Raw genomic sequence first — 288358 nt, forward strand, 5'->3', positions numbered from 1 at the left:
AAAAAACCCACTTAATTACAGAAAATAAAAAAATATTACAAGAATTTTAAACTAATTACACCTAATCTAAGCCCCCTAATAAAATAAATAATAAAAATAAAAAATAAAAGTCCCTACCCTATTCTACATTAAAAAGTAATTAGCTCTTTTATCAGCCCTTAAAAGGGCTTTTTGCGGGGCATGCCCCAAAGTAATTAGCTATTTTGCCTGTAAAAAAAAATACAACCCCCCCAACATTAAAACCCACCACCCACATACCCCTACTCTAACCCACCCAAACCCCCCTTAAAAAAACCTAACACTAACCCCCTGAAGATCTCCCTACCTTGAGTCGTCTTCACCCAGCCGGGCCGAAGTCTTCATCCGATGGGGCAGAAGAGGACATCCAGACCGGCAGAAGTCTTCATCCTATCCGGGCAGAAGAGGACATCTGGACCGGCAGACATCTTCATCCAAGCGGCATCTTCTATCTTCATCCATCCAATGAGGAGCGGCTCCATCTTGAAGACCTCCGGCACGGAACATCCTTCTTCACCGACGACTACCCGACGAATGAAGGTTCCTTTAAGTGATGTCATCCAAGATGGCGTCCCTCGAATTCCGATTGGCTGATAGGATTCTATCAGCCAATCGGAATTAAGGTAGGAAAAATCTGATTGGCTGATGCAATCAGCCAATCAGATTGAAGTTCAATCCGATTGGCTGATCCAATGAGCCAATCAGATTGAACTTCAATCTAACTTAGGTTAGGATTTATTTTACAGGTAATTTTGTAATTATTTTAACTAGGTAGCTATTAAATAGTTAATATTGCCTGTAAAATAAATATAAATCCTAAAATAGCTACAATCTTATTATTAATTATATTGTAGCTATATTAGGGTTTATTTAATAGGTAAGTATTTAGTTTTAAATAGGATTAATTTAGTTAATAAGAGTACTATTATTTAGATTTATTTAATTAATATTTAAGTTAGGGGGTGTTAGGGTTAGTGTTAGACTTAGGTTTAGGGGTTAATAAATTTATTATAGGTGGGTGGCGGTAAAGGGGGGGCAGGATAGGGGGTTAATAGGCATTATGTAGGTGGCGGTGGGGTCCGGGAGCAGCGGTTTTAGGGGTTCACATATTTATTATAGTTGCGGCGGGGTCCAGGAGTGGCGGTTTAGGGGTTAATATATTTATTATAGTTGCGGCGGGGTCTAGGAGCGGCGGTTTAGGGGTTAATATATTTAGTATAGTTGCAGCGAGGTCTAGGAGCGGCGGTTTTGGGGTTAACATATTTATTATAGTTGCGGCGGGGTCCGGGAGCGGCGGTTTAGGGGTTAACATATTTATTATAGTTGCGGCGGGGTCTAGGATCGGCGGTTTAGGGGGTAATAACTTTATTTAGTTGCGGGGGGCTCCGGGGGCGCCGGTATAGGGGCTAGAACATCATAGTATAGTGTGAGTGCTTAGTGACAGGGGTATCAATAAAGCTGTAAAAAAGCCGAAGAGCAGCGAGATTGATGATTGATAACTATCACAGTCCGCTGCTCATCGCCCTGTACTTGGTGCGCGGCTTTTTGACAGATTTATTGATAACTTTGGCGTGCGTATTCAGGTCCACGGCGGCATTGTGAGGCGAGCTTAGGTGAGCCTATTGGGGCCGGCGAAGGCAGGTACGTACGGAGCTTCATAACTAGAGGCCTATGCCTCAAGTTAACCAAGAACAAAATCACGAATCTCTGTGAAATAGCATGAGAGAAAATACACAGCAATTGAGGGATCCTGACAAGAATATACAATTCCATCCAGAAGACCTGGACAATAGAGGCAGAAGGAATAATTTAAGGATCAGGGGGGTACCAGAAACCATCACAAATTTTATTAAACAAATTTAAAACACTCGCTGTTGCAAGTTTCTGTATCTGGATGCAGTGTACTTTGATGAAAACTCAATAAACTTCGATTTGGATCCTATTCCCCTGTGAGTACTTTCAAATAGTGGGAGATTTTATCAAGGGATAATGCACTATTGTGATCTCTTCTTTTCAAGATTCCTGTATTGACTTGAAGGAAAGCACCACTACTACAAATGGATTTTGAGAAGCAGATAAAGGAGAAACTGAGGCTGGCAGCATTCTCTTAAAATGAAGTTTGATTGAACATTTGTATAATTTGCATATTGTTTGTTTTATATTGTTAAAATCGCATGCTCCATTAGAATAATGAACATTTGATGCCTATTGGGGCCGAATTATGAAGCCCGAAGGCTCGCCAGAAACAGAAGTTATGAAGCAGCGATCTAAAGACCGCTGCTCCATAACTTGTCCGCCTGCTCTGGGGTGGCAGACAGAAATCAACCCGATTGAATATAATCGGGTTGATTGACACCACCTGCTAGCGGCCGATTGGCCTCAAATCTGCAGGGGGCGGTATTGCACAAGCACTTCTTTTTAAATTAAATAAATACTTACTGATTGAGTAACCATTAGTAAAATCATTAGCTATTATAATCCAAAATATTAATATGCTCAATATTTAAAAACTAAGAAATATTGTGTTAGTTTGTAGGCATGCATTGTTGCGCATTAGAACATACTGTAGTTTAATTTCAAGTAACCATTTTAATTTTAAATGTTGATTTTCAAAAGCCTATAACTAGTCAATGGCTAAATTAATTCTTAGTTCTTTTTTAGTCCAGCTATTTTTTATTTATACCATAATTTTCATTGGAAAGAAAAGTTATAGCAAGGGAAAATAATAATGTAATAAAGATAAAACATGGTCATTCCTGTACATCTCTGTGTATATCTGTATATTCCAACATAAATAACATCACCTTTTTACTATAAGATTGCTTGTCTCTGTGACTATAGAAGGAACAGATGTAATGAGGCATGAATATCACATGAATTGAACAGATAGGTTTGTCAATAATTGGAACTGCATGCCCTGTGAAGCTGAAGGGAGAAAGTTCATGTGTGGTCAAGCTTAACCTCATTGCTTTCAAAGGTATAGAAATAAAAATGATTAATTTTCAACCAGTCTAACTGCTATTAAAGACAATAACAGTCTGAAATAATTATATCTTCTGCATTTAACATCACAAAGAATAATATATATGCAAATTGAGTGAGCACATCTTGAACTTGGTGTAGCAGCATAAAATATATCACTGATTTTAGCTATCCTTGAGGCTTAATCAATAGGACTCAATTATCGTTAACACTGACCTTTCAGATCAATGGCCAATTTTCACCTGATTTATGTGCTGTTGGTTTCATGTACACTTGTATTGTTAGTCTAAAATGTTATTTACTTTCCAGTATTACAGATATTAAAAAAACTATTTGTTTAACTTTGGGAGCATACAACAGGACAGCATAGCATAGAATCAACACAATTAATGTGAAGAGTATGGTTCACAGGTGGAAAATATTTTTGTGAAGCTACATAGCCTAAATAACTTTAATTTCTCTTGCTATTATTATTAGGTATGTACATTCATGTACTTTGTTAGCAAGCAAATGCTGAAAATGGCCGCCGCCAGCAGCATTTGCTCTTTTCAGAGCAGGATTTTTTATTGTGAAAGTGCAACACACCAAGATTTCTCTGCAAATCCTTTCGCAAGAAGAAATTCAGCTCAGAAAACAGTGAATCCTACTGTTGGTGGCCATTTTTAGCATTTGTCTGCTAACAAAGTACACAAATGCACATGCCTAATTAATATTATTATTGTTATTTTTCTTCTTTATTGAGTTATTTAGAATAAAGTTTTTGTTTTATGTTAGCTTTATAGAGCTAACATAGATTTTCTAAGTCTCCTTAATTATCCACATTAAAGGTTTTCTTAAAAAATATTTATGGCATATATTAGCAAGTAGGCACTGTATTGCAATTGTATATAATGTAAATGTTTTAAAATCATCTAACACTGCCATTTTGTTAGCTCCTTATACAAGATTTTGCCAATTAAAAGCAATGTATTAATATGTCTGTCTCCTTTACTGTGGCCTGTTAGGGACAGATGTTAATGAACTAAACGTTATTATAGGAGGATACCTTTTGTTTATGGTCCCTTGTATATATTTTAATTAATATTTTATCCTACACATGAAGCCTGCTGGGTCTTTACATTACTGAGACCAGGAATATAGTGAGCTGTACCACTGTGAGTTTACAGTTTGCCTGAATCAGCAAAATTGGTTACTGCAATTTTTGTGAGTACGTTATTGATATTTATATTTTATTATTGTGGTCTATAAACAGTCTACACTGTTACCTCATGAGGATGTATATGTAGATGAGCAGCAAACAGGAGTTTGAAGAGACACTAAGGGGGCCGATTTATTAAAGTGCCAGCGGACATGATACGATGTAGCGTATCATGTCCTCCGCACATCGTTAAATTTTCTTGTGAACTGCTTGTGCAATGCTGCCCCCTGCAGATTCACGGCCAATCGGTTGCTAGCAGGGGGTGTCAATCAGCCCAATCGTATAGGATCAGGTGGATTAAATACCGCAGCCTCAGAAGAAGCAGACAAGTTATGGAACAGTGGTCTTTAGACCGCTGCTTCATAACTGCTGTTTCCGGCGAGCTTGACGGCTCGCACAGAAACAGGGGCATCAAGCTTCATTCGGAGCTTGATAATTTGGCCCCCAAGGCTAGAGTGCAAGTGGTGCACTATCATTATATTGGGCGCAATATTGCAATATCGCAACAGCTAACTTGCACGCTTATTACTAGTTCAAAGTAAATGTGTTTGCTTGAGCACAATCAAAATTTGCATGCATCAGGTTAGCGTGACTGTAGACCTTGTAAAAATATATTTCAATATTTAATATTTACATAACGTGCCTTAAGATAACTAATTCTTCATGTGCACTAAGCCGACACCACGTTAGACCTACAGTGCAAAACTCGAAGCGTCTTACACATATTTTACATTCTAATGTTTTTCACTCATTTTTAAATATATATATAATGCTAATGTAAAATATAGATATATATAATGTAAAATATATATCTATACAGTATATTTATATGAATATATATACAGGTATAGGTATATATAGATATATATATTAAAAGATCATTCATAAACACTGGAAAAGGTTACGGGTCCCATAGTATACTCAAATTGATTTTGGAAGATAAACCACAAATTGGTTACAGACATTCCAAGAATTTGAAGGGTATGATTTAAACAGTCACAAACAAGACAAATACTTTTCTTACTACGGACTCATTTCAATGTGGAAATTGTTCCACATTTAAGTATATTAGATGAAAACTCAAACCATAGAAGATAGATTTAGACAAATACACTTAATGAATAAATATATCAGCTGTAATCGGGGCCGGTGCTATTATAGATGCAGACTAAAACTGCCCTAGAATTCCCCTGCGGGGGGGGGGGGTCACAAAATTGGTGCATGACTTTTTTTTTTTTTTTTTTAATGTATTTGTTTTGCTGGAGTACATAGTAAAGTCAAAATTTGCATGCATCAGGTTAGTGTGACTGTAGACCTTGTATAATTATATTTCAATATTTAATATTTACATAACGTACCTTAAGATAACTCTTCATGTGCGCTAAACCGACACCACGTTAGACCTACAGTGCAAAACTCAAAGCGTGTTACACATATTCTACATTCTAATGTTTTTCACTCATTTTTAAATATATATTTCTTTCATGTAATTAGCAAGAGTCCATGAGCTAGTGACGTATGGGATATACATTCCTACCAGGAGGGGCAAAGTTTCCCAAACCTCAAAATGCCTATAAATACACCCCTCACCACACCCACAAATCAGTTTTACAAACTTTGCCTCCTGTGGAGGTGGTGAAGTAAGTTTGTGCTAGATTCTACATTGATATGCGCTCCGCAGCAGGTTGGAGCCCGGTTTTCCTCTCAGCGTGCAGTGAATGTCAGAGGGATGTGAAGAGAGTATTGCCTATTTGAATTCAATGATCTCCTTCTACGGGGTCTATTTCATAGGTTCTCTGTTATCGGTCGTAGAGATTCATCTCTTACCTCCCTTTTCAGATCGACGATATACTCTTATATATACCATTACCTCTACTGATTCTCGTTTCAGTACTGGTTTGGCTTTCTACTACATGTAGATGAGTGTCCTGGGGTAAGTAAGTCTTATTTTTGTGACACTCTAAGCTATGGTTGGGCACTTTTATATAAAGTTCTAAATATTTGTGTTTAAACATTTATTTCCCTTGATTCAGGATGTTCAATATTCCTTATTTCAGACAGTCAGTTTCATTATTTGGGATAATGCATTTGAATAATCAATTTTTCTTACCTTAAAATTTGACTTTTTTCCCTGTGGGCTGTTAGGCTCGCGGGGGCTGAAAATGCTTCATTTTATTGCGTCATTCTTGGCTCTGACTTTTTTGGCGCAAAAATTTTTTCTTTATTATTTCCGGCGTCATACTTGTCGCCGGAAGTTGCGTCATTTTTGACGTTTTTGCACCAAAAATTTTGGCGTTACCGGATGTGGCGTCATTTTTGGCGCTAAAAGCATTTAGGCGCCAAATAATGTGGGCGTCTTTTTTGGCGCCAAAAAATATGGGCGTCATTATTGTCTCCACATTATTTAAGTCTCATTGTTTATTGCTTCTGGTTGCTAGAAGCTTGTTTACTGGCATTTTTTCCCATTCCTGAAACTGTCATTTAAGGAATTTGATCAATTTTGCTTTATATGTTGTTTTTTCTTTTACATATTGCAAGATGTCTCAGATTGAGCCTGAATCAGAAGATACTTCGGGAAAATCGCTGCTTGATGCTGGATCTACCACAGCTAAGTGTATTTGCTGTAAACTTATGGTATCTGTTCCTCCAGCTGTTGTTTGTAATGTATGTCATGACAAACTTGTTAATGCAGATAATATTTCCTTTAGTAATGTTACATTACCTGTTGCTGTTCCATCAACATCTAATACTCCTGTTCCTGTTAACTTAAGAGATTTTGTTTCTAAATCCATTAAGAAGGCTATGTCTGTTATTCCTCCTTCTAGTAAACGTAAAAAGTCTTTTAAAACTTCTCATTTTTCAGATGAATTTTTAAATGAACATCATCATTCTGATAATGATTCCTCTGGTTCAGAGGATTCTGTTCAGAGATTGATGCTGATAAATCTTCATATTTATTCAAAATGGAATTTATTCGTTCTTTACTTAAAGAAGTCTTAATTACATTAGAAATAGAGGATTCTGGTCCTCTTGATACTAAATCTAAACGTTTAAATAAGGTTTTTAAATCTCCTGTAGTTATTCCAGAAGTTTTTCCTGTCCCTGATGCTATTTCTGAAATTCATTTACTCCTTCTAAACGTTTTAAGCAATTATATCCTGTGCCATCTGACAGATTAGAGTTGATGGGGCTATCTCTACTCTTGCTAAACGTACTACTATTCCTACGGCAGATAGTACTTCCTTTAAGGATCCTTTAGATAGAAAAATTGAATCCTTTCTAAGAAAAGCTTACTTATGTTCAGGTAATCTTCTTAGACCTGCTATATCTTTAGCGGATGTTGCTGCAGCTTCAACTTTTTGGTTGGAAGCTTTAGCGCAGCAAGTGACAGATCATGATTCTCATAGCATTGTTAATCTTCTTCAACATGCTAATAATTTTATTTGTGATGCCATCTTTGATATCATTAGGGTTGATGTCAGGTATATGTCTCTAGCTATTTTAGCTAGAAGAGCTTTATGGCTTAAAACTTGGAATGCTGATATGTCTTCCAAGTCAACTTTGCTTTCCCTTTCTTTCCAGGGTAATAAATTATTTGGTTCACAGTTGGATTCTATTATTTCAACTGTTACTGGGGGGAAAGGAACTTTTTTACCACAGGATAAAAAATCTAAAGGTAAATTTAGGTCTTCTAATCGTTTTCGTTCCTTTCGTCACAATAAGGAACAAAAGCCTGATCCTTCCCCTACAAGAGCGGTATCAGTTTGGAAACCATCTCCAGTCTGGAATAAATCCAAACCTTTTAGAAAGCCAAAGTCAGCTCCCAAGTCAACATGAAGGTGCGGCCCTCATTCCAGCCCAGCTGGTAGGGGGCAGATTACGATTTTTCAAAGAAATTTGGATCAATTCGATTCACTATCTTTGGATTCAGAACATTGTTTCACAAGGGTACAGAATAGGCTTCAAGATAAGGCCTCCTGCAAGAAGATTTTTTCTTTCCCGTGTCCCAGTAAATCCAGTGAAGGCTCAAGCATTTCTTAAATGTGTTTCAGATCTAGAGTTAGCTGGAGTAATTGTGCCAGTTCCAGTTCTGGAACAGGGGCTGGGGTTTTACTCAAATCTCTTTATTGTACCAAAGAAGGAGAATTCCTTCAGACCAGTTCTGGATTTAAAAATTTTGAATCATTATGTAAGGATTCCAACATTCAAAATGGTAACTATAAGGACTATTCTGCCTTTTGTTCAGCAAGGGCATTATATGTCCACAATAGATTTACAGGATGCATATCTGCATATTCCGATTCATCCAGATCACTATCAGTTTCTGAGATTCTCTTTCCTAGACAAGCATTACCAGTTTGTGGCTCTGCCGTTTGGCCTAGCAACAGCTCCAAGGATTTTTACAAAGGTTCTCGGTGCCCTTCTGTCTGTAATCAGAGAACAGGGTATTGTGGTATTTCCTTATTTGGACGATATCTTGGTACTTGCTCAGTCTTCACATTTAGCAGAATCTCATACGAATCGACTTGTATTGTTTCTTCAAAAACATGGTTGGAGGATCAATTTACCAAAAAGTTCATTGATTCCTCAGACAAGGGTAACCTTTTTAGGTTTCCATATAGATTCAGTGTCCATGACTCTGTCTCTGACAGACAAGAGACGTCTAAAATTGGTTTCAGCTTGTCGAAACCTTCAGTCTCAATCATTCCCTTCGGTAGCCTTATGCATGGAAATTCTAGGTCTTATGTATGACTGCTGCATCGGACGCGATCCCCTTTGCTCGTTTTCACATGCGACCTCTTCAGCTTTGTATGCTGAACCAGTGGTGCAGGGATTATACAAAGATATCTCAATTAATATCTTTAAAACCGATCGTACGACACTCTCTCACGTGGTGGACAGACCACCATCGTTTAGTTCAGGGGGCTTCTTTTGTTCTTCCAGCCTGGACTGTGATTTCAACAGATGCAAGTCTGACAGGTTGGGGAGCTGTTTGGGGGTCTCTGACAGCACAAGGGGTTTGGGAATCTCAGGAGGTGAGATTACCAATCAACATTTTTGAACTCCGTGCAATTTTCAGAGCTCTTCAGTCATGGCCTCTTCTAAAGAGAGAGTCGTTCATTTGTTTTCAGAAGGACAATGTCACAACCGTGGCATATGTCAATCACCAAGGAGGGACTCACAGTCCTCTGGCTATGAAAGAAATATCTCGAATACTGGTTTGGGTGGAATCCAAATCCTGTTTAATTTCTGCGGTTCATATCCCAGGTATAGACAATTGGGAAGCGGATTATCTCAGTCGCCAAACGTTACATTTGGGCGAATGGTCTCTTCACCCAGAGGTATTTCTTCAGATTGTTCAAATGTGGGGACTTCCAGAAATAGATCTGATGGCTTCCCATCTAAACAAGAAACTTCCCAGGTATCTGTCCAGATCCAGGGATCCTCAGGCGGAGGCAGTGGATGCATTGTCACTTCCTTGGAAGTATCATCCTGCCTATATCTTTCCACCTCTAGTTCTCCTTCCAAGAGTGATTTCCAAGATTCTAAAGGAGTGCTCGTTTGTTCTGCTGGTGGCTCCAGCATGGCCTCACAGGTTTTGGTATGCGGATCTTGTCTGAATGGCCACTTGCCAACCGTGGACTCTTCCATTAAGACCAGACCTTCTATCGCAAGGTCCTTTTTTCCATCAGGATCTCAAATCCTTAAATTTGAAGGTATGGAGATTGAACGCTTATTCTCAGTCATAGAGGTTTCTCTGACTCAGTAATTAATACTATGTTACAGGCTCGTAAATCTGTATCTAGGAAGATATATTATTGAGTCTGGAAGATTTACATTTCTTGGTGTTCTTCTCATCATTTTTCTTGGCATTCTTTTAGAATTCCTAGAATTTTACAGTTTCTTCAGGATGGTTTGGATAAAGGTTTGTCTGCAAGTTCCTTGAAAGGACAAATCTCTGCTCTTTCTGTTCTTTTCCACAGAAAGATTGCTAGTCTTCCTGATATTCATTGTTTTGTACAGGATTTGGTTCGTATAAAACCTGTTATTAAGTCAATTTCTCCTCCTTGGAGTTTGAATTTGGTTCTGGGGGCTCTTCAAGCTCCTCTGTTTGAACCTATGCATTCGCTGGACATTAAATTACTTTCTTGGAAAGTTTTGTTTCTTTTGGCCATCTCTTCTGCTAGAAGAGTTTCTGAATTATCTGCTCTTTCTTGTGAGTCTCCTTTTCTGATTTTTCATCAGGATAAGGTGGTGTTGCGGACTTCTTTTAAATTTTTACCTAAGGTTGTGAATTCTAACAACATTAGTAGAGAAATTGTGGTTCCTTCATTGTGTCCTAATCCTAAGAATTCTAAGGAAAAATCGTTGCATTCTTTGGATGTAGTTAGAGCTTTGAAATATTATGTTGAAGCTACTAAAAATTTCCGAAAGACTTCTAGTCTATTTGTTATCTTTTCCGGTTCTAGGAAAGGTCAGAAGGCTTCTGCCATTTCTTTGGCGTCTTGGTTAAAGTCTTTGATTCATCATGCTTATGTCGAGTCGGGTAAAGCTCCGCCTCAAAGGATTACAGCTCATTCTACTAGGTCAGTTTCTACTTCCTGGGCGTTTAGGAATGAAGCTTTGGTTTATCAGATTTGCAAAGCAGCAACTTGGTCTTCTTTGCATACTTTTACTAAATTCTACCATTTTGATGTGTTTTCTTCTTCTGAAGCAGTTTTTGGTAGAAAAGTACTTCAGGCAGCTGTTTCAGTTTGAATCTTCTGCTTATAATTTCAGTTTTTTTCATTATAAGATTTAAACTTTGTTTTGGGTGTGGATTATTTTCAGCGGAATTGGCTGTCTTTATTTTATCCCTCCCTCTCTAGTGACTCTTGCGTGGAAGATCCACATCTTGGGTAGTCATTATCCCATACGTCACTAGCTCATGGACTCTTGCTAATTACATGAAAGAAAACATAATTTATGTAAGAACTTACCTGATAAATTCATTTCTTTCATATTAGCAAGAGTCCATGAGGCCCACCCTTTTTTTGTGGTGGTTATGATTTTTTTGTATAAAGCACAATTATTCCAATTCCTTATTTTTTATGCTTTCGCACTTTTTTCTTATCACCCCACTTCTTGGCTATGCGTTAAACTGATTTGTGGGTGTGATGAGGGGTGTATTTATAGGCATTTTGAGGTTTGGGAAACTTTGCCCCTCCTAGCTCATGGACTCTTGCTAATATGAAAGAAATGAATTTATCAGGTAAGTTCTTACATAAATTATGTTATATTGCTAATGTAAAATATAAATATATATCTATAATGCTAATGTAAAATATATATCTATACCTATATATTTATATGAATATATATACAGGTATAGGTATATATAGATATATATAAAAAAGATCATTCACACTGGAAAAGGTTACGGGTCCCATAGTATACTCAAATTGATTTTGGAAGATAAACCACAAATTGGTTACAGAGATTCCAAGAATTTGAAGGGTATGATTTAAACTGTCACAAACAAGACAAATATCTTTCTCACTACGGACTCATTTCAATGTGGAAATTGTTCCACATTTAAGTATATTAGATGAAAACTCAAACCATACAAGATAGATTTGAACAAATACACTTAATTAATAAATATATCAGCTGCAGTCGGGGCCGGTGCTATTATAGATGCAGACTAAAACTGCCCTAGAAATCCCCTGCGGGGGTCACAAAATTGGTGCATTATTTTTTTTTATTTTTTTTTAATGTGTGTATTTATTTGTTTTGCTGGAGTACATAGTAAAGTCAAAATTAAACTTTCAGGATTCAACAGAGCAAATGATTTAAAACAACTTTCCAATTTACTATTATCTAATTTGCTTTGTTCTCTTTTTTTATCTTTTGTTAAAGATTAAATGTAGGCAGTCTGATATGAGGGTGCACGTTGTCTATAGCAGCCTAAGGCAGTAGTGTTTGGAACTATGTATAACATTGCTATAATCATTGTTGCAAACACTGCTGCCAGATGGCTAAAGACACATGCACTCTCCTGAGTTCACGTAGGATTACTCTTTAACAAAGGATACCAATAGAACTAAGCAAAATTGATAACAGAAGTAAATTGAAAAGTTGTTTAAAATATAATGCTTTATCCAATCAACTGAAGTTTAATTTTGACTTTACTATCCCTTTAAATATCCCCTAAAAGAAACCATTAGTACTATTATTTTTTTCCTTTTTGTCTGTTAATATAAAAAAAGACAAAATATAATCCCATGGGAAGATTTGTTCAAACTAGTAAAATGCCTCCAAAAAAAAGATATCTCAAAATTCAATAGGAAAAGTACAAATGGAAGCATGTATATCAGATGATCAAGAAACAACGGATATTGTAAAAAAAGCAATTGTAAACACATTAAGGGAAAAACTATTTTATTGTATACTGTCCCTTTAAGAATTAAAAAAGGGTAAACTTTTTTTTATTTTTGAAATGGTGCAGAAGTTTTTAGAGGGCGAAGAAAGAGTGAACTGAAAAAAATTGAGGGCCACTAAATAATGTGGTTCTAATTAAGTGCTGAAGTATATGTTAGAAATTAAGAAACAGAAAATATGTAAAAAAAAAAAAAAATGGACTATTAGTTCAGTCAAAATTAAACTTTCAAGATTCAGATAGGGCAAGGCATTTTAAACAAATTTCCAATTTACTTTTATCATCAAAATATGTTTTGTTCTCTAGGTATTCTTTGTTGAAAGCTAAACCTAGGTAGGCTCATATGCTAATTTCTAAGCTCTTGAAAGCCACCTCTTATCTCAGTGCATTTTGACAGTTTTTCAAAACTAGACAGTGCTAGTTCATGTGTGCCTTATAATAACACTGTCAAATTATTTATTCAGCACTGATTGGTTAAAATGCAAGTCTGTCAAAAGAACTGAAATAAGGGGGTATTCTGCAGAGGCTTAGATACAAGGTAATCACAGAGGTAAAAAAGTGGTTTATAGAACTAAGTTGGTTATGAAAAACTGATAAATGGGTAATTAAGAGATTATCTATCTTTCTAAACAATACAAAATCTGGAGCAGACTGTCCCTTTAAAGAAAAACAAATCTGTGTTAACGTCGTGAATTATCCCTCACCAGCATTTAGGTGGTGAGCACTATAATAAACAATAGGAGTTATAAGATCTATGCCTACAACTTATATAAAATGTCAACAGACTTCAATTGTTACTCACTGTCGATAGTGTTAGCCATGGAGACACTTCTTCATTTGTATATTATTCATCTGATGCAAATCCGTGGGAGAAGTCGTATTAGAGAAGCAGATGCTTTGGAAAATTGGGTGAGAAGAAAAGGCCCAGACTAACCATAGGGAATACCGGGCAAATGCCCGGTGGGCTGCTGGTTACTTAGCCCCACCCACCATTACAGCACACACAGAGACTCTTTGGCAATTGGTGCAAATGTTACTTTGACACAAAGTAACATATTGCACAGCCGCACTGGCGCTGCTTCGCTGTGTGCTTCAGCTTGACCCGCACATAATTTGTGGGCTAAGCGCAAGCATACAGTGGAGTGGTGCGGTGCAGTGCCTGTACTTCTGTACAATAATACATACACGTGTACTCATGTGGGAGTGGGATTGGAGTTTCAAGTATGACTTACCCCACAGGTCACATGATGCCCGCCCCTCAGTGAGCTGCAGCCGTAGGCCGGGCAGGGCATTGCATGTGCCGTGTCATACTGTGCAGAAGGGCTGTGTTGAACGAACTGAAGAGGAAGAGAGTGATGATGCTGGTTGCTGCTTGCTGACACAGCAGGTAGCTGGAAGTGATATGTAGTTGTGCCAAAGCATGCCTCAAAAAGGATAATATTTGACTTTGAGCCCTAAACACACCAAGCCAAAGAAAACAATGTTTTTACTCTAAAAATGACAAAGTATCTAATTACAAAAAATAAAAAAGACTAAATTAACAAACACTAAATTCCGAAAAATAACAAACGAAATTATCCAAAATAAAAAAGAATTACACCTAATCTAATAGCCCTATAAAAATAAAAAAGCTCACCCAAAATAAAAAAAACCCTAGCCTACAATAAACTACCAATAGCCCTTAAAGGGCCTTTTGTAGGGCATTGCCCTAAGTTAAACAGCTCTTTTACCTGTAAAAAAAATACAATGACCCCCAACAGTAAAACCCACCACCCAACCAACCCCTCAAAATAAAAAACCTAACTCTAACAAAAACCTGAGCTACCCATTGCCCTGAAAAGGACATTTGTATGGGCATTGCCCTTAAAAGGGCATTTAGCTTGTTTAGGAATAGCCCAAACCCTAATCTAAAAAAAAACCCCACCCAAAAAACCCTTAAAAAACACTAACCCTCGACGATCCACTTACAGTTTTTGAAGTCCCATTTGAACAATCTTTATCCAGGCAGCGAGAAGTCTTCATCCAGGCGGCCTCTTCTATCTTCATCCAGACAGCATCTTCTATCTTGATCCCGGTGGCGTGGAGCGGGTCCATCCTGAAAACATCAGGCGCGGAGCATCTTCTTCATACGGTCGCCGCCGTACACTGAAACTTCAATGCAAGGGAGTCGTTTCAAAATGGCGCCCCTTGCATTCCTATTGGCTGAAATATTTGAATCAGCCAATAGGAATTAGAGCAACTAAAATCTTATTGACTGTTCAAATCAGCCAATAGGATTTAAGCAGCTCTCATTCTATTGAGACTTCAAAAACTTTAAGTGGATCATTGGGGGTTAGTGTTAGGTTTTTTTGGGTGTTTTTTTTTTTAATGTTAGTCGGTCTTTTAAAAAAAAAAAGAATTCAGGTAAAAGAGTTGTTTAACTTATGGCAATGCCCTACAAAAGGCCCTTTTAAGGGTTATTGGTAATTTATTCTATATTAGATTTTTTTTTATTTTGGGGTGGTTTCTTTTTTTTTTTAAAGGGTATTAGAATAGGAATAATTTGTATTGTTTTGTATAATTTCGTTTTTTATTTTTTGTAATGTTAGGTTTTAGTGTAAGGTAGCTTAGGTTTTATTTGACAGGTAAGTTTGTATTTATTTTAACTAGGTAGTTAGTAAATAGTTAATAACTATTTACTAACTAGTCTACCTAGTTAAAATAAATACAAACTTACCTGTCAAATAAAAATAAAACCTAAGGGGGGCGTGTCCGGGCTCAGGCTGAAGATGGCCGCAAATCTGGGAGCTCTGGCTAAATAAATTGCATTCCGCCATGTAATTCCTACAATTTGATGCCATCCAGCACAGAATTGTGAAGTATCTGATAGAGAATAGTTTGCTGGCAATGGTGATACTTATTTTATGCAACTCCAGGGTCTCTTAGACCGGATCGCTACAGATTAGTTCTTGGCGGCCTCTACAGAGGGAATTTCTCAGCACCACCCCCCCCCCCCCCGGGGAACCGGGTACAAGGAGATATCTTCCTAATCTCCATTCTCCTTTATACCATCTACAATATTGATTATGGAGGAGCTAATCGAAGCTGTACAGGGCTGGATGTCTGATTTTGACTGTATAATGCAGGCGAGATTTGACCGCCTTCAGTCCCACATGGCCCTTGCTCGCGCCGGGAGGGATCTACCTGAAAATGTGAAAGGGGCGAACACGGAGCTTCGTAAGCTAGAAGGAGACATATTGGATGCCAATTACTTGGACACCGCTACAAGTATTCAGGTATGCGCACAGTTGGGAGCTTGTGGAATCCCCCTGCCTGCCTTGGCTCCTACCCAGGGAGATGCGGCCGGCTCTCTGGGGCGGGACCGAGATGGGACACGGGCTGGACGGATGACAGGAGCTACTATGTCTACCAAGCCCCAACTACCAACATCGGGTCTCTTTTACCTGCCTGGTTCAGGACTATTATTGCTGACTGAGGAGGGCTGTGGGATTATGGGGCCTCTGCCCGTGGTCCCGATGCCATCTGCAGGAGCCGCCTTCTGGCGGATATCATGGAGTCCTAATTCATATGCGAGGAGTGCCTTCCGGACCGGTGTCGGGTAATGGTACTCAGTTTCTGTTGATTTGTTCCCGCTCGCTCCTCAAACACTGAACTGTAGGTGTGTGCGGGTATGAATTTGCTCTAGCTGAATTGTGGGTATTATGGCTCCGGAACTCTTTATTTGACCGACCCAAGCTTAAACTCAGGACATTTGAGGGCTCTGTGCCCGGACTGTTGGATGTGCCGATGGTGCAAACATATTAGTTGCTCAATTTAATCCAGTCTATGGTTTAGATAATCTACCAGTAATGTTATGTTCACTATTTTCCTAGAAAGTGCCTCATGGTTTGTTCAGCTACAGATATATACTCTGAGGCAGGTCTGGCCACTTGTGAGCAGTTTGGGGAAACTCAGGGTTGGTTAGTGGGACGCCACTTAACTCGCTCTAGGCTCTGTGGGGCCCCTATGGATACTACCCCCTCTATAGTGGGATGCTACATAATTCATTCAAAGCGTGTGTGATTGCAGCTGCCCATCTGGCAATGTTCTTTATTTAAGCAGACATTCTATGTATTGTTGTCATGTATCTTGGCACTGCAACAGGATCAGTATCTCACACTTCATTAATGTTATATGGAGCCCCTATAGCTGTTATCTTCTATATGTACCCCATAATTATTATAAACGCACTTGACCTGACAAGTGGGCGCTGCTCTTTAACTGAGGTAGGTCCTAATTGCAATGTAACTGTATATACTAATTTCTGGTACGTTTATTCATAAGTTTAATAGGGTCTTCTCTGTCCAGCACTGATAAGTATGCTGAACCTTACTAATAAGCTGCAACATAGAGGGCACCTACAAATGTAATCCTCTGCAGGTAGAAACAGGCTACATATATGTTCTTGTGCATTCTAGGGGGGCTCCTCCTATATGTTATATTGAGGAGTTATATGTTTAGTTTTATATACTGAAGACAGCTTTAGGCCTATTCATTCCTGAGCAGCAATGTATTCATTACAACTAGGCTGCACAATTATAATTGTTCTGTATGTTGGCTGTCCACTAGACATCAGCACATTATTTTGTTTTATGGGTCCCGATAGTGGCCATATTAATAATTCCCCCCAATTTCCACCCCTCATCCCTATATGACACTAGTGGCCTGAGAGGGGCCACTGCCGTTTGAGTTGGGGTATTTCTTGTTTAAACCTAGTTTATTAAAATCCTGGGGAGTACCTATTACATTACGTAAATGGAAAAGGAGGTGCATTAAGCTGTCTGCACTGTCAACTGTAGGTATTTTGCAGCTGCGTGATGTAGGGCATTACATCTTATAGTTTTCCTGAGCTAGTCCTGATATGCCCACGACTTTAAATTTCTACATAGTATAAAGAATGTAACATAGACCGTGGACCACATTTCTTTTAATAGATGTGTCATTTCAAAGGTCTAGATGAGATTAGATGAAACTTGATTTGTAGTCCTACATAGATATAACAATCAGACTCATAAGTTTATATATCACTATGTATGGTAATACTTAAGATCTTATGTTTTGCCTTATTAGATTGACACACTGTACTGTGCATATTTATCTGTTATCTGTGTCTGTTCACCTCAATAAAAATTATAAAAAAAAAAAAAAAAAAAAAACCTAAGCTAGCTAGAATATAACTATCAGTTAAAATGTAGCTAGCTTAGATTTTATTTCATAGGTAAGTATTTAGTTTTAAATAGGAATTATTTAGTTAATAATTGTAAGTTTAATTTAGCTATATTTTAATTATGTTAAATTTAGGGGGTGTTAAGGTTAGGGTTACGTTATGGTTAGGTTCAGTGGTTAATATAGTTTAATTTAGGTTGTTGCATTGTGGGGTGCTGGCAGCTTAGGGGTTAATAGGTTTATTTAGTGGTAGTGATGTGGGAGGCCAGAGGTTTAGGGGTTAATAGCTTAATTTAGTTGTGCCATGTCGGGTAGGGGAGGAATAGGCAGAGCTTTTTTTTCGCAATCTTTTCTGACACGCTCTCCCCATTGAGGTCTATGGGGAAAGCGTGGAACTGATGTAATATTTGGCTTCTTTGACAAAAGTGTTCAGGTTGATATACAACTGGATGATATTGAATCTACACCAATTAATGTGAAACAAAATACTAATTATTAATTATAGCTACATGGGAGTGGACAAAAAATCTTCAAACTGATATAAGTATCCATAACTAATCTACCTGCAGAAGGTATATATATATATATATATATATATATATATATATATATATATATATATATATATATATGTTAAATACTATATTTGGTTTGTTTTTTTAGAATTTAAACTTCTTAAAAATGGGTAAATGAGTAAAATAGAAAATTACAAAATGTATGTACATCAAGTTATAAAAATATCATTACTGAATAACTCATGCTGCAATATATTCCGGTTAAGACCAATAAATTATTTCAGGCTTTAATTTACATTTTATCTAACCTAAAAAAACTAGAGTTAAATGCTATGTTCTGATAAATGATTAGTTGGTAAATTATGTTATTTTTATTTTTTTTAGCATTATCAGAATACTTATAGATATAACCTACCAATTTATTTTTTTATTTTTTAAAGCCATTTGGGCTAATTATAGCTACTTAGGAGTGGACAAAAATCTTCAAACTGATATATCTATTGATGTCACAAATCCACCTGCAGAAGATATATATACTCCAAAAAGTGAATCCACCCTCCTGGGTCAGCCACCTGGGTGCAAATATGTGGATAATAGAAACCAAAGAAAATGCCCTCACAGGACTTTAGGCTATCAATAAGTCAAAGGTTTATTGACGTTTCGGGGACTGAAGAAGAGGATATATCAGTCCCCGAAACATCAATAAACTTTTGACTTATTGATATCCTAAAGTCCTGTGAGTGCATTTTCTTTGGTATATATATATATATATAATATACTAATTGTTAAATATAATAATTTGTATGTTAAATAATATATTTGGTTTGTTTTTTAGAATGTAAATTTCTTAAAAATGGGTAAATCTAAAGTTACACGTGAACGAGTAAAATAGAAAAATACAAAAAGCATGTACATCAAGTTATAAAACTATCAATATTGAATAACTCATGTTGCAGCACAATATATATTTGAAAACACAGTTTATCAAAAATAGTTACATTACAATAGTTGTTGGTAAGCTCAATGTATTTTAAACAGAATCCATTGCAATATATTACGGTTAAGACCAAGAAATTCTTTCAGGCTGTAATTTACATTTTATCTAACTTAAAAATAACTTCAGTTACATGCTATGTTCTTCTGATAATCGATTAGTTGGTAAATGATGTTAATTTGATTAATGGAATAATATACATTTTAAAAAATGATTCAAACTATTAGTATAGTTAGTACTTTTGTAATTCATGAGTAGAAAGATCAGTGAAAGAACTATTATTTTTTTTTACAAATGGACAAACTTGGTGCTACATAACATACAAAATATTTCTCATGATTTTTAAATTTATATTCACCCATCAATTTGATTGACAAGTATAGTTGTGACATAAGCGACAGCTTTTCGCCGCCTGTGAACTTGCCATATTATTGTATGTTCCATATAACTTTTAATAAAAACAATTCTAAATAAATTTATTACTTTAACAAAGTAAAAAACAATATTAATTGTGTTAGTATGCATGCAAACACAGGTAGTTAAACAAAATAAAATGTTAGTGTAAATTTGAAAGGATAAATATTAACAATTTAAGTAAGTAAACAAGCTAGAATTTGTGAAAGGGACAGGAAACACAAATATCTTTCATGATTCAGATAGAGCATTAGATTGCAATCAATGGAGAGAAAGATAGAAGATGCCGCCTGGATGAAGATAGAAGAGGCCGCCAGGATGAAGACTTCTCGCCGCCTGGATGAGGATTTGGCCACCTGGATGAAGATAGAAGAGGCCATCTCGATTTAGACTTCTCGCTGCCTGGGTGAAGATCGTTCAAGCGGACTTCAAAAACTGTAAGTGGATCGTCGGGGGTTAGTGTTAGGTTTTTTTTAAGGTTTTTTTAGTGTGTTTTTTTTTTTAGATTAGGGTTTGGGCGACAAAAGAGCTAAATGCCCATTTAAGGGCAATGCCCATACAAATGCCCTTTTCAGGGCAATGGGAAGATTAGGTTTTTTAGATAGTTTTTTTTTATTTTGGGGGTTTGGGGGGGGGGGGTTAATGTTAGTGGGTCTTTGTAAAAAAAAAAATCCAGGTAAAAGAGCTGTTTAACTTAGGGCAATTCCCTACAAAAGGCCCTTTAACCCTTTCGTGACCAGGTTATAAAGTCTACATCGGAACACTGTTCCGATGTAGACAAATTGAAATCACGAGATCGTGCAACCGATCGCGAAATTTCAATGATGGGATCAGGTCTGGGGGGCGTCCCTCCAGACCGCAATCAAATCCGGCAAGCGCAGTAGGCTTCAGGATAGCCGTTGGCTATGACGTTGTATTCCGTCATAATGGCTTTAAAGCCCAGCGCCGTTGTCACGGAATACAACGGCGGTAAAAGGTTAAAGGGCTATTGGTAGTTTATTTTAGATTAGGTTTTTTTATTTTGGGGTGATTTCTTTTTTTAAAAGGGTATTAGAATAGGAATATTTTTTATTGTTTTGTATAATTTCGTTTGTTATTTTTTGTAATGGTAGGTTTTTTATTTTTTGTAATCTTAGTGGTTTTTTTTTCATTTTATGTAATGTTAGGTTTTAGTGTAAGGCAGCTTAGGTTTTATTTAACAGGTCATTTTGTGTTTATTGTAACTAGATAGTTAGTAAATAGTTAATAACTATTTACTAACTAGTCTACCTAGTTAAAATAAATACAAACTTACCTGTGAAATAAAAATAAAACCTAAGCTAGCTACAATATAACTATTAGTTATAATGTAGCTAGCTTAGTTTTTTTTCACAGGTATTTAGTTTTAAATAGGAATTATTTAGTTAATAATTGTAAGCTTAATTTAGCTATATTTTAATTATGTTAAAGGGGTGTTCAGGGCCGGCGCTTGTGTAAGGCAGGCTAGGCGGCCACCTTAGGGCACCCTCAGCAGGGTGACGCCGGATCTGCCTGACTGCCGATATTAGCAAAATGATGTGCACACCCACCGGCACACACTGACTGACTGTTAGGACAGCTGCGCTGCTGAGCTCTCAGCATTAATCTTATCTATTCTTGTTTCTATGTGCCATGCCCCCTGACTGAGCTGAGCCTAACAGTACAAATGTTAATTATATGTGGGCAGCATGGGCAGGGGAGGGCACGTGTAAAGGTTAGTTCAAGTTGCGCAGCGTAACTTCATTGCCTTACACCTATCAAAGAGAGACTGTGTCAGTCAGTGTGACGTGGAGGCGGTGGAGCCAGCCGAGACTCTGAGAGGGAAGCGTGTAAGCCACGTGAGTGACGGTGTGATGCCCACCCTGAGAAGGCCAGACCGGTGCGCGGCAGTACTGAAGGAAGCCAGGAGTATCAGTGAGAGAGAGATGAGAGTGAGAGGTAGGAGGATGGTGATCGGATTTCATTCTGGCTGCAGCTGTATATTATTTTACCATATGCTGCATCGCTAATTAAAATATATGCATAATGCATGATATAGCCAAGTAGAGAGGAAATTAAACTGGGGTATATTTGAAAAAAAGTCAAAGATGGGAAAAATGAAGCTTTGAACATGATATTCCAATTTCCTAATGGGAAATGTGGGGAGTGGACTGGAGACAGAATCAAAATCTGTATTTATTTTGGGAGTAGCAGGTAGGCAGAATTCAGAAAACAAGATGGGACAATGTGCAGGCAATGCAGATAGGTTAAAAAGAACTGGGGATGGGATGGCAATCATAGCAGAGTATTTATATAAATGAATATACAAGTCATACTGATATTTGTAGGGAAGGACTGGGTTTGGGTCTTCTTAACTCCTTTGGGAAATGCAAATATGCCCCTGGAACCTGCAGATGTACTTGAAATAAAAGACATCTTCCAAGTTCCCATAAAAGCATACATAAGAACACCAACCTTCAAATGTAGTCCATAAGCTTAGTGTTAATTTCAGAGGTTGCCGTGGTTACCTCATGCTAATGTTGTTACTAGAATTTTGTACATAGTTTAAAGCGGTACAGCCAAAATTTTATTTTAACCTCTTGCCTAGCAGATGTTAGCAACAAACAATGTCTTTTTGACAGCCAAAGGGATATGCATCAAATAATAGTTATGTCTTCTGGCCTAGTTTTGCTTAACATGAACTATAATTACTTTATTATATTTAATTATACCTCTCTTACTGATAGGCTTATAGATATATTTATATCTATCTATATACATATAGATAGATATATTTTGTTATACATCACTACCACTGTTTGATTTGTTATGCAACAATACTGCTGTTTGATTTGTTATGCAGCACTACCACTGTTTGATGTGTTATGCAGATTTTCAGATTAACAGTCAGTGATTTTATGTGGCAAAGGGAAATTATATTCTCTATAATTATAGATTAAATTGTTATCTGTAGGTTTTTTAGCACATTTCTGTAACACTTTGTCTTAAACCAGCAATGAGATGATATGTAATCGGGGGGCTTTAAAATGTAACCTCGCCTTGGTTGCCAAAAATCCTAGCCCCGGCCCTGGGGGTGATAGGATTAGGGTTAGGTTTAGGGGTTAATGCAATTTATTTAGTTTGTTGCGATGTGGGGTGCTGGAAAAGGGATAATTATTAACAATTTAAGTAAGTAAACAAGCTAGAATTTGTGAAAGGGACAGGAAACACAAATATTATCTTTCATGATTCAGATAGAGCATAAGATTGCAATCAATGGAGAAAAAGATAGAAGATGCCCTCTGGATGAAGATAGAAGAGGTCGTCTGGATGAAGACTTCTCGCCGCCTGGATGAGGATTTAGCCGTCTGAATGAAGATAGAAGAGGCCGTCTGGATTAAGACTTCTCGCCGCCTGGATGAAGATGTTAGTGTAAATTTGAAGGGATAATGATTAACAATTTAAGTAAACAAGCTAGAATTTGTGAAAGGGACAGGAAACACAAATATTATCTTTCATGATTCAGATAGAGCATTAGATTGCAATCAATGGAGAGAAAGTGTTAGAAAAAACTAACACTTGCAATCGCGGAATGGAGATCGCTATAAAGCAATCCCCATTGATGTCTATGAGGACAAGAAGGTTATGTAAAAACCTAACACCCTAACATAAACCCCTAGTCTGAATACTACTAATCTGCCGCCCCTGACAGTAAATAAAGTGATTAACCCCTAAACTGCCGCCCGTGACCGACATATTAACCCCTAAACTGCTGGTTTACCACATCGCAACTACTATAATAAACCTATTAACCCCTAAACCGCCGCCCCCCACATTGCAACTACTAAACTAAACTAAACCTATTAACCCCTAAACCGCCAGCCCCCCACATTGGGACACACTAAATTAAACTATTAACCCCTAAACCTAACACCCCTCTAACTTTTTTTTTTTTTTTAATTTTTATTTTGTTGAAGTATAAGTTCAGATTAACACGTATATTTATACAAAACAGGAGTATCATATTCAATACTATATATTATTAATTTGGTACAAAATGACATAAGATAGCAGTAGTAGAGACAAAGTAAAACTTCAACAATCAGACAGTATGCATCTACTTTAGTCAAATATCAGATTATGGCTTGTATCCTGTCTAAACACAGAACTTAAAACTTCAGAATTTTTCCATATATATAAGGAAAGAAAGTATCCAGTGTAGCTAGATTAACAGCAGTAAAGCAATCTAAAATAACCAAAGATTTTTTCATATACAGCAATAAGGTTCAAGAGATAAATCAAGAGACCGGGGGAAGGGCAAAGGCAAAGGGAAAGGGAGAGAGAATGAGATTTAAAAAAAAAAAAAAAAAAAAGGGTGAAGCAGTCTTCACATTTGTCGTCTAGGAGTCTGCATCAGTCTGGGTATAACTCAGACCATGAGGACCAAATTTCATGATAGAAGTCAACTTTATCAAGAATTCTGTATGAGTATAACTCCATCTGTTTGATATGACCAATCGTGGTGAGTACTTGTGATATATGGGGTGGGTCCTTATGTTGTTAATTTCATTGCCATGAGAAGGTATATGGTTAGGGCTTCTCCTGACTTTGTCAAGTCCGGAGCTTGCATATGTAGTAGGAAAACCTCTGGTTTGAATGGGATGGATATGTTTAGTGAGTGGAAGATATTGAAAACCTTCCGCCATAATGGCTGGATCTCAGGGCACGACCACCATATATGAAGTAAGGTCCCTAATTGTCCGCATCCTCTCCAACACCGGGGTTAGTGAGTGCCATAAATCCTGTGTAGGGCGGAAGGTGTAAGGTGCCATCTTACTAGGATCTTATACTGTAATTCCCAGAGAGTGGCACAGTGCAAGGGTTTTTTAGTCAAAATAATGCGTGTGTGCCATATATCAATGTCGGCAGTGAAGCCTATTTCTCTTTCCCAGGCCTTATATTGGGCAATTTTGTGCTGTGAGGTAGATTCAAGTAGAAGGTTATAGTGGAAAGATAGGGCATGATTCAGGCCCTGTCTTTGGGTCCAAATGGTTTCCCATCTCGAGGGTAATCTTAGACATTAAATGCTGTTTTTAAACGTCCTGTGGTTTCTCCAGGGGTTTTTTCCTATTCCTGAGGCTATTTCTGATATGATTTCTAAGGAATGGAATAAGCCAGGTACTTCTTTTATTCCTTCTTCAAGGTTTAAAAAATTGTATACTTTACCAGCAAATTCTATAGAGTTTTGGGAAAAAATCCCCAAAGTTGATGGGGCTATTTCTACTCTTGCTAAACGTACCACTATTCCTATGAAAGATAGTACTTCCTTTAAGGATCCTTTAGATAGGAAGCTTGAATCTTATCTAAGGAAAGCCTATTTATATTCAGGTCATCTTCTCAGACCTGCAATTTCTTTGGCTGATGTTGCAGCTGCATCAACTTTCTGGTTGGAGAATTTAGCGCAACAAGAATTGGATTCTGACATATCTAGTATTATTCGCTTACTGCAATATGCTAATCATTTTATTTGTGATGCCATTTTTTATATTATCAAAAATGATGTTAGATTCATGTATTTAGCTATATTAGCTAGAAGAGCTTTGTGGCTTAAATCTTGGAATGCTGATATGACATCTAAATCTAGATTACTATCTCTTTCTATCCAAGGTAATAATTTATTTGTTTCTCAGTTGGATTCTATTATTTCAACTGTCACTGGGGGAAAGGGAGTTTTTCTGCCTCAGGATAAAAAACCTAAGGGTAAATCTAAGGTTTCTAACCATTTTCTTTCCTTTCGTCAAAATAAGGAACAAAAACTCAATCCTTCCCCCAAGGAATCTGTTTCCAATTGGAAGCCTTCCTCAAATTGGAATAAATCCAAGCCATTTAAGAAACCAAAGTCAGCCCCAAAGTCCGCATGAAGGTGCGGCCCTCATTCCAGCTCAGCTGGTAGGGGGCAGATTAAGGTTTTTAAAGGATATTTGGATAAATTCTGTCCAAAATCAATGGATTCAGAGCATTGTCTCTCAAGGGTATCGAATAGGATTCAGAGTAAGACCTCCTGTGAGAAGATTTTTTCTCTCACGTATCCCAGCAAATCCAGTAAAAGCTCACTCTTCAGGGGTAATCATGCCAGTTCCTTTTCAAGAACAAGGTTTCGGGTTTTATTCAAATCTATTCATTGTCCCAAAGAAGGAAAATTTATTCAGACCAGTTCTGGATCTGAAAATTTTGAATCGTTATGTAAGAGTACAAACTTTTTAAGATGGTGACTATAAGGACTATTCTGCCTTTTGTTCAGTGAGGACATTATATGTCCACAATAGACTTGCAGGATGCATACCTTCATATTCCGATTTATCCAGAACATTATCAGTTCCTGAGATTCTCTTTTCTAGACAAGCATTACCAATTTGTTGCTCTTCCATTTGGCCTAGCAACAGCACCAAGAATCTTTTCAAAGGTTCTAGGTGCCCTACTCTCTGTAATTAGAGAACAGGGTATTGCGTTGTTTCCTTATTTGGACGATATCTTGGTACTAGCTCAGTCTTTATGTTCTGCAGAATCTCACACAAATCAACTAGTGTTGTTTCTTCAGAAAAATGGTTGGAGGATCAATTTACCAAAAAGTTTCTTGATTCCTCAGACAAGGGTCACCTTTTTAGGCTTCCAGATAGATTCAGTGTCCATGACTCTGTCTCTAACAGACAAGAGACATTTAAAATTGGTTGCAGCCTGCCGGCACCTTCAGTCTCAGTTATTCCCTTCAGTGGCTATGTGCATGGAAGTTTTAGGTCTCATGACTGCAGCATCGGACGCGATCCCCCTTTGATCGTTTTCACATGAGACCTCTACAGCTTTGTATGCTGAACCAATGGTGCAGGGATTATATAAAGATATCACAATTAATATCCTTAAATCCCAATGTACGACACTCTCTGACGTGGTGGATAGATCACCATCGTTTAGTTCAAGGGGCTTCTTTTGTTCGGCCAACCTGGACTGTGATCACAACAGATGCAAGTCTTTCAGGTTGGGGAGCTGTATGGGGATCTCTGACAGCACAAGGGGTTTGGAAATCTCAAGAGGCAAGATTACCAATAAATATTTTAGAACTCCGTGCAATTCTCAGAGTTCTTCAGTTTTGGCCTTTGTTAAAAAGAGAACCGTTCATTTGTTTTCAGACAGACAATATCACAACAGTGGCATATGTCAATCATCAGGGTGGGACTCACAGTCCCCAAGCTATGAAAGAAGTATCTCAGAAACTTGTTTGGGCGGAATCCAGCTCCTGTCTAATCTCTGCGGTGCATATCCCAGGTGTAGACAATTGGGAGGCGGATTATCTCAGCCGTCAGACTTTACATCCAGGGGAGTGGTCTCTCCATCCAGATGTGTTTTCTCAGATTGTTCAGATGTGGGGTCTTCCAGAGATAGATCTCATGGCCTCTCATCTAAACAAGAAACTTCCCAGATACCTGTCCAGGTCCAGGGATGTTCAGGCGGAAGCAGTGGATGTGCTGACACTTCCTTGGTGTTATCATCCTGTTTACATTTTCCCGCCTCTAGTTCTCCTTCCAAGAGTGATCTCCAAAATCCTCATGGAACAGTCTTTTGTGTTGCTGGTGGCTCCAGCATGGCCACACAGGTTTTGGTATGTGAATCTGGTTTGGATGTCCAGTTGCCAGCCTTGGCCACTTCCGTTAAGGCCGGACCTACTGTCTCAAGGTCCGTTTTTCCATCAGGATCTCAAATCATTAAATTTGAAGGTATGGAAATTGAACGCTTATTACATAGAGGTTTCTCTGACTCAGTGATTAATACTATGTTACAAGCTCGTAAATCTGTCGCTAGAAAGATTTATTATAGAGTTTGGAAGACTTACATTTCATGGTGTTCTTCTCATAAATTCTCTTGGCATTCTTCAGGATCGTTTGGATAAGGGTTTGTCTGAAAGTTCCTTGAAGGGACAAATCTCTGCTCTTTTTGTTTTATTTCACAGAAAGATTGCTATACTTCCTGATATTCACTGTTTTGTACAGGCTTTAGTTTGTATTAAGCCTGTCATTAAATCAATTTCTCCTCCTTGGAGTCTTAATTTGGTTTTGAAGGCTTTACAGGCTCCTCCATTTGAGCCTATGCATTCTTTGGACATTAAACTACTTTCTTGGAAAGTGTTGTTCCTTTTGGCTATCTCTTCTGCTAGAAGAGTTTCTGAGCTATCTGCTCTTTCTTGTCAGTCTCCTTTTCTGATTTTTTATCAGGATTAGGCAGTTTTGCGGACTTCTTTTCAATTTTTACCTAAGGTTGTGAATTCTAACAACATTAGTAAAGAAATTGTTGTCCCTTCCTTGTGTCCTAATCCTAAGAATTCATTGGAAAGATCCTTACATTCTTTGGATGTGGTAAGAGCGTTGAAATATTATGTGGAAGCTACTAAAGATTTCAGGAATTGTTTTATTTTCTTGTCCTAGGAAAGGTCAGAAGGCTTCTGCTATTTCCTTGGCTTCTTGATTAAAACTTTTGATTCATCAAGCTTATTTGGAGTCTGGTCAGGCCCCGCCTCAGAGAATTACAGCTCAATCTACTAGATCAGTCTCCACTTCGTGGGCCTTTAAGAATGAAGCTTCAGTTGATCAGATTTGCAAAGCGGCAACTTGGTCCTCTTTGCATACATTTACTAAATTCTACCGTTTTGATGTATTTGCTTCTTCAGAAGCAGTTTTTGGTAGAAAAGTCCTTCAGGCAGCTGTTTCAGTTTGATTCTTCTGCTTTTGATTTAAGTTTTTTTCTTTCATTTATGAGAATAAACTTATTTTTTTGGGTTGTGGATTGATTTTTTCAGCGGAAAATGGCTGTTTTTATTTTTATCCCTCCCTCTCTAGTGACTCTTGCGTGGAGTTCCACATCTTGGGTATTGCTTTCCCATACGTCACTAGCTCATGGACTCTTGCCAATTACATGAAAGAAAACATAATTTATGTAAGAACTTACCTGATAAAGTCATTTCTTTCGTATTGGCCAGAGTCCATGAGGCCCACCCTTTTTATGGTGGTTATGATTTTTTTTATAAAGCACAATTATTTCCAAATTTCTTTTGTTGATGCTTTCTACTCCTTTCTTTATCACCCCACTGCTTGGCTATTCATTAAACTGAATTGTGGGTGTGGTGAGGGGTGTATTTATAGGCATTTTGAGGTTTGGGAAACTTTGCCCCTCCTGGTAGGATTGTATATCCCATACGTCACTAGCTCATGGACTCTTGCCAATATGAAAGAAATTAATTTATCAGGTAAGTTCTTACATAAATTTTCACAATGTCTGCTGCCTCAGTTTTTATGATGGCAATTTCATATACTCCAGAATGTTATGAAGAGTGATCAGATCAATTGCAATTTATTGCAAAGTCACTCTTTGCCATGAAAATTAATCTAATCCCCCCAAAAGGATTTCCACTGCATTTCAGCCCTGCCACAAATGACCAGCTGACGTAATGTCAATGTTTCTCTCATTAACATAGGTGTCAGTGTTGATGAGGACAAGGCTGGGGACCACCCTGTCATGCTGGTTGAGTTAGAATAACAGACTGAAAGCTTTAAAATCTGCTTGAAATCAAGCGCCAGGATCATCTCCTAAAGTTGATTCAGCTGCGAGATCGGGGCACCACCAGTGCAGAGCTTGCTCAGGAATGGCAGCAGGCAGGTGTGAGTGCATCTGCACAGTGAGGTGAAAACCTTTTGAGGATGGCCTGGTATAAAGAAGGGCAGCAAAGAAGCCACTTGTCTCCAGGAAAAACATATTGGACAGACTGATATTCTGCCAAAGGTACAGGGATTGGACTGCTGAGGACTGGGGTAAAGTAATTTTCTCTGATGAATCCCCTTTCCGATTGCTTAGGGCATGTCCGGAGAACAAAAAGTGAGCGCTACCATCAGTCCTGTGTCATGCCAACAGTAAAGCATCCTGAGACCATTCATATGTGGGACTGCTTCTCAGCCAAGGAAGTGGGCTCACTCACAATTTTGCCTAAGAACACAGCCATGAATAAAGAATGGTACAAAAACATCCTCCAAGAGCAACCTCTCCCAACCATCCAAGAACAGTTTTGTGACGAAAAATGCCTTTCCAGCATGATGGAGCACCTTGCCATAAGGCAAAAGTGATAACTAAGTGGCTTGGGCAACAAAACATTGAAATTTTCGGTTCATGGCTAAGAAACTCCCCAGACCTTAATCCCATTGAGAACTTGTGGTCAATCCTCAAGAGGTGGCTGAACAAAAAAAACTCCACATATTCTGACAAACTCCAAGCTTTGATTATGCAAGAATGGGTTGCCATCAATCAGGATGTGGCCCAGAAGTTGATTGACAGCATGCCAGGGCAAATTGCAGAGGTCTTGAAAAAGAAGGGTCAACACTGCAAATATTGACTTTTTGCATAAACTTAATGTAATTGTCAATAAAAGCCTTTGACACTTATTAAATGCGTGTAATTATACTTCAGTATACCATAGTAACATCTGACAAAAAGATCTAAAAACACTTAAGCAGCAGACTTTGTGAAAATTAATATTTGTGTAATTCTCAAAACTTTTGGGCAGGACTCTAGGTATAAATATATCATTGTTTAAAAAAAAAACACATCAAATATATGTAGAAATATTTATTTATGAATAAATATAACATATTCCGTTATGTTAGAAACATTAGAATATGTAATATTCATATTTTCACATCTGGTTAGGGCAATTGTGAAAATACTATAGTGTTTGCACGAGAAAGTGGAGGTAGGGTTTTTACAAATTTTTTATCCATTGACTTCTATGGGGGAATGCGAAAACACAATCACGATTTTTGATTTTTGTCTTTTAAGCATGATTTGGGTTACTGCTGGAGAAAAAACGGTTTACTTTTAACTTGTAATACCAGCGCAACACGGCTAGCGCAAAAATGAAAATCATAGCAGAGTTTTCTCTATAGCAAAAACGCAAAATACTACTCCCCTTGTAATCTAGCCTTAAGTGTTAGATCCACTTAATTATATGACCTCACTCATATAAAATTATAATAAATTTTTATTTATTTATTTTATGTGCGTTGTTTACTTTCTGTATACAGATGAAGATGTTATACTTGAAAACCTTGGATCAGAAATATCAAGAAAAATATGCTGTTATTATATTTACACTGGCAATGCAAAACTAGTTTGTTATCTCACTTTGGTCTGATATTATTGCAGCAGCTAAATTCCGCTCTGCCAAATAAATAGTAAAGCAAAGATAACCTGTTTGTCGACTGATTGTTGTGTCTGTGAAACTGACAATTGCTGGCTGCAAAACAATAATTTTTTTGTTCCATTTACATGGTCATTACCCATTATTGTGAAATCCTAACCAGGAGTTTACTGTCTCAAAATAATGTTAGACATTGTTGCTATGTCTTTTACAAGTCAACAGTTTGATAAATAAAGCTTTAAAATAAAATTGTTAAAGAGAATATGCAAGATTTTTTAGAATTATGGGCAATGATACATGACACTTAAAGGGACAGTCAAGTAAAAAAAAAAAAATCATGATTTAAAGGGACAGTCTAGTCAAAATTAAACTTTCATTATTCAGATAGGACATGTAATTTTAATCAACTTTCCAATTTACTTTTATCATCAAATTCGCTTGTCAGGATATCTGAGTATTATTAAATAATACATATATGGTCTAGTTAAGTTCAGGTAGTCATTTCAAAGAAAGGCAAGTTATTTCAAAGAGAAGCATATGCCAACAGACATATGATAATTTGACACCATGAGGCACTTCCTTTGAAGCATAATGAGATTCCTCGAGCAAATTTTTAGCTGAACAAACATTTTCAAAGGAAATAGTCTTATGCACATAAATTGATACCTGCTGTGGGTTAAATCCACGAATTCTAAGCCGCCTGTCTAGATGAAAAATGGCTAAACAGAGACAAATGTAGCATTGCAACTAAAATTCATTTTAAAATACAACCTATATAATTTTAAATACTGTATTTAATGTCTACATAGGGATCTGGGGAAATGCAATTCATATTGTAATAAATTAAATGAATAACTGCATTAGTATATATATAAAATGCTTAAGTTATTTCAAAGTAAATACAGATTCTCTGTGTTCCAGGAAGCTAATGGAAAATGACAGGAAGAACATTAATGGATATAAGATTGTCTATTTGTATAACATTAAAAATAAATATATGTATATATATTCAGACAACATATTAAATATGAATATAAAAAATCTGGAAGATGTATCTAATGCATAAGATACCATTAAATCTAAAATGAATATATTAATAAATTTCAAATGTGCTCCAAAGATCTCAGAATAAAAACCATGTTTCTTTTATTGCAGGCATCGGATTAAACAGAGAATTCCCAATGTGAAGAGATATACATACAATAAGTTGCTAAAGGAATTACTTTGTGATATGACTATAATACTCATGAGTAGTATCTATAGATGCATATTAAATTATATTAAATAGGGTATATATGTTGACCAGATGAGTTTATTAATATCAAGAAATTATAGTATATTAAATAAACATTTTAAAGAACTGTATTGTATAAGCAGTGTTAAAAATGAAACTGTTTGTTTTGTCTGCTGCCCCCGATGGCCTAAATCCAGAAATACAAGCAAAAGACATATGGCTGTTAAAATGACATTCCCCAGTAGCCAATCAGAGAGAAGTTTCCGAAGGGCCAATCATATAGTTTCACAAATGATTAAGATAATATAGACTGAATGCAAGAGGAAAAGAGGAGGCTGCTGACTTTTGCTGAACTGGTGAATGGATAGTTTGATGCGTGGGACACAGTCAATCTTTAAGCAAATTGGGCTACTCTTTCTTATCCACATTGCAAATACCCTTATTTTCATATGAGGTGAAACAAGTTTTGGAAGCTGAATTATCGATTTGGTCATTTTGGGTGAAGTATACGCGATTGATAAATAAATAAATATATATATATAATATTTAAATCAAAGGTATTTAGTAACTATAACTAAACTGCAGTTAATAGATTTAAAAGAACAATTTGTATTTTAAAACGTGTGTTTCATAGCCCTATGTATTTTACAACTAATCATTAATGCTAAGTAATTTATCTTTGCAAATATACTTATATATTTTAGAATTGGTCTTAATTGTAGGTAATTAAGAATTTATTTCAGCTTAGATAAATTGGCATTTAAACTGACTGTTTACATTAAGAATATATATACTTCTGGTGTTCTAATTAGAATTGTATAGAATCATTTGTGGGTTAAATAACTTAATTGTACCAGTCTGAATGTTAGTGGTTCATATCTTGGTATCTCATTGTGGTATTTTAATGAAATTCAATTGTGAATAAGGTTAATAAATAAGGTAATTTTTATGATCTTTGCATAGCATATTATAATAGTTTAAACCTGTATAGTTTTGATTAATCTCTGGTTCTCTATAAATATAATTCAATGTGTCTATAAATTTTAACTTATATAAAGAATTTAGGAATTTACATTAATTTTATTGTTTTGTATATGCATTTTTATTGGGGGATTATTTTAAAGAATAATTATTAAATATATTGTATTATAACCTGGCCATATACTGACAAGCTTTTTTCTCTTCTTAATTGAAACTAAACCTAGGAAGACTTGTATGCTAATGTCTAAGCCATTGAGGGCTTTCTCTTATCATATGCTTTTTAAATTCCTTTTCAACACAAAGAGACTGAACGTACACGTGGGCCATATAGATAACACTGTGTTCAGGCACAGAAAGTTATTTAAGATTTAGCCCATCACAATGCTAAATGCAAGACAATAGATAATAAACAGTCACAGTCATGTGATCAGGGGGCTGGAAGAAGGTTCTTAGATACAAGGTAATCACAGAGGTAAAAAGTATATTAATATAACAATGTTGGTTATGCAAAACTGGGGGATGGGTAATAAAGGAAATATCTATCTTTTCAAACAATAACAATTATTTCTTTCATGTAATTAGCAAGAGTCCATGAGCTAGTGACGTATGGGATATACATTCCTACCAAGAGGGGCAAAGTTTCCCAAACATTAAAATGCCTATAAATACACCCCTCACCACACCCACAATTCAGTTTTACAAACTTTCCCTCCCGTGGAGGTGGTGAAGTAAGTTTGTGCTAGATTCTTTGTTGATATGCGCTTCGCAGCAGGCTGGAGCCCGGTTTTCCTCTCAGAGTGCAGTGAATGTCAGAGGGATGTGAAGAGAGTATTGCCTATTTGAACACCATGGTCTCCTTTTACGGGATCTATTTCATAGGTTCTCTGTTATCGGTCGTAGAGATTTCTTCTCCTACCTCCCTTTTCAGATCGACGATATACTCTAATATACCATTACCTCTACTGATTCTCATTTCAGTACTGGTTTGGCTATCTACTATATGTAGATGAATGTCTTGGGGTAAGTAATTCTTATTTTTATTTATGACACTCAAAGCTATGGTTGGGCACTTTATATGTAAAGTTCTAAATATATGTCTATAAACTTATATTTGCCTTGATTCAGGATAATCAGTATTCCTTTAAAATTCAGACTGTCAGTTTCATTATTTGGGATAATGCATTTCAAATTATTTTTTCTTTACCTTAAAAATTTTTCATTTGACCATTTTTTCCTGCGTGCTGTTAGGCTCATGGGGGCAGAAAATGTTTCTTTTTATTGCGTCATTTTTGGCGCAAATATTTGTCATTTCCGGCGCCGTAGTTGACACCGGAAGTTGTATTCTGTTAACGTAATTTTTTGACGCATGCGAATTTAGACATTTTGTGCGCCAAAAAATGTGGGCATCGGTTTCGGCATCAGAGGATGTGGCAATCTATTTGGCACCAAATATATGGGCGTTGTATTTGGTGCCAATAATGTGGGCGTCGTATTTGGCGCCAAAAAAATGTGGGCATCTTTTTTGTTCCACTTTTTTTCTTCACATTATTTAAACCTCACTTTTTTATTGCTTCTGGTTTCTAGAAGCTTATTATTTTGCATTTTTTCCCATTCCTGCAACTGTCATTTAAGGAATTTGATAATTTTGCTTTAAATTTTGTTTTTTTCTATTACATATTGCAAGATTTCACTGTTCCTGTTTCAAAACATACTGAGGGATTTCTGTTGACTGAGTTCAGTCCTACCAAAGCTAAGTTAATTTATTTTCAATGTTATGAATGTTTATCTTTAGCTATGGTTTCTTATAAGTTTCATGTTAAACTTTTATATGCAGGATCCATTAGTATTTATGCTTTATATATTGCTATTCTTTTTACATCTTATGTACAAGAAATATTTAGAAGATTTATAAGAAATATATTTCTGATTCTATTTTAAAGGCTTTGTCTGACTTCGTGCCTTCTAATAAAATTTTTAGGTCTTTTTCAAACATTTTTTTTAATTATTGAAGTTTCAAATGTCCAACAACCTACTAATTATCCTTCTCTGATGATGTTTTTTTCTCATTCAGAATTTTCTTCATCAGATATTGATACTAACAAATCTAATTTTTTTTATTAAAGTACATTTGTTCTTTAAATAAAAAGAGAGAAGCGCTCAACCTGGGAACGAACAATAGCATAATAGCTTGTTCTATGGCTAGTTACCACCCTAGAAGCAGCCTCTTTTTGCTCAATATGTGCCTTTCACAGAGAAGAACTTTCCTGTAGCATATCAGTCTGATCCTGACTTCACAGTACAGTCCAGCCCCGAAATACCAGGCAATCCCTCTCTGAACAAGAGAAACAGCAAAACCCCAGACGTACGTTTCGGCCTATTGTGGGCCTCGTCAGTGAGGTGCAGCCATATCCCTCTAGGCACACTGAGCAACGGGTCCACGTCTGGATTCCCGCATCACACTTAGGGAGACTTCCCTAAATGTCATAATTTGCATAAATAAAAAGAGAGAAGCGCTCAACCTGGGAACGAACAATAGCATAATAGCTTGTTCTATGGCTAGTTACCACCCTAGCAGCAGCCTCTTTTTGCTCAATATGTGCCTTTCACAGAGAAGAACTTTCCTGTAGCATATCAGTCTGATCCTGACTTCACAGTACAGTCCAGCCCCGAAATACCAGGCAATCCCTCTCTGAACAAGAGAAACAGCAAAACCCCAGACGTACGTTTCGGCCTATTGTGGGCCTCGTCAGTGAGGTGCAGCCATATCCCTCTAGGCACACTGAGCAACGGGTCCACGTCTGGATTCCCGCATCACACTTAGGGAGACTTCCCTAAATGTCATAATTTGCATAAATAAAAAGAGAGAAGCGCTCAACCTGGGAACGAACAATAGCATAATAGCTTGTTCTATGGCTAGTTACCACCCTAGAAGCAGCCTCTTTTTGCTCAATATGTGCCTTTCACAGAGAAGAACTTTCCTGTAGCATATCAGTCTGATCCTGACTTCACAGTACAGTCCAGCCCCGAAATACCAGGCAATCCCTCTCTGAACAAGAGAAACAGCAAAACCCCAGACGTACGTTTCGGCCTATTGTGGGCCTCGTCAGTGAGGTGCAGCCATATCCCTCTAGGCACACTGAGCAACGGGTCCACGTCTGGATTCCCGCATCACACTTAGGGAGACTTCCCTAAATGTCATAATTTGCATAAATAAAAAGAGAGAAGCGCTCAACCTGGGAACGAACAATAGCATAATAGCTTGTTCTATGGCTAGTTACCACCCTAGAAGCAGCCTCTTTTTGCTCAATATGTGCCTTTCACAGAGAAGAACTTTCCTGTAGCATATCAGTCTGATCCTGACTTCACAGTACAGTCCAGCCCCGAAATACCAGGCAATCCCTCTCTGAACAAGAGAAACAGCAAAACCCCAGACGTACGTTTCGGCCTATTGTGGGCCTCGTCAGTGAGGTGCAGCCATATCCCTCTAGGCACACTGAGCAACGGGTCCACGTCTGGATTCCCGCATCACACTTAGGGAGACTTCCCTAAATGTCATAATTTGCATAAATAAAAAGAGAGAAGCGCTCAACCTGGGAACGAACAATAGCATAATAGCTTGTTCTATGGCTAGTTACCACCCTAGAAGCAGCCTCTTTTTGCTCAATATGTGCCTTTCACAGAGAAGAACTTTCCTGTAGCATATCAGTCTGATCCTGACTTCACAGTACAGTCCAGCCCCGAAATACCAGGCAATCCCTCTCTGAACAAGAGAAACAGCAAAACCCCAGACGTACGTTTCGGCCTATTGTGGGCCTCGTCAGTGAGGTGCAGCCATATCCCTCTAGGCACACTGAGCAACGGGTCCACGTCTGGATTCCCGCATCACACTTAGGGAGACTTCCCTAAATGTCATAATTTGCATAAATAAAAAGAGAGAAGCGCTCAACCTGGGAACGAACAATAGCATAATAGCTTGTTCTATGGCTAGTTACCACCCTAGAAGCAGCCTCTTTTTGCTCAATATGTGCCTTTCACAGAGAAGAACTTTCCTGTAGCATATCAGTCTGATCCTGACTTCACAGTACAGTCCAGCCCCGAAATACCAGGCAATCCCTCTCTGAACAAGAGAAACAGCAAAACCCCAGACGTACGTTTCGGCCTATTGTGGGCCTCGTCAGTGAGGTGCAGCCATATCCCTCTAGGCACACTGAGCAACGGGTCCACGTCTGGATTCCCGCATCACACTTAGGGAGACTTCCCTAAATGTCATAATTTGCATAAATAAAAAGAGAGAAGCGCTCAACCTGGGAACGAACAATAGCATAATAGCTTGTTCTATGGCTAGTTACCACCCTAGAAGCAGCCTCTTTTTGCTCAATATGTGCCTTTCACAGAGAAGAACTTTCCTGTAGCATATCAGTCTGATCCTGACTTCACAGTACAGTCCAGCCCCGAAATACCAGGCAATCCCTCTCTGAACAAGAGAAACAGCAAAACCCCAGACGTACATTTCGGCCTATTGTGGGCCTCGTCAGTGAGGTGCAGCCATATCCCTCTAGGCACACTGAGCAACGGGTCCACGTCTGGATTCCCGCATCACACTTAGGGAGACTTCCCTAAATGTCATAATTTGCATAAATAAAAAGAGAGAAGCGCTCAACCTGGGAACGAACAATAGCATAATAGCTTGTTCTATGGCTAGTTACCACCCTAGAAGCAGCCTCTTTTTGCTCAATATGTGCCTTTCACAGAGAAGAACTTTCCTGTAGCATATCAGTCTGATCCTGACTTCACAGTACAGTCCAGCCCCGAAATACCAGGCAATCCCTCTCTGAACAAGAGAAACAGCAAAACCCCAGACGTACGTTTCGGCCTATTGTGGGCCTCGTCAGTGAGGTGCAGCCATATCCCTCTAGGCACACTGAGCAACGGGTCCACGTCTGGATTCCCGCATCACACTTAGGGAGACTTCCCTAAATGTCATAATTTGCATAAATAAAAAGAGAGAAGCGCTCAACCTGGGAACGAACAATAGCATAATAGCTTGTTCTATGGCTAGTTACCACCCTAGAAGCAGCCTCTTTTTGCTCAATATGTGCCTTTCACAGAGAAGAACTTTCCTGTAGCATATCAGTCTGATCCTGACTTCACAGTACAGTCCAGCCCCGAAATACCAGGCAATCCCTCTCTGAACAAGAGAAACAGCAAAACCCCAGACGTACGTTTCGGCCTATTGTGGGCCTCGTCAGTGAGGTGCAGCCATATCCCTCTAGGCACACTGAGCAACGGGTCCACGTCTGGATTCCCGCATCACACTTAGGGAGACTTCCCTAAATGTCATAATTTGCATAAATAAAAAGAGAGAAGCGCTCAACCTGGGAACGAACAATAGCATAATAGCTTGTTCTATGGCTAGTTACCACCCTAGCAGCAGCCTCTTTTTGCTCAATATGTGCCTTTCACAGAGAAGAACTTTCCTGTAGCATATCAGTCTGATCCTGACTTCACAGTATAGTCCAGCCCCGAAATACCAGGCAATCCCTCTCTGAACAAGAGAAACAGCAAAACCCCAGACGTACATTTCGGCCTATTGTGGGCCTCGTCAGTGAGGTGCAGCCATATCCCTCTAGGCACACTGAGCAACGGGTCCACGTCTGGATTCCCGCATCACACTTAGGGAGACTTCCCTAAATGTCATAATTTGCATAAATAAAAAGAGAGAAGCGCTCAACCTGGGAACGAACAATAGCATAATAGCTTGTTCTATGGTTAGTTACCACCCTAGAAGCAGCCTCTTTTTGCTCAATATGTGCCTTTCACAGAGAAGAACTTTCCTGTAGCATATCAGTCTGATCCTGACTTCACAGTACAGTCCAGCCCCGAAATACCAGGCAATCCCTCTCTGAACAAGAGAAACAGCAAAACCCCAGACGTACGTTTCGGCCTATTGTGGGCCTCGTCAGTGAGGTGCAGCCATATCCCTCTAGGCACACTGAGCAACGGGTCCACGTCTGGATTCCCGCATCACACTTAGGGAGACTTCCCTAAATGTCATAATTTGCATAAATAAAAAGAGAGAAGCGCTCAACCTGGGAACGAACAATAGCATAATAGCTTGTTCTATGGCTAGTTACCACCCTAGAAGCAGCCTCTTTTTGCTCAATATGTGCCTTTCACAGAGAAGAACTTTCCTGTAGCATATCAGTCTGATCCTGACTTCACAGTACAGTCCAGCCCCGAAATACCAGGCAATCCCTCTCTGAACAAGAGAAACAGCAAAACCCCAGACGTACGTTTCGGCCTATTGTGGGCCTCGTCAGTGAGGTGCAGCCATATCCCTCTAGGCACACTGAGCAACGGGTCCACGTCTGGATTCCCGCATCACACTTAGGGAGACTTCCCTAAATGTCATAATTTGCATAAATAAAAAGAGAGAAGCGCTCAACCTGGGAACGAACAATAGCATAATAGCTTGTTCTATGGCTAGTTACCACCCTAGAAGCAGCCTCTTTTTGCTCAATATGTGCCTTTCACAGAGAAGAACTTTCCTGTAGCATATCAGTCTGATCCTGACTTCACAGTACAGTCCAGCCCCGAAATACCAGGCAATCCCTCTCTGAACAAGAGAAACAGCAAAACCCCAGACGTACGTTTCGGCCTATTGTGGGCCTCGTCAGTGAGGTGCAGCCATATCCCTCTAGGCACACTGAGCAACGGGTCCACGTCTGGATTCCCGCATCACACTTAGGGAGACTTCCCTAAATGTCATAATTTGCATAAATAAAAAGAGAGAAGCGCTCAACCTGGGAACGAACAATAGCATAATAGCTTGTTCTATGGCTAGTTACCACCCTAGAAGCAGCCTCTTTTTGCTCAATATGTGCCTTTCACAGAGAAGAACTTTCCTGTAGCATATCAGTCTGATCCTGACTTCACAGTACAGTCCAGCCCCGAAATACCAGGCAATCCCTCTCTGAACAAGAGAAACAGCAAAACCCCAGACGTACGTTTCGGCCTATTGTGGGCCTCGTCAGTGAGGTGCAGCCATATCCCTCTAGGCACACTGAGCAACGGGTCCACGTCTGGATTCCCGCATCACACTTAGGGAGACTTCCCTAAATGTCATAATTTGCATAAATAAAAAGAGAGAAGCGCTCAACCTGGGAACGAACAATAGCATAATAGCTTGTTCTATGGCTAGTTACCACCCTAGAAGCAGCCTCTTTTTGCTCAACATGTGCCTTTCACAGAGAAGAACTTTCCTGTAGCATATCAGTCTGATCCTGACTTCACAGTACAGTCCAGCCCCGAAATACCAGGCAATCCCTCTCTGAACAAGAGAAACAGCAAAACCCCAGACGTACGTTTCGGCCTATTGTGGGCCTCGTCAGTGAGGTGCAGCCATATCCCTCTAGGCACACTGAGCAACGGGTCCACGTCTGGATTCCCGCATCACACTTAGGGAGACTTCCCTAAATGTCATAATTTGCATAAATAAAAAGAGAGAAGCGCTCAACCTGGGAACGAACAATAGCATAATAGCTTGTTCTATGGCTAGTTACCACCCTAGAAGCAGCCTCTTTTTGCTCAATATGTGCCTTTCACAGAGAAGAACTTTCCTGTAGCATATCAGTCTGATCCTGACTTCACAGTACAGTCCAGCCCCGAAATACCAGGCAATCCCTCTCTGAACAAGAGAAACAGCAAAACCCCAGACGTACGTTTCGGCCTATTGTGGGCCTCGTCAGTGAGGTGCAGCCATATCCCTCTAGGCACACTGAGCAACGGGTCCACGTCTGGATTCCCGCATCACACTTAGGGAGACTTCCCTAAATGTCATAATTTGCATAAATAAAAAGAGAGAAGCGCTCAACCTGGGAACGAACAATAGCATAATAGCTTGTTCTATGGCTAGTTACCACCCTAGAAGCAGCCTCTTTTTGCTCAATATGTGCCTTTCACAGAGAAGAACTTTCCTTTAGCATATCAGTCTGATCCTGACTTCACAGTACAGTCCAGCCCCGAAATACCAGGCAATCCCTCTCTGAACAAGAGAAACAGCAAAACCCCAGACGTACGTTTCGGCCTATTGTGGGCCTCGTCAGTGAGGTGCAGCCATATCCCTCTAGGCACACTGAGCAACGGGTCCACGTCTGGATTCCCGCATCACACTTAGGGAGACTTCCCTAAATGTCATAATTTGCATAAATAAAAAGAGAGAAGCGCTCAACCTGGGAACGAACAATAGCATAATAGCTTGTTCTATGGCTAGTTACCACCCTAGAAGCAGCCTCTTTTTGCTCAATATGTGCCTTTCACAGAGAAGAACTTTCCTGTAGCATATCAGTCTGATCCTGACTTCACAGTACAGTCCAGCCCCGAAATACCAGGCAATCCCTCTCTGAACAAGAGAAACAGCAAAACCCCAGACGTACGTTTCAGCCTATTGTGGGCCTCGTCAGTGAGGTGCAGCCATATCCCTCTAGGCACACTTAGCAACGGGTCCACGTCTGGATTCCCGCATCACACTTAGGGAGACTTCCCTAAATGTCATAATTTGCATAAATAAAAAGAGAGAAGCGCTCAACCTGGGAACGAACAATAGCATAATAGCTTGTTCTATGGCTAGTTACCACCCTAGAAGCAGCCTCTTTTTGCTCAATATGTGCCTTTCACAGAGAAGAACTTTCCTGTAGCATATCAGTCTGATCCTGACTTCACAGTACAGTCCAGCCCCGAAATACCAGGCAATCCCTCTCTGAACAAGAGAAACAGCAAAACCCCAGACGTACGTTTCGGCCTATTGTGGGCCTCGTCAGTGAGGTGCAGCCATATCCCTCTAGGCACACTGAGCAACGGGTCCACGTCTGGATTCCCGCATCACACTTAGGGAGACTTCCCTAAATGTCATAATTTGCATAAATAAAAAAAGAGAAGCGCTCAACCTGGGAACGAACAATAGCATAATAGCTTGTTCTATGGCTAGTTACCACCCTAGAAGCAGCCTCTTTTTGCTCAATATGTGCCTTTCACAGAGAAGAACTTTCCTGTAGCATATCAGTCTGATCCTGACTTCACAGTACAGTCCAGCCCCGAAATACCAGGCAATCCCTCTCTGAACAAGAGAAACAGCAAAACCCCAGACGTACGTTTCGGCCTATTGTGGGCCTCGTCAGTGAGGTGCAGCCATATCCCTCTAGGCACACTGAGCAACGGGTCCACGTCTGGATTCCCGCATCACACTTAGGGAGACTTCCCTAAATGTCATAATTTGCATAAATAAAAAGAGAGAAGCGCTCAACCTGGGAACGAACAATAGCATAATAGCTTGTTCTATGGCTAGTTACCACCCTAGAAGCAGCCTCTTTTTGCTCAATATGTGCCTTTCACAGAGAAGAACTTTCCTGTAGCATATCAGTCTGATCCTGACTTCACAGTACAGTCCAGCCCCGAAATACCAGGCAATCCCTCTCTGAACAAGAGAAACAGCAAAACCCCAGACGTACGTTTCGGCCTATTGTGGGCCTCGTCAGTGAGGTGCAGCCATATCCCTCTAGGCACACTGAGCAACGGGTCCACGTCTGGATTCCCGCATCACACTTAGGGAGACTTCCCTAAATGTCATAATTTGCATAAATAAAAAGAGAGAAGCGCTCAACCTGGGAACGAACAATAGCATAATAGCTTGTTCTATGGCTAGTTACCACCCTAGAAGCAGCCTCTTTTTGCTCAATATGTGCCTTTCACAGAGAAGAACTTTCCTGTAGCATATCAGTCTGATCCTGACTTCACAGTACAGTCCAGCCCCGAAATACCAGGCAATCCCTCTCTGAACAAGAGAAACAGCAAAACCCCAGACGTACGTTTCGGCCTATTGTGGGCCTCGTCAGTGAGGTGCAGCCATATCCCTCTAGGCACACTGAGCAACGGGTCCACGTCTGGATTCCCGCATCACACTTAGGGAGACTTCCCTAAATGTCATAATTTGCATAAATAAAAAGAGAGAAGCGCTCAACCTGGGAACGAACAATAGCATAATAGCTTGTTCTATGGCTAGTTACCACCCTAGAAGCAGCCTCTTTTTGCTCAATATGTGCCTTTCACAGAGAAGAACTTTCCTGTAGCATATCAGTCTGATCCTGACTTCACAGTACAGTCCAGCCCCGAAATACCAGGCAATCCCTCTCTGAACAAGAGAAACAGCAAAACCCCAGACGTACGTTTCGGCCTATTGTGGGCCTCGTCAGTGAGGTGCAGCCATATCCCTCTAGGCACACTGAGCAACGGGTCCACGTCTGGATTCCCGCATCACACTTAGGGAGACTTCCCTAAATGTCATAATTTGCATAAATAAAAAGAGAGAAGCGCTCAACCTGGGAACGAACAATAGCATAATAGCTTGTTCTATGGCTAGTTACCACCCTAGAAGCAGCCTCTTTTTGCTCAATATGTGCCTTTCACAGAGAAGAACTTTCCTGTAGCATATCAGTCTGATCCTGACTTCACAGTACAGTCCAGCCCCGAAATACCAGGCAATCCCTCTCTGAACAAGAGAAACAGCAAAACCCCAGACGTACGTTTCGGCCTATTGTGGGCCTCGTCAGTGAGGTGCAGCCATATCCCTCTAGGCACACTGAGCAACGGGTCCACGTCTGGATTCCCGCATCACACTTAGGGAGACTTCCCTAAATGTCATAATTTGCATAAATAAAAAGAGAGAAGCGCTCAACCTGGGAACGAACAATAGCATAATAGCTTGTTCTATGGCTAGTTACCACCCTAGAAGCAGCCTCTTTTTGCTCAATATGTGCCTTTCACAGAGAAGAACTTTCCTGTAGCATATCAGTCTGATCCTGACTTCACAGTACAGTCCAGCCCCGAAATACCAGGCAATCCCTCTCTGAACAAGAGAAACAGCAAAACCCCAGACGTACGTTTCGGCCTATTGTGGGCCTCGTCAGTGAGGTGCAGCCATATCCCTCTAGGCACACTGAGCAACGGGTCCACGTCTGGATTCCCGCATCACACTTAGGGAGACTTCCCTAAATGTCATAATTTGCATAAATAAAAAGAGAGAAGCGCTCAACCTGGGAACGAACAATAGCATAATAGCTTGTTCTATGGCTAGTTACCACCCTAGCAGCAGCCTCTTTTTGCTCAATATGTGCCTTTCACAGAGAAGAACTTTCCTGTAGCATATCAGTCTGATCCTGACTTCACAGTATAGTCCAGCCCCGAAATACCAGGCAATCCCTCTCTGAACAAGAGAAACAGCAAAACCCCAGACGTACATTTCGGCCTATTGTGGGCCTCGTCAGTGAGGTGCAGCCATATCCCTCTAGGCACACTGAGCAACGGGTCCACGTCTGGATTCCCGCATCACACTTAGGGAGACTTCCCTAAATGTCATAATTTGCATAAATAAAAAGAGAGAAGCGCTCAACCTGGGAACGAACAATAGCATAATAGCTTGTTCTATGGCTAGTTACCACCCTAGAAGCAGCCTCTTTTTGCTCAATATGTGCCTTTCACAGAGAAGAACTTTCCTGTAGCATATCAGTCTGATCCTGACTTCACAGTACAGTCCAGCCCCGAAATACCAGGCAATCCCTCTCTGAACAAGAGAAACAGCAAAACCCCAGACGTACGTTTCGGCCTATTGTGGGCCTCGTCAGTGAGGTGCAGCCATATCCCTCTAGGCACACTGAGCAACGGGTCCACGTCTGGATTCCCGCATCACACTTAGGGAGACTTCCCTAAATGTCATAATTTGCATAAATAAAAAGAGAGAAGCGCTCAACCTGGGAACGAACAATAGCATAATAGCTTGTTCTATGGCTAGTTACCACCCTAGAAGCAGCCTCTTTTTGCTCAATATGTGCCTTTCACAGAGAAGAACTTTCCTGTAGCATATCAGTCTGATCCTGACTTCACAGTACAGTCCAGCCCCGAAATACCAGGCAATCCCTCTCTGAACAAGAGAAACAGCAAAACCCCAGACGTACGTTTCGGCCTATTGTGGGCCTCGTCAGTGAGGTGCAGCCATATCCCTCTAGGCACACTGAGCAACGGGTCCACGTCTGGATTCCCGCATCACACTTAGGGAGACTTCCCTAAATGTCATAATTTGCATAAATAAAAAGAGAGAAGCGCTCAACCTGGGAACGAACAATAGCATAATAGCTTGTTCTATGGCTAGTTACCACCCTAGAAGCAGCCTCTTTTTGCTCAATATGTGCCTTTCACAGAGAAGAACTTTCCTGTAGCATATCAGTCTGATCCTGACTTCACAGTACAGTCCAGCCCCGAAATACCAGGCAATCCCTCTCTGAACAAGAGAAACAGCAAAACCCCAGACGTACGTTTCGGCCTATTGTGGGCCTCGTCAGTGAGGTGCAGCCATATCCCTCTAGGCACACTGAGCAACGGGTCCACGTCTGGATTCCCGCATCACACTTAGGGAGACTTCCCTAAATGTCATAATTTGCATAAATAAAAAGAGAGAAGCGCTCAACCTGGGAACGAACAATAGCATAATAGCTTGTTCTATGGCTAGTTACCACCCTAGAAGCAGCCTCTTTTTGCTCAACATGTGCCTTTCACAGAGAAGAACTTTCCTGTAGCATATCAGTCTGATCCTGACTTCACAGTACAGTCCAGCCCCGAAATACCAGGCAATCCCTCTCTGAACAAGAGAAACAGCAAAACCCCAGACGTACGTTTCGGCCTATTGTGGGCCTCGTCAGTGAGGTGCAGCCATATCCCTCTAGGCACACTGAGCAACGGGTCCACGTCTGGATTCCCGCATCACACTTAGGGAGACTTCCCTAAATGTCATAATTTGCATAAATAAAAAGAGAGAAGCGCTCAACCTGGGAACGAACAATAGCATAATAGCTTGTTCTATGGCTAGTTACCACCCTAGAAGCAGCCTCTTTTTGCTCAATATGTGCCTTTCACAGAGAAGAACTTTCCTGTAGCATATCAGTCTGATCCTGACTTCACAGTACAGTCCAGCCCCGAAATACCAGGCAATCCCTCTCTGAACAAGAGAAACAGCAAAACCCCAGACGTACGTTTCGGCCTATTGTGGGCCTCGTCAGTGAGGTGCAGCCATATCCCTCTAGGCACACTGAGCAACGGGTCCACGTCTGGATTCCCGCATCACACTTAGGGAGACTTCCCTAAATGTCATAATTTGCATAAATAAAAAGAGAGAAGCGCTCAACCTGGGAACGAACAATAGCATAATAGCTTGTTCTATGGCTAGTTACCACCCTAGAAGCAGCCTCTTTTTGCTCAATATGTGCCTTTCACAGAGAAGAACTTTCCTTTAGCATATCAGTCTGATCCTGACTTCACAGTACAGTCCAGCCCCGAAATACCAGGCAATCCCTCTCTGAACAAGAGAAACAGCAAAACCCCAGACGTACGTTTCGGCCTATTGTGGGCCTCGTCAGTGAGGTGCAGCCATATCCCTCTAGGCACACTGAGCAACGGGTCCACGTCTGGATTCCCGCATCACACTTAGGGAGACTTCCCTAAATGTCATAATTTGCATAAATAAAAAGAGAGAAGCGCTCAACCTGGGAACGAACAATAGCATAATAGCTTGTTCTATGGCTAGTTACCACCCTAGAAGCAGCCTCTTTTTGCTCAATATGTGCCTTTCACAGAGAAGAACTTTCCTGTAGCATATCAGTCTGATCCTGACTTCACAGTACAGTCCAGCCCCGAAATACCAGGCAATCCCTCTCTGAACAAGAGAAACAGCAAAACCCCAGACGTACGTTTCGGCCTATTGTGGGCCTCGTCAGTGAGGTGCAGCCATATCCCTCTAGGCACACTGAGCAACGGGTCCACGTCTGGATTCCCACATCACACTTAGGGAGACTTCCCTAAATGTCATAATTTGCATAAATAAAAAGAGAGAAGCGCTCAACCTGGGAACGAACAATAGAATAATAGCTTGTTCTATGGCTAGTTACCACCCTAGAAGCAGCCTCTTTTTGCTCAATATGTGCCTTTCACAGAGAAGAACTTTCCTGTAGCATATCAGTCTGATCCTGACTTCACAGTACAGTCCAGCCCCGAAATACCAGGCAATCCCTCTCTGAACAAGAGAAACAGCAAAACCCCAGACGTACGTTTCGGCCTATTGTGGGCCTCGTCAGTGAGGTGCAGCCATATCCCTCTAGGCACACTGAGCAACGGGTCCACGTCTGGATTCCCGCATCACACTTAGGGAGACTTCCCTAAATGTCATAATTTGCATAAATAAAAAGAGAGAAGCGCTCAACCTGGGAACGAACAATAGCATAATAGCTTGTTCTATGGCTAGTTACCACCCTAGAAGCAGCCTCTTTTTGCTCAATATGTGCCTTTCACAGAGAAGAACTTTCCTGTAGCATATCAGTCTGATCCTGACTTCACAGTACAGTCCAGCCCCGAAATACCAGGCAATCCCTCTCTGAACAAGAGAAACAGCAAAACCCCAGACGTACGTTTCGGCCTATTGTGGGCCTCGTCAGTGAGGTGCAGCCATATCCTTCTAGGCACACTGAGCAACGGGTCCACGTCTGGATTCCCGCATCACACTTAGGGAGACTTCCCTAAATGTCATAATTTGCATAAATAAAAAGAGAGAAGTGCTCAACCTGGAAATGAACAATAGCATAATAGCTTGTTCTATGGCTAGTTACCACCCTAGAAGCAGCCTCTTTTTGCTCAATATGTGCCTTTCACAGAGAAGAACTTTCCTGTAGTATATCAGTCTGATCCTGACTTCACAGTACAGTCCAGCCCCGAAATACCAGGCAATCCCTCTCTGAACAAGAGAAACAGCAAAACCCCAGACGTACGTTTCGGCCTATTGTGGGCCTCGTCAGTGAGGTGCAGCCATATCCCTCTAGGCACACTGAGCAACGGGTCCACGTCTGGATTCCCGCATCACACTTAGGGAGACTTCCCAAAATGTCATAATTTGCATAAATAAAAAGAGAGAAGCGCTCAACCTGGGAACGAACAATAGCATAATAGCTTGTTCTATGGCTAGTTACCACCCTAGAAGCAGCCTCTTTTTGCTCAATATGTGCCTTTCACAGAGAAGAACTTTCCTGTAGCATATCAGTCTGATCCTGACTTCACAGTACAGTCCAGCCCCGAAATACCAGGCAATCCCTCTCTGAACAAGAGAAACAGCAAAACCCCAGACGTACGTTTCGGCCTATTGTGGGCCTCGTCAGTGAGGTGCAGCCATATCCCTCTAGGCACACTGAGCAATGGGTCCACGTCTGGATTCCCGCATCACACTTAGGGAGACTTCCCTAAATGTCATAATTTGCATAAATAAAAAGAGAGAAGCGCTCAACCTGGGAACGAACAATAGCATAATAGCTTGTTCTATGGCTAGTTACCACCCTAGAAGCAGCCTCTTTTTGCTCAATATGTGCCTTTCACAGAGAAGAACTTTCCTGTAGCATATCAGTCTGATCCTGACTTCACAGTACAGTCCAGCCCCGAAATACCAGGCAATCCCTCTCTGAACAAGAGAAACAGCAAAACCCCAGACGTACGTTTCGGCCTATTGTGGGCCTCGTCAGTGAGGTGCAGCCATATCCCTCTAGGCACACTGAGCAACGGGTCCACGTCTGGATTCCCGCATCACACTTAGGGAGACTTCCCTAAATGTCATAATTTGCATAAATAAAAAGAGAGAAGCGCTCAACCTGGGAACGAACAATAGCATAATAGCTTGTTCTATGGCTAGTTACCACCCTAGAAGCAGCCTCTTTTTGCTCAATATGTGCCTTTCACAGAGAAGAACTTTCCTGTAGCATATCAGTCTGATCCTGACTTCACAGTACAGTCCAGCCCCGAAATACCAGGCAATCCCTCTCTGAACAAGAGAAACAGCAAAACCCCAGACGTACGTTTCGGCCTATTGTGGGCCTCGTCAGTGAGGTGCAGCCATATCCCTCTAGGCACACTGAGCAACGGGTCCACGTCTGGATTCCCGCATCACACTTAGGGAGACTTCCCTAAATGTCATAATTTGCATAAATAAAAAGAGAGAAGCGCTCAACCTGGGAACGAACAATAGCATAATAGCTTGTTCTATGGCTAGTTACCACCCTAGAAGCAGCCTCTTTTTGCTCAATATGTGCCTTTCACAGAGAAGAACTTTCCTTTAGCATATCAGTCTGATCCTGACTTCACAGTACAGTCCAGCCCCGAAATACCAGGCAATCCCTCTCTGAACAAGAGAAACAGCAAAACCCCAGACGTACGTTTCGGCCTATTGTGGGCCTCGTCAGTGAGGTGCAGCCATATCCCTCTAGGCACACTGAGCAACGGGTCCACGTCTGGATTCCCGCATCACACTTAGGGAGACTTCCCTAAATGTCATAATTTGCATAAATAAAAAGAGAGAAGCGCTCAACCTGGGAACGAACAATAGCATAATAGCTTGTTCTATGGCTAGTTACCACCCTAGAAGCAGCCTCTTTTTGCTCAATATGTGCCTTTCACAGAGAAGAACTTTCCTGTAGCATATCAGTCTGATCCTGACTTCACAGTACAGTCCAGCCCCGAAATACCAGGCAATCCCTCTCTGAACAAGAGAAACAGCAAAACCCCAGACGTACGTTTCGGCCTATTGTGGGCCTCGTCAGTGAGGTGCAGCCATATCCCTCTAGGCACACTGAGCAACGGGTCCACGTCTGGATTCCCACATCACACTTAGGGAGACTTCCCTAAATGTCATAATTTGCATAAATAAAAAGAGAGAAGCGCTCAACCTGGGAACGAACAATAGAATAATAGCTTGTTCTATGGCTAGTTACCACCCTAGAAGCAGCCTCTTTTTGCTCAATATGTGCCTTTCACAGAGAAGAACTTTCCTGTAGCATATCAGTCTGATCCTGACTTCACAGTACAGTCCAGCCCCGAAATACCAGGCAATCCCTCTCTGAACAAGAGAAACAGCAAAACCCCAGACGTACGTTTCGGCCTATTGTGGGCCTCGTCAGTGAGGTGCAGCCATATCCCTCTAGGCACACTGAGCAACGGGTCCACGTCTGGATTCCCGCATCACACTTAGGGAGACTTCCCTAAATGTCATAATTTGCATAAATAAAAAGAGAGAAGCGCTCAACCTGGGAACGAACAATAGCATAATAGCTTGTTCTATGGCTAGTTACCACCCTAGAAGCAGCCTCTTTTTGCTCAATATGTGCCTTTCACAGAGAAGAACTTTCCTGTAGCATATCAGTCTGATCCTGACTTCACAGTACAGTCCAGCCCCGAAATACCAGGCAATCCCTCTCTGAACAAGAGAAACAGCAAAACCCCAGACGTACGTTTCGGCCTATTGTGGGCCTCGTCAGTGAGGTGCAGCCATATCCTTCTAGGCACACTGAGCAACGGGTCCACGTCTGGATTCCCGCATCACACTTAGGGAGACTTCCCTAAATGTCATAATTTGCATAAATAAAAAGAGAGAAGTGCTCAACCTGGAAATGAACAATAGCATAATAGCTTGTTCTATGGCTAGTTACCACCCTAGAAGCAGCCTCTTTTTGCTCAATATGTGCCTTTCACAGAGAAGAACTTTCCTGTAGTATATCAGTCTGATCCTGACTTCACAGTACAGTCCAGCCCCGAAATACCAGGCAATCCCTCTCTGAACAAGAGAAACAGCAAAACCCCAGACGTACGTTTCGGCCTATTGTGGGCCTCGTCAGTGAGGTGCAGCCATATCCCTCTAGGCACACTGAGCAACGGGTCCACGTCTGGATTCCCGCATCACACTTAGGGAGACTTCCCAAAATGTCATAATTTGCATAAATAAAAAGAGAGAAGCGCTCAACCTGGGAACGAACAATAGCATAATAGCTTGTTCTATGGCTAGTTACCACCCTAGAAGCAGCCTCTTTTTGCTCAATATGTGCCTTTCACAGAGAAGAACTTTCCTGTAGCATATCAGTCTGATCCTGACTTCACAGTACAGTCCAGCCCCGAAATACCAGGCAATCCCTCTCTGAACAAGAGAAACAGCAAAACCCCAGACGTACGTTTCGGCCTATTGTGGGCCTCGTCAGTGAGGTGCAGCCATATCCCTCTAGGCACACTGAGCAATGGGTCCACGTCTGGATTCCCGCATCACACTTAGGGAGACTTCCCTAAATGTCATAATTTGCATAAATAAAAAGAGAGAAGCGCTCAACCTGGGAACGAACAATAGCATAATAGCTTGTTCTATGGCTAGTTACCACCCTAGAAGCAGCCTCTTTTTGCTCAATATGTGCCTTTCACAGAGAAGAACTTTCCTGTAGCATATCAGTCTGATCCTGACTTCACAGTACAGTCCAGCCCCGAAATACCAGGCAATCCCTCTCTGAACAAGAGAAACAGCAAAACCCCAGACGTACGTTTCGGCCTATTGTGGGCCTCGTCAGTGAGGTGCAGCCATATCCCTCTAGGCACACTGAGCAACGGGTCCACGTCTGGATTCCCGCATCACACTTAGGGAGACTTCCCTAAATGTCATAATTTGCATAAATAAAAAGAGAGAAGCGCTCAACCTGGGAACGAACAATAGCATAATAGCTTGTTCTATGGCTAGTTACCACCCTAGAAGCAGCCTCTTTTTGCTCAATATGTGCCTTTCACAGAGAAGAACTTTCCTGTAGCATATCAGTCTGATCCTGACTTCACAGTACAGTCCAGCCCCGAAATACCAGGCAATCCCTCTCTGAACAAGAGAAACAGCAAAACCCCAGACGTACGTTTCGGCCTATTGTGGGCCTCGTCAGTGAGGTGCAGCCATATCCCTCTAGGCACACTGAGCAACGGGTCCACGTCTGGATTCCCGCATCACACTTAGGGAGACTTCCCTAAATGTCATAATTTGCATAAATAAAAAGAGAGAAGCGCTCAACCTGGGAACGAACAATAGCATAATAGCTTGTTCTATGGCTAGTTACCACCCTAGAAGCAGCCTCTTTTTGCTCAATATGTGCCTTTCACAGAGAAGAACTTTCCTGTAGCATATCAGTCTGATCCTGACTTCACAGTACAGTCCAGCCCCGAAATTTTGCTGTTTCTCTTGTTCAGAGAGGGATTTCCTGGTATTTCGGGGCTGGACTGCACTGTTAAGTCAGGATCAGACTGATATGCTACAGGAAAGTTCTTCTCTGTGAAAGGCACATATTGAGCAAAAAGAGGCTGCTTCTAGGGTGGCAACTAGCCATAGAACAAGCTATTATGCTATTGTTCGTTCCCAGGTTGAGCGCTTCTCTCTTTTTATTTATGCAAATTATGACACTTGGGGAAGTCTCCCTAAGTGTGATGCAGTAATTCAGACGTGGACCCGTTGCTCAGTGTGCCTAGAGGGATATGGCTGCACCTCACTGACGAGGCCCACAATAGGCCGAAACGTACGTCTGGGGTTTTGCTGTTTCTCTTGTTCAGAGAGGGATTGCCTGGTATTTCGGGGCTGGACTGCACTGTTAAGTCAGGATCAGACTGATATGCTACAGGAAAGTTCTTCTCTGTGAAAGGCACATATTGAGCAAAAAGAGGCTGCTTCTAGGGTGGCAACTAGCCATAGAACAAGCTATTATGCTATTGTTCGTTCCCAGGTTGAGCGCTTCTCTCTTTTTATTTATGCAAATTATGACACTTGGGGAAGTCTCCCTAAGTGTGATGCGGTAATCCAGACGTGGACCCGTTGCTCAGTGTGCCTAGAGGGATATGGCTGCACCTCACTGACGAGGCCCACAATAGGCCGAAACGTACGTCTGGGGTTTTGCTGTTTCTCTTGTTCAGAGAGGGATTGCCTGGTATTTCGGGGCTGGACTGCACTGTTAAGTCAGGATCAGACTGATATGCTACAGGAAAGTTCTTCTCTGTGAAAGGCACATATTGAGCAAAAAGAGGCTGCTTCTAGGGTGGCAACTAGCCATAGAACAAGCTATTATGCTATTGTTCGTTCCCAGGTTGAGCGCTTCTCTCCATTTATTTATACATTTGTTCTTTGTTGTAAAGGTGTTGATTATTCTGAATATTAAGGTAACTAGTTCTTTTTCAAAACTACCTAACATTTTATTTCTGCTTATTTATTTGTGCTTTCAGAGGTTTTTTTTTCCAGTTCCTCATACTAGGGAATGGAATAGGCTGAGAATTTTCTTTTATTCCTTTTTCAAAGGTTTTAAACTATATTCTTTGCCGGCAGTTAAATTCAATTGTGAGGGTGCTCCAATTTATTGGGGCTATCTCTACTCCTGCTTATTATGCTATTGTTTCTATAGCAAAATAGTATTTATTTTCCTTTTAGATGGTTGTATCTTATTTATGGAAAATTATTTAGTTTCAGGTACTTTTCTTAAACCTGTGATTTATTTGGATGATGTTGCAATTGCTTCATTTTTTCTGTTTACTTTAAGATCAAGTATCAGATTATGATTTATTTTAGCATTGTTAAAGGGACAAAATTTACTAGACTAGGTGCTGTTGCATTTGTCTTGTTGTTTTGCATTTATTGATTATGCAAGTCCAGTATATTGACTGGTCCTTTAACTGGACTATCATGCTAATAATTTCATTTGTGTCTTCATTTTATTGAATATTTTCGCAAATGAGGTTTAATCTATGGGGGGTAGTTATCAAGCCGTCAACCTCAAATACGCTTGAATTCCGCAGCGTATTTGTGGCGAGGCTGATTTGCCTTAGTTATCAAAGGCTAGAGACCGGCAAAAGTAGAATTTTGTGACATAAACTTCGATCCGCCGGACTCAGTCCGACACAGATCGATTCTTACGTCACTCCAGATGTTCCGCACACAAGTGCGGCACAATCTGACTACTTTTGCTAGTTATCAAAAAACTAGCAGGTACGCTCGGCACTTTTACGGCCCAGCGTACCTGGTTTTCAAACCGCCACCCTGGAGGCGGCGGATCCCATAGGAATCAATGGGAGTCTGACCATAGCGAAAGTACAAGTTCGCTGCTGCCAGACATCCCATTCATTCCTATGGGAGCTGTCTACACCTAACACCCTAACATGTACCCCAAGTCTAAACACCTCTAATCTGTCCCCCCCTTCACCGCCGCAACTAAATAAAATGATTAACCCCTAAACCGCCGCTCACGGAGCCCACCGCAAGCTACTCTATACATATTAACCCCTAAACCGCCGCTCCCGGAGCCCACCGCCACCTACATTATACCTAGTAACCCCTTATCCCGCCCCCCCCTATACCGCCGCCCTCTATAATAAAGTTATTAACCCCTATCCTGCCGATCCCGCACCTCGCCGCAAATAAATAAATAGTTTAACCCCTAAACCGCCGCTCCCTGACCCTGCCGCAACCTATATTAAATTTATTAACCCCTAATCTGCCCCCCCTACACCTTCGCCACCTATAATACATTTATTAACCCCTATCCTGCCCCCCACTACACTGCCGCCACTGTAATAAAATTATTAACCCCTAAACCTAAGTCTAACACTAACACCCCTCTAACTTAAATATTAATTAAATAAATCTAAATCATATTTCTATTATGAACTAAATTAATCCTATTTAAAACTAAATACTTACCTATAAAATAAACCCTAATATAGCTACAATATAAATAATAATTATATTGTAGCTATCTTAGGATTTATTTTTATTTTACAGGTACCTTTCATTTTTTTTTTAACTAGGTACAATAGCTATTAAATAGTTATTAACTATTTAATAGCTTACCTATCTAAAATAAAGAGAAATGTACCTGTAAACTAAAAACTAACCTAAGTTACAATTACACCTAACACTACACTATACTTTAATAAATTATTCCTATTTAAAACTAAATACTTACCTGTAAAATAAACCCTAAGATAGCTACAATATAATTAATAATTACATTGTAGCTATCTTAGGATTTATATTTATTTTACAGGTAACTTTGTATTTATTTTAGCTAGTTAGAATAGTTATTAAATAGTTATTAACTATTTAATAACTACCTAGCTAAAAGAAATACAAAATTACCTGTAAAATAAATCCTAACCTAAGTTACAATTAAACCTAATAGAAATATTATTTAGATTTATTTAATTAATATTTAAGTTAGAGGGGTGTTAGGGTTAGTGTTAGACTTAGGTTTAGGGGTTAATAATTCTTTTACAGTGGCGGCGGTGTAGTGGGGGGCAGGATAGGGGTTAATAAATGTATTATAGGTGGCGATGGTGTAGGGGGGGCAGGATAGGGGTTAATAAATTTAATATAGGTTGCGGCGGGTTCAGGGAGCGGCGGTTTAGGGGTTAAACTATTTATTTGCGGCGAGGTGCGGGATCAGCAGGATAGGGGTTAATAACTTTATTATAGAGGGCGGCGGTATAGGGGGGGCAGGATAGGGGTTACTAGGTATATTGTAGGTGGCAGCGGTGTCCGGGAGCAGCGGTTTAGGGGTTAATACATTTATAAGACTTGCGGCGGGGTCTAGGAGCGGCGGTTTAGGGGTTAGTAACTTTATTTAGTTGCGGGAGGCTCCGGGGGCGCCGGTATAGGGGGTAGAACAGTGTAGTTAGTGTGGGTGCTTAGTGACAGGCTAGCAAGAAAGCTGTCAAAATGCCGAAGAGCAGCGAGATCGGATGAGTGATAACTCTCACAGTCCGCTGCTCATCGCCCCGCGGCTTTTTGACAGCTTTACTTGATAACTTAGGCAAATTTTTTCAGGCCCACGGCGGTGATGTGAGGCAAGCTTAGGCGGGCGTATTGGGCCGGCGAAGGCAGGAAAGTTGACACATTGATAACTACCCCCCATTGTCTTTAGCTGTTTTTAGCTAGAAGAATTTTGTGATTTCTAAAAATCCATATTTCTTTTGTTCTAAGATAATCAATTATTTGTTTTATAATTGGATTCAATTCTTAACTGTTACTCTGGGCTTCAAGATTGAGTTCTAAGACTAAAACTTTAAGCTTATATTAGTTTGGTTGTTCTTATTAAGGAACGAATTCCTGAATTCTTTCCCAAGTAACATGGTTTTTAATTGGAAATTTTTCAGTTTAAAATCAGCTCCCTAAAATTGCGATGTACGTGCCGTATTCCAGCTTGGCTGGTAAGGGGCAGGTTAAGACTTTTTTTAAATTTATTTGGTTCTATTCGGTCCAAATTTCTTTGATTTTGTGTACAGAATAAGTTCAGAATAACCCGTCTGTGAGAAGTCTTTTTTCTCTATTATATTCCAGCTATTCCAGTAAGGCTAACACTTTATTTAAGTGTGTTTCGGTCCTATATATTTTGGGTACTGTTGAAGCATGGCTGATCACCCATGGGGTTCAAGCGCTGCTCAGACCTGAAATCTTCTGGGGTATTTCTTCCAGTTCCATTTTTAGGAACTGGGTTTTGGAGTTTTTATTCAAACTATTCTGCCTTTTTTTGGTCAGTGATAGCATTATTTGTTTTCATTAGATACAATAAATGCATATTTTCATTTTTCTGTTTTCATTCAGATAATTTTCTGAGGATGCGGAATCTCATATGATTCACTTTGTTCTTCCAAGACATAGTTAGAGGATCTTTTTTTCAAAAGCTCTTGATTCCTCACACAAGGGTCACCTTTTTTAGGTTTCCAGATAGTTTGTGTCACTGTCTTTGTCTCTATCAAACAAGGGACAATTTTATTGGGTTCCGTCTGTCGGTACCTTTAGTCTCTATTATTTCCTTCAGTTGCTATATATGCATAGAAGTTTTAGGTCTTATGACCACAGCATTGGATTCAATTCCCTTTGCTCATTTTCAATAGAAAGAACCTTTCCAGTTTTTTATGCTGAATTATGGTGCAGGGATTCTAGGATTTCACATTTTAAATCTTCGAATCCTAATATTTATCTATCTTGATTTTTTGTGGTTAAGATCACCATCATTTAGTTCTACAGGTCTCTTTGTTTCTTTCAACCTGGACCATGATCTCTACAGATGTGAGTCTTTTTGGTTGGGAGGCTGTCTGAGGATCTTTGTCAGCACAAGGGGTTTGGAAATCTCAGGAGGCGAGATTACCATTTGATATTTTAGAACTCTGTGCATTCTCAGAGTTTTTTCAGTTAGTTTCTTTTTGAAGAAGAGACGTTTATCACAACTATGGTGTATGTCAATCATCAGGGTGGGACTATCAGTCCTTAGGCTGTGACAGAAGTGTCTCGGATATTAGCTTGGGCTAAATCCAGCTCCTATCTAAATTCTGTGTTTTTTTCCCCAGGTATAGATATTTGGGAAGCGGATTATCTCTGTTAATCAAGCTTTACATCCGGGAGAATGGTCTCTCATACCCAGATATGTTTTTCAATTTTTCAGATGTGAGCATTTCTAGAAATAGATCTGTTGGCATCTCATCTGAATAAAGAACTTCCCAGGGTCCTATTCAGGTCCGGGGATCTTCAGGTGGAAGTAGTGTATGCATTGACATTTCTTTGGAATTATCTTTTTGCCTATTTCTTTCCGCCTCTAGTTCTTCTTCCAAAGTGATTTCCAAAATTCTTATGGAGTATTTGTTTGTTCTGCTGGTGGCTCCAGCATGGCCTCTCAGGTTTTGGTATGCGGATCTCATTCGGATGGCCAGTTGCCAACCTTGGACACTTCCGTTTAAACCAGACCTTCTTTCTCAAGGCCCATTTTTTTCCATCAGGATCTCAAATCATTAAATTTGAAGGGATGAAGATTGAATGCTTGATTTTTAGTCATAGAGGTTTCTCTGACTCATTGATTATTACTATGTTTCAGGCTCGTAAATCTGTCTCTAGAAAGATTTATTATCGAGTCTGGAAGACCTACTTTTCTTGGCATTCTTTTAAAATTCATAGAATTTTATAATTTTTTCAGGTTGGTTTGGATAAGGTTTTGTCTTCAGTTCTTTGATAGGACAAATCTCTACTCTTTCTCTTCTTTTTTCACAGAAAGATTGCTAATCATCCTGATATTCATTGTTTTCTACAGGCTTTGGTCCGTATCAAGCCTGTCATTAATTCAATCTCTCCTCTTTGGAGTCTCAATTTGGTGGTGAGGGCTTTACAGGCTCCTCCGTTTGAGCCTATGCATTCTCTGAACATTAAATTACTTTCTTGGAAAAGTATTGTTCCTTTTGGTTATTTCTTCTGCTAGAAGAGTTTTTGAGTTATCTGCTCTTTTTTGTGAATATCCTTTTCTGATTTTTCCTCAGGATAAGGCAGTGTTACTTCCTGATATTCATCATTTTGTTCAGGTTTTGATTCGTATCAAACCTGACATTAAGCCAATTTCTCCTCCTTGGAGTCTTAATTTGGTTCTGAAGGCTTTTCAGGCTCTCTATTTGAGCATATGATTGCTCTGGACATTAATTACTTTCATGGAAAGTATTGTTCTTTTTGGACATCTCTTCAGCTAGAACAGTTTTTGAATTATCTGTTCTTTCTTGTGAATCTCTTTTTTCTGATTTTCTCATCAGGATAAGGTGGTTTTTGGTGTCCTCATTTCAATTCTTACCTAAAGTTGTAAATTCTAACAACATTAGGGAGGAATTATTGTTTTCCTAAAACTTATTTGGTGAGATTCTTACTTTCTTTGGATATGGTAAGAGTTTTTTGAAATCTTATGTTAAAGCTATTCAGATTTCAGATAGACTTCTAGTCTATTTGTTATCTTTTCTGGTTTTAGGAAGGTCAAAAGGCTTCTGCCATTTATTTGGCATCTTGCTTAAACTTTTGTTTCATCATGCTTATTTGGAGTCGGGTGGATTCCCGCCTCAGAGGATTACGGCCCAGGAAGTTTCTACTTCCTGGGCTTTTTAAGAATGAAGCTTCTGTTGATCAGATTTGCAAAGCAATTACTTGGTCTTCTTTGCATACTTTTACTATGTTCTACCATTTTGATGTTTTCTCTTATTTAGAAGCAGTTTTGGTAGAATGGTACTTCAGGCAGCTGTTTCAGTTTGATGATTCTGCTTATAATTTCATTTTTTTTCATTATCAAAATTGAAACTTTTTTGATTTGGGTAGTGGATTAATTTTTCAGCTGAATTGGCTGTCTTTATTTTATTCCTCCCTCTCTAGTGACTCTTGCGTGGAAGTTCCACATCTTGGGTATTTGCTATCCCATACGTCACTAGCTCATGGACTCTTGCTAATTACATGAAAGAAAACATAATTTATGTAAGAACTTACCTGATAAATTAATTTCTTTCATATTAGCAAGAGTCCATTAGGCCCACCCTTTTTTGTGGTGGTTATGATTTTTTGTATAAAGCACAATTATTCCAATTCCTTATTTTTTTATGCTTTCGCTCCTTTCTTGTCACCCCACTTCTTGGCTATTCTTTAAACTGAATTGTGGGTGTGGTGAGGGGTGTATTTATAGGCATTTTAAGGTTTGGGAAACTTTGCCCCTCCTGGTAGGAATGTATATCCCATACGTCACTAGCTCATGGACTCTTGCTAATATGAAAGAAATGAATTTATCAGGTAAGTTCTTACATAAATTATGTTATTGTAGGCTGTCCCTTTAAATAGTAAAACAACTTACTTACCAATTTACTTGTATCACCAATTTTGCTTTGTTCTTTTGGTATTCTTAGTTGAAAACTAATCCTAGGAGTTTCATATGCTAATTTCTTAGACCTTTAAGACTGCCTCTAATCTGAATGCATTTTAACTAGAGGGCATTAGTTCATGTGTTTCATATAGATAACATTGAACTCATACACGTGAAGTTACCCTGGAGTGCGCACTGATTGGCTAAAATGCAAGTCTGTCAAAAGAACTGAAATAAGGGGCAGTCTGCAGAGGCTTAGATACAAGGTAATTACAGAGGTTAAAAGTGTATTTCTTTAACAGTGCTGGTTATGTGTAATGGTTGTAAAGACTGAATTATCACAATTAAACTTAAGGTATATTTGATTATACACACATTGTATTTTATTTCAAAATATATATTTGTGTCACATTTATAACCCTGCTCAAAAGGACTTTCCTTGGTTATATGTGTGACTTGATATGGCTGTGATGTTATCGGCTGCAATCAGGAAAGTTTAGAAGGCAGAAAGATAACTTGTGCCTTAAGTAAATGGAAAGTTCGTACCTTATTCCTTCAGGGCAATTCGGCAACTAGTCACCGTCTAGGAATGGAGTTAGCAAGCTGCTTAGCGGTACACAGCGTACCCAAATTCCCTCGGCGTCTGTGTGGAGAGAGAGACGCTGAAGAGAGGAGGCGGCGGTAACTGATGACGTAGGCACAGCTCCTGGGATCCGAGACAGCACAGCTGAGAAGCGGTAGTTCAGAGGAAAAAGATGCTGTGAAATCCTTGCGTTTAGATAAGAGATAAAAGGTATTGAAATCCTTAGGCTTATAGGAATATCTCCTTGGCTAGTAGTAAGTTGCTGTGGTTCAACAGGAACAACTTCAATAATCCAGCAATGAAGTAAAGGCAGGATGTGAGCTTTATAGGGAGGAGGTGAAACCCTTAAAGGTACAGTGTAAGGAAAAGGTGAATCCTTACATTATGCAAAGCTGGGGAATAGGTAATAAAGGGATTATCTTTCTTTTTAAACAACAAAAATTCTGGTGTTGACTGTCCCTTTAACCAAAATTAACTTCCTTAATTTTACTCTTAAAGGGGACAGTCTACTCAAATTTTTTTAATTTTAAAAAAGATAGATAATGCCTTTTACTACCCATTCCCCAGCTTTGCACAACCAACATTGTTAACTTAATATACTTTATAACCTTTAAAACTCTAAACTTCTGCCTGTATCTAAGGTCCAAAACTCAAAACATTGACAGACCAACTAGAAACTACCTGCTTGGGTTTGCTAAGCTCATAGTCCGTTGGTCTGTTGATATATATTAAAAAGGGGGCTGACCTGCAAAACTGCTGATACATGGCAATGTGTCTCCCATAGGATATAATAGGAACTGCACTATCAGCAGAGGGGGGGGGGGGGGCTGTATTTGAAGTGTTCCTATACAGCATAGACTGAAATAAAAATAGGTTTCTGTTTAGGAGCACTTTAAATAATACATATCTAACCTAACTAAACCTACACTACCTGCCTAACACTGGAAAACATGTCTGAAACCCTATAACTAATCTGCAGGGGTGCCCTTGGAATATATCACACTACTTAAAATGCAGGTTACTCCCCTGGAACACCCAACTAACTGCCACAGAATGCCTACATCTACATCATGTCTTTACTATACCTGACTAAAAAAGATGGAAACAAAAAATTTCCTCTTACTATTATAACTATAGGAGCTTTGTCAATACATTTATAAACAATGTGAAATAAATGTGATTAGTAAGACAATATACACAATTCTAAATAATTCAAAATTCCATAAAGGATATATCCATATAATGTGTTCAAATGTAGTGTTCCAATGGTCTTGATTCCTCAAAGAAACAAAATATATTTCATAGTGTAATTCCACCTTGTGATATCCAAATATAACATTTTTAAGATTTTCTACTCAAGTGGAATAGAACTACCTTAAGCTCTATATAAGGTGCATGCCTACTTTATACTTGTAGGCAAATAGTATTTCCCACGTTAAACTGGTACATACATATTTATTAAAAACATAAAATATACAAAAAAATGGCAAATTCACAGATTTAAATATGTCAGGGACCTAATCAGGAACAGTTCGCATACACTGTCCAGAATTGTTCTCTACTATGGATGGAAGAGGATAGAAAATGGTATGGATTCCACCTCAACAGCCACTATCTCCAAACAATGAGGTTTGTCCCCGCCCCTGATGTCACTGGCATATCGCCATCACTCCATTTATATAAAAAAAAAATTTTTTATTTTTTTTCAATTTTTTATTTGAAATATCATTCAGGGGTACAGAAAAAAAGATTAGGATATCAGTTATGATCACTTGATTACATGATAGGGAATAGAACATTTCTTCAATAACAAAAATAAGTTATCAATTGTTACCCCTCATACGACAAAGACTTAAATATATACAGAAACAAAATAACTTCTAAGAATATACAGGTAGTAAACAGTTTGGGTCTTCCTAAGCTGGTCAGTCGGCCTGACCCCAGAATGGAAGGAGAAACGAAAAGCAAATACAAAAAGCCCCCTTTAGAGATCCCCTAATAGTATAGTTAAACCTTCCACTCGGGAGAAAATAAACCAAGCTCTAGTTGCTGCACAAACCAACTGGAATCCCTAAATGGGGCAACTAACTGTAATTGAGCACTTATAGGTAAGGTTAATATCACCTTTTCCCATTTAGCAAAGAATCTTTGTATTGACTTGTCGTTAGCATCTCTTAAATTAAATTGTTCCATTGTAATCTGATTATAAACTTTATTTACAAACTCCTTGAATTTAGGTTCACGTGGGGATTTCCAATTCCTAAGCAGAACATTACGTCCTACTAAAATTAATGTATTTATGAGCCTAATATTTGCATAGGGTTCCTCCTGCCCTATGAAAAAGAAAATATGTCTTGACTCAAAGTTGAAATTGCACGGATTTATCTTATTCACCCAAAAACACACTTTACTCCAAAACTGAGACGCTTTAGGGCAATTCCAAAAACAGTGTATTTCATCTGCATCTTTAGCATTACATTTGGGACAATTAACTTCTGTCTTATACCATTTTGACATCTTGGCTGGTGTAACATATACTAAATTAATTAACTTGAAATGTGATTCCTTCCAATCTATAAAAACTTGCGTTTGATCAATTAATCTAAAGCTTTGTAAGATATGATCTTTGTTTACATTTGGAAGGAGCTTATTCCATTTCCTCTCTAAATCCTCAATATGCAACAGCCCCTTATGTTTAATAAGTAGATTATATAAAATTGAAATGGAGGTTTTCCCAGCTTGATATAGTTTAATTACATCATCTAAATCTCCCAGTGACGTAGAATTTTCAGCCTCTGTTCGTAAAGACCCAATCCAGTGTTGTGCCTGGAGATAAGCATAGAAAGAAGTTTTTGGTAAATTAAAATTAGCTTTTAGCTCTGTGAATGTCTTAATCACTAGTGACTCATTTACACACATATCTTTTATATTTTTAAGGCCATTGCTAGCCCACGTAGAGAAAATGTTATATGTGCGTCCCGGCATAAAATCCGGGTTACCTACTAAGGGGAGAAATGCAGATCTGCGAAAATTAATATGTAATTCCGAGCATACTTTTTGCCATGCCAAAACTATATATTTAAAAGTGATCATATGTGCCACATTTGCTGGTAGTTTCGAAAAAGGAATATGGATCAGTGCTTTCAAGGCAAATGGGCCCACCAAGTGTGTTTCTAATCCAAAAAAAGAAACATGTTCTTTTTCTAGTATCCAGTCTAATACAAATTTAACCAGTGAGGCGTAATTGTAAAACTGGAGATTCGGAAGTGCTAAGCCGCCATGTACTTTGAAATGTGATAATTTAAATAAAGAAACCCTAGGTTTCTTCCCATGCCATATAAATCTACTGAACAAACTTTGCACTATTTTTAGGTCCTTTTTAGTAATTAACAGCGGAAGATTCTGTAGCAAGTACAATAATTTTGGGAATAAAATTGCTTTAACTAGCATAACTCTGGCAGAGAGTGAAATGGGTAAATTATGCCATGCTAATAGTTTCTGCTTAAACATCTCAATACATTTCCGAAAATTTAGTTCATACCAGCACGAGGGGTTCTTACTTAGGATAATACTCAGGTACTTAATTTCCTGTACTTCTTTGAAAGGGTGAAGAACAGGGAGCTTAGGCTTATAAATCCACATCAATTCCGATTTCCCCCAATTAATTTTATAGCCCGAGATTGAGCTAAAAATTTCTATAATTTTTAGTAATTGGGGTATTGATTGATTGATTGATGTTACTTAGAAAAAGTAAAATATCATCAGCAAATAGCGATGTCACCAGATTTTTATCCCCTAACTTAATTCCCTTTAGCTCTTTTCTTAATAGAATAGCTAGCGGCTCTAATGATAAATTAAAAAGCAAAGGGGAAAGGGGACACCCCTGTCGTGTGCCACGTTGAAGAGTAAAACTCTTAGATACTTCCCCATTAACAATAATAGCAGATGTTGGGGCCCGATATAAAATCCGCACAAACTGGTAGAAATTCCCTGTGAGACCAAATCCTTTAAGTGCCGTAAACAAATGGTCCCACACTATACAGTCGAATGCCTTCTCAGCGTCGACTGTGAGTAGGGCTAAGTCTGTATTAAAGTGTGCTTTTTTCTTATTTATCGCTTTACTCCAGAAATGGTCAATAACTAACATCACTTTTCGAAGATTCTTCACCGAGTTTCTGCCCACCATAAAACCTGCTTGATCCGGATGTATTAAAGGCTTAAGAATCTTCTTAAGTCTAGATGCAATTATAGCAGTTAGCAGCTTATAATCCTGGTTTAACAGTGATATAGGCCTATAAGAAGACATCATTTCTGGATTTTTATCTTTTTTCAAAATCAGTGCCACGTTCGACGCGGAGAAGATCCTCGACTGCATCTGATTTTTAATATAATACTCATTAAAAAGTGATGCTAATATAGGTAAAATTTGATCATGCAAGAGTTTATAAAACTCTGATGGAAGAGCATCTGGACCTGGCGTCTTGTTTGACTTGGCCTGTTTAATGGCGTTTAAATGAGCCTATATCGATAGGTGAGATCTCAATCGTCTCAGGTCCTGTGGGTCTATTCTGGGTAACACTACTCTTTTCCAAAAATCTTGTTTATTATTTAGATTAACTGATGTTAAAATGTTGAAATGATAGGCATTTTCTTGTATAATGTATGTTAATTTTGCGTTTTGTTTTTATTATTTAACATTGCACTAGAGATGTCAATCCCCCTGAATGAGCGAGTGTCAGGGGGTTAATATTGCCACCTCTGAGGTGGCAGAGAGGTAAAAGAAGCCGGTTCTGCTTATTAAATATGTGGCACCAGGCTCAATATACTCTGCATAGCCTAAAAACCTGTGAATGCAACTTCATAAATTTATCCCAAAGTGACAGTAAACTTAGTGGAACTTAAAATCACATTTGTGAAGAATGATCCGGTTGGTAATATATAGAAATATATTTTTAAAAAAAGAATTATAAATTTATTATTTTTAATTATATTTTTCTCTTCATTTTGTCCTGCTGGTCCCCTTTGTTTAAGATTTTTTTTCTTTGTTCGACATTTGCCACTTACACTCAACTGGCTTCTTAGCCACACCGCTCACTGTTTATTTTGTATGGCTGTATCTAAAAGTAACACACATGCACAAAATCAGCTCAGTTGTCCCACCGTTCATTGAGCGCACATTCATGTAAAGCTAGAGCCTGAGCAAATGCTTCCTAATGAGAGTCCCAGTGACATAATCATTACCAGTGAATTCACTGTGGGATTTTATTGTCAGCATTTGCTTAGGAGTGGCTACATTTGAAGGTCTGCACTTGCGCATGTAGGCTGTGGATCAGGACATTGTCTACGACGCACAGAGTTGGCAGGACCACTATAAGTTATTAAACAGAAAAGAAAAATGCATGGGCGAAGGGAAGTGCAATGCTTGGTGAAATAAAAAAAGATACTTACAATCACACAAATATTACATTTCACGCAGTGGTTTCCATTGTTATATGATTAGGGGGTTAAGTTTTAAATTTTATACCTATTTTATTTACCATCACTTTAAGATTGTTTCAGCCTGAAATAATAAAATGAATAATGAAGCAACAAAAATAGAGAGGGGTTTCTTATTTTATTTATTTAAATATCTCATTTTTAGCCGTTTGTAAAATGATTTGTTTAAAATAGCAGTAGAGGAACTTTGATCGAAAGTTCCATATAGCTGTGAGATATTTAAAAGGGATCCATCTCAATGTCAAGAAAGCCATAATATTCCAAGAGGCTGACATCAGTATTTTGTTTTTTGGGAGCTTTATTGTAGTAAAATAAATATACATAATAAAATAATAATGATACAGCAACCAACAGGTATGATTACAGATGAGTTTTACAAAGATTGGAAGAATCAGCTCTAATTTCTACCAATGCCAAGTATAAGTGAGGCCCCTCTCAAAAGACACCAAAGGGAACAAGATATTCAAATCAAAGGTGGTATACTGGCGCTTAGATAGCCTTGGTAAGTGATAATTATTTAGAGAATAATTCTCAGACTAATGTTGGAGAGTAAAAATTAAAAATGTAATAAATACAAAATATAAAAAATGTACAATTAAGTATATATATAAATAAGGTTAAATATACCTATATTACTGTGTGTCTGAGAAGGACACTATACCTCTAAAGATGAGCTCGTTGAAAGCAAATTACAAAAGGGTATGTGCACTGTACTGTCAGGGACACAAAATGGTAACTTATCTTATATCACAATATAACAGTTAATAAAAAAACTAAAACATCATAATTAAAAACACATATAAAGAACACATCAAAAATGGATTTATACACCCTCAAAAGTATCTGGACGTCCAATAGAGATTAAAACTGGCAATATCAAAGAATTAATGAAGTATTTAAAAAGTTGGTGCACTTTTCAAACTAAGTGTAAGTGCATAGGTAGAGCAAATGCGTAGAGCTAGACAGGATGCTAGTTATAGCTTGTGAGCAGTGTATATATATATATATATATATATATATATAGTGGTGGATGAGCTTCTCATATGTAGGTAATCTTGCTTTGAAAGTATTGGATCACACTATATTACATATGGGAGTCGGTACCTTTAAATTTTCGGCCGGGATGTGTAGTTGCTGGAGGGATCAGTATCAGCCTCTTATCCGTGTAGCTGTTTGTTGATGACAGGTCTCCGTTTGCAGCTGTTGCTTACTCTGTTAAGCCGAGCAGTAGTTATTCCTTTGCTGAATCTGAATTGTGTTTTTTCAGCTGCGGCTGACGTATTCAATCACGTCACCGACTAAATGGCTTCCTTGTAGTGCAGATCAGCTGTTTACCAGCGGGCTTCCTTACTTCGCTCAGTAGTAGCGTGTGGATTTTTCTTCCTTGCGTCCTCTGTAGTATGTATCAGCTGTTAGGAGCGGCTCTCACAATCGCTCAGGTCCTCTGTTAGAAGCCACACAGTGTGCTAAAGAAATTTGAGAGCTTTAAGTATCCAATCTGTATCCAGTCTTTATGATAAGCAAACACTTTTCAACGCATTTCTCCTCTACTTGGGGCTTTTTCAAGATTACAGATGAGGCTTTTTTTTTTAACCCCTAAACTACTTAAATCCTGAACTGCCATTAACCCCATCGCAAACTGCCCCTTTCCTATTAATCTACCGCTACAACCCACCATCGCAGACTACCCCTATACTACTTAACCCCTTAACTGCTATCACCCCCAAGACCCCTAACCTAAAACCCACTAAGTTACAAAAAATAAGAAAACACTACCATTACAAAAAACATTACCAAAAAAAAAAAACTACCAGTAAAAGCCCTTTCCTAAAAAAAAACCTATACTAAAACCTACTCTAAAAATTGCCCAGAAAAAGGCATTTGTTGGGCAGTGAAAAGGGGTTTATAAAACGCACTCCAGAATTGACATTTTTTTTCATTTCAAATTCATTAATAAATAAAATCACGTCAAAAATTCTTCTAGTAACATTTTCAGATCACTCGCCTACTTTGCTAGAAATTGAGGATGAAGGAAGAGCTTACAATAGAAATGTTTTAAGATTCCCTAATTACCTACACAATAATATCAAACTTATTTCTCTTGTAAGGTGTATCCAGTCCACGGATCATCCATTACTTGTGGGATATTCTCCTTCCCAACAGGAAGTTGCAAGAGGACACCCACAGCAGAGCTGCTATATAGCTCCTCCCCTAACTGCCATATCCAGTCATTCTCTTGCAACTCTCAACAAAGATGGAGGTAGTAAGAGGAGAGTGGTAAAATATAGTTAGTTTTTTCTTCAATCAAAAGTTTATTTTCAAATAGTACCGGAGTTGTACTATTTTATCTCAGTTAGTATTTAGAAGAAGAATCTGCCTGCGTTTTTTTCTATAATCTTAGCAGCTTGTAACTAAGATCCACTGCTGTTCTCACATATGTCTGAGGAGTGAGGTAACTTCAGAGGGAGAATGGCGTGCAGGTTATCCTGCTATTGAGGTATGTGCAGTTTTAAGTTTTTCAAGGGACTAGAAAATGCTGCTGGTACCTGATTAATGTAAGTTAAGCCTAAAAACAGTGATTTAATAGCGACTTGTATCAGGCTTACTACCAGAGATATATACTCTGATAATATGGCAATATAAAACGTTTGCTGGCATGTTTAATCGTTTTTATATATGCTTTGGTGATAAAATTTATTGGGGCCTAGTTTTGTCCACATGGCTGGCTTGATTTTTGCCTAGAAACAGTTTCCTGAGGCTTTCCACTGTTGTAGTATGAGTGGGAGGGGCCTATTTTAGCTCTTTTTTGCGCAGTTAAAATTACAGACAGAGACATTCAGCTTCCCTCAGCAGTCCCCTGCATGCTATAGGACATTTCTGAAGGGCTCTAAAGGCTTCAAAAGTAGTTTATTGAGGAAGGTAGGGCCACAGCTGAGCTGTGGCAGTTGTTGTGACTGTGTAAAAAACGTTTATTTCGTTTTTTTATCCGTTTTTTGCATTAGGGGGTCAATAATCCATTTGCAAGTGGGTGCAATGCTCTGCTAACCTATTACATACACTGTAAAAATTTCGTTTGATTTACTGCCTTTTTTCACTGTTTTTCAAATTTTTACAAAATGTGTTTCTCTTAAAGGCACAGTACCGTTTTTTATATTTGCTTGTTAACTTGATTTAAAGTGTTTTCCAAGCTTGCTAGTCTCATTGCTAGTATGTACAAACATGTCTGACATAGAGGAAACTCCTTGTTCATTATGTTTAAAAGCCATGGTGGAACCCCATATGAGAATGTGTACTAAATGTATTGATTTCACTTTAAACAATAAAGATCAGCTTTTGTCTTTAAAAAATTTATCACCAGAGGATTCTGACGAGGGGAAAGTTATGCCGACTAACTCTCCCAACGTGTCAGACCCTTTGACTCCCACTCAAGGGACTCATGCTCAAATGGCGCCAAGTACATCAAGGACACCCATAGCGATTACTTTACAAGACATGGCGGCAGTCAGCGGTATTAGCCAGACTGCCTGAATTTAGAGGAAAGCATGATAGCTCTGGTGTTAGGCATAATACAGAGCATACAGACGCTTTAAGAGCCATGTCTGATACTGCCTCACAATATGCAGAAGCTGAGGAAGGAGGGCTTCAGTCTGTGGGTGATATCTCTGACTCAGGGAAACCTGATTCTGATATTTCTACTTTTAAATTTAAGCTTGAGAACCTCCGTGTTTTGGTTAGGGAGGTTTTAGCTGCTCTGAATGACTGACACAATTGCAGTGCCAGAGAAATTGTGTAGACTGGATAAATACTTTGCAGTGCCGGTGTGTACTGAGGTTTTTCCAATACCTAAAAGGTTTACAGAAATTATTAATAAAGAGTGGGATAGACCCGGTGTGCCGTTTTCCCCCCCTCTTATTTTTAGAAAAATGTTTCCCATAGACGCCACCACACGGGACTTATGGCAGATGGTCCCTAACGTGGAGGGAGCAGTTTCTACTTTAGCAAAGCGTACTACTATCCCTGTCGAGGACAGTTGTGCTTTTTCAGATCCTATGGATAAAAAAATTAGAGGGTTACCTTAAGAAAATGTTTATTCAACAAGGTTTTATCCTGCAGCCCCTTGCATGCATTGCTCCTGTCAAGGGCCAAGCAGTCTAATTTTCGTGCCTTTCGAAACTTCAAGGCAAGTGCAGCATCAACTTCCTCTGCTACAAAACAAGAGGGAACTTTTGCTCAGTCCAAGACGGCCTGGAAACCTAACCAGTCCTGGAACAAAGGCAAGCAGGCCAAAAAGCCTGCTGCTGCCTCTAAGACAGCATGAAGGAATGGCCCCCTATCGGGTAACGGATCTAGTAGGGGGCAGACTTTCTCTCTTCGCCCAGGTGTGGGCAAGAGATGTTCAGGATCCCTGGGCGTTGGAGATTATATCTCAGGGATATCTTCTGGACTTCAAGGCTTCTCCTCCACAAGGGAGATTTCACCTTTCACGATTATCTGTCAACCAGTTAAAGAAAGAGGCATTCTTACACTGTGTGCAAGACCTCCTAGTTATGGGAGTGATCCATCCAGTTCCAAAGGAGGAACAGGGACAGGGATTTTACTCAAATCTGTTTGTGGTTCCCAAAAAAGAGGGAACCTTCAGACCAATCTTGGATCTAAAGATCTTAAACAAATTCCTCAGAGTTCCATCATTCAAAATGGAAACTATTCGGACCATCCTACCTATGATCCAGGAGGGTCAATATATGACTATGGTGGATCTAAAGGATGCTTACCTTCACATTCCGATACACAAAGATCATCATCGGTTCCTAAGGTTCCTAAGGTTTGCCTTTCTGGACAGGCATTACCAGTTTGTGGCTCTTCCCTTCGGGTTAGCTACAGCACCAATAATTTTTACAAAGGTTCTGGGGTCACTTCTGGCGGTCCTAAGGCCGCGGGGCATAGCAGTGGCCCCTTATCTAGATGACATCCTGATACAAGCGTCAAATTTCCAAATTGAAAAGTCCCATACGGACATAGTGCTGGCATTTCTGAGGTCGCACGGGTGGAAAGTGAACGAGGAAAAGAGTTCTCTGTCCCCACTCACAAGAGTCTCCTTCCTAGGGACTCTGATAGATTCTGTAGAAATGAAAAATTTACCTGACGGAGTCCAGGTTATCAAAACTTCTAAATTCTTGCCGTGTTCTCCATTCTATTCCGCGCCCTTCGATGGCTCAGTGCATGGAGGTAATCGGCTTAATGGTAGTGGCAATGGACATAGTTCCGTTTGCGCGCCTACATCTCAGACCGCTGCAACTATGCATGCTCAGTCAGTGGAATGGGGATTACACAGATTTGTCCCCTCTACTAAATCTGGATCAAGAGACCAGAGATTCTCTTCTCTGGTGGCTATCTCGGGTCCATCTGTCCAAAGGTATGACCTTTTGCAGGCCAGATTGGACAATTGTAATGACAGATGCCAGCCTTCTAGGTTGGGGTGCAGTCTGGAACTCCCTGAAGGCTCAGGGATCGTGGACTCAGGAGGAGAAACTCCTCCCAATAAATATTCTGGAATTGAGGGCAATAATCAATGCTCTTCAGGCTTGGCCTCAGTTAACAACCCTGAGGTTCATCAGATTTCAGTCGGAGAACATCACGACTGTGGCTTACATCAACCATCAAGGGGGAACAAGGAGTTCCTTAGCAATGTTAGAAGTCTCCAAAATAATTCGCTGGGCAGAGAAACACTCTTGCTACCTATCAGCGATCCATATCCCAGGTGTAGAGAACTGGGAGGCAGATTTTCTAAGTCGTCAGACTTTTCATCCGGGGGAGTGGGAACTCCATCCGGAGGTGTTTGCTCAATTGATTCATCGTTGGGGCAAACCAGAACTGGATCTCATGGCTTCTCGCCAGAACGCCAAGCTTCCTTATTACGGATCCAGGTCCAGGGACCCGGAAGCGACACTGATTGATGCTCTAGCAGCGCCTTGGTCTTTCAACCTGGCTTACTTGTTTCCACCGTTTCCTCTGCTCCCTCGACCGATTGCCAAAATCAAGCAGGAGAAAGCATCAGTGATTTTGATAGCGCCTGCGTGGCCATGCAGGACCTGGTATGCAGACCTAGTGGACATGTCATCCTTTTCACCTTGGACTCTGCCTCTGAGACGAGACCTTCTACTTCAAGGTCCTTTCAATCATCCAAATCTAATTTCTCTGAGACTGACTGCATGGAGATTGAACGCTTGATTTTATCAAAGCGTGGCTTCTCTGAGTCTGTCATTGATACCTTAATACAGGCACGAAAGCCTGTTACCAGGAAAATCTACCATAAGATATGGCGTAAATATCTTTATTGGTGTGAATCCAAGGGCTACTCATGGAGTAAGGTCAGGATTCCCAGGATATTATCTTTTCTCCAAGAGGGTTTGGAGAAAGGATTATCAGCTAGTTCTTTGAAGGGACAGATCTCTGCACTGTCTATTCTTTTGCACAAGCGTCTGGCAGATGTTCCAGACGTTCAGGAGTTTTGTCAGGCGTTGGTTAGAATCAAGCCTGTGTTTAAACCTGTTGCTCCCCCATGGAGCTTAAATTTGGTTCTTAAAGTTCTTCAAGGGGTTCCGTTTGAACCTCTTCATTCCATAGATATCAAGCTTTTATCTTGGAAAGTTCTTTTTTTGATGGCTATTTCCTCGGCTCGTAGAGTCTCCGAGTTATCTGCTTTACAATGTGATTCTCCTTATCTGATCTTCCATGCAGATAAGGTAGTTCTGCGTACAACACCTGGGTTTTTGCCTAAGGTGGTATCTACTAAGAATATCAATCAAGAGATTGTTGTTCCATCATTGTGTCCTAATCCTCCTTCAAAGAAGGGACATCTTTTACATAATCTGGACGTGGTTCGTGCTTTAAAGTTTTACTTACAAGCTACTAAAGATTTTCGTCAAACATCTGCTTTGTTTGTTGTTTACTCTGGACAGAGAAGAGGTCAAAAGGCTTCCGCAACCTCTCTTTCTTTTTGGCTAAGAAGCATAATCCGCTTAGCCTATGAGACTGCTGGACAGCAGCCTCCTGAAAGGATTACATCTCATTCTACTAGAGCTGTGGCTTCCACTTGGGCCTCTAAAAATGAGGCTTCTGTTGAACAGATTTGCAAGGCGGCGACTTGGTCTTCGCTTCATACTTTTTCCAAATTCTACAAATTTGATACTTTTGCTTCTTCGGAGGCTATTTTTGGGAGAAAGGTTTTACAGGCAGTGGTACCTTCTGTTTAAGTACCTGCCTTGTCCCTCCCTTCATCCGTGTACTTTAGCTTTGGTATTGGTATCCCACAAGTAATGGATGATCCGTGGACTGGATACACCTTACAAGAGAAAACACAATTTATGCTTACCTGATAAATTTATTCCTCTTGTGGTGTATCCAGTCCACGGCCCGCCCTGTCATTTTAAGGCAGGTCAAACTTTTAGATTAAACTACAGTCACCACTGCACCCTATGGTTTCTCCTTTCTCGGCTTGTTTCGGTCGAATGACTGGATATTGCAGTTAGGGGAGGAGCTATATAACAGCTCTGCTGTGGGTGTCCTATTGAAACTTCCTGTTGGGAAGGAGAATATCCCACAAGTAATGGATGATCCGTGGACTGGATACACCACAAGAGAAATAAATTTATCAGGTAAGCATAAATTGTGTTTTTAACAAATAAATGGCTAGAATATAAAAAAATAATGAAAACTATTTGTATTGGACAGAAATCTTTTGGGAAGCGTCAAAAACTGTTTTGAGGGGAGAATTGCTGGCGTATTTAGTAAAATATAGAAAAAAAAACATATAATACATAAAGAACAAATAATAAATCAACTGACAAAGACATATAAAAGATATCTTCAGAATCCAAATGAAATTGGAAAAATACATACAGAGGCAAAACGTTTAAGGGAGACAATTATGATCCAAGAGGAGGAAAATGATAATATTAAAAGAATTAGCAGATTTCAGTATTATCGAAAAAATCCAGAAAATATTTAGCATGATTAGTTCAACAACAAATAAATAAAGGTATTATTCTAGCTATAAGAATTGAGGTACACTGACATAAAGGATATAAGGTATCAGTTTTTAAAATATTATAAGAAAATGTATGCAGAGGGAGCAATAGACGTAAACAATGAGAACTTTTGTAAAGATATTGACTTAAAGGGACAGTCTACACCAGAATTGTTATTGTTTAAAAAGATAGATAATCCCTTTATTACACATTCTTCAGTTTTGCATAACCAACACAGTTATAATAAAATACTTTTTACCTCTTCGATTACCTTATATCTAAACCTCTGCAGACTGTCAGTTCTTTTGACAGACTTGCAGTTTAGCCAATCAGTGCAGACTCCTAGGTAACTTCACGTGCGTGAGCACAATGTTATCTATATGGCACACATGAACAAATGTCCTCTAGTTGTGAAAAACTGTCTAAATGCCGCCTTCAAGAGCTAAGAAATTAGCATATGAGCCTACTTAGGTTTAGCTTTTAACTAAGAATACAAAGAGAACAAAGCAAATTTGATGATAAAAGTAAATTGAAAAGTTGTTTAAAATGACATGCCCTATCTGAATCATGAAAGTTTATTTTTGACTAGACTGTTCCTTTAAATAAGTTAATAGCAGATAAGCTAAAGACCTTAAATAGTCCAGTTATGGAAGGAGACGTAATTGAGTTTATTAGAAAATTACCTTTCAATAAAGCAACAGGACCAGATTATTTCCCAAGTGAATATTATACAATTTTAACTAAATTGTTTAATTTTTTTGGGGTTCTAAAAGAAAAACCTTAAAATTATTTTATATTCAGCAAAATATTTAGATTATTAAAACTTGGAAAGGATTCTGAATCTATGGACTCTTGGGGGCGGATTTATCAAGCTCCATATGGAGCTTGATGCCCATTGTCTAAAGACCGCTGCTCCATAACTTGTCCATCTGCTCTGAGGCCGCGGACAGAAATCAACCTGATCGAATGCGATTGGGTTGATTGACACCCCCTGCTAGCGGCCAATCTGCAAGGGGCGGCATTGCACAAGCAATTCCCAAGAACTGCGGGTGCAATGGTAAATGCAGACAGCATATGTTGTCGGCATTTATCAATGTGCAGCAGACATGATAGGCTACATCGTATCATGTCTGCTCGCACATTAATAAATATACCCCATATTGTCCAATATCTCTGTTAAATACAGACTATCAAATATTGACAAAATGATGGCTAATAGTATTTGTCCTCATGCCAGGTTTAATACATAAAGATCAATCAGGTTTTGTTCAAGGCAGAACTGCAATAGTTCATTTAAAGGGACATTCTACACAAGTTTGCAAGCACCTTGTTTGGGATTGTTGTGCTGTGGGCACCCCAAAAATACTTTACCATTAGGCCTTTGTAGGATGGCAGCAAACTCCTGCAACAGTATCCGTGGGCGCATCTATTGTGTAGCAGCATCCAATGACCAGGATCTCACTTTTAAAATTCATGAGGCACACTGTAGTTTTGCGTATGCGCAATGTGTCTGGCTGAGTGACTCAATGTAATTCAGTCCATTCACACACACTGTTGAATGCGATTGATACCAAACCCACAAGAAGGAGGAAGAAAGAGGGAGGAGGAGTTTGGTGGCCATATTAGGGCTGCCGAATAAAGAAATATTCCCCAGAATACTGTAATCACTTTTTCCCTGCATGAGGTAGCGCAGGATGGCGTGGGGTGACTGCAGCACAACAATCCCAACGAGGTGCTTGGAAACCGTGTAGACTGTCCCTTTAAGGAAAATTATTTTAACAATAGTTTACCAAGGGGGTGGGAAAAGGAAATATGTGTACATGGTTCTATGGCATAAGATTAGGTCTTGGCAATATTACAGAAAAGAGGTTATTATGTAAGGAATAATTATTTTATTTTCTCAAATATAGCACAAATAACGGGTTTATTTAATTCTGTAACTTTATTTATTAATATGGATTTGCAGAGTTGTTAAAAGTGTAACTTGGTAATCATATTATTAGTTGAGTAAATAAAAATAAAAAAAATAGATATATAGTAAGAAAAGCTAATCTCAGAGAGACTCAAGAGTGGTCTTAGATTTATGGTTATACCTTCTGAAGATGTGAAATGTATTTTAAAGACCAAAGAGTGGACCATTCTTTTAATCAGAAGGTTTTCAGAAGAATTATATTACAAAATGAGGTTGATGAGATTCTTTTTGTTATTTTATTTTTTACAGACACTCGGCTAGATTATGAGTCTTGCTTTAGGGTTAAAAAGCAGCGTTGAGAGGTCCCAACGCTGCTTTTTAACGCCCACTGGTATTACGAGCCTTGCAGGTACAGGTGTACTACTCACTTTTTTGGCCAGACTCGAAAATACCGCAAATCCACTTACATCAATTGCGTATCCTATTTTTTCAATTGGATTTGCCTAACGCCGGTTTTACTAGTCTTCCTAAAAGTGAGCGGTAGACCCTCTCCTGTCAAGCCTGTTACCGCATTTGAAAGTCAGTAGTTAAGAGTTTTATGGGCTAACGCCGTAGTATAAAGCTCTTAACTAAAGTGCTAAAAAGTACACTAAAACCCATATACTACCTATCAACCCCTAAACCGAAGCCCCCCCACATCGCAAACACTTAAATAAAAATTTTAACCCCTAATCTGCCAAACCGGACATCGCCAACACTATAATAAATATATTAACCCATAAACCGTCGCACTCCCGCCTCGCAAACACGGGTTAAATTTTATTAACCCCTAATCTGCCATCCCTAACATCGCCGCCACCTACCTACATTTATTAACCCCTAATCTGCTGCACCCAACGCCGCCGCAACTATATTAAAGTTATTAACCCTTAAATTTAAGTCTAACCCTAACCCTAACACCCCCCCTAACTTAAATATTATTTAAATAAATCTAAATAAAATTAATACAATTAACTAAATTATTCCTATTTAAAACTAGATACTTACCTACGGCTAGATTTAGAGTTTTGTCAGTAAGGACCCGCGTAGCTAACGCCGGCTTTTTTCTGGCCGCACCATAAAAATAACTCTGGTATTGAGAGTCCACATAAAGGCTGCGTTAGGCTCCAAAAAAGGAGCGTAGAGCATATTTAACGCAGCTTCAACTCTCGATACCAGAGTTGCTTATGGACGCGGCCAGCCTCAAAAACGTGCTCGTGCACGATTCCCCCATAGGAAACAATGGGGCTGTTTGAGCTGAAAAAAAACCTGCAAAAAAGCCGCATTCAGCTCCTAACGCAGCCCCATTGTTTGCTATGGGGAAACACTTCCTACGTCTGCACCTAACACCATAACATGTACCCCGAGTCTAAACACCCCAAGCCTTACACTTATTAACCCAAAATCTGCCGCCCCCGCTATCGCTGACCCCTGCATATTATTTTTAACCCCTAATCTGCCGCTCCGTAAACCGCCGCTACTTACATTATCCTTATGTACCCCTAATCTGCTGCCCCTAACACCGCCGACCCCTATATTATATTTATTAACCCCTAATCTGCCCCCCACAACGTCGCCTCCACTTATTAACCCCTAATCTGCCGACCGGACCGCACCGCTATCATAATAAAGTTATTAACCCCTAATCCGCCTCACTAACCCTATAATAAATAGTATTAACCCCTAATCTGCCCTCCCTAACATCGCCGACACCTAACTTCAATTATTAACCCCTAATCTGCTGACTGGAGCTCACCGCTATTCTAATAAATGTATTAACCCCTAAAGCTAAGTCTAACCCTAACACTAACACCCCCCTAAATTAAATATAATTTTTATCTAACGAAATTAATTAACTCTTATTAAATAAATTATTCATATTTAAAGATAAATACTTACCTGTAAAATAAATCCTAATATAGCTACAATATAAATTATAATTATATTATAGATATTTTAGGATTAATATTTATTTTACAGGTAACTTTGTATTTATTTTAACCAGGTACAATAGCTATTAAATAGTTAAGAACTATTTAATAGCTAAAATAGTTAAAATAATTACAAAATTACCTGTAAAATAAATCCTAACCTAAGTTACAATTAAACCTAACACTATCAATAAATTAATTAAATAAAATACCTATAATTATCTACAATTAAACCTAACACTACACTATCAATAAATAAATAAAATACAATACCTACAAATAACTACAATGAAATAAACTATCTAAAGTACAAAAAATAAAAAAGAACTAAGTTACAAAAAATAAAAAAATATTTACAAACATAAGAAAAATATTACAACAATTTTAAACTAATTACACCTACTCTAAGCCCCCTAATAAAATAACAAAGCCCCCCAAAATAAAAAAATGCCCTACCCTATTCTAAATTACTAAAGTTCAAAGCTCTTTTACCTTACCAGCCCTGAACAGGGCCCTTTGCGGGGCATGCCCCAAGAAGTTCAGCTCTTTTGCCTGTAAAAAAAAACATACAATACCCCCCCAACATTACAACCCACCACCCACATACCCCTAATCTAACCCAAACCCCCCTTAAATAAACCTAACACTAAGCCCCTGAAGATCTTCCTACCTTATCTTCACCATACCAGGTTCACCGATCAATCCAGAAGAGCTCCTCCGATGTCCTGATCCAAGCCCAAGCGGGGGGCTGAAGAGGTCCATGATCCGGCTGAAGTCATCATCCAAGCGGGAGCTGAAGAGGTCCATGATCCGGCTGAAGTCTTCATCCAAGCGGGAGCCGAAGAGGTCCATGATCCGGATGAAGTCTTCTATCAACGGCATCTTCAATCTTCTTTCTTCGGGAGCCATCATCTTCCATCCGACGCGGAACATCCTCTTCTCCCGACGCCTACTAGCCGAATTACGGTTCCTTTAAATGACATCATCCAAGATGGCGTCCCTCGAATTCCGATTGGCTGATAGGATTCTATCAGCCAATCGGAATTAAGGTAGGAATATTCTGATTGGCTGATGGAATCAGCCAATCTGAATCAAGTTCAATCCGATTGGCTGATCCAATCAGCCAATCGGATTGAACTTGATTCTGATTGGCTGATTCCATCAGCCAATCGGATTGAACTTGATTCTGATTGGCTGATTCCATCAGCCAATCAGAATATTCCTACCTTAATTCCGATTGGCTGATAGAATCCTATCAGCCAATCGGAATTCGAGGGACGCTATCTTGGATGACGTCATTTAAAGGAACCGTCATTCGTCGTTCAGTCGTCGGCCAGGATGGATGTTCCGCGTCGGAGGTCTTCAGGATCCTGCCGCTCCGCTCCGGATGGATGACGATAGAAGATCCCGCTTGAATGAAGACTTCAATCGGATGGAAGACCTCTTCTGCCCCGCTTGGATGAAGACTTCTACCGGATGGAGGACCTCTTCTTGCTCCGCTTGGATGAAGAATTTGGCTCGGCTGGGTGAAGACGACTAAAGGTAGGGAGATCTTCAGGGGCTTAGTGTTAGGTTTATTTAAGGGGGGTTTGGGTTAGATTAGGGGTATGTGGGTGGTGGGTTGTAATGTTGGGGGGTATTGTATGTTTTTCTTTACAGGCAAAAGAGCTGAACTTCTTGGGGCATGCCCCGCAAAGGGCCCTGTTCAGGGCTGGTAAGGTAAAAGAGCTTTGAACTTTAGTAATCTAGAATAGGGTAGGGCATTTTTTTTATTTTGGGGGGCTTTGTTATTTTATTAGGGGGCTTAGAGTAGGTGTAATTAGTTTAAAATTGTTGTAATATTTTTCTTATGTTTGTAAATATTTTTATATTTTTTGTAACTTAGTTCTTTTTTATTTTTTGTACTTTAGATAGTTTATTTCATTGTAGTTATTTGTAGGTATTGTATTTAATTAATTTATTGATAGTGTAGTATTAGGTTTAATTGTAGGTATTCTATTTAATTAATTTATTGATAGTGTAGAGTTAGGTTTAATTGTAACTTAGGTTAGGATTTATTTTACAGGTAATTTTGTAATTATTTTAACTATTTTAGCTATTAAATAGTTCTTAACTATTTAATAGCTATTGTACCTGGTTAAAATAAATACAAAGTTACCTGTAAAATAAATCCTAATATAGCTACAATATAAATTATAATTATATTATAGCTATTTTAGGATTAATATTTATTTTACAGGTAAGTATTTAGCTTTAAATAGGAATAATTTATTTAATAAGAGTTAATTAATTTTGTTAGATTAAAATTATATTTAATTTAGGGGGTGTTAGTGTTGGGGTTAGACTTAGCTTTAGGGGTTAATACATTTATTAGAATAGCGGTGAGCTCCAGTCGGCAGATTAGGGGTTAATGTTTGAAGTTAGGTGTCGGCGATGTTAGGGAGGTCAGATTAGGGGTTAATACTATTTATTATAGGGTTAGTGAGGCGGATTAGGGGTTAATAACTTTATAATAATAGCGGTGCGGTCCGCTCTGCAGATTAGGGGTTAATAAGTGTAGGCAGGTGGAGGCGACGTTGAGGGGGGCAGATTAGGGGTTAATAAATATAATATAGGGGTCGGCGGTATTAGGGGCAGCAGATTAGGGGTACATAAGTATAACGTAGGTGGCGGCGCTTTGCGGTCGGCAGATTAGGGGTTAATTATTGTAGGTAGCTGGCTGCGACATTGTGGGGGGCAGGTTAGGGGTTAATAAATATAATATAGGGGTCTGCGGTGTTAGGGGCAGCAGATTAGGGGTACATAAGTATAACGTAGGTGGCGGTCGGCAGATTAGGGGTTAAAAAAATTTAGTCGAGTGGCGGCGATGTGGGGGGACCTCGGTTTAGGGGTACATAGGTAGTTTATGGGTGTTAGTGTACAGTAGTTAAGAGCTTTATGAACCGACGTTAGCCCAGAAAGCTCTTAACTACTGACTTTTTTCTGCGGCTGGAGTTTTGTCGTTAGAATTCTAACGCTCACTTCAGACACGACTCTAAATACCGGAGTTAGAAAAATCCCATTGAAAAGATAGGATACGCAATTTAAGTAAGGGGATCTGCGGTATGGAAAAGTCGCGGCTGAAAAGTGAGCGTTAGACCCTTTTTTTAATGACTCCAAATACCGGAGGTAGCCTAAAACCAGCGTTAGGAGCCTCTAACACTGGTTTTCACGGCTACCGCCCAACTCTAAATCTAGGCCCTAGAAAATAAACCCTAAAATAGCTACAATATAACTAATAGTTACATTGTAGCTATCTCATGGTTTATTTTTATTTTACAGGCAAGTTTGAATTTATTTTAACTAGGTACAATAGTTATTAAATAGTTATTAACTATTTAATATCTACCTAGTTAAAATAAAGATAAATTTACCTGTAAAATAAAACCTAACCTAAGTTACAATTACACCTAACACTACACTATAATTAAATAAATTAACTAAATTAACTACAATTAAATACAAGTAAATAAAATTATCTAAAGTACGAAAAACAAACAATCACTAAATTACAGAAAATAATAAAATAATTACGTTTTTTAAACTAATTACACCTAATCTAATCCCCCCTAATAAAATAAAAAGCCCCCCAAAATAATAAAAAGCCCTACCCTATACTAAATTACAAATAACACTTAAAAGGGCCTTTTGCAGGGCATTGCCCCAAAGCCATCAGCTCTCTTACCTGTAAAAAAAAGTACAATACCCCCTCAACATTAAAACCCACCACCGACACACAACAACCCTACTCTAAAACCCACCCAATCCCCCCTTAATAAAACCTAACACTAACCCCTTGAAGATCACCCTACCTTGAGAAGTCTTCACCCAACCGGGCCAAATTCCTCAACGAAGCCGGGCGAAGTGGTCCTCCAGACGGGCAGAAGTCTTCATCCAAACGGCATCTTCTATCTTCATCCATCCGGCGCGGAGCAGCTCCATCTTCAAGATAACCGATGCGGAGCATCCTCTTCATCCGACCACTCCCGACGAATGAAGGTTCCTTTAAGTGACGTCATCCAAGATGGCGTCCCTTCAATTCCGATTGGCTGATAGAATTCTATCAGCCAATCGGTATTAAGGTAGGAAAAATCCTATTTGCTGATGCAATCAGCCAATAGGATTAAACTTCAATTCTATTGGCTGATCCAATCAGCCAATAGAATGCGAGCTCAATCCTATTGGCTGATTGGATCAGCCAATAGGATTGAAGTTCAATCCTATTGGCTGATTGCATCAGCCAATAGGATTTTTCCTACCTTAATTCCCATTGGCTGATAGAATTCTATCAGCCAATTCCCATTGGCTGATAGAATTCTATCAGCCAATTCCCATTGGCTGATAGAATTCTATCTATGGATAAAGATAGAAGATGCTGTCTGGATGAAGACTTCTGCCCGTCTGGAGGACCTCTTCTTCCCGGCTTGGATGAAGACTTCTGCCTGTCTGGAGGACCACTTTGCCCGGCTTCGTTGAAGACTTCGGCCCGGTTGGGTGAAGACTTCTCAAGGTAGGGTGATCTTCAAGGGGTTAGTGTTAGGTTTTATTAAGGGTGGATTGGGTGGGTTTTAGAGTAGGGTTGGGTGTGTGGGTGGTGGGTTTTAATGTTGGGGGGATTTGCACTTTTTTTTCAGGTAAAAGAGCTGATTACTCTGGGGCAATGCCCAGCAAAAGGCCCTTTTAAGGTCTATTTGTAATTTAGTATAGGGTAGGGCTTTTTATTATTTTGGGGGGCATTTTTATTTTATTAGGGGGATTAGATTAGGTGTAATTAGTTTTAAAAAATTGTAATTATTTTATTATTTTCTTTAATTTAGTGGGGTTTTTTTCGTACTTTAGATACATTGGGGCAAAAAAGTATTTAGTCAGCCACCAATTGTGCAAGTTCTCCCACTTAAGAAGATGAGAGAGGCCTGTAATTTTCATCATAGGTATACCTCAACTATGAGAGACAAAATGTGGAAACAAATCCAGACAATCACATTGTCTGATTTGGAAAGAATTTATTTGCAAATTATGGTAGAAAATAAGTATTTGGTCAATATCAAAAGTTCATCTCAATACTTTGTTATATATCATTTGTTGGTAATGACAGAGGTCAAACATTTTCTGTAAGTCTTCACAAGGTTGTCACACACTGTTGCTGGTATGTTGGCCCATTCCTGCATGCAGATCTCCTATAGAGCAGTGATGTTTTGGGGCTGTCGCTGAGCAACACAGACTTTCAAATCCCTCCAAAGGTTTTCTATGGGGTTGAGATCTGGAGACTCGCTAGGCCACTCCAGGACCTTGAAATGCTTCTTACAAAGCCACTCCTTCATTGCCCGGGAGGTGTGTTTGGGATCATTGCCATGTTTCATCTTCAATGCCCTTGCTGATGGAAGGAGGTTTGCACTCAAAATCTCACAATACATGGCCCCATTCACTATTTCATGTACACGGATCAGTCATCCTGTTCCCTTTGCAGAGAAACAGCCCCAAAGCATGATGTTGCCACCCCCATGCTTCACAGTAGGTATGGTGTTCTTTGGTTGGAACTCAGCATTCTCTCTCCTCCAAACACGACGAGTTGTGTTTCTACTAAACAGTTCTACTTTGGTTTCATCTGACCATATGACATTCTCCCAGTCCGCTTCTGGATCATCCAAATGCTCTCTAGCATACTTCAGACGGGCCCGGACATGTACTGGCTTAAGCAGGGGGACACGTCTGGCACTGCAGGATCTGAGTCCCTGGTGGCATAGTGTGTTACTGATGGTAGCCTTTGTTACATTGGTTCCAGCTCTCTGCAGGTCATTCACTAGGTCCCCATGTGTGGTTCTGGGATGTTTGCTCACCGTTCTTGTCATCATTTTGACCCAACAGGGTGAGATCTTGCGTGGAGCCCCAGATCGAGGGAGATTATCAGTGGTCTTGTATGTCATCCATATTCTAATTATTGCTCCCACAGTTGATTTCTTTACACCAAGCTGCTTGCCTATTGCAGATTCAGTCTTCCCAGCCTGGTGCAGGTCTACAATTTTGTTTCTGGTCTCCTTCGACAGCTCATTGGTCTTTACCATAGTGGAGTTTGGAGTGTGACTGTTTGAGGTTGTGGACAGGCATCTTTTATACTGATAACAAGTTCAAACAGGTGCCATTAAAACAGGTAATGAGTGGAGGACAGAGGAGCCTCTTAAAGAAGAAGATACAGGTCTGTGAGAGCCAGAAATCTTGTGATTGTCTGGATTTGGTTCCACATTTTGTCTCTCATAGTTGAGGTATACCTATGATGAAAATTACAGACTTCTCTCATCTTCTTAAGTGGGAGAACTTGCACAATTGGTGGCTGACTAAATACTTTTTTGCCCCACTGTAATTGTATTTAATTGTATTTAGTTTAGGGAATTAATTTAATTATAGTGTAGTGTTAGGTGTAATTGTAACTTAGGTTAGGTTTTATTTTACATGTACTTTTGTATTTATTTTAACTAGGAAGTTATTAAATAGTTAATAACTATTTAATAACTATTGTACCTAGTTAAAATAAATACAAACTTGCCTGTAAAATAAACCCTAAGATAGCTACGATGTAACTATTAGTTATATTGTAGCTAGCTTAGGGTTTATTTTATAGGTAAGTATTTAGTTTTAAATAGGAATAATTTAGTTAATGATAGTAATTTTTTTAGATTTATTTAAATAATATTTAAGTTAGGGGGTGTTAGGGTTAGTGTTAGTCTTAGATTTAGGGGTTAATAACTTTAATATAGTGGCGGCGACGTTGGAGGCGGCAGATTAGGGGTTAATAAGTGTAGGTAGGTGGCGGCGACATTGGGGGCAGCAGAGTAGGGGTTAATAAATATAATGTAGGGTTCGGCGATGTTGGGGGCAGCAGATTAGGGGTTTATAACTATAATGTAGGTGGCAGCCATGTCTGGAGCGGCAGATTAGGGGTTAATAATATAATGTAGGTGGTGACAATGTCGGGTCGGCAGATTAGGGGTTAATAAGTGTAATATTAGGGGTGTTTAGACTCGGGGTTCATGTTAGGGTGTTAGGTGTAGACATAAATGTTCTTTTCCCATAGGAATCAATGGGGTTGCGTTAGGAGCTGAACTCCGCTTTTTTGCAGGTGTTATTTTTTTTTTCAGACGGCTCTCCCCCATTGATCCCTATGGGGAAATCGTGCACGAGCACGTTCAGCCAGCTCACCGCTAACGTAAGCAGCGCTGGTATTACAGTGAGATGTGGAGCAAAATTTTGCTCTCCGCTCACTTTTCTGAGACTTATGCCGGGTTTGTAAAAACCCGTAATACAAGCGTTGTCTGTAGGTGAGCGGTTAGCATAAACTGCTCGTTAGCACCGCACAGCTTTAGCGACAAAACTCGTAATCTAGCCGACTGTAATTATAATGTTCTCTGCTTAATGTGAAATGTTAACATGTGCATTTTCTTTTTTTCCTTTTTTTCTTTATTGTATATAACTGTCTGTATTATTTTAAATTAACCTTTGATTTAAAAAAGAAATAAAAATAAAAAAACAACTACCCCCCCCCAAAAAAAACACCTATGCTATACTCACCAACTTGAATCCGGCTCCTTAGGGGGGCAGCATCGGCTACATGGTGGCACCCCTCTTTGGTCTTCATGGAAGACGTCATTTGTCTGGGGCTGTCCTCTTCTTTTCTTCCGTCCAATCCTTCATCCTCTTCCATCCAATGCTTCTTCATGCTGTCACCACAGCACACTGATGATTGAATTCAAGTTTCCTACCATTGCATTTCTATTGGCTGATTTTCCAATCAAAATTTAAATCAGCCAATGGAATAAAAACTTTATCTATTGGCTGATTTTAATTTTGATTATTATGCAGTTATGTTTATAAAACTATAACATTGCTGCTACTGTCACATATAACATATTTATATAGCAAAAATAAACATTATTGTTTGGGGAAAAAAAAATGAAAAAGCTGTTTAAAAATCACTGCAGTACTTAAAATACATATTAACACATTATACTATAGGATACATATACATGAAACATGTTATATACAGTACATGTGTCAACATAGCTCCTATGGTCTTAATATTTTTTATTTTGCCTTTATTAGTAAGGTAGATTGCAGACATGATGTAGATGTAGGCCTTCGGTGGGAGTTTGCTGGGTGTGCCATGGGAGTAACATGCATTTTAATTGGGGAAACATCAGTAGTTTATATTCCAAGTATATTTAAAGTGCTGCCCTGCAGGTTAGATACAGTTTTTTTGTCATATTTGTCTTGCCACTGAAAAGGTGCACCTAACCTCCAGGGCAGCAATTGGTATATACTGCACTACTGGCAATGTTTTCCAGTGTGACGCATGTTGTGTAGGTTCAGTAAAAGTAAGGTTATGCAGGCATTATGTGAAGTGTTCCTACACATAAACCTCTTTTGTTTCAGTGAATGCACTGTCTGTGCTGTGAAAGAAAACTTCAAATACAGCCCCCCTCCACTGATTTTGCAGATGAATGGCGATGTGGGCAGACTTTTGCTGAAGCCGTGAGCCCTATTATTTCCTATGGGAGACACATCCCCACTCCTTGGCACACCAAGGTCCAGCCTACTTCTTTTCAATATATCAACAGGCCGACGACTGTGAGCCTGGTGGACCCAAACAGGCAGTTTCTTGTCGGTTTGTTGATGTTTTTAATATCGGGGTCACAGTGTTTACTTACTGATAAACATAACAATGTTCAGTTCTAAGTGGATAATTCACTTCTAAAAGCAAACTGAGCTTGTGTTAGCCCATTCACTCAGAATGTGCTGAAATATCACTGATAATGCCAATAGGGTTTGAGATAAGAATTATTTTCTGTTTTATTAATGAAATTAAGTTCAAATTCTATTACAATCATTATTGCAATACATACTTCATCTGGGTAGCATTTAATTAACTATATGTGACATGTCAATTCTATTAGAAACATTTTTGTTATACATTTTTGTTCGCAAAAATGCTTCTAGAAAAAATTATTACTGGATTTCAAGGAAAGGATGACAGAAGGGAACACTTAGGAAATGTCACCTTAGAAAGTTTGGAGGAAAGCGTCCCAAGTAGCAGCAAAAAGCACATGAAAATTAAATGTATGACAGCAAATGCAAGAAGCATGACGGGTAAAATGGGGGAGCTGGAGCTCTTAGTTTGAGAAAAAGACAGTATATCTGAAACCTGGTGGGACGATTCATATGACTGAGCAGTTAACTTAGAGGGTTATACTTCACTTAGGAGGGACAGGAGTAATAAAAGGGGTGGAGGGTGTATATTAAAGTAAAGGTAAACTTACCTTTATGACTATGCAGGATTTCATTTGTTTCACAAAATCAATATGACTTTCAGTCATGATTCGTTATAAATCTAATTCCAAACCAACTTATCGTCATTATTGTTCCATTTGCGATCGTACACAAATGAAACCTGTAAAATTATTATTTTTTTTGCCGATCACGTTTCTGTATCAGCCAACTGAAATTCTGTCCGTTAGGCGGCCGTCAGTGCACGTCATCCGCCCACTTCACCCTGTGCGCATGCGCTATTGTTTACTCAATCTCGGCATCCTTTCACGCTCACGATTCGTGCATGCGTATTGGCAATATCCAGTAATCCCTATAGGACTTGTTATAATGAGCGCCCATTTTCACTTGCGCTGAAGACTGTGAAATCGCCAATTGGCACAGGCACTGTTTCACAGAGCCTCGTGAACACGCTTTAGGAAAAAGTAGAAAGCGGGTGGGACCGCTCTCTACGTCAAACACAAGAAAAGCTGGAACTGGTATGTGGGAGGAGTTAGACATCACAACGGTAGGGAGATAACGATTTAACAATAATAAAATTTAAAAAAAAAACTTAGCGATTAGGTTAGGGTAATATTAACAAATGCATTCCTGTATTTTATATGCTGAAACTTAACCTTCACTTTAAGCCTGGCCTTAAACCTACAATAAGGGAAGATATTTATGATGATACAGGTAATAATGTAGAACCCGTGGGTTGAAATAAAGAGTGGGGAAAAAATCCTAAAATAATATTACTAGGAACATGCTACAAGCCCTCAACATTAGTGACATGGAGGAAATTCAACTACTAATGCAAATAGGAAATGCCACTAATAATGACAATGCTGTAATTATGGGAGATTTTAAAGGGACATAAAACAGGTTAAGATCTGTGCAAATCCTAAAAAGGATAATTAATTAAAATAGTTTGCATAAAAAAAAATAAAAAAAATTGCTGGCAAGTATTTTAAAATAATTTTCAAAAATAAGCAAAATTAATTACATAGCTAAGCTGCATGTAACAGCCAACTCCACCCCCCTTTATCAGTGTTTACACACAGACATTGTATTTCAACCGAGTTCACAGCTTCTGGGCATGCTCCAGCAGATTATCCCTATGCATTTTTGCATTCTACCAAAACACAATAGATATAGATACAGCCATATAAGGAAATGTGTGGGGGGAGTTAGAGCTTTACAATTAAGAAACTAAAAAGAAAGGGTTAATGGCAAGGCACTGCAGTATAAATGTGCAGGTAAAGTAATTAAAGTACATATTATTATAGTTTGTCTCTATCCCAACTTGTTTTATGTCGCTTTAACTACACCGACAAAAACTTGGCCAATGAAACTAGTAATACTGCTAATCAAGATAGATTTTTAAATGTTTTCACTGATAACGTCATGTCACAATTAGTAGAGGAGCCAACTAGGAATAAAGCTATATTGGATTTAGTGCTATCAAATAATACAGATATAATATCAAACATAGAAGTCAAAGAACATTTGGGTAACATTGATCATAACTTGGTCAAATTTGAAATTACTTTCCATAAGCAGTGTTATTCATTTAAGGAAATCATTAAATAATATAAATTGGGACAAAGTATTCTGTAATAAAAATACAGAAGATAAATTAATAACATTTAAAACGTTGCTAAATATACATATCAACACATACCACATGGTTATAAAAGAAACAAAAAACTTAGGGGATTTAAATTATTCAAAGAAAATAGTACAGGCTCAACATACCAAATATATAAGGAATGTAACAAAGCATGCAAAAAAGCAATCAAATTAGCCAAAATTGAAAATGAAAGATTAATTGCAAATAATTCTAATTCAAACCCTTAAAGGTTTTCAAAGTACATAAATGGTAAAAAAAAAATCTAAGAAGGACAATATAGGTACATTAAAATGTGTGAAGGGTAGCATGATTAACAGTGACAGGGAGAAGGCTGAGGTACTAAACCAATCCTTCAGTATACACAAGAGAGGAACCAATAGGGAGATACTTTGAAACAAACTAGAACATACAAGCCCATACCATTAATTGGGTTATATCTAGAAGATATCAGGAAAAAATTGATAATTTTAAGATAAATAAAACTCTAGGTCCAGATGGAATACACCCAAAGCTTTTATTGGAACTTAGCATTGTTTTTTTTTTTTTTTAAAAAACCCTCTTTTTTATTATTAATTTAAAAAAAACAACAACAAATTACATTTACCGTCATTATATACATATACAACAAATTAATGAATAAAAAAAGAGAGAATACACAACTCATTGCAGATAGTGGAGGCATAATACAATTTACAATAAAGCCAAAAATATTAATCTCTATTACAGATTCAATAAAAACATATTGGTCTCTCTCAGAAATTTCACGGAAATAAAAAAAAAAAAATAAGAAACTAAATCAGCCTCTTCTGTCTTTTCTCTACTAGTTATACAACCATAATAATCACTATTCAAAAAAATGAAATTGACCAGAAAAAAAATAAGGTCAGTGTAGGATGAACTTGCTTTACAAGGGGATCTACAAAAATTAGAAGAATAGGCAGGTAAATGGAAAATGAGACAATACTGGAAAATGCAAGGTTCTACTTTCTGGAAGTAAAACTAAACAGGTAACCTATTATTTAAATGAGAATAGACTTAGAAAAACAGGAGGAAAGAGATTTAGGAGTAGTAATAGATAACAAGCTAAAGATAGATGCACAATGCAAGGCAGCGGCTTCTAAGGCTAATAAGATACTAGCATGTATTAAAAGAGGCATTGATGCAAGAGAGGAAAGCATTGATGTCACTATATAAATCCCTGGTAAGACCCCTGCCTTGAGTATGGAGTGCAGTTCTTGGAACCAATCTCAAAAAAAAGATATTGCAGGTTTAGAACAAGTTCAGAGAATGGCCACAAAACTAATAAGGGGGATGGAGAATGTAAGCTATGAGGAGAGGTTAGCCAGTCTGGGTCTGTTTTCTCTAGAATAAAAGAGCGCCTGAGAAGTGACATGATTACTTTATATAAATATATTCAAGCCTATATACAGAGATGGCAGAAGCTCTGTTTATTCCAAGTAAATTGTTTGTGACAAGAGGTCAAAATGTATGGCTAGAGGAAAGGCGATTTAATCTCCAGCAATTTAAACGTTTTCACTGTAACATCAATCAAATTGTTGAATTCATTACCTAAAGAGGTAGTGATGCCAATACATTTGATAAATTTAAAATGGTTTAGATACATTTCTGGCTGGAAACAGAATACAGGGCTATGATTGCTTGTGAAATGGGATTGATTTAACGCAACTGGAGCTTTTTTGAAAGTATATTGAGATTTGTATAGTTTACAATATAAGTGATCCGTGCTTGCATCCTTCACAAATCACATGCACAGTAAATGTTTCCAGTAAAGTAGAAATGATTTTAATAGAAGCATTTTTACAAACACAGAATTTAAAAAGCACAACTGCATTTCAAGTTTTACAAGGATGTCCCTATAAATAGTTTAATGCATTGTGTTTCAAGTAGTCAAGCAAATGCTACCCAGACAGAGTCATTAGGAGATAACATGAACAGAGGCTAGAAATGAGAGCTTGGGTTTTCTCAGTTGTTAATTTATATTCTGTACAGGTTGTTATAGGGTAAATACACTCACAGTGCTCATTCCCTTTAGGCAGGAGAATAGGAAATGTTATTATACAGAAAAGTGTAAAAAATGATATCTCCTCTCCTGTACCTATAGAAATTAAAGAGACTGTAAACACCTTATGAGTTTAATATAAACTGTTTAGTTATGCAATATATTTGTATTATTTATTTTGTCTAATTTAGCTTTCAAAACAATGGCTTTTCTAATGCTCAGAACTTGGAAATCATACTGCAGACTTCTCAAGACTAACCCTGCAACCCTACAAAATATATTTCCCTAATTGGCTTTAACAGCTAAGAACAGTCAAACTATGTACTTTATACTGGAAAAGACACTTGGCAAGGACTCTTGTCTATTCAACAAACTATGGGCCAGATTAATGGAGCGCAAATGAATGCCCTGATTGAGTGTTAATTTGCGATATTAGTAAATTGAGCTCGTATTATCAGTTAAAAGTAATCTGTTTTCAATCTCAAGCTAACCCAATCCGGTTAGAATAACACGTGCATGTTAACGTATTCCCCCAACGAAGTCAATGGAGAAAAAAAAATTAGAAATAAAACTAACACCCCATTCTCGCGCAAACCCGATCGCATATTCTCATTTGCGCTAACCCAACATGATAAAATGAATATTTCACATTCCAATGTTCTGCACATAGCAGAATATGTTGTATTTTTTCATAAATAAATATCTTTACATATATCTGATGGTAAAATATATTTTTGGTAAAATATACTGTATATTTATACCTATACATATAGATGATTATTTATAGGTATAGATATATACTGATGATATATATAGGAATATTTATCTATAAATACATAGAACATATTTCGGTATGTGCAGAACATTGCAATGTAAAATATTTACAGTAAATACATAATTGAACAATTTTATTAAAAATGAATATTGCGGGGCAGGAGCCTAGCCACGCAGGGTGATGGCTGCTTAAAAATTGACTCTTATGCCTTACACCAGTGTTTAAATAAAGGGACTTTTGTCCTCTAATATAAGTTATAATCTTAGGTACTGTTGTCTATTATACCATAGCTTCCATCGAGATTTGACTGGGACCTTGGGGGATAGCTGAACTCAGTTAACCTCCATCAGATTACTTGAGGCCTGCTCCGGAGTTTCCTAACAACATGTCACCTAAAAGTGGGCAGCCATATAACAAGGAGGACCTCTCTCGTTCAACGGATTGCTGGTATGGTGAGGGGACAACACTGATGAAGCACGCACACTTGACAAAAAGTGTAACTAATCAGGCCCATACCGGAACGGAAGCCAACTACTGATATCGCAGGTGATGGTGGGATAGATCTCTAGTGGAACATCCACACCTTACCTCCAATCTTTCACCACTCTCACCATTTGTAGATAACCCAGATATACCTTTTATGTGCACACAATGGCTGCTGATAGATAAAACTCTATTTACACAGATGACTTTCCACCGCCTTTTGACAAATAAAAAACTCAAGAGCAGAGTAGATCTGGAGCATACTGGACTTGATATTTCCTGGTTTTACCATATACAACTCCAACATTTTCTATCGACATATAAAAGATCAAATGACGTGACTAGACAGCTGACTACTCTGGAATCTATATGCCTCCTCCCGAGCACACCGAAACACTTGATCTCCATAGCTTACCGCCTGATCCTTTCACCAAAAGAAACTCCCTTTCCCGAATACGTGGGGCGGTGGAATAGGCGACTCAACCCACCTCCTACTGACAAAGACTGGCATAAAATACTAAATGCACATGTGAGGATCTTGGTCTCGGCGAGAACAGTTGAATCTAACTATAAATTTTTGTCTAGGTGGTATCTTTCACCTGACAGAATCCAGAAAATATATAAGCAGACTGATGGGAGATGTTGGCGCGGATGTGGGGAGCGTGGTACCCTCCACCATATCTGGTGGGGATGTGACATTCTTAGGCCTTATTGGCAGTCAATTCTATATATCATGGAGACCACATTTAATACATCCTTAGCTAGACCACCCAGCCTTCTGCTGTTTCATGACCTCCCTAAGTTCAAGGATAAACCCTCAAAACAGCTTTTTTTTATAATACTTAACAGTGCTAAGTCCCTTATCCCCAAGAAATGGAAATAGACGGACATCCCCACAGTGATGGACTGGGCATCCCAGGTAAACAGACTTCTACAACTAGAAAGATTCAGATATATGAGGGATGACAAAATAGAAGTACATGAATACATGTTGGAAATGTGGAAACCGGTAATTTCTGACTTGCGAAACAGCGCATAGAATGGCGACTGATGATGAGGGCCTGACTTCTCTAGTTGGACTTGTGGAACCGCTCTGGAACCTCCTGGATAGGGTGCCCTGTAGTGCTCCCTTCCCTCTCCTTATCTCCTTCCCTCTTTCCCATTGCCTCCCCTCCCCCCCCCCTTTTTTTTTCTCTTCTCCTCCCTACCTTCTTCTTTTTCTACTTCTTCTTCTCTAACTGATTATTCTCTACGTGGCAATGTGTGTTAAAACCCACGCCGAGACTATCTTATCCTCTAGAATGCATATATATAACATAATATTCTTGTTATAAGTTTGAGTGCATACTTCTGGGACACTATAACCATCCGTGGACTTTATATTCAGAAACTTCTTTCAACAACCAGGCATTATGTGACTTGCTGTTTATTCACACAATTTAGACCTGGATAGACATGGATACTCCAATAATGCTTGTGAAATGTTAAAAGTTCTAATGTAATTTTTGTCTTTTGAAGTGTGTACTGTTATTTTTTTTTCAATAAAGCTTTGAAAACGAAAAAAAAAAATTTAATATTGCAAAAAATATGTTTTTTATCTACTTAACGGCAAATCTATCTATCTATCTATCTATCTATCTATCTATCTATCTATCTATCTATCTATCTGTCTTTTGTGTGTGCATATGTATTTATTTGTTTATATGTGATTATATGTCTGTAAATACATATAGAAAAGTTTAAAGTGTGGAGCTACACCCAAAGTACCTGTGAAAATAAATTTCCAGATATCACAGGTAAGGGATATCTTTAATATCCAAAAACTATATAGTGAACATATTGTTATATATCATAGTGAGTAAAGGGCAAGCTTTAAAAGTAGAAGGAATTGTATGTAGTATAATGGCTTAATCACGCTTTAAACAATAGTCCTCCCAAAATTATAATTCCGTCTGAACCAGGCAGACGATCCACTTAGCAATGAAAACAATCCTCCCAGAGTTATAAATCCGTCTGAACCAGGGAGACGATCCACGTAGTGAAATCAAGTGAGCAAGAAAGCTGATTCACTGTTCCCAGATAAAGTTAATACACATGTACAAAGTTTGTGTATAAAATACAAAAAAGCTCTCACCCTTCCTTAGCAGCTCCACCTGTGTACTGGCGCGGTATTTTCAAGAGGGACCAGCCGGTATAGGAAATCTTTACTGCAGCGTATATGCCGCCACCCAGCTGGTACACTCACCTTCTTCCGCCGTATGCCAACTAGCTGAACCACGAGGAGCGAGGAGGTGATGACGTCATCTGATGGAGACGAGTCGTTCCGGAATTCAACTTGGGATATCAACCAATGGGATGGGAGGTGTGTCCATGGCCAGCCATTCCAAATAAAGTACTTGCCCCGTATCTCACTGTCCACTATAAGGTGCAATGCATGAACTGTCCTTTCTGGCAAAATAAGAGTAGCAATCAAGAGATGGCGGACAGTTCATTAAAACAAATATCTTTATTGAACTTCTTTAAAAACATGGAAAAAGAGACGTATCTTTGGCAGAGTAGGCTGACACCTAAACTGGCTTACGCGTTTCGGCTGTTGCCGTAGTCATAGCCATGACTACGGCAACAGCCGAAACGCGTAAGCCAGTTAAGTGTCAGCCTACTCTGCAAAAGAGACGTCTCTTTTTCCATGTTTTTAAAGAAGTTCAATAAAGATATTTGTTTTAATGGACTGTCCGCCATCTCTTGATTGCTACTGTAAATACATATATACACAAACACATAAATACATATTTGCACACACACACACATATATATATATATATATATATATATATATATATATGCAGTATATGTATATATATTTTTTATATATATATTAGACATGTGCATTTCGTTTCGGACAAATTCTTAATTCGGACAAATTTTGCATCCAAATTTCTGAATCGGCACATACCGAAAAAATTCCGAAAATTTATAAATTTGTTTCCGCATTTTCAGATCCATTATTCATATTCAAATTTTTTTATTGTTCCTAAACCGCAGTTCCCTGAAGCTAACTCTAATTCTATAATAAAGGTATTAACCCCTAAACCACCGTTACCTGACATTGCCAACACTAACTAAACCTATTAACCCCTAAACCGCCGTTCCAAAACATCGCTGACACGAACTAAACCTATTAACCCCTAAACTGTACCCCCCACATCGCCAACATGAACTAAAACCTATTAACCCCTAAACCACACCCCCCCCCCACATCTCCAACCCTAACTAAATCTATTAACCCTAAACCGCCATTCCAAAACATCGCCAACACAAACTAAACCTTCATCACTAAACCGCAACCCCCCCACATCGCCGCCTCTAAATAAAGCTATAAACCCCTAAACCGCACCCCCAAACTCGCCAACATCTGGTCAAATGGGACAAGTCCAGATACCACGTCAAGGTCTCTCCCAAAACCTGGGTCCCTAATACAGCCAATCAATGCAAGCTCTCAATCAAACAAACTGGGAACAATTCAAGGGTTCACAGGCTTATGTAATCACCCTAGACATATACAAAACACGGAAGGGTACTGCACTCTCAGACTGGACTGGGTGCACATTATATGACCCTGCAACATGCACAGCCCTGGCTGCTCAATAGCACTCACAGGTAGCTGTTCTGTCCCCAGAGTCCCAGGCAGTTCGCCCCAGACAAGACTGGGTGCAAGACCCATAGGGAAAATTACAAAACAAATTAACACAACACACAGAGAAAGTCCAGCACTCACTTGCAAGCACTTCGCTAAGATTAAAAGCAAAAATTAAAGTTAATACACGTTAGACATGATTAGATAAGATTAGAATTTGAGTAATATTTAGTTGTAATTTTTTTACAATTTTATTAGTTTAAAACCTGAAGATATAAGTGTTATATTTTAGTTACTATTAAGTTATTTAGTTTATATAAAGTAACAGGTGCTTTCATGTTTGAACTAAGGTTTTCTATTATCTCATTTCTGCTGATGACATTTAGGGACAGGCAGGCAATAAATTAGAGTTTAGAAGCAAGGCCTTTAAAGGGACACAAAATCCCATTTTTTTTTAAATGATTCAGATATAACATACAATTATAAACACAGTAGTTTTGCCAAGCTATCACAGAACAAAACTCAAAAAAGGAGTTGATGGGAAATGCATAAATTAACTCATTATTACTGATGACTTAATGGGGCATATTTATCAAGCTCCATACGGAGCTTGATGCCCCCTGAAGGTTCGCCGGAAACAGAAATTATGAAGCAGCGGTCTAAAGACCACTGCTCCATAACCTGTCCTCCTGCTCTGAGGCCGCAGACAGAAATCGACAGAAATCAACCAGGTCGAATACGATGGGGTTGATTGACATCCCCTGCTATCGGCCGCAGATCTGCAGGGGGCAGCTTTTCACAAGAACTGCTGGTGCAACGATAAATGTTGAGAGCGCATGCTGTCGGCATTTATCGATGTGCAGCGGACATGATCTCCTATATCGGATCATGTCCGCTCGCACAATCATAAATATGCCCCAATGTGTTTGATAATAGTTTCTTTGATATTTAAAACAATGTGTTTAATTTTCTATCATTTTGAGTTAATGATTAACAATATATATATGTAAAATATAATGGATTAACTTTAATTTCTTTTGCATGATGTAGCAAAGCTTTTGCTACATCATGCAGGAAGTAGCAAAGAGAGCACCACAGCAGAGCTGTCTGTATAGCTCCCCCTTAACTCCACCCCCTAGTCATTCTCTTTGCTGGCTCTAAGCAGGAAGAGTAAAGAGAAGAGGTGCTAAACAGTTTTATTTTATCTTCAATCAAGTGTTTGTTATTTTTAAATGGTACCGGTGTTGTACTATTTACTCTCAGGCAGGACATAGATGAAGATTTCTGCCTGGAGGATGATGAGCTTAGCATTGGCAGGACATAGATGAAGATTTCTGCCTGGAGGATGATGAGCTTAGCATTTGTAACTAAGGTCCACTGCTGTTCCCACAGAAGCTGAGGAGTACAGGAAAACTTCAGTGTGAGGAACAGTTTCTTGCTATACAGCAATGAGGTATGTTCAGTCATATTTTCTGCAGAGACTGTGTTAACTCAGAAAGGCTGACAGTGTCCCCATTAGGGGAAGGGGAAGCAGTAATGCTAGTGTTTTCAGAGGTTTTTACTAGCTTGCATAAAGGGTTAATTTTTTGTGGGCACTCAGTTTGTTATGTGAATTTGGGACAAACGTTTTTGTGTCTGCGAGTAACGTTTTCTGTTTTATGGGACATTTGCTTGAGGGTTGTTTATAACCCACATGGCTTTCAGGCAGGGTTTGTTAGTTTTGTGTAGGCCCCAGCAACATCGAGTGAGGTGGGTGGGGCCTACATTTACAAGCAGCAAGCAACTTCTCCTGAGGTCCTGAGAGTCTTCTGAGGGACTAATTGAAGCTTTAAACCCCATATTATCGCTTCCTAGGGGCAGGTAGGGCCACAGCAGAGCTGTGGCAAGGTGCTAATAGGGGTTTTTAACCGGTTTTAGACAAATTTCAATCCGGTTTTTTCATTTGGGTGTTTATTGCTTATTAACTTGTGGTGCAATCCTTCTAAAGCTTAGTGTGTACACTGTTAAAATTTCAGAAAAATTTAAGCAATTTTAACCTGTTTTGCAGTTTGTGTATGCCTTTTTTTTCTCTTAAAGGCACAGTACCGTTTTTGCAAATTGTGTTTTTTTCATTAAATAAAGTGTTTTCTAAGCTTGGTTGCTTTATTACTAGTCTGTTAAACACGTCTGACACTGAGGAAACTCATTGTTCAATTTGTTTAGAAGCCATTGTGGAACTCCCTCTTAGAATGTGTCCCACTTGTACTGATATGTCTATAAATTGCAAACAGCATATTTTGACTTATAAAAGTTTGGCATTAGATGATTCTCAGACAGAAGGAAATCAGGTTTTGCCATCTAGTTCTCCCCAAGTGTCACAACCAGTAACGCCCGCACAAGCGACGCCAAGTACTTCTAGTGCATCTAATTCTTTCACCTTGCAAGATATTACCCTCACAGAGGTTTTATCTAAGCTGCCTGGGTTGCAAGGGAAGCACAGTAGCTCTGGGTTAAGAACAAATGCTGAGCCTTCTGACGCTTTAGTAGCCGTATCCGATATTCACTCACAATGTTCTGAAGTAGGGATGAGGGATTTGCTGTCTGAGGGAGAGATTTCTGATTCAGGAAAGATGTTCTCTCAGACAGATTCAGATATGACGGCATTTAAATTTAAGCTAGAGCACCTCCGCTTATTGCTCAGGGAGGTTTTAGCTACTCTGGATGATTGTGGCCCTATTGTAGTTCCAGAGAAATTGTGTAAAATGGACAAATATTTAGAGGTTCCTGTTTACACTGATGTGTTTCCGGTCCCTAAGAGGATTTCGGACATTGTTACTAAGGAGTAGGATAAACCAGGTATTCCGTTCTCTCCCCCTCCTGTTTTTAAGAAAATGTTTCCTGTTTCTGACACCATAAAGGACTCATGGCAGACGGTCCCTAAGGTGGAGGGAGCTATTTCTACCCTGGCTAAGCGTACAACTATACCTATTGAAGACAGTTGTAGATGGAGACCCCACTAAATGATATTTTGGACAGAATTTGGCTAATTCTTTTATTACAGACGCCGCTTTTCATCTTGCTAAATTAGCAGCTAAAAATTCAGGTTTTGCCATTTTAGCGCGTAGAGCGTTATGGTTTAAGTCCTGGTCAGCTGATGTGTCATCTAAATCTAAGCTTTTGTCCATCCCTTTCAAAGGTAAGACCCTATTTGGGCCTGCATTGAAAGAGATCATTTCAGACATTACTGGAGGGAAGGGTCATACCCTCCCTCAGGATAAGTCAAATAAGACAAGGACTAGACAAAATCATTTTCGTTCCATTCGAAACTTCAAGAGTGGTCCCTCTACCTCTTCCCCTGCTGCAAAGCAAGAGGGGAACTTTGCTCAATCCAAGCCAACCTGGAGACCTAATCAGGCTTGGAACAAGGGTAAACAGGCCAAAAAGCCTGCTGCTGCCACTACGTCAGCATGAAGGGGTAGCTCCCGATCCGGGACTGGATCTAGTAGGGGGCAGACTCTCTCTCTTTACTCAAGCCTGGGCAAGAGATGTTCAGGATTCCTGTGCAGTAGAAATTGTAACCCAGGGATACCTTCTAGATTTCAAGGATTCCCCTCCAAGGGAGAGGTTCCATCTTTCTCAATTGTCTGTAAATGCGACAAAAAAAGAGGCGTTCTTACGCTGTGTAGAAGACCTTTTTACCATGGGAGTGATCTGCCCAGTTCCAAAAGCAGAAAAGGGGCAGGGGTTCTACTCCAATCTGTTTATAGTTCCCAAAAAGGAGGGAACCTTCAGACCAATTCTGGATCTCAAGATCCTAAACCAATTCCTCAGAGTTCCATCTTTCAAGATGGAGACCATTCAGACTCTCTTACCATTGATCCATGAGGGTCAATATATGACCACCGTGGACTTAAAGGATGCGTATCTGCACATTCCTATCCACAAAGATCATCACCAGTTCCTCAGGTTCGCCTTTCTGGACAAGCATTATCAGTTTGTGGCTCTTCCTTTCGGGTTGCCCATTGCGCCGCAAATCTTCACGAAGGTGCTAGGGTCCCTTCTGGCGGTTCTAAGGCCACGGGGCATAGCAGTGGCGCCTTATCTAGATGACATTCTAATTCAAGCATCATCCTTCCAACTAGCCAATTCTCACACGGACTTAGTGTTGGCCTTTCTAAGATCTCACGGGTGGAAAATGAATGTAAAATAGAGTTCTCTTTCCCCCTCACAAGAGTTTCATTTCTAGGGACTCTGATAGACTCGGTGGACATGAAAATATTTCTGACGGAGGTCAGGAAATCAAAGATTTTGTCCACCTGCCAAGCTCTTCATTCCATTCCTCGGCCGTCAGTGGCTCAGTGTATGGAGGTAATCGGACTAATGGTAGCGGCAATGGACATAGTTCCGTTTGCTCGCTTGCATCTCAGACCACTGCAACTATGCATGCTCAATCAGTGGAATGGGGATTATGTGGATTTATCTCCTCAGATAAATCTGGATCAAGAGACCAGAGACTCTCTTCTTTGGTGGTTTTCACAGGATCATCTGTCCCAGGGAATGTGTTTCCGCAGGCCAGAATGGGTTATAGTGATTACAGACACCAGTCTTCTGGGCTGGGGTGCAGTCTGGAATTCCCTGAAAGCTCAGGGTTTGTGGACTCGGGAGGAGGCTCTCCTACCGATAAATATTCTGGAATTAAGAGTGATATTCAATGCTCTCCAGGCATGGCCTCAGCTGGCTTCGGCCAGATTCATCAGGTTTCAGTCGGACAACATCATGACTGGGGCATATATCAATCATCAGTGCAGAACAAAAAGTTCCTTAGCAATGATAGAGGTCTCAAGGATAATCCAATGGGCAGAGGCTCACTCTTGCCATCTGTCAGTGATCTATATCCCAGGTGTAGAGAACAGGGAGGCAGATTTTCTAAGTCATCAGACTTTTCATCCGGGGGAGTGGGAACTCCATCCGGAGGTGTTTGTTCGGCTATGGGGCACACCAGAGTTGGATCTGATGGTGTCTCGTCAGAACGCCAAACGTCCTCGTTACGGCTCTAGGTCAAGGGATCCTCAGGCTGTACTGATAGATGCTCTAGCAGTACCCTGGTCATTCAACCTGGCTTATGTGTTTCCACCTTTCCCTCTCCTTCCATGTCTGATTGCTAGAATCAAACAGGAGAGAGCATCAGTGATTTTGATAGCGCCTGCGTGGCCATGCAGGACTTGGTATGCAGACCTGGTGGACATGTCATCCCTTCCACCATGGTCTCTGCCATTGAGACAGGACCTTCTGATTCAAGGTCCATTCAAGCATCGAAATCTAATATCTCTGCAACTGCTCTGTCTATTTTGTTGCACAAGCGTCTGGCAGATGTTCCAGACGTTCTGGCTTTTTGTCAGGCTTTAGTTAGAAATAAGCCTGTGTTTAAACCTATTGCTCTGCCATGGAGTCTAAATTTAGTTCTTAGAGTTCTTCAAGTGGTTCCGTTTGAACCCATGCATTCCATATATATTAAGCTTTTATCTTGGAAAGTTTTGTTCCTAGTTGCCATCTCTTCAGATCGAAGAGTTTCTGAACTATCTGCATTACAATGTGACTCTCCTTATCTTGTGTTCCATGCTGATAAGGTGGTTTTGCGTACCAAGCCTGGGTTCCTACCTAAGGTTGTTACTAACAGGAATATCAATCAAGAAATTGTTGTTCCTGCTCTGTGTCCTAATCCTTCTTGTAAGAATTAACGTCTGTTGCACAACTTGAACGTGGTTCGTGCTTTGAAATTTTATTTCCAGGCAACCAAAGATTTCCATCAAACATCTTCTTTTTTTGTTGTCTATTCTGGAAAGCGTAGGGGTCAAAAGGCTACGGCGACTTCTCTTTCCTTTTGGCTGAAAAGCATCATCTGTTTGGCTTATGAGACTGCTGGACAGCAGCCTCCTGAAAGGATTACAGCTCATTCTACTAGAGCGGTAGCTTTCACATGGGCTTTTAAAAATGTAACATATCTCAGCCTAATGTCACTATCCCTTTAAGACTTCCTTCTTTGACTGTTGCATTTGGGCAGTATTCACATTCAGCTTGCTTGCTGCCTGATTAATGATTCATGCACCTGATTTACCTCAGCCTCTTTTTAAGCCTTCTCAGGTCTAATGTGCTTTGCATTAACATTGAAGTGTGATCCTGAACAACAGAGGCTTGTGTCAGTTTCCTGCTTGAACTTACCAACTATTCCAAGATACAGCATTTTCTATTACCTATGCTAAATATCATCAAACCGCAAGTATCAAAAATATCTCCATTCTGTTTCCTGGACATAGCTACTTAACAATCTCTGAACTTTATTATAAATCAACTATGCGTTTGCTTACCATCACTCTCTAATTACAATAACATCATCTTACTCAGAACTTTATAACTATTTCTGTGCTTCTAGTTGTCATTGCTGAAATAACCTGCAACAAACCTAGTTTGATCAAACAGTAATTAATGCCTGAGACTTCTAACTTGTCTATCACTTGTGCTCCTCTGATTATACTGATATACAGCTTTACATAATATAATGAACTGTGAACCTGCAACAAACCTTGGTTTGCATATATATGCACAAAACAGTAATTAATACCTAAGACTTACAACTTGTCTCATTTGTGTTACTCTGCTTATTCTGATATACAGCTCTACATAATATTATGAAGTGTGAACCTGCAACAAACCTTGGTTTGCATATATATGCACAAAACAGTAATTAATGCCTAAGACTTGCAACCTGTTTATCACTTGTGCTGCTGTGTTTAACCCTGACATACAACCTCATAAAACATTATGTACTGTGAACCTACAACAAACCTTAGTTTGCATCTAAGTATCAAACTTCTACCTGTTTACTCTGGATCCTGAACATTGCTATATATTTCTCTCATTGAATCCTGCAGCTACTCCTGTTAACTAATTATAACTCACAGTGAAGCCAGAATATATTGTAAACAAATATTGCACCCTCCATTAATTCTTCAATAACTTCTAGCAACTATGAATCACAGAATATCATCTATCCACGTCCAGGATACTCTTCCCCGGGTCAGGGGTCGGTGTCTTCAAATCCCTACCACTGCCCGAGGGTCTGTTTCCTGAGCGCATGTACACCGGATCATGACAGAATGTTAATGCCTAAAAAAGGGATTTGCAGTGGTAGTGGATGCACCGACCCTCAAAGGAAAATAAAAAATTACAACATAACTCAGACCCAAGCAATCCCTAAAGGAAAAATAAAATATTTTCAAACTTTAAAAAATTTAAAGACACAGTACTCCCATTCTAGACAATCCTCTACTCATGTTCGTGGTTACCATTTTGGTGAAAACCATCTACTCCTCCTGTTTGTGATTCCTATCCTGGTGATACTGATTCTGAGTCTGAATATGTCAACAAGGAGGATGATCCTTGCTGAACTGGCATTAGACTGGTATGAGCGCAACTTTAATTCGCCACAAACTCAGACAAAACCTCAACCTATTGGCTATAATGACATCCTTGGTTGTTATATTTACAATATGGATGATACAGACAGCTCCCATCATGAAACCTCTCATGGAAATACTGATCTTCCTATTTCTGATATTACCATGGATTTGTTAGATTGGACAGATTCAGAGCTGGAAGAAAAGACATCTGGTTTACAGACTGCTGTTTGGAGAAAAGGTCCCCTCAACTACTATGCTGATTTATCACATCAGAATTATGCATCCAGTGATGAAGAGGATTTCTGTTCTCAACCTTACTACAAGCCACAATGGCAGCAACCTAAGAAGCCTCATACTGGGAAGAAATATCAGTTATCTAAGCTCTCTAAGAAAAAGAAGAAGAAGAAGAAGAAGGTCTTTCTGCTCACAGAAAATCAGAAGTGCAAAGAGGAAACTCAGCCTGATTCCCCTGTTTTAGTTTCTGTTGTACCAGACCCTCTTTTGCCTCATGACACTGTCAACACTGAGCTGGATGATGTCTATAGTCACTATCAGTCTGTTCTTAAAGCATCTAATGGTATCTCTTCTCAGACTCCCTCTCATGATGCCTCATTGCCTGTAAACCCTGTGCTAGAAGCAAAAGATAATTTTGTTCCAGATATACAACCTTTAAGTTTACCAGAGATAATCCCTGGAGAATTTAGCTCTGATATTCAAACTCAAATAAGCATGCCTGCTGAACTCCAGATAACTTCTCAGTCAGAATCTTGTGTCACAATTCCTCCGCATCAACCTGAGTATGGCATATTTCAGTACACTTCACCTTCTCGAAATTCTTATGTTACTGCATCTAAGAAATTGTTTCCCTTGGGAGATACTTTGCATCAACCTACATTTTCTACTATATCAGTTTCCTGTACAGGAATTCCTGATACTGAATCCTGTGAGGACAACTTTGAACCAAGTTCACAAGTGGACATTATTGACCCTGAAACTTGTACAAAAGTTCTTCATGAAGATTCCCCAGTGCCCATTCCTGTTCCTGTTTTCCATGATTATACTACTAAACCTGACATCAAGGTGGACTCTCCTGTTTTTGACCCTGGTATGGGTATTCCTTTGTTTAACCCAGAAATGGGTGTAATAATACTTGATCCTGAAGATAGCCATGCCCTCTACTCAGAAGCGAGTATGGTTCTTGGCTCTAAAGTGGGTCTTGTTAATTCTTTGTTTATGAACCCTGAAGAAAGCATTGCCCTCTGCTCAGAAGAGAGCATGGTTCCTGGCTCTAAAGTGGGTTATTTTTCTTTCTCGATAGTTGAACCTTGCCCTGGCATGGGCATTCCTTCACCCGATCCTACTGAGGATATTCCTGAACCATGCCCTGGTGAGGGCATTCCTACACTTGATCCTATTGAGGATATTCCTGAACCTTGCCCAGATGTGGGTACTTCTGAACCTTGCCCTGGAATGGGCATTCCTTCACCTGATCCTACTAAGGATATTACTGAACCTTGCCCAGATGTGGGTATTCCTGAACTTTGTCCTGGTGTGGGCATTCATATACCTGTTCTTAGTGAGGACACTTTTGATTCTGAATCCAGTAAGGAGACATTTCATATTGAATTAGAAGATGGCAAGAACTGGACAAATCTTGCACCCTACACTCCGATCTCCTACTTTGAAGAAAGCCCTGCTATTGCGTTAGAAGTGGGTATAGCTTTTTCTTTTGGAGTATATCTAATCCTCAGCCAAGAGGTTAATTCTGAGGACACTCAAATCTCTGACCCAAAGGTGGTTAATCTGGTTTTCAATCCAGAATTCTGCATCTCTATTTCTGAAGCTGAGGAAAGCCTATTCATATCTCTAGGACTGGCTGCCTTTTCATTGGCTATGTACATGGTCATCTATCATGAAGAACATCCGCCTATCTACCATCAGGATGATTCTGTGGTAGGAACCTCATTGTATGTTATGTTCATGCATTCTCACGATGACTACAAAAAAGTTGACTTCAAGTTTTGCTCTCATCATTGTTAAGTACTTTTGATACCTGAATTACATGGCCTTTACTTCGTCATTCAACTTTTTCAAGAGATCTCCAACCCTCCTTTCTCGATTTCCGATTGGACTCACTACATCCATACACCTACTACCGGTTCTCCATATCATTTTTTTTCTCTCTCCTTTTGGATTGTGTTGGGCGCACGGAGGTCGCCTTTGAGGAGGGCGATCTGTAACATATCTCAGCCTAATGTCACTATCCCTTTAAGACTTCCTTCTCTGACTGTTGCATTTGGGCAGTATTCACATCCAACTTGCTTGCCTGCCTGATTAATGATTCATGCACCTGATTTACCTAAGCCTCTTTTAAGCCTTCTCAGGTCTAATGTGCTTTGCATTAACATTGAAGTGTGATCCTGAACAACAGAGGCTTGTGTCAGTTTCCTGCTTGAACTTACCAACTATTCCAAGATACAGCATTTTCTATTACCTATGCTAAATATCATCAAACCGCAAGTATCAAAAATATCTCCATTCTGTTTCCTAGACACAGCTACTTAACAATCTCTGAACTTTATTATAAATCAACTATGCTTTTGCTTACCATCACTCTCTAATTACAATAACATCATCTTACTCAGAACTTTATAACTATTTCTGTGCTTCTAGTTGTCATTGCTGAAATAACCTGCAACAAACCTAGTTTGATCAAACAGTAATTAATGCCTGAGACTTGTAACTTGTCTATCACTTGTGCTCCTCTGATTATACTGATATACAGCTTTACATAATATAATGAACTGTGAACCTGCAACAAACCTTGGTTTGCATATATATGCACAAAACAGTAATTAATGCCTAAGACTTGCAACCTGTTTATCACTTGTGCTGCTGTGTTTAATCCTGACATACAACCTCATAAAACATTATGTACTGTGAACCTACAACAAACCTTAGTTTGCATCTAAGTATTAAACTTCTACCTGTTTACTCTGGAGCCTGAACATTGCTATATATTTCTCTCATTGAATCCTGCAGCTACTCCTGTTAACTAATTATAACTCACAGTGAAGCCAGAATATATTGTAAACAAATATTGCACCCTCCATTAATTCTTCAATAACTTCTAGCAACTATGAATCATAGAATATCATCTATCCACATCCAGGATACACTTCCCTGGGTCAGGGGTCAGTGTCTTCAAATCCCTACCACTGCCCCGAGGGTCTGTTTCCTGAGCGCATGTACACCGGATCATGACAAAAAATGATGCTTCTGTTGAACAGATTTGTAAGGCTGCGACTTGGTCGTCACTTCATACCTTTTCAAAATTGTATAAATTTGATACTTTTGCTTCTTCAGAGGCTATTTTTGGGAGAAAGGTTTTGCAAGCAGTGGTGCCTTCCGTTTAGGTTCCTGTCTTGTCCCTCCCTTCATCCACGTCCTAAAGCTTTGGTATTGGTATCCCACAAGTTAGGATGAATCTGTGGACTCGGTACATCATGCAAAATAAAACAAAATTTATGCTTACCTGATAAATTTCTTTCTTTTGCGATGTACCGAGTCCACGGCCCGCCCTGTCTATCCAAGACAGATAGTATTTTTTTATGTAAACTTCAGTCATCTCTGCACCTTATAGTTTCTCCTTTTCTTCCTTGGCCTTCAGTCGAATGACTGGGGGGTGGAGTTAAGGGGGGAGCTATATAGACAGCTCTGCTGTGGTGCTTTCTTTGCTACTTCCTGTCAGGAATGACAATATCCCACAAGTTAGGATGAATCCGTGGACTCAGTACATCGCAAAAGAAAGAAATTTATCAGGTAAGCATAAATTTTGTTTTTCAGGGCTTGCAACAGATATATACAGAAAAGAAGAAATCTGCCAGGAGTGAACAACAGCTCAATGGCTTGTTCTATGGTCTGGTTTTAAACCTAATTATTTGCCTCGTCAAGGAGAGGGCAAGGATAAAGGTGTTCTGCAATATGAAGAAAACTTGTGAATATTTATTTATTTTCCCTCAATAGATAGGTCCTAGAAGAGAGGGTTTAGGATAGTACTGTTGATGCTATATAATTCTCTTAGTAAGAGTTTTGGCACACAAGCAGGTAATGGGTTTCGCTAGGTAGTTCCTAAGCCTCCTCCTGACTGGCTAGGTTTTGCACTTTCCTACACTGTAAGCTACAGCACAGGAAACATTTCAGCTGCAAGAGGACTATGCTGCTTTTTTACTATTTGTTTAATCAAGATTAAGTGATTTTAAAGATATTTTCTATATTCATTTTGAAAGTAGTTATTGTCCTCGCCACCTGTTTCTTACCCTCCTAACCAAACTAGATTGTAAGTTCCTCTTGTATTTGCTTGTCAAATTTTGTCTTGTCTCTTACAAGTTTTGTATCATTGTTAATTAAATGCATTGTACCCATGGACAGCACTGCAGAATATAAATATTTATAAATAAAGAATAATAATAAATTAAAATAATAAGAATTTTACGTATATAATATAAATTATTCAATCAATCTACCCTTATCTTATTAACAAGGTAACCATTCTACACAGTAGGCTTGTGCATTCATTTTGTTATGAATGCAAATTCTTTCCAAAAACATGGATATTTGTTAAGTGTTCACGAAACGAATATCTGAACAAATGCACCAACTAAATCTAAAGAAAATGAAGAAATGTTGATAAAATTTCTCAGTATTGATTTCCTTTAAATTACCTTTAGGGGTTAAATACTTCTAGCATTTATTTAAAATAGCTTATTATGCTTGTTGAAACCACCAGCTATACTGAAATGTTCAATACTTAAAGAGCCAAAATTGCAATCCACATGGGATGCATTTCAGTTTTGAAGAGAAGCATTTTTGTAATATACATGTGTTAGCTAAAATGCTTCTTATAAAAGCTATAGCTGTTTCAAAAGTGTATTTAAAGGGACAGTAAATCTTAAAAATAATGTTATATAATTCTGCACATAGTGCAGAATTATATAACATTATATTAGCCAAACATTATAAAACATAATGTACCCTATTCATTTTTTTAAAAAAACGCTGTTTTACAGACCCGCTCTCTGTACTCTGCTGAGCGGGTCTGTTTTTTTTATTCAGCGCATCGGGCCAGCTGTATAGTCACAGCCCGGCCCGACCGCGCCATAAGACTAAGTGCAGCTCGCTCCTGCTCTGTCTGACAGCAGGAGCGAGCTTCACTTAATGCTATGGCGCGGTCGGGCCGGGCTGTGACTATACAGCTGGCCCGATGCGCTGACTAAATATAACAGACCCGCTCAGCAGAGTACAGAGAGCAGGTCTGTAAAACAGCGTTTTTTTAAAAAAATGAATAGGGTACATTATGTTTTATAATGTTTGGCTAATATAATGTTATATAATTCTGCACTATGTGCAGAATTATATAACATTATTTTTAAAGTTTACTGACACTTTAAGTATGCACCTTGCACCAGCATTTTAAACAAAGCACTTGCCCACGAGAGCCTAAGGTGCTTGTACCATATGGTAATGACTCAATTTGTTAATTGCTGACATGATTCAAGCCCCATTTGTGTTCTGAGCAGCTGCAGTATTTAAATGTCGCTGCACTGAGTATATCTACTATTTTTAACATTGAAGTGTAAAGACATTTTTTTAACAATAAAACAGTGATAATGTTAACTAGTAGAATTTTTGCCAATACATGTATATAGCAAATATGTTTCTATTTAAATATGTAATTCATCAATTTAATTTTTGACTGGAATGTTACTTTAAGTTTTGGTGATTGAAAAGTATTGTAAACAAGAGGCAGAAGAAATCAACCTCCCAATGGGGATTTGGAGAGAGAGCTCAGTCCATTTGAAAGTGTGTTTACATAGCTACTTGTAGAGTATATTATTTTTATTATTATTTTACTTTATTTATAAAACACCAACAAATTCTGCAGTGCTGTCCATGAGTACAAAAGATAAAAGTAACATAATGATACAATATTTTTAAGAGACAGGACAAAATGTATCAAACAAATACAGGAGGAATTGAGGGCCCTATTCCTGCTACTAGGACTTAGTATATCAGAAAAAGGCCTGTGAGAGGCCGAAATGTGTTGACCAAGCATCTGGTAAGCCTTATTTCTACATCTATATCTACTTTGAGCATACTACACTATATTGATTATTTTTCACAGATAAATCCAGCTAGGAGCAGATCTTTCACAGATAAATCCAGCTAGGAGCAGAACATCCACTAAAATCTCTGGATTTCTCCTGTGGTCGCAGCACTAACCCTGCAGCACCCAGCTGCACTAATCTCGCAACACCCAACTGAACCTTGAAAATAATTTTTCATTCACTAACTTTCATCACTTAGACTTATATTGCACCTACGAATGCATTTATCTTAACTTCAACACATTTTTTCAATGGCATTTTGGCAATTTCTGCTAAAAAAAAATTCAATTTTTTTTCACATTTTTACATTTTTGTAATTTTATCCTTTGTTGAAGGATTATCCTTTTTTTTTTCTTCTTCACTATTTTGCACTATTTTTTGAGCTTTCAGTCATATCCCCTTTTTTCTCCTACACCATCACTAATGAGGGATCATCTATAACATAACTATATTGGCCTCTACCTAAATATACGCTTGGAAATTCTACATCATATTTTCACTGAACCTGGGATTACAAATTACACTCAACTGATAGGAACAATTTGTGACCTTTGCATATTATTTATTGGTTACCCTTTGTATTCTCCATACTAGTCTCAGAATGTAGCAGAAAGCTTTTAGACAATTCTCATTGGCCTTATGACTTATGGGCTTAGCACAAAAAACACTACTTTAAGGTAAAGGGTCATTTTGTCTGAACTATTATAATTATTATTTTACTTAATTAATAATAATAATAATAATATTGCAACATTGCATGTAGTTTGCTTGCCAAAACATTAATCCTGTAAATGACTTGGCATGTAAACAGCAATTAGGGGCCAATTTAGCATATGTTGGGCGGACATGATTCATTGTAGCGAATTATGTCTGCCCGACATTGCTAAATGCCAACAGCATAGGCTGTCAGCATTTAACATTGCACAAGCATTTCTAGTGAAATGCTTGCGCAATGCCGTCCCCTGCACATTCCCGGCCAATCGGCCGCTAGCAGGGGTGTCAAAAAAGAATGAAGTAACTTCTGTCTTTTCTCTGCCAGTTATACAACCATAATAATCACTATTCAAAAAATGAAATTGACCAGTAAAAAAAGAAAATTAATAAAATTGTTGTTTGGCCTATCACACAACAGGAAAAATTTAAAAAAAGGAAAGGCCAAGAGCGAAGGCAAACCCTCAAATTTAGCAGCGTTAGCCAAACCTCTACTTAATTTTTCAAGGCTCATTATTCTCAGGCATAGTACCTCAGGACTGTTGTAAAGCTAATGTGGTGCCACTTTTTAAAAAGGGAAGCAGGGCTAATCCAGGAAGCTATAGACCAGTTAGTCTGCCATCAATAGTGGGGAAGAAACTAAAAGCGATTATAAGGGATTATATTGATGAGTATTTTCATGTAAACAAGATTATGAGTTCAAATCAGTATGGTTTTATAAAAATAGATCATGTCAAACTAATCTAATTAGATTCTACGAGGAAGTAAGTAAAAAAATAGATAAAGGGGAATCAGTTGATGTGATATACTTGGATTTAGCAAAGACGTTTGATACAGTGGCACATGAGAGATTGATGTACAAAATTAACAAACTGGGAATAGCTGAAAAGTTAGCTCATGGAAAAACAACTGGATAAAAGACAGGGAACAATGAGTAGTAGTATGCAGATCATACTCAGATTGGACAAAGTTAATCAGTGGAGTCACCCAGGAATCAGTACTGGGCCTTGTTCTTTTTAATTTTTTTATTAATGATCTGCAGCAAGTATTAAATATCAACATCTCTATTTTTGCAGATGATACAAAGTTGTATAAGGTCATAAGGTCAATGTAGCATGAACTTGCTTTACAAGGGGAAAATGGAAAATGAGAATTAATACTGGAAAATGCAAGGTTCTACTTTCTAGAAGTAAAAATAAACAGGCAACTTATTATTTAAATGAGAATAGACTTAGCAAAACAGAGGTGGGAAGGTATTTAGGATTAGTAATAGATAACAAGCTAAAGATGGGTGCCCCTTGAGTATGGAGTGCAGTTCTGGGAACCGATCCCAAAAAAAACATTGCAGGTTTAGAACAAGTTCAGAGAATGGCCACAAAACTAATAAAGGGGATGGAGAATGTAAGCTATGAGGAGAGGTCAGCCAGACTTAGTCTGTTTTCTCTAGAAAAAAAAAGGCGCTTGAGAAGTGACATGATTACTTTATATAAATATATTCAATCCTATATACAGAGATGGCAGAAGCTCTGTTTATTCCAAGTAAATTGTTTGTGACAAGAGGTCAAAATGTATGGCTAGAGGAAAGGTGATTTAATCTCCAGCAATTTAACCCCTTAATGACAACTGACGTACCAGGTACGTCATGCATTAACAAGCAGTTAATGACAATGGACGTACCTGGTACGTCAGTTGTCTAACAGAGTGCTGGAAGCGATCACAAATGCTTCCAGCAGCTCTGAGGGTATTGCAGTGATGCCTCGATATGGAGTCATCCTGCAATACCACTTTACAAGCCCCCGATGCAGAGAGAGCCACTCTGTGGCCCTCTCTGCACCGGTAGCGATAGTGCCGGGTGTGAGGGTGCGCGTGCACGATGCGCGCGTGCACGATGCGCGCGCACACGATGCACGTGTGTGCACGTGAGCATGCATGTGCGCGCGTGTGCATGTGCGCGTGTGCACGTGCGCGCGTGCACGTGCACCCAATAGCCACATTGACACCAATGAATGAGGGCAGAAAGGGGAAAAAAGGGATTTAAAAAAAAAAAAAAAAATTAAAAGGATCTGGGAGGGGGTGGGGGTGGGGGTATTGTGGGGGGCTGCTACACTACAGAAATAGTTTTTTAAGTAAAAATAAAATAAAAATACTTTTTGGGGGGTTTTTGGGGCCAAACTGGGTACTGGCAGACAGCTGCCAGTACCCAAGATGGTGGTAATTAGGTAGGGGAGAGGGTTAGAGAGCTGGAGGGGGGATCAGGGAGGTTGGGGCTAAGGCAGGGGTCCATCACAGCTAAAATACTTTATTATTTTTATTTAAAAAAAAACAAAACCTCTTTTATTTAGTACTGGCAGACTTTCTGCCAGTACTTAAGATGGCGGGAACAATTGTGGGGTGGGGGAGGGAAAAGAGCTGTTTGGGAGGGATCAGGGGGTGGGATGTGTCAGGTGGGAGGCTGATCTCTAAAATTAACCCTGCAAGCTCCCTACAAGCTACCTAATTTAACCCCTTCACTGCTGGGCATAATTAACGTGTGGTGCGCAGCAGCATTTAGCGGCCTTCTAATTACCAAAAAGCAACGCCAAAGCCATATAAGTCTGCTATTTCTGAACAAAGGGGATCCCAGAGAAGCTTTTACAACAATTTCTGCCATAATTGCACAAGCTGTTTGTAAATAATTTCAGTGAGAAACCTAAAATTGTGAAAAATGTTAAGTTTTTTTTTTTATTTGCTCGCATTTGGCGGTGAAATGGTGGCATAAAATATACCAAAATGGGCCTAGATCAATACTTGGGGTTGTCTACTACACTACACTAAAGCTAAAATTAACCCTACAAGCTCCCTACAAGCTCCCTAATTAACCCCTTCACTCCTGGGCATAAAACATGTGTGGTGCGCAGCGGCATTTAGCGGCCTTCTAATTACCAAAAAGCAACCCAAAAGCCATATAAGTCTGCTATTTCTGAAAAAAGGAGATCCCAGAGAAGCATTTACAACCATTTGTGCCATAATTGCAGAAGCTGTTTGTAAATAATTTCAGTGGGAAACCTAAAGTTTGTGACAAATTTTGTGAAAAAGTGAACTTTTTTTTTTTTATCGCATTTGGCGGTGAAATGGTGGCATGAAATATACCAAAATGGGCCTAGATCAATACTTTGGGTTGTCTTCTAAAAAAAAATATATACATGTCAAGGGATATTCAGGTATTCCTGACAGATATCAGGGTTCCAATGTAACTAGCGCTAATTTTGAAAAAAAGTGGTTTGGAAATAGCGAAGTGCTACTTGTATTTATTGCCCCATAAATTGCAAAAAAAGCAAAGAACATGTAAACATTGGGTATTTCTAAACTCAGGACAAAATTTAGAAACTATTTAGCAACTGGAGCTTTTTTGAAAGTATATTGAGATTTGTATAGTTTACAATATAAGTGATCAGTGCTTGCATCCTTCACAAATCACATGCACAGTAAATGTTTCCAGTAAAGTAGAAATGATTTTAATAGAAGCATTTTTACAAACACAGAATTTAAAAAGCACAACTGCATTTCAAGTTTTACAACGATGTCCCTATAAATAGTTTAATGCATTGTGTTTCAAGTAGTCAAGCAAATGCTACCCAGACAGAGTCATTAGTAGATAACATGAACAGAGGCTAGAAATGAGAGCTCTCTTGGGTCTTCTCAGTTGTTAATTTATATTCTGTACAGGTTGTTATAGGGTAAATACACTCACAGTGCTCATTCCCTTTAGGCAGGAGAATGAGAAATGTTATTATACAGAAAAGTGTAAAAAATTATATCTCCTCTCCTGTACCTATAGAAATTAAAGAGACTGTAAACACCTTATGAGTTTAATATAAACTGTTAAGTTATGCAATATATTTGTATTATTTATTTTGTCTAATTTAGCTTTTAAAACAATGGCTTTTCTAATTCTCAGAACTTGGAAATCATACTGCAGACTTCTCAAGACTAACCCTGCAACCCTACAAAATATATTTCCCTAATTGGCTTTAAAGGGACATGAAACCCAATTTTTTTCTTTCGTGATTTAGAAAGAGCATGCCATTTTAAACCACTTTATAATTTACTTCTATTATCTAATTTGCTTCATTTTCTTGATATCACTTGCTGAAAAACATATCTAGATATGCTCAGTAGCTGCTGATTGGTTGCTGCACATAGAGGCCTTGTGTGATTGGCTCACACATGTGCATTGCTATTTCTTCAACAAAGGATATCTAAAGAATTGAGCAAATTAGATAATAGAAGTAAATTGGAAAGCTGTTTAAAATTGCATGCCCTATCTGAATCATGAAAGTTTAATTTTGACTAGACTGTCCCTTTAACAGCTAAGAACAGTCAAACTATGTACTTTATACTGGAAAAGACACTTGGCAAGGACTCTTGTAATTATTTTGTCTTACGTATTTCACTGTTTGCCTTTTTGCAAAATGTTCCATATTTTGATGTTTCTTTTCACTACCTCTTGTCTATTCAACAAACTATGGGCCAGATTACAAGTGGAGCGCAAATTAATGCTCCCGCTTGAGTGTTAATTTACGATATTATTAAGTTGAGCTTGTATTAAGAGTTGAAAGTAAGAGTTGGTGGTGCACAACCAGGTAGTTAGCATATTGCTATCACTATTGTCTGGTCTCAATAGCATATCCTTTAAAGATCTTCCTCTCTTAAATCCCACCATGGGTGTATCCATGCTAGCAAATGGCAAGGAATTATCGCTAGATAGAATGTTCCAATGTTCTCTCAATGTTTTAGAGAATTCCAACTTATCAGGAGAGAAGGTGGTCATAAAAATCATCCTTTGGCTATTTGTTCCCCTGTCCACTAGTGATGACTAGTGAGAACAGTTCCCGGCGATCTTAGCTTGTTCGCGTTCACCGCGGCGGGCGAACATATTCGATGTTCGATCCACCCCCTATTCATCATCATTGAGGAAACTTTGACCCTGTATCTCACAGTCTGCAGACACATTTGAGCCAATCAGCAGCAGACACTCCCTCCCAGCTCCTGGGCAGCAGCCATTTTAGATTCATTACGATCCTGCATTCTTAGTGAGAGGAGGGTTAGTGCTGCTGCTGGTGATTTTATAGGTAAATTGATAGCTAGGCTAGTGTATTCAGTGTCCACTACAGTCCCGAAGGACTCATCTAATCTCTGCTGTAAGGACAGCACCCCAAAAAGCCCTTTTTAGGGCTAGAACTTCAGCCCAAAAAGCCCTTTTTAGGGCTAAAACTTCATTTTTTTTAAAAAAAATAATGTTGTAATCTAATTACATTTGCCTGCCTGTCAGCCTGTGTGTGAGGCTCACAGCATATACTGTGATTACTTGCTCTGTGCCACCACTCATATCTGGTGTAACATTAGTGTAAATTTAAAAAAACAACAACTTTTACATCAGTTTGCTAGTGTAATCTAATTTCATTTTCCATCAGGCCTGTATGTCAGGCCCACAGCATATACTGTGATTAATTGCTCTGTGCCACCACTCATATCTGGTGTAACATTAGTGTAAATTAAAAAAAAAAAACTTTTACATCAGTTTGCTATTGTAATCTAATTTCATTTTCTGTCAGGCCCACAGAATATACTGTGATTAATTGCTCTGTGCCACCACTGATATCTGGTGTAACATTAGTGTAAATGTAAAAAAAAAAAACTTTTACATCAGTTTGCTAGTGTAATCTAATTTCATTTTCCATCAGGCCTGTGTGTCAGGCCCACAGCATATACTGTGATTAATTGCTCTGTGCCACCACTCATATCTGGTGTAACATTAGTGTAAATTTAAAAAAAAAAATGTTTACATCAGTTTGCTATTGTAATCTAATTTCATTTTCCATCAGGCCTGTGTGTCAGACCCACAGCATATACTGTGATTAATTCCTCTGTGTCACCACTGATATCTGGTGTAACATTAGTGTAATTTAAAAAAAAAAACTTTTACATCAGTTTGCTAGTGTAATCTAATTTCATTTTCCATCAGGCCTGTGTGTCAGGCCCACAGCATATACTGTGATTAATTGCTCTGTGCCACCACTCATATCTGGTGTAACATTAGTGTAAATTAAAAAAAACAAACTTTTACATCAGTTTGCTATTGTAATCTAATTTCATTTTCCATTAGGCCTCCGTGCCAGGCCCACAGCATATACTGTGATTAATTGCTCTGTGCCAGCACTGATATCTGGTGTAACATTAGTGTAAATTTAAAAAAAATAAACTTTTACATCAGTTTGCTAGTGCAATCTAATTTCATTTTCCATCAGGCCTGTGTCAGGCCCACAGCATATACTGTGATTAATTGCTCTGTGCCACCACTCATATCTGGTGTAACATTAGTGTAAATTTAAAAAAAAAAAATTTTTACATCAGTTTGCTATTGTAATCTAATTTCATTTTCCATTAGGCCTGTGTGTCAGGCCCACAGCATATACTGTGATTAATTGCTCTGTGCCACCACTCATATCTGGTGTAACATTAGTGTAAATTTTAAAAAAAAACTTTTACATCAGTTTGCTAGTGTAATCTAATTTCATTTTCCATCAGGCCTGTGTGTCAGGCTCACAGCATATACTGTGATCAATTGCTCTGTGCCACCACTCATATCTGGTCTAACATTAGTGTAAATTTAAAAAAAAACTTTTACATCAGTTTGCTAGTGTAATCTAATTTCATTTTCCATTAGGCCTGTGTGTCAGGCCCACAGCATATACTGTGATTAATTGCTCTGTGCCACCACTCATATCTGGTGTAACATTAGTGTAAATTTAAAAAAAAAAAATTTTTTACATCAGTTTGCTATTGTAATCTAATTTCATTTTCCATTAGGCCTGTGTGTCAGGCCCACAGCATATACTGTGATTAATTGCTCTGTGCCACCACTCATATCTGGTGTAACATTAGTGTAAATTTTAAAAAAAATCTTTTACATCAGTTTGCTAGTGTAATCTAATTTCATTTTCCATCAGGCCTGTGTGTCAGGCTCACAGCATATACTGTGATCAATTGCTCTGTGCCACCACTCATATCTGGTCTAACATTAGTGTAAATTTTAAAAAAAACTTTTACATCAGTTTGCTAGTGTAATCTAATTTCATTTTCCATTAGGCCTGTGTGTCAGGCCCACAGCATATACTGTGATTAATTGCTCTGTGCCACCACTCATATCTGGTGTAACATTAGTGTAAAAACTTTTACATCAGTCTGCTAGTGTAATCTAATTTCAGTTGCCAGGCCAGCCTGCCACTGCCAGCCTCAGTGCCACCACTCATATCTGGTGTAACATTAGTGTAATATTTTATTTTTTATTTTTTTACATCAGTCTGCTAGTGTTATTTAATTGTAGTTGCCAGGCCAGCCTGCCACTAGTGTCAGCCTGTGTGTCAGGCTCCCAGCATATACTGTGCCTACTTCCATCCTCAGTGCCACCACTCCTATCTGTTGTAACATTAGTGTAACTTTTGTAAAAAAAACTTTTACATCGGTCTGCTAGTGTTATTTAATTTTAGTTGCCAGGCCAGCCTGCCACTAGTGCCAGCCTGTGTGTCAGGCTCCCAGCATATACTGTGCCTACTTCCATCCTCAGTGCCACCACTCCTATCTGTTGTAACATTAGTGTAAAAAATTTTTTTTTTTTAAACTTTTACTTCAGTCTGCTAGTGTTATTTAATTTTATTTGCCAGGCCAGCCTGCCACTAGTACCAGAAAATGTACAAAAATGTGTGCAGAGAGATTTGCAACACAAAGAGAAAGACTGCAGGTTGCTGGGTTATATAATAATTCGACCCACTAAAGATTAAGGTTAGACAAAAAAAGGATAAGTAAATATATGAATAAAATCATACAAACATGCTCATTTATACTAAATAACTTTATTGGTGAAAAATATTTTAAAGTCCGACTGGACTCATACTCATGCACACACACACATACAATTAAAACTAGCTGGAACTCAGGTAATATGGTTAGTATATCAAATAGCACTCTAAGACTCAAAATGTATTTACTGACAAGGGATCTTGACTGTTATAGTATTTTAATATTGATCCCTGGCAGTATACGATAGGCTATAGACAGCAAGAAAAAATAACTGCTGAATTAGTTAGTCCTCCGTAAAGGCAAGTCTGCACAAAGAGAGATAGGCAAAACACTATATAATTAGATGTGCTGGGTATTAGTGCATTAATTAGCTGTCCCTGCACACACTTAAATGTATTAGTGTTTTATTCCTAAACTAATTTGCATACAAAGAGAGAAGCGCTCTACCAGGAACGAACAACAGCTCAGTGGTTTGTTCTATGGCGATTTACCACCCGGAAGCAGCCTCTTTTAGACCAGTGTGCTTTTCACAGAAGAAAACTTTCCTGAAGTATATTAGTCTGATCCGGCCAAGAAAGGTCAGTCCAGCCCCGAAATACCAGGCAATTTTCCTCTGAACAAGGAACATGACAACCCCAGACGATCGTTTCGGCCTCCTATGGGCCTCGTCAGTGAGGTGCAGCCACATTCCTCTAAGCACACTGGGCAAGGAGTCCACGTCTGGTTTCCCCCATCACCCATAGGGAGACTTCCCCAGGGTCATAATAATTTGCATGCAAAGAGAGAAGCGCTCTACCAGGAACGAACAACAGCTCAGTGGCTTGTTCTATGGCGATTTACCACCCGGAAGCAGCCTCTTTTAGACCAGTGTGCTTTTCACAGAAGAAAACTTTCCTGAAGTATATTAGTCTGATCCGGCCAAGAAAGGTCAGTCCAGCCCCGAAATACCAGGCAATTTTCCTCTGAACAAGGAACATGACAACCCCAGACGATCGTTTCGGCCTCCTATGGGCCTCGTCAGTGAGGTGCAGCCACATTCCTCTAAGCACACTGGGCAAGGAGTCCACGTCTAGTTTCCCCCATCACCCATAGGGAGACTTCCCCAGGGTCATAATAATTTGCATACAAAGAGAGAAGCGCTCTACCAGGAACGAACAACAGCTCAGTGGCTTGTTCTATGGCGATTTACCACCTGGAAGCAGCCTCTTTTAGACCAGTGTGCTTTTCACAGAAGAAAACTTTCCTGAAGTATATTAGTCTGATCCGGCCAAGAAAGGTCAGTCCAGCCCCGAAATACCAGGCAATTTTCCTCTGAACAAGGAACATGACAACCCCAGACGATCGTTTCGGCCTCCTATGGGCCTCGTCAGTGAGGTGCAGCCACATTCCTCTAAGCACACTGGGCAAGGAGTATTCCCAAACTAAGTGAAGGTTGCGCTATAATTATTATTCCCAGTATTGTTACTGGTAATTGTTAGGTTATAAGTATATAGGGCCCATTGATATTAGGTATAAACCTTAGATTCAGAAATAAGATATGGTGAGTGCCTTTTATTAGGTCACCAGTGTAGCAGTTGCTGTGTGTAACCTGCTGCTCGGGGTGAATATGTTGAAATAGAATAGCTTAAATGGATATTATTTGCTACAAACTAACATACGTTGCCGCAAATGTATCCAGTGTATCAAATGGTCACTGAAGAAAATAGGGCATGAAATGTACAAAATTCCCCAGTATCCAGACAAACCGATCACTGTTGATCATATGATTTTTAACAAGTGCAATATTGGTTTACATAACATTAGAGTCTCAGATATATCTATATGGTAAAATGTCTAAATTCATTAGCATAATGTTTATCAATCCACCAGTTTTTATGTGAGTCACAAATGTAATTTAGCAACTTGCATAGTAGTGCTCTGTCAGCTAGTCTGAATGCTATGCAGTTAAACCGCTTAGATATCGTAAGCTTATAGATTTCGAAATATGCTCCCTACTATTAGTAGGAGAAATACCACAGAAATGCTCTGGTTAGATTACAAAACGTCACTGGTCTAATTTGATCTATAGGTGGCATAAATAAGTCATACAGGGATCACCATTGGAAATGTCCCATTACAAACACCTAACAAAAGTTAGTAGGAAATAAAGAAGGACTAAACTACCAAAAGGTCTCTTCTATAGCGGAGACCTGATTACTTTTAACTGTCTATAGATATTCGGCATATATTGAGAGTGCTAAGGCTGAGTCAGCAAATTAAAAATAGAGGTTCAATAACCCCGTGCTCGTGCCCCTGACGCGCATTTCACATTACGCTTCCTCAGAGGGGTACGCGCCGGCCGGCCGGAGCGGGTAATGTTGGAATCTAAAACCCGCCTACGTATTCTAATTGGTTCACCAAAATGGCGCTATGCGACTTCTCATTGGTCAGTATTCGCAGTGTGACAAATGGAATTTCGAAAAGCACATTTCCTTAGTGAGCTGACAGATTCTCATTTGCGAGCTGGATTGTCAATAGATTTTAAAGGGCAAGAGTTAGTATATCTGTCAAATACTTATAATCACGCATCGAGAGAGAAATAAAGTATTGAGTGCGCTACAAATGGTGCATGTTTGCATCATTTTATTATTTGCATCAAAGTGTGATACTTGTGATGTATATCTCTGTTTGTAATAAATTATATCAACCGAAAACTGCAAGTCGTTTCATAGATATGGCATCTAAGTCATCTGTATCTGCTTGATATTATACTATACTGTAGGTTAATTTGTAAAACTTGTTATATGGGTACTAAAATAGACAAAAATAATAATTCAAAGAAAGTGAAATATTATTATCTACTATTGGTTATCCAAGTGTTTAAACAATATGTCACTGCTATATTGATCAAATTAAAAGTTCATAATTTGAAGAAATTTACTGTATTTTAAGTACCGCATACAATAGATGCACTGTGATTAAATAATTCCTCGATTATCCTTAATACAGGATAAATAAATCCACTGTAAAATTAAAAAACTAAATAGTGTAAATATAATATAGAATTGTGAAAAAAATGTGAACAAAAGGAAAACATAAGGAATAAAGGGGATGTGATACTCTCTAAAAATAAAAAAGTGTGAGTGAACATTTATTAAATTCCACAAAGAGTGTATTGGACAATATGTACAAATAACATTTAGAAATAAAGAATATTACTGCACTGTGATAGAGTGAAGAATTAATAATTGTATAGAATAATATTTAGACCATGTACCTTTATGGATAAGGTACATCGATGATGTGCTATTCGTTTGGGAAGGCACACGTGAACATCTTGATGAGTTCTTTTTAGTTCTTAATCAAAATAATTTTAATATCAAATTAACATACCAAGCTGATCTGTGTAAAATTGATTTCCTAGATCTAACAATTACAAAAAATGCTGATGGCACTATTGCAACCAAGGTATTTAGGAAAGAAACTGCCACAAATTCACTGCTGCACAGGACAAGTGCACATCCAGGAAGCACTTTAAAAGCAATTCCATATGGAGAATTTCTACGGCTGAGGAGAAATTGCTCTGATGTCTCAACATATGAAAATGAAAGTAAACTCCTTACAACTAGGCTATTACAAAGAGGCTACAGTAACAGGACCATTAAACATGCGAAATTCAAAGCTCTGAAAACATCTAGGGACACTCTATTGTGTCCTAAAATCAAAGACAATTCCACCACCATTCCCAGATTGATCACAACATATAATCCGCAGATGCAGAGTGTGATTAAGATACTCAATGAGAATTGGCACATCCTTACAAGTGACCCTGAGCTTAAAGACACAATAGGAGCAAGAGACCGAGAAATCTAAAGGATCAACTTGTACAGAGTCATTATGTACACACTCCGAAAAGAAGTGACACTGACCCTGGCATGTACCCATGTGGCACATGTTCTGTCTGTCCTCACGTCAGAAAAATTAAAGAAATTAAGGACAAATATGGGAAAAGTCAAAAACTTAAACATCACTTCACCTGCAGATCTCTGGGAGTCATTTATATCATCTATTGTGAATGTGAAAAAGCCTATGTAGGCATGACTACCAGAGAGGCAAGGGTCAGGATTCTAGAACATAAAAACAATATTAAGAACGCAGAAAAAGATTTACAAAAAGGAAAAAAGATTACAAGTGTAGCTAAACACTTTCTACTGAAACATCGAGGTCAAAGCAGTCATTTAAAATTCTCTGTTTTGCAGAAAGTCTCCCTTGGCATCAGAGGGGGCAATCTAGAAAATTCACTATTAAAAGCAGAATGTCGTTGGATACATCTACTCAATACTGTACATCCACATGGATTAAATGAATTTAACAATTACAATGTTTATTTATAATATTTTTTTCCCAAAAAAAGTTTTTTCCTAAATCCACTACCTTCAGAATAAATTAATAAAAACACAACTTATGTATACACTAGCTCTTCACTAAGTTTCATGAGCGATTAATCATGTTATCACACTCTTGTATTTACAAGCCATACATTTATTTAATACAATTTCTATTCTTCACGTAATAAGATTCCACATATTCACCTCACTAAATATTATTCTATACAATTATTAATTCTTCACTCTATCACAGTGCAGTAATATTCTTTATTTCTAAATGTTATTTGTACATATTGTCCAATACACTTTGTGGAATTTAATAAATGTTCACTCACACTTTTTTATTTTTAGAGAGTTTCACATCCCCTTTATTCCTTATGTTTGCCTTTTGTTCACATTTTTTTCACAATTCTATATTATATTTACACTATTTAGTTTTTTAATTTTACAGTGGATTTATTTATCCTGTATTAAGGATAATCGAGGAATTATTTAATCACAGTGCATCTATTGTATGCGATACTTAAAATACAGTAAATTTCTTCAAATTATGAACTTTAATTTGATCAATATAGCAGTGACATATTGTTTAAACACTTGGATAACCAATAGTAGATAATAATATCTCACTTTCTTTGAATTATTATTTTTGTCTATTTTAGTACTCATATTACAAGTTTTACAAATTAACCTACAGTATAGTATAATATCAAGCAGATACAGATGACTTAGATGCCATATCTATGAAACGACTTGCAGTTTTTGGTTGATATAATTTATTACAAACAGAGATATACATCACAAGTATCACACTTTGATGCAAATAATAAAATGATGCAAACATGCACCATTTGTAGCGCACTCAATACTTTATTTCTCTCTCGATGCGTGATTATAAGTATTTGACAGATACACTAACTCTTGCCCTTTAAAATCTATTGACAATCCAGCTCGCAAATGAGAATCTGTCAGCTCACTAAGGAAATGTGCTTTTCGAAATTCCATTTGTCACACTGCGAATACTGACCAATGAGAAGTCACATAGCGCCATTTTGGTGAACCAATTAGAATACGTAGGCGGGTTTTAGATTCCAACATTAGCCGCTCCGTCCGGCCGGCGCGTATCCCTCTGAGGAAGCGTAATGTGAAACGCGCGTCAGGAGCACGAACACGTGGTTATTGAACCTCTATTTTTAATTTGCTGACTCAGCCTCAGCACTCTCAATATATGCCGAATATCTATAGACAGTTAAAAGTAATCAGGTCTCCGCTATAGAAGAGACCTTTTGGTAGTTTAGTCCTTCTTTATTTCCTACTAACTTTTGTTAGGTGTTTGTAATGGGACATTTCCAATGGTGATCCCTGTATGACTTATTTATGCCACCTATAGATCAAATTAGACCAGAGACGTTTTGTAATCTAACCAGAGCATTTCTGTGGTATTTCTCCTGCTAATAGTAGGGAGCATATTTCGAAATCTATAAGCTTACGATATCTAAGCGGTTTAACTGCATAGCATTCAGACTAGCTAACAGAGCACTACTATGCAAGTTGCTAAATTACATTTGTGACTCAGATAAAAACTGGTGGATTGATAAACATTATGCTAATGAATTTAGACATTTTACCATATAGATATATCTGAGACTCTAATGTTATGTAAACCAATATTGCACTTGTTAAAAATCATATGATCAACAGTGATCGGTTTGTCTGGATACTGGGGAATTTTGTACATTTCATGCCCTATTTTCTTCAGTGACCATTTGATACACTGGATACATTTGCGGCAACGTATGTTAGTTTGTAGCAAATAATATCTATTTAAGCTATTCTATTTCAACATATTCACCCCGAGCAGCAGGTTACACACAGCAACTGCTACACTGGTGACCTAATAAAAGGCACTCACCATATCTTATTTCTGAATCTAAGGTTTATACCTAATATCAATGGGCCCTATATACTTATAACCTAACAATTAAAAGTAACAATACTGGGAATAATAATTATAGCGCAACCTTCGCTTAGTTTGGGAATAAAACACTAATACATTTAAGTGTGTGCAGGGACAGCTAATTAATGCACTAATACCCAGCACATCTAATTATATAGTGTTTTGCCTATCTCTCTTTGTGCAGACTTGCCTTTACGGAGGACTAACTAATTCAGCAGTTATTTTTTCTTGCTGTCTATAGCCTATCGTATACTGCCAGGGATCAATATTAAAATACTATAACAGTCAAGATCCCTTGTCAGTAAATACATTTTGAGTCTTAGAGTGCTATTTGATATACTAACCATATTACCTGAGTTCCAGCCGGACTTTAAAATATTTTTCACCAATAAAGTTATTTAGTATAAATGAGCATGTTTGTATGATTTTATTCATATATTTACTTATCCTTTTTTTGTCTGACCTTAATCTTTAGTGGGTCGAATTATTATATAACCCAGCAACCTGCAGTCTTTCTCTTTGTGTTGCAAATCTCTCTGCACACATTTTTGTAAATTTTCATGTATATTATTGCATAAGGTTCTGGAATTCTGGGACTATAAGTATTATACAAGGTGATTTAGCCCCTGAATTAAAGAATTATAACCCACTTCCTTTCCCTCTCCATCCCCTGCCACTAGTACCAGCCTGTGTGTCAGGCTCCCAGCATATACTGTGCCTACTTCCATCCTCAGTGCCACCAATCCTATCTGTTGTAACATTAGTGTAAATTTTATAAAAAAAATTTTTTACATCAGTCTGCTAGTGTTATTTAATTTTATTTGCCAGGCCAGCCTGCCACTAGTGCCAGCCTGTGTGTCAGGCTCCCAGCATATACTGTGCATACTTCCATCCTCAGTGCCACCACTCCTATCTGTTGTAATATTAGTGTACATTTTGTAAAAAAAACCTTTTACATCAGTCTGCTAGTGTTATTTAATTGCAGTTGCCAGGCCAGCCTGCCACTAGTGCCAGCCTATCTGTTGTAACATTAGTGTAATTTTTTTTTTTTTACTTCAGTCTGCTAGTGTTATTTAATTGCAGTTGCCTGCCTGCCAGCCAGCGTGTGTGCAAGGCCCACTTGCCAACTAGTGCCACCAATCATATTTGTTATAACAGTATTGTCAATATTTAAAAATAAAACTTTTTTGACTGTGAAACATCAGTCTGCTAGTGTAATCTAATTGCAGTTGCCTGCCTGCCAGCGTGTGTGCCAAGCCCACTTGCCAAGTTAGTGGCACCACTCATATTTGTTGTAACAGTAGTGTTAATATTTAAAAAAAAAACTTTTTTGACTGTGAAACATCAGTCAGCTAGTGCAATCTAATTGCAGTTGCCTGACTGCCAGCGTGTTTGCCAGGCCCACTTGCCAACTAGTGCCACCAATCATATTTGTTATAACACTATTGTAAATATTTAAAAAAAACTTTTTTGACTTTGAAACATCAGTCAGCTAGTGTAATCTAATTACAGTTGCCTGCCTGCCAGTGTTTGTGCCAAGCCCACCTGCCAACTAGTGCCACCAATCATATTTGTTATAACAGTAGTGTAAATATTTAAAAAAAAAAAAATTGACTGTGAAACATCAGTCTGCTAGTGTGCCTGCCTGCCTGCCAGCATGTGTGTCAGACCCACTTGCCAACTAGTGCCACCAATCATATTTTTTGTAACAGTAGTGTAAATATTTTTTTAAAAAACTTTTTGGACTGTGAAACATCAGTTTGCTATTGTAATCTTATTGCATTTGCCTGCCTGCCAGCGTGTGTGCCAGGCCAACTTGCCAAGTTAGTGGCACCACTCATATTTGTTGTAACAGTAGTTTAAATATTTAAAAAACAAACATTTTTGACTGTGAAACATCAGTCTGCTTTTTTGTGTCAGGCTCACAGCATATACTGTGCCCACTTGCCCAGTGCCACCACTCATATCTTGTTTAATAGTAGTGTAAGTGTACATTTAAAAAAAATAACTTTTTGGATTGTGAAACATCAGTCTGCTTTTTTTTCTCTGGCTCACAGCGTATACTGTGCCCACTTGCCCAGTGCCACCACTCATATCTTGTTTAATAGTAGTGTAAGTGTACATTTAAAAAAAATAAACTTTTTGGATTGTGAAACATCAGTCTGCTTTTTTTGTGTCCGGCTCACAGCGTATACTGTGCCCACTTACCCAGTGGCACCACTCATATTTTGTTTAATAGTAGTGTAAGTCTACATTTAAAAAAAAAATGACAGGCAGAGGCAGGCCACCCCACAGGTGCCATCGTGGTCATGGTGCTGTGATTCCCTTTGACCCTACAATAATGCACAGTGTTCAAAGGCCACGTGCCATGAACATGAAAAGTTCTGAGGAGGACCTAGTTGAATGGCTAACACAGGACACCCAATCTTCTACAGCTTCCGCTCCTAACCTTGACTCACCATCCACCTCCAGCTTAGCTGCGGGCACCTCTCAAGTGACCAGTGCCACTCGCCCGCCTGCCGCCACCACCAACACTAGCACCACAGCCACTTCACTTGATCTGTCAGAGGAGTTATTGACACATCAGTTGGAAGAAATGAGTGATGTGCAACCATCATTGACAGAGGATGTAGATAACAGTGATATGTCTCAGTCAGGCAGCATTACAGACATGGACGTACAGTGTGATGATGATGGTGATGTTGTACCCACTGCTGTTTCCTTTGTTGAATTGTCAGATACAAGTGAAGCGGTTGATGATGATGCGTCCGTGGATGTCACGTGGGTGCCCGCTAGAAGAGAAGAAGAAGAGGGGGAAAGTTCAGATGGGGAGACAGAGAGGAGGAGGAGGAGATGAGTTGGAAGCAGGGGGAGGTCGGCGCAAGGAGCTAGTGGCACAGTTAGACAGCATGCATCAGCACCCGGGGTCAGCCAGACAGCACGCCAATCAACGCATGCTGTTGCCACCACCAGAATGCCGTCATCGCAGAGCTCAGCAGTGTGGCATTTTTTTTGTGTGTCTGCCTCTGACAACAGCGATGCCATTGCAACCTGTGCCAAAAGAAACTGAGTCGTGGGAAGTCCAACACCCACCTAGGTACAACTGCTTTGCGAAGGCACATGGTTTCACATCACAAACGCCGATGGGATGAACACATGAGTAGAAGCAGCACACAAACTCAAAGCCGCAATACTCCTCCTGGTCCAGCATCTTCAGCCACGTCAACCACTGCTGTCCTCCTTGCCCCCTCTCAACCATCCGACACTCAGTCTCTCTTCCGTAGCAGTTCCTGGTCATCTGCCCACAGTCAGGTGTCTGTCAAGGACATGTTTGAGTGTAAGAAGCCAATTTCCCAAAGTCACCCCCTTGCCCGGCGTCTGACAGCTAGCTTGTCTGAACTCTTAGCCCACCAGCTTTTACTATACAAGCTGGTGGAGTCTGAGGCGTTCAAAAAAATTGTATCTATTGGGACACCGCAGTGGAAGGTACCCGGCCAAAATTTCTTTTCACAAAAGGCAATCCCCAACTGTACTCAATTGTGCAAAAGGAAGTAATGGCATGTCTGGCACACAGCATTGGGGCAAGGGTCCATCTGACCACTGATAGCTGGTCTGCAAAGCATGGTCAGGGCAGGTATATCACCTACACTGTGCATTGGGTAAACCTGCTGACGGCTGACAAGCATGGAATGCATGGCTCTGCAGAGGAGTTGGTGACACCGCCACGACTTGCAGGCAGGCCTGCTGCTACCTCCTCTACTCCTCCTACTCCATCCTCTTCCATAACCTCTTCCTTGGCTGAGTCCTCTTCTGCTGCTGTGTCTTGCTCCACATCAACGGCAACCACCCAGCTCCCCAGGTACTATTCAACATCCCGGATGCGGCAGTGTCACGCCGTCTTGGGGTTGACTTGCATGAAAGCCGAGAGTCACACCGCACCAGCGCTCCTGTCCGCCCTGAACGCACAGGTGGATCAGTGGCTGACTCCGCACCAACTGGAGATTGGCAAAGTTGTTTCTGACAATGGAAGTAATTTGGTGGCGGCATTGAAATTGGGCAAGTTGACACATGTGCCGTGCATGGCACATGTGTGTAATCTGATTGCACAATGCTTTGTGCATAAGTACCCAGGCTTACAGGACATCCTGAAGCAGGCCAGGAAGGTGTGTGGCCATTTCAGGTGTTCCTACACGGCCATGGCGCACTTGTCCGATATCCAGCGGTGAAACAACCTGCCAGTGAGGCGCTTGATTTGCGACAGCCCGACACGTTGGAATTCACCGCCTGTTACAACAAGAAAAAGCTGTTAACGAGTATTTGTATAACCAGGGTGCTAGGACAGCCTCTGGGGAGCTGGGGATTTTTTTGCCACGTTACTGGACGCTCATGCGCAATGCCTGTAGGCTAATGCGTCCTTTTGAGGAGGTGACAAACCTAGTCAGTTGCACCGAAGTCACCATCAGCGACATCATACCATTTGTTTTCTTCCTGGAGCGTGCCCTGCGAAGAGTGCTGGATCAGGCCGTAGAGGAGTGTGAAGAGGAAGAGTTGTGGTCTCCATCACCACCAGAAACAGCCTTATCAGCATCGCTTGCTGGACCAGCGGCAACGCAGGAAGAGGATTGTGAGGAAGAGGAGTCAGAGGAGGAATGTGGCTTTGAGGAGGAGGAGGAAGACCAAGCACAACAGGCATCCCAGGGTGCTCGTTGTTTTCACCTATCTGGTACCCGTGGTGTTGTACGTGGCTGGGGGGAAGAAGATACCTTCAGTGAGATCAGTGAGGACGAGGAACGGGACATGATTAGCTCGGCATCCAACCTTGTGCAAATGGGATCTTTCATGCTGTCGTGCCTGTTGAGGGACCCTCGTATAAAAAAGCTGAAGGAGAACAACCTGTACTGGGTGTCCACGCTACTAGACCCCCAGTATAAGCATAAAGTTACTGAAATGTTACCGAATTCACGCAAATCGGAAAGGATGGAGCAGTTCCAAAATAAATTAAAAAGTATGCTTTACACAGCGTATAAGGGTGATGTCACAGCACAACGGGAATCTAACAGGGGAAGAGATGAAAGTAATCCTCCTCCCATGACCACGCTGGCAAGGACAGGACGTGTTGTTGATGGAGGACATGCAGACCTTTTTAACTCCTATGCATCGTCACAGCCCTTCGGGATCCAGCCTCAGAGAAAGACTCAACCGACAGGTAGCAGACTACCTAGCATTAACTGCGGATCTCGACACTCTGAGGAGCGATGGACCCCTTGACTACTGGGTGTGCAGGCTTGACCTGTGGCCTGAGCTATCCCAATTTGCAATCGAACTTCTGGCCTGCCCCGCTTCAAGTGTCCTGTCAGAAAGGACCTTCAGTGCAGCAGGAGGTATTGTCACTGAGAAGAGAAGTCGCCTAGGTCAAAAAAGTCTAGATTATCTCACCTTTATTAAAATGAATGAGGGATGGATCCCAAAGGGACTGACATTGTGCAATGCATTAGTGTAAAAAAAGGCCTGATGAGATGAGCTGCCTTGGGCTACAAATGGTACACACGCTGCTGTATTTTATCTTCGAATGGAGGATGACTTGCGTGACTTACCCGCCAACAACTAGGGTTCAAGCCGCAATGTTTTAGGGCACTTTCTAACTGTCAAACAAACATCAATTTTTCTGGCCGCTGCTACTGCAGCGGCTGCATCAATACCTAATTTTTCAGGCAGTTTTACATGCCTAATTTTTCTGGCCTCTGGTGCTGCACTGTGGCTACAAAACCCAAACCAAAAAAAAAGGCACATAACAGTGATTAAACTGTTAAGAATAGTACTACTTAACACACCATTCATATCTGGTGGCACAGTACATTGCACGCGCAGTGCCCCAAATTTGAAGTAGGAGGACCGACCAAGCATCTTTTTCCATCTCCCGGTTCCTAAAAATTATCTCCGGGTTCCTAAAATCGATGCCATACCTGTACTCTATTGTGCAAAAGGATGGCATATGTGGTTTTTCATGCTGTTTTGCCTGTTGAGGGTCGGGGACCCTCATATAAAAAGGCTGAAGGAGAATGACCTGTACTGGGTGTCCAAGCATCTTTTTCCATCTCCCGGTTCCTAAAAATTATCTCCGGGTTCCTAAAATTGATGCCATACCTGTACTCTATTGTGCAAAAGGATGGCATATGTGGTGTTTCATGCTGTTGTGCCTGTTGAGGGTCGGGGACCCAAGTATAAAAAGGCTGAAGGAGAACGACCTGTACTGGGTGTCCAAGCATCTTTTTCCATCTCCCGGTTCCTAAAAATTATCTCCGGGTTCCTAAAATCAATGCCATTCCTGTACTCTATTGTGCAAAAGGATGGTATATGTGGTGTTTCATGCTGTTGTGCCTGTTGAGGGTCGGGGACCCAAATATAAAACGGCTGAAGAACGACCTGTACTGGGTGTCCAAGCATCTTTTTTCATCTCCCGGTTCCTAAAAATTATCTCTGGGTTTCTAAAATCGATGCCATACCTGTACTCTATTGTGCAAAAGGATGGCATATGTGGTATTTCATGCTGTTGTGCCTGATGAGGGTCAGGGACCCAAGTATAAAAAGGCTGAAGGAGAACGACCTGTACTGGGTGTCCAAGCATCTTTTTCCATCTCCCGGTTCCTAAAAATTATCTCCGGGTTCCTAAAATCGATGCCATACCTGTACTGGATTGTGCAAAAGGATGGCATATGTGGTATTTCATGCTGATGTGCCTGTTGAGGGTCGGGGACCCAAGTATAAAAAGGCTGAAGGAGAACGACCTGTACTGGGTGTCCAAGCATCTTTTTCCATCTCCCGGTTCCTAAAAATTATCTCCGAGTTCCTAAAATCGATGCCATACCTGTACTCTATTGTGCAAAAGGATGGTATATGTGGTGTTTCATGCTGTTGTGCCTGTTGAGGGTCGGGGACCCAAGTATAAAACGACTGAAGAACGACCTGTACTGGGTGTCCAAGCATCTTTTTTCATCTCCCGGTTCCTAAAAATTATCTCTGGGTTTCTAAAATCGATGCCATACCTGTACTCTATTGTGCAAAAGGATGGCATATGTGGTATTTCATGCTGTTGTGCCTGATGAGGGTCAGGGACCCAAGTATAAAAAGGCTGAAGGAGAACGACCTGTACTGGGTGTCCAAGCATCTTTTTCCATCTCCCGGTTCCTAAAAATTCTCTCTGGGTTCCTAAAATCGATGCCATACCTGTACTGGATTGTGCAAAGGATGGCATATGTGGTATTTCATGCTGATGTGCCTGTTGAGGGTCGGGGACCCAAGTATAAAAAGGCTGAAGGAGAACGACCTGTACTGGGTGTCCAAGCATCTTTTTCCAGCTCCCGGTTCCTAAAAATTATCTCTGAGTTCCTAAAATCGATGCCATACCTGTACTCTATTGTGCAAAAGGATGGCATATGTGGTATTTCATGCTGTTGTGCCTGTTGAGGGTTGGGGACCCAAGTATAAAAAGGCTGAAGGAGAACAACCTGTACTGGGTGTCCAAGCATCTTTTTCCATCTCCCAGTTCCTAAAAATTATTTGCGGGTTCCTAAAATCGATGCCATACCTGTACTATATTTTGCAAAAGGATGGCATATGTGGTATTTCATGCTGTTGTGCCTGTTGAGGGTTGGGGACCCTCGTATAAAAAGGCTGAAGGAGAACAACCTGTACTGGGTGTCCAAACATCTTTTTCCATCTCCCGGATGTAGCGGTACTCCACTGGGGGGTCTCCCTTCCTCTGTCCAAACCTAGGGGTGGTGACTGGATAGTGGGACCAGAGATATAGTTGCTGAGACCGGGGTCAAGCCAGCGGGTGTATCTCCCCCAGCTGGGCTGGTCTCAGTGGACTCCCAGTCAGGTAGCGTCCTCTCTGCCCTGCAGCTCTTTCTTGGCAGGTATCATCCCCTCTGCCTGTCTGCTTCTAGGCAGGAATAAATCCCCCTGGCAGGAATAGCTCCCTATGCCTCCAAATAGTGGGACCAGGGCTATCGTGGCTGAGACCAGGGTCAAGCCAGCGGCTGTATCTCCCACAGGTGGGCTGGTCTCAGTGGGCTCCCAGGCAGGTAGCGTCCCCTCTGCCTGTCTGCTTCTAGGCAGGAATAGATCCCTCTGCCTCACTGCACACTTCTAGCAGGTAGCGTGCCCTATGGTTTCTTATAGGCAGGAATCGATCCCTCTGCCTTGCTGCTCCTTTCAGGCAGGCCAGCTCTTTGCATACAGTCCCACAGACTCTGTAACAGAATGCAGGGTCAGAACCTCAAAACTGGTATACCTGAAAGAATCAGACAGCACAAAAGGCAATCCCGGACCCCAACCTGTACTCGATTGTGCAAAAGGAAGTAACCTTACCATGGGTCCTAGACCGCATGTTTTATTGTGATACTCTGTCAGGGAAATTATATAACTATCAATCGTATCAATCAAATATATATTGCATCTATTGATCTCTGTAATTCGTATCTATCAAATGTATATTGCATCTTTAGATCTATGTAATTTGTATCTATCAAATGTATATTGCATCTATTGATGTAATTCGTACCTATCAAATGTATGTTGCTTCTTTTGATCTCTGTAATTCGTATTGATCAAATGTATATTGCATCTTTTGATCTATGTTATTCGTACCTATCAAATGTATATTGCATCTATTGATCTATGTAATCTATGGATCTTGTGGCCGGACTGTTTTGTGACAGCAACTTGTGTTTCAGCCAAATTTGAAGTAGGAGGACACACCAAGCATCTTCTTCCATCTCCCTGTTCTGAAAATCAAGGCCATATAGACCTCCCCCGATAGGGGGAGTAACAGGTATTAAACTGCTAAGAATAGTACTACTTAGTGCTTAACACACCACGGGTCCCAGACCGCATGTTTTATTGTTATACTCTGTCAGGGAAATTATATAACTATCAGAATCGTATCAATCAAATATATATTGCATCTATTGATCTCTGTAATTCGTATCGATCAAATGTATATTGCATCTTTTGATCTATGTAATTCGTACCTATCAAATGTATATTTCATCTTTTGATCCATGTAATTCGTATCTATCAAATGTATATTGCATCTTTTGATCTCTGTAATTCGTATCGATCAAATGTATATTGCATCTTTTGATCTATGTTATTCGTACCTATCAAATGTATATTGCATCTTTTTATCTGCCTTGCTGCTCCTTTCAGGCAGGCCAGCTCTTTGCATAGAGGCCCACAGACTCTGTAACAGATCTCTCTTGCAGGGAGAGGTGCAGCCAGAATGCAGGGTCAGAACCTCTGCAACTGGTATACTTGATTGTGCAAAAGGAAGTAACCTTACCATGGGTCCCAAACACATTTTTTATTGTTATACTCTGTCAGGGAAATTATATAACTATCAATCATATCAATCAAATATATATTGCATCTATTGATCTCTGTAATTCGTATCGATCAAATGTATATTGCATCTTTTGATCTATGTTATTCGTACCTATCAAATGTATATTGCATCTATTGATCTATGTAACTCGTATCTATCAAATGTATATTGCATCTTTTGATCTGCCTTGCTGCTCCTTTCAGGCAGACCAGCTCTTTGCATAGAGACCCTCAGATTCTGTAACAGATCTCTCTTGCAGGGAGAGGTGCAGCAAGAATGCAGGGTCAGAACCTCTGCAACTGGTATACTCGATTGTGCAAAAGGATGTAACCTTACCATGGGTCTCAGCTCGCATGTTTTATTGTTATACTCTGTCAGGGAAATTATATAACTATCAATTGTATCAATCAAATATATATTGCATCTATTGATCTCTGTAATTCGTATCGATCAAATGTATATTGCATCTTTTGATCTATGTTATTCGTACCTATCAAATGTATATTGCATCTTTTGATCTGCCTTGCTGCTCCTTTCAGGCAGGCCAGCTCTTTGCACAGAGGCCCACAGACTCTGTAACAGATCTCTCTTGCAGGGAGAGGTGCAGCCAGAATGCAGGGTCAGAATCTCTGCAACTGGTATACTTGATTGTGCAAAAGGAAGTAACCTTACCATGGGTCCCAGAACGCACGACTTTGTAATTTTCTGTCTGGGAAATTATATAACTTTCAAATTAGCTATTTATCTATCAAATCTATCTAACTATCAATTGTATCTATTAAATGTTTATTGCATCTATTGATCTATGCAATTTGTATCTATCAAATGTATATTGCATCTATTGATTTATGGAATTTGTATCTATCAAACGTATATTGCATCTATTGATCTATGCAATTTGTATCTATCAAATGTATATTGCATGTATTGATCTATGGAATTCGTATCTATCAAATGTATATTGCATCTATTGATCTATGTAATTCATATCTATCAAATGTATATTGCATCTTTTGATCTATGTAATTCGTATCTATCAAATGTATATTGCATCTATTGATGTAATTCGTATCTATCAAATGTATATTGCATCTTTTGATCCATGTAATTCGTATCTATCAAATGTATATTGCATCTTTTGATCTATGTAATTCGTATCTATCAAATGTATATTGCATCTTTTGATCTATGTAATTGGTATCTATCAAATGTATATTGCATTTATTGATCTATGTAATCTATGTATCTATCTATCAAATCTATCGATCTTGTGGTTGTGCAAATGGACTGTTTGCGGTTGTTTGCGGTTGTTTGCGGTGCATTAATCGGGGAGTTTGGTCTGTCACTGTGAAGCGGGCGTAACCCTCACACTACCTGATCGATACAACACCATACCTGATGTTTTAAAGCACGTTATTCAAAACAATTTAGGAATGTTAGGTGATTTATGCCCTTTATGGCTTAAAACCAGACTCTGCATCAACTATGTAATTTTCCATGGGAGTTTTGCCATGGATCCCCCTCCGGCATGCCACAGTCCAGGTGTTAGTCCCCTTGAAACAACTTTTTCATCACTATTGCGGCCAGAAAGAGTCCCTGTGGGTTTTAAAATTCGCCTGTCCATTGAAGTCAATGGCGGTTTGCCTGGTTCGCTGGTTCGCGAACATTTGCCGAAGTTCGTGTTCGCGCAAAATTTTAGGTTTGCGACATCACTACCTATTAACTCCTAAACCGAGGCCCTCCCGCATCACAAACACTAAAATAAAATTATTAACCCCTAATCTGCCGCTCTGGACATCGCCGCCAGTATAATAAAAACCCCTAAACCGCCGCACTCCCGCATCACAAACACTAGTTAAATATTATTAACCCCTAATCTGCCCCCTACCTACATTTATTAACCCCTAATCTGCTGCCCCCAATGTCGCCGCCACTATACTAAATTTATTAACCCCTAAACCTAACCCTACGTCTAACCCTAACCCTAACACCCACTAACTTTAATGTAATTAAAATAAATCTAAATAAATCCTATTTAAAACTAAATACTTACCTGTAAAATAAAACCTAAGCAAACTACAATATAACTAATAGTTACATTGTATCTAGCTTAGGTTTTATTTTTATTTCACAGCTAAGTTTGTATTTATTTTAACTAGGTAGAATAGTTACTAAATAGTTATTAACTATTTACTAACTACCTAGCTAAAATAAATACAAATTTACCTGTAAAATAAAACCTAACCTGTCTTACACTAACACCTAACCTTACACTACAATTAAATAAATTACATAAATTAAATACAATTAACTAACTTACAAAAAAACAAACACTAAATTACACAAAATAAAAAAAGAAATTAGCAGATATATAAACTTATTACACCTATTCTAATAGCCCTATCAAAATAAAAAAGCCCCCCAAAAGTAAAAAAAAATCCTAGCCTAAACTAAACTACCAATAGCCCTTAAAAGGGTCTTTTGCAGGGCATTGCCCCAAAGAAATCAGCTCTTTTACCTGTAAATAAAATACAAACCACCCCCCACAGTAAAACCCACCACCCACACAACCAACCCCCCAAATAAAATCCTACCTAAAAATCCTAAGCTCCCCATTGCCCTAAAAAGGGCATTTGGATGGGCATTTTAAAAATAAAACCCACCCAATAAACCCTTAAAAAAGCTAACACTAACCCCCGAAGATCCACTTACAGTTTTTGAAAACCTGACATCCATCCTCAACGAAGCCGGCAGAAGTCTTCATCCAACCAGGCAGAAGTCTTCATCCAGACGGCATCTTCTATCTTCATCCATTCGGCGCGGAGCGGGTCCATCTTCAAGACATCCGTTGCGGAGCATCCTCTTCAATCAACGTCTTCTTCCGAATGAGGTTTCCCTTTAAATGATGTCATCCAAGATGGCGTCCCTTAGATTCCAATTGGCTGATAGAATTCTATCAGCCAATCGGAATTAAGGTTGAAAAAATCCTATTGGCTGTTGCAATCAGCCAATAGGATTGAGCTCGCATTCTATTGGCTGATTTGAACAGCCCATTAGAATGTGAGCTCAATCCTATTGGCTGATTGCAACAGCCAATAGGATTCTTTCAATCTTAATTCCGATTGGCTGATCGGAATCTAAGGGACGCCATCTTGGATGACGTCATTTAAAGTGAAACCTCATTCAGAAGAAGACGTTGATTGAAAAGGATGCTCCGTGCCGGATGTCTTGAAGATGGACCAGCTCCACGCCAGATGGATGAAGATAGAAGATGCCATCTGGATGAAGTCTTCTGCCGGCTTCGTTGAGGATTGATGTCGGGTCTTCAAAAACTGTAAGTGGATCTTCGGGGGTTAGTGTTAGGGTTTTATTTTTAGATTAGGGTTTTGGGTGGAAAAAGAGCTAAATGCCCATTTAAGGGCAATGCCCATCCAAATGCCCTTTTCAATGCAATGGGGAGCTTAGGTTTTTTTAGGTAGTATTTTATTTTGGGGTTTGGTTGTGTGGGTGGTGGGTTATACTGTGGGGGGGTTGTTTGTATTTTTTAAGGGCTATTCATAGTTTAGTTTAGGCTAGGGTTTTTTATTTTGTTAGGGCTATTAGATTAGGTGTAATTAGTTTCAATATCTGATCATTTCTTTTTTTATTTTGTGTAATTTAGTGGGTTTTTTTTATTTAATTATTAATAGTAGGTTTTATTTTGATTTATTTTAAATACATTAAAGTTAGTGGGTGTTAGGGTTAGGGTTAGACTTAGGGTTAGGTTTAGGGGTTAATAAATTTAGTATAGTGACGGGGTGGCAGATTAGGGGTTAATAAGGTTAGGTTGGGGCGACATTGGGGGTGGGAGATTAGGGGTTAATAAGATTATTAGGTGTCGGCGATGTTGGGGGCAGCAGTTTAGGGGTTAATAAGTATAATGTAGGTGTTGGCGATGTAGGGGGCGGCAGATTAGGGGTTAATAAGTGTAAGATTAGGGGTGTTTAGACTCAGGGTTTATGTTAGGGTGTTAGGTGTAAACATAAATTTTGTTTCCCCATAGGAATCAATGGGGCTCCGTTATGGAGCTTTACGCTGCTTTTTTGCAGGTGTTAGGCTTTTTTTCAGCCGGCTCTCCCCATTGATGTCTATGGGGAAATCGTGCACATAAAACCAGCTTACCGCAGCTTTCAGCAGCGCTGGTATTGGAGTGCGGTGTGGAGCTCAATTTTGCTCTACATTCACTTTTTGCCTGCTAACAGGTTTCTATAAACCTGTAATACCAGCGCTGTAGGGAAGTGAGCAGTGACAATAACTTGCAAGTTAGTACCGCACCGCTCATAACGCAAAACTCCGTAATCTAGCCGATTTATTTTTTATGTAAAGAACATAGGAATGTAAAATATACATAACACATATCGAGGTTCACAATTTAGGGTATTTAGATCTTTTTCCGCACAAAACCCTAATCTAAAAATAAAACCCACACAATGCCGGATGTCTTGAAGATGGATCCGCTCCACGCCGGATGGATGAAGATAGAAGATGCCGTCTGGATGAAGACTTCTGCCTGGTTGGATGAAGACTTCTGCCGGCTTCATTGAGGATGGATGTCGGGTCTTCAAAAACTGTAAGTGGATCTTATGGGTTAGTGTTAGACTTTTTTAAGGGTTTATTGGGTGGGTTTTATTTTTAGATTAGGGTTTTGGGCGGAAAAATAGCTAAATGCCCTTTTAAGAGCAATGCCCATCCAAATGCCCTTTTCAGGGCAATGGGGGGCTTAGGTTTTTTAGGTAGGATTTTATTTGTGGGGTTGGTTGTGTGGGTGGTAGGTTTTACTGTAGGGGGGTTGTTTGTATTTTTTTTACACGTAAAAGAGCTAATTTCTTTGGGGCAATGCCCCGCAAAAGGCCCTTTTAAGGGCTATTGGTAGTTTAGTTTAGGCTAGGGTTTTTTTTATTTTGGGGGGCAGCTTTTTTATTTTGGGGGGGCAGCTTTTTTATTTTGATAGGGCTATTAGATTATGTGTAATTAGTTTAAATATCTGATCATTTCTTTTTTATTTTGTGTAATTTAGTGTTTGTTTGTTTTTGTAATTTAGTTAATTGTATTTAATTGTATGTTAGTGTAAGACAGGTTAGGCTTTATTTTACAGGTAAATTTGTATTTATTTTAGCTAGGTAGTTAGTAAATAGTTAATAACTATTTAGTAACTATTCTACCTAGTTAAAATAAATACAAACTTAGCTGTAAAATAAAAATAAAACCTAAGCTAGATACAATGTAACTATTAGTTTTATTGTAGCTAGCTTAGGGTTTATTTTACAGGTAAGTATTTAGTTTTAAATATGATTTATTTAGTTATTAATAGTAGGTTTTATTTTTTTTAAAATACATTAAAGTTAGTGGGTGTTAGGGTTAGGGTTATACTTAGGGTTAGGTTTAGGGGTTAATACATTTTGTATAGTGGCGGCGAAGTTGGGGGTGGCAGATTAGGGGTTAATAAGTGTAGGTAGGTTGCGGCGACATTGGGGGCGGGAGATTAGGGTTAATAACATTATGTAGGTGTTGGGGGCGGCAGATTAGGGGTTAATAAGTATAATGTAGGTGTTGGCGATGTCGGGGGCGGCAGATTAGGGGTTAATAAGTGTAAGATTAGGGGTGTTTAGACTCAGGGTTTATGTTAGGGTTTAAAGTGTAAAGATAAATGTTGTTACCCCATAGGAATCATTGGGGCTGCGTTATGGAGCTTTACGCTGCTTTTTTGCAGATGTTAGGCTTTTTTTCAGCCAGCTCTCCCTATTGATGTCTATGGGGAAATCGTGCACAAGCACGGAAAACCATCTTACCGTAGCTTTCAGCAGCGCTGGTTTTGGAGTGCGGTATGGAGCTCAATTTTGCTCTACGCTCACTTTTTGCCTGCTAACGCGGGTTTCATAAACCTGTAATACCAGCGCTGTAGGGAAGTGAGCGGTGACAATAATCTTGCAAGTTAGTACCGCACCGCTCATAATGCAAAACTCGTAATCTAGCCAATTATTTTTTATGTAAAGAACATAGGAATGTAAAATATGCATAACACACATCGGGGTTCACAATTTAGGGTATAGAAATATGTATTTATAATAAAAAGTACATTGTTCTGTATGTGAAGAACATTGGAATGTGAAATACTGTTTTCATAACTCATGTCGGGTTAAGCGCACAAATAAAATCGATCAGGTTAACGTGATTGTGGTTTTGTGCAGTCAATCTTTTTTATGCGTGTTGGGTACGCAAACTTTTTACTTTTAACTTGTAATACAAGCGCAACATGACGCATGCAAAAGCCTACCGTCTAGTGAGGTGGGCGGGTCAGAATGTCATACAAGGTGCGTGATCTCTTTTGAAGTTTAAGGAGCATTAGTTTTGAAAGGTCACATTGCTGCAACAATGGGGTTTAGTTTTCCTTTTAATGCCACGGCTGGAACCTTTGTAGGCTGCGTGGCTTTAAATGGAAAAATAAATCCTGTTGTTACAGCAAACAGACCTTTCAAAACTAATGCTACTTCACCTTCGTAAGGGATAATGCACCTTGTATTCCACACCACCCTGCCCATTTCATAGTGGCGGCTTTTGGGTCAAGTGGGGAGCATCCATGCTGACATGCCTATCTTTCTGCATGATCTGATACCTGGCCGTAAGCAACCTTCCATCAGCCGCATGAGGTGGGCAGGGCTAAGGCAACCGGCACACCAGGAAAATGCATGGTATGCCCAGAGCCTGTAAGGGATTTACGCCTTTGCCTATTAAAGTAACCCCTGTTGTATTAATGCAGCCCACACTGGTCACTAGGCCCCTGACAATAGAGATCAAATTTACAGGGTGCTGCATTTTGATTATACCACCCTAAACTAAAGGTACTGTGTGCTGCCAGAAATGGGACTGCACTTAGAGGTATCAGGTTTGCATTTTTATTTACCAGCTTAACCTCTTAGCATGGCCCAGACTCAGGCATTATATGGTACCTTCAGCTTTAAGCTCCCTTGAACCTTCCCTTTTTGGAGAGCTGAAACTCTAGCCTAGTAATGACTGAGCTCCACACACGTGCATGACTCAAAATTCCAATGTGTGTGTATGTGTGTATGTATATACAGTATGTGTGTATGTATATACAGTATGTGTGTATGTATATGCAGTATGTGTATATGTGTGTGTATGTGTGTGTGGACTTGATATTATAAGTTACCAATTTTCATATAACTGCATTTAAAAGACACTACTATAAAAAATAATATGCACAAATACTGATCTAAAAATCCATTGTATAACCTTTAAGAAACTTACATAGAAGCTCCCAGTTTAGCACTGTTGATTAATTTAGGCTGGGACACCCACTGAGAAGGGATGAGAAAGCAGGTAGAGCAGACGCTTCCCTCTACCATGCATATGAAAAGAACCATTACACAAACAGGAGCAAGCAGGGATCTGTAGACTTGGGTCTACATCTGATACTTTGGGCTTGATAAGGAGCCTGTTTTTATGTTATTAAAAAATAAGCAAAACAATACATTGAACTAGTTAGTCTAGGAAGGGAGTTCTTTAGCCAATGCAATATAACAAACACCCTTTTTATTTTTTACAAAGAACTCAGAAATAACTAGGCATGAAATATATAAACATATTCGGCTAGATTTAGAGCTTTGTCGGTAAAGACCCGCGTAGCTAACGCAGCTTTTTTTCCTACCGCTGCTTCCAAATAACACTGGTATTTAGAGTTGTCTGAAGGGCTGCTTTAGGCTCCAAAAAGGGAGCGTTGAGCGGAATTTACCGCCACTTCAACCCTCAATACCAGCGTTGCTTACGGTAGCGGTAAGCTGGCAAAACGTGCTCGTGCACGATTCCCCCATAGGAAACAATGGGGCAGTTTGGGCTGAAAAAAAACCTAACCCCTAATCTGCCGACTCCGTTATCGCAGATACCTGCATTACACAATTAACCCCTAATCTGCCGCTCCGGACACCGCCGCCACCTACATTATCCCTATGAACCCCTAATCTGCTGCCTCTAACATCGCCGACACCTACATAATATTTATTAACCCCTAATCTGCCCCCCCAACGTCGCCGCCACCTAACTTCAAGTATTAACCCCTAATCTGCCGACCGGACCTCGCCGCTACTATAATAAATGTATTAACCCCTAAAGCTAAGTCTAACCCTAACCCTAACACCCCCCTAAATTAAATATAATTTTAATCTAACGAAATAAATTAACTCTTATTAACTAAAGTATTCCTATTTAAAACTAAATACTTACCTGTAAAATAAAACCTGATATAGCTACAATATAATGAATAATTATATTGTAGCTATTTTAGGATTTATATTTATTTTACAGGCAACTTTGTATTTATTTTAACTAGGTACAATATCTATTAAATAGTTATTAGCTATTTAATAGCTATCTAGTTAAAATAATTACAAAATTACCTGTAAAATAAATCCTAAACTAAGTTACAATTAAACCTACACTATCATTAAATTAATTAAATAAATTAGCTACCAATACCTACAATTAAATACAATTAAATAAACTAAACTAAATTACAAAAAAAGCAAACACTAAATTACAGAAAATAAAAAAAATATTACAAGAATTTTAAACTAATTACACCTAATCTAAGCCCCCTAATAAAAAAAAATTTAAAAAAAATAATAAAAGTCCCTACCATATTCTACATTACAAAGTAATCAGCTCTTTTACCAGCCCTTAAAAGGGCTTTTTTGCGGGGCATGCCCCAAAGTAATCAGCTCTTTTACCTGTAAAAAAAAATACAACCCCCCAATATTAAAACCCACCACCCACATACCCCTACTCTAACTCACCCAAACCCCCCTTAAATAAACTTAACACTACCCCCCTGATCCAATCAGCCAATCAGATTGAGCTTGCATTCTATTGGCTGATCGGAACAGCCAATAACATGCAAGCTCAATCTGATTGGCTGATTGGATCAGCCAATCGGATTGAACTTTAATCTGATTGGCTGATTCAATCAGCCAATCAGATTTTTCCTACCTTAATTCTGATTGGCTGATAGAATCAGAGGGACGACATCTTGGATGACGTCATTTAAAGGAACCTTCATTCGGCGAGTAGGTGTCGGTTGAAGAGGATGGATCCGCGTCGGCTGGGAAGAAGATGGCTCTGCTCCGCTCCGGATGGATGAAGATAGAAGATGCCGCTTGGATGAAGATGTCTGCCGGTCCGGATGTCCTCTTCTGCCCAGATAGGATGAAGACTTCTGCCGGTCTGGATGTCCTCTTCTGCCCCATCGGATGAAGACTTCGGCCCGGCTGGGTGAAGATGACTCAAGGTAGGGAGATCTTCAGGGGGGTGGGTTAGAGTAGGGGTATGTGGGTGGTGGGTTTTAATGTTGGGGTGGGTTGTATTTGTTTTTACAGGCAAAAGAGCTGATTACTTTGGGGCATGCCCCGCAAAAAGCCCTTTTAAGGGCTGGTAAAAGAGCTGGGACTTTTATTATTTTTATTATTATTATTTTTTTATTAGGGGGCTTAGATTAGGTGTAATTAGTTTAAAATTCTTTCTTTCTGTAATTTAGTGTTTTGTTTTTTTTGTAATTTAGTTTAGTTTATTTAATTGTATTTAATTGTAGGTATTGGTAGCTAATTTATTTAATTAATTTAATGATAGTGTAGTTTTAGGTTTAATTGTAACTTAGGTTAGGATTTATTTTACAGGTAATTTTGTAATTATTTTAACTAGGTAGCTATTAAATAGTTAATAACTATTTAATATCTATTGTACCTAGTTAAAATAAATACAAAGTTGCCTGTAAAATAAATATAAATCCTAAAATAGCTACAATATAATTATTCGTTATATTGTAGCTATATTAAAGTTTATTTTACAGGTAAGTATTTAGTTTTAAATAGGAATGCTTTAGTTAATAAGAGTTAATTTATTTTGTTAGATTAAAATTATATTTAATTTAGGGGGGTGTTAGGCTTAGGGTTAGACTTAGCTTTAGAGGTTAATACATTTATTATAGTAGCGGCGAGGTCCGGTCGGCAGATTAGGGTTAATACTTGAAGTTAGGTGGCAGCGACGTTGGGGGGGGGCAGATTAGGGGTTAATAAATATTATGTCGGTGTTGGCGATGTTAGGGGCAGCAGATTAGGGGTTCATAGGGATAATGTAGGCAGCAGCGATGTGCGGTCGGCAGATTAGGGGTTAAAAATATTTATTATAGTGGTGGCGATGTGGGGGGGACCTCGGTTTAGGGGTACATAGGTAGTTTATGGGTGTTAGTGTACTTTAGAGCACTGTAGTTAAGAGCTTTATATACCGGCATTAGCCCATAAAGCTCTTAACTACAGCATTTCCATGGGTGTTAGGAGTCTTGTCGATAGAGGGTGTACCGCTCACTTCAGCCAAGACTCTAAATACCGGCGTTAGGAAGATCCCATTGAAAAGATAGCATATGCAATTGGCGTAAGGGGATCTGCGGTATGGAAAAGTCGCGGCTTTAAAGTCAGCGGTACACCTTTACCTGGCCGACTCTAAACACCAGCGGGCGGCCAAAAGCAGCGTTAGGACCCCTTAACGCTGCTTTTGACGGCTAACGCAGAACTCTAAATCTAGGTGATTGAATTTATATTTTTTTTAATTGAGACTCACTTCAGCCATCATTTTAGTGCTCGTTTCCACTGAACCGTATTTAGGTTTGTGCAAGGTCGCAAACCGATAAATATGATGTCGTTTATTGACTGCTTCCGAAGCAGCTACTTCTATATTTTTGCGCCCCAAAGAAAGTATTAGAAGCCGTTAAAAGAAAATTATACCAGGTTTCCAATGAGAGGACAAACCGTTAATACACTGTTGGAGGCTGTCGATACATTTAAAAAAAAAAATTACACCCAGCTCAACTAGGTGTAAAAAATTGCAAATAATGCAAGTGTTTCAATGTAGAAATATTATTTCTTGTTGTCCCATGTATAAGAATAGTTGCAATAATGTTCTTATGGAAATATCAGTATGTATTTACATATAAAAATATATGCAAGCACATATCTTCAAAATTCAAAGTGGAAAATATAATTATAATAAAAATATAGTATTTGCTTATAGTTAAAAAAAAAATGTATTATAATTAAGTGTATCTTTTTTTTGTTTTGTTTTTTTAAACTTTATTTATTGAAATACTGGATTTGCCACAACATGGAAATCATTGTACAAAAAGTAACATTTCACATTCAATGGTTAATGAGGCATAGCTTACTCTCGCACCACTTGGGTAGACGAGCGTCGCCAACAGCATATTAGTTTCCACATTATTACAGAGACCAGCATCATTTCCTTTTTTTTATATAACCAAAAACAATAACATTAAACTTACACAACTAATACAAAACCTGGGTAAGAAGTGATTGCCCTATGTATCCCTCCACTCCAGGGAAGGGAGGGAAGGGCAAGGAAGGGGGGGAGGGGGAAGAGTCCACACTCTGGCACAGAGCCCAAACCCATAGATAGGCGAGCAAGAGGGCAAAAACTTCATTGTGATGGTTAATTTGTGGGAATGGAGGGGGGGGGGGGGCACCACCTGCCATGGAGATTCTCTTCCAGCATGAACAATGAGTTACGGAAAGAGTACAGTATTTCTCACCTGTGGAGAGATGTATAAAAGGTAGGGTTCCCACTTGTGGATAAAGGCCTTTATTCTCCTTTCCAAATCTCCCTGCACATCTGACTGTTCCACAAGAACCTGGTTGTGTATCGCGTGTAATAGCTTCCCAAAAGGAGGAGCCCTATCAGTCATCCAGTGTTGCAAAATCAGTCTCCTGGTAAAGAGTATAACAGAGTAGAGAAATTTCTGGTGTCGTGGTGTTACTACAAAGTCGTGCATAAAGATAATGTTAGTCGGCGTTAGGGCTACCCTTTCCCCCAGGACCCTATGCAGCCAAAACTTAAGCCTACCCCACAATCCAACAAGTTTGGGGAAATCCCAAATAAGGTGAGTAATGTCAGGGGATGGAAGGGAACACTTAATGCAGGTATCTACTGCATGTAGTATCATTTTAGCTCTGAGCTTTTGGAGAATATATTCCTGGTGGAGTAGTTTAGTGTGAGCCTCTCTCGAGTATGCAGAGAGAGTAGCCGCATGAACTTTTGCGAAACTATCGACCAAGTCTAGCATGGTGATGGTAACATCTCTTGTCTCCTGCCACTTGTTATGAATTGTCTGTAGTAGTGATTGCTCTAGGTGGGTTGCTATTTCACTATATATGTTGGTGATGGAATGTGAGCCATGTGTCACCCTGCGAAATAGCCTGTCTATACTAGAATTAGTGTTCATGAGTTGGTTGGTGGTAGTGAGGAGAGCCCGAACATAGTGTCTACATTGGAAATAAGCAAACATACTATCAGATGGAATACCATAGGTTTCCCTCAGAGTCTGGAATGGTAGGATTTGAGATGAGGCAAGGTCAAGCATCTGCACAATGGATGTTAGTCCAAGGGTCTCCCAGATCCGGAAGGCCCTTCTAGTATATCCCGGAATAAATCTAGGATTTCCTTGTATGGGTAAGTACTTGGTAACTTCATGATCAGTTTTCCAGAATCTGCACTTCTTGTTCCATGCTCTGAGCGGGTCACGGAACAATATGTTTTGAGAGATGTGTGGGGGGAGGGAGGATAGCTTATCATGCGGCAAATAGGCCATGTTGAGAGGTGCAACTATGTCAAGTTCTATAGCAGGGCTGAAGTAGTCTGATTTGGCAAGCCACCCCATGGTCAGTTTGGCCAACATTGCCCAATTATACCATTGGATGTTTGGGAGCTTAAGGCCTCCCGCACTCACTGACATGGACAGCTTAGCCTTACTAATCCTATGCTTTTTCTGGTTCCAGACAAATGAAGCAAATGTAGAAGAAATGGTTGGTATGTCTCTGTTATGGAGTAATAGGGGCAGCATCTGCAAGGGGTATAGAAGCTTTGGCAGGATAATCATTTTAAGCAGGTGAATTCTACCATGTAAGGACAGAGGGAGTCCCCTCCAACCTCTAATGATGTCTTGTGTATTAGCTATGACCTTGGGGATGTTGAGGTGATATAGGCGTGCGGGTCAACATGTAGTTGAATACCTAGGTATTTAAAGGAGCCAGTTGTGATATGTAGATTTGTATCACGAAGTGTGGCATGCTTGTTATTTTGAAGCCATGTCACCTCCGACTTATCCACATTTATCTTGTAACCAGTGAATCTACCAAATCTCGACATGATTTCTAAGACTTTTGGTATATTTAGGGCAGGATCACTGATATACAATAACAAATCGTCTGTGAAGAGGGATAGATGTAGCAGTTGTGAATGTATCTGGAGGCCAGCACAATGCTGACATATGTAGCATGCCAAAGATTCAATGGCTAAGTCAAAGAGGAGTGGGGACAATGGACAGCCTTGCCTAGTGCCTCTGCCAAGTGCAAAGGAAGGGGACAAACTGTTATTGACAATGATGGATGCCGAGGGAGAATCATACAATCTTTGAATTATCTCGAAAAAATGGCCCTTTACCCCAAACTTTTCCAGCGTCGTATAGAGATGGTCCCACTCCACTCTATCAAACGCTTTCTCAGCGTCTACGGCAAGCAAGCAAGCGTCAGGCAATGAAGTGTCTGTGGATAGTTTTTGGGCTAGGTGATATTGTTCAATAACTGCCAGCGTTTTCCTCAAGTTAAGTACTGAGGAGCGGTGTTTAACAAATCCCGTTTGGTCTGGGTGGACCAGGAGATGAAGTACCTCTGCCAGCCGATTAGCTAGGATTTTAGTCAAGAGTTTATAATCCCCATTTAACAGGGAGATCGGTCTGTAAGATGAGGGTATAGTGGGGTCTCTAGCAGGCTTAGGTATAACACAGATATTAGCATCCATGAATCTAGGATCAGGGATCGAGGTCCCCGAAAGTTATTCAGAGAAAAGTGTCGCTAGAGTAGGAGCTATCTCAGGAGACAGAATTTTATAGAATTCCGCGGGGAGGCCATCAGGTCCCGCCGCTTTGCCAAGTTTGGTACGTTTAATGGTGGCAGCTACTTCCAGCGGTTGAATGGGGGCATTCAGGGAGGACAATTGGTCCTGTGTCAGTGTTGGGACGGCTACAGCATTCCAGAACAGGCATTTATCGGGCTCCGAGATCGCCTGTTTAGTATACAAATTAGTGTAGAAAGAGACAAACTCTCGCATGATTGCCTGAGTGTCTGTACAGAGTCCCCCACCAGCGACCAATGCTGGGATGTATGATTTGGGTGTAACAGTTTTGACCATGTTAGCCATGTTTTTACCAGCCTTGTTCCCGTATCTATAAAACTTTCCTTGCCTGTGAATCACGTATGCGTTATCAATCATTTGAATATGTGTGTCTCTTTCCCGTATAAGGTCATAATAAAGCTGCCTAGTTTGCGGTGTGGGATGGGACAAATAATTGTTATACGCTTTTGCAAGTTTTGCCATCATCTGCTCCGTTATCTTTTTGCCCTTGAGGTGATGGTGCGAGGTATATGCATGCCAAAAAAGATCTATATTATCTCGGTGCTGCGCATTGTCTGCATTATAGTCTATCCAAAAAGAACGCAACTGTTGACGAAAGTCAGCATTGTTATAAAGAAAGGAAGGGAACCTCCATGTCCTCTGCAAACTATCCGGGGGAGTAAAGTCTAAGAGCAGCATGATGGGTGCGTGATCTGAGATGGTTACAGGGTATATTTTAGAAAGAGGGATATGTGGCATGAGGGCAGGGGTTGTCAGTGTATCTTTGTTTTTATTTCTCTCTAGAGGTGATCACAGGTAAGGAACGCAAACATTAAACGTGAATTTTAGGGTGTACGGTTGGCTTACCATAGTAACTAATTGATTTTCAAGAAATCCGACTTCGGATGGAAGCATTAACACAATGTTTACTTACACCTACACAAAAAGATCAACTGCACACAATGTGCAAAATATTTCAAAGAAAACCTGGTATTAAAATAGAGCGTAAACTACTTTTAGCTGTCGGACACTTTGGTACCTTTACAACTCTATTTTTTATGGCTCAATGGCAATGAGTCCTATGTTTGCAAGTCCTGCTCCTGTTATGTAATCAACTGCTTTAAATCACTCCCCTCAGCATAGCATGAAACACATAACTTTTCTGGTATGAGTTCAGATATATAGTGAATGCATTTGACCCCATAGCTAGCAGAGAGAACTGCAGCTTTATTATGTAGCAGGCAGCATTTTGACAGCCATGGGATTAACTAACTGTATTCACTATTTATCTGATCTTGGCACAACAAAGCACAACAAGTTCTCAGAGAGCAGAAGGTTATGTAAGAGGAGTTTTCTCTGTGCTCCAGATAATTTGGAAACCAGCACCGTTGACATCAAACATTGGTGCAATCACTAGTCCGGAGTAAAGAGTGACAAGAGGTCTGAGATAGCAATAGTGCAACCTTCACCCACCTTTCTATAACAGAGATACTGCATGCACTGTAAAATCTTAATGTTAGCAGCCTGTCACAACATCCTTCCTCTGCAGAGGTTTAAGGAATACTTTTCACAGCCTGCCACAAAGTCAGGCAGGCTAATATTTAGGTGCGGGCAAACTAAGCGAGCTCTGCATGGGGCTCCGAGGTACCAGACAGTGTTTAAATGTTACCAGCTAATGTCTCATCAGCTATCCCAATGCCAGCCTCTCCCAGCACGTGTCTCCAGAAGACTGCAGTTTAAAAATTGTATATTATTATTATTACATTATTGCAGCAATTACTAGTATACAGGAGCAAATAATTGGTGTTGAAACTATTTTTGGTATAGAAATTACAAATTCTTTCATAAAATTCCAATTCAAGATTAAAAATGTTAAAATAGCATTAATTTTAATCTTGAAATTGAATTTTATTAAAAAAGTGTCATTTCTATGCCAAAATAGTTTTGGCACAAATTCTTTGCTCCTGTATACTAGTAATTGCTGCTTATAACGGCTACAATAGACCAATCTTTAAGCTGCAGTTTTCTTTAACCCCTTAAAAAAGTCAGTTAACGCCTGAGGACGTACCCTGCACGCCCTCGGTGTGGAAAGCAGCTGGAAGCGATCTTGCTCGCTTCCAGCTGCTTTCCGGTTATTGCAGTGATGCCTCGATATGGAGGCATCCTGCAATAACCTTACACGGCCATCCGATGCAGAGAGAGCCACTCTGTGGCCCTCTCTGCACCGGACATCGATGGCCGGTATCGTTGGTGGGTGGGAGCCGACTTGAGAGGCGGGTGGGCGGCCATCGGGTGTGGGCCGTTAGGGGGCGCGCACGGGCGCGCGCATGCACGGAGGGTGGCGGGCGGGCGTGTGCACGGGGCGGGAGCGGGTGGGAACCGCTACACTATGGAAAATATTTTTAGTAACAAATGGCCAAATCTTGTTTGTGCAAAAGCACAAAAAGAGATCGTGGAGGGGTGGGGGATTGGTTTTGTGTGGGGGGAAGCTACACTACAGAAAAGTTTAATAAAAACTAAAAAAAAACATTTTTTCTTCTAAACTGGGTACTGGCAGACAGCTGCCAGTACCCAAAATGGCGCAGATTAAGTTAGAGTGGGAGGGTTATAGAGCTGTTTGGGGGGGATCAGTGAGGTTGGGGGCTAAGGGGGGGATAGTACACAGCAGCATATGTAAATATGCTTTTTTTTAAAAAACAAAAAAAAACCATATAGCTTTTATTTTAGTACTGGCAGACTTTCTGCCAGTACTTAAGATGGCGGGGACAATTGTGGGGTGGGGGAGGGAAGAGAGCTGTTTGGGAGGGATCAGGGGGTCTGATGTTTCAGGTGGGAGGCTGAGCTCTACACTAAATGTGATATTAACCCTGCAAGCTCCCTACAAGCTACCTAATTAACCCCTTCACTGCTAGCCATAATACACGTGTGATGCGCAGCGGCATTTAGCGGCCTTCTAAATACCAAAAAGCAACGCCAAAGCCATATATGTCTGCTATTTCTGAACAAAGGGGATCCCAGAGAAGCATTTACAACCATTTGTGCCATAACTGCACAAGCTGTTTGTAAATGATTTCAGTGAGAAACCTAAAATTGTGAAAAATTTAACGTTTTTTTTAATTTGATCGCATTTGGCAGTGAAATGGTGGCATGAAATATACCAAAATGGGCCTAGATCAATACTTGGGGTTGTCTACTACACTACACTAAAGCTAAAATTACCCCAAAAAGCTCCCTACATGCTCCCTAATTAACCCCTTAACTGCTGGGCATAATACACGTGTGGTGCGCAGTGGCATTTAGTGGCATTCTAATTACCAAAAAGCAACACCAAAGCCATATAAGTCTGCTATTTCTGAACAAAGGGGATCCCAGAGAAGAATTTACAACCATTTATGCCATAATTGCACAAGCTGTTTGTAAATAATTTCAGTGAGAAACCTAAAGTTTGTGAAAAAATTTGTGAAAAAGTGAACAATTTTTTTTATTTGATCGCATTTGGCGGTGAAATGGTGGTATGAAATATACCAAAATGGGCCTAGATCAATACTTTGGGATGTCTACTAAAAAAATATATATACATGTCAATGGATATTCAGAGATTCCTGACAGATATCAGTGTTCTAATGTAACTAGCACTAATTTTGAAAAAAAGGGGTTTGGAAATAGCAAAGTGCTACTTGTATTTATGGCCCTATAACTTACAAAAAAAGTAAAGAACATGTAAACATTGGGTATTTCTAAACTCAGGACAAAATTTAGAAACTATTTAGCATGGGTGTTTTTTAGTGGTTGTAGATGTGTAACAGATTTTGGGGGTCAAAGTTAGAAAAAGTGTATTTTTTTTTTCAATTTTTCCTCATATTTTATAAAAAATTTTTAGTAAATTATAAGATATGATGAAAATAATGGTATATTTAGAAAGTCCATTTAATGGCGAGAAAAACAGTATATAATATGTGTGGGTACAGTAAATGAGTAAGAGGGAAATTACAGCTAAACACAAACACTGCAGAAATGTAAAAATAGCCTTGGTCCCAAACGGACAGAAAATGGAAAAGTGCTGTGGTCATTAAGGGGTTAAACAGACACTCTGGAAGTGGCTGGTATTGCAAGAGCTGATGCAGACCGGATACAATAAGAGCCCAAAGACATGGACCAAAGGTTCCTGCTAGCTGGGGACTGTAAATGTCTAGCTTGCTCATTTAGCACTATTCAATATATATTGCTCATCTAAATGTGAGTCACCCAATTTGGATTTTATTGTTTCTGTATATACATACAAGCTATACTAAGAAGTATTCTTTTGTTTGTCATTTCTAGAGAATACATTGGTAATAACCCACTATTCTGTATAGATAATTGAATATGAAGAATTTGAAGTTGGAACATGTGACATCCAGTCTAAGAACCCATCACAATAGATTGTCTTTAAAAATTGTTATATCTATATAGTTTAGAAGTCCCATTGTAATCTATTTTTTTCAAATGCTTATAACATGGTAACAGATTTATTAGAGAGAAATTGCAACACACAAATATCTGAATTTGCTCTGATATTATGTGTATTGCACTTTTTCTTTAATAAATCCAGCACCAAACATTGCCAAATGCTGCAGACTGCAGCCAAACTATATGCACATGCCTAATGGCTACAGACAAAAAATGGCTGCGAATTTGTTTAAAATTTTCCAGAACGATGGTGCTAGGTGGTCAGTGCATTGTTTTGGTATCTAAATGAAATGTCTTTAAAGATTAAATGATTATACATGTGGTAGGGAAATAAATTTGCATTAAGATTTTCTAGGCAAATTGATTCAAATAAAACAATTCTTAGAAATCAATGTTGCTATTATTTTGTTTTATAGATGCAAATGGGCACTAAGCACTTTGTCCTAGATTACAAGTGGACACTCATTTTTACTTTATGTGCAAAAAGTGTGTGTGGTGATTTCTATAAGTCAGACCTGTTACGCTCACAATGCTACCCCAATTCTGATGTTCTCCCAGTATCAGATGTTTGTTTGGATTCTAGGTTGGGGGTGGGGAGCGCTAAAATCAGCTGTGAGTTGGACTTATTGAAATAATTAATAATTGAATTTCTAAAATAGTGTTGTTAATTTTGTGTCGCTATTATACCTTAATAATCCATTTCTATAAATATATAGGGTTTTCCTTCTTCTTATATATTGTGTTCTAATCCTTTTAATTGTAGTGACTTGGATTATTATTTGTGATTTATACAAATATTCTCGGCAATGTGCTTTCTAAATATACTCTATACTCGTGGTTATAGTGATATAAATTTATTTTTACATTTGTTTTTAAATTGTTTATTTATCAATTTCATATAGCTAATAGGCATCTCCAGCGCCAAAATGGCTACCACTTGAGGCCCCTCCCAGGAAAAACCGAGATCTCTCAACCAGATCTCAAATAAGTAGTTAATGTATGTAAAGGGGGGGGGGGCTAAAAAACCTCCTAATGGGGGGTCTTAAAGCTAAAAGTGGAATCCAGAGGATTAAAGGGGGCAGATGGTAAATTCAATATAAACTTCTTGTAGATCTTAATAAAAAATTTCTAAAGATATCCGATATAGAATGTTAAACAGTATATACTTAAAAAGTACACAAGGGTAGCATAAAATAATATCCACAGGTGTATAAAAAATCCAGTGCATATAGTGCTGATAAAATGAAATAAAGAAATAACTAAAAACCTTAAAAGTAATATCTATTTTAATTTACACAACTTGCAGTTAAACAAGCATGGAAGGATAAAACAACTTTAAAAAACTTCAAATAAAAAGATTTGACAAATGTCTTAAACAGTAAATGTCCCAGATAAAAAGTCTCAGATAAAAAAGTCTTATAGAGTCCAGGTGGGTTCCATGTGATCCAGTGTGTCAGATGTCCTAATGTATCCAATTGAGATTACTCCAAATGGGGCTGATCCAAGTGGGGTTGATATGAAAAAGTAGGAATGAAAAGTAAAAAATATATAAAATATAGATGAATAGAATATAAAAAATAAAAAAAATTAAAATTAAAAATAAAATTGTGTAGAAGCTAAAAAAGTGTGATAAAAAGGTGTTAAAAATGTGTAAAAGATGTGTAAAATGTGTATAGAAAATATAAAAATATAAAAATATGAGAAAAATTAAAAAATGAATGAAAAAATATGAAACAAACTGTGTAGAAAAATTGTGTAGAAAAAATTGTGTAGAAAAAATTGTGTAGAAAAAATTGTGTAGAAAAAATTATGTAAAAAAATGTGTGAAAAAATGTGAATGGTGTATGAAAAATGTGTGAAAAAAGTGCTGGCCAAAAGACAGGTGTACACCTGGTGTGGTGATTAAAAAGTCTCTACTGGGCAAATCCACCCGGTGAGGTGAGTTCCTAATAATCAAAGATATATTTCCAAAAAGATTAGTGAAAAATCCCTTTGTTGTTTATCCCAAGGATTGAAAGAAGTCCTGGACCTTATATCCAATTATATAATGTATCCAAATAGTTAATCAAATGTAAAGCTCTTCTTATGGGAAATCCCAAGTGCAATCCGCAAACGAATATACAGCCCAGTTTGATCTGAGCCGTGGTATCAGAAGTGTCTACGCGTTTCAGTCCTCTCCTGGGACCTTTCTCAAGACTAATACCGGCTTACTTTTTCACATATGTGAAAAAGTAAGCCGGTATCAGTCTTGAGAAAAGTCTGATACCACGGCTCAGATCAAACTGGGCTGTGTATTCGTTTGCGGATTGCACTTGGGATTTCCCATAAGAAGAGCTTTACATTTGATTAACTATTTGGATACATTATATAATTGGATATAAGGTCCAGGACTTCTTTCAATCCTTGGGATAAACAACAAAGGGATTTTTCACTAATCTTTTTGGAAATATATCTTTGATTATTAGGAACTCACCTCACCGGGTGGATTTGCCCAGTAGAGACTTTTTAATCACCACACCAGGTGTACACCTGTCTTTTGGCCAGCACTTTTTTCCACACATTTTTCATACACCATTCACATTTTTTTACATAATTTTTTCTACACAATTTTTTCTACACATTTTTTCTACACAGTTTGTTTCATATTTTTTCATTCATTTTTTAATTTTTTAATTTTTTCTCATATTTTTATATTTTTATATTTTCTATACACATTTTACACATCTTTTACACATTTTTAACACCTTTTTATCACACTTTTTTAGCTTCTACACAATTTTATTTTTAATTTTAAATTTTTTTATTTTTTATATTCTATTCATCTATATTTTATATATTTTTTACTTTTCATTCCTACTTTTTCATATCAACCCCACTTGGATCAACCCCATTTAGAGTAATCTCAATTGGATACATTAGGACATCTGACACACTGGATCACATGGAACCCACCTGGACTCTATAAGACTTTTTTATCTGAGACTTTTTATCTGGGACATTTACTGTTTAAGACATTTGTCAAATCTTTTTATTTGAAGTTTTTTAAAGTTGTTTTATCCTTCCATGCTTGTTTAACTGCAAGTTGTGTAAATTAAAATAGATATTACTTTTAAGGTTTTTAGTTATTTCTTTATTTCATTTTATCAGCACTCTATGCACTGGGTTTTTTATACACCTGTGGATATTATTTTATGCTACCCTTGTGTACTTTTTAAGCATATACTGTTTAACATTCTATATCGGATATCTTTAGAAATTTTTTATTAAGATCTACAAAAAGTTTATATTGAATTTACCATCTGCCCCCTTTAATCCTCTAGATTCCACTTTTAGCTTTAAGACCCCCCATTAGGAGGTTTTTTTAGCACACACCCCCCCTTTACATACATTAACTGTTTATCAATTTCAGATTTATTATCCCTTTAACCTGATATAACACACTTTATTCGCTCGTGGTGAAAATGTTATATGTTCAAATGAAAATGTTATAAGTTTGCAATTCGGGATGTATATCTCTTTATCTCTTTAGTACACCCTTCTATGCAAATTCCCAAAATAACATTAGACTTTTGTGGATTCAACAGTATTTACTTACATATATGTGTTACAAAAACATAAACAAATAAAAACAATCAATTGTGTTTTAACTAAAATACATCCATAGATTAAGAACATTTGTTAGGATAAATCATTATTGTAATAAAATATTTATTTCTGTACGAAATAGGATAGACTCAATTTTCTTATTTTGAGCTTGTTACTTTGCTCTGTGTCTCGTAGTACAGTATTATTTTTATAAAAACATGTCTACATAAATCTTTGTACAAAGCTTCTTATATAAAAGACTTCTTATGTGAAAAATTCTTATATATATATAAAAGATTTCTTATGTATATAAGACTGCGCAGATTGAGATATTGGGGCCTAGTTATCAAGCCGTCAACCTCAAATACGCTGGAATTCCGCAGCGTATTTGTGGCGAGGCTGATTCGCCTAAGTTATCAAGCCCTAGATACCGGCAAAAGTAGAATTTAGTGACATAAGCTTCGATCCGCCGAGCAAAGTCCGACACAGATCGATTCTTACATCACTACAGATGTTCCGCTCACAAGTGCGGCACAATCTGACTACTTTTGCTAGTTATCAAAAAACTAGCAGGTACACTCTGCACTTTTCCGGCCCAGCGTACCTGATTTTCAATCCGCCGCCCTGGAGGCGGCGGATCCCATAGGAATCATTGGGAGTCTGACCATAGCGAAAGTTCATGTTCGCTGCTGCCAGACATCCCATTGATTCCTATGGGAGCTGTCTACACCTAACACCCTAACATGTACCCCGAGTCTAAACACCTCTAATCTGCCCCCGTACACCGCCGCAACTAAATAAAGTTATTACCCCCTAAACCGCCACTCCCTGGGGCCCACCGTCACTATAATAAATATGTTAACCCCTAAACCGCCGCTCCCGGACCCTGCCGCCACTATAATAAATTTATTAACCCCTAAACCGCCACTCCCGGTCCCCGCCGCAACTATAATATATGTATTAACCCCTAAACAGCCGCTCCCAGACCCCGCCGCCACCTACATTATACCTATTAACCCCTATCCTGCCCCCCCTACACCGCCACTACTGTAATAAAATTATTAACCCCTAAACCTAGGTCTAACCCTAACACCCCGCTAACTTAAATATTAATTAAATAAATTTAAATAATATTTCTCTTATTAAATAAATTAATCCTATTTAAAACTAAATACTTACCTTTAAAATAAACCCTAATATAGCTACAATATAAATAATAATTATATTGTAGCTATCTTAGGATTTATTTTTATTTTACAGGCAAATTTCAATGTATTTTAACTAGGGACAATAGCTATTAAATAGTTAATAACTATTTAATAGCTACCTAGTTAAAATAAAGAGAAATTAACCTGTAAAATAAAAACTAACCTAAGTTACAATTACACCTAACACTACACTCTACTTTAATAAATTATTCCTATTTAAATCTAAATACTTACCTGTAAAATAAACCCTAAGGCCTAGATTTGGAGTTCGGCGGTAAAAGGGCTGTTAACGCTCCGCGGGCTTTTTTCTGGCCGCACCATAAATTTAACTCTGGTATCGAGAGTTAAAACAAATGCTGCGTTAGGCTCCAAAAAAGGAGCGTAGAGCATTTTTACCGCAAATGCAACTCTCGATACCAGAGTTGCTTACGGACGCGGCCGGCCTCAAAAACGTGCTCGTGCACGATTCCCCCATAGGAAACAATGAGGCTGTTTGAGCTGAAAAAAAACCTAACACCTGCAAAAAAGCAGCGTTCAGCTCCTAACGCAGCCCCATTGTTTCCTATGGGGAAACACTTCCTACGTCTGCACCTAACACTCTAACATGTACCCCGAGTCTAAACACCCCTACCCTTACACTTATTAACCCCTATTCTGCCGCCCCCGCTATCGCTGACTCCTGTATATTATTTTTAACCCCTAATCTGCAGCTCCGTAAACCGCCGCAACCTACGTTATCCCTATGTACCACTAATCTGCTGCCCTAACATCGCCGACCCCTATGTTATATTTATTAACCCCTAATCTGCCCCCCACAACGTCGCCGACACCTACCTACACTTATTAACCCCTAATCTGCCGAGCGGACCTGAGCGCTACTATAATAAAGTTATTAACCCCTAATCCGCCTCACTAACCCTATCATAAATAGTATTAACCCCTAATCTGCCCTCCCTAACATCGCCGACACCTACCTTCAATTATTAACCCCTAAACTTCCGATCGGAGCTCACCGCTATTCTAATAAATGGATTAACCCCTAAAGCTAAGTCTAACCCTAACACTAACACCCCCCTAAGTTAAATATAATTTTTATCTAACGAAATAAATTAACTCTTATTAAATAACTTATTCCTATTTAAAGCTAAATACTTACCTGTAAAATAAATCCTAATATAGCTACAATATAAATTATAATTATATTATAGCTATTTTAGGATTAATATTTATTTTACAGGCAACTTTGTAATTATTTTAACCAGGTACAATAGCTATTAAATAGTTAAGAACTATTTAATAGTTACCTAGTTAAAATAATAACAAAATTACCTGTAAAATAAATCCTAACCTAAGTTATAATTAAACCTAACACTACCCTATCAATAAAATAATTAAATAAACTACCTACAATTACCTACAATTAACCTAACACTACACTATCAATAAATTAATTAAACACAATTGCTACAAATAAATACAATTAAATAAACTAGCTAAAGTACAAAAAATAAAAAAGAACTAAGTTACAGAAAATAAAAAAATATTTACAAACATAAGAAAAATATTACAACAATTTTAAACTAATTACACCTACTCTAAGCCCCCTAATAAAATAACAAAGCCCCCCAAAATAAAAAATTCCCTACCCTATTCTAAATTAAAAAGGTTACAAGCTCTTTTACCTTACCAGCCCTGAACAGGGCCCTTTGCGGGGCATGCCCCGAGGATTTCAGCTCTTTTGCCTGTAAAAGAATAAATACAATACCCCCCCCCCCAACATTACAACCCACCACCCACATACCCCTAATCTAACCCAAACCCCCCTTAAATAAACCTAACACTAAGCCCCTGAAGATCTTCCTACCTTGTCTTCACCATCCAGGTATCACCGATCCGTCCTGGCTCCAAGATCTTCATCCAACCCAAGCGGGGGTTGGCGATCCATAATCCGGTGCTCCAAAGTCTTCCTCCTATCCGGCAAGAAGAGGACATCCGGACCGGCAAACATCTTCTCCAAGCGGCATCTTCGATCTTCTTCCATCCGGTGCGGAGCGGGTCCATCTTGAAGCAGGCGACGCGGATCCATCCTCTCCTTCCGATGTCTCCCGACTAATGACGGTTCCTTTAAGGGACGTCATCCAAGATGGCGTCCCTCGAATTCCGATTGGCTGATAGGATTCTATCAGCCAATCGGAATTAAGGTAGGAATTTTCTGATTGGCTGATGGAATCAGCCAATCAGAATCAAGTTCAATCCGATTGGCCGATCCCATCAGCCAATCAGATTGAGCTCGCATTCTATTGGCTGATCGGAACAGCCAATAGAATGCGAGCTCAATCTGATTGGCTGATTGGATCAGCCAATCGGATTGAACTTGATTCTGATTGGCTGATTCCATCAGCCAATCAGAAAATTCCTACCTTAATTCCGATTGGCTGATAGAATCCTATCAGCCAATCGGAATTCGAGGGACGCCATCTTGGATGACGTCCCTTAAAGGAACCGTCATTAGTCGGGAGACATCGGAAGAAGAGGATGGATCCGCGTCGCCTGCTTCAAGATGGACCCGCTCCGCACCGGATGGAAGAAGATCGAAGATGCCGCTTGGAGAATATGTTTGCCGGTCCGGATGTCCTCTTCTTGCCGGATAGGAGGAAGACTTTGGAGCACCGGATTATGGATCGCCAACCCCCGCTTGGGTTGGATGAAGATCTTGGAGCCAGGACGGATCGGTGATACCTGGATGGTGAAGACAAGGTAGGAAGATCTTCAGGGGCTTAGTGTTAGGTTTATTTAAGGGGGGTTTGGGTTAGATTAGGGGTATGTGGGTGGTGGGTTGTAATGTTGGGGGGGGGGTATTGTATTTATTCTTTTACAGGCAAAAGAGCTGAAATTCTTGGGGCATGCCCCGCAAAGGGCCCTGTTCAGGGCTGGTAAGGTAAAAGAGCTTGTAACCTTTTTAATTTAGAATAGGGTAGGGAATTTTTTATTTTGGGGGGCTTTGTTATTTTATTAGGGGGCTTAGAGTAGGTGTAATTAGTTTAAAATTGTTGTAATATTTTTCTTATGTTTGTAAATATTTTTTTATTTTCTGTAACTTAGTTCTTTTTTATTTTTTGTACTTTAGCTAGTTTATTTAATTGTATTTATTTGTAGCAATTGTGTTTAATTAACTTATTGATAGTGTAGTGTTAGGTTAATTGTAGGTAATTGTAGGTAGTTTATTTAATTATTTTATTGATAGGGTAGTGTTAGGTTTAATTATAACTTAGGTTAGGATTTATTTTACAGGTAAATTTGTTATTATTTTAACTAGGTAACTATTAAATAGTTCTTAACTATTTAATAGCTATTGTACCTGGTTAAAATAATTACAAAGTTGCCTGTAAAATAAATATTAATCCTAAAATAGCTATAATATAATTATAATTTATATTGTAGCTATATTAGGATTTATTTTACAGGTAAGTATTTAGCTTTAAATAGGAATAAGTTATTTAATAAGAGTTTATTTATTTCGTTAGATAAAAATTATATTTAACTTAGGGGGGTGTTAGTGTTAGGGTTAGACTTAGCTTTAGGGGTTAATCCATTTATTAGAATAGCGGTGAGCTCCGATCGGAAGTTTAGGGGTTAATAATTGAAGGTAGGTGTCGGCGATGTTAGGGAGGGCAGATTAGGGGTTAATACTATTTATGATAGGGTTAGTGAGGCGGATTAGGGGTTAATAACTTTATTATAGTAGCGCTCAGGTCCGCTCGGCAGATTAGGGGTTAATAAGTGTAGGCAGGTGTCGGCGACGTTGAGGGGGGCAGATTAGGGGTTAATAAATATAATATAGGGGTCGGCGGTGTTAGGGGCAGCAGATTAGGGGTACATAGGGATAACGTAGGTGGCGGCGATTTGCGGTCGGAAGATTAGGGGTTAATTATTGTAAGTAGCTGGCGGCGACGTTGTGGGGGGCAGGTTAGGGGTGAATAAATATAATACAGGGGTCGGCGGGGTTAGGGGCAGCAGATTAGGGGTACATAAATATAACGTAGGTGGCGGTCGGCAGATTAGGGGTTAAAAATTTTAATCGAGTGGCGGCGGTGTGGGGGGAGCTCGGTTTAGGGGTACATAGGTAGTTTATGGGTGTTAGTGTACTTTAGGGTACAGTAGTTAAGAGCTTTATAAACCGGCGTTAGCCAGAAAGCTCTTAACTCCTGCTATTTTCAGGCGGCTGGAATCTTGTCGTTAGAGCTCTAACGCTCACTGCAGAAACGACTCTAAATATCGGCGTTAGAAAGATCCCATTGAAAAGATAGGCTACGCAAATGGCGTAGGGGGATCTGCGGTATGGAAAAGTCGCGGCTGAAAAGTGAGCGTTAGACCCTTTAATCACTGACTCCAAATACCAGCGGGCGCCCAAAACCAGCGTTAGGAGCCTCTAACGCTGGTTTTGACGGCTACCGCCGAACTCTAAATCTAGGCCTAAGATAGCTGCAATGTAATTAATAATTACATTGTAGCTATTTTAGGATTTATATTTATTTTACAGGTAACTTTGTATTTATTTTAGCTAGTTAGAATAGTTATTAAATAGTTATTAACTATTTAATAACTACCTAGCTAAAAGAAATACAAAATTACCTGTAAAATAAATCCTAACCTAAGTTACAATTAAACCTAACACTACACTATCATTAAATTAATTAAATAAATTAGTTACAAATAACTACAATTAAATACAATTACATAAACTAACTAAAGTACAAAAAATAAAAAAAGCTAAGTTACAAAAAATAAAAAAATAAGTTACAAACATTTAAAACATATTACAACATTTTTAAACTACTTACACCTAATCTAAGCACCCTAATAAAATAACAAAGCCCCCCAAAATAAAAAAATGCCCTACCCTATTCTAAATTAAAAAAGTTCAAAGCTCTTTTACCTTACCAGCCCTTAAAAGGGCCTTTTGCGGGGCATGCCCCAAAGAATTCAGCTCTTTTGCCTGTAAAAGAAAAATACAACCACCCCAACATTACAACCCACCACCCACATACCCCTAATCTAACCCAAACCCCCCCTTAAAAAAACCTAACACTACCCCCCTGAAGATCATCCTACCTTTAAATCCTAATAAAATAACAAAGCCCCCCAAAATAAAAAAATGCCCTACCCTATTCTAAATTAAAAAAGTTCAAAGCTCTTTTACCTTACCAGCCCTTAAAAGGGCCTTTTGCGGGGCATGCCCCAAAGAATTCAGCTCTTTTGCCTGTAAAAGAAAAATACAACCACCCCAACATTACAACCCACCACCCACATACCCCGAATTTAACCCAAACCCCCCTTAAAAAAACCTAACACTACCCCCCTGAAGATCATCCTACCTTTAGTCGTCTTCAGCCAGCCGACCCACCGATGGAACCGAAGAGGAGATCCGGAGGAGAAGAAGTCATCATCCAGGCAGCACTGAAGAAGTCTTCCATCCGGGCGATGTCATCTTCCAAGCGGCGTCTTCAATCTTCATCCATCCGGAGCGGAGCCATCTTCAGACGAGCCGACGCGGAGCCATCCTCTTCTTCAACGACGACTACCGACAAATGGATATTCCTTTAAGGGACGTCATCCAAGATGGCGTCCCTTCAATTCCGATTGGCTGATAGGATTCTATCAGACAATCGGAATTAAGGTAGGAAAAATCTGATTGGCTTATTGAATCAGCCAATCAGATTAGGTGTAAGTAGCTTAAAATTGTTGTAATATGTTTTAGATGTTTGTAACTTATTTTTTTTATTTTTTGTAACTTAGCTTTTTTTATTTTTTGTACTTTAGTTAGTTTATGTAATTGTATTTAATTGTAGTTATTTGTAGTTAATTTATTTAATTAATTTAATGATAGTGTAGTGTTAGGTTTAATTGTAACTTAGGTTAGGATTTATTTTACAGGTAATTTTGTATTTCTTTTAGCTAGGTAGTTATTAAATAGTTAATAACTATTTAATAACTATTCTAACTAGCTAAAATAAATACAAAGTTACCTGTAAAATAAATATAAATCCTAAAATAGCTACAATGTAATTATTAATTATATTGTAGCTATCTTAGGGTTTATTTTACAGGTAAGTATTTAGTTTTAAATAGGAATAATTTATTAAAGTATAGTGTAGTGTTAGGTGTAATTGTAACTTAGGTTAGTTTTTATTTTACAGGTTAATTTCTCTTTATTTTAACTAGGTAGCTATTAAATAGTTAATAACTATTTAATAGCTATTGTACCTAGTTAAAATAAATTGAAAGTTGCCTGTAAAATAAAAAAAAATCCTAAGATAGCTACAATATAATTATTATTTATATTGTAGCTATATTAGGGTTTATTTTAAAGGTAAGTATTTAGTTTTAAATAGGATTAATTTATTTAATAATAGAAATATTATTTAAATTTATTTAATTAATATTTAAGTTAGGGGGGTGTTAGGGTTAGACTTAGGTTTAGGGGTTAATAATTTTATTACAGTGGCGGCGGTGTAGGGGGGGCAGGATAGGGGTTAATACATTTATTATAGGTGGCGACGGTGTAGGGGGGCAGAATAGGGGTTAATAAGTTTAATATAGGTTGCAGCGAGGTCCGGGATTGGCAGGATAGGGGTTAATAACTTTATTATAGAGGGCGGCGGTATAGGGGGGGCAGGATAGGGGTTACTAGGTATAATGTAGGTGGCAGTGGTGTCCGGGAGCGGCGGTTTAGGGGTTAATACATTTATAAGAGTTGCGGCGGGGTCTAGGAGCGGCGGTTTAGGGGTTAATATCTTTATTGAGTTGCGGGGGGCTCCGGGGGTGCCGGTATAGGGGGTAGAACAGTGTAGTTAGTGTGGGTGCTTAGTGACAGGCTAGCAATAAAGCTGTCAAAAAGCCGAAGAGCAGTGAGATCGGATGAGTGATAACTATCACAGTCCGCTGCTCATCGCCCCGTACTTGGTGCGCGGCTTTTTGACAGCTTTATTGATAACTTAGGCGAAATTTTGCAGGTCCACGGCGGCGATGGTAGGCGAGCTTAGGCAGGCGTAGTGAACCGGCGAAAGCAGGAAAAGTAGACGCGTTGATAACTAGGCCCCATTGTATCTTATTAGTGTGTTCAAACACTGTGTTTTCCGGAATACACTGTTTCTTTTATATGAGTGTTCATGAAAAAAAGTCTGCTTGGTTTGTTTCAAAGTTGTGGCCACAACTATTTGTATCTTGAGTGGGTTAATTATCCCAGATTTTAAACAGTTTTTTGTTGCTCTACCCCTAACTGGAGCTCCGATTGTTCTTTCCTCGTTTCAATCTCAGGGTCTTGGGAAGCGCTCATATGATGTTACCTTGTGTGAGAGATCTGTATCAGATTGGCATCTCACTGTTTGATGGTTCCCGGTGGCTTACTTCCTACCCATGTGTTTGACGTTGTACGTTCCACATGACTTGTTGAGAGGCCAATCGGGTAACCGGATCATGGGGGGAGTGTGCTTCTTTTGTATCGCTGTTTTTTGGAGCCTTTTAATCCACACAGGATTGTCTGTCTACGCGTTTCAGTGCTCTGTTGTGCCTTTATCAAGACTTATGTCGTTAGTGTGTATTACGGCTCTATTTATGGATCCGGTCAAGCAGTGTAACTCCTCCTGTTTTATTCATATCTTAAAGACACAATATCTCCTCATATTAAAAGATTCTTATTCTTTAAATACTTATTGTTCAACATATCGAATCATTATATTGATTAAAACATTTCTGATGTTATGAATCTATCCTTTATTAAATGAAAAAATGAAAAAATTACATAATTTTGTAAACTCCTAACTATTTGAAATTGTTTCAATTTGTTTCAATTGAATCTTCTACTAAGTTGTATTGATACTGTTATGTTTGACATAATAGAAATGATATTAAATAGAATATTCTATATAAGATTTAGAAAAAAACAAACAAAAAAGAAGAGAAGGATTGAAAATCATATGGTGTGATAAAATTATTCTATATTCAGAATATCGGGGTGTTTTATATTATATGGGAATTTTATATATTTTGTATGTATATTTGGTCTTTTGTTGATTACTATCAGATTATATTACTATTAGTTTAATTAGATCACTCAAATATTCAGATTTTTGGCATATCTAGGTGGAACATGTTCAGGAATATTTTATTGGTGTATGTCCTGAAGTGATCTAAGATTATTTCCTTTTAGTTATGTGTATATCTGTGCTCAGATAAATTGATTGAGGTCTAATTCAGATGAATGGGTTGAGGTCTAATTCAGCATTTAGACCATTGGGAGTTAATGTATTGAATTTAAAGATTAATTCTGCTTCCTTCAGTAGCATCATTTTTTCTATGTTCCCTCCTCTATTATCTGATACTTTTTTATACCCCAATATTTGAAGCCTATTTGTTTTTGTTGGTGTACCTCTGTAAAATGTTTCGAGAGTAAGTGTTTACAGTTCCCTCTTTTTATATTTGATAAATGTTCTCTGATTCTATCATGTAGTGGGCGACTCGTTTGGCCCAAATATTGCAGATTACATTGGCATTGTATTAAATATATAATATTTATATCGGAACATCTGATTGTTTCCCTAATGGAGTATTTATAGTTATTATTTGAAGATCTCACTTCTTTGTCTTTTTTCCCATATCTACAGGCTTTGCGGTCCTGCTTGGAAAATTGGGTATAGAAAGGGGGGGAGGGCCAGGTGTATATCCATATCTAAGATACTAAAGGGTTCCTGCGAGAGTAGGACCTGGCAATGACTGTCCTATCTCCCCCCCTGATCTATTTTTGACCCATAGTGAACAAGGTGAAGTAAAAGCAATGAGAAGGGAGGAAGAAAGGAAAGAGAAGATCAATAAAAAGGAGTAAGGGAAAGAAAGAGAAAGAAGAAGGGGAGAAGAAAAGAGGGAAAAAAGAAAAAAAAAAACTCTTTAAAGAATCTCTAACTGAGGACTGAGTAAAATAGAGACTATTGCTGGGATAAACATCATACCATTAAATAAGCAGAGGATCTTCAAAGAAATATTGGTCAAAAGGTTTAAGATATCCTATCTGTAAAAAAAAAAAAGGAGAGGAAAAAAAAAAAGAGGAAAGAAGAAGGGGAAAGAAAAATATATATATATATATCAAAGGACTCTGAAGCTCAGATATTGAAGTTTAGAGGGTTACCTTAGTATTGTATATATCCCACCTATGATATTGCTATGGATTATTATTGATATTGATGACAAGATAATGAGGGTTAACTCAAATACTATATTAGGGGGATAAATGTGAGACAAAACTCTGATAATATGTACCAAAAGGTTTTGTGGGCTTAGAATATGACAAGTGTGTGAGAATACATGTGGGTATTTTGTGTGGCCCTTATATCTCACAGACACAGGAGTAACTAATATATAATTAACATAGAATACATATTGCCTGTGCAGTTTCTACACTGTGGGGGAAAAGGATAGCATAAATTGGAGGTGAGAAAATCTAAGGTACATCCTCCAATTAGAATTAAGGTCCCAAATAGAATCCTTTAAAAATTAAGCTCTACTATAAGTTGTCTTATCACTAAAATAAATTGTGAACATAGGGGATAGTCCTAGAACAAAGCACACCAACCATAGGGCAAATTTGATACTGTAAAAGGAATGTCCCCCACTCCTAGACATAGGAGTGGGTAAAGTATTTTATAGGTTGTTTGTACAAATTCTTGCATTGTGGGAGGGTAAGCATAGTATAAAGATAAGACTATAAGTGGAATTCTTAGAAGTTCAAATTCACTGCCTATGATAAAATATCATCGAGGTAAAAGGACACAATATCAAAGGATTTGATTGACATATATTGAGATACTTATTCCAGGATTGGTGTTTAAGATAGAGTAATATGATACACAATATACATAGGGTCTAAGTACACAGAAAAAAAAAAAAAAAAAAGGGAAGAGGGGAAAGAGAGAAAATAAGGAAAAGAAAGGAAGAGGGAAAGGAGAAGAAAAGGAAAAGGAATTGGGTGAATAAAAAGGTTTGAAAATCACAGTTTCGTAGGAGGCAAGAGAAGTAACACATGTTAATTGTAGAGATAGGACACATCAGCACTATAAGCAGTGAACATACTGGTTAAATAAAATTTTAAAAACTAAGACCAAGAGAGTTTGTGAATAATAAAAGTATTTAAGTTGCTTTTGACACATAGGCCTAGATTTGGAGTTTGGCGTTAGCCGTGAAAACCAGCGTTAGAGGCTCCTAACGCTGGTTTTAGGCTACCGCCGGTATTTGGAGTCGTGTAGGTAAGGGTCTAACGCTCACTTTTCAGCCGCGACTTTTCCATACCGCAGATCCCCTACGCAATTTGCGTATCCTATCTTTTCAATGGGATCTTCCTAACTCCAGTATTTAGAGTAGTTTCTGAAGTGAGCGTTAGAACTCTAACGACAAAACTCCAGCCGCAGGAAAAAAGCAGGAGTTAAGAGCTTTATGGGCTAACGCCGGTTCATAAAGCTCTTAACTACTGTACCCTAAAGTACACTAACACCCATAAACTACCTATGTACCCCTAAACTGAGGTCCCCCCACATCGCCGCAACTCGATTACTTTTTTTTAACCCTTAATCTGCCGACCGCCACCTACGTTATACTTATGTACCCCTAATCTGCTGCCCCTAACCCCGCCGACCCCTGTATTATATTTATTAACCCCTAACCTGCCCCCCACAACGTCGCCGCCAGCTACTTACAATAATTAACCCCTAATCTGCCGACCGCAAAGCGCCGCCACCTACGTTATCCTTATGTACCCCTAATCTGCTGCCCCTAACACCGCCGACCCCTATATTATATTTATTAACCCCTAACCTGCCCCCCACAACGTCGCCGCAAGCTACTTACAATAATTAACCCCTAATCTGCCGACCGCAAAGCGCCGCCACCTACGTTATCCTTATGTACCCCTAATCTGCTGCCCCTAACACCGCCGACCCCTATATTATATTTATTAACCCCTAACCTGCCCCCCACAACATTGCCGCAAGCTACTTACAATAATTAACCCCTAATCTGCCGACCGCAAAGCGCCGCCACCTACGTTATCCTTATGTACCCCTAATCTGCTGCCCCTAACACCGCCGACCCCTATATTATATTTATTAACCCCTAACCTGCCCCCCACAACGTCGCCGCAAGCTACTTACAATAATTAACCCCTAATCTGCCGACCGCAAAGCGCCACCACCTACTTTATCCTTATGTACCCCTAATCTGCTGCCCCTAACACCGCCGACCCCTATATTATATTTATTAACCCCTAATCTGCCCCCTTCAACGTCGCCTCCACCTGCCTACACTTATTAACCCCTAATCTGCCGAGCGGACCTGAGCGCTACTATAATAAAGTTATTAACCCCTAATCCACCTCACTAACCCTATCATAAATAGTATTAACCCCTAATCTGCCCTCCCTAACATCGCCGACACCTAACTTCAATTATTAACCCCTAATCTGACGACCGAATCTCGCCGCTATTCTAATAAATGTATTAACCCCTAAAGCTAAGTCTAACCCTAATACTAACACCCCCCTAAGTTAAATATAATTTAAATCTAACGAAATTAATTAACTCTTATTAAATAAATTATTCCTATTTAAAGCTAAATACTTACCTGTAAAATAAATCCTAATATAGCTACAATATAAATTATAATTACATTGTAGCTATTTTAGGATTAATATTTATTTTACAGGCAACTTTGTAATTATTTTAACCAGGTACAATAGCTATTAAATAGTTAAGAACTATTTAATAGTTACCTAGTTAAAATAATAACAAAATTATCTGTAAAATAAGTCCTAACCTAAGTTATAATTAAACCTAACACTACCCTATCAATAAATTAATTAAATAAAATACCTACAATTACCTACAATAAAACATAACACTACACTATCAATAAATAAATTAAATACAATTTCTACAAATAACTACAATTACATAAACTAACTAAAGTACAAAAAATAAAAAAGAACTAAGTTACAAAAAATAAAAAAATATTTACAAACATAAGAAAAATATTACAACAATTTTAAACTAATTACACCTACTCTAAGCCCCCTAATAAAATAACAAAGACCCCCAAAATAAAAAATTCCCTACCCTATTCTAAATTAATAAATTTAAAAGCTCTTTTACCTTACCAGCCCTGAACAGGGCCCTTTGCGGGGCATGCCCCAAGAATATCAGCTCTTTTGCCTGTAAAAAAAAACATACAATACCCCCCCCCAACATTACAACCCACCACCCACATACCCCTAATCTAACCCAAACCCCCCTTAAATAAACCTAACACTAAGCCCCTGAAGATCTTCCTACCTTGTCTTCACCTCAACAGGTATCACCGATCCGTCCTGGCATCCGGTGCTGAAGAGGTCCAGAAGAGGCTCCAAAGTCTTCCTCCTATCCGGCAAGAAGAGGACATCCGGACCGGCAAACATCTTCATCCAAGCGGCATCTTCGATCTTCTTCCATCCGGTGCGGAGCGGGTCCATGTTGAAGCATCCGACGCGGATCCATCCTCTTCTTCCGACGTCTCCCGACGAATGACGGTTCCTTTAAGGGACGTCATCCAAGATGGCGTCCCTCGAATTCCGATTGGCTGATAGGATTCTATCAGCCAATCGGAATTAAGGTAGGAATATTCTGATTGGCTGATGGAATCAGCCAATCAGAATCAAGTTCAATCCGATTGGCTGATCCAATCAGCCAATCAGATTGAGCTCGCATTCTATTGGCTGATCGGAACAAAGTTGCCTGTAAAATAAATATTAATCCTAAAATAGCTACAATGTAATTATAATTTATATTCTAGCTATATTAGGATTTATTTTACAGGTAAGTATTTAGCTTTAAATAGGAATAATTTATTTAATAAGAGTTAATTAATTTCGTTAGATGTAAATTATATTTAAGTTAGGGGGGTGTTAGTGTTAGGGGTTAATCCATTTATTATAGTAGCGATGAGCTCCGGTCGTCAGATTAGGGGTTAATAATTGAAGTTAGGTGTCGGCGATGTTAGGGAGGGCAGATTAGGGGTTAATACTATTTATGATAGGGTTAGTGAGGCGGATTAGGGGTTAATAACTTTATTATAGTAGCGCTCAGGTCCGCTCGGCAGATTAGGGGTTAATAAGTGTAGGCAGGTGTCGGCGACGTTGAGGGGGGCAGATTAGGGGTTAATTATTGTAAGTAGCTGGTGGCGACGTTGTGGGGGGCAGGTTAGGGGTTAATAAATATAATATAGGGGTCGGCGGTGTTAGGGGCAGCAGATTAGGGGTACATAGGGATAACGTAGGTTGCGGCGGTGTACGGAGCGGCAGATTAGGGGTTAATAATAATATGCAGGGGTCAGCGATAGCGGGGGCGGCAGATTAGGGGTTAATAAGTGTAAGGTTAGGGGTGTTTAGACTCGGGGTACATGTTAGGGTGATAGGTGCAGACGTAGGAAGTGTTTACCCATAGGAAACGATGGGGCTGCGTTAGGAGCTGAACGCTGCTTTTTTGCAGGTGTTAGGTTTTTTTTCAGCTCAAACAGCCCCATTGTTTCCTATGGGAGAATCGTGCACGAGCACGTTTTTGAGGCTGGCCGCGTCCGTAAGCAACTCTGGTATCGAGAGTTGCATTTGCGGTAAAAATGCTCTACGCTCCTTTTTTGGAGCCTAACGCAGCATTTTTTGGGACTCTCGATACCAGAGTTAATTTTATGGTGTGGCCAGAAAAAAGCCCGCGTAGCGTTAACAGCCCATCTACCGCCAAACTCCAAATCTAGGCCTAAGAGATTGAAGAATGCACTTTTTGTATTAAAAGAAAAGAAAGAAAGGGAAAAAGGGGGAGGGAATAGATTAGTTAGATTGGGTTTTTTTTTTTTGTCACTAGTAAATATAATCACTATAACTTTGTTACTCTCTTTTGGATATATATATATGGAAAAATATCTAAATAAAAGTAAAACCACCTCACCAAATATGTCCTCTAGAAATAAGAACCAAGAAAGAAAGGGGAGTAGAATTTCATTAGAACCCCATGGGGTAGCAGTGGAAACAAGTTTTATTCAGAACTCGAATAACGAAGAGTTAATAAAACAACTGGATGCATTATTTACGCCTAAGTTTGAGTTGATACAAAATAATATATCCACACTAACATTTGAGATCAAACAGTTCACAACCAGACTAAACAGTGTAGAGCAAAGAATCTCAGACATTGAAGACGGGGCTATACAGAGGGAACAAGCTTTTCATACTATGTCCACTCAAATCGAAAGCATGAAAAATAAAATAGAGGACATAGAAAATAGGGCCAGGAGAAATAATCTACACCTTATTGGCCTAACGGAAGAAATACAAGAAAAAGACCTTAAAAGATTTGTGGAGGTAGAGTTAATGGGACTATTAAATATTAGAGCAGAAGACCATGATATAGTGATTGAACGAATTCATAGAATAGGCCCAGAGAGGAATAAGGAAGGGAGAAATAAAGGGAGCAGACCGATCATTATGAAACTACTGAATTTCCAAGGAAAGATCCAAATTATGAACGCCTATAGAAAGGCAAATGGTGAAATTAATTATAAAGGAAAGAAAATCTTACTGTTTAATGATTTTTCATATGAAACATCAAATAAAAGGCGCATGCTAGCCCCAATATGTACAAAATTGATTCAGGAGGGATATCGAGCCAGACTCCTGTACCCAGCTAGACTCAGCATCCAAACTAAGGAAGGAAACAAAATTTTTACTGAAAGTGACGAAGTTAATAAATTCTTAGAAAATCATAGAGATAGTCTGGAGAAGTAGGAAGAGCAAAGTAGGTATAATAGGTTGTCATAGTGTAGTAATGGCTATAAATTTAAATAGCCTGACTGTATGTTTTTATTGGAGTGTCGCAGCCAATGTTATGTTTTTAGAAAAACTCAAATGTATAGAATTAAAGTATGGGGTTCATGGTGGGATTACCTTTTTTGTTTTTGTTCTTTGTCTTTCTTGTTTTTTTTTTTTTGTTTTTTTTGTTTTTTTTCTTTTCTTCTTTCCTTCTTCTCTTTTCCTTCTACATGGGATTCCCCCACCCCTCTCTCCCCTCCCAACTCTTTCTTCTTACCTTAAGTAACTGGTAAAATGAGCCTGAAAATTGTATCATGGAATGTAGATGGGTTCACATCACCTATTAAACGTAAAGCTATTTTAAGGTATGCAAAGAAAATGGGAACCCAAATACTACTATTACAGGAAACACACTTGAAGGGAGAAGAGGCGGTTAAATTAAAAGGGGGATGGGTCAAAGAAGTCATATACACCCCAGGATATCAAAGGAAGAAAGGAGTAGCTATACTACTTAGCAAAAGCCTAGAATATAAAATAGATAACTTAATTTGAGATGAGGAAGGCAGGTATATTATAATGGAAGTGGTAACGGAGGGAAAAAAATTTGTTATATGTAATGTATACGGCCCAAATGATGAAGATATAGGATTCTGGCAGACATTGAGGGATAAATTACTTAAATACTCTGGCAACACACTAATCATAGGAGGAGATTTCAATATTGCCCCAAATAGTATATTGGATAGATGTAGAGATAGTACAGCGCAAATAGGGGGGAAGATACTGGACAAAACGACAATAGCTAGGAGAAAGAGAGAATCTAACATAATAAAGAAATTCCAACAAGATCTAAAAATTCTAGACAGTTTTAGAATCATGCATCCAGAAGATAGGGAGTATACATGTTGTTCAAAATCTAAAAAAACCTTATCTAGGATAGATTATTTTCTGGTCTCAGAGAAACTATCTGCTGCGGTACAGGCTTTGCAACTATTGCACGGGAAAAAGCCTCGTAATTGGTTCCCTAAAAAATCTTGCTCCTTAATGTAATAGTTTTATTGAACTGACTAGGTGCTAGTATGCTTTTTAAGTTTTTTTGTTTTTCTGAATAGTACAGTAGGGTGTTTTTATATTACATCTGTTAGTAGTGGATCTTTTCTAATTATGTGCCAGTGTTTCAGAAGGATTTTGGTTATGATTTTATGGTCTTCGTTATATTCTGTAATAAATGAAATTTGTTTTAAGTGAATCTATTTTCTTTCTATTTCCGTTATATTTTTTTTTTTTTTTTTTAATAATTTTTTTATTGAAGTTAAAGTATATAACATCACAACAAGGACTCGCCTTAAGGCCAAAGTTACAACAGAGATAGTAATACATTGTCTATGTAAAGGCATTATTAAGAAAGCAATATGCGCATAGAGCAATAGAAAATACATTTCAAATCTGATTATGAAAATAGACAATATCTTAGGCGAGATGAAACAGAACTTCATTTTATATTATGTCAGCGTATGAACTCCACATTCTAATAATATTTAATCTAAGATCAAAATAACAGCCTGTGGAGGGTTAGAGTAGGTATCAGCCACTCTTGGGCCGAGATATATAGGGGGGAGGGGGATATTCAGCGGGTAAGCACCGCTATACGCATAGGGAAAGGTGGTGGGGGGGCGGAGCCATATATAGATGGAAATAGCATATGGTACTTGGTGTGGACCCATAATTGCCCAATCATAGAGACCATAGGCCTGGTAGCTGGGTTACCAAAAAAAAAAAAAAAAAAAAAAACTGAATGAGATATGCCTTGGATAAATAATCCACTTGGGAGTGTATAGTGGGGCAAAGTAACATTCAAAAGATAGTAAACTGTTTAGGAACGATGAGATACATTTGAACATATAATAAACACATAGCATAAGTAGTACCCATCATTTCCTTACGTCCGAACTAACATTGTGTGAATAAACATCATTCAATATTAGGAACCCTGTACAGGTTTGTAAGTTATATAAGGGAAAGAATAGCGAAATGGAATGAGGGGGGGTTGGGAGGACGGAGCTATATGAGTTAACACTTATACGTGTCTATACACGGGCATCATAGAAGATAAAGTAGACAAAGCAGGGCCTCTGGGAATGTTAATATAGCGTCAGTGAAGCCTATACACTAATTTGCAACTTGGGAAATCTAGGGATCTATAAGAAAGTACGTCAACAGGGGGTTGGGTTAGTGACTGGCAGGGTCATATATTAGTATAGTTGTAATAGCCACATCTATAATAGTTTGTGGCGTGCGTCTTTTGCCCAACAAAATAAGTTCCAATTAACTGATTGCTATATACAACATTACATATCCTAAAGAAAATGACATACTAGTGGGTTATTTTATATTCTCCATTACTAAGCTTGAACTATAGGGGTCAAACATTTAATCTCATATTTTCCCACTCTTATTGATTAAGTAAAACATAAAAAGAAGAACAGGCATCAACAAAATATGTTTAGCCAAGAAGTCAAGCTACTTTTCTTTCTAACCTGCTCTAACAAGTGCTAAATTATAATATGTGACTTAAGAGTCCGGCAGCTTATGTATGAGAGCTTTTCATCAAACAGTGCCGTAGACTTGATGCAGAGTTAGAGGGAGTATGTAATGCACAAAGTATAGCAGACAAACACAGATCTTTTTCAGCGCTAAAGTGTATTGTTTTGTGTCTTGTCATATAAAGCTATATGTGTAGAATTATTCTCAACTGAGGATCAATATGTGTGTATTAGCGCCAAAGAGCTGTATATAGAGACATACCTCAAAAAAAAAAAAAAAAAAAAAAAAAATTAGAGGTGACATAATTTACCATGTATATGAGTGTGACATATGTGGTCAGTAGTAGCATAATCCTCTACAGAGCCATGTAACAAATGAGATCAATATAGGACATTCACAACAATAAGCCTAAGGGTCAAAATGTATGCCAGCTGTCATATATGTCCTAGGTGAGGTACATCTGGGGTGATCAGTTCTGTAATCTGCTTTAAACTATGACAGAGATCATAAGCTGTGTGCAATTAACAAAAATGAAATAGAATATAACATTACACACAACAAGCTGTGATCATGTACAAGACAATGCTATGAGTAGTCCCCTAACATGGTATAGGTATAAGTTCGAGGTAATCAGAGTTCAATGTCACTGGGCTGCGGGGTTGTGACAACCAAAAGATCCACAAATAATATGTAAAGTTTTTCTTCAACGGCATAGGGAGAATGAGCAAAATAAGTAAAACGTCTTTCCCTTAGCCTGAATCCCATAGGGTTGGTAAAGAAAGTTAGCCGACCCCAGCCTTATCGACACCATCCTCTACATACAGCTTAGGCTCCGGTAATACCTTTTCTGATGGGCCTCTTGTATAAGTGTGAATGCAGGGAGCTGCAGGGCCAGTCAGACCGAGAACATCTGCGTTGAGCTCCTGTCCTGGCATCGGTCTCCATAATAGAAGAAACTGAGATCCTCCGTCCCTGTAGCATATCCCCAAAGCCCCCACCTGTCGGCGGCATAGCTTTTTAAGGAGCGACCGCTTCAGACCCGGAGGGCGCCGTCTCCAATCCACCGCAGATACTGTCTGCTCTTTTCGCGCGCCAGTCATACTGATGCTGCTGGCCTGGCCTGGGAGTCTCTGGGGCCTTGTAGGTTCTGGGAGTTCAGCCGCACACTGTCGGGGACTGTCTAGGTTGCGATCTCTGTGAGTGGCTTCCATGTTGGCTAAGGAAACATCTGTCTCAGTGGCCTGCTCAGAATTTAGTAGGTTCTCACCCTGTGGTCTCTGTTGCTCGGCCGGCTCTTGGAGAGCTGACTTTAGAAGTGCCGAGATTTCATTAGCATTCTCCTCCATCTGCCAAGCAAGTTTTTCTAGCAGGGCCTTCATCTCACCCTGGAAGTCCTCAGTAGGTGTCATAGCCATTTGCACAGAAGGGGTTACTTTGTGGAGGAGATAATATGCATATAGTCAAACCGCAAGGCTGTTAGCCGGGTTAGATTTTTATGCGGCCGAACACTGTGACCTCGTGGTAGCTTAGGAGCGGGTTATCCAAGGTATAATTCCTCCTTCAAGTTGCTAACTAGCATATACGACTGAAGTCATAAAATGAGCTTGTAGAGGTCTTTGTTAGGGGGTTCAGAGTGAATAATTAGTCATTAATAATCCCTCAGTAATATAGTTAAGAGCCAGAGCTCTTGCAGTATGCGTCCATTCAGCATGGCAGTTGGCTCCGCCCCCCCTATTTCCGTTATATTTTAATAATTCCTTTCTATCTTTTTTTTTTAGCTTGAGTTTTCGCTTGTTTTATTATGGTATCCTTATATCCTTTATCTTGAAACTTTTTTTCCAATTCATCTGCTTGTTTGTAAAATGAACTATCTTCTGAACAGTTTTTCATAATTCTATAAAATTGGCCTTTAGGTATGTTGTTAATCCACTGTTCCAGATGACAACTGTCCGGGTGTATGTAATTGTTTGTATCTGTAGGTTTGAAATATGTCTCTGTGGTGATCTGATTATTTATTATATTCATTTTGACATCTAAAAAATGTATGCTTTCTTTACTGTGCTTGTATGTAAATTTGATACCCCAAGTGTTACAATTCAAATCCTCTAGAAATAAGTCTAGCAATTCTTGGTCTCCATTCCAAATTAGGAATATGTCATCTATAAATCTTCTATAGAGCACATGGTTTGCACCCCATGGGGAGTGTAAGATGTGTTCTTGTTCGAATCTCCCCATGAATACGTTTGCGTAACTGGGTGCAAACCTTGTGCCAATAGCTGTACCTTGTTGTTGTAAATAAAATGTATTGTTAAAGTTGAAGTAATTGTTTTCTAAGATGAATTGTATACATTCTAAAATAAATTTGATTTGGGGTGTTTTCATTTCGTAATCTTGATTTAAATAGTATTCAGATGCTTCAATTCCCAATTGGTGTCTTATGTTGGTATATAAAGAATTGACGTCACAGGTGACTAATGTATATGTTTTTTCCCATTTTATATTGGTTATAATGTTCAAAAAATCTGTTGTATCTTTTAGGTATGATTGTAGTAATTGTACATATTTCTGTAAAAATGTATCCACATATTGTGACATATTTGAAGTTAGGGAATCAATCCCTGAAATTATTGGGCATCCGGGAGGGTAATCTAATGTTTTATGTATTTTGAGGAGGTAGTAGAAAACTGGTGTTTTGGTATATGTGATATTTATAAATTGATATTCTTGATTGTTTATGATTCCTTCTATTTTTGCTTTATTGATTATTTTTTCAAATGTTTTAGTTTGTTTCTGAATAGGATTAAAAGGTAATTTTTTTATATGTGTTTTCATCTTCCAGTATTCTCTTGGCTTCTCTTGGCTGTGAATTTGTTTAAAATTTGCCAAAAAGATGGTGCTAGGTGGTCAGTGCATTGTTTTGGTATCTAAATGAAATGTCTTTAAAGATTAAATGATTATACATGTGGTAGCGAAATAAATTTGCATTAAGATTTTCTAGGCAAATTGATTCAAAGAAAACAATTCTTAGAAATCAATGTTGCTATTTTGTTTTATAGATGCAAATGGGCACTAAGCACTTTGTCCTAGATTACAAGTGGACACTCATTTTTACTTTACTTAAATGGACACTCAAGTCAAAATTAAACTTTCATGATTCAGATAGAGCATGCAATTTTAAACCACTTATCAATTTACTTCCATTAACAAAATGTGCACAGTCTTTTTATATTTATACTTTTTGAGTCAACTGAGCATGTGCAAGAATTCCCAGAATAGACGTATATGCATTTGTGATTGGCTGATGGCTGTCACATGATGCAGGGGGAGTGGAAATAGACATAACTTTGAAATTTGTCAGAGAAAAATCTACAACTAATTTTAAGTTTAGATTAAAGGCACAGTCTAGTCCAAAACAAACTTTCATTATTCAGATAGGGCATGTAATTTTAAACAATTTTCTAATTTACTTCTATCACCAATTTTGCTTTGTTCCCTTGGTATTCTTAGTTGAAAGCTAAAGGCCGCCTCTTAGCTCAGGGCGTTTTGACAGTTTTTCACCACTAGAGGGTGTTCATGTGTTCCTATGAGCCAGCACTGATTAGCTTAAATGCAAGTCTGTCAAAAGAACTGAAATAAGGGGCAGTTTGCAGAGGCTAAGATACAAGATAAACAGAGAGGTAAGAAGTGTATTAATTTAACTGTGTTGTTTATGCAAAATTAGGGAATGGGTAATAAAGGGATTATCTATCTTTTAAAACAATAAATATTCTGGTGTAGACTGTGCCTTTAAGTGCTTTTGCATTGTCTTTCTATCGTGCATTTGTTGATTATGCAAATCTACTGTATTCACTGGTCCTTTATTATGCAATTATCAACATTTATTAAAGGGACATGAAACCCAAAAGTTTTCTTTCATTATTTAGACAGAGGGCTTCATGTACTAAAGCGTCAATTTGCTCGCCAACAGCATGTCTGATCTACTCTCTATAACTCTCAGTTAGCGAGACGATGCCCGCTAGCCATATGTACAAAAAAACAGCTAAAAAATTCTCGCGTCTAATCCTACATCTGACGCCTCGCTAGTAGCAAATGTACTATTATGTTCTTAGAACTTGTCAGTCATGTTTGTCCCATGTGACTGTAAGGTGTCAGAGATTTCACACTTGTCACAGGAAGTTATTTCTGCACTATATAAAGTCCACTTTATGTAATTTTGCAGACAGACAATTTATTATGCCTGAAGCATTTCTAGCTTATATATTTTATATTCTTAAATTAAGTATGGCAACTTCAAGATCAGATTTGCACACAACCAAATCCAAAAATCCACACTTCTCACACCAGCAGAACCTGGTTCTTGTTGATATGGTACTGGACTCTTATGATTACTTATTCGGTTGTCGTGCGAAGCAAACTTCCAGTCATCGGAAAAAGAGTATCTGGATTCATATAAGTGATGCTCTCAATGCCCAGGGACCCGGAAAAAAAAATGTTGACAGAAAAAAAGAAAAGGTACAACGACATTAAAAGATTCGCCAAAGCGAAATTGGCAAAAGAAAAATCTTCCCATGCTACCGGAGGAGGAACAGCTTATGTCGTTGATTTGACTGATTACGGGCAGAGACTGGTGCAGCGTTTAGGCCCCGAGGTTATCAGCGGGATTACAGACAACTGTGATAGCGACCTAAGAGGTATAATTTTTAATAAATATATTTTCTTTAATTTTAAATTGTTTATTTACATGTTAATCCTATTAAAATTATCTAGTACTGTTGGTTTAGCCAATTTCGTCTTAGGTCAACATGTCGGAAAATCCATGTTATTTGGCGACATTTTGGGTCATCCCACATATAGGCCTATCCTGCTCATATTTAATGATGCATTTTCTATTTTTATCATTCGAACAATATTAAAAAGTGAAAAATGTAATCCTTTCTTTATAGAAAGTACCTCTATCACTTTTGATTTATCATTTATTATTCTTATTTTTATTATTCTGACCGGACACATATGTAAATGTATGGACATTTCTTCTACAAGATACGATGAGTCCACGGATTTCATCCTTACTTGTGGGATATTATTCTCCTGCTAACAGGAAGTGGCAAAGAGCACCACAGCAAAGCTGTATATATAGCCCCTCCCTTCCCCTCCACCCCCAGTCATTCTCGTTGCCTGTGTTATACTAGGAAGAGGTAAAGTGAGGTGTTAGTGTTAGTTTCTTCAATAAAGAAGTTTTTTATTTTAAATGGTACCGGTGAGTACTGTTTTCCTCAGGGGGATTTAGAAGAATAATTCTGCCCTGAGGTTGATGATCTTAGCAGCTGTAACTAAGATCCATGTTGGTTACCACAGATCTGAAGGTAATACAGGAGACATCTTCAGTGTGGAGACCGAATCATGCTGCCAGCAGCATTGAGGTATGTGCAGCCTTTTATTCTGAGGAGACTTGGTATGTCAAAAAATGGCTGAAAATCTTCAAGGGGGATGTTACTGAAACCTATTTATTTTATTCATTTTATGCTGTTGACATTTTTTATGGGCAAGGTTTATAATGACAGAAGAGGCTATATGCTGCAAGTTTCATTATAAAGACACTGGGAGTTATATTTTGCAGTTGGTGTAGGGTGCAATAATACACATTATGACCGTAGCTTGTACATGAGGGGTAATCGTTTCCACATGGCTAATGTTGTAACCGCTACTCCATGCAGTGGTTTGGGCCTACTCGGTCATCGGTCCTGATGGGCGGGGCTTATTTTCGCACGCTTAGACGCGCTCTGTATTCTGGCTAGGAAGCAGCAGGCATTAGCTCCGGTGGAGCTTTAGCAGAGTTCTTTCCTTTCCTGGATTGTTGTCGAGTCTTCTCGAAGTACCCTGGGGGCAGGTAGGCGCCACAGCAGAGCTGTGGCGAGGTGCAGAGGGTATTTTTTTGCTGACTTTATTATAAAAGGCTATAAATACTTTTTTAGCAGTTAATCCTTCCCTTAATACTTAGGGTACAATCATTTTTGGAAACCTTATTTGGGATTGAGTTAATTAATGGTTTACCGCACTTTTGAAAAAATTGTTCACTTTTTATTTTTTATAGACACAGTATACATTTTTTCTGAAAACTGTTTAAAGCATTTAATAAAGTGTTTAAACGACTTTTGTTGGTTTACTGGTCTGTTCAGCATGTCTGACATTGAAGAATCTCAGTGTTCTATGTGTTTAGATGCCATTGTGGAACCCCTTCTTACATTGTGTACCTCTTGTACTGAAAGGGCCTTACATTGTAAAGAGCATATTCTAAGTAAAGATAGTGTGGCTAAGGATGATTCTCAGTCTGAAGAAAATCAGGATATGCCATCCAATTCTCCCCAAGTGTCACAGCCTTTAACGCCCACACAAGCGACGCCAAGTACCTCTAGTGCGTCTAATTCCTTTACTCTGCAAGAGATGGCTGCAGTTATGTCAACTACCCTTACAGAGGTATTATCTAATTTACCAGTGTTACAGGGTAAACACAGTAGGTCAGTTATTAATGTGAATACTGAATCCTCTGATGCTTTATTAGCTATTTCTGATGAACCCTCACAGTGTTCTGAGTTGGGGGTCAGGGAATTGCTGTCTGAGGGAGAGATTTCAGACTCAGGGAATGTGTTACCTTAGTCAGATTCGGACACTATGTCCTTTAAATTTAAACTTTAACACCTCCGCCTGTTACTTCGGGAGGTTTTAGCGACTCTGGATGATTGTGACCCTAGTGTAATATCACCAGAGAAATTGTGTAAGATGGACAAATATCTAGCGGTAACTACTTACACTGATGTTTTTCTGGTTCCTAAAAGAATTTTGGAAATTATTAAAAAGGAATGGGATAGACCAGGTATACCGTTTTCTCCCCCTCCTCATTTTAAGAAAATGTTTCCTATATCAGACACCATTCGGGACTCTTGGCAAACGGTCCCTAAGGTGGAGGGAGCTATATCTACCTGGCTAAGCGTACAACTATACCTATTGATGATAGTTGTGCTTTCAAAGACCCTATGGATAAAAATTTAGAGGGTCTTCTAAAGAAATTATTTATTAATCCGGGGTTTCTTTTACAACCTACGGCTTGCATTGTTCCTGTAACTACCACAGCAGCTTTTTGGTTTGAGGCTCTGGAAGAGTCTCTTAAGGTTGAGACCCCATTAGATGATATTTTGGATAGAATTAAGACTCTCAAGCTAGCTAATTCTTTTATTACTGATACCGCTTTTCAAGTTGCTAAATTCGCGGCAAAAAATGCAGAATTTGCTATTTTAGCACGTAGAGCGTTGTGGCTTAAATCTTGTTCTGCTGATGTATCATCAAAAACTAAGCTTTTAGCTATTGCTTTCAAGGGTAAGACCCTTTTTGGGCCTGAATTGAAGGAAATCATTTCTGATATTACAGGAGGTAAAGGCCATGCCCTACCTCAGGATAAGGCTGTTAAGATGAGGGGTAAACAAAATAATTTTCGTTCCTTTCGGAACTTTAAAGTAGGACCCTCTTCTTCCTCTTCCTCCACAAAGCAGGAAGTGAATTTTAACCAGTCTAAGTTGGTCTGGAGACCCAACCAGAATTGGAACAAAGGTAAACAATCCAAGAAACCCGCTGCTGCTACAAAGACAGCATGAAGGGGCGGCCTCCGATCCGGACTTTCTTTCTTTGCCCAGGCTTGGGCAAGAGATGTTCAGGATCCCTGGGTGCTGGAAATAGTGACCCATGGTTATCAATTGGAATTCAAGGATTTTCTCCCAAGAGGGAGATTTCATCTTTCAAGACTATCTGCAGACCAGATAAAAAGAGAGGCGTTCTTACGCTGTGTAAAAGACCTTTCTACCATGGGAGTAATTTGTCCCGTTCCAAAATCGGAACAGGGACAGGGGTTTTACTCAAATCTTTTCGTGTTTCCCAAAAAAGAGGCAACTTTCAGACCCATTTTAGACCTCAAGTGTCTAAACAAGTTTCTCAGAGTCCCATCGTTCAAAATGGAGACTATATGGACAATCTTACCAATGATCCAGGAAGGTCAATATATGACTACTGTGGACTTGAAGGATGCTTACCTTCATATTCCTATCCACAAGGATCATCATCAGTTTCTAAGGTTTGCCTTCAGGGACAAACATTATCAGTTCGTGGCTCTTCCCTTCGGGTTGTCCACAGCACCCAGAATCTTCACAAAGGTTCTAGGGTCTCTTCTGGCGGTTCTCAGACTGCGAGGCATAGCAGTGGCGCCTTATCTGGACGATATTCTGATTCAGGCGTCAACTTATCAGCTGACAAAATCTCACATGGACACCGTGTTGTCTTTCCTGAGAACTCACGGTTGGAAGGTGAACATAGAGAAGAGTTCACTAGTTCCACAGACAAGGGTTCCTTTCTTGGGAACTCTGATAGACTCGGTAGACATGAAAATATTTCTGACGGAGGTCAGAAAATCAAAGATCTAAGTACTTGCCGAGCACTTCAGTCCATACCTCGGCCATCAGTGGCTCAGTATATGGAGGTAATTGGATTAATGGTAGTGGCAATGGACATCATTCTGTTTGCTCACTTTCATCTCAGACCACTGCAGCTGTGCATGCTCGGGTAGTGGAATGGGAATTATGCAGATTTATCTCCTCAGATAAATCTAGATCAAGAAACCAGAGACTCTCTTCTTTGGTGGTTGTCGATGGATTATCTGTCCCAGGGGACTTGTTTCCGCAGACCCTCGTGGGTGATAGTGACAACGGACGCCAGCCTTCTGGGCTGGGGTGCAGTCTTGAATTCCCTGAAGGCTCAGGGTGTTTGGACTCAGGTGGAGTCTCTACTTTCAATCAATATTCTGGAACTGAGAGCAATATTCAATGCGCTTCAGACGTGGCCTCAGTTGGCTTCGGCCAAATTCATCAGATTCCAGTCGGACAACATCACGACTGTGGCATATATCAATCATCAGGGGGAACAAGGAATTCCTTAGCAATGATAGAAGTATCCAAGATAATCCGAAGGGCGGAGGCCCACTCTTGTTATCTGTCAGCAATCTACATCCCAGGTGTAGAGAACTGGGAAGCAGATTATCTAAGTCGACAGACCTTTCATCCGGGGGAGTGGGAACTCCACCCGGAGGTGTTTGCCTCACTAATTCTCCGATGGTTCAGACCGTAATTGGATCTGATGGCATCTCGACAGAATGCCAAATTTCCAAGAGAGGGATCCAGGTTGAGGGATCCTCAGGCCGAACAGATAGATGCCTTGCCAGTGCCTTGGTCGTTCAGCCTAGCTTATGTGTTTCCACCATTTCCTCTCCTTCCACGCATGATTGCGCAAATCAAATAGGAGAGAGCTTCAGTAATCCTGATAGCGCCTGCGTGGCCACGCAGGACTTGATATGCGGATCTAGTGGACATGTCCTCTCTGCCACCGCGGAAACTTCCTTTGAGACAGGACCTTCTCATTCAAGGTCCTTTCCAACATCCAAATCTAATTTCTCTGCAGCTGTCTGCGTGAAGATTGAACGCTTGATTTTATCTAAGCGAGGATTCTCTGATTCGGTCATTGATACTTTGATACAGGCTAGGAAGCCTGTCACTAGAAAAATCTATCATAAGATATGGCGTAAATATCTTTATTGGAGTGAATCCAAGGGCTGCTCATGGAGTAAGGTTAGGATTCCCATGATTCTGTCTTTTCTCCAAGAAGGATTGGAGAAAGGGTTATCAGCAAGTTCCTTAAAGGGACAGATTCTGCTATGTCAATTTTGTTTCACAAACGCTTGGCAGATGTGCCAGATGTTCAGTCTTTTTGTCAGGCTCTAACTAGAATTAAGCCTGTATTTAGACCAATTACTCCTCCCTGGAGTTGAATTTGGTTCTTCGAGTTCTTCAAAGGGTTCAGTTTGAACCCATGCATTCCATAGATATTAAATTGTTATCTTGGAAAGTTCTGTTTTTGGTTGCTATTTCTTCTGCTCGAAGAGTTTCTGAGCAGTGTGATTCGCCTTATCTCATTTTTCATTCTGATAAGGTGGTTTTACGTACCAAACCTGGTTTTCTTCCTAAGGTTGTTTCAAATAAGAATATTAATCAGGAAATGGTTGTTCCTTCCTTGTGTCCTAATCCTTCTTCTAAGAAGGAGCGTCTGTTTCATAACCTGGACGTGGTCCGTGCCTTAAAGTTCTACTTGCAGGCAACTAAGGATTTCCATCAATCATCTTCATTATTCATTGTTTATTCTGGAAAGCATAGGGGTCAGAAAGATACGGCTACCTCTCTTTCTTTTTGGCTGAGGAGTATCATCCGCCTGGCATATGAGACTGCTGGACAGCAGCCTCCCGAAAGAATTACGGCTCATTCTACTAGGGCTGTGGCTTGGTCGTCCCTTCATACTTTTTAAAAATTTTACAAATTTGATACTTTTGCTTCTTCTGAGGCTGTTTTTGGGAGAAAATTTCTTCAAGCAGTGGTGCCTTCCATTTAGGTATCTGTCTTGTCCCTCCCTTTCATCCGTGTCCTGTTGCTTTGGTATTGTATCCCACAAGTAAGTATGAAATCCGTGGACTCGTCATATCTTGTAGAAGAAAAGGAAATTTATGCTTACCTGATAAATTGATTTCTTCTACGATACGACGAGTCCACGGCCCTCCCTGTCATTTTAAGACAGATTATGTTTTATTTTTTTCAACTTCAGTCACCTCTGCACCTTTTAGCTTTTCCTTTCTCTTCCTTAAACCTTTGGTCGAATGACTGGGGGTGGAGGGGAAGGGAGGGGCTATATATACAGCTCTGCTGTGGTGCTCTTTTCCACTTCCTGTTAGCAGGAGATAATATCCCACAAGTAAGAACGTATTGCATTAAAGCAATATTTTTCTCCAAAAAAATTCTGAGTGATCCGAATATTAGCTGTCACACATGACCAACCATTGTGCTAAGGAGCAGCTTTCTCTGCTTCGTACATGTAGCTCATTTCTATATTTTGAAAAATGTCTGTCTTAATTTCAAAAATGAATTACATTTTTTAAAGCTTCTTATAACCTCTTCAAAATTACATTATTCAATTTTTCATTCGGTATACATTTAAAAAAAAAAACTTATGGAATTTGGTTTCAATTTAGCATGTTCCACATATAGGCCCTATATTGCTTAATTTTTATGACGCAGTTTGAATGTTTATATTTAAATCAACAAAAAAATCACTTCTATTGAAAATTAATTTTCTTACATTGTCGTTATTACCTTTTATACACAGTACTATATCTCTTAATGAAAAAAATATAATAATAGATATGTTTTATATAATTTTTATTTTCTTTTTTATCATCCTATTCTGATTGGGCACAATTTTCATTTATTTGGATAGTATTTCATTTTATGCAAAAATTGCTTAAAGGGCTAGTCAACAACAGATTGATTATGGTTTATAATGCAAATTCATAAATATATATGTATTGATTTTTTTCAGTAATATAAAATTATATTGAATCATTTTTTTTTTCTTTGTTCTATTTTAATTATTATTTAAAAGCAAAACCTTGGTTGTTCATATGCTAATTTATTTTAACTTGAAGGAAGCCAAAAATGATGACTGGTTTTTTACATTTTTTATAAAATTGATATTGATATTTCATGTGAGTCATATAGATAACATTATTCTCATGCAAGTGGATTTACCTAGGAGTAAGCACTGGTTGGCAAAAATGCAAGTCTGTCTAAAGTAGTTAAATAACTGTGTAGTCTGTAGAGGCTTAGATCCAAAATCACACCTGAGTTAATAAAAATTTTTTAATACAACAACAATTAAGTTGTAGACTGTGGGCGAGATTACATATACGGGGCAGGCTTCAGCGCAAACGCTGCAACCCACGGCGCCTGTAATTTCACCTCGCAGATCGGGCTATTACATATATGGCGCCGGCAGTTCATAAAGTGCCGTAAGTCAGATAAACTAGCGATGTCCAGAAAAGAGCGTAAATAAATTTCTGGAGTGGCCAGTGACTTACGGCACTTTAGAAACTGCTGGCGCCTAAGAAAAGTAAAGAAAATAACAAATCTCCCGTAAAAATCTAACACGCCTCCCAAAAATAAGCCCGACACGTAAAAACCCCTATATCCGCAATCCCCCCTCTCACTACTAATAATAAATGTATTAACCCCTAGACCGACAACCCCCCACAACGCAATAAGCCTAATTAAACTATTAACCCCTATATCCGCCATCAAACCCACACCACAAGTAATAACTATATTATTAACCCCTAAATCTGCCAACCCCAACATCGCAAACTACCTATTAACACTATTAACTCCTAATCCGCCATTAACCCACAATGCATTAAACCATTAAAACTATTAACCCCTAATCCGCCATTAACCCACAACGCATGAAGGATGTTCCAGGAAGAATAAAGAAGCGGTCGCCACTTGGAAGAAGACTTCACCGCCTGGAACAGGACCTTCTCCGCCGGACTTCAGGAACGGTAAGTAGCAACCTGGGGCTTAGACTTAGGGTTTTTTAAGGGGTTTTTGTTTTTTTTAATTTTATTTAGATAAGGTGGGCAGTAAAAGAGCTGAATGCCCTTTTAAGGGCAATGCCTAACAAATGCCCTTTTCAGGGCAATGGGTAGTTTAGGGTTTTAAGTGTTAGGTTATTTTATTGGGGGGGGGGGTTTACTGTTGGGGGGGTTGTGTATTTTCTTGTAAAAGAGCTGATTGTCTTGGGGCAATGCTCTGGCAAAAAGCCCTTTTAAGGGCTACTGGTAGTTTATTAGAGTAGGGGGTGTTTTTATTTTTGGGGGATTAATTAGAGAATGTGTGTAAATGTGCTGTGCAGCAACAGGGATATCTAAAAATTGATGAAAAGTGACATACTATGTATGAATATATTTATTGCACCTTTCCCTTAATAGGGGGTTAAAAAATATTATATTGCTCGGTACACTCAAATGGATAAAAATGAAACTGCATATAAAAACTGATATAAAAAGTAGAAGTAAATGGATGCAATATAACAATTGATATAATAACACAATTTATTTAATCTGACAATATAGTCTAAAAACAAACAAATAAATGAATCAGATGATAGGTGTGACTGGTCACTGTTCAGAATAAATATATATAAAAAGTCTCCAAAAATATTCTTAAAACTGTGCGTTTGGATTTATAAAACTTTATAGGTCTTTTCCACGGTAGCGAGTAATTCAATTTACGTAAAATTCAGCTAGTATTAAATATATACCAAAAACAAGCAGAAAGGAATTCTCGTACCGCAGATATAGACGCAGCAATAGTATCAATTGATGCAGAGAAGGCCTTCGACTCCATAACCTGGGATCATTTATTCACAGCATTGAGGAAATATGGAGTCGAGGGCCCTTTCTCTCAATTTATACAAGCAATATATCAATCATCATCGGCCACTGTTATTATTAATGACACCATTACAGACTACTTTTTTCTCTACATAAGGGCTCAAGACAGGGATGCCCATTGTCCCCTTATTTATTCAATCTTGCGCTTGAACCTCTAGCTATACAGCTCAGGAAAGAGCTGGAGGGGATTAAAATAGGCAAAAGAAATATAACAACATTGCTATATGCGGATGACTTACTAGTTTTGCTATCCAATACAAAAAAAAATATCCCAGCTTTAAATCAAATACTACGAGACTTTGGGGCTTTTTCGGGCTATAAAGTCAATCTCACAAAAACAGAAATTTACTGGCTAAATAAAAATAAGGACTCGCTACAAACTCCCCCTTTTAGACAAAAACAAAAGATCACTTCACTTATTTGGGCATTAAACTGTCAATTAATTTTGAAGAATGGTACGATTTTAATTACCCACCAATCTTTCTTAAAATAAAATACTACATGGAGAAGTGGGCTAAATTTAAACTCACGTTGACAGGTAAAACTAACTTAATTAAGATGTTATTATTCCCCAAACTGCTATACCTAATGCAAAATCTGCCAATAATAATAAAAAAAAAGGACCTTAACAGATTCAAACAAGCATGTATACAATTTCTTTGGGGGGGAAAAAGAAGGGCAATTTCATATAAGAAACTTATGTTGTTTAGAACTGAAGGAGGGCTAGCGTTACCCGATATAGAGACGTATAATTTAGTCTGTATTGGCAAGATCGCCTTAGATTGGCTGACTGAAGCCGACTATTATGCAGCCCTTCCTCTGGAAAGAGTCTTAGTATATCCATTTTCCCTTATTGCCCTTCTTCATATACCTAGACTAGAGATAAATGGCCTCATAAAATTAAATGTTTGCCTGCTGTTCAGATGGTGATTATTGCATGGCAAAAAATACTACAGATTTTAGACATTGATAGCTCTTTCTCTACTTATCTACCCATATTGGGAAACCCCAATTTTGTGCCCGCACTGGAATCAAGTATATTTAAAAACTGGGCTCAAAAAGGGATTAATAAGGTACATCAACTTATAGATAAAGAATCATGGACCTGTAAGACCTTCACTAAAATAAAACAGGATTTTGAGATAAAAAACAAAGAATTTTACGCAAATTAGGCACTATATACAAGAAATTCAACAAAGTAACCTGGCGATAGACTCTTGGGAGCAAATAGAACCTATTATAAATCTCTAAGGCAGGCAGATATAGTATTTCAACAATATACAGGCTGATTATTTCTCACAATGGTTTCAATAATCTACAAAAGCTAGCGGAAACTTGGCTGGTCTCGCCAGAAAGAATCCAAGAAAGTTTTAGTCTTATAGACAGAGCAACAGTCTCCACCTCATGGAGGGAGACACATACTAAATTTATAAATAGAATTTATATTACCCCACAGGTAAAGGCTAAATGGGATAAAACTGTAATATTCTGCCAGAAATGTAAGAATACTAGCGCAGATCTGCAGCATTGTTTCTGGCACTGTTATAAAGTTAAAATTTTTTGGTACAAGATAGGTAATTGGGTTAGTAAAATTAATCAATGTAATTTTCAAATAACCGATAAGAATGTCTTCTTTTTTATTAACCAGGAAGAAACAGTATCTAAAAATATCCGCCAGCTGAATACCATAATTATTACAGGAAGGCTTCTAATTCTCAAATATTGGAAATCTAAAACAGCCCTAAGCTTGAAAGAATTTAAGCAAAAACTTCAAAACCAAATTATTCTGGAACAAATTGATACATCAGTAAACTCAGAAATTCAAGTTAAGAAATTTTTCTGCAAGTGGAAAAATGTAATTATTAGAATACCAGAAAACATGCAGAGGCAGATAATTGCACCCTTTAGGGGTACAATTTATATGGAACAAGCTATAGCGAACAATGAATACCCTGCGTAGTTAGCCACTGGGGGTCGGTATGGGGAGTCTGGAGGCGGAGGGATCGGGAGACCTGAGGGAGAGAAGTGCGTCACCCTTTTTCCCTTTTTTTTTTCTCATTTTGTTTTGTTTTGTTTTTTGTTCTTTGTTGTTATTTTTATGGTATAAGAAAAATTTCCAATTCGATACGCAAATAAGGTTTCAGTACCAATTATAGATTCCATAGAAATATGTACTGAAATTATTAATTATAAAAATGCCCTGCTGTTTAGTGTCAAACTAATTTATTTTTTCTTCTCTAATGTAACTAGGCACATATTTACAAATGTCTGGAGCAGTTTGTATTATTTAAAGTTATGTATAATAATGTGATGACAAAAAGGTGTTGTGACACTATGAGTAATTTTGTTGATTGTACTGTATCTTCAGGGATCCCTGATGTTTTTGTTTTTGCTTTATTTATTTTTGTTATGTTAATAGAATTGCATGTCGAATTGGTCAATAAATAATTATAAAAAAAAAAAAAAAAGAAGTCTTAGATTTACCCTTAGGTTTTTTATCCTGAGGCAGAAAAACTCCCTTTCCCCCAGTAATAGTTGAAATAATAGAATCCAGCTGAGAACCAAATAAATTATTACCTTGGAAAGAAAGAGATAGTAATCTAAACTTAGATGTCATATCAGCATTCCAAGATTTAAGCCACAAAGCTCTTCTAGCTAAAATAGCTAAATACATGGATCTAACATCAATTTTGATAATATCAAAAATGGCATCACAAATATAATGATTAGCATATTGCAGTAAGCAAATAATGCTAGATACATCAGAATCCAATTCTTGTTGCGCTAAATTCTCCAACCAGAAAGTTGATGCAGCCGCAACATCAGCCAAAGAAATTGCAGGTCTGAGAAGATGACCTGAATATAAATAGGCTTTCCTTAGATAAGATTCAAGCTTCCTATCTAAAGGATCCTTAAAGGAAGTACTATCTTCCATAGGAATAGTGGTACGTTTAGCAAGAGTAGAAATAGCCCCATCAACTTTGGGGATTTTTTCCCAAAACTCTATAGAATTTGCTGGTAAAGGATACAATTTTTTAAACCTTGAAGAAGGAATAAAAGAAGTACCTGGCTTATTCCATTCCTTAGAAATCATATCAGAAATAGCCTCAGGAATAGGAAAAAAAAACCCTGGAGAAACCACAGGAGGTTTAAAAACAGCATTTAAATGGTTATTAGACTTAACGTCAAGAGGACTGGTTACCTCAATATCCAAAGTAATTAACACTTCTTTTAATAAAGAACGCATATACTCTATTTTAAATAAATAAGTAGATTTGTCAGGGTCAATGTCTGAGGAAGGATCTTCTGTATCAGATAGATCCTCATCAGAGGAGGATAAATTATGTTGTTGGTCATTTGAAATTTCATCAACTGAATGAGAAGTTTTAAAAGACCTTTTACGTTTATTAGAAGGTGGAAATGCAGACAAAGCCTTCTGAATAGAATCAGTAACAAATTCTTTAAAATTCATAGGTATATCATGTACATTAGAAGTTGAGGGAACTGAAACTGGCAATGTACTATTATTGATGGACACACTATCTGCATGTAAAAGTTTATCATGACAACTAATACAAATGACATTCGGAGAAATAATTTCCACAATCTTACAACAAATGCACTTAGCTTTGGTAGAACCGATGTCAGGCAGAAAAGTTTCAGCAGATACTTCTGAGGCAGGATCAAATTGAGACATCTTGCAAAATGTAAAAGAAAAAACAACATATAAAGCAAAATTATCAATTTCCTTATATGACAGTTTCAGGAATGGGAAAAAATGCAAATAGCATAGCCCTCTGATAGAGAAAAAGGCAAGAGGCAAACATCAATGGGGTATTAAAATAATAAAAAAAAGTTTGGCGCCAAGTATGACGCACAACGTATCTGAAATTTTTTTGGCGCCAACAATAACCGGAAATGACACACTCGTGTCACTAACGATGCAACCGCGTGTAAGGCTTCGGCGTCAACTACGACGCAGGAAATGACGAAGTTGCGTCACAGACGTATTTTTCGCAGCCAAAAAATTCTCGTGCCAAAAATGACGCAATAAAGTCTAGCATTTGGCGCACCCGCGGGCCTAATACCTCCCGCAATTTGCAAGAAAAAAGTAGTCAATTTAGTACAAAAGTCTAAACCCCAGGTAAGAAAAAAAATTCTTAAAATGTTTTTTTTCCCCAAATATGAAACTGACAGTCTGCAGAAGGAAATACATGAACCTGACTCATGGCAAATATAAGTATAATACATATATTTAGAACTTTATATAAATGCATAAAGTGCCAAACCATAGCTGGGGTGCCTTAAGTAATAAAAAACATACTTACCAAAAGACACCCATCCACATATAGCAGATAGCCAAACCAGTACTGAAACAGTTATCAGTAGAGGTAATGGTAAATTGAGAGTATATCGTCGATCTGAAAAGGGAGGTAGGAGATGAATCTCTACGACCGATAACAGAGAACCTATGAAAAAGACCCCCGTTAGGGAAATCATCGTATTCAATAAGTGATACTCCCTTCACGTCCCTCTGACATTCGCTGTACTCTGAGAGGAATCGGGCTTCAACAATGCTGAGAAGCACATATCAACGTAGAAATCTTAGCACAAACTAACTTCACCACCTCCAAAGGAGGCAAAGTTTATAAAACTGAATTGTGGGTGTGGTGAGGGGTGTATTTATAGGCATTTTGAGGTTTGGGAAACTTTGCCCCTCCTGGTAGGATTGTATATCCCATATGTCCCTAGCTCATGGACTCTTGCCAATTACATGAAAGAAATGACCTTTAAAGGTAATATTTTATTCAAGTCCAGAGAGTGCTGTTTTTTCTACATGCTAAATTTCTACATTTGGATGTGCACCCTGGCAATCATTTGATTTAAGAAGGACTGTGCTTATCCTGTTGGGACTTATATATGTGTGTCTATATATATATATATATATATATATGTGTATGTGTACATATATATATATATATATATATATATATATATATATATATATATATATATATATATATATATATATATATATATATATATATATATATATATATATATATATATATATAAATTTAAAGAGAAATATCTCACAGCACCATTTTACATATAGGCCAAGGTAATCAACCCTGATCTGCAATTTAAGTAAGTAGCAGACCAGGGGTGCTGGACAGTAGTGTCGTATAGAATAAAGAACTAGGAGAGAAAGTGGTTAAAAAACCACAAGTCTACTATAGCCAGCACTGATTAATAAATGGCAATTTAGAAAACCCCAGAGAATGGGGAACAATTGGCACCGAGAAAAATACACACTGATACAGTGACCTGTGCTAAATCACACCTTTTATTCAATACTGCTAAATTCTAAGAGGCAATACTTCAAAATAATAAAATAAATTAAACACATAAATAAAGTAGTAACCACAGATACTAATGTGTCGACACAGATAGACTAGTAATATAGCCTCTTTTGATTACCATCCCGGGAGGTAAGTGAAATAATAATGTCCATAGGGAAATAATTTTGGTGCATTAAATCAAATTCCAGAAGTGCGCATAGTTAACTAGTAACCAGGACATTTACTTATAGTCCTCCTATTCGATGATAATTCTGAGTAAACAGAGGAAAGCTGTATACAATAAGAGGGAGCTGCTAGAGTTGTGTAACCCCTGTATGTAATTCCATATAGTAGACTTGTGGTTTTTTAACCACTTTCTCTCCTAGTTCTTTATATATATATATATATATATATATATATATATATATATATATATATATATATATATACATACATATAGACAAAAACAAGTGTGGGATCCAGCACACACCTGCAGCCGGGGTGCAAGTCAAACACAATTGATACAGAAACGTCTTCAAAGGATCAGCACTCTCCGTTATTTATCAGAAAACCATTAAATGGTGAACGTTTTCGGGGGCCCCCGTCCTCAGACCACAATAGTATAAAATCAGTCTTCCTCACTCCCCTATATAGTGCTCCCACCACCGCACTATAACCGTCCGTGTCTTCCTGAAGCAACTGCACATGCGCAGGGGAGCAGACGGTATCAGCAGATGACTAAAAATCTGAAAAACAACATAAAAATACATCACCATGACTACAATACCTAAAGCGCTACCTTAACAGCTCACAGCCTCTGTTGTTAAGCGCATATCATAAGGCATTCATTAATAAATGAGGCACGTAAATTAAAACATCCTTACACTAACCTGAATGTATAATCAGTACTACATGTTACTAAGTTACAGCACTTTAAAATAAACGCTAGGTTAGTGCATAGCAGTTGTTTAGAAAGAATGCAACGTAACCAATCATATTCACGCAAAGAAAAATTATAAGAAATGGACAAATAGTATAATCAGAATTAGATAGACCCCTATAAGCTAAAGGAAATAACTGGAAATCTCTGTGATACATAGGGAAATTCTAAAACTACCAATAAAGAGTACTATTACATATTAATAAATGTTATCAAATAACCAATATGGATAAACTACCCCAGTAATACTGGACTCGGGGAAAAACTACTCCATAGTTACATATTGGTGGTGGACTACACAGATAGTGTCAGGAGTAACTCACAAAAAACACTGGAAATCCAAGTGTACATTCAAAACCTTTGGTATAAGGGTATCCAGGTTGAAGATCCAACAGGATTCTCTTTGTAAGAGACTCCTAGCCCTAGGTGGATATATATATATATATATATATATATATATATATATATATATATATATATATATATATATATATATATATATATATATATATATATATATAATTTTGTATCTACAATAATGTATAACTTGTTAAACATATGTACTTACTTGTTTACATATTTACTTATGTTTAGATTTTTACATATTGAGAGACTTGTGGTATGCCCACGGGGTGAAATGTCACTGATTTTAAATAAAACTTTGTTGTTGAATTTCCAATAGAGGAGCTTCTAATAGAGGAGCTTCTAAAACAATATTTTGTGCTAGCTTATCTTTCTTTGCCAGTTCCATTATATATATATATATATATATATATATATATATATATATATATATATATATATATATATATATATATATATATATATAGTATCTCACAAAAGTGAGTACACCCCTCACATTTTTGTAAATATTTTATTATATCTTTTCTTGTGACAACACTGAAGAAATGACACTTTGCTAAAATGAAAAGTAATGAATGTACAGCCTGTATAACAGTGTAAATTTGCTGCCCCCTCAAAATAACTCAACACACAGCCATTATGGTCTAAACCATTGGCAACAAAAGTGAGTACACCCCTAAGTGGAAATGTCCAAATTGGGCCAAATTAGCAATTTTCCCTCCCTGGTGTCATGTGACTTGTTATTGTTAAAAGGTCTCAGGTGTGAATAAGGAGAAGGTGTGTTAAATTTGGTGTTATCCCTCTCACACTATCTCATACTGGTCACTGGAAGTTCAACATGGCACCTCATGACAAAGAACTTTCTGAGGATCTGAAAAAAAGAATTTTTGCTCTACATAAAGATGGCCTAGGCTATAAGAAGATTGCCAAGACCCTGAAACTGAGCTGCAGCACAGTGGGCAAGACCATAGAGTGGTTTCACAGGACAGGTTCCACTCAGAACAGGCCTCGTCATGGTCGACCAAGGAGGTTGAATGCACGTGCTCAGCGTCATATCCAGAGGTTGTCTTTGGAAAATAGACGTATCACTGCTGCCAGTATTGCTGCTGATGTTGAAGGGGTGGGGGGTCAGCCTGTCAGTGCTCAGAGCATATGGCGCACACTGCATAAAATTGGTCTGCATGGCTGTCGTCCCAGAAGGAGGCCTCTTCTAAAAATGATGCACGAGAAAGCCCACAAAGAGTTTGCTGAAGACAAGCAGACTAAGGACAAGGATTACTGGAACCATGTCCTGTTGTCCGATGAGACCAAGATAAAGTTATTTGGTTCAGATGGTGTCAAGCGTGTTTTGCGACAACCAGGTGAGGAGTACAAAGACAAGTGTGTCTTGCCTAAAGTCAAGCATGGTGGTGGGAGTGTCATAGTCTGGGCGTGCATGAGTGCTGCCGGCACAGGGGGGCTACAGTTCATTGAGGGAGCTATGAAAATATAGATATATACATATATGTATATATATATATATATATATATATACAGTATATATATATGCACATATATATATGCACATATATATATATATACACACACATATATATGTATATATATATATATATATATATATATATATATATATATACATATACAAACATATATATATATATGTGTATATATATATATACACACATATATATATATATATATATTCAACATCTGTTTTTACATGTGTTTAACATCCAAATAACTAACAGCTAGATTTAGAGTTATGCGCGCTATAGGGAAATTAACGAATGCAACAAAAGTTGCGTTATTTAACCCCCTATAGCGCAGCTATTACAAGTTTTCAAACAGCCGGCGTGTGTGTGTGATATGGTTGCGTTGAACTCCATACCAAACAAAATACAATTGCTGTTTTGACATGCTCATGCACGCTTCCCCCATAGATATCAATGGGGAGATCGGGTCGGAAAAAAGCCTAACACCTACGATCGCGAAATGAAAAGCTCCATAATGCAGCCGCATTGATGTCTATGGGGAAAATGAAAGTTATGTTTAAAATTAACACCCTAACATAAACCCCGAGTCTAAACACCCCTAATCTGCCGCACCGACATCGCTGCCACCTACCTATAGTTATTAACCCCTAATCTGCCGCTCCCAATATTGCTGCCACCTAAAGTTATTAACCCCTGATCTGCTGCTCCCGATATCGCTGCCAATATATTAAAGTTATTAACCCCTATTCTGCCTCTCCCCGACATCGCCACCACTAAATAAAGGTATTAACCCCTAAACCTCTGGCCTCCCACATCACTACCACTAAAAAAAACTATTAACCCCTAAACCGCCAGCCTCCCACATCGCAACAACAAAAATTAAATTATATTAACCCCTAAACCTAACCCTAACCCTAACACCCCCTAACTTTAACATAATCATCCAATAGAATGAGAGCTGCTTAAATCCTATTGCTTGATTTCAACAGCCAATATGATTTAACAGCTCTAATTCCTATTGGCTGATTCAAATTTTTCAGCCAATAGAAATGCAAGGGACACGATTTTGAAATGGCTCCCTTGCATTGAAGATCGTCTGGGGTTAGTGTTAGGTTTTTTTTAAGTTTTTTTTGGGTAGAAAAAGAGCTAAATGCCCTTTTAAGGGCAATGCCCATACAAATGCCCTTTTCAGGTCAAAGGGTAGATTAGTAGATTTTTTGTTGTGGGGGGCTTGCGGTTTAGGGGTTAATAGGTTTATTATAGTGGCAGCGGTGTAGGGCTTAATAACTTTAGTACAGTGGGGGCGATGTGGGCGGATGGCAGATTAGGGGTTAATATTTAAATAGTGTTTGCAATGCGGGAGGGTGGCGGTTTAGGGGTTAATAATGTTATTATAGTGGTGACAATGTCAGGGAGCGGCGGAATAGGGGTTAATAATTATTTTTAGTGGCGGCGATGTCGGGAGCGGCAGATTAGGGGTTAATAAGTTTAATATAGTATTTGCGATGTAGGAGGGCCTCGATTTTGGGGTTAATAGGTAGTTTATGGGTATTTAGTGTACTTTGTAAAACTTTAGTTATGAGTTTTATGTAACAGTTTTGTAGCGTAAAACTCATAACTACTGGTCTCAGATCGTGAAACAGATCTTGTCGGTATAGGCTGCAACACAAGCTTTTTAGCCTGACCGCAAAACTTGTAATGGCAGCGCTATAGAAGTCCCATGAAAAAAATGTAATTTTTACGTGTGCGGGACTGACGTTGCATTACAGGCTGAAAGGCTTGCGGTACAGCTATACCGACAATACTTGTAATGGCTGCAGTGCTGTTTTAACACTGAAATTGCCATTTTTTCAGCGTTAAAATATGAACGCAAAACTTGTAATCTAGGTTAATGTATTTTAATGTACACATAGCAGTGAAAATGCTTTGCAATCTTTACTAGCGCTACCTTTTATAAGATAATAGTCATTAAAGCAGCTCATCCGTACTATATATTTATAATACTTAATGCCTAAACATTCCATTAGGGATATTAAATGCATTTTTCCCTAAGCTGTGATGTTTGCATAGACTGTGCATTAAGTTTCATAGTCTAAATTAAAAGCTTAACATTGAATAAATCCACATACACATTATCACTAGTTAAACCTAGTTTGCAGTCTCTAACTCCAATTATCAATATGAGGTTTTTTTTTGTCCAAAAACATTAAACCTAGCATCAAAAAATCTATTTATGAAACTAAAATCTCACTGAAGAAACATGTTGCAACTTTGTAATTACAATTTTTATAAACAAGTTTGTAAAAAATGATGTGTTTGTGTTTATTTCTAAACAATATAGTTAGAAGAAGAAGGGGTTATACTGTAAATAAGGGCCTTCGGGTATAGTTATACAACATCGATATGCACTTACAGGCACCATAAGCCTCTGCACATTTATTAATGCCAGGGGATCACTATTCCCACGGTGATCACCTGGCTATTAAAACCTATATAGGGGCTTTATTTTTATATTAATAAAGAAGGCTGTAAACAATTGTGAGTGTGATTTTCTTAGAAACTCTGTAGTCAAAAAAGAAGGGATCATCCTCATATAACAGGGCATCTGAGTATATTTATATCACTATGATGTGCATATAGGGCTCTCATGAGCCTCTACTCAAATAAATGCACGTGTTCACACCAGGTGATTATCTCTATTATCACAATATGGGCTTTCTTTTAATGAGGGGCTTATGTGTTTTCTAACAAGGGGTCATGGTGGTCTCTAGGCCTATTTAATAGTCTATTATAACATGATGAAATGTATATGTTTTTATTTTTTTACCAGTGTGTTTAAACTGGGTGTTTCTAGGGCTTAATGAAGCTGAGATTGAGAGGTTTGAATATTTACCCCTCCATTTAGATTCTTAAACTCCCTTACTCCAGCTTGCACTACCGTTTCTAAAGGGTTAAATACAATATAACCACAGATTTGTAAGGGATGTATATGTGTGTTTTCTAGACATGTGCATTTGTCACTTTTGTTTAGCAATGAATGCCGAATATGACTGCCGCCAGCAGTAGTCGTCTCTTTAGATCTGGGTTGCACTTTCACAAGAAGAAATATGGCTTTGAAATTGCCTAATGCTGTTGGTTGTAACCATATTTGGCATTTGTTGTTAAAGAAAGTGACAAAAGTCTGATGTATTCACAGACCTTAAAGGGACACTCAGGTTAAATTAAATTTTAATGATTCAGATACAGCATGCAATTTTAAACAACTTTCCAATTTACTTCCATTAAAAAAATGTGCACAGTCTTTTATATTTACAATTTTTGAGTCACCAGATCCTACTGAGCATGTGCAAGAATTCACAGACTATACGTATATGCATTTGTGATTGGCTGATTGCTATCACATGGTACAAGGGGAGTGGAAATATACATAACTTTGAAATTTGTTATAAAAAAATCTACTACTCATTTGAAGTTCAGACTAAGTGCAATTGCATTGTCTTGTTATCTTGCATTTGTTGATTATGCAAATCTAATGTGTTGACTGGTCCTTTAATGGAAGCAAATGTTAAGTAGTTAAAGTAAAAGAAAAAAAAATACTTAAGTGACTGTGATGAAAGGGCTTGTCACTGTCATTGCCTTAACACAATCTTCATTGATCTTTAATGGTTCAGATAGAGCATTCAATTTTAAACAATTTTAAAATGTACTTTTATTTTTATCAAATTGTCTTTATTCTATTGGTATCTTTGTTGAAAAGCAGCAGGTAAGCTCAGAAGCAGGCACATTTCTGCAGCACTATATGGCAGCAGTTTTGCAAGAATGTTATACATTTACAAGAGCACTAGATGGCAGCACTATTTCCTTGCATGTAGTTCCCCAAACGTGCACGCTACCTACCTAGGTATCTCCTCATGAGAATGAAGCAAATTTGATAACAGAAGTGGAAACTTTTTTAAAAAGTTCATACTCTGTCTGAATCACAAAGGGAAAAAATGGTTTTGTGTCCTTTTAAGCTCTGAATCACCCCTTAAGGCTGAGTAAGCACACAGTTAATATAAAAATTAAGAAAGTACATTGTATTGCTGTAGCAGGAGCTAGGGAAGTTGCACAGTATAGCAGGAAAGAGCAGTCCAAGAGAGCTAAAACACACAGGAGTGGCGCTAAAAAAGCAGTTAAGGTCTTCAAATCAATAATAATTTTAATAAAATAGAAATAAAAAACACAATATACACAATAAATATTAAATACAGAATATATATATATATATATATATATATATATATATATATAACCAGCGCTGGTATCCTTATTGGAATCACTAGTAGATCAATCACACATTTAAGTTAAAAGCCTCTCTGAAGGTATATACAAATCTAACATTAGATCAACATATATAGATAATAAAATACTGGCGGCCAGATTACGAGTTTTGCGTTAGAGGCTATGCGGTGCTAACGAGCATTTTTTTCTCACCGCTCACTTACCTGCAGTGCTGGTATTACAGGTTTTTACAAACCCGGCGTTAAAAAACAAGAAGTGAGCGTAAAGCAAAATTGTGCTCCTTACCGCACTTCAATACCAGCGCTGCTTAAGTCAGCGGTGAGCTGGTCGTACGTGCTCGTGCACAATTTCCCCATAGGAATCAACGGGGAGAGCCAGCTGAGAAAAAGTCTAACACCTGCAAAAAAACAGCGTAAAATTCAGTAACGCAGCCCCATTGATTCCTATGGGGAAATAAAATTTATGTTTACACCTAACACCCTAACATGAACCCCGAGTCTAAACACCCCTAATCTTATACTTATTAACCCCTAATCTGCCGCCCCCGACATCGTCGCCACCTACATTATATTTTTAATCCCTAATGTACCGCTCCGGACATCGCCGACACTATAATAAACATATTAACCCCTAAACCGCCACACTCCCGCCTCGCAAACATTAGTTAAATATTATTAACCCATAATCTGCCGTCCCTACCATTGCCGCCACCTACCTACATTTATTAACCCCTAATCTGCAGCCCCCAACGTCGCCGCCACTATACTAAAGTTATTAACCCCTAAACCTAAGTCTAACCCTAACCCTAACACCCCCTAACTTAAATATAATTAAGATAAATCTAAATAAAACTTACTATCATTACCTAAATTATTCCTATTTAAAACTAAATACCTATAAAATAAACCCTAAACTAGCTACAATATAACTAATAGTTATATTGTATCTAGTTTAGGGTTTATTTTTATTTTACAGGCAAATTTTTATTTATTTTAACTAGGTAGAATAGTTATTAAATAGTTATTAACTATTTAATAACTACCTAGCTAAAATAAATACAAAAGTACCTGTAAAATAAAACCTAACCTAAGTTACACTAACACCTAACACTACACTATAATTAAATAAATTAACTACATTAAATACAATTAAATAAATTAAATTAGCTAAAATACAGGGAGTGCAGAATTATTAGGCAAATGAGTATTTTGACCACATCATCCTCTTTATGCATGTTGTCTTACTCCAAGCTGTATAGGCTCGAAAGCCTACTACCAATTAAGCATATTAGGTGATGTGCATCTCTGTAATGAGAAGGGGTGTGGTCTAATGACATCAACACCCTATATCAGGTGTGCATAATTATTAGGCAACTTCCTTTCCTTTGGCAAAATGGGTCAAAAGAAGGACTTGACAGGCTCAGAAAAGTCAAAAATAGTGAGATATCTTGCAGGGGGATGCAGCACTCTTAAAATTGCAAAGCTTCTGAAGCGTGATCATCGAACAATCAAGCGTTTCATTCAAAATAGTCAACAGGGTCGCAAGAAGCGTGTGGAAAAACCAAGGTGCAAAATAACTGCCCTTGAACTGAGAAAAGTCAAGCGTGCAGCTGCCAAGATGCCACTTGCCACCAGTTTGGCCATATTTCAGAGCTGCAACATCACTGGAGTGCCCAAAAGCACAAGGTGTGCAATACTCAGAGACATGGCCAAGGTAAGAAAGGCTGAAAGACGACCACCACTGAACAAGACACACAAGCTGAAACGTCAAAACTGGGCCAAGAAATATCTCAAGACTGATTTTTCTAAGGTTTTATGGACTGATGAAATGAGAGTGAGTCTTGATGGGCCAGATGGATGGGCCCGTGGCTGGATTGGTAAAGGGCAGAGAGCTCCAGTCCGACTCAGACGCCAGCAAGGTGGAGGTGGAGTACTGGTTTGGGCTGGTATCATCAAATATGAGCTTGTGGGGCCTTTTCCGGTTGAGGATGGAGTCAAGCTCAACTCCCAGTCCTACTGCCAGTTTCTGGAAGACACCTTCTTCAAGCAGTGGTACAGGAAGAAGTCTGCATCCTTCAAGAAAAACATGATTTCTCCAACATAGGTGTGTCCGGTCCACGGCGTCATCCTTACTTGTGGGATATTCTCTTCCCCAACAGGAAATGGCAAAGAGCCCAGCAAAGCTGGTCATATGATCCCTCCTAGGCTCCGCCTACCCCAGTCATTCTCTTTGCCGTTGCACAGGCAACATCTCCACGGAGATGGCTAAGAGTTTTTTGGTGTTTAAAGGTAGTTTTTATTCTTCAATCAAGTGTTTGTTATTTTAAAATAGTGCTGGTATGTACTATTTACTCTGAAACAGAAAAGAGAAGAAGATTTCTGTTTGTGAGAGGAAGATGATTTTAGCAAACGTTACTAAAATCGATTGCTGTTTCCACACAGGACTGTTGAGATGAAGTAACTTCAGTTGGGGGAAGCAGTTGGCAGACTTTTCTGCCTGAGGTATGATGGCCACATTTCTAACACGACTTGGTAATGCTGGAAGGCTGTCATTTTCCCTATGGGGACCGGTAAGCCATTTTCTTAGATTAAGTATGAGAATAAAGGCTTTATAAGGGCTTAAAAAACTGGTAGACATTTTTCTGGGCTAAAACGATTACTTGCTAAGCATATTTGACAGATTATAGCGATTTATAATTATTATAATCTTGGGGATTGTTGTTAAAAAACGGCAGGCACTGTATGAACACCTTTTTCAGATGGGGGCCTTTCTTTAGTCATAGGCAGAGCCTCATTTTCGCGCCACTAATGCGCAGTTGTTTTTGGAAGGCAAGGCATGCAGATGCATGTGTGAGGAGCTAAGATACACTGAAAAAGCTTACAGAAGGCGTCATTTGGTATCGTATTCCCCTCTGGGCTTGGTTGGGTCTCAGCAAAGCAGATTCCTGGGACTGTATAGGGGTTAAATTTAGAAACGGCTCCGGTTCCGTTATTTTAAGGGTTAAAGCTTTCAAATTTGGTGTGCAATACTTTTAAGGCTTTAAGACACTGTGGTGAAATTTTGGTGAATTTTGAACAATTGCTTCATACTTTTTCGCATATTCAGTAATAAAGTGTGTTCTGTTTAAAATTTAAAGTGACAGTAACGGTTTTATTTTAAAACGTTTTTTGTGCTTTGTTGACAAGTTTAAGCCTGTTTAACATGTCTGAACCATCAGATAAACAATGTTCTATATGTATGAAAGCCAAGGTGTCTCCCCATTTAAATATATGTGTTAATTGTTACATGGTGTCCAAACAAAGTAGGGACAATGATGCCACAGATAATAATAGTGCCCAAGATGATTCTTCAGATGAGGGGAGTAAGCATGGTACTGCATCACCCCCTTCTGTGTCTACACCAGTTTTGCCCACACAAGAGGCCCCTAGTACATCTAGTGCGCCAATACTTATTACTATGCAACAATTAACGTCTGTTATGGATAATTCTATTGCAAATATTTTATCTAAAATGCCTACTTATCAAAGAAAGCGCGATTGCTCTGTTTTAAACACTGAAGAGCAAGAGGACGCTGATGATAACGCTTCTGACATACCCTCACACCAATCTGAAGGGGCCAGGAGGGAGGTTTTGTCTGAGGGAGAAATTTCAGATTCAGGGAAAATTTCTCAACAAGCTGAACCTGATGTTGTAACATTTAAATTTAAATTAGAACATCTCCGCGCACTGCTTAAGGAGGTTTTATCTACTCTGGATGATTGTGACAATTTGGTCATTCCAGAGAAATTATGTAAGATGGATAAGTTCCTAGAGGTTCCGGTGCCCCCCGATGTTTTTCCTATACCCAAGCGGGTGGCGGATATAGTAAACAAGGAATGGGAAAGGCCCGGCATACCTTTTGTGCCTCCCCCTATATTTAAGAAATTATTTCCTATAGTAGACCCCAGAAAGGACTTATGGCAGACAGTCCCTAAGGTCGAGGGGGCGGTCTCTACTCTAAACAAACGCACTACTATTCCCATAGAAGATAGTTGTGCTTTTAAAGATCCTATGGATAAAAAATTAGAGGGTTTGCTTAAAAAAATGTTTGTTCAGCAAGGTTACCTTCTTCAACCAATTTCATGCATTGTTCCTGTCACTACGGCAGCGTGTTTCTGGTTCGAAGAACTAGAAAAGTCGCTCGATAAAGAATATTCGTATGAGGAGATTATGGGCAGAGTTCACGCACTTAAATTGGCTAACTCTTTTATTCTAGATGCCGCTTTGCAATTAGCGAGATTAGCGGCGAAAAATTCGGGGTTTGCTATCGTGGCGCGCAGAGCGCTCTGGCTGAAGTCTTGGTCAGCGGATGTGTCTTCCAAGACAAAATTACTTAACATCCCTTTCAAGGGCAAAACACTGTTTGGGCCCGATTTGAAAGAGATTATTTCAGACATCACCGGAGGAAAGGGCCACGCCCTTCCTCAGGATAGGTCTTTTAAGGCTAGAAATAAGCCTAATTTTCGTCCCTTTCGCAGAAACGGACCAGCCTCTACTTCTACATCCTCTAAGCAAGAGGGTAATACTTCTCAACCCAAACCAGCCTGGAGACTGATGCAAGGCTGGAACAAGGGTAAGCAGGCCAAGAAGCCTGCCACTGCTACCAAAACAGCATGAAGGGATGGCCCCCGATCCGGGACCGGATCTGGTGGGGGGCAGACTTTCTCTCTTTGCTCAGGCCTGGGCAAGAGATGTTCAGGATCCTTGGGCACTAGAAATAGTTTCTCAAGGTTATCTCCTGGAATTCAAGGAACTACCCCCAAGGGGAAGGTTCCACAGGTCTCAATTATCTTCAAACCAAATAAAAAGACAGGCATTCTTACATTGTGTAGAAGACCTGTTAAGGATGGGAGTAATTCATCCAGTTCCAATAAGAGAACAAGGGATGGGGTTTTACTCCAACCTGTTCATAGTTCCCAAAAAAGAGGGAACGTTCAGACCAATTCTAGATCTCAAGATCCTAAACAAATTTCTCAAGGTCCCATCGTTCAAAATGGAAACCATTCGAACGATCCTTCCTACCATCCAGGAAGGTCAATTCATGACCACGGTGGATTTAAAGGATGCGTACCTCCATATTCCCATCCACAAGGAACATCATCAGTTCCTAAGGTTCGCTTTTCTGGACAAGCATTACCAGTTTGTGGCACTTCCATTCGGGTTAGCCACTGCTCCGAGAATTTTCACAAAGGTACTAGGGTCCCTTCTAGCGGTTCTAAGACCAAGGGGCATTGCAGTAGTACCGTACTTGGACGACATCCTGATTCAAGCGTCGTCTCTGTCAAAGGCAAAGGCTCATACGGACATCGTCCTAGCCTTTCTCAGATCTCACGGATGGAAAGTAAACATAGAAAAAAGTTCTCTTTCCCCGTCAACAAGAGTTCCCTTCTTGGGAACAATAATAGACTCCTTAGAAATGAGAATTTTTCTGACAGAGGTCAGAAAATCAAAACTTCTAAGCTCTTGTCAAGTTCTTCATTCTGTTCTTCGTCCTTCCATAGCGCAGTGCATGGAAGTAATAGGATTGATGGTTGCAGCAATGGACATAGTTCCTTTTGCACGAATTCATCTAAGACCATTACAACTGTGCATGCTCAGACAGTGGAATGGGGATTATACAGACTTGTCTCCGACGATTCAAGTAGATCAAAGGACCAGAGATTCACTCCGTTGGTGGCTAATCCTGGACAATCTGTCACAGGGAATGAGTTTCCGCAGACCAGAGTGGGTCATTGTCACGACCGACGCCAGTCTGGTGGGCTGGGGCGCGGTCTGGGAACCCCTGAAAGCTCAGGGTCTATGGTCTCGGGAAAAATCTCTTCTCCCGATAAACATTCTGGAACTGAGAGCGATATTCAATGCTCTCAAAGCTTGGCCTCATCTAGCAAAGGCCAAATTCATAAGGTTTCAGTCAGACAACATGACGACAGTTGCTTATATCAACCATCAGGGGGGAACAAGGAGTTCCCTGGCGATGGAGGAAGTGACCAAGATAATTCAATGGGCGGAGGATCACTCCTGCCACTTATCTGCAATCCACATCCCAGGAGTGGAAAATTGGGAAGCGGATTTTCTGAGTCGTCAGACATTCCATCCGGGGGAGTGGAAACTTTGCCCAAATAACTCAATTATGGGGCATTCCAGACATGGATCTGATGGCGTCTCGCCAGAACTTCAAGGTTCCTTGTTACGGGTCCAGATCCAGGGATCCCAAGGCGACTCTAGTAGATGCACTAGTAGCACCTTGGACCTTCAACCTAGCTTATGTTTTCCCACCGTTTCCTCTCATTCCCAGGCTGATAGCCAGGATCAACCAGGAGAGGGCTTCGGTGATCTTGATAGCTCCTGCGTGGCCACGCAGGACTTGGTATGCAGACCTGGTGAATATGTCATCGGCTCCACCATGGAAGCTACCTTTGAGACAGGACCTTCTTGTTCAAGGTCCATTCGAACATCCGAATCTGGTTTCTCTCCAACTGACTGCTTGGAGATTGAACGCTTGATTTTATCAAAGCGTGGGTTTTCAGATTCTGTAATAGATACTCTTATTCAGGCTAGAAAGCCTGTAACTAGAAAGATTTACCATAAGATATGGAAAAAATATATCTATTGGTGTGAATCTAAAGGATTCCCATGGAACAAGATAAAAATTCCTAGGATTTTATCCTTTCTACAAGAGGGTTTGGAGAAGGGATTATCTGCAAGTTCTCTGAAGGGACAGATTTCTGCGTTATCTGTTTTACTTCACAAAAGGCTGGCAGCTGTGCCAGACGTTCAGGCGTTTGTTCAGGCTCTGGTTAGAATCAAGCCTGTTTACAGACCTTTGACTCCTCCCTGGAGTCTCAATCTAGTTCTTTCAGTTCTTCAAGGGGTTCCGTTTGAACCCTTACATTCCGTAGATATTAAGTTATTATCTTGGAAAGTTTTGTTTTTGGTTGCAATTTCTTCTGCTAGAAGAGTTTCAGAGTTATCTGCTCTGCAGTGTTCTCCACCCTATCTGGTGTTCCATGCAGATAAGGTGGTTTTGCGTACTAAGCCTGGTTTTCTTCCGAAAGTTGTTTCCAACAAGAATATTAACCAGGAGATAGTTGTACCTTCTTTGTGCCCGAATCCAGTTTCAAAGAAGGAACGTTTGTTACACAATTTGGACGTAGTCCGTGCCCATAAATTCTATTTAGAGGCCACTAAAGATTTCAGACAAACTTCTTCTTTGTTTGTTGATTATTCTGGTAAAAGGAGAGGTCAAAAAGCAACTTCTACCTCTCTTTCTTTTTGGCTTAAAAGCATTATCCGATTGGCTTATGAGACTGCCGGACGGCAGCCTCCTGAAAGAATCACGGCTCACTCCACTAGGGCTGTGGCTTCCACATGGGCCTTCAAGAACGAGGCTTCTGTTGACCAGATATGTAAGGCAGCGACTTGGTCTTCTCTGCACACTTTTGCCAAATTTTACAAATTTGATACTTTTGCTTCTTCGGAGGCTATTTTTGGGAGAAAGGTTTTGCAAGCCGTGGTGCCTTCCATTTAGGTGACCTGATTTGCTCCCTCCCTTCATCCGTGTCCTAAAGCTTTGGTATTGGTTCCCACAAGTAAGGATGACGCCGTGGACCGGACACACCTATGTTGGAGAAAACAGAATTTATGCTTACCTGATAAATTACTTTCTCCAACGGTGTGTCCGGTCCACGGCCCGCCCTGGTTTTTTTAATCAGGTCTGATGAATTATTTTCTCTAACTACAGTCACCACGGTATCATATGGTTTCTCCTATGCATATTTCCTCCTGTACGTCGGTCGAATGACTGGGGTAGGCGGAGCCTAGGAGGGATCATATGACCAGCTTTGCTGGGCTCTTTGCCATTTCCTGTTGGGGAAGAGAATATCCCACAAGTAAGGATGACGCCGTGGACCGGACACACCGTTGGAGAAAGTAATTTATCAGGTAAGCATAAATTCTGTTTTTCATGCAGGACAATGCTCCATCACACGCGTCCAAGTACTCCACAGCGTGGCTGGCAAGAAAGGGTATAAAAGAAGAAAATCTAATGACATGGCCTCCTTGTTCACCCTATCTGAACCCCATTGAGAACCTGTGGTCCATCATCAAATGTGAGATTTACAAGGAGGGAAAACAGTACACCTCTCTGAACAGTGTCTGGGAGGCTGTGGTTGCTGCTGCACGCAATGTTGATGGTGAACAGATCAAAACACTGATAGTATCCATGGATGGCAGGCTTTTGAGTGTCCTTGCAAAGAAAGGTGGCTATAGTGGTCACTGATTTGTTTTTGTTTTTTTTTTTGAATGTCAGAAATGTATATTTGTGAATGTTGAGATGTTATATTGGTTTCACTGGTAAAAATAAATAATTGAAATGGGTATATATTCATTTTTTGTTAGGTTGCCTAATAATTATGCACAGTAATAGTCACCTGCACACACAGATATCCCCCTAAAATAGCTATAACTAAAAACAAACTAAAAACTACTTCCAAAACTATTCAGCTTTGATATTAATGAGTTTTTTGGGTTCATTGAGAACATGGTTGTTGTTCAATAATAAAATTAATCCTCAAAAATACAACTTGCCTAATAATTCTGCACTCCCTGTACAACCCCCCCCCCCCCACTAAATTACAGAAAATAAAAAAACAAATTACAGATCTTTAAACTAATTACACCTAATCTAATAGCCCTATCAAAATACCCCCCCCCCCAATAAAAAAAAACCTAGCCTAAACTAAATTATCAATAGCCCTTAAAAGGGCCTTTTGCGGGGCATTGCCCCAAAGTAGTCAGCTCTTTTACCTTTTAAAAAAATTACAAATCCCCCCCCCCAACAGTAAAACCCACCACCCACACAACCAACCCCCCAAATAAAAAGCTAACTAAAAAAAAAAACTAAGCTCCCCATTGCCCTGAAAAGGCATTTGGATGGGCATTGCCCTTAAAAGGGCAGTTAGCTCTTTTGTGGCCCAAAGCCCTAAGCTAAAAATAAAACCCACCCAATACACCCTTAAAAAAACCTAACACAAACCCCCTGAAGATCGACTTACTGTTCTGAAGACCGGACATCCATCCTCAAGGAAGCGGCAGAAGTCTTCATCCAATCGGGCCAAAGTCCTCAACGAAGCCGGGAGAAGTCTTCATCCAAGACGGGCGAAGTAGTCCTCCAGACGGGCAGAAGTCTTCATCCAGACGGCATCTTCTATCTTCATTCATCCGACGTGGAGCGGCTCCATCTTAAAGACATCCGACGCGGAGCATCCTCTTCATCCAGATACTTCTTACTGAATGACGGTTCCTTTAAGTGACGTCATCCAAGATGGCGTCCCTTAGATTCTGATTGGCTGATAGAATTCTATCAGCCAATCTGAATTAAGGTAGAAAAAATCCTATTGGCTGATTGGAATTTTTTGTACTGCAATTGTTTTTCAATAGCCAAAATCTACCCACAAATTGCCTTCTTTGGAAGAACCAATCTGGAATTTACTATGTAGACAACACAATTAGCCATAATCATGTTAGTATAAAGTGCATTGTTTTGTAGTTATCAGATAAAGCCAATCAGGGAAATGTTAAAGCTGGCTTAGCCTTTTGTAAGTCAGCAGGGTGTATTTCCATTTTCAGAACTTAATTATATGAAAAGGAGGCAAAATAGATAATTAAAAATTTTAAGGTGATTACTGTCCCTTTAAAGTTTGAATAGAAGCACTGACGTGCATCTCAATTTTAACTTGTAGTAGGTAGAAAACCAGTGGCACTACTCTTGTTTGATTAGTAGGAAAAATACTTTTAAAACCCCAATTCCAAAAAAGTTGGGACAGTATTGAAAACTCAAAAAGAGAAATTTGTAAAATGTATACATATCTTTCTGCATTAATGGTGCCCTTACAGATGTGCAAGTTACCCATGCAATGGGCACTGACACACACCCATATCATGAAAGACACTGGTTATAACAGCTTGGATGGTCCTTTTCCTCTTTGGCAGGGAGAACACAATGTTTTTTTTAAAAAAAAAATATTTTAAATGTTGATTCATTGAACCACAAAACACAATTCCACTGTGCTACTGTCCATCTCAGACGAGACCAAGCCCAGAGAAGTCAGAGGCACTTCTGGACAGTGTTGATATATGGCTTCTGCTTTGCATAGTAAAGCCTTAACTTGCATCTGTAGATGCAGCGGCAAATGGTGTTGACTGACAAAGGTTTACCAAAGTATATTTATTTTACAAAGTTGCCTGTAAAATAAATATAAATCCTAAAATAGCTACAATGTAACTATTAGTTATATTGTAGCTATATTAGGGTTTATTTTATAGGTAAGTATTTAGTTTTAAGTAGGATAAATTTATTTAATTATAGTAAATTTAGTTTGTTTTATTTAAATTATATTTAAGTTAGGGGGATGTTAGGGTTAGGGTTAGACTTAGGTTTAGGGGTTAATAACTTTATTATAGTAGCAGCGACGTTGGGGGCGGGAGATTAGGGGTTAATAATTATAGGTAGGTTGCGGCGATGTTAGGGACGGCAGATTAGGGGTTAATACAATTTATTATAGTGTTTGCGAGGCGGGAGTGCGGCGGTTTAGGGGTTAATACATTTATTATAGTGGCGGCGATCTCCGGTTGGTAGATTAGGGGTTAATAAGTGTAAGTAGGTGGCGGCAGATTAGGGGTTAATAAATATAATATAGGTGTCGGCAATGTTAGGGACAGCAGATTAGGGGTTCATAGCTATAATGTAGGTGGCGGTGGTGTCCGGAGCGGCAGATTAGGGGTTAATAGTATAATGCAGGTGGCAACGATGTCAGGGGCGGCAGATTAGGGGTTAATAAGTGTAAGGTTAGGGGTGTTTAGACTCGGGGTTCACGTTAGGGTGTTAGGTGTAGACTTAGAGAGTGTTTCCCCATAGGAAACAACGGGGCTGCGTTAGGAGCTGAACGCTGCTTTTTTGCAGGTGTTAGGTTTTTTTTCAGCCAGCTCAGCCCCATTGTTTCCTATGGGGATATCGTGCACAAGCACGTTTTTCCATCTTACTGCTACCGTAAGCAACGCTGGTATTGAGGGTTGAAGTGGAGCTAAATTTGCTCAACGCTCAATTTTCTGAGGCTAACGCAGCCATTCAGACAATACAGGATACCCCTATAAGCACTCATTTCCTTTTTGTGTTTAAATATAATGGTTTGTGATTTTTTTACTTTAAAATATCAGAACTTTATTACATACATTAAAAATGGGTAAAACAATTACAACCAAATAGAGTAGATATGTGAATACAATCATCAAGTGCTAGTGGACCTGTATTGCCTATGTTAGATGAACATAAACCAGATTGATATCCTCAGAAATGTATTTCATGTGTTCAGGCTATATATATCATAACTCTCCTGAACAGATTGTACTTTAATAAATGTGCAGTTATGATCTGCTATAGTGTGTTTATAACCCACTATTAATGTTTCTAATAATACCTTAAATCAATCAATACTATCTATTTTGTCCCAACAGGGGAAATAAATGATCAGAGATAACAAATATTATCCAAAATATTTTGTAATAGATAAGATAACCCCTAACAGTTTGATTAGTAACGGTAGTGATCTGAGAGATTTAATGGTCAGTATATGGCTACATAGACCTTACTCTGTTCATGGGTGTAAGTAATTCAACCAGACATAAAATATAATACTGGTAAAAAATATATACACCCAAAACTGATATGTTTTATAGGGCTACATATCATTATTGCTTAGAGGTTTAATGTAATAATACATTTTAAGACTAATCCACCCTTCAGATAGATATATGTAGGGTTGTGAGTATACTTTAAATATGTATCAATAAGACTATAAGAACACTTTAAATACAAGGAGCATAGTCTGACTGAATGTATAGCTAGCGGTATTGAGCAGTTTTTCTAATGAAGTTAGATGAAAAACATATTATTTAAATTCCCTTGTATAGCTCTGTGGCTGCATTCTAAACAATAATAGCTTAGTTGAGTAAACAGGTTTATATTTCCAAAAGCAGAGTATAGTGCTCAATACTTATCATACAAGTATTACCAGACTAAATAATGTGTAAACGTTCACACACAAATAGTTACTATTTTTCAATAATTACCATATATCTTAAACATTCAACCCCAATGTATTGCTATCATCAAATACTTTGTGGGAGCCCCCTATTTCAACAGCCCCTTTTTTGCTTTTTGCAATACAGAGAAGCTGAGGCATGCAGCCACACAGAGATATGCAATTGTGCATTCTTCCTGTACAAATATGATGACAAGCTCCATCTTGGAAATCCTGCAACCATATTGTAAAAGCAAATCATTCATTTTTTATGAAACTGAAAATCCTGTTTTGCAGGGGGGCACACAGAGCAGCCATACAGTGCAGGTGGACTCCTATATAGTGAATCTACAACTGATTGCAGGGAAAGATAGGCCTACAATTTAATTAAGTCTGCAATTGTGTTAAAGAAAGAATAATTTCATTATATAATTATGGAAACAATCATGAAAACACATTATTATTTTTTGTAATAATCAACCTACATAATCCAAATATGAATCCAATCTGTGAATCAAATACCAACACTCTCGGGACCGGAAGTGGGAGGAGTAAGCGCTGGAGTGCAAAAGTAGTGTGTGAGGACGCCGCTACCTGAGTCCGCTCCACCACCCTCTTTTCTCGAGTTCCTTGGTGCTGGGTAACTGAGGCACCGGAACATTGCCGAAGGGAGAAGGAGAGTAGCCGGCAGTCGAGAGCGGATACCCCACATAAAAGCGATCTAGGCTCAGTCGCTAGAGCCACAGCCAGTACTGCTGGAGAAAGCTGTGGGGACTCGATGAGAACAACCTGTACCGGTTAAACCAATACCGGTTAAATACTGGTCTGTATCCAGTCTGCATCCGGATCCCGGTTAAGAGCGGAGGGAGCAGAATAAAAGTTTGCTGCAGGAAAGACTCCCAGGACCCCTGATGGTGGATATTGGGGAGGAGTGGGTAATGCCGTTTTTCCTATATCAGACCATCTGGGATAGGAGTATCTACTATCAACCACCCTCAGTTCTGGGTAATCACAAGTGAGAGCTGTAGATTCAGCAGGCTCCAAGGGAGCAAATGTTTTGTGTCAACTATTTGTCATTTGCAGAGAGGCTAAAAGACCAAGCAATTCTACTGCAGTACAAGAAGTTCCTGATACACGCCGAGTCAAGTAACCACAGATAAGTAATATACAGAGTATTCCAGGCCATGAGTTAAAGTATCAGTACTTGCTTATTCAGAAATGTAATCGTTGCATGTGGCACAATTGTGCAGTTAAGGTGTTCTCTATTTAAAAAGTACTATGCTGCCCTAGAAGGGTTAACTTTGCAAGAAAATTGTTAGCAAAGACGCTGTTATATGTTGAAGAGATACAGGAAGAAGGTTTTTGGTTCTGGACTCTCTCTATTGTACCAAGTTGTGGATTTTAAAGTTGAATAACAGATTAAGATTTGGTGACTGACTCACTATCTAGGATTTATGCCCCAATCCTGCTGGGTATATTAAGGACTACCCTGCTGGACTAGATATTTTTGGTCCTATATGTGTTCCCTGTTTATATGGGACAAGGGATAAAAGGGGAAAAAGGAAAAGAAGGGGAAAGGGGAGAAAAATCAAGGTTTCTGTTTAAAGGGGGAAAAAAAAGGTTTACCCCCCACTGTTGTATTGCTATGTACTAGAATGGTATATGTACATGTTATATATATGGTTATATTGATAGGTTGCTGACATAGTTAATATTTAATTAAATAAGCACTCTATAGAGTAATTAATTGTAAGTGCAGAAGTAACCTAATATTCTACCAAGTCTTTTTTTCTAGCTATAAGTATTGTTATTGGCCCAATTTTGAGCTCTTTGTATTTAATACCAAAGATCTATTAAGGTTAAAGTTTATATCCTAGCTAGCAATAAGGGCAAGGATATCACCCTATTGATTAACTCTCCTCTCTCACATATGCACATATAGCAGTAGACTTCAAATTTATGGGGCCCATTTATCAAAGGGCTTGCGGACCTGATCCGACACTGCGGATCAGGTCCGCAAGACCTCGCTAAATGCGGAGAGCAATACGCTCTCCACATTTAACATTGCACCAGCAGCTCACAAGAGCTGCTGGTGCAACGCCGCCCCCTGCTGACTCGCGGCCAATCGGCCGCCAGCAGGGAGCTGTCAATCAACCCGATCGTATTCGATCGGGTTGATTTCCGGCGGTTCCTGTCCGCCTGCTCAGAGCAGGCGGACAGGGTTATGAAGCAGCGGTCTTTAGACCGCTGCTTCATAACTTGTGTTTCTGGCGAGTCTGAAGACTCGCCAGAAACACGGCCCTTCAAGCTCCATACGGAGCTTGATAAATGGGCCTGCATGTGTCTGTTTATGTGTTTGTTAATTTTTTAGCAAAACAAGGGTTCATGTATATATATATAGATAAGATCTAATTGAATATCCACTCTATAGAGTAATTAAAGTCAGTGCAGAAGTGGCCAAATATACTACTGCATTCTTTTTCCTTTTGCTATAAGTATTGTTATAGGTTCAATTTTGAGCTTGTGTGTTTAACAATGAAGATATATCAAGGTTAAAATTAACTCCCTGGTGACCAATAAGGGAAAGGCTATCATTCTATTGGCTAAATTCCCTTCTTGCACATATAGCAGTATATTCTAAAATGTATGTGTTTGTTCTCTTTAAGCAAATAAGGATTGCTGTTCTTCTATTGAAGGGGCTAGTTTAAAGCAGCTGGAAATTGTTAGACTAACAAAATGTGGCCTACTAAGGTTTAGTTTGATATATTGTTAGATAAGAAAGGGACAAACAATTGTTATACTACTTATTTAATAGATATTATTCTTTCATATAGCAGTATTCAAATATTTAAAAGACTGGAAAGACTCTCTGTACGGATAAGAATTTTTTTTTGTTATATATGATCTGACTTATATGCAATAGTTAGGTAATCTGTATATTCCTGCATAGTAAGAAGGGGATTATACTATTTATAGAAAGTGAAATATTTTGAGAAAATACAGCTGCTCTAATAAATATACCGTCTCCTTCCACCTACATTAGGCACTGGTTATTGACAGAGGTCAAAAGACTAGTATACTTGTACACAGGTAGTGCTCCACTGATTTATTACTCACATTTATTTTTTCTTTTTGCTCACAGTGAAGACTGTATAAGTACACTCACTTTTTTCACACACTGACACATAGAGGTAACCCTTTTTCTAGGTTACAAATACCAACACTCTATCTGTGTATACTCCCACATAATTTGAAGATTAGTGACTAATGTAATACAAGCATTAACAAACACAATGAAGAAGATGACAACCCAAACCCTTCACAGTCCTCCCTCTTTGACAGTTTAAAAGTCATATAAAATAATGTATAATAGCAGTGTCTGTGATTCATCAAGTCATAATATACAATGGGGGTCTGCTTCAATCAAACAGAAGATATCTACAAGTTCTCTATATCGGTTTTGTGAGTTTTTCAAATTCTGGACTACTCCAAACCCATAAGAAAATACACTTTTCATATAACTTTCCAGTACCTTCACAAAACATAAACACCACACTAATTTTGCATAAGAGATAATCTTACAATAAATAAAACATTTTTGGACAGATTTCTCACATGATTTTTGGACTTTTTTTATTTTAACAATCCCTCTTGAAAATACATTTTGGACTATTTTGCATGGCCATATCTTTATATTTTTTCAATGAGGATTTTTGAGCATGCTCAGTTTTCATTTCAACAAATGTGATTACAGCTGTTTTTGCTGTATTTTTCACTACGATAATATTTAAGTACATAAGCAGTTGCAACTGAAATAAACACATCTTTGTGCACCCTTCCCTTTTTCTATAGTACAATGTTTCTAAGGTAATAAGCTGTTACTTTACAGATTTGGGGATAAAGTGGTAGAGGCTTATTTTTTTTTTTTTTGGTACAGTCGGCGCAGGGGACTCATAGATGGCATATATGTGGCACTCATGGTACACCTTTGTCACAAAACTCTTTAGGAAACCATGTATTCTGACTCCATCAATGTGCTGTTTTACGATTTGTGCAATTATAAAAGCACGTTTTTGGCTGATTCCCGCACCCACAAACAGGTTTTCGGATCCTCGAAAAAAGACCTATATTCTATATGGAGGCGAAAACGATCTTAGCGATCACAACAATACAAAACAGCTTATCAACACCTTTTTTGGTTTATCAAATTTGATATCTCTAGGCTCTTGAACTCTTTAGAAGAGCATTTTGGACACTTTTAACACTTTTTCACTGTTATTTCCAAACAGTCTATTATATTTTCACATATGTTATAGACTCTGAAATGGCCACAGGAGACAATCTAGAGGTGAATTAACATACATGGTATTGATTCATCAAAGCTCTATTCATGCTTATTGCAGAGAATGTATACTGGGAACACAGCCCACATTTACATATGTATAGGTACATATAAATATGTATATGTGTTAACAACGTGATCTGTGGTAAAATCTTGTTAAAGATTTATTCTAACAATTAAAATATTAGTTGCTCAATGCTTTAACCTTTGTGTGCTAATGATGGTTCTGAGCCGTCACTAGCACTCTCCCACCTTGAGGGAGATCTGGGGGCTCCCACCCACTCCTACCCTAGCAATCATGCCTGTAGAGTGACAGGAATCGCCGGGGCTTCCCGTTTTGCATGGTGACATCAGGCGCAATAATGTTATGACATCACCGCACAACTTTATATATATCTAACAATGTTAAGTATTGGAGCAGGGGGCATGCTGCTTAGAAGTCTGTATCTCAGGCATCTAAGCAGCTACACACCCCCAAGACCCACCATTGGAAAGGTAATCGCCTAATTCCCCTATAGCATGCCTTGGAGTTTGAAAGTCATACGATAAGTCAAGTGTCAAGTATGTTAAGTGGCATTTTTTAGAAAATAGTATATCGCCAATATGCACTATAAAGGCTATTAAAGTGACAAGTGTTCACAGAGACTAACAAGAGCAACATCGTAATTGTGGGAACGTTTCTAGGTATCCTTGAAAGTGATTTTGCTGCCCAGTCTGGCAAGTTAAAAAGCAGCACATTGAATATTGGCTGGGAAATTACGCAGAGTAAATGCAAAGCATTTGTATCTTTATAACTTGTTTGGAGTGTATTGCTACCGCAAGATGATTGGAGAGATAAAGCAATATGGACAGTTATATCAAGAAGTGGAATGAACATATGTGTTTGCATACTGCGTAGTGTTGACTGCAGACAAATTGTGTGTGGGGTCCACTCTAGCCCAAACAATTTACTTTAGAATGGACTTTTCCTAAAACTGGTTATTAGTAAGATTTTACTTAATTGGACACCCATTGTTTGTTGACTATATAGCATTCTTTGATGGGGTCACTGGCCAGACCCCAGGTTTCTAAGGGTAATTAGTAACTCTACAACCTATTCCAACCTGAGCAGGCATTATGCATACAGGAAAAAAGGAGAAGGGGGGTACAAATTCCACCTAACTATTTTTCATTACGCACGGCACAAGAAAGGGATCTGTTGTCGTAGGACTGTGATAAAGTGTTCAATACTGATCGTGCAAACTCCTCCCTAGTGGTACTATTTGAGAAAATGGATTTCCTCTTAAAGAAAGAAGATAAAATCAAATGGGATATATGGTCTTTGAGAAAATATCATGAGTTGGGACTGATTCCGAGAGGCTTGAGGATAAAAAAGTTTCCAACGTTTCTAACAGAGGACAAGAAGTTCATACAACTCTGGAAAAACAATCTGACGGAGTGTTCTCTAAAGCTGGTTTTGCTGATAATTGAGTACAAGACCAAAGCACTAAGTGATATAGTGGTAAATATATCATTGGTCCAGGAGGAACTGAACAAAAGGAGTGGTGAGCCAAATTATTCAAAGTTTGACAAGATCCTACAAGAAACACTATCCGAGGCCAAGGCATTGTTACTGGAAATCAAGCATTCCAAATATGTTTGAGATCAACAGGATTATGACTTGGGCCAAGTAGATGTTTGGAAAAGAAAAGAATGTTTCCTAAAGAAAAAAGGAAAGCTTCAAGGAAAACTTTAGACCAAACACATGGAGGCATAGAGGCAGAGGTAGGAGAAATAATGTTGGCAACAGAAATACAAATAATAATCATAATAAGACCCAACAAGTACATTTTTATGAGAGCGAAACAGAATCCATGGATGAGGGTACTGCATCAGGGGGAGAAGAATTGATACCCCGTTATGGGGAGGTGGTATACGCTAGGAAATCAGGACCACCAGAAAGACAACAGGCAGTGAGACCCAAGGAAGGACCCAACAGGTTGCCACCGATCCTCAAGAAACAGGGCACACCTACATACCCCAGATATAGAGTGGATGACCATTCAGTGGATGACAGTAGAAGTGGTTCAAATGCTGAAGAGCAGGCACAATTAGAGCAGGTTTTTTCCATCCCCCAGGGCACATCCGAAGGGGGGGGGAGAGGTGTTTGAGGATGCGGCCACAGACAACAGTTCCAGAGATAGGAGAATCAATACCCTCTGAGACGGGGACGAGGGACCTCCCGTTACAGAAACAAAATGTGATAAACCTGTCAAACCAAAAAAAGGGGGTTAAATAAACTAGCGCTTAAGAGTTAATATCCCTTGCCTTATTCTCCTACTATCTACTTCCTAGATAGAAAGGTGTATAAAGTGAAAAATTTATGGAGATTAAGCGCTTAATCTGCAAAAGGGATAAAGGTGTGTATGGAAGTCGTTAGCTAAATATGTAGAAAAAACTGGACCTTGGACAGAATAAGTGAAAAATTCTTCTACAATTTATGTTCAAAATAAAAACATGATAATACCAAGATAAAATAAATCACAATCCCTAAATGTTGCAACACTATATCGATCAATTCATAAAATTTCTAAAATTCAGATATACATTTGTTTCATACACCAATAAAAGGATTTATCTGCTCTTTTGTATCCTTTGTTCAAAGATTTTAGATAGAATGTATACTTTTATTTCAACACAATTAATAATATTTGTCTCTATTCGATATTTTATATCTATATTTCATCAACTTTAAAATTACAAATATGTAGCAAAAACTAACAATTAGTTAAAACAATTTAAATGCAAGACTGATTATAAATGGTGTCCCCACAATGGCTGTTTACTTATATTGGTTGTAATTTTGTGTATCTAAAAAGTTCATCAAAGCATTTGTAAGTAATTGGAGATAAATTACTGAGGGCTATGTTCTTTATCCTTATATTTATGTTGTGATAAATTACGGTTTCACAGTTACCTCTTCGTATCCTCAGTGAGCTTAATTTGTAGAAAAGGAATGTTCCAAACAGTGTTTAGGGGTGATTTTCTTACCCTCCCTTGTGAGCTGTTACTACTCACGGCTTCCCAGCGGTTCCTATGTGTCCTCAGTTTGACTCTCAGACAAGGGGTTCCGGTAGGTAATTTTCCTTTGTGTTACCTTGTCACTGGTCCTTGTAGAAAGTGCTCTGATTACAGCACCAAACTTTAGACAATCCTTTTGTTTCTGGAACTTGTGTAAGTTAGCTTTTCTGTTTGTAGTTCCTCAATTTCCTGCACTTAAGTACTTCTGTACGCAGGAAAAAAACAGGCTTTTTCTTTCTTGGTGTTCACACAGATATCAACATGTTTCGCCAGCAACCCTGGCTTTATCAACCTGTCAAACCACACACTAAGTGAAACTGAGATGAAGGTTTTGGCCTTAGGACTTTCATTTGTACCTACAACGAACTTTAATTTATTCAAAACTTTATTGGACATTAATAAATTAATTAGGAATTTAATGTTAAAAAAATTCTATTCTAATCAATTGGACAGAACCACCAGCCAATTCGCTGAATCAACAATTGATGCTGGTTTCCATGAGAGGGCCAATGGAGATTTGAATTTCCAAGATATATGCAGTGTGCTGGTTCTGGAATCTCTTCAGGATGAGTCTGCTCTGGCTTGGGATAAAGAGATAACTATACCCTCTTTTAAAATCCAGGTCGAGATTCTACCCGATCCAGAGCAGAGGGAAAATACTGGAGAGATTCCAACAGAGGATAGAAAAGGATCTAACGGATCTGTACTATAAAACAGACCTAACTCAGGGACATAACATCACAAGAAGGGAGAGAGAGGTCCTAGAGAGATTAGGCAAGAATCATAATGTGGTGATCCGTTCAGCAGATAAGGGAGGCTCTGTGGTCCTCATGAACAGACAGGATTTTATAGCTGAGGCCCACAGACAGTTTAAAGAAGGATTATTTTGTACTTAAAATGGATCCAGTCAGACAGTTTCAAAAACAACTTACTTCTTTAATTGATGATGGTGTGGACCTTGGATATATTGATGAGAAAACAAAGGATTATTTATTGGTGGAAAACCCAATTACCCCAGTGTTTAACTATTTACCCAAGTTCCACAAGTCCCTTGAAGAAATAAGAGGGAGGCCAATTGTGAGCGGAATTGGCTCATTATCGGAACACTTATCCGAATGGCTGGATTTCATATTGCAGCCAATCGTGAGTACACTTGCAAGTTATGTATCTGACACAAAACAAGTGTTAAATTTATTGTCAAAGGTAACATGGGACAAGGGCTACACATGGCTAACTGTCTGTAATAATTCAACCTTTCTGTCACTATGTTTTGTTTAGTCACTATACCTTTAAGGATTTATTATTACCTTGGCTATTTAAACGCAGCCTAACCACTAATCAATACGCCAGTGTGTTACGTTCATATGTATTTTCCTAGCAGGATCTCATTTTGTATCTAGCATCCCGCAACAAGTTACTTTCTTCATTGTTACTACCTCAGCACAGCTGTTGCTCCTTACTCTGTCGGAACTTCCTCCGCCTTCTATCTATCAGATCTACGCTGACTTCACTGGAAGCTCTCTGAGATTTGTTTGTATGAATTCCTCATGATTGGCTACCCTAATCTATCTCTAACTCTGTACAATCGGGCTAAGAAGTTATTCTATACTCAAGGATTTGGTAAAGTCTGGGATGCTCCGGTAGCGGTAAGACTGCACCTGCAGTATTTCAAAATATACTTACCTGAAAATGTCTTAATCTTTCTGGACTCCATTTCTACTCTGCTGAACTAATTAATGTCATGTGTATGTTTCCAACATTCAGTTCTAACCCGTTTAGTATTCAATAAGCTTATACCTGTGACACCATTACTTACCTTTTGGATTCCAACTTTAACAGATACTTTAATGCGTAGCTACAGAAAATTGAACACATTATCTCTTTTTAAAAAGAACCTAACCTTTCACTGTGTAAATTATTTGAGTTATTCCTACGATTCCTCAATTGTAGTTCCTAAACTACATTATCTGCTGTTTATTCTGAGTCAGCTTATTCATATCCCTATAATGCTACAGAAATATCAGCTACAAATCTAAAATTACATTTGATTTATAATTCCAGGCAAACTAATTTTCATCTGAAGTTAGTTTATTGTAGTATTAGTTCAGCAGAGTAGAAATGGAGTCCGGTAAGATTAAGACATTCTCAGGTAAGTATATTCTGAAATACTGTAGGTGCAGTCTTACTGTCCAGCTGCATTAGATTTTGCATCTAATATACAATCTACAATACTACAACTAAAGAAATCTTTGGAACATGCAAAAGTTTTACAAAAAACTTATTACGACAAATTACATAGACCATCACCAGAGTACAAGGTATCAGATTTAGTATGGTTATCAACTAAAAACCTCAAGTTAAATGTTCCTTCTAAAAAGCTGGCTAATCAATTCATAGGTCCATTCCCCATCACCCGGATTATTAATCCAAATGTGGTCACTCTACGTTTACAAGATAACTATACTATTCATCCAACTTTTAATGTTGCTTTACTGAAACCTTATTTCAAGGATTCCAATCCTCAGAGATGTCAAACTGCTGGATGACCAATCCTTGTTAATGATCAGATTGAATACGAAGTAGATGAAATACTTGACGATAGAATCAGAAACAGAAGTGTTCAATATCTCATTCGTTGGCGTGGTTATGGACCGGAGGGAAATTCCTGGGTCTCATCAGCGGACCTTCATGCTCCCAAGTTGGTTTCAGCCTTTCATAAACGTTTTCCACTTAAACGATACATATGAATCCTCGCAGTGGATTCTTTGAAGGGGAGATACTGTAATAATTCAACCTTTCTGTCACTATGTTTTGTTTAGTCACTATACCTTTAAGGATTTCTTATTACTTTGGCTATTTAAACGCAGCCTAACCACTAATCAATGCTTGATTACTATTGCATATGTCAGTGTATTACGTTCATACGTATTTTCCTAGCAGGCTTTCATTTTGTATCTAGCATCCTGCATCGTTACTTTCTTCGTTGTTACTACCTCAGCACAGCTGTTGCTCCTTACTCTCAGTCGGAACTTCCTCCGCTTCCTATCTATCGGATCTACGCTGACTTCACTGGAAGTTCTCTCAGATTTGTTTGTATGAACTCCTCATGATTGGCTACCCTAATCTATCTCTAACTCTGTACAATCGGTCTAAGAAGTTATTATATACTCAAGGATTTGGTAAAGTCTGGGATGTTCCGGTAGCAGTAAGACTGCACCTGCAGTATTTCAAAATGTACTTACCTGAGAATGTCTTAATCTTTCCGGACTCCATTTCTACTCTGCTGAACTAATTAATGTCATGTGTATGTTTCCAACATTCAGTTCTAACCCGTTTAGTATTCAATAAACTTATACCTGTGACACCATTACTTATCTTTTGGATTCCTACTTATCAGATATTCAGTATATGAGTTTAACAGATACTTTAATGCGTAGCTACAGAAAATTAAACACATTGGGGCCTATTTATCAAAGGTCTTGTGGACCTGATCCGACAGTGTGGATCAGGTCCGCAAGACCTCGCTGAATGTGGAGACCAATACGCTCTCTGTATTCAGAATTGCACCAGCAGCTCACAAGAGCTGCTGGTTCAATGCTGCCCCCTGCTGACTAGCAGCCAATCAGCAGGGAGGTGTACTCATTCGGGTTGAATTCCGGCGATTCCTGTCCGCCTCATCAGAGCAGGTGGACAGGGTTATGGAGCAGCGGTTTTTAGACCGCTGCTTCATAACTACTGTTTCTGGCGAGTCTGAAGACTCGCCAGAAACACGGGCCCACAAGCTCCGTTTGGAGCTTGATAAATGGGCCCCATTATCTCTTTTTAAAAAGAACCTAACCTTTCACTGTGTAAGTGATTTGAATTATTCCTACGATTCCTCAATTGTAGTTCCTAAGCTTATTCATATCCCTATAATGCTGCAGAAATATCAGCTACAAATCTAAAATTACATTTGATATATAATTCCAGGCAAACTAACTTTCATCTGAAGTAAGTTTATTGCACTGTCTATGTGAAGTCCCTTTACTCCAGCATTCCACATGAGAAAGGCTTACAAGCCTTAGAATTCTTTCTGATGATAAGATTTAAACATCAGGAGGCTTATGTCAAATATCTATTGAGAGTAGTGGAGTTCCTCTTGACCCACAATTATTTTGAATTCGGGAGGGTTTACTATCTCCAGGGATGTGGAACAGTGCAACATAGATGACCTCCTGTTTATTTGGAGAGGTGATGATATGGATTTGCTAGATTTCACCCAAAAGTTGGATATTAATGACGCTGGAATCAGCTTCACCTCTGAATGTAATAAATGGCAGATCAATTTCCTGGATGTTACGTTGAAAGAAGTCCATGGAGAACAGATTGAGACCATGGTTTATTATAAACCAACATCAGAGAACTCCTTGTTGCATGCTAGGAGTTGCCACCCAGAAGCAGTTTTCAAAGCAGTGTCAAAAGGGCAATTCATTTGCCTTAATTGAAATTGTTCTAAGGAAAGTGTTTACCATCAGGAAGCAGAGAACTTAACTAGGAAGTTGAAAGAGAGAGGTTACAAGTGCAAAGTTATTCAACAGGCGAGGGGAATTGTCAATAAAATCAATAGAGAGGATTTGCTAAAGAACAAGTCCAGGCGAGACAAGATGTCTAAATATAAAACCAAACAGGAAGGAGAGAAGGTTATGTTTATAACAGACTATTCAAATCAGTATCATGAAATTTGCAAAGTGGTTAAGTCCCTTTTTACATTGAAAAGTGTCCCCAGTGGGAGGAAAATGCATTACGTGTCAAGGAATAGAAAGCACATTATACTTTTGGGAGGAATATGAATTCCATATTAGGTAATATATGCACAATTAGAGTTATGACTAGTTAGTGGATGGGGTTACTGTAGGAAAGTGCAGGGCTGTGAGAATTCTTGAATGAACGCATATAATAGATCCTACAATTAGTGAGACAAACTAGCCCTTTCATTCCCTATATTTCATTGATGGACATTTCTGACCTATCAACCAGCTAGGATAGGGTTTTTAAATAAGCACATCACTGGTGTTTTAAAGTGGCTTTGAGTACGGAGTAAAGTCGAAATGCATCAGCCATTATTTTTACTAGCTGGGGAACCCCTGAAGTTCCCTACCTGTATGCATTGAGCAACTAATATTTTAATAGTTATAATAAAGCTTTAACAAGATTTTACCGCAGATCCGGTGATCCTTTACTCTGTTTTTGTTTTCATGCTATTTCACTATTGCTGGGGCCACATAGTGCAGCACAGATCACGGAGCAAAGAACCTGCTCAGGATTGGAGGGCAATTCCCACACACACCTACGCGTCATCCAATTACGTTGGGCTTCAGACTGATGGAGGTTACGGTACATGCCACACAGCGGAAGGAGTGCATGGAGCTGGAGTTGGGCGTCTGTGAGTAACTGAACCAAACATCCAAATCTTCATTGAAGAAAAGGGTAAGATAGATTATACATAGCATAATCCCCCTATATCATGCCATGGAGTTTGAAAGCCATACGATAAGTCAAGTGTCAAGTTTTTTAAGTGGCATTTTTTAGAAAATAGTATATTGCCAATATGCACTACAAAGGCTATTAAAGTGACAAGTGTTGCTGCTCAGCCTGGGAAGTTAAAAGGCAGCACATTGAATATTGGCTGGGAAATTACGCAGAGTGAATGCAAAGCATTTGTATCTTTATAATTTGTTTGGAGTGTATTGCCACCGCAAGATGAGCGGAGAGATAAAGCAATATGGACAGTTATATCAAGAAGTGGAATGAACATATGTGTTTGCACACTGCGTAGTGTTGACTGTAGACAAATTGTGTGTGGGGTCCACTCTAGCCCAAACAATTTACTTTAGAATGGACTTTTCCTAAAACTGGTTATTAGTAAGAGTTTACTTAATTGAACACCAATTGTTTGTTGACTTTGACTACATAATATACTAAACAGCTAAGGGGATCTGTAGGAAAAGTCATTTTAAGACACCAACAAATGGCATGATTTCATATTTAATTTTTAATTTTTGATAATTAGTTGCAATCACACTGCCATGATTCTCATTAACAGGAAATCTTAAAGTTTTATTTTTTAAAATGACATTGCTTAGTCGCAACTTTCATACGGCTAGATTACGAGTTTTGCAGTATGAGTGAAAAAGCAGCGTTAAGGCGTTTAGCGGGTTTAGCAGGTTTAGCTGTACCGCACACTTTTTTGGCCGTAAGGCAACATAACTACTGCAGCATTCAAAAAGTCCTTTTTCAATGGGACTTCCACAGCGCTGGTATCACGAGTCTGCCTGGGAGGCCAAAAAGTGAGCGGTACAGCCAATACTGTCAAGATCCATACCGTAAATTAAAAGTCAGTAGTTATGGGTTTTATGCTAAAACGCGGTAACATAAAACTCATAACTAAAGTGCTAAAAAGTAAACTAACACCCATATACTACCTATTAACCCCTAAACCGAGGCCCTCCCGCATCTCAAACACTAAAATAAAATTATTAACCCCTAATCTGCCGCCCCTAACATCGCCGCCACCTACCTACATTTATTAACCCTTAATCTTTTGCCTCCAACGTTGCCGCCACTATACTAAAGTTATTAACCCCTAACCCTAAGTCTAACCCTAACACCAACTTTAATGTAATTAAAATAAATCTAAATAAAAATTACTATAATTAACTAAATAATTCCTATTTAAAACTAAATACTTACCTGTAAAATAAACCCTAAGCTAGCTACAATATAACTAATAGTTACATTGTAGCTAGCTTAGGGTTTATTTTTATTTAACAGCTAAATTTGTATTCATTTTAATTAGGTAGACTAGTTGTTAGTAAATAGTTATTAACTATTTACTAACTACCTAGTTAAAATAGATACAAATTTACCTGTAAAATAAAACCTAACCTGAGTTACACTAACACCTAACATTACACTAAAATTAAATAAATTACATTTATTAAATACAATTAACTAAATTACAAAAACAATCAAACACTAAATTACACAAAATAAAAAAAGAAATTATAAAATATTTAAACTAATAACACCTAATCTAATAGCCCTATCAAAATAAAAAAGCCCCCCCCCCCCCAAATAAAAAAACCCTAACCTAAACTAAATTGCCAATAGCCCTTAAAAGGGCCTTTTGCTGGGCATTGCCCCAAATAAATCAGCTCTTTTACCTGTAAAGAAAAAAAATACAAACACCCCCCCAACAGTAAAACCCACCACCCACACAACCAACCCCCCCCCCAAATAAAATCCTAACTAAAAAAAACTAAGCTCCCCATTGCCATGAAAAGGGCATTTGTATGGGCATTGCCCTTAAAAGGGCATTTAGCTCTTTTTCCGCCCAAACCCTAAGCTAAAAATAAAACCCACCCAATAAACCCTTAAAAAAACCTAACACTAACCCCCGAAGATCCACTTACAGTTTTTGAAGACCCGACATCCATCCTCAATGAAGCCAGGAGAAGTCTTCATCCAAGCGGCAAGAAGTCCTCAACGAAGCCGGGAGAAGTCTTCATCCAAGCGGCAAGAAGTGGTCCTCCAGACGGGCAGAAGTCTTCAACCAGACGGCATCTTCTATCTTCATCCATCTGACGCGGAGTGGCTCCATCTTCAAGATATCTGGCGCGGAGCATCCACTTCTTTCTATTGCTCTTCTCAACACAGGTTCCTTTAAGTGACGTCATCCAAGATAACGTCCCTTGAATTCTGATTGGCTGATAGAATTCTACCAATCGGAATTAAAGGTGAAAAAATCCTATTGGCTGATGCAATTAGCCAATAGGATTGAGCTTGCATTCTATTAGGGGGTGTTAAGTCTAATCCTAACCCTAACACCCCCTAATGTTAATATAATTAAAATAAATCTAAATAAAACCTACTATTAATAACTAAATAATTCCTATTTAAAAATAAATACTTACCTGTAAAATAAACCCTAATCTAGCTACAATATAACTAATAGTTACATTGTAGCTAGCTTAGGTTTTATTTTTTATTTCACAGGCAAGTTTGTATTTATTTTAACTAGGTAGAATAGTTACTAAATAGTTATTAACTATTTACTAACTACCTAGTTAAAATAAATACAAATGTACCTGTAAAATAAAACCTAACCTGTCTTACAATAAAACATAACCTTACACTACAATTAAATAAATTACATTTATTAAATACAAATAACTAAATTACACAAAATAAAAAAGAAATTATCAAATATTTAAACTAATTACACCTAATCTAATAGCCCTATCAAAATAAAAAAGCCCCCCCAAAATAAAAATAAACCCTAGCCTACAATAAACTACCAATAGCCCTTAAACGGGCCTTTTGCGCGGCATTGCCCCAAGGAAATCAGCTCTTTTACCTATAAAAAAAAAATACAAACACCCCCAACAGTAAAACCCACCACCCACACAACCAAACCCCCCAAATAAAAACCTAACTAAAAAAAACTAAGCTCCCCATTGCCCTGAAAAGGGCATTTGGATGGGCATTGCCCTTAAAAGGGCATTTAGCACTTTTTCAATTGCCCAAACCCTAATCTAAAACTAAAACCCACCCAATAAACTCTTAAAAAACCCTAACACTAACCCCTGAAGATCCACTTACTGTTTTGAAGGGCCGACATCCATCCTCAACGAAGTGGCAAGAAGTCCTCAACGAAGCCGGGAGAAGTCTTCATCCAAGCCGTCAGAATTGGTCCTCCAGACGGGCAGAAGTCTTCATCCAGACGGAATCTTCTATCTTCATCCATCCGGCAATGCCCCGCAAAAGGCCCTTTAAAAGGGCTATTGGTATTTTAGTTTAGGCTAGGTTTTTTTTTATTTTGAGGAGACTTTTTTTATTTTGATAGGATTATTAGATTAGGTGTAATTAGTTTAAACATCTGATAATTTCTTTTTTATTTTGTGTAATTTAGTGGGGTTTTTTTGTAATTTAGGTAATTGTATTTAATTTATTTAATTGTAGTGTAATCTTAGGTGTTAGTGTAAGACAGGTTAGGTTTTATTTTACAGGTAAATTTGTATTTATTTTAACTAGGTAGTTAGTAAATAGTTAATAACTATTTAGTAACTATTCTACACAGTTATAATAAATACAAACTTAGCTGTGAAATAAAAATAAAACCTACGATAGCTACAATGTAACTATTAGTTATATTGTAGCTAGCTTATTTTACAGGTAAGTATTTAGTTTTAAATAGGAATTATTTAGTTAATGATAGTAATTTTTATTTAGATTTCTTTTAATTATATTTAAGTTAGGGGGTGTTAGGGTTAGGTTTAGGGGTTTATAACTTTAGTATAGTGACAGCGACGTTGGGTTAATAAAGGTAGGTAGGTGGCGGCGATTTTAGAGGCGGCATATTAGGGGTTAATAATATTTAACTAGTGTTTGCGATGCGGGCGTGCGGTGGTTTAGGGGTTAATATGTTTATTATAATGGCAGCGATGTCCGGAGTGGCAGATTAGGGGTTAATAAGTGTAGGTAGGTTGCGGCGACATTGGATGAGGGAGATTAGGGGTTAATAAGTATAATGTAGGTGGCAGCGATGTCTGGAGTGGCAGATTAGGGGTTAATAAGTATAATGTAGGTGTCTGCGATGTCGGGGGTGGCAGATTAGGGGTTAATAAGTGTAAGATTAGGGGTGTTTAGACTCAGGGTTCATGTTAGGGTGCTAGGTGTAAACATAAATTTTGTTTCCCCATTGGAATCAATGGGGCTGCGTTACGGAGCTTTACGCTGCTTTATTGCAGGTGTTAGGCTTTTTTTTCAGCCGGCTCTCCCCATTGATGTCTATGGGGAAATCGTGCACGAGCACGTAAAACCAGCTCACCGCTGACTTAAGCAGCACTGGTATTGGAGTGTGGTATGGAGCTCAGTTTTGCTCTACGCTCACTTCTTGCCTAATAACGCCGGGTTTATGAAAACCTGTAATACCAGCGCTGTAGGAAAGTGAGCAGTGACAATAACGTGCAAGTTAGCACCACACCCCTCATACCACAAAACTCGTAATTTAGCCATTAGTTATTAATAGTAGGTTTTATTTAGATTTATTTTAATTACATTAAAGTTAGTGGGTGTTAGGGTTAGGGTTAGACTTAGGGTTAGGGTTAGGGGTTAATAACTTTTAGTATAGTGGCGGCGACGTTGAAGGCAGAAGATTAGGGGTTAATAAGTGTAGGTAGGTGGCGGCGATGTTGGGGACGGCAGATTAGGGGTTAATAAGTATAATGTAGTTGGCGGCGGTGTCGGGGGCGGCAGATTAGGGGTTAATAAGTGTAGGTAGGTGGCGGCGAGGGTTGGGGCGGCAGATTAGGGGTTAATAAGTGTAATGTAGATGTCGGCGATGTCGGGGGCGGCAGATTAAGGGTGTTTAGACATGTGGTTCATGTTAGGGTGTTAGGTGTAAACATAAATTTAGTTTCCTTATAGGAATCAATGGGGCTGCGTTACGCTGCTTTATTACAGGTGTTAAGCTTTTTTTCAGCTGGCTCTCCCCATTGATGTCTATGGGGAAATCGTGCACGAGCACGTAAAACCAGTTCACTGCAGCGCTGGTATTGGAGTGTGGTATGGAGCTCAATTTTGATTTACGCTGCAATATTGCCTGCTAACGCCGGGTTTTTGCAAACCTGTTATACCAGTGCTGTAGGGAGGTGAGCGGTGACAATAACTTGCAAGTTAGTACTGAGCAGCTCTTACCGCAAAACTCGTAATCTAGCCGATAGTTACCTATTGCAATCCGTTTCCTTCCGCACCACTGCTAACCCATCTAAATGCATATTTTAGGTTGTCAGGGGATGGGCACACTGTGCACTCCTTTTCTACTGCTATATGGTAGCTTTGCGACTTTTAAACCATTTTTATTTCTATAGTTTATTAATAGGCCATTTCCATATTGGTGTGAACTGAAAACAAAATGTTAACTATGAATTTCTATGCAAAATACTTATAAAATATGTTTTTACTGTATTTTAACATTCATTAAACTGTAATTCATGACTCCACTGCTTTTGCTACTTAATATATTCCTAAGAGACCCTTAAACACATTTGTGATTTTGTGGGCGTGCTTCCATGCACAATTTAAAGAATGTTAAAAACCTGTTAAAAAAAAAATATATTATTATTTTGTATAGAAAGTCATAATTGCCTTTTGCTGTCAGGCGAGATGCTCTAAGAAGTCTCGTCAGTGTAGCAAAGTCCCTCAAAGAACTTTAGAAACACAAGTTTTACCTTGCGAGATGTTAATCCCACTATGCAGGGTTATATATGTAAAGGAGAGTCTCTTATATAACAATATATCTAATAAAAATCTCATTGATTTTGTGTGATTTCTCTCCATGCCAGCAAGTTTTTTTTTTTATTGGCCTCTAATTACTGGGTTTTGGTATGCATACAGAGGTAAGATAAGGAAGCATTTGTGTGCACAGAAAGTTATAAGATAAGGTATTGAACAAAAATCCAAAGCACCAATCTTTAGTGTCAGATTCAAAACAAGACTTTATTACAAAAAGTAAAAATACAGCGAACAAGTGCATTGGGCACGAAACATGTCTGCTAGGAGCACGGCTTCACTTCCTATGCTATGAATCTGTATGATTCTTTTATGCTTAGTACAGCACGTTTTTACTTTTTTTAATAAAGTCTTGTTTTGAATCTATCTGACACTAAAGGTTGGTGCTTTGGATTTTTGTTCAATATATTACTTTGGGCGCTTTGGACGAATGCGCTACCATTAAGCACAACCTGTCAGCAACTGACGTCTGACGTCACTCACCACTCTCCTATGTGCCGGTGGATGCGTGTGTGGAGGAAGGAGAGCGTGCTGCTCATCACTTTGTTTGTATAAGATAAGGTAGTCTGATTTCCTTACAAGCTCAGCCCATTTTAAGAGGCTGTGGTTTTAAAAAAAAAAAAAATAAAAAAAAAAATCAGCCATTTCATATACAAAAATGTATCATACATTTTATACTCTGCCAATGGTAAAGCAAGTAATTGGATCAATTTTAAAGCACATTGTCCTATTAAAGATACAGAGAGGTAAAAAAATGAAATGCGCATGGGCAATATACATCTATTAGCAAAAATGCTTCTAGTAAAAGTTATTACTGTTTTTCAGCAGCATATGCTCATATGCTTTGAATGCCCTGTGCACCAGTATTCAAACACCACGCCTTCTCATAGCGTCATCAGTGGCTTTTATGACACAAATTAAAGGGACAGTATAATATAAAATTGTTTTTCACTTAAAGGGCCATAATGCTCAAATGTTTAAACACTTGAAAGTGATGCAGTATAGCTGTAAAAAGCTGACTAGAAAATATCACATGAACATCTCTATGTAAAAAAGAAAGCTATTTTACCTCAAAAGTTCCTCAGTAGCCACATCCCATTGTAAAGGACTTCTAAGCAGCATATCAGTATGTCTGTCCCGGGACAGCCGAAGGGATGAGCCTCGTTCACTCTCATGTTATTTCCCTATTCAGCGTAAGGAAGTTTACAATGAAATCTCATGAGTTAAGTCAAATCTCATGAGATCACAATAAAAGAGTTCATGACCTCAGCATTGCTAATGCTGATTGGCTGCTGTTCATTTCTTCATTTTTTAAATTTATTTTTACCTGCAGCTGGGCTGCAGCTGAGTATAACTTTTTACACAGAACTTACTCTGCTGAGCTGAGGAAATTGTGAGGTAAAATATCTTCCTTTTTTACATAGAGATGCTCAGGTGATATTTTCCTGTCAGCTTTTTACAGTTATACTGCATCAGTTTCAAGTGATTTAGCATATGAGTATTATGTCCCTTTAATGTGTTCACAATTACTTTTTTTTACCAGCTGCAGAGTATAAAATGTATGAGATTTGCTTTTTACAGTTTATTTGTGTAAATTAATTAGCTGATTTTGTGTTTTGAAGCCACAACCTAATAAAATGGGTTAAAGGGACAGTCAAGTCCAAAAAAACTTTCATGTTTCAAATAGGGCATGTAATTTTAAACAACTTTCCAATTTACTTTCATCACCAATTTTGCTTTGTTCTTTTAGTATTATTAGTTGAAAGTTAGACCTAGGAAGGCTCATATGATAATTTTTAAGCCCTTGAAGGCCGCCTCTAATCACATGTTTTTGTATTTGCTTTTCACAGGAGGGGAGAGCTAGTTCAGGTAAACCCTATAGATAACATTGTGAGCACGCCCATGGATTGTGGCAGACACTGCACTAATTGGCTAATAAGAAAGTCAATAGATAATAAATAAAATGTCATGTGATCAGGGGGCTGTCAGAAGATGCTTAGATACAAGTTAATCACAGAGGTAAAACGTGTATTATTATAACTGTGTTGATTATGCAAAACTGGGGAATGGGTAATAAAGGGATTATCTATCTTTTAAAACAACAAAAATTCTGGTTTTGACTGTCCCTTTAAGCTTGTAGGTATAATCAGATCCTGCTTCTTTATCTTATATCTGTCCGTAAACTAATCACCAATACTTGGAGAGAACAATGGAAAATTAACATTTTATTGCTTTATCTCTTCTATAACCCACTGGGACTGTAATTTCTTCTACTGGCTGTGTTAACACAGCTTGGCCTTGAGGCCAAATCTTTAAGGATGGGTGGGGATACCACAGGCTAAATAAACTATTTCAAATGCCAATATAAGGCTAATAGAAATACTTGTAAACAATTTAATACAGTCCAGCAGGTAAGGTGGATCATTGGGAACAAATTAAAGGAAATACATTGTTTACTAGGAACATGCTACAAGCCCCCCAACATAAGTGACCCGGAGGAAACTCAAGTACTAATCCAAGTAGGTAAGGCTGCTAATAACAGTGCTGTAATTATAGGAGATTTTAACTACCCTGATATAAACTGGGCCAATAAAACTAGTAATTCAGCTAAGGGGGATAGATTTTTAAATGTTCTCAGGAATAACTTCTTGTCACAATTAATTGAGGAGCCAACTAGGAGTAAAGCTATATTGGATTTAGTGCTATCAAACAATACAGATAAAATATCAAACATAGAAGTCAAAGAACATTTGGGTAACAGTGATCATAACATGGTCACATTTGAAATCTCTTTTCATATGCAGTGTCTTAATGGTTTAACTAAGACTTTTAATTTCAAGAAAGCAAAATTCAACGATTTAAGGAAATCATTAAATAATATAAATTGGGACAATGTATTCTCTAATAAAAATACAGAGGATAAATGGATAATATTTAAAACTTTGTTAAATAAATATACATATCAACAAATACCATATGGTTATAAAAATAAAAATAAAAAATCAAAGCCAATGTGGCTAAATAAAAATGTGTTAAGAGAAATTCGGAAAAAACGTAGGGCATTTAAATTATTCAAAGAAAATAGTACAGACATATATATAAGGAATGTAACAAAGCATGCAAAAGAAACAATAAAATTAGCCAAAATTGAAAATGAAAAATTAAATGCAAAGGAGTCTAACCCTAAAAGGTTCTTTAACCCCTTAATGACCACAGCACTTTTCCATTTTCTGTCCGTTTGGGACCAAGGCTATTTTTACATTTTTGAGATGTTTGTGTTTAGCTGTAATTTTCCTCTTACTCATTTACTGTACCCACACATATTATATACCGTTTTTCTCGCCATTAAATGGACTTTCTAAAGATACCATTATTTTCATCATATCTTATAATTTACTATAAAAAAAATTATAAAATATGAGGAAAAAATGGAAAAAAACACACTTTTTCTAACTTTGACCCCCAAAATCTGTTACACATCTACAACCACCAAAAAACACCCATGCTAAATAGTTTCTAAATTTTGCCCTGATTTTAGAAATACCCAATGTTTACATCTTCTTCACTTTTTTTGCAAGTTATAGGGCAATAAATACAAGTAGCACTTTGCTATTTCCAAACCATTTCTTTTCAAAATTAGCGCTAGTTACATTAGAACACTGATATCTTTCAGGAATCTCTGAATATCCATTGACATGTATATATTTTTTTTTAGTAGACAACCCAAAGTATTGATCTAGGCCCATTTTGGTATATTTCATGCCACCATTTCACCGCCAAATGCAATCAAATACAAAAAATCGTTCACTTTTCACAAATTTTTTCACAAACTTTTGGTTTCTCACTGAAATTATTTACAAACAGCTTGTGCAATTATGGCATAAATGGTTGTAAATTCTTCTCTGGGATCCCCTTTGTTCAGAAATAGCAGACATATATGACTTTGGCGTTGCTTTTTGGTAATTAGAAGGCAGCTAAATGCCACTGCGCACCACACGTGTATTATGCCCAGCAGTGAAGGGGTTAATTAGGGAGCATGTAGGGAGCTTTTTGGGGTAGTTTTAGCTTTAGTGTAGTGTAGTAGACAACCCCAAATATTGATCTAGGCCAATTTTGGTATATTTCATGCCACCATTTCACCGCCAAATGCGATCAAATTAAAAAAAACATTAAATTTTTCTCAATTTTAGGTTTCTCACTGAAATTATTTACAAACAGCTTGTGCAATTATGGCACAAATGGTTGTAAATGCTTCTCTGGGATCCCCTTTGTTCAGAAATAGCAGACATATATGGCTTTGGCATTGCTTTTTGGTAATTAGAAGGCCTCTAAATGCTGCCGCGCATCACACGTGTATTATGGCTAGCAGTGAAGGGGTTAATTAGGTAGCTTGTAGGGAGCTTGCAGGGTTAATTTTATCTTTAGTGTAGAGCTCAGCCTCCCACCTGAAACATCAGACCCCCTGATCCCTCCCAAACAGCTCTCTTCCCTCCCCCACCCCACAATTGTCCCCGCCATCTTAAGTACTGGCAGAAACTCTGCCAGTACTAAAATAAAAGGTATTTGGCCCTTTTTTTTTAAAAAAAAAGAAGCATATTTACATATGCTGATGTGTAGGATCCCCCCTTAGACCCCAACCTCACTGATCCCCCACCAAACAGCTCTCTAACCCTTCCCCTCTGCCTTAATGGGCGCCATCTTGGGTACTGGCAGCTGTCTGCCAGTACCCAGTTTTGTAAAAAATGTGGCTTTTCTTTAAAAAAAATCCCTTTTCTGTAGTGTAGCTCCCCCCCCCCCCACCAAGACCAACCCCCAACCCCTTCCAGATCCCTTAGATTAGATTTATAATACTGAAAATTTATTTATTTATTTTTACTTTGAACTTTTTTTTTTCTGTAGTGTAGCGGTTCCCACCCGCTCCCGCCCGTGCACGTGCGCGCTCCCGTGCGCGCTCCCGTAGGTCCCGCCCCCGATCCCGCCCCCCTCCACTCCACACACAGCATCGATGGCCGCCCACCCGCCTCCCACGTAAGCTCCCACCCGCCAACGATACCGGCCACCGATGTCCGGTGCAGAGAGGGCCACAGAGTGGCTCTCTCTGCATCGGATGGCCAAGGGCGGTTATTGCAGGATGCCTCCATATCGTGGCATCACTGCAATAACCGGAAAGCAGCTGGAAGCGAGCAGGATCGCTTCCAGCTGCTTTCCAGACCAAGGACGTACGCCACACGTCCTCGGTCATTAACTGTATTTTTTTTGAGGACGTGTGGCGTACGTCCTTGGTGGTTAAGGGGTTAAGTACATAAATAGCAAAAAATCTAAGAAGGACAATATAGGTACATTAAAATGCGTGGAGTGTAGCATGATAAATAATGACAGGGAGAAGGCTGAGGTACTAAACCAGTTTTTTTCTTCAGTATACACAAGAGAGAAACCATTGGATGATACTTTGGAACAAAATAGAACATGCAAGCCCATACCATTAACTGGGTTATGTTTAGAGGATATCAGAAAAAAACTGGATAATATTAAGGTAAATAAAACTCCAGGCCCAAATGGAATACACCCAAGGGTGTTAAAGGAACTTAGCACTGTTATAGACAAACCACTACTTTTAATTTTTCAAGACTCATTATCCTCAGGCATGGTACCCCAGGATTGGCGCAAAGCTGATGTGGTGCCACTCTTCAAAAAGAGAAGCAGGGATGATCCAGAAAGCTATAGACCAGTTAGTCTGACATAAATAGTGGGGAAGATATTTAAAGGGATTATAAGGGATTATATTGACGAGCATATTCGTGTAAACAAGATTATGAGTTCTAATCAGCATGGTTTTAGGAGAAATAGATCATGTCAAACTAATCTAATTAGATTCTATAAGCAAGTAAGTAAAATATAGATAAAGGCGAATCAGTTGTTGTGATATACTTAGATTTTGCAAAGGCATTTGATACAGTGCCACATGAGAGATTAATGCACAAAATTAAGGGACTGGGTGTAGGGGTCTTTTGTCTCCGGCCGGAGAGAGTCCCTGACTGAGGAGTTGCTGATACCTTCTTTCACAGAGCTCTGGAGAAATCCCAAGAAACTGACACAGACACAGTATAGCTTCTTGGCAAATCTGATTTGTTTGTAGCAACACAAGGTTTTATAGTTTTGTACACAAAGCAGAAGTAAGTATGATTTTGCCATATATGGGTGTATCACATTTGGATATATCATGTGAGTTTGTTAGTAATACATATCATTGTCAGCAGAAAATAATATTCTTCTCATCAGTAAACAATATATTCTTCTCATCGACACCTGACCTATTACTAGTAATATGTGGTTGTCAGCAGAACAGACCATTTAGCAATACATATGCCAAGCAACACAAAGGCTATGATACTGGAAAGTTACAGTAATAAAGAAATAAGGCAATATGAGGTTACAGAAATATGAACCATATAACAGCATACAGTAATATAGCATAGCAATAAGGCACAGTACAGGGCCCAAATAATATAGCCCTTCATTCCCCTCTTTGATCACAACATGATCACAACATTATATAGTATGCATTATACTTGAGTGTTGATTGTGTTTGGATTTTCATATATTGCATTCGGCATTTCATATGGAGAAGGTATGCCTCGTAACAAATTTTCATACTCATGTTCAGTATGTTTTTTAATAGTAGACTTGATTCTTCTTCGTAAAGTGCATGTGAGATAAATGTTCCACAGTGTTAACAATAGTAAAAGGATTAAAATTGTAAGGGGCGGGTAAAAAGACATTTGTAAAATGTGAGTGCCTGTGGATGACCAACCAGTAAGGGGATCATACCAATGATGTGTGAGATCATTCTGTATTTTTGAAGAAACAGACATCAATTTATTTATAACAAAATGTGTCTGTATCTCTCCATGAGAAATAGCTTTAGCATGTTGTTGGAGATTGGTAAATACTTCCTTCTGTCCCTGCATTAAGTTGAGGATGGTAGAAGCAGGTAACTGGTAAGCGGAAATAGGTAGGGCAGGTGGAATAAACCATGTGTGTCTGTGATAATTCAGTATTGGGTGTAACACATAATTCTCACCTTTCCATGTTAAAAAACTGATGTTAAATACACATCCAGAAAATGGGAGGTGTGTGTCAACCGTAGGAATGGAAACTGGTAAACTGGTAGACATACATACAGTGTGAGGTGCTACCTCTACCATAAAAGAAAAATTCATAGGATAAACATGCCAGGTGCAGGAACTAATCTCTGATGCTAATAAACAGGGTTCAAAAATTGAAGATGCATGGTGACAAGCAAATCCATGATCAGTTTGATCACAGTGTTCAAGGGAGGTGGTAGTATTGTCATTAGGGAATATATGTGTACCATAATATGTAGGTTTCCACCATGACCAGTTGGAATGCAGCAGATTGAAAACTGGGTGTGGTAGGGTATAGAATTTACAAGCTAATTTAACAATATCAGGTGTATAGGCGTTGATGGATACGGTGCAAGAGTGTTTAGAAATATTAGTTTCCCATTCAATGCAGTGTACACTGGAAGTATCAATATGCAACCATACTGAGTCAGTATCTTTGCCTATTTTTAGGAAATTTCGTAATTTTTTAGTTTTAGGAAACATAAGAATGTTTTCCAACTCTAAACGTTGTTGGGTCATATAAACGTAATGTAAACCACAAAGACCCCAATTACTGTTATCTCCCACAAGATTTTCCACAGCCAGTGTAAGGTTAGTCAAATATCTGTACATACTTGATTCTAATTTTAATCCTTGTTTTTGTACCTCATATATTGTAGGTGCCCATTGTCCTATCAAGTGTAGGGATGAGCCGATGTCTGCCACAGCACTAGATAATTTGTTATTGATTACTTCGTTGTCTATACCATTAAGGACACCAAGTGTAGCCCCAGTACCTCCTAGCAAGGTATCATACCATTCACGATGTATGCGTGAATGATGACATAAAGATACATCAGGGGTAGAAATATTAAGGGATAAGTGTACCATTTTTGAAAATGTGGTGGTATTTACACAAGTGCGAGACAAAGGGACTGTGGTATAGTTAGGTGCACTAGGTAGTGTGTGAGGAAGACAATAAGCAGTAAACCAAGCGTATGTTTATGTACGCCGTGTCATATTTTTAGATTTTATATATGTGAATATAACATAAGTACCGTGATCCCACGTTATATTTGTGATGCTGGGTAGTTGTTTAATTGATGTGGTGTTTGGTAATGAATAATTATTGGAAGTTATCATTTGTCGGAGGGTATCATCAAATATACCGCCCAAGGAGCGCAATGCAGTTGGGAGCCTGGAGGGTGTAAGTGACAGATGGTAAGTGGGGCCTGGTGGACTGGCCATGACTTGGGCATGGCATTGTGCATACCCTGTGGACCTACTGGGCATGAATATGACATCTCCCGTAGTGGCATCATAGCATACGGGCTTAATAGTGGAAGTAAGACTTATAATTCTGCATGGTTCTGCAGTAGTGCAATGAACCACCTTCCCAGCTGTGGTATGATAAGTATAGTTAATTTGGTTACCTGTACCTAATGCGTATGTATCATCGCAACTGATCTGACAGTGAGGGGTACGATGGAAAGGAGCATATCTCCTGGATCTTTTTAAAGGAAACAATACGTCAGCGTGTAGGGTAGATGAAGCATATAGGGTGGATGAAGTGTTAGAACCGTTATAGGACCATCTATGTGGGGTAGTGTAACTAATGTTTTTCCTACCAAGCAAAAAACCACATTGTGTATCAAATAATCCTGTAGCCTCAGGGTATCTGTAACAAGAGAATATTATGACCGGTATGTAAGCAAGGTCGGGAACAGGAGCCGTCAACAAATACGTTATCTGCATGGTCAAAGGGTTTGTCCATAAAGTCAGGTCGTGGTGCGGTGATATGGTGTATTACCTCTAAACAGTCATGGTCAGTTGCCAGGTCCAGTGAGCCCAAAAGTAGGGCACTCAGAATCTGAGCTGGACCCGAGTTTCTATTGCTATATTTAATAGTAAGATTAGTGTTATTTAACAATATACACTCATAGCCAGAAAGTCTCTGGGCAGTCATGTGTTGCGTGGTAACATTTTTTACAAGATGTAATACTTGGTGACTTGTGTGTAGTACTACCAGGTGGCCTAGTGTGATTGTTTCAACCATCTCCACAGCCATGGCACATGCCGCCAATGCTCGGAGACACGCCAGCATCCCCTGTACCGGTACTGGGACTACTTTGGAAAAGAAATCTACGGGACGCATATTGCCTCCGCCATGTTCTTGGGCACAGACATCAGCCATGGTTTTACAATTGTCCCTCACATACAAATGAAATGGTTTACAATAATCAGGTAGTCCTAAAGCAGGGGCACTAATAATACTGGTTTTAAGTGCAATGTAGGATCTAGTCATGTCTGTGGTCCATTGTATGCGTTCTGGGCTATCGCTCTTTATGGCTTATCTTAGTATGGAATTGTGATGGGAGCACTCAGGAATCCATTGTCTGCAATAGTTTATCATGCCTAGAAAAGTGAGCATGTCTTTTCTGGTGTTAGGTTTGGGGACCCTTTGGATTGCTTGTATGCGTTTAGAACTAATGGACCTGTGAACCTGGGAAAGTACAAAACCCAAATATTCTACTTCTTTCACTCCTACGTGTAGCTTATGCTTAGCTATTTTGTGGCCTTCAGCAGCGAGGTGTTTAAGCAGACTGACAGTGTCTGCTGTATTCGCCTCCTGATTAGGACTACACAACAGTAGGTCATCGATGTACTGAAGGAGGACGGAACCTTGGCTGGATGTCCATGCCTGCAAGGTATGTTGGAGCACTAGCGAATAAACTGCCGGTGATGAGACGTAGCCTTGAGGAAGGGGGCACCACGCTAGCTGCCGCCCACCGTAAGAGAATGCCATAAGTAGTTGTGTCTCAGGGTCCAATGAGACAGAGAAAAATGCGTTAGCTAAATCAATCACTGTAAATATACGGGCATCATGTGGAATGGCTGTGAGTAAGGTTGTAACATTAGGGACAATAGGGGCAATAGGTACCACTATGTCGTTAATGGCCCTTAAATCTTGGACCAATCTATATTCATTATCTTTCTTTGGGACTGGATTTATCGGGGTATTATAGGGGGAAACCACTGGGTGAAGAATTCCTTTGTCAAGGAACTCCTCTATCATAGGTTTGATACCCTCTATCTTTTCCCTTGATAATGGGTATTGTTTTATGTAAACTGGAGTAGCGCCGGGTTTTAACCTAGCCTTGTATGGTGTACATTTAATCAACCCGACGTCTAACTTAGAGGAGGCCCACACTAAAGGTGGGACTTCACTCAATAAGTCATTGTAAAAACTCCAATTAGAGGATCCCATGCTTACATCTAACCCACCCTTTTTGGTGACATTTACTTTTACTCCCAGGGGACCCATAAGATCCCAACCTAAAAGGTTCAGGGGACACCCAGTTATTATGCGAAATGGGTGAAATATGTATTGGCCAGTACTGGGTACCCTAACTTCAAGTAGTGGTGTGATACGAGTCTGAGTCAGCACTCCATTAATCCCTAAAGAAGGTTCAGTTTCTCCAGTAGCGCCTCCATACATATCCGAGCATAAAGCAGAGCATGTTGCTCTTTTGTCTACCAGAAATGGAAGGGGTTGACCCTCCACCTCTAGGACTATGTATGGTTGCTCGCGATAAGTTGTGGACACCACTGGAAAAAGTGGAGTGCTACCTTCTTCTAGGCACCCCTATGGCCATTGTATGTTATGTTTGGGCGCGTCCATGGGTGCAGGAGATGGGGCATGTAAGGCTGTCTGTTCCGTTGACAGGGATTGTAAGGGGGGCCTGAATTACTGGGAGGGTTTGGGCATTCATTTTTCCAGTGACCCTGTTCCCCACAATTAAAACACTGTGTCCTGTTAGAAGGATAATTACACCGTCCACGTCCCCTTCCTCTACCTCGTCCTCTCACATACATTCTATGACCACCTGTATTATCTCTTTCTCTGGCTTGAAATGGGTCACAATGCTGCAACCCTTGCTTTTGATAAAAGGCAACATTTTTTCCTTCTAGTTTTCTGATGTCAAAACAGCCTGCCCCCTCCTTTTCATGAATTCTTTTCAAGAATTCACCGGGTTTTAACTCCGGCCATTCAGAGACGAGCTGTTTTACCAACAAAGAAAGTTGTGGCTGCATATTACCAATGCAAGTCTGAATCTTTAAAGAGCCCATTCCATAATCTGATTCCATCCCAGCCTCCTCCTTCCAGCATTTATAAAAACGCTTAACAAACTCAACCAATGTTTCCTTCTGATTCTGTTTACAAGCTAATGCAATTGGCATACTTTGTTTATCTTTCCATACTCTATGCATTTTTTGCGATCGGTCCCCAGAACTGCACTCCATACTCAAGGTGAGGTCTTACCAGGGCTTTATATAGTGACAGAATTATGCTTTACTCCCTTGAATCAATGCCTTATTAGCCTTTGAAGCCGCTGCCCTGCATTGTGCTCCCATCTTTAGCTTATTATCTATTACTACGCCCAAATCCCTTTCCTCCTCTGTTTGGCTAAGTCTTGTCCCATATAAAAAATATGTTGCCTGCTTATTTTTACTTCCAAAATGTAGAACCTTGCATTTTCCCGTATTAAATTTCATTTTTCATTTACTTTCTCATACTTCTAATTTTTGCAGATCCCTTTGTAATGAAAGTTCCTCCTGCTCTGACCAAATGACCTTACTTAACTTAGTATCATCTGCAAAAATAGATATGTCGCTATTTAATCCTTGCTCCAAGTCATTTATAAGGGTAGGAGGTTGAGAAACAGGAGGTGAGGACTGCAAGATTGAAAAAGATGTTAATACAGAGTTATATGAGGAAAATGTTAGGTAAGTTAAATTAATTTATTATTGAGTTGGATGGTAGGCTTCCCTGAACAGAAAAGTCTTCAGGGAACATTTAAAGAAGACATATTAGGGCAAAGCCTGACAGCACGGGGGAGAGTGTTCCAGAGGGTAGGTGCTGCATGACAGAAGTCCTGCAGCCTAGCATGAGAGGAGGTGATAGTTGCGGATGCAAGGAGCACATCATTGTTGGATCTTAGTGGACGGGCTGGAGTATACTTGTGTATTAGAGAGGATAGGTAAAGGGGAGTGGTGTTGGTGAGAGCTTTGTATGTAAAAGTGAGAATTTTGAATTTAATTCTGCTGTGAATGGGGAGCCAATGAAGGGACTCGCAGAGAGGTGCAGCAGATACAGATCGACGGGAAAGGTGGATCAGCCTGGCAGAGGCATTTAGGATGGATTGAAGGGGGGAGAGGCGGGAAAGAGGTAGGTCAGCGAGTAGGTTATTGCAGTAGTCAAGACGGGAGATAACAAGAGAGTGGATTATTTGCTTTGTGGTGTCAGCACTCAGAAAAGGGCTAATTTTGGAAATATTGCGTAGATGGTTGCGGCAGGATGTAGAAAGCGATTGGATATGGGGGACGAAGGATAGATTTGAGTCAAGTGTGACTCCGAGGCAGCGGACTTGGGGAGATGGGGAAATGGTGATGCCGTCAACAGGGATAGAGAAGTCAGAAGTCGGCGTAGAGCTTGAAGGGGGATAAGAAGGAGTTCAGTCTTGGACATCTTAATCTTTAGGTGGTGAAAGGCCATCCAGGAAGAAATACCAGATAAGCAGTCACTGACATGAGAAAGGACAGAGGGAGAGAGAGCAGGGGTGGAGAGGTAGATCTGGGTGTCATCAGCATAAAGGTTGTTAGGAATTGTTAGCATGACCAGCGCCATCTTGTTCTTAGTGGCCATTTCGTTTTCGGCATCCATCTTGTCTAAATAACATTTATTATAGCAGTTATTATGTAGTGAGAAATATGCTGATTTTAGTAAGAATTGTATAAGTTTTATTGGCCTTGTGAATGTTCCTGGCAATGTGCCTGGAAGTCCGTTATCTAGGTAAGAGGCCCAGACGACCTTGCTTTGGGCTGAGCTATGGGCCTAGATGTATTTGTTATTATGGCTATAGAGATATTTCTTCTCAAAACTGTCTATTTTTCCTGACAAACACTGTGTAAAATGACGCGATCATGAGTGTCATCATGTTAACCCTATATGCTGTCATGACTGCCTATAAGACGTGTTGTTCATCTTTCAATAAAGAAGAATAGTTATAGATTCATTGCTGTGTGGTCTGAGTGCTGTTCTCTGGATATCCTGATCAAATAATATATTCATTTCCAGCTGGTACAGTGTGCCCGAGGCCCAGTCCTGGCTGACACTCCCCCCCTGAAAACAACACCTAAAAGAGGTGATATTTGAAGCCATAACTGTTGATAGGTTTACCCAGCTAAGAAGTATAGATGGAGAACAGTAGAGGACCCAGAACAGATCCTTGAGGTACTCCAACAGACAGAGGCATAGGAGAGGAGGAGTCACCGGCAAATGACACAGAAAAATACCTGTGAAAAAGATAGGAGTGAATCTAGGAAAGAGGGATAGGGATAGTGGGAGAGGGATAGATGGATAGAGGGATAGGGATTAGGGATAGGGAGAGGGAGAGGGATAGAGGGTTAGGGATAGAGGGGTAGATGGATAGGGATAGAGGGATAGGGATAAATAGATAGAAGGACAGGGATAGAGGTAGTTGGATAGAGGAATAAGTATATTTCTTTCCTTAATCATTTTGGCCAACACATACACACATATTAACACATAAATAATTTTTATGTATACTGTATAAGCATATACATATATATTTACACTTTGCTGCCATTGCTACGCTACTTACCCCCTGTGAGTTCTCGTGCCATGATGAGAACGAGGTTCAGTTTGGAGTGAAATGTGAGCAGAAGGTTGCATTCGCATTGCCTCAACTGGTATTACTCAGTGGAGCACTAATATTGCTTTCTTTAAAGCAATATTTAGCGCTCCATTTGTAATCTGGCCCACAGTTTTCAAAAGGCTCATATCGAGTTAACATTAATACCTTTAGCAAGTATGGCTGCACTGGACTATGCTTTGCATGTGGTCTAACAATCTCTCTGGTACCACAGGAAGTTGACATCAGTGAAGTGTTCAGCTAGGATTGTGCCTGAAACCATGAGCGCTCCTAGATTTGTCAACCATTGAAGTTATCTGTGCGGTGGTCTTTATTTATAATTCTGTTCTGTTGTCATTATTCACTTATTATAGTTGACTATTTTTAAATGATGTATATTGCTCAAATTTACACAGAATATTGTATAATTGTTGAGCCTGTAGAACCATAGATGATCATCTCAATTGATCACATTTACTTTTTATCAAACACAGATATGTACTACAAGAAGAAAACCTAGGGGGTAATGTAGATCACACATTCAAAACTCTGTTAATTCCACATAGCACTACTTCCATATCAAGTGGTATTTTGGAACATATTATACATTAGTATTTAATTTGTAAATATCCACATATGATTAACTGATTATTTCAACAAAACTGGATACATTCACTGTCACTGAGGAACACAGGGGAGTAATATACATTGTACTGTAAAACTTTTCCCCCCAAGAATCTGTACTCAATGATCAATTTTACTTGCTGAAGAGTATTAAATTGTTTACAATTAACTAATTTACCTTTATTTTGCCATTTGAATTTGCTGTGTTTGTCTATAAAACCATTGCCTATACTGAATATTTAGATAATGCAGGATTGGCTAAAGGAAAGCTATGTAACAAGAAACAGTAGCAGAAATCAACCCACGGTGGGGGCAGCTCATTTAAAAGAGCATTTTTGAAACAGGTTTGATTACAATACTTTACTGCCCATCTAGTCTGCCTAAATTTCTAAATGAAGCGTAGGCTTAAAGGGAGAGTAAAGTAAAAATAAAGGTTTCATGATTCGAATAGAGCATGACATTTTAAACAAGTTTACAATTTCTGTTATCAAATTTGCTTCATTTTCTTGGTATCTTTTATTGAAGACTAAAGCTATGTAGGCTCATAAGAGCTCAGGAGTGTGCATGTGTTTTTAGTAGTCTATGGCAGCAGTGTTTTGCAACATTATTTGTAGCATTGTTATACAATGTTGCAAAACACTGCTGCTATAGAGTACTAAATACAAGTGCACTCTCCTGAACTCTTATAAGCCTCCCTAGTTTTACTCTTCAATAAAAGATACCAAGAGAATGAAGTTCAAATTTGATAATAGAAGTAAATTGGAAAGTTGTTTAAAATAGCATTCTCTATCTGAATCATTAAAGTTTAAGTTTGATTTACTGTCCCTTTAAACCTCTACTGTCCCCCAAAACTGCCATCACTCCACCTTGTTAAAAAATTATTTGTCTGAAAGACAGACTATTAATGGAGAATGGTGGTGGAAGAAGCATACAGGGGTCTCAGAGGTCTCAAATAAGACTGAGTGCAGAACTCTAAGGGGCGCATCCGACCCTGCAATTAGTAGTGACATTGATACAGGGCGACCTGGGATTCATCTGCATCATGTCTGGCCCCTTTTGTGTGCCCTCTCTGCAAAAAAGAGTTTACAGTATAAGTTAATTGCAGTGATTTGCATTTAGAGTATGGTGTCATGGTTCTCACGTTGGCCATCACAGTGCTGATGTATATAAAACCTGCCAGCATATTTGTACAGGAAAGTTGTGCCAGTTCATACCATCTGGCACAGACTAACCAGGGCTATAGGATGGCTCACAGTAACAGAGTAGCAGTTCTACTTTCTCCTATGTGGCTGCTGAATAAGCTTCTGGTTACTGCAAACAGCCAGAAAGTATGCTGTTGAAATGGCGGAAGGGGGCACCACATACATTGCCCTGGAGCTCAGTCAGGTCTTGTTACTTGACTGGGCGGAATTTCAGAAAAGAGCGACAGGGATACAGGAACTGTTGAATATATAATCCTTACAAATGCTGTTCTCAGTGATTATGCCTATGATTCTGTCAGGCGATCACTGTTGAGCCTGGGCATGTTATCCCATGTTTAAAACAATGGACTCTCAATGACAAATACCTCACAACTTTGGTTCTAGTATTGGGGTTCTGGAAATTTTTAAGAGGTCTAACCACACTATTCTTGTCTATTTATGTATTCATTGCTATTGTAAAATATAGATATAAAATCTTACATATTGGTATTCTGTAAAGGTAAACTTGCTAAATGTGGGACTATGAATTTTTGGTTTGAAAATATGACTCCTCTTAATTCCACATATACTATATAAATAGGGTATTTCTACAAAGTTATTTTTTAAAAATTATTGGTCTGTGGAACAAATAGGTATAATTTGTGTGGGAACCTCACAAAAAATATTGTAATTTGAGTATAAACGCAGTCATTGTCAAACAGCTAAAAAAAGCTCTAGCACAGGGGTGTAAAATGGCTCAGCTCTTTTGGGGTTATGATTTTTGTATAGATATATATACATCTTGATATGATATCTTACCTCTGCTTTGCTATACTGCACAGTGTTGATGTTCTCAAACAACATTTAAACAGCCATATAAGGTCTGGAGCCCCTAGAGCCAATTTCAGGATACCACCCCAATGCCATTAAGGGAAAACCATCAACCTTTACCCTATTACCTTACTTATTTCACAACCACTACTTCCCCAAATAAAGAGACAGACACAGTTCTTGGCATTTAAAATTTTGGAAAAGGTTTTAATTAATTGAGAACAATTATTAGAGCGACCCAACATATAAAAAACATCTTCACATCAATTTCACCATTTTAAATAAATGCACCAGCATTAAACATGAACTTGGGGGCCCATGTCTATGGGGAGGTAACACCCACATGTGGCGTGGCGGCAAAGTGCAGGGAAAACCCACAGCATAGCAGGAATCCAATACCAGTTTGACCAAAGACCACCACTGCAGGTCAGGTATGCCACAGGATCCTTTCCTCCCCACCCCACGCCACCACACCTACATGCCAGACCCCAAACTTCACTGCATACGTGGATCAATACTGTCAAACAACGACTTAAAAATTACTCACTGAACAGAAGCTTTGACCAAAAGACCACCAGCCAATCTCAGTAGTAGTTGAACTATACTCTTAAGGGGCTGCACGGACGGTCTTACAATGATATGGCTAAGTAGCCAACCTCCAGCCCATAACAGTCCTATTGTCGCTCCTTGACTCCAGGTAACCTCTCTGTATTCTTTATTAAAGTTTCTTAACGATTCTAGGGAGGGGGGGAGGGAAAAAGTAAAAAGGTTAGTGATACTTGTTTCTTGTCTCATCTGCCCTTTATGCCTTTACAAACCCACCTTTTTACAACTATATATATATATATATATATATATATATATATATATATATATATATATATACACACACACACAAACTCCATGGCACTGGCCTACCGCTTAATAAGCAAAACAAATAATTTATATTATTATGCATATTATTTATTTATTTATAGACCCGGCGCCTAGAATATATATATAGAATAAATTCTATTGATATATTAGATAGATTCAGTTTCTCAACCCTGGTTCATTACACTAAACATGATAATAATTCTGCCAAAAATTAATCACATCATATTCCGAGTTTAGGCCATACGGTATTCTGATCTTCAGTCTGTGTATCCAGAACACCTCTATTTTGCCTAGGATGGACTCTCTATCTCCATCCCTATTATTAGAAACAATTGTTTCAACAATGGTCCATCTCAAAGAGTGGCTCTCCTTGTTATGTACATTCTTAAAATGTTGAACCAGCGGTGTAGTTAGTTTCCCCAATTTTAAACTTGACATGTGTTAATGAATCCTATTCCTGATCTCCCTTGTAGTTAGGCCTACATAGTGTACTTCACAATCTATGCATTTTAACAGATATATAGAGTAAGTGGACCTGCAGTTAATGCAAAGTTGATGTTTGAAGGACTCCCCTGTAGCACACCTCTTAAAGCCTTCTCTTCTATCTAGGCTGTCACATAATTTGCATTGGAAATTGCTGCATCTATACACTCCTTTGTGATGTAGCCAGGAACTGGCTCTTCCAGCTTGAGGTTTAAGTTTGGTTGGTGCTATTTTATTACCAATATAAATTCCTTTTCTAAATGCAAATCTTCATTTATTTGGGGTAATTTACTCTAGCCCATCATCCGTCTTAAGCATAGAAAGATCCCTCGTAATGATATTACAGATATGGTAAAAATGATTACTGTACTGTGTAACAAAGGTAACACCATCAAACTCCTTTCACTTTGCACATTTAGATTTCAATCAAGAATTCTGACCTATCTGTATCGTCAATGTTTGCTCTAGTTTGCTCAATATCCTTAGGGTTGTATCCCCTTTTAATTAATCTCCCAGTCAAATCTGCAGCATGTGTGGTGTAGCTATCCTTGTTGGTAAAATGTCTTTTTAGTCTGATAAACTTACCTCTCAAAACTGATTTAAACACTCTCCTGGGGGTGGCTGCTGTGGGCATGCAGTAAAGTATTGCCCGATATATAGGTTTTTATATACCTCAATATCTACTTTTCCTGTCTTGCCCCCCTTCAGTGTCACATCTAGGTAGTTTATACTCTGTGCACCAAATTCAAAAGTAAATTTGATCCCTGTTTCATTCTCTTTGAGATCATCCACAAACTTTCCTGCCTCCAAGGGCCCCCCATGCCAGATAAAAATCAGATCATCAATATATCTGCGGTAATAAATTATCTTTTTTGGGGTAGTCACTGCCAAAGATGTGGGACAGCTCCCACCATCCCATGAACAAATTTGCATAGGAAGGGGCAAACTTTGCCCCCATAGCTGTCCCACATCTCTGGAGGTAAAAATCACCCTCGAAAGTAAAGAAATTGTGGGTTAGTAATAATTCTGCCACACGTAGTATATAACTGCAGAATTTGTCATCATAATATTGATTCATTTTAAGGAAAAAGTTAAGTACTTACAAGCCCTTGTTATGTTGTATGAATGAATACAAGGATGTAACATCCACTGTCAGCCAATTATAATCTCTCTCCCATGTGATTGACTCCATCTCCAGAAGTAGTTGTTTAATGTCTCAGATAACTCGGAACTAGTGGTTGGAGTATCTCATCCAACCACTCTGAGAGATTCTCAAACATTGAGTTTATACCACTAATGATGGGTCTACCCACCACATTGGAGAGAGATTTGTGCACTTTAGGCAGAAAGTTGAAGATGAAAACAATAGGATGATCCACTAAGAGGTAATAACTGGTTTTCTCATCAACTAGCTGCCCAAGTTCCCTTTGGAAACATTCAGTGGGGTTTTGGCTTAGTTTAGTATATTAGTGAGGATCATTAAGTTGCCTTACTGACTCACTTATTATTATTATTATACTTTATTTATGAAGCACCATCATATTCTGCAGAGCTGTCCATGGATACAGTTCATTTAAATAAAACAATAATATAAAACTTCTAAGAGACAGGACAAAATTTACAAACACATACAGGAGGAATTGAGGGCCTTATTCCCATGGGAGCTTACAATCTAGAAGGGTAGGAGGTTGAGAAACAGGAGGACTGCAAGATTGAGAAAGATGTTAATGCAGAGTTAGATGAGGGAAATGTTGTTAGGTAAGAGAAATATTATTGAGTTGGGTGGTAGGCTTCTCTGAACAGAAAAGTCTTCAGAGAGAATTTAAAGGAAGAAAGATTAGGGCAAAGCCTGACAGCACGATGGAGAGTGTTCCAGAGGGTAGGTGCTGCACAACAGAAGTCCTGCAGTCTAGCATTAGAAGAGGTGATAGTTGCATATGCAAGGAGCAGGTCATTGTTGGATCTTAGTGGGTGGGCTGGAGTATACTTGTTAATGTCTCAGATAACTCGGAACTAGTGGTTGGAGTATCTCATCCAACCACTCTGAGAGATTCTCAAACATTGAGTTTATACCACTAATGATGGGTCTACCCACCACATTGGAGAGAGATTTGTGCACTTTAGGCAGAAAGTTGAAGATGGAAACAATAGGATGATCCACTAAGAGGTAATTACTGGTTTTCTCATCAACTAGCTGCCCAAGTTCCCTTTGGAAACATTTGGTGGGGTTTTGGCTTAGTTCAGTATATTAGTGAGGATCATTAAGTTGCCTTACTGACTCACTTATTATTATTATTATACTTTATTTATGAAGCACCATCATATTCTGCAGAGCTGTCCATGGATACAGTTCATTTAAATAAAACAATAATATAAAACTTCTAAGAGACAGGACAAAATTTACAAACACATACAGGAGGAATTGAGGGCCTTATTCCCATGGGAGCTTACAATCTAGAAGGGTAGGAGGTTGAGAAACAGGAGGACTGCAAGATTGAGAAAGATGTTAATGCAGAGTTAGATGAGGGAAATGTTGTTAGGTAAGAGAAATATTATTGAGTTGGGTGGTAGGCTTCTCTGAACAGAAAAGTCTTCAGAGAGAATTTAAAGGAAGAAAGATTAGGGCAAAGCCTGACAGCACGATGGAGAGTGTTCCACAGGGTAGGTGCTGCACAACAGAAGTCATGCAGTCTAGCATTAGAAGAGGTGATAGTTGCATATGCAAGGAGCAGGTCATTGTTGGATCTTAGTGGGTGGGCTGGAGTATACTTGTTGATTAGAAAGGATAGGTAGAGGGGAGCTGTGTTGGTGAGCACTTTGTATGCAAGGGTGAGAATTTTGAATTTAATTCTGCTGTGAATGGGGAGCCAATGAAGGGACTCGCAGAGAGGTACAGCAGATACAGAGCGACGGGAAAGGTGGTTCAGCCTGGCAGAGGCATTTAGGATGAACTGAAGGGGGGAGAGGTGGGAAAGAGGAAGGCCAGTAAGTAGGTTATTGCAGTAGTCAAGTCAGGAAATAACAAGGGAGTGAATTATTTGCCTAGTGGTGTTAGCGCACAGAAAAGGTTGAATCTTGGAAATATTGCATAGATGGTTGCAGCAGGATGTAGAAAGTGATTGGATATGGGGGCGAAGGATAGATTTGAGGCAAGTGTAACTCCAAGGCAGCGAACTTGGGTTGATGGGGAAATGGTGATGCCGTCAACAGGGATAGAGAAATCACAAGTCGGCGTAGAGCTTGAGGGGGATAAGAAAGAGCTCAGTTTTGGATATGTTAATCTTTAGGTGGTGAGGGGCCATCCAGGAAAAAAATACCAGATAAGCAGTCACTGACATGAAAAAGCACAGAGGGAGAGAAAGCAGGGGTAGAGAGGTAGATCTGGGTGTCATCAGCATAATGGTGATATTTGAAGCCATAACTGTTGATAAGTTTACCCAGCGAAGGAGTATAAATGGAGAAGAGTAGAGGACCCAGAACAGATCCTTGAGGTACTCCAACAGACAGAGGCATTGGAGAGGAGGAGTCGCCGGGAAATGACACAGAAAAAGACTTGTGAGAAAGATAAAAGTGAATCCAGGAAAGAGCAGTGTCACAAAGGCCAAAAGAGCTAAGGGTCTGTAGGAGGAGGGGATGGTCAACTGTGTCGAAGGCAGCTGAGAGATCAAGTAAGATGAGTATAGAGTAGTGGCCAATATTTTTAGCAGAGAGAAGATCACTAGTAACCTTGGTAAGGGCAGTCTCAGTTGAGTGATTGGGGCAGAATCCAGATTGAAGGGGGTCAAGCAAGGAGTTGGCGTACAGGAAGTGGGTTAGGCAATTATAAACTAGTTTTTCAAGGAGTTTTGATGTTAGTGGAAGCAGTGATATAGAGCGGTAGCCTTAAGGAGAATTAGGGTCGAGGGAGGGTTTTTTGAGCATAGGAGTGACTTTTGCATGTTTGAAAGAAGATGGGAATGAGCCGGTAGAGAGAGATAGGTTCAAGATGTGGGTAAGAGCAGGAGTGAGGGTGGAAGATAGGGAGGGTATTAGATGGGAAGGCATAGGGTCGAGCGGGCAGATAGTGAGGCATGAGGAAGATAGTAAGGAAGAAACTTATTTATTAGTGGCTGGATGGAAGATGCAGAGGGTGGCAGAGGGAGTAACTGGGCCTGTTGATGGAATATTGCAGGTTGGTGTTGGGATGTTGCTTCGGATAGTACATGTTTTGTTTAAAAAGTAGTCTGCCAGGTCTTGAGCACTAAAGACAGATGGGGGGGTGGAGCAGGTTGGTAGAGGAGAAAGTTAAAGGTGGAGAAGAGTCATTTAGGGTTTGAGGAAAGAGTAGATATGAGAGAAGAGTAGAAGGTTTGTTTGGCTAAGAGAAGGGCAGAAGTGTATGAATGAAGAATAAACTTATAGTGTATGAAATCAGGTTCAGAGTGAGTTTTCCTCCAGACATGCTCAGCAGTACGGGAGCATTTTTGCAAATAGCGTGTTTGCTGATAGTGCCAGGGCTGCAACTGATGGCGTGATGTTTTGAGCAGCTGGGGAGGGGCAAGTGTGTCTAGTGCAGAGGAGAGAGTTTTGTTATAGTGGGTTGTTGCAAGATCAGGGCTGGTTATAGTGGAAGTGTAAGGGAGGAGATATTAAATGATTTTTGAAAATTAGAGCGGATCCACAGCATGTAGATTTCTACAGGTGCGGGGGCGGGATGGAGGAGTGGGTTTAGCTGTTGCATTAATATTATAGGTGACCAGGTGATATTCTGAAAGGGGAAAAGGGCGTCAGGTGAGGTCAGATATAGAACAGAGGTAGGAAATGACCAGGTCGATGGAGTTTCCATCACGGTGGGTAGGGAATAGGGTGGATTGTGAGAGACCAAAGGAGGATGTGAGTGAAAGAGGTTTAGAGGCAGCAGGGGCAGACAGGTTGTCAATAGGAATGTTGAAGTGCCCAAGCATTAGGGTTGGTATATTTGTAGAGAGAAAGTGAGGAATCCAGGCGGCAAAGTTGTCAAGGAATTGGGAGGTAGGTCCAGGATGGCGATAGATGACTGCCACTTTGAGGGAGAGGGGGGAGAACAGGCAAATACAGTGGACTTCAAAGGAGGAGAAAGAAAGAGATAAAATTGGAGGTAGGTATTGATAAGTGCAGGAGGGGGTGAGCAGGATCCCAACACCACCGCCACGTTTCTCACCTGGCCTATGGGTATGGCTAAAGTGAAGACACCATGTGTGAGAGCAACAGTGGAAATGGTGTCAGAAGGAGATAGCCAGGTTTCGGTAATTGCTAAAAGGGTGAAAGCATTTGAAATAAACAGGTCATGAATGGTTGTAAGTTTGTTGCAGACAGAGTGAGAGTTCCATAGTGCACAAGTGAATGGAGTGTGTACGTATGGGATGTATTGGATGGAAATGAGGTTATGTGTGTTGAGTTTATTAAAGTTACTATAAGGAGTGCATGATTGGGTAATGGTGGGAATGAGGGTGGGCCCAGGATTTGGAGAGATGTCACCTGATGCTAATAGCAGCAAGATGGAAAGTAAGAGTAGGTGAGAATGAGATTTATAGCAGTGGGGGTATTTCTGTGAGGTGGTGTAGTTTAGTGACATTGGTTTTAAAATAGAAAGTAGTTCATGAGAGCTAAGGTAAGGAGAGGAAAGGAGAGAGGGGCCAATATAAACTGCCTGTGGAGAAGGGTAAGGTATGAGCATGTGAGCATGCCTGTGGAATAGGGATGAGGTTGTTAAAAGGACAAGCAGTTCTGAAAACATAGCAGAATTTTAAGTGCAAAATTTTTGGTTTTGAAGAGAAAATATTTAGCTTGCCTCAAATCTTGTCTAATTCTTGACTAATTCTTACTGCTGCCACTTAAAGATGTCACTTAGAGAGATGGCAGTTTAGAGAGATGGTGTTCTCTGCAAATGCTAAACCCAGCAAATGCTATCCCTAAACCTGATCTTAAATTTATAGGGCTTCTGCAGACAGCTGAGTTAAATCAATTAAGTGAGTGGAGACAGGGAGATGAGTGACACACAGGTGAGACAATTAATAACTAGATCAAAGGGATAGATGCAGATAAAACAAAATTGAGTGGGGATTAGTCAATGAATTAAGCTAAGTTAAGAAATTTAGGAAATGCAAATGCTGGGGACAGGATGTGATCAGATACAGGCATAGAAGGAAGTTTTCATGGGGGACATATCATAGAATAAGTTTTAAAGCAGTGTTAAAAAAAGATCCAGGAAGAGACAGCAGTTTACATGGGGGACATACCATAGAATAAGTTTTAAAGCAGTGTTAAAAAAGATCCAGGAAGAGACAGCAATTTACATGGGGGACATACCTGAAAGTAAATGAAATAGCAGGGTTAGTTTAGGCTTGAATAAGTAGCATTCTGTCCTGTTTGTAATTCTTGACTAATTCTTAGTGCTGCCACTTAAAGATGTCACTTAGAGGGAAGGAAGCTTAGAGAGATGGGGGCCTACTTAAGAACGTGTGAGCGGACATGATCCGATATTGCGGATCATGTCCGCTGCACATTGATAAATGCCAAAAGCATATGCTCTCTGCATTTATCATGGCACCAGCAGTTCTAGTGAACTGCTGGAGCAATACCGCCCTCTGCAGATTCGCGGCCAATCATCCGCTAGCAGGGGGTGTCAATCAACCCGATCGTATTGGATCTGGTTGATTTCCGGCGATGTCTGTCCACCATCTCTCTAAAACTCAATTCAAACACTATGGCAAGCACCTACTGTCTATATATCTCACGCATGTATGCGTAGCCTCAACCATCAATCAATCTGCTGGATCGTAAGTCACTACATATCACTGTATCACCATAACAAAACAAAACAGCTTCATATGGGGTTAATAAACTTTATGGACCATCGATTAATGGCTGGATATCATCTCTACCATCCTAAGCTCTTCCTGCTCTGTTAGCAGATCTTTCATAGAGACTCTACCTCGTTCGCAGATGTCCCGATTCATTGTCCGCTCTCTCCCCCCCTAGGCTGTGAGCTGTGGCGCGTGACATATCCGGCATCCTGATCACGTGATAGGCAGTGGGAGTGGTCGCTACGGTCAGGGGATTTGATCCAAAAGAGTGCTCACAGCATATTCCATAGAATCCAAGTGCAATGAGATGAAAAGGAGCACCTCCAAAGGACGTTTAAAAATTAACTTTTATTGTGATCATGTCAAATAAAATTTCATCGAAAATAGCAGCAATGGTGGGAAGAATAGTAGTATTAATCCCAGTGACCCACTGACGCATTTTGGCTTGTCCGCCATAATCGTGGTGTGGTCAATTGGCCTGTTCCGGCCCCTTTTAAGTTAAAAGGTAACATCCGATTGGATAAAAACCAGGTTCGGATTTAACCCTATTGTTCCTCATCCTTACGGATATCCTGTTATACATGATATAAATACTTACAAATATACTATTCCTACAGAAGAGAGAGGTAATATACAGAACGAAAATGAATACATTATGACATGCAATGCGAAATTCAATTCATAGATATTACAATAATTAATTAGGAACATTGAAAACATTAAGCAGCAATAAGTTAATACTCCACCTACGGAAAAAATACATAAGTTAAACGAATTCTTAAGTACGTTCCAAGCTAGTGTACTATCAACTTGAACAATATGAAGATGTCATTTATAGTTTTCCAATCTAAATATAGGGTGTTAAATAAAAGACAACAGTTCAATGATATGAAATGATTGTTCCTTAAAGGGACATTATACACTAATTTTTTCTTTGCATAAATGTTTTGTAGATTATCTATTTATATAGCCCATAAAGTGTTTTTTAAAATAAATGTATAGTTTTGCTTATTTTTAAATAACATTGCTCTGATTTTCAGACTCCTAACCAAGCCCCAAAGTTTTATGTGAATACCGTCAGCTACCTTCTCCAGCTTGCTCCTGTTTGTGTAAAGGGTCTTTTCATATGCAAAAGAAGGGTGAGGGGGGGGGAGTGTCTTATTTACCACTTGCAGTGGGCTTTCCAGCTACCTTTTCAACAGAGCCAAACTGACAGCTTCTAAGTAAGTTTTTAAACAGTTTTATACTGGATTTTTATATCAGTATCTGTGCATCTTATTCTTTATAGTAGTGTCTATTACATGCAGTTATATGAAAATGAGTGTATACTGTCCCTTTAACAATGTCTGCATATATTTTCCAATTTAAGGGTTAATGGGATAGCAAGTTGATGGCTTACAAGGCTACTTCAAAAAAAATTATTATGAAATGGGAAATTGAAACCACACAAAAGAGGGTCCTCTTTTCTGCCACCTACCACAATGCAAACTGTAACCCTGCTTACTGACACTTTTTTCTTACCTCTACCAATCTTTCTATGATGTCTCTGATGTCCGCCATGAACTGAAAATTACCTTCATTGGTCAAGTGTACCCTATCCGCTCTTTAAAGATCCTCCCTTCTCGCTGTAATCATCGGATGCTTTAAAACTACACCCCCTGTCTTTAAAACCGCTTTCCTAGCTCCAATGTACTCTTGTGATAATATTGGACCATACCACCTTTACATTGAGCCAGACCATGCTCAACCATTGGAAAAAAGTAGTTACCTTCTCCTGTATTTCCATGAATGGACCATCTCCTATATCTTTACCCCCAAGGTGTATTATAAGCACATCAGGGACTCCCCATCTCATCCTAGCTTCCTGAATTGTATTTGCTAATTCCCTCCACTTCATCCCTCTTTTTCCTATCCATCTTAAACTAGCTTTCCTAGAAAAAAAACCTATGGTCGAAGACTTAGCTCTCGCACACACCCAGTAAATGTACGAGTGACCACCTTAACGCTCTCTCTGAAAAAAATTACCAGAAAAAATGTGAACAGTTAAACTAATGTCACACTCAAGAAACCAAAACAAAATTGAACTTTTTCATTTTTTAATTCTAATATAACTCTTGTAGGCAGCTGATTTCCACCTACCTAAACTTTTAATTTGCTCCACAGAGCATCCTTTTCACGCAGCGCTAGTAGCAGCCCCTATCCTGAATAAATGCGGTGCAAAGTAACCCCGGCTCCATCCCAAACCTCCTATAACCTTTTCCATCACCCTTCTAAATTGATACCTGGTTACATTGCTCCCATCCTGATGCCTGAGAAACATTTCCCCCTCCAGTTTCAACAACAACACATATTTCTTCACGTTTGCCACTGGACATGTCAAATCTCCTGTTGCTTTTGCAGATACCCATGCCCCCTTACCTTCCATATCTGTTTTGGACTGTCTTACCAAGATCAAAACTGCCTCCTCTCCTAATCTCACATCATCCCTCCTGAGCCCTGTTGCGCTATTTATTTTACTGCTGGCTACTAACTACCCTATTCTAAGCACCCCGTGAAATGCCAGAGAAAATGCTGCCTTGAATATTACTGCTTCACCTTCATAACTACAAACTTTACTTAGTGCTACTAGCATTTCTTCCAACCTTTCCTCTGTTATAGGTTCCCTTTTATCTACGGCCTTTACCTCCCCCACTGACCAGGCCCTTATTATTTTTTGCACTACAAACCTCTTTGCCAAGTTTTTTATACCATAAAGTTGGGGTAAAAAAGCATATCCCTGCCATTGATGTTCCTAATTACCTTTTTTTCATTCCCTTTTCCTTCAAATTCCAAAGCAATTTTAAAAAATGTTCCTCATCTCCACCTACACCCTCTACCCTGAACAGCTGCCATTGTTTCCAATATTTGTTATAGACTACCAAGGTATTATTATTATTATTATTGGTTATTTGTAGAGCGCCAACAGATTCCGCAGCGCTATAATCAAATGCGGCGTACAACAAAACAATTATATGGATCAAATGGGTAGAGGGCCCTGCCAAGAGTTGCACTGTTGTAGTCATCTCTTAAGAAGGTGATCTACAAACACCTAGACTCTTAGGCTTACATGCTAAGGGGGTTCAGGGGATAGCATGGGAGGAGAGTAACTGGAATAAAGAAAGGTTAGCGTAAGTTGCATGCATCCCTGAATAGTAGAGTCTTTAGGGAGCACTTGAAGCTTTCAAAACTAGGGGAGAGTCTTGTGGAGCGAGGCAGAGAGTTCCACAAGATGGGAGCCAGTCTGGAGAAGTCCTGTAAACGGGAATGTGAGGAGGTAACAAGAGAGGAGGAGAGTAGGAGGTCATGAGCAGAGCGAAGGGGACAGGAGGGAGAGTATCTGGAGACAAGGTCTGAGATATAGAGGGGAGCAGTGCAGTTGAGGGCTTTGTATGTCAGAGTGAGAATTTTGTGTTTGATTCTAGAGGAAAGAGGAAGCCAGTGAAGGGATTGGCAGAGAGGTGCAGCAGATGAAGAGCGACATGTAAGGAAGATGAGCCTGGCAGAGGAATTCATTATGGATTGTAAAGGAGCTAGTTAGCAGGTGGGGAGACCAGAGGGAGACAGAGCTGCAGTAATCAAGGCGGGAAAGGATGAGAGAGTGGATTAAAATCTTAGTTGTGTCTTGTGTAAGGAAGTGTCTGATTTTAGAGATGTTTTTAAGGTGGAAGCAGCAGGCTTTAGCCAAGGACTGAATGTGAGGAGTGAAAGATCTGAATCAAATGTGACCCAGAGACATTGGGCATGCGGGGTAGGGGTAATGATGGAGTTTTCAACAGTTATAGAGAGATTGGGGTGGAGATTTTGGAAGAAGGGGGGGGGGAATAAGGAGCTTAGTTTTGGAGAGATTTAGCTTGAGGTAGTGAGAGGACATCCAGGAAGAGATGTTAGAAAGAGAGTGTCATGGGTTAGCAAGGAAGGAGATAGGTCTGGTGCAGAGAAGTTGATTTGGGTGTTGTCTGCATACAAATGATATTGGAAACTGTGGGATTTTATTAGGGAACCTAGTGATGACATGTAGATTGAGAAGAGAAGGGGACCGAGGACAGAGTCTTGCGGTACTCCAACAGAAAGTGGTGATGGGGCAGAGGAGGCCCCAGAGAAGGCTACACTAAAGGTATGGTTTGACAGGTAGGAAAAGATCCATGAGAGGGCTGTGTCACAGATTCCGAAGGATTGGAGGATTTGGATAAAAAAAGGGTGGTCAACAGTGTCAAAGGCTGCGGACAGATCAAGGAGGATAAGCAGAGATAACTGGCCTTTTGATTTTGCTTTGATTGGTAACCTTAACAATTGCTGTCTCTGTGGAGTGATGGGGACTAAATCCAGATTGCAGTGGGTCAAGGAGGGAGTTTAATGTAAGGAAATGGGATAGGCGTGCATATACTAGTTTTTCGAGAAGCTTTGAGGCAAGAGGGAGGAGGGAAATAGGGCGGTAGTTGGATGGGGAAGTAGGATCAAGGGAAGGTTTTTTGAGGATAGGTGTGACCAGTTTATGTTTCAGAGATGAGGGAAATATACCGGTGAGTACAGGGGTAAGGGTAGCAGAGAGGGAGGGGAGTAGCTGTGAGGGGATTGAGAGTGCAGTATAAGTGCTGAAACTTTTTCCTCAGTAACAGGGGAGAATGAGCTAAGTTTAAGGTTATGTGGGTTGTGGTTGATTGAGAGCATTTGAGGGGGTGAAAGAATGGAATTATGTTGAGAGCTGATTTAATTTCTGATAGAGTTGATTTTGTTAATGAAGTGGCTGGCAAAGTCTTGAGCTGACAGAGAAGTTGTATTAGGAGATGGGGGAAGGCAGAGAAGAGTATTGAAAGTGGAGAACAGACTTTTTGGTTTGAAGAAAGATTAGAGATAAGAGTAGAGAAGTAGTGTTACTTATGGAAATTAAGGGCAGAATAGTAGGAGTTCAAGATTAATTTGTAATGAAGGAAATCAGCTGAACTCCGAGATTTTCTCCAGTGCCGCTCAGCAGTACGGGAACATCTGCGTAGGTACCATGTCAGAGGAGTATGCAGGGCTGAGGATGAGTGTGTGATTTCCGAGCTATGGTAAGAGAGGCCGGATTGTCAAGGACGGATGTAATGGTGGAATTATAGTGGCAGATAGATTGGTCAGGGCAGGAAAAGGAGGAGAAGGATGGGAGGAGAGGTTCGAGGGAATAAGCAATCTGTTGCTGATCTAATTACATAATGCTTCTGTGAAGTTTGGTGTGAGGAGTAGAAGGAGGGAGAGTTGTAGGGAGGGATGATATGTTGCAAGTAAGGAGATGGTGGTTAGAAAGAGGAAGTTTGTGAAGTTTGAGAGAGTGCATCGATAGCTAAAGATCCGGTCAAGGGAGTGACCGTCTGTGTGAGTGGGAGAATCAGTCCATTGTGACAAACCGAAAGAGGAAGTGAGTTGCAGAAGTTGTTTTGTAGACGAAGCAGTGGGATTGTTAAGAGGGATGTTGAAGTCGCCAAGAATAAGGGCAGGGGTGACTGAGGAAAGGAAATAAGGTAACCAGGCAGCCAAGTGATCTAGAAATTGAGTTGAGGAGCCAGGGGGTCGGTATATGACTGCAACACGTATAGAAAGAGGAGAGAATAAGCGAATCATGTGAGTTTCGAATGAGGAAAATGTGAGGAAATAGATGGGTTGTATTTTTTGAAAGGTAAAATGAGAGGAAAGTAAAATATCTACACCACCTCCTTGTCTATTAGCAGACCTAGGAGTGTGGCCGAAGTGGAGACCCAGGTATGAGGGGCCATGGATTTCCTAACCAGTGCATCGATGCCTGCTATGCATTCCCAATCTGCCAAAGAAACATAGGGCAGATCTCACTCACTGGTTTTGCCATTGGTGCTAGTTCTCTAAAAACATCCCATTTAAAATGTGATAACGCATCTGTAATGACATTCTCCACCCTTGGTATATGCCTAGCTTTAAATTGGATATTGAATTTCAAACACTGCAAAGCCAAATATCGAATGTATCTTACTACTGGCAATGATGTTGCTCTCAAACCTTCAGGGAATCAACTACTCCTTTGTTATCAGATCAAAAAGTAATTTTTTTTATCCGCTAACCATCCACCCCATAAAGTCACTGCCACTACTATGGGAAGTAATTCCAGCAAGACCAGATTATTTACCCAACCATTTTCTTTCCATTCCCCAGGCCACTAGCCAGTAAAAATGCTCCAAAACCACAACCGCCTGCAGCATCCATAAGCAATTCTAAGTCCTCTGCTGAAATTGCCTTCTCCCAAATTCTCAACCCATTAAACTGAACCAAGAATAAATCTCACACTTTGAGATCCTCTCTCAGTTCCCTGTTTAGTTTGATTTTGTGTTCTTGCCTCTGTATTCCACAGGTACTCAACTCCAATCTTCTCTTAAAAACTCTGCCCACTGGTATAATCTTACACGCAAAATTCAAAATCCCTAGCACTTTCTGCATTTCCCTGAGCGATACTTTTCTCCTTCCTACAATTTCTCTTATCAGATATCTGGCTTTCTCTACCTTTTCCACTGGTTACTCACATTGACCATTCATAGAATCTATGACTATATCTAAAAAAGCTAGCCTAGTACAAGGCCCTTCTGTCCTTTGCCATTGGGACCCTTAAAAATTCTAACATTTTCAACAATTTTACTTTTAACTTCTCACAATGGTTAGAACCCGCTAAACCAATCAACAAAAAATCATCTAAATAGTGAACAACAGTGTCAATTCCAGACTTCTTTCAAACACTGTACACAAAATTGAACACCCCATAGGTAAACTTTTATCTACATAATAGCTGCCATTAAACTTGCAACCCATCAATTTAAAACTCACTGGATTAAGGGGCAACAACCGAAAAGCTGATTCTATGTCGATTTTTGACAACAATGCTCCCTTGCCCATGGCCTGTACCATCTGCACTGCCCTGTCAAAAGACTGGTATTGAACCAATTAATCCTCTTTAGCTATTGCTTTATTTACTGATCCCCTCCCGGGCAGTGAACATTTTAACAATAGCATATGTTCACATTTTCAAAGTGAACATTTTATAAGTGAGGCACTAATTTTTAAGAATTATACAAGAATTGAACAAGAATTGGGCAAGGGGCAAGAAACAAGGCATGTACTCTTGTAATACTGTGTTTTATGTATCTCATTGTATCCTTTTGCAAGTGCTGCTGTAACACTGTGTCTTATGTGTTTACTTGGTTCCCACTTTCATTATTATGCTCAATATCTTCATATTCCTTTTTGCTACCTCTTGTCTCTATAACAAACTACATTACTCAATTGCTCCTTCTCCCTCTCCACCTGCACTGTTCATTAGCCCATCTCTCTTATACTCACCTTACTTTTGTACTCATGAACTTTACCTATTCCTAAACACTCTCTCTCCCCCTGCACTTCAGCCAAAAAATAGTCTCATTACTGCAAATCTGCTTCTCATCTCATGTCATTCTCCCTCTTGCTCATACTAGCTGCTGGCGACATCTCCCCTAATCCTGGTCCCTCACAACCTTCTAGCCTTTCACATCCTTGTGTGCCTTTCAATAGACTTCATAAACTAAACTCTGGTAACCTTAATCGCATTACTCTTACATCTAAAACCACCTCCCCCTTCACTTGTGCACTTTAAAAACTCTCGCTCTGTTTGCAACAAGCTCACTTCTATCCATGATCTCTTTATCTCCCACTCTCTTAACCTTCTGGTTCTTACAGAAGCCTGGCTCTCTGCTTCAGACACAGCATCCACTGCTGCACTGTCACATGGGGGTCTCCATTTCAGCCACACTCCTAGGTCTGGCAATAGACAAGGAGGTGATGTCGGTATTTTACTTTCCTCTCGTTGCACCTTCCAACAAATACAGCCCTTCTCTTCACTCACATTTTCTTCATTTGAAGCATATATGATTCGGTTATTCTCTCCCCTCTCTATACATGTTGCAGTCATATACCGCCCCCCCTGGCTCCTCAACTCAATTTTTAGATCAATTTGCTGCCTGGCTTCCTTATTTCCTTTCCTCAGACACCCCTGCCCTCATTCTTGGTGACTTTAACATCCCTCTTGACAATCCCACTGCCTCCTCTGCAAAACAACTTCTTCAACTGACTTCCTCTTTTGGCCTGTCACAATGGACTGACTCTCCCACTCACAAAGATGGTCATTCCCTTGATCTGACTTTCACCTATCGATGCATTCCTTAAAATGTAACAAACTCCCCTTTTCCTCTCTCTGACCATCATCTCCTAACTTGCAACATCACTTCCCTACCTACAACTCCTCCTCCCTCTACCCCTCACACCAAACTTCACAGAAGCACTAAGTCACTAGATCTGCATCAGTTCGCTAGCTCTCTCAAACCTCTCCTATCATCCATCACCTCCTTTTCCTACCCTGACCAATCTATCTGCCAATATAATTCCACACTTACATCGGTCATTGACACTATGGCCCCGCCAACCTTAGTTCAGAAACCACACTTTCATCCTTAGCCCTGGCATACTCCTCTGACACGATACCTACGCAGATGCTCCCGTACTACTGAGCGACACTGGAGAAAATCTCAGAGTTCAGCTGACTTTATTCACTACAAGTTCATCCTAAATTCCTATTATTCTGCCCTTAATCTTTATAAGCAACAATATTTCTCTAATCTTATCTCTACTCTTTCCTCTAACCCTAAACGTCTGTTCTCCATGTTCAACACTCTTCTCCGCCCACCCCCACCTCCAAACACAACCTCTCTCTCAGCTCAAGATTTTGCCAGCCACTTCAACAACAAAATTGACTCCATCAGAAGTGAAATCAGCTCTCAACATACTTCCAATCTCCCACCCCCTCAAAAGCTCACAATCACCCAAAACCCAAATATCCAAAAATGCAGCTCTTTTGCCCCTGTTAACAAGGATGAAGTTTCTGCCCTTATACTGTCCTCCCACCTCACTACCTGTCCCCTCGACCCCATCCCCTCACAGCTACTCCCCTCCCTCTCTTCTACCCTCACTCCCATACTCGCACACATTTTCAACCTCTCACTCAGCACTGGTATATTTCCCTCATCTCTAAAACATGCACTGGTCACACCTATACTCAAAAAACCTTCCCACGATCCAACCTCCCCTTCCAACTACCGCCCTATTTCCCTACTCCCTCTTGCCTTAAAGCTCCTCGAAAAGCTAGTTTACGCACGTCTATCCCATTTCCTTATGCTAAACTCTCTTCTTGACCCACTGCAATCTGGATTTCGTTCCCATCCCTCTACAGAGACAGCAATTGTAAAGGTTACCACTAACCTACTTACAGCAAAATCCAAAGGCCACTTCTCTCTGCTTATCCTCCTTGACCTGTCTGCAGCCTTTGACACTGTTGACCCCCCTCTTCTGCTCCAAACCCTTCAATCCTTCAGCATCTGTGACACAGCTCTCTCGTGGTTCTCTTCCTATCTGACTAACCGTACATTTAGTGTAGCCTTCTCCGGAGCATCCTCTGCCCTGTTACCACTTTCTGTTGGGGTACCTCAAGGCTCTGTCCTTGGTCCCCTTCTCTTTTCAATCTACACGTCATCACTAGGTTCCTTAATAAAGTCCCATGGGTTTCAATACCATTTGTATGCTGATGACACCCAAATCTACCTCTCTGAACCAGACCTACCTCCTTCCTTACTAACCCGTGTCACTAACTGTCTTTCTCACATCTCACCTTGGATATCCTCTCACTACCTTAAGCTAAATCTCTCCAAAACTGAACTCCTTATTTTTCCCCCTTCTTCCAATGTCTCTACCCCCAAAATTTCTATAACTGTTGATAATTCCATCATTACCCCTACCCCGCACGCCCGATGTCTTGGGGTCACACTTGACTCAGATCTTTCCTTCACTCCTCACATTCAGTCCTTGGTTAAAGCCTGCCGCTTCAACCTTAAAAACATCTTTAAAATTAGACATTTCCTTACACAAGATACAACCAAGATTTTAATCCACTCTCTCATCCTTTCCCACCTCGACTACTGCAACTCCGTCCTCTCTGGTCTACTTAGCTGCTGCATAGCTCCTTTACAATCCTTTATGAATGCCTCTGCCAGGCTCATCTTCCTTACTCGTCGCTCTTCATCTGCTGCACCTCTCTGCCAATCCCTTCACTGGCTTCCTCTTGCCTCTAGGATTAAACATAAAATCCTCACTCTGACATATAGAGCTCTCAACTGCACTGCTCCCCCCTACATCTCAGAACTTGTCTCTAGATACCCTCCCTTCCGTCCCCTTTGATCAGCTCAGGATCTCCTCCTCTCCTCCTCTCTTGTTACTTCCTCACATTCCCGTTTACAGGACTTCTCCAGACTGGCCCCCATCTTGTGGAATTCCCTGCCTCGCTCCATAAGACTCTCCCCTAGTTTTAACAGCTTCAAGCACTCCCTAAAAACTATACTAATCGGGGATGCATACAACCAACACTAACCTTTCCTAACTCCATTGCTTTCCCCTTGAACCCCTTAGAATGTAAGCCTATGGGCCCAGCTGTTTACAGATCGCTTCATAAGAACCAACTACAACAGTGAAACTCTCGACAGGGCCCTCTACCCAATTGACCCTTACAAAAGCTATCCTGTACACCGACTATGTTTACAGCGCTGCGGAATCTGTTGGCGCTCTACAAATACCTGATAATAATAATAATAATAATAATAATAATAATTAATTTTATCTATTAATTCTACTATACATATATATACAGACCCTGAGGGAAAAACAGAATTAGACACAGAGGGACCACTTAAAGGGACAGTATACTATAAAATAGTTTTTCCTTTAATGTTTTTATAATTATTTTTTTACCAGCTGCAGAGTATAAAATGTATGAGCTTTGCTTTTTAAGGTTTATTTGTGTATATGAATTAGCTGAGTTTGTGTTTTGAAGCCACAACCTAGTAAAATGAGTTGAGCTTATAAGTATAATCAGATCTCATTACTTTATCACATTGTGTACATATACTGTACCTGCTTCTTTATCTGTCCATAAACCAATCACCAATACCTAGAGAGAGCAATAGAAAATTAACATTTTATTACCTTATCTCTTCTATACCCCACAGGTAGTCTAATTTCTTCTACTGGATGTGTTTACACAGCTTGACCTTTAAGGCCAAAAACTTTCAGGATAGGTGGGGATACCACAGGCTAAATCAACTATTTCAAATGCCAATATAAGGGTAATGGAAATACTTGTAAACAATTTAATACACTCCAGCAGACAGTGGATCATTGGGAACAAATTAAATTGGAGTACATTTTTGAGTAAACTGTCCCTTTAATAATACTCCCTGTTGAGATGTTAATCTTTTCTCCTTTTCTCATATTTTTTCAACTTCCTCTGCACTGCCAAAGCCCTTCCCCTCCAGATAGTCTCATTATCGTTAAAAAACTTCTTAGGAATGTTCTTGTTTATGGAAGGCATCGCTGCTACTAAAAATGAGAAAGGGTTAGTGATACTTGTTTCCTGTCTAATCTGCCCTTTATGCCTTCCCAACCCCCCCCCCCCCTTTTTACAACACCTTGTAACTAGTACACCACCTCCCCTATAGGTGACTCATGTGATCCTCCTCTTTGTTTTCAGAGGACCCCATGCTCACCATCCGCCTTTATGATCCTTTCTTTAAAGGGGCAGTCAATACAAAAATTATAATTGTTTAAAAATATAGATAACGCCTTTACTACCCATTCCCCAGATTTGCACAAAAAAACATGGTTGTATTAACATACTTTATAACCTTTAAACCTCTCAATTTCTGTCTGTTTCTAAGTCCCTAAAAACAGCCCCCTGATCACATGCTTTTGTATTTGATTTTCATATCAGGGGATACTAGTTCATGTGAGCCATATAGATAACTCCCGTGGATTCTAACAACACAGCACTAATTGGCTTAAAGGGACAGTCTACCATAGAACTGTTATTGTTTTAAAAGCTAGATAATCCCTTTATTACCCATTCCCCAGTTTTGCATAACCAACACAGTTATATTAATATACTTTTTACCTCTCTAATTACCTTGAATCTTGGAACCTTCTTCCAGCCCCCTGATCACATGACTGTGACTGTTTATTATCTATTGTCTTGAGGGACACTCAGGTCAAATTAAACTTTCATGATTCAGATACAGCATGCATAGTTGCCAACAGTCCCTGATTTCCAGGGACAGTCCCTGGATTTTGTTGTATGTCCCTGGATTTTGTTGTATGTCCCTGGATTTTTTTTTGTCCCTGGATTTTTTTTTGTCCCTGGAAATGTCCCTGAAAATCTCTTTTGCACAACATTTGTTGTTTGCATATAAGTATATATATATATATACACACACACACATACATATATACAGATAGATAGATGACAAATAGATATAGTGTTTAATTTAAATATAATTCATTCCTAATGGAATATTGTTATTATTATTGAATGGGTTCACATATTATTTGTCTTTCTAATTTTGATGCTGTGTTGTAAAAATAACCCTATGCCCAGAATGTGTTCCAGAGACTGGGTAGGTGTAAGAGCTTGGTGCTGTAATCTGTATAATAAACTATGGATAAGTCTAAATTATACTATTACTTTCAAATGGGTGTGTTTTGATTGCAGAACTGAGTGGGCAGAGCAGTTGAACAGTAGGTCGTCAATACTCCAGTAACCCGCTTGCTTGCTCTGCTGCAAAGTGTCCCTGGATTTTTTTTTTAAATGTTGGCAACTATGCAGCATGCAATTTTAAACAACTTTCCAATTTACTTCCATTAAAGAAAATGTGCACAGTCTTTTATATTTACACCTTTTGAGGCACCAGCTCCTACTGAGCATGTGCAAGAATTCACAGACTATACGTATATGCATTTGTGATTGGCTGATTGCTATCACATGGTACAGGGGGAGTGGAAATATACATAACTTTGAAATTTATTAGAAAAAAATCTACAACTCATTTGAAATTCAGAGTAAATGCTATTATATTGTCTTGTTATCTTGCATTTGTTGATTATGCAAATTTACTGTGTTTACTGGTCCTTTAAGCATTGTATTGTGCTAAATCTTAAAGGGCCACTCAAGTCAAAATTAAACTTCATGATTCAGATACAGCATGCAATATTAAACAACTTTCCAATTTACTTCCATTAACAAAATGTGCACAGCTATTGTATTGTCTTCTTATCATGCATTTGTTGATTATGCAAATCTACAGTGTTGACTGGTCCTTTAAATAACTTTCTGTGCCTGAACACAGTGTTATCTATATGGCCCACGTGTACTTTCTGTCTCTTTGTGTTGAAAGAGGCAACCCTCAAAGGCTTGGAAATTAGCATATGAGCCTACCTAGGTTTAGTTTAAACTAAGAATACCAAGAGAAAAAAGCAAATTTGATGATTAAAGTAAATTGGAAAGTTGATTAAAATTAAAAGTCCTATCTGAATAATGAAAGTTTAATTTATACTAGACTCTCCCTTTAAATGCAAGTCACTAGATAAAGTCATGTGATCAGGGGGTGTTCAGAAGATGGTTAGAAACAAGGTACTCACAGAGGTAAAAAGTGTATTAATATAACCATATTTTCTGTGCAAAACTAAGGAATGGGTAATAAAGGGATTATCTCTCTTTTAAAACAATAAAAAATGTTGACTGTCCCTCTAACTCAGAGAGCCCATCCCTTAATTTACTCCCTTCATATTCATTCAGTCTGCTTTTGTGTGTGTCAGTAAAAATCAATGTTACTTTGTCAATACAGTGATGAACATAATTTACTGTTGGATATAGGGAAAGCAGATGTACTTCAATAAAAAATAAATATATAGATTTAATATATCAAAGAGATCCTGAAAACCTTAGCTGTACTTGTTTTGGAAGATATCACATTTTCAACTAGGAACTGTCTGACACTAGCGTTCAGCTAAAAACACTGTTTAACTGAAATTGTAAACACAAATTATTTAATTTAGTTGTTTTATGAAACATACAGTAGGCGCAGTAAAACTACATATTTTTGCAATATGATTCACTTCTAACTTGGTTTTATTAATGTAAACAGTTCATTATATTTATGTAACTGCTAACCCACATTTAGCTCATATAGGGAGAGACGGCTGGAAGGGATTTGAGCACAATGTAATTCATAACAAAAATACGTTTGCTGCATATACAGAAACATTTGATTAATCATCACAACTACTGACTGAGTACAGCATTTGTAGGGATTATATCTTCACCAGTTCCTGTATCCCTGTCCATAGTAAACTAGCATTTAGCTCCAAGTCCCTCCCCTGGCCCTCTCTGCTTCTATCCCTTTTGTACATTTAAGGTGGACTAGTGAGTTTCTGGCCAGGTAAGGAAGAAAGTAAAATTAGTAAAGCATTGTTAACAGACACAAACTAAGCTTTGATTTATAATAATTAATACATTAAATATTTATAAATCATCATATACTCTGTTCAAATGTGTATTTATTTCTATAAAATGTTAACTAGAGTAAACAATTAGTTAAGGTAATCCACCTTATAGGAACAAATGGGAGAGAGGCTGTGAGAATGCCAGGGGCAGGCTTTGCAGCTGAATGCTCCTGTATGAGAGTGAGAAATACAGGATCTGTTTGAGATAGGGAATCTGATACTTCACCAGTTGCTGGAAGTTAAATGGTTACATTGAGCTTGGGGTATCTGGAGTACTTTTTTTAACTAGGAATTGCTGGGAATTTGTAACTCACAACTGAGGTCTTTGTATCCCTACTGGAAGGTATCTCGGAAGTGATTGTGTTGAGGAGTTGCTCTGATTGGTGGGGGTAGGGAGACCTGAAGAAGTGGACTAGGGCCAAGCTGGGGTGCAAGCTGTTTGGACTCTCCCTGGGGATGTTTAATTGCATCCCTCTGTGGCGGTGCAACCGTCATGTGGAGTCCCTGGACAAAAGGCATTGCTCACTACTTACTGTCCCAGATGAAATCTACAGGTACAGTCGCAGCCTGGAGGAGCTGCTTTTGGACGCAAACCAACTGCGAGAGCTACCCAAGGTGAGGATGAGAGGCAAGGCCAATAGCACCCTGCCTACTGGTCAAGTGCCTGAGAGCCAAGTGCTCTGGTTTTGTCGTGTCAATAACTAGTTCAGCAATCAAAACTCACTTTTTTTTTCTTTAGTCTAAGTGCATTATTTGTTCATTTGAATTATTTTGAAAGAGTGGCATATATAATAAAAATGGTTTAAAGTTGTCAGGAAGCATCTCACCCACTCAAGTCACATTGTATAATTTTTAACCTGATTAATTTTTAAATATCATATTGTACTTTTACATGTGTTATCTTTATTTTCCACTTTGAAAGTCATACTTTTGAAATATGTGACTCCATTGAATTATTATAAGGCAGTCTCCTTTTTATAAAATAAAATGGGGGGGAATGAAAAGACTGAACTTAAAAAAGTGTATATATAACAATTGGTGTCACTAAAACAATTTAATACAACAAAGGCTTTATTCGTAGATATACTATGTGTATTCTGCCATTTGTCCCCCCTCCCCCATGACACTCAGCTGAGGGCTGTGACATCCTTGGATGACCAGTCACTCTGGCTGAAAATCACAGCTATAAGTTATTACTCTCTCATGGGTCCATTACTGACCTTTTGTTAAATGAATACAACAGTTACATTGTTGTAAAACTAGGGGAAACATTTTAAATAGATAATCTCAATAACATAGAAGCAAGAAATGGTTACATGATGTAATAATCACACAATTAAAAAAAAATGTCATTGACATTAAGATAAGGATAGTGAGTCATGTATGGGAGTTTTTGTCATATTTGTGGACACGGGATGTGCCTGGAGTGAGGTGGTTTCAGGCCTGTTTTTATCTTTTTGTGGGATGTGTCAAACAAGTTTTACACTGTGTTCTTCCTGGTAGGTTCTTCTGGGTGGTTACTTGGTAATTGTGAGGTTGGCAGCAAAGTTCAAGTAGCAGAGAAGTTGGTTTAATGAGTAACACTTGTGTGACCTTGAACTTAGCTGCCTCTTAACAAATGTTTTATCTTTGTTAAATTGTTTTATTATTTTTTCTTTCTGACAGGTTCACTTATACTTATTCCAGTTTTTCCTCTCAAGCATTTAGTATTCAATTGCAATTATCAAATTATAGATGAGGCTTTTTTTTTTTAACACATTACCCCCCACACACCTTTATATTAACTGAAATTGCTTTGTTATAAAACAATGTTGGTTCATTTCAGTTTTTTTAATTAATAGTGAGCTGTTATACCTGGAATGCAGTGAAAACAATGTGTACATATAGAACAAACCTAAATGACTCTGTACTGAGAAATGACTTGCTCTTTGTCTGCCTGTAATTTAAAAAAAAAAAAACTGACAATTCAACCCCTCCCCTACAAACAGAATTCTGATACTTCCAGGTTTAACAAATAAAATCCTGGGTTGGTAACACTTTTCATCTATATGAGAATAGGAAGTTAAATGACACATCTATTGTGCATATGCTGATGTAGGGAGACTTTGTTTGGCATTTAGCAATTGTATGGCACAAGCCAGTGGCTGGGTTATCTTGTCTTTCAACCCTTTTTAACACACGTGGACTTTCAGCCAGAGACTGTTTTTGTTATGTATTGAACATTTTGAGCTGGGTTAACGTGTTACTCAAGATTCTTTAATGGGCTGTGGCCCTCAGACAGTTCTTTTGCTTGCATGTTGCCCATGTTTGGTTAAAACATGTTTTTTTTTTTTAAAGAGACACACCACCTACTACAAATAATGTGCTTTTAAATTGTTTTGTAGTGCAAGCGCTAAAAAGCAGTGACACTGAAAAAATTGATGTGCCTCTGAAGCATATGTCACAGGCCACAAAAATAGCACAGTGGTCATATTTACTAGAGTACAAGAGTACACTTCTTATGAGTAATAGGAAGCAGCGGTGACTTCTGTAAAAAAATAATAATAATTTTGTTAAATTTAGATTTTCAGAGGTATATTATGCTTTTAGAGCGGTCAATGATAAAACTATTTAAACTGGGTCTTAAAGGGACAGTCTACACCAAAATTGTTATTGTTTAAAAAGATAATCCCTTTATTACTCATTCCCTAGTTTTGCACAACCAACACAGTTCTATAAATACACGTTATACCTCTGTGATTACCCTGTATATAAGCCTCTGCAAACTGCCCCCTTATTTCAGTTCTTTTGACAGACATCCATTTTAGCCAATCAGAGCTGGCTCACTGGAACTCCACGTGCGTGAGCACAGTGTTATCTATATGACACACATGAACTAACACCCTCTAGTGGTGAAAAACTGTCAAAATACCCTGAGAGAAGAGGCGGCCATCAGGCTTAGAAATTAGCATATGAACCTCCTAGGTTTAGCTGTCAACTAAGAATACCAAAAGAACAAAGCAAAATTGGTGATAAAAGTAAATTGGAAAATTGTTTAAAATTACATTTTCTATCTGAATCATGAAAGTTTATTTTGGACTAAACTGTCCCTTTAAAGGGACGTTAAACTCAAAACGTTATTCCCCCTAAAGAGCTGGATTACATATGGAGCACAATCAATAGTACAGGGTGCAGTATCTGGTATTACAAGTAAATGGTAGATATTTTAATCAAATCAACTTAATTTAAGCACTTCTTCCTCCCCTTTTTTATTTTTTTTATTTTAAGCTCACTCTATAATTTAATGGATAGTGCAGGGTGTTATATTAGCAAATTCATTGGGCTTATATTACAAATGCTGAGTTAAATCTTGTGCTTGAGCGCAATCCAAAATATGACTTGGTGCACCAAGAGCTTGAGCAATATCCAACATAAATTTTACTGAACACCCCCATAGAAATGTATTATGTGATGGATTTAGCGTGCCCTTGCCATGCAAATGTTAGTGCACCCTAGGCTATAGCTTGAGTGCTAAAAATAACTTTAAACTATATGAGCTAAAAAATAGAAAAACTATTAATTGCTCTTTAGCAATGTTAACGACAAAATAGCACAAATATTTTTGAGCTACATTTGTAATCTAGCCCAAACTTTGCAGTGCGCTTTATTTCCTTACTTTGCTTGTTTTTGTTTTCCCTGTAATTTAAGTATGAAAATTATTTTCCACTGCTCCCAGAGAGGCTGGTGTGCATTCCGTGAAATTCAGAGCTCTCATCTTCCTACGTGCTGCACAGTTATTGTTTGATATACACAAGAACGTAAGATAAATATGTGTCTTTTAGAGGTTTTGTTCACCTCCGACTGTAGAAGAAGGTGGCTCTTCATGCCGATCGCCTATTTTCATTGCTGCATTTATTCTTTTGCAACAGCAATGCACTAAAATCTGTGCAAATCCGAATTTGAGTGCATTGCTGTTGCACAATAATAAATGCAGAGCGGCACATTCGGAGGTGAACGAAACCTCTAATAAATAACACGCAAGTCTGAATGAATGTAAATGGGGACTGAAAAACAAAACACATTTGTTTTCTATTCTTTTAAAACATTTGTTTGTATGCAGACCTTTGCAATATGGCGCATAAATGAAAACTGACTTTACTATCCCTTTAAACAAAACTTAGTTTTTATGTATTATTAAAAAAAAAAAAAAAATTTAAACTGCTAAATTATTTGTGGTAGGAAAAATGATAAAATTAATGGGGCGTTCTAGTTGACCTAACAGGCCAAATTTTAAGGCTATATGAACTGGAGCACAGGTGAAATAATCAGCTCATTAGTAAACTTAGTTATTTTACCTGCTCTCATACAAGGTAATGCTGAAATTCTGGCCTGTTGGAGAGGGCTGAGGAGAAGTTTGAAAACCAGTGTTCAAGTCTAATGATAAATGCCCTGGTTCATTAATACATGTTATTAAAGGACCATTATAGCAACAACAAAAAATGTTGTGCTTTAATTCATTATGCTGCAAGTCTATATGTGTTTAACCCCACAATGAAGTTAAACACATAATGAAAGTCCTGCTTGGGAGCTGCAGATAAATTCTGGTCATGATTTGAAACTGCTGCTTATCTATTCAGCAATGACAATTGTTAGGGAAGTTCTGTGACTAATAATGTAAATAATGCACTTAAACATATGTGTACATTTGTTTTCAGCTTGTATCCATAAGCAATCACATTTACAACCATAAACATTTTATGACCTGAGGAGATTTCATGTTAAATATGCTTTTATAGATACTAAAATAGGAATTTGCATACAATTAGAAGTGTTTTTGTAATATAGATGTCGGCAAATGAAAGATTTATTCTGTAAGTTTTCCAGTTCCAATTGAAATGCACTTGTGTATGAATGCATTTATGCCTCTCTTAAATATAACATGCATTTCTAAATGAACCACTTTTTTTATATCCCTCCTAACTAAAACCATTATACTTCTATATACATGAACTACAAATAAGCAATTTTACAGCAGGGTAAGGTTCTGAAGAATATTTATATACATATTATACTTTTAATTAGAATAAGCCCAGCACAGAGATGATAACCAATTGCAACTAGGGAGGTAGAGCACTAGTTCATAATGGGAAATATCTTTTTATATATTACTGTATATGTGTGTACTAAAGAACTGTCTATAACATGTAAGGTCTTCAGTAATCTTGTGGGGCTATACTCATGTTACATACTTTTCTAATGTATTTTTTTTCCAGTCATTCCAATGTTATAGTGGTGGCTTTTTTTAGTAGTGCAGTAGAAATGTTGTCACAAGCACTAGCTGTTTGTAGAATACAGATCTTATAAATAAGTTAACTCCTTCAAACTGTCAATGACATTTAGTTGTCTTTCTTCATTGTAAGATTGTTGCTGAGGGTGTGGTCAGAAGAGAACCCAGAAAGCTGTAACTAGCACACTATATTTCCATGTGAAAGACTCTATTGTTTGGAATTAACTAGGGCAGATAAGGATTCTATCTATGTGTGTGCATTTTATTATCTTTAATTATCTTATCTTCCCCTTTTAAAGGGGGCATTAAAAAAAAAAAAGTATCAATGTAGAGTCAGGAATACCCTTTCAAATAGGCTGGGCTCTTTTTTCTTTTTCTTACATTCTGCTATCTCTTGTTTACATGGCCTTTCAATGTGCAATACTGAATTATTCAAAGTTTTAGTATTGATGGTGGTTTCATCAAGTAAAATCAGCTATTTTAAATGACAAAATAAAGGCACATTTGCGGTTGTAAACAGTTTATTACACTCTTACTCTAAAACAGGTAATTGAGAACACATTAAGGTGGGAAATATTTACAGTATGATCCTTTAAAGGACAATTAAATGAAATAGAAGTACATAATCAGTAGATACTTAAGACAATACAAAAGCACTTAGTCTGAATTTCAAATGAGTAGTAGATTTTTTTTTTATTTTTTTTTATTTTAAATTCTGACAATTTAAAAAAATGTGTTCAATTTAGCCAATCACAAAATGTTTATACAGCAAATTCTTGCACATGCTGAGTTATAGCTGGTGCATCAGAAAGTTTGCATATATAAGACTGCACATATATTACAATGCAAGTGAATTGAAAAGTTGTTAACTATTGCGTGCTATATCTGAACGATGAAAAGTTTAATTTTGACTTGTGTTCCTTTAAAGATTAATATACATTTGGGAAATCGCAATTATCAGACAGCTATGTGATTATAATTGCTGAACTCTTTGGTGTGAAACCATTTATTAGCACTCTAAATAATAGTGGTTTGCCAAATATATAAAACTTACCAGCTTGGCAGTTATTATTTTTTTATTTTAAGTTAGAGAGAATTATTAAACTAATCAAAAAATTTGGGAAGCACAACACATTATGCTCTTTAAAAAAAATCCTCCTCTAATAATAAATACACCACAGTAGCATTGTATATACTGAACTTTAGCCAGACTACTGTGCATATATATTCAGAAAAATATGTTGCTTTATACCTAACTGCATGACTTAATTTCATACATTTTTATTGTTTAAAAAGATAATCCCTTTATTACCCATTCCCCAGTTTTGCATAACAAACACAGTTATATTAATATACCTTTTACTTATGTGATTACCTTGTATCTTTGCATCTGCAGGCTGCCTCCTTATCTCAGTTCTAGTTACAGACTTGCACTGTAGACAGTTTGTGCAGACTCATGAATAACTCTATGGGAGTGAGCACAATGTTATCTATATGGCACACATAAACAAGCAGTGTCTTGCTCCGAAAAGTCATAAAAATACCCTTAGATGTAGACAGCCTGCAGGGACATAGAAACAGGCCAGGATTTACATATTTAAAGGTTAGAAAGTATAAATGTTTTGTACATGATCCATTTTGATATAGCCTATACAGCTTTTTTTTTTTTTTTTTTTTTTTAAATAACATTGCGCTGATTTTCAGGCTCCTAACCAAGCTCCAAAATTTTTAGGAGACTACTGATGTATACCTACTCCAGCTTGCTCCTGTTTGTGTAAAGGGGCTTTTTATATGCAGAGGAGGGGGTACTGTGCAATAGAACCACACTTGCAGTGGGTGTTCCTGCTACCTTTTCAACAGTGCTAAACCTGGAGCTTCTAAGTCATTTTTTAAACGGTTTTATACTGAATTTTTTGATCAGTATCCGTGCATATTATTCTTTATAGAAGTGTCTATTACATGCAGTTAAATGACAATTGGTGTATAGCGTTATCTTTATTTTTAAACTATAACAATTTTGGAGTAGACTGTCACTTGAAAATGCTCCAGTCTCCTAAGTGTTTTTTTTTTTTTTTTTTCCATGGACATAGACTTGACTGGCTACAAACAACTTGCTTTTTTTTTCTTCTTTGCTTTCATTATTTTCAGCTGTCTTGTTACCGAGTTCCCATAGTATTAGTGTGATGAACCAGCACTTTAGTGTCCCACAGCAGTAGGTCCCCATCTAGACAGCACAGTAATACCTTCACTTGCTGAACATACTTGGTTTTCCTAGCCTGCTTATTTCACTATTCAGTTTCACTCAATTACTCCCAGAGTTGAGCAAGCACTGACAACCAGCCCACTCTGCCACTGGTCAACAAATCTGCCCATATTTCCCTCTCAGGCTGGCCAACGTGCATAGCATCATTGGGACATGCTGCAATAGGCAAATCACATTTCAGTGTCATGTTGCGGTTAGACGAGAAAGGTGTGAAAGGTGATATGAGGGGTGTCTGCAGCAGCACCACCATGCGTGGGTGGCATTGTGGGAATTTTAATTCCCAGTCAAGTGGCCTATAAAGCAGCCAGATGCACCGGGCTAAACTTTAAAGGGACAGTCAACACCAGAATTTTTGTTTTAAAAGATAGATAATCACTTAATTACCTATACCCCAGTTTTGCATAACCAACACAGTAATAATACACATTTTACCTCTAAGCCTCTGTAGACTGTCCCCTTATTTCAGTTCTTTCGATAGACTTGCATTTTAGCCAATTGGTGCTCACTCCTCGGTAAATTTACGTGCATGAGCTCAATGTTATTTATATGAAACACATGAACTAACGCCCTCTAGTGGTGAAAAACTGTCAAAATGCATTTAGATTAGAGGCGACCTTCAAGGTCTAAGAAATTAGCATATGAACCTCCTAGGTTTAGCTTTCAACTAAGAATACCAAGAGAACAAAACAAAATTGGTGATAAAAGTAAATTGGAAAGTTGTTTAAAACTACATTCCCTACTTGAATTGGGTTTTTTTCGGACTTGGCTGTCCCTTTAAGTACCGCTGTCTGTGGCAAGTGGTGGCCAGCAAGGTTAATTAGGGAGCCTATTATAATAATAGGAGCCCAAAAAAATTATCCAATGTTAAAAGGGGTCATAGGTGAAAAAAGCTTTTTAACCCTTTCGTGACAGGGTTAAAGTGCCTACATCGGAACAACTGTTCCGATGTAGACAAATTGAAACTACGCGATCGTGCATACGATCGCGAGATTTCAATTATTGGATCGCATCTGGGGGGCGTCCCTACAATCCTAGGAACGCCCTCCAGACCGCGATTAAATCCCTGAAGCACAGAAGGCTTCAGGACAGCCGTTAGTTATGACGTTCCATTCCGTCATAACGGCTTTAAAGCCCAGTCTAATTATGACGGAATGGAACGGCATAACGGCTTTAAAAGGTTAAGTACTGTCTATAAAAATCTATGTAAACATAGCCAGCAGAAGAAATTACACTCCCAGTGGGAGGCAGGAGAGATAAGTAATTAAATGTTAATCTTAAAATGTTCTCGCCATGTACTAAGCAGCGTGCCTTCTTTCCAAAATGTAAGTGACCGCAGCTTCTTATACTCTCTGCCACCTCTTAGTTGGCAGATTGCACTCACTCCAAAATTGTGTGTGTGTGTGTAATGATACATTCCCGTGCCACAAAGCCAGGCGGACAGCCGGCTAATTAATTTAGAAAAAAATATTTAAAGGAGCCTTTTATCATACATGTTATACTGTGCTACTGGTATATCAACTAATTGGAAGCATAATAACAATTTTACAGTACATTGTCCCATTAAGGAAAGGTTAAAAGACCATTAAGTAGTGTAGATTTGCATAATCAACAAATGCGTAATAAAAACTCAATGCAAAAGCTCCTATTCTGAATTTCAGATTAGTAGTAGATTTGTTCCCTGACAAATTTCAAAGTTGGTTCAATTTTCCTTTCCCTGCAAGTGTAACAACCATCAGCCAATCGCAAACTGCATATATTATGAGAATTCTTGCACATGCTCAGTAGGAGCTGGTGCCTCAAAGTGTGCATATAAAGACTGCCTACGTTTTGATTATAGAAGTAAAATAAAGCATGACATTTTAAACCACTTTCCATCAGAATCATATAGTTTAATTTTGACTTTAGTGTTCCTTTTTAAAGGGACAGTCAACACCAAAAAAGTTATTGTTTAAAAACATAGATAAGGCCTTTAAAACCTATTCCCTAGCTTTGGACAAACAACATTGTTATATTAATATACTTTTATAACATTTAAGCCTCTACATTTCTGCCTGTTTCTAAGCCACTACGGACAGCCTCTTATCACATGCTGTTTTTTAAGCTTTTCACAACAGGAAACTGCTAGTTTATATGGGCCATATACTGTAGATAACATTGTGCTCACACCTGTGGGTTGTGGATGACACTGCACTTATTGGATAAAATGCAACTCAATATATAATAAATAAAAAGCCATGTGATCAGGGGGCAGTCTGCAGAGGCTTAGATACAAGGTAATAACAGAGGTTAAAAGTAAATTTATATAACTATGTTGGCTGTGCAAAACTTTGGAATGGGTAATAAAGGGATTATCTATATTTTTAGACAATAACAATTTTGGAGTTGGCTGTACCTTTTAATGTTGTGCTTACAGAGTTTTTAGACATATACAATTTATAATCCTAAACACCAGAATTTAGTCTTTTTATGCTTTTTTGTGTAATACATTTTTCACCTGATAATTTGTATACAAAGGTAAGCATTTCTTTTTTAATAGAAACAGATTTAATTCTTTATTTATTTTGGCATCCACCCATGGGTGGTTGTTGTTGTTGTTGTTGCAGTTATTATCTCATTTGTGGTGTGGGTTTACTCTGAGATGGAAGAAAGTCATTTTTAGATACATTAGCCTTGCACTTGAATCTATCTATCCTCCCTATGAAAACATCAAGGTTCTATAGTCCATTGTCACCTTACAAATTAAGATCTGATGATTAAATGAAACCTCTACAACTTTTAAAAATACTTCCCTTTGTTTTCTCCACTATTTATGTTATGAGATCACTTATACATATATGATATCATTCATTTTTAGATAGATGATTGCCACATTTATTCATGGAAGGAACTGTTATGTAGGTAATCTGTTTGTGGTTTTTTTGTTTTCTTTTCAGTAAAAGAAAATTGATTATATTGTACAGTCATTTAAAACTCTTAAGTATTTTGTTGGTCGTTTTAGGGCTACATAACTTCTCGTGGTTAGACACCGTTAATGTCCTCTGTGTCTCTTCAGTCTCTGTACATACTAGTGTGGGCATGTACGTCCTCTTGTGAAAAATGCAGCGCACTGTGGGAGTAGTTATTTAAAATGTGTGTTCAAACTTGCTAAACAAACAAGGGCTTAGTTCAACATTATTACTTCATTATATTCAAAATTCTTATTCTAATGTTTTGTTTGCAAGGACTAACATTATTTTTATTTATTTTTCATGTAATTGGTAACAGCCTTCGAAAGATCAGTTTTTATTTATTCCATCAAAACTTTGTTTAAATGAAAAATTACAATACTTTCTAGTGTTAGTGACATTATAATTAAATGTATTCTATCATGTATATGAAAGATCAGTGATTACATTTACTCAATTTATCTTGGGGGGAAAATGGTTTATACTATGATGTAATAAAATAACAATAAAGTCAAAATTAAACTTTCATAGTTTAGATAACACGTGCAAATTTGCTTCATTCTCTTTGTAAACCTAGGTAGGCTTAGTGGAGCTCAGAAGCAAGCATGTATAACATTGTTGCAAACACTGTCATAGGGGCCTAGTGGAGCTCAGAAGCAAGCATGTATAACATTGTTGCAAACACTGTCATAGGGGCCTAGTGGAGCTCAGAAGCAAGCATGTATAACATTGTTGCAAACACTGTCATAGGGGCCTATCCGCCAGAAACAGCAGTTATAAAGCAGCGGTCACAAAGACCGCTGCTACATAACCTGTCCGCCTGCTCTGAGCAGGCGGACAGACTTTGCCGGAAATCAACCCGATCGGGTTGATTGACACCCCCCCTGCTGGAGGCCCATTGGCCACGAGTCTGCAGGGGGCAGCGTTGCACCAGCAGCTCTTGTGAGCTGCTGGTGCAATGCTGAATACGGCAAGCAAATTACTCGCCATATTCAGCGAGGTCTGGCGGACCTGATCCGCACTGTCGGATCAGGTCCGCCAGACTCTCTTAAATAGGGGCCATAGTGTGTTAGACACATGCATGCTCCTGAGCTCTTATGAGTCCACCTAGGTTTAGTCTTCAACAGATGATATAAAGGCCATCATTGTTTTTTGGGTATACATTTTTTACATAAGTTAAGACAATCACCACATTGCAAATTCTCTATATACAAAGTCAATCTTTAAAAGCATTTTACGTAGTAACTTTTATATTTGTATGGGGTGTACATTGCTAGCACAGCATATATCTCTTCCCTCTGCACTTACATGTGGCAGCCAGGCTCATTCATTACTGTCATCCTTTCACCTTCTTTTCTGCTCCCACATGTTGATAACCAGGTCCCTTACAGGTAAAAGATTTGGGGGATCGTTCCATGTTAAAGGGATACAATTTTTTCTTTCATGATTCAGATAGAGCCTGCAATTTTAAGCAACTTTCTAATTTACTCCTATTATCAATGTTTCTTCATTCTCTTTGCATCTTTATTTAAAAAAAAATGCAGGAATCTAAGCTTAGGGGCCGGCCCATTTTTGGTTCAGCACTTGGGTAGCGCTTGGTGGCTACATTAGCCCTTTGAGAAAGCCGGTAAGCCGGCGAAACATGGAAAGGAGAGAGGGCCGGTGGGAGCTTGCATTTTTAAATACAGTACCTTTATGGCTATAGACAGAACAATGTTTAAACAGAATTAGGCTGGAGGAAATTCAGCAAAGTATAGGATTCTCACTATTAAAGGGACATAAAACCTACATTCTAGATTACGAGTCTTGCGTTAGCCTTAAAAAGCAGCGTTGAGAGGTCCCAACGCTGCTTTTTAACACCCGCTGGTATTACGAGTCTAGCAGGTACAGGTGTACCGCTCACTTTTTTTTTTTCTGCGACTCGAGCTTACCGCAAATCCCCTTACGTCAATTGCGTATCCTATCTTTTAAATGGGATTTGCCTAATGCCGGTATTACGAGTCTTGGAAGAAGTGAGCACTAGACCCTCTCCTGTCAAGACTCCTACCGCATTTAAAAGTCAGTAGTTAAGAGTTTTATGCGCTAACGCCATAACATAAAACTCTTAACTAAAGTGCTAAAAAGTACACTAACACCCATAAACTACCTATTAATCCCTAAACCGAGCCCCGCCCCACATCACAAACACTTAAATACATTTTTTAACCCCTAATCTGCCGGCCGGACATTGCCGCCACTTTAATGAATATATTAACCCCTAAACCGCTGCACTCCTGTCTTGCAAACACTAGTTTAATTTTATTAACACCTAATCTGCCGTCCCTAACATCGCCAACATCTACCTACATTTATTAACCCCTAATCTGCCGCCCACAACGTCGCCGCTACTATATTAAATTTATTAACCCCTAAACCTAAGTCTAAACCTAAGTCTAACACCCCCCTAACTTAAATATACTTTAAATAAAACTAAATAAAATTACTACAATTAAATAAATTATTCCTATTTAAAACTAAATACTTACCTGCAAAATAAACCCTAAGCTAGCTACAATATAACTAATAGTTACATTGTAGCTATCTTAGGATTTATATTTATTTTACAGGCAACTTTGTATTTATTTTAACTAGGTACAATAGTTATTAAATAGTTATTAACTATATAAGAACTACCTAGTTAAAATAAAGACAAATATACCTGTAAAATAAATCCTAACCTAAATTACAATTGCACCTAACACTACACTATCATTAAATTAATTACCTAAACTACAATTAAATACAATTAAATAAACTAAAGTACATAAAAAACAAACACTAAATTACAGAAAATAAAAAATAATTACAAGAATTTTAAACTAATTACACCTAATCTAATCCCCCTAATAAAATAAAAAAGCCCCCCAAAATAATAAAAAAATCCCTACTCTATACTAAATTACAAATAGCCCTTAAAAGGACTTTTTGTGGGGCATTGCCCCAAATTAATCATCTCTTTTACCTGAAAAAAAAAAAATACAATACCCCCCAACATTAAAACCCACCACCCACACACCCAACCCTACTCTAAAACCCACCCAATCCCCCCCCCTTAATAAAACCTAACGCTAACCGCTTGAAGATAAACCTACCTTGAGACGTCTTCATCCGATCCGGGCAGAAGAGAACCTCCAGATGGGCAGAAGTCTTCATCCAGGCGGCATCTTCTATCTTCATCTATCCGGAGCGGATTGGGTCCATCTTGAAGCCATAGCATGTTTGAATGTCATTTTATCTAATCACTTAAGGGTGTGCTGACACCTAGCAAACTTACCCTATGATTAAGTGCTCAATTGAGCACGAAACTAGTCAGGGAGTTTGGTGTTGTGTACTTTTTAGCACGTTTCAATAAAGGTAAATTTTGTTTTACTTTAATTTTGCCCTGTGACTCCTTTGCAATAGTGCTGCTGTGCTCCTTGTATTTTTGTATTTATTTTTCGGCTACACCAGCCATTTGTATTCAGCAAGCACCCCTGTGACCTGCTCTCTACTTGGATTAATCCGCCCCTGCTCACGGATCTCGCTGGAACTACCGCATCTGCAGCGGCTTGGCCTCTTGTGTGAATTTCGACGCGGAGCATCCTCTTCTTCCGACGACTCCCGACGAATGAAGGTTCCTTTTAAATGACATCATCCAAGATGGTGTCCCTTGAATTCCAATTGGCTGATAGGATTCTATTAGCCAATCGGAATTAAGGTAGGAAAAATCCTATTGGCTGATCCAATCAGCCAATAGAATTGAGCTTGCATTCTATTGGCTGTTCCAATCAGCCAATAGAATGCAAGCTCAATTCTATTGGCTGATTGCATCAGCCAATAGAATTTTTTCCTACCTTAATTCCGATTGGCTGATAGAATCCTATCAGCCAATCAGAATTCAAGGGATGCCATCTTGGAAGACGTCATTTAAAGGAACCTTCATTTGTCGGGAGTCGTCGGAAGAAGAGGATGCTCCGCGTCGGCTGGCTTCAAGATGGACGCACTCCGCTCCGGATGGATGAAGATAGAAGATGCCGCCTGGATGAAGACTTCTGCCCCTATGGAGGACCACTTGTGCCCGGCTGGGTGAAGACGTCTCAAGGTAGGGTAATCTTCAAAGGGGTTAGTATTAGGTTTTATTAAGGGGGGATTGGGTGGGTCTAAGAGTAGGGTTGGGTGTGTGGGTGGTGGGTTTTAATGTTGGGGGAGTATTGTATTTTTTTTTTTTTTTTTTTTTACAGGTAAAAGAGCTGATTACTTTTGGGCAATGCCCCGCAAAAAGCTCTTTTAAGGGCTATTTGTAATTTAGTGTAGGGTAGGGATTTTTATTATTTTGGGGGGCTTTTTTTATTTTATTAGGGGGATTAAATTAGGTGTAATTAGTTTAAAATTCTTGTAATTATTTTTTATTTTCTGTAATTTAATGTTTGTTTTTTTTGTACTTTAGTTTATTTAATTTAATTGTAGTTAGTTTAGGTAATTAATTTAATGATAGTGTAGTGTTAGGTGTAATTGTAATTTAGCTTAGGATTTATTTTACAGGTATATTTGTCTTTATTTTAACTAGGTAGTTATTATATAGTTAATAACTATTGTACCTAGTTAAAATAAATACAAAGTTGCCTGTAAAATAAAAATAAATCCTAAAATAGATAGACTAATAGTTATATTGTAACTAGTTTAGGGTTTATTTTACAGGTAAGTATTTAGTTTTAAATAGCATTAATTTATTTAATTGTAGTAATTTTATTTCGTTTTATTTAAATTTATATTTAAGTTAGGCGGGTGTTAGACTTAGGTTTAGACTTAGGTTTAGGGGTTAATAAATTTAATATAGTAGCGGCAACGATGGGGGCGGCAGATTAGGGGTTAATAATTGTAGGTAGATTGCGGCGACATTGGGGGCGGGAGATTAGGGGTTAATAAATACAAAGTAGGTGTTGGCGATGTTGGGGGCAGCAGATTAGGGGTTCATAGTGATAATGTAGGTGGTGGCGGTGTCCGGAGCAGCAGATTAGGGGTTAAAAATATAATGCAGGTGTCAGCGATGTCTGGAACGGCAGATAGGGGTTAATAAGTGTAAGATTAGGGGTGTTTAGACTCGGGTTCATGTTAGGGTGTTACGTGTAGACATACATTTTCTTTCCCCATAGGAATCAATGGGGTTGCGTTAGAAGCTGAACGCTGCTTTTTTGCAGGTGTTAGTTTTTTTTCAGCCGATTCTGCCCCATTGATTCGTATGGGGAAATCATGCACGGGCATATTTAGCCAGCTCAACGCTACCGTAAGCAACGCTGGTATTGAGGTGAGATGTGGAGTTAAATTCTGCTCTACGCTCACCTTTTTGCGGCTAACGCCGGGTTAAAAAATACCTGTAATACCAGCGTTGTCTTAAGTGAGCGGTGGAAAAAAAACTGCTTGTTAGCAACGCACCCCTGTTACTGCAAAACTCGTAATCTCGGTGATGGTTTTTAAACAACTTTTAAATTTACTAATGTTATGAAATTTCTTTTTTTTTTTATTGTTTATCTTTTGTTGACAAGCTGGGATGCAAGCTCAGGGGTGTGCACGTGTCTACAGCACTATATGGCAACAATGTAATTGTTTTGCAACAATGTAATACATTAGCAGGAGCACTAGATGGCAGCACTATTTCCTGTCATGAAGTGCTTCAGGCAGGTGCACGCTACCTACTTAGGTATCCCTTCAACAAAGAATAACATGAAAACAAAGCAAATTTGATAATAAAAGTAAATTGGAAACTTTTTTTAAAAATTGTATTCTCTAACTGAAAAATTTAAACACATTTTTCGGGATTAATGTCCCTTTTTAAGTACAATATTACCAGAATAATACACGCCGCAGAAGCGGTCAGAAAATAAAGGATTCTTGTTATCAAGTATTATTATTATTATTATTATTATTATTATTCTTTATTTATAAAGCGCCAACAGATTCTGCAGCGCTGTCCATGGGTACAAAGATAAAAGTACAGTACAATACAATATAAAAGACATCAGACAAAGTTTAACACACAAATACAGGGGGAATTGAGGGCCCTGTTCCTGTGGGAACTTACAATCTAGATGGTAGGAGGGTGAGAAACAGGAGGTGGGGACTGCAAAGGTGAGAATGATGTTAGTGTGGAGTTAGATGGGGCAGCAGTTAGGCAAGTAGAATTCATTTGTTACTAATTTGGAGATAGGCTTCCATGAAGAGAAAGGTCTTTAGGGAGCGTTTAAAGGAGGAAAGGTTAGGGGAGAGTCTGACAGCTCTAGGAAGTGCATTCCAGATGGTTGGTGCCGCACGAGAGAAGTCCTGTAGCCTAGCATGGGAGGAGTTAATGGTAGAAGATGCAAGGAGCAGGTCATTGTTGGATCTTAGGGGGCGAGCTGGAGTATATTTCTTGATGAGTGAGGACAGGTAGGGGAGGACTGCGTTGGGAAGGGTTTTGTAGGTCAGGATGAGAATTTTGAATTTAATTCTGCTGTGGATGGGTAGCCAGTGAAGGGACTAGCAGAGAGGTGCAGCAGATACAGAGAACGTCAGGAGAGGTGGATTAGCCTAGCAGAGGCATTTAGGATGGATTGAAGAGGGGAGAGGCAGGAGCGAGGGAGGCCAGTTAGTAGGTTATTACAGTAGTCAAGTTGGGAGATTACCAGGGAGTGGATTAGCTATTTAGTAGTTTCAGCACTCAGAAATGGACGGATTTTGGAGATATTGCGTAGATAGTTGCGACAGGAGGAAGAGAGCAATTGGATGTGGGGTATGAAGGACAGATTGGAGTCAAGTGTAACTCCTAGAAAGTGGACTTGGGGTGATGGGGAGATAGTGATGTCGCCAACAGTGATTGAAAAGTTAGGAACCGGGGTAGAATTAGAGGGGGAATTAGAAGGAGCTCAGTCTTGGACATATAGATTTTTAGGTGGTGAGAGGCCATCCAAGAAGAAATGCCAGATAAGTAGACACTGATGTGAGAAAGGACAGAAGGAGAGAGTGAAGGGGTGGATAGGTAGATCTGAGTATCATCAGTGAGGATGTATAAATAGAGAAGGGTAGAGGACCCAGAACAGAGCCTTGAGGTACTCCAACAGATAGAGGCAATGGAGAGGAGTCCCCGCCAGCAAAGGAGACAGAAAAGGACCTATTAGAGAGATAAGAGTGGATCCAGGAAAGGGCAGTGTCAGAGAGGCCAAGGGAGCTGAGAGTCCGTAGGAGTAGCGGATGGTCAACTGTGTCAAAGGCAGCAGACAGATCAAGTAAGATCAGTATTGAGTAGTGGCCGTTTTTTTTTTTTGTTTTTTTTTTTAGCAGAGAGAAGATCATTAGTAACCTTGGTGATGGCAGTCTCAGTTGAGTGTTGGTAACGGAAGCCAGATTGTGAGGGGTCAAGCAGTGAGTTGGAGGACAAGAAGTAGGTTAAGCAATCAAAAACTAGTTTTTCCAGGACTTTTGAAGCTAGCTGAAGCAGTGATATGGGGCGGTAGTTTGCAGGAGAATTGGGGTCGAGGGAGGGTTTTTGAGGATGGTGGTGACCTTTGCGTGTTTGAAGGAAGATGGGAATGAACCAGTAGTAAGGGATAGGTTGAATATGTGAGTAAGAGCTGGAGTGAGGGTAGAAGACAGAGAAGGTATTAGATGTGAAGGGATAGTTTCAAGTGGGCAGGTAGTGAGGTGTGAGGAAGACAATAGGCAACTCACTTCATTCTCAGTGGTAGGGGGGAAGGTGCTGAGAGTGGTGGAGTGGGTTGCCGGGGGCGGAGATGGAAGGTTGCAGTCTTGTGTTGGGATATTACTTCGGATGGTAATTGTTTTGTTGAAAAAGTAGTCTGCCAGGTCTTGAACACTAAAGGCAGATGAAGGGGGTGGTGAAGGTGGATAAAGGAGAGAGTTGAAAATGGAGAAGAGACGTTTAGGGTTTGAGGAGTGAGTAGATAGAAGAGAAGTAGGTTTGCTTGGCTAAGTGAAGGGCAGAGGAGTAAGAATAAAGAATAAA

The 288358-nt window shown here is 38.9% G+C and overlaps 1 protein-coding gene across 1 annotated transcript in view; it reads left to right on the top strand.

The window, feature by feature from the left end:
- Positions 1-270026: 270026 nt before the first annotated feature.
- LRRC1 (leucine rich repeat containing 1) overlaps positions 270027-288358 on the top strand; it is a 447671-nt gene continuing 429339 nt past the window's right edge. The window contains exon 1 of the mRNA XM_053710387.1: positions 270027-270485. Within this exon, the coding sequence (XP_053566362.1) occupies positions 270327-270485 (159 nt within the window). The 5' untranslated portion in view covers positions 270027-270326. The remainder of the gene's footprint in view (positions 270486-288358) is intronic.

Source organism: Bombina bombina, chromosome 4 (genome assembly GCF_027579735.1).
Source record: "Bombina bombina isolate aBomBom1 chromosome 4, aBomBom1.pri, whole genome shotgun sequence".
Lineage (NCBI taxonomy): Eukaryota > Metazoa > Chordata > Amphibia > Anura > Bombinatoridae > Bombina > Bombina bombina.